Here is a 278,862-nt window from a genome sequence, read left to right as displayed (position 1 = left end):
CACGGCCAGGTAGCGGTCCACGGAGATGCAGCAGAGGAAGGCGATGCTGATGTAGATGTTGGTGTAGAAGACGAACCCGAAGAGCTTGCAGGAGCCGGGGCCGTGGATCCAGTTGTCATGGTGCAGGAAGTAGTCGACCCACAGCGGCAGCGTGCAGATGTACAGCAGGTCGGCGATGCTGAGGTTCATCAGGTAGACGCCCAGCTCGTTGCGCTGCCGCACCTGGCGGTAGGCCGCCCACAAAGCCAGGCAGTTGGTGGGCAGCCCCACGCCGATGACGAAGATGTAGAGGAAAGGCGGGAAGAGGTGGTCCACACGGGAGTCCACATGGCAGCCCTCCCACGTGCCGTTGCCCATCGTCGAGGCAAGTCCACTGGCCCACCGGGGCGGTAGGGACTCAGAGGGCTGGAGGCCATCGGACCCCCTGAGCCCCCTCCTCGGAGGCTCAGGGGAACGTAGCGGGAGGCAGGCCCCGGGATGGAGATGAGGTTGACGGTGAACCGTGAGGCAAGCAAGGCAGGGCTTGAGAAGGAAAAGGGAGAGGAGGGACGAAGTTATAGCAAGAGGGAGATTTGGGGGATGGTGGGATTAATGAAGAAACCCCGGTGGTGTAGTGGTTAACTGCTACGGCTGTTAACCAAAAGGTTGGCAGTTCGAATCCTCCAGGTGCTCCTTGGAAACCCTGTGGGGCAGTTCTATTCTGTACTGTGTCCTGTAGGGTCGCTATGAGTCGGAAATGAGTCGATGGCAATGGGTTTTTTTTTGTTTGGTTTGGTTTGGGATTAATGAAGAAGTTTGTCAAAGGTGTTTTTCAGAGATCCAATCAAAGTATACGTGAGGGAGTAATGAAGTAATCCAAAAAGTGGCCAAGGGGAGTGTTTCTAGAGGGGATGAAGGTATCAGTGGGACAGTGTTGAGGGGAAGGTATTTGTAGAGGTGCTAGGAAGTAAGTGTGACCACATTGCAGTAATGGTGGGATGGGGTGTTCTAGACACTCCTGGAAATACACAGAGCGGTGTTGAGATAGACTCCAGTTGGGGAGTGTTGAAAAGACCTGGCAATGCAGGTGGGGGTGCTGGGATTTCCAGTAAGAAATAAGGAAATAAAGTAACGGATGAGAAGATTGAGGTAAAAGAGGCCACAAGAGAGAGGTAGGTAGGGGTTGGGGGAGGGGCTCAGTCTGAGGAAAGTGGGAAGGGTTTTTGGAAACAGGAAGGAGGTGAGCAAGGGCTAGCTAGCTCACAGGATGGGGTGGGGTGCTTGAAAGGGAACAGGGGTGGGGCTCCGGTTTGTCCTGGTGGGGGCTGGGATGAGGTGGCCCCACCCCACAGCCCAGGTCAAAGCTGACTTCACGGTGCCTGTGGGGAGAGAGGACAGTGGTGAGGGGAGTCATGGCCTCTCCAGCTCCCTTCTCCCCACACCCGTCTCTGTAATTCCTGCAGGCTGCCTCCAGTGATACCCCAAGGAGGCAGTTAAGCCGCATCACAAGCAACAGCTCTCTGAAAATCCAGGTTGTGGATGCTAAAAACAAAACCCGACTCAGATTTTAGAATGTTCTTCCAGGAACCATGTAAAATTGGCAACGGCATCCTGCTTTGGGGAATGTTAAACTAGTCCAACCCTGTCATTTCATACGCAGGGAGAAAGGGCCCAGAGAGGCTGGGTCACTCCCCTCAAAGACACACAGCAAGGCAGTGACAGAACCCAGGCTGGGACCAGCCTCCCACTCCTAACCTAGGGTACGCCATTCTTGATAATGATGACGATGGTGATAATAACAGCTAACCCACTGCTCTCAAGTCGACTTCAATTTATTCCAACCTCATGTGTGTCAGAGGGGAACTATACTCCATAGGGTTTTTTCTTTTTTTTGTCAATTCAGCTTTTTACAGGTGTACAACTTATTGAAAGCAATTACAATAATTAGTAAGCACCCTTCCCTCCCGCCCCTGGTAACCACTAATAAACTTTTTCTCTATACATTTGTCTTTTTGTATAAGTGAGGTCATACAATATTTGTCCTTTTGTGATTCACTTATTTCACTCAGCGTAATGTCTTCCAGCTCCATCCGTGTTGTAGCATGTATCAAGACTTCGTTTCTCCTACTGGCTAAGTAGTATTCCATCGTATGTATGTACCACATTTTATCTATTCATCTGTTGATGGGCATTTAGGTTGTTTCCACCTTTTGGCTAATGTGAATAGTGCTGCAGTGAACATTGGTTAAAAAGCCTCTGTTTGAGTCTCTGCTTTCAAGTCTTTTGCATATATACCTAGGAATGGAATTGCTGGGTCACACGGTAGTTCTGTTCCACAGTTGGTCCCTGGCCTTGTTCTGACTGATGATATTGAGCTTTTCCATCATCTCTTTCCACAGTTGTAGTCAATTTGATTCCTGTGTATTCCATCTGGCGAGGTCCACTTGTATAGCTGCTGTTTTTGTTGGTGAAAAACTGTATTTGCAATGAAGAAGTTGTTGGTCTTACAAGATTCTATCATATGATCTCCAGCATTGTTTCTATCACCAAGGCCATATTTTCTAACTAATATTCCTTCTTTGTTTCCAACTTTTGCATTCCATCAATTGCTCATATGCAAGTTCAAGCTGAAGCTGAAGAAAATTAGAAGAAGTCCACGAGAACCAAAGTATGACCCTGAGTATATTCCACCTGAATGTAGAGGCCATCTCAAGAATAGATTTGCCTCATTAAACACTAATGACCAAAGGCCAGATAAGTTATGGAATGACATCAAGGACATTATACATGAAGAAAGCAAGAAGTCATTAAAAATACAGGAAAGAAGAAAAGACCAAAATGGTTGTCAGAAGATACTTTGAAACTTGCTCTTGAAAGTAGAATAGCTACAGCAAAAGGGAGAAATGATGAAGTAAAAGAGCTAAACAAAAGATGTCAAAGGGCGGCTCAAGAAGACAACGTAAAGTATTGTAATGAAATGTGCAAAGACCTAGAGTTAGAAAACCAAAGGAAAGAACACACTCAGCATTTCTGAAGCTGAAAGAACTGAAGAGATAAGGCAAGCCTCAAGTTGCAATATTGAAGGATTCTATGGGTAAAATACTAAAACAACGCAGGAAGCATCACAGGAAGCTGGACGGAATACAGAGTCTCTGTACCAAAAATAACTGGTTGATGTTCAGACATTTCAGGAGGTACCATATGATCAAGAACCGATGCTACTGACGGAAGAAGGCCAAGTTGCACTGAAGGCATTCTTTCCATTGGGAGGATTTCCCTTCATCTCTGCCCTTCAGGGAAGTCCCAGAAAGGGGCTGTAGTGTTGCTGCTGTCCACTTTCAAGTGGTGGCTGCATATCGCGTGGAACCATCTGTGAACCAGGCACGAGTTTCCTTTTCTTCAGTCAACTGATCATAAGGCTATAGGTGCAGATTGTGAGATGGAAGGTAATGTGACGGGAATGGAGACCATAGGCATTTGGGCCACTTCCTCATGCAACTTACTTGTACCTTCAGGTCCTGCTCTGGTCCGATCTCATATATACCACTTCCATTTAATGATAGAGTGCTGCTGTGCACATCCAACTTTATGACTCTGTGGGTCATACAACACCTACTTCATGATGGGCAGCTCAGGACGCATGGTGACTTGGTGTTCTGTGGTTAAGCATTCAGTCTCTACTAAGGCCCAGTAATAAGCCAAAAGTTGTTTTTCAAAAGGAGAGTAGTTACCTGCAGAGGATGGCAGGACTTTGCTTCAAAATCCTAAGGGTCTGTGCTGTGTTTCATCACTGGGGGGCCTGCCAAGGACTCCAAACAGCATCTGTATCTGCCAATGACACTGCGAGCACCATTGGATCAGCTGGATAATATGGCCCAAGTGGCAGAGTGGCTTGCATGGCAGCCTGAACCTGTTGTAGAGCCTTGTCTTGTTCTGGGCCCCACACAAATCTAGCAGCTTTTTGAGTCACTTGATAAACAGGCCAGAATAGCACATCCAAATGAAGACTGTGTTGCCTCCAAAATCCAACAAGGCCCACTAGGCATCGTGCCTCCTTTTTAGTTGTGGGAGAAGCCAGATGCAATAACTTATCACTCACTTTAGAAGGAATATCTTGACATGCCCCCACACCATTGGACCCCTAGAAATTTCATTGAGGTGGAAGGTGCCTGAATTTTGGGGGGATTAATTTTCCACCCTCTAGCACACAGATGTTTTACCAATAAGTCCAGAATCATGGATACTTCTTCCTAACTAGGTCCAATCAGCATAATATCATCAATGTAACGAAACAGTGTGATGTCTTGTGGAAGGGAAAGTCGATCGAGGTCCCTGCAGACTAAATTATGACATAGCTCTGAGGTAGGCAACTGAAGGTGTATTGCTGGCCTTGCCAGCTGAAGGAAAACTGTTTCCTTCAAAACAGGCATGAAGAAAAAGGCATTAGCCAGATCAATAACTGCATACCAGGTTTCAGGAGTTGTATTAATTTGCTCAACCAATGAAACTACATCTGGACCAGCAGTTGCAATTGAAGTTACCACCTGGTTAAGTTTTCAGTAATCTACTGTTATCCTTCAAGATCTATCTGTTTTTTGCACAAGCCAAATAGGCGAGTTGAATGAGGATGTGGTGGGAATCACCACCCTGGCATCCTTCAAGTCCTTGATGGTGGCAGTAATCTCTGCAATCCCTCCAGGAATGTGGTATTGCTTTTGGTTTGCTATTTTCCTAGGTACGCGCTGTTCTAATGGCTTTCACTTGGCTTTTGTGCTATCGTAATAGCCCTTACTCCATTTGTCAGGGATCCAATGTGGGGGTTCTGTCAGTTGCTGAGTATATCTACTCCAATTATGCATTCTGGAACTGGGGAAATTACTACAGGATGGGTTTGGGACACACTTCACCTACTGTGAGATGGACATGAGCCAAGGCTCCATTAATAACCTGACCTCCATATGCCCCCACTGACTGGTCGGCCACAGTGACATTTTGGGTCTCCTGGAATTAATGTCATTTCAGAGCCAGCATCCAGTAATCCCGGAAATGTCTGATTGTTTCCTTTTCCCCAGTGAATAGTAACTCTCATAAAAGGCTGTGGATCCCTTTGAGGAATGCTGGAAGAGAGATTAACAGTATAAGTTTTTGGCAGCGTGTTAGAGTCTTTCCTCAAGGGGACCTGGCCTCCCCTTCATTCAAGGGGTTGTAGGTCTTTAAACTCACTCAAGTCTGGGAATTGATTGAGGGACTTTGACTCATTCTGGCTGCTGTTCACCTGACCTAGAATTCATCTGTTTGTACAGATCAAGTCAATATTAGTAGATTTCCTATCTATTTCACTCCTAGGGACACCATGACTAAGTAGCCAATGCCGTAAGTCCATATGAGTCAGACTATTCTGATTACTGCTTTGACTCCGCTGTCCATTACTGTAACCACACCCACCTTGTCTTTGTTGATTGAGTGCAGCCGCTTGGCCCCTACTACCAAGGGATCCAGTCAACCCCATTGTAGTTAGGTGTCTCAATTCAGTTAGGGCAGTTCCCACTGTCAAATCTGGCTTAGAAAAAATAGCAATCATAGCAGTCTTCAAGGATGCTGGGGCTTCCTTCACAAATTTGTTCCTCACAGTTGTGGTAAAAGGTGTGTCCTCTGGGCATTCCATGTGTGGGTCTGGGGGTCTAACCTGATAAGTCCACTGTAGCATGCCAATTTCCCCAAACCTTTGGATATCTTCTTCTATAGTATATCAAGGCAGATCTGTACTTCAACTTAATTTAGTGTAGGCCACCATGTAATCCATGCTTCAGCAACCCAACCAAATAAACCATTAGATCCTTTCTTAACTTTTCGAGCTGAAACATTGAATGAAGAATCTGTGCTTAGTGAGACCATATCAATAAACTCAGACTGATCCATCTTCATGTTCCTTGCACTATTTTCCCACACCTTTAATATCCATTCCCACACATATCCCCCAGGTTTCTGTTTGTACATATTAGAAAAGTCAAACAGTTCTTTTGGAGTGTAGTGTACCTCCCCCTGGGTCATGCTTTGCACTACACCTTTTGGGGCTCACTGAGACTTAGGTCTAGTTATAGGTCTAGAGGCCAAAATCAGTAGTGGGGATATGTTCTGAGAACTTTCTGCATTGTCTTTTACAAGCATCTGCCTCAGGTGATGCTCCAGGCAATGACTTAGACAAGGACTCTTTAGAGGCAGCTGGGCTAGAGATAATCTCATTAGGTGGGAGTGGAGGGGTTAATGGTTTTACTGGGCCAGATGCTTTAGCAGACAAACATGGAGTAATCTCTTCAGATGGAAGTGACAGAGCTGGTGCTGTTGGGAGGAGAGACTCAACAAAATTTAGGGGCTCACTGTCTCCAGTTTCCTGATTATCTGCCCATATGTCCCCATCTCACGTTTCAGGATCCCATTCCTTCTCAATCAATGCTCTCGCTTTAACTTCAGACACCTCTCAAGATTAGCAGTTGAACTGGTGTTGCAATTCAGCCACTCTTAGCATAAGACTCCGGGGTTGGCTTTTGGCAACATCAGCGGTGTTACTACAAGAAATAAGGCTTTCTTTCAAAGCACAAGTGGAAACATTGTGGTGGTTTATGCAGTGCTTCAGCTTTGACTCTGAAGCCTGAGCGTATCTCTTTCTTTCACCAGTTTGTCAAGTGAAAGTAGGACCAACCACCCAGCTTCCTTATACTTCTCATTCTGACAAAATTGTAGAAAGGTATCACACATGCAATCACCCAGAGCCTCGTCTTTCACCAATACCTGATCTATCGGTGTTGATATTTTGCGTATTTGTATTGCCACTCATGCCATGGATTAGCAGTGCCCTCTTTACTACTGGAAGCAGAGTCATTAACATCTTTAAGACTAAACAGACTTCAGAACAAATTTTAAAAACTCATCCTCACAATTTTGTTTCCCTAGAACCACTCTCAGTACCAAATGTCTTAGGCTGGGTTATCTAGAGAAGCAAAACCAGTAAAGCATATAAATATATAGAGAGAGAGATTTATATGAAGGAAATGGCTCACAAGCTTGTAGAGGGTGGAATGTCCTAAGTCCATCGGTCAAGATAGAGGCTTCTCCTGATTCTCGTAGCCTCAGGGGCTGGCGAGCCCAAGATCAGCAGGTCAGAGAGAAGGGCTCTTGCTTGTAGGCTGCGAAGATCGATGAATCCCAAGATCAGCAGCAAGACTGCAGGTGAGCTGCTAGCTCAAGTCCCAAGAACCAGAGGTTGGACACACAGGAGTCAGCTGCAGGATGCGACAGGAGCAAAAAGCCCCCAAGCCTTGCCAGAATGCCTGCTTATATTCAATGCAGGCCACATGCCCAAGGAAACTCCCTTTCAACTGATTGGCTACTCACAGCAGATCCCATCATGGGGGTGATCACATAGCAAATCTCAACAAGGAAGTGATCACAATATTATTCGACTGCCAAAACACTGAGAATCATGGCCCAGCCAAGCTGACACACAATCTTAACCTATCACACAACAGAATGCAGAAATTATCAAACAATATCATTAATATCACACACAAGTAAAATTTTGCTGAAGATCATCCAAAAGCAGTTGCAGCAGTACAATGACAAGCAACTGCCAGAAATTCAAGCCAGATCAGAAGAGATGTGGAATGAGGGATATCATTACCGACGTCAGATGGACCCTGTTTGGAAGTAGAGAAAACCAGAAAGATGTTTACCTGTTTTTAATTGACTATGCAAAGGCATTTGACTGTGTGAATCATTACAAATTATGGACAACATTGTGAGGAATTGGAATTCCAGAACACTTAACTGTGCTCACGCAGAACCTGTACATAGACCAAGAGGCAGCCGTTCAAACAAAACAAGGGGATTTACTAAACCAAAACCAAACCCATTGCTGTTGAGTTGATTCTGACTCACAGCAACCCTACAGGACAGAGTAGTACTGCCCCATGGGATTTCCAAGGAGTGGCTGGTGGATTCAAACTGCCAATCCTGTGCCACCAGGGCTCCAAGGGAATACTGCATGGTTTAAAATTAGGAAAGGTGTGTGTCAGGATTGTTTCCTTTCACCATACCTATTCAGTCTGTATGCTGAGCAAATAATCAGAGAAACTGGACTGCATGAAGAAGCACAGGGCATCAGGATTGGAGGAAGACTCATTAACAACCTGCGTTATGCAGATGACACAACCTTGCTTGCTGAAAGTAAAGAGGACTTGAAGCTGTTATTAATGAAGATCAAAGACTACAGCCTTCAGTATGGATTGTACCTTAACATAAAGAAAACAAAAATTCTCACAACTGGATCAGTAAGCAACATCGTGATAAACAGAGAAAAGGTTGAAGTTTTCAAGGGTTTCATTTTACTTGGATCCATAGTCAACACCCAGTCAAGAAATCAAACAATGGCCCATCAATAGACGAATGGATAAACAAATTACGGTATGTTCACACAATGGAATACTATGCAACGATAAAGAACAATGAATCTGTGAAACATAATGTGGATGAATCTGAAAGGCATTATGCTGAGTGAAATTAGTCAGTCACAAAATGACAAATATTGTATAAGACAAATATTATAAGAACTCAAGAAATGGTTTAAACACAGAAGAAAACATTCTTTCACAGTTAGGAGGGTGGGGAGGGAGGGAGAAGGGAATTCACTAACTAGACAGTAGACAAGAATTATCTTAGATGAAGGGAAGGACAACACACAATACAGGGGAAGTCAGCACAACTGGACTAAACCAAAAGCTAAGAAGTTTCCTGAATACAACCAAACACTTCAAGGGACAGAGTAGCAGGGGCAGGAGTCTGGGGACCATGGTTTCAGGGGACATCCAGGTCAACTGGCATAACAAAGTATATTAAGAAAATGTTCTGCATCCCACTTTGGCAAGTGGTGTCTGGGGTCTTAAAAGCTAGGGAGTCGCCATCTATAAGATGCATCAACTTGTCCCAACTCACCTGGGGCAAAGGAGAAAGAAGATCATCAACGACATGAGGAAAATATGAGCCTGAGAGACAGAAAGGGTCACATAGACCAGAGACTCCACTAGCGTGAGACCAGAACTAGATGGTGCCTGTTTACTACCAATGACCGCCCTGACAGAGAACACAACAGAGAGTCCCCGACAGTGCAGGAGAAAAGTGGAATGCAGAACTCAAATTCTAGTAAAAAGACCAGACTTAATGGTCTGACTCAGACTGGAGGGACCCTTGAAGACATGGCCCCCGGACTCTCTGTTAGCCCAGAACTGAAACCATTCCCGAAGCCAACTCTTCACGCAAAGAATAGACCGATCTGTAAGACATAAGATGATACTCGTGAAGGGAGTGCTTCTTAGCTTAGGTAGATACATGAGACTAAATGGGCAGCTCCTGTCTGGAAGCGAGATGAGAAGGCAAAAAGGGACAGGAGCCAGTTGAATGGACAGGGGAAAATCTGGGGTGGAAAAGAGGAGTGTGCTGTCATATTACAGGGAGAGCAACTAGGGTCACATAACAATTTGTGTATAAATTTTTGTATGAGAAAATAACTTGAACTATAAACTTTCACCTAAGCACAATAAAAAAAAAAAATATCCCCCCCCAAGAAGAAAACAAATAACACATTGCACTGGGCAAATGTGCTGCAAAAGACCTCTTTAAGGTGTTAAAAAAACAAAGATATCACTTTAAGAACTAAGGTGCTCCTGATCCAAGCCATGGTATCTTCAGTCACCTCACACACACGCATAAGCTGAACAATGAATTAAAAAGACCAAAGAAGAATTGATGCCTTTAATTATGGTGTTGGTGAAGAACTTTGAATATACCATGGACTACCAGAAGAATGAACAAATTTTTCTTGGAAGAAGTACAGCCAGAAGGCTCCTTAGAAGCAAGGATTGTGAGACTTCATCTCACTTCCTTTGGACATGTTATCAGGAGGGACCAGTCCCTTGAGATGGACATCATGCTTGGTAAAATACAAGGTTAGCGAAAAAGATGAAGACCCTTGTCTTAGTTTTCTAGTGATGCTACAACAGAAACACCACAAGTGGATAGCTTCAACAAAGAGAAATTCATTCGCTCACTGTCTAGGAGGCCAGAAGTCCAAGTTCAGGGCACCAGCTCTAGGAGAAGCCTCTCTCTCTCCGTCAGCTCTGGGGAAAGGTCCCTGTCATCAATCTTCCTCTGGTCTAGGAAATTCTCAGCGCAGGGACCCCCAGTCCAAAAGACACACTCTGCTCCCAGTGCTACTTTCTTGGTGGTATGCGGTCCCCTTGTCTCTCTGCTGCTTCTCTCTTTTATATCTCAAAAGAAATTGACTCAAGGCACATCCTAATCTTGGTAAATGAGTCCTGCCTCATTAACATAACTGCCTCTAATCCTGCCTTATTAACATCGTCGAGGCAGGATTTAAAACATGTAGGAAAATCACATCAGATGACAAAATGGTGGACAATCACACAACACTGGGAATTATGGCCTATCCAAGTTGACACACATTTTGGAGGGACACAATTCAATCCATAACAACCCTCAATGAAATGGATTGACACGGTGGCTGTAACAATGGGCTCAAACATAGCAACGATTGTTAGAATGGCGCAGGACCGGGCAGTGTTTCGTTCAGTTGTACATAAAGTGGCTATGAATCAAACCGACTTGACAGCACTTAACAAGAACAAAACGGTAGTTCAAGTTTTAGTTTTTGGAGGTACTGCCACACTGTTTTCCACAAAGGCTGTACCATTTTGCATTTACACCAGCAATGGGCTCCACAGGGTTTTCAATGGCTGTTGTCTTATGCAAGAAGTTGCTGGGTGGCACAAAGAGTTAAGTCCTTGATGACTAGCTGAAAGGTTGGAGGTTTGAACCCACTCTGAGACACCTCAGAAGACAGGCCTGACAACCGGCTTCTGAAAGGTCACAGCCTTGAAAATCCTATACAGCAGTTTTACTCTGCACGCACTGGGTTGCCATGAGTCAGCATCGACTCAATGGCAACTAACAAAAACACAGCAATCTTACATAGGTAGATTGCCAGGCCTTTCTTCTGCAGCACTGCTGGGTGGAGTCAAACCACCTCGTGGTTAGTAGCTAAGTGCAAAGTGTTTGTACCACCCAGGGACCTAATAACAGCTAAAGATAGCACAAATGGTTAAATGCTGGGCTACTAACTGAAAGATTGATGGTTTAAATCTCCCCATGGGGCACCTAGGAAGAAAGACCTGGCAATCCAGTTCCAACAGGTCACAGCCCTTGAAAATCCTATGGGGCACAGTTCTTTGAAACACACAGGGTTGTCACAAGCTGGAATCGACTGGAAAGCTGGCAACTGGTTGATTATGTACCAGGGAGTCCTGGGTGGTGCAAACGATTAATCCACCAGACTGCTAACCAAAAGGTTGGAGGTTGCAGTCCACCCATAGATGCCTCAGAAGAAAGGCCTGGCAATCTATTTTTTTAAAAATCAGCCATCGAAAATCCTATGGAGCTCAGTTCTACTCTGACACACATGGGATCACCGTGAGTAGGAATCCACTTTTCAGCAACTGGTTCATCTGGTTTTAAGCACCTTCATGAGTACTAATTCATTACATTTCCAAGCACTCTATGAGGAAGGCAATGTTATCTGACAAGCAACAAAACTGAGGCACAGAGCTGCTAGGAGACCTGTCCAAGGTCCTGACAACTGGAAGGGAAACGCCTCTTACCCCTTTTCTCCAGTGAGTGCTTCAGATTCACCCAAGAATAACTGGAGGCAAAAAGGCCTCAGGCTGACAGCACAGCCTGGGAATGGCAGCTGCAGGGCCCCGGGGCAATGGAATGGCAGGAGGAACTGGAAGCTTGGTCAAGGCCAGGAAGCAAGGGGAAGCCCTAGAGCCAAGGCCATTAGTCCCCTCTCTCGGGAACACCTCCTTCACTGCCTTTTCCCTCCCTCTGACATCCCCAAGTGAGAACCTTGAGCCTGTTACCCACTTTGGTCTTGGGTAGACCAGCATAGGACAAAGGACAGCAACAACAGATCAAGCCCCTGACTATCGCCAGCCCCAGAAAGAAGAGGAATGAAGTCCTGAATCAGGGTCAGACTCATTTAGGGTTTGCATGCATTTGGTTTTTCTGGCTGCAAAACTTTTTTTTTTTAAACAAGATCCTAACTGCGAAAAAGGGAAGCTGCTCTGTGCTCGGGATGAAATGAAGTGAGGGTAGGGAGGTCACCTCTGAAAAATCTCCAAGACACACTTTGAACACCACTGGTTGGGTCTGTTGGACAGATGAGGAAACCAAGGCCCAGAGAGGGGAAGGGATGAGCCCAAGGTCACACAGCAGGCCAATGGGAACCTCCCAGATGCCTTAGCACCTTTCCAGGGGCAAGTCCTGTTGGTTCGCCCTCCAAAATACAATGAAACCGGTGAGAGCCAGAGCTTGCTAGGACTGCCCTGTTTTTCCAGGTCTCGCAAGTTTTCTGCCTTCGACACGGTGCAGTCTAAACCACTTTTCTATCACCTCTTTTCGTGGAAAATATTTGCATTTTCCTTCTCTGACAGGTTTCCACCTTACACAGGTTTTGGCTTTCGCAGGTTTTACTGTAAATCCTGAAGCATGAACTCCTCTCTGAAAACGCTACCTCTGCCTGCTCTGTGCACCATCACTTGTCACTGGGACTGTTGCAGTAGCATGTACAACTGCTTCCATGGCTGCAACTCCAGCTTCCTCCAACTCTTTTCCCACATGGCAGCCAAAGATCTTTTTTAACATGGAAATCAGTCTGCACAGCTTCTCTGCTTGGAACCCTCCAATTTTTCCCAATTTGGGGAAAATCCAAATTCCTTGCCCTAAGCAACAAAGGTCTACCAGACCTGGTCTGGGCAACCTATCCAACCTTTTCCCCCACCTCCCCTTCCCCGCCTCACCTCCCTTTCCCCTACCTCACCTCCCTTTCCCCTACCTCACAAGCTCAAGGTCAATGACCATCTTTCCAGCCTCAAAACCTTTGCACTTGCTGTCCTCTCTGCCTGGAATGCTCTTCCTTCAGACCTTCTTATGACTACCTCCTTCACTTTCTCAGAGAGGAACCCTCTAGCCCAATCATGACCCTGTCCTCACATCACCCTGTATCTTGTTTGTGTCTGTCTGTCTAGAATAGGAGTTCCAGGAGGCAAGGACATTACGTGTCTTGCTGTTAACTACTGCTATGGATTGACTTGTGACCCCCAAAAAGATATGCTGAAGTCCTAACCCCTGAGAATGTAGCCTTTGGAAATAGAGTTTTTGGAGATGTTATCAGTTAACACGAAGGTAATATCGGTTAAGTTAAACCACTCTAATAGAATGGGCCCTAATGCAATATGAATGGTGTCTTTATAAAAGAGGAGAGACACCACACAGAGGGAAAATGGCCATGTGACAATGGAGCCAGAGATTGGAGTGATGTTATCTACAAGCCAAGGATCACCTGCCGTCACTAGAAGCCAGGAGAGAAGCCTGGAACAGATTCTGCCTCAGAACTCAGAATGAGTCAACACGGCCGACACCCTCTACAGAAATGGAAGGAGCCCTGGTGGTGCAGTGGTTAAGGCAACTGACTGCTAACCAAAAGGTCGGAGATTCCAAACCACCAGAGGCTCCGATGGAGAAAGATGTGGCAATCTGATTCCGCAGAGATTTACAGCCTTGGAAACCCTATGGGGTCACTATGAGTCGGATTCGACTTGTTGGCAATGGTAAGCCTCTAGAACTGTGAGACAATAAATTTCTTTTCTGACATCTGTCACCATGAAGTTGATTCCAACTCTTGGAGACCCCATGTTTTACAGAGTAGAACTAATCCACAGGGCTTTCTTGGCCATCTCTAGGTGGTCCAAATGGTTAGGCACTCAACTGCTAGCTTACAGGTAGGTGGTTCAAACACACCTAGAGGCTCCTCAAAAGACAATCCTGGCAATCTGCTTCCAAAAGGTCCCAACCTTGAAAACCCTACAGAGCAGTTCTATTCTGCACACATGGGGTCCCCCTGAGTTAGAATCAACTCGAGAGCAACTAACAACAAATGTCTTTCTTCCAAGGCGCTGCTGGGTGGGTTCGAACTGCCAACCTTTCAGGTTAGCAGCTGAGATCAAACTTCTGGGCCACCCAGGGAATAAGATACCCAATTTGTGGTACTTTGTTGCAGCTGCCTTAGGAAAATAATACAACTGCTGTATCCCCAGCACCCAGGCATAGAGTAGGTGCTCAATAAATGACTGTAGGCTGAAGCTATTCCCAGAAGCTTTGCTGAGGCCAGAGGTGGAGCAGGAACAGGTTCGTTGAACGCTGGATGCCTTCTGCACTGGCCAGCCCCCCCCTCCCCCCGCCCAGAGCAGGTCCTGACTCATAGTCCCCCTTGAGAGAGCACCAGCCCCCACTTCAGGCTCAAACGAGTCCCAGCAGGGGTCCCAGGAAAGAGGTGGGGAGGGGAAACCAACTGCAAAGGGCAGGATCTATCCGCTTTATAAATGGCTTGGAAAGGTCAGGGTGGAGTCCTGCTTAGTAAGTCCTATCCCCCGTGGAGTCCTCTGTGACAGAGGTGCCTCCCCCACCACACACAGAGGCTGCTGGGTCCACTGCAGGTGGGATGGGTGGGAATTTGCTCCCAGCGGGAGGAAAGGTGGAGTAAAGAGCAATCCAGACCCTGCCTTGGAATCACAACCCTCACCCACACCAGCCAGTTGCTGTCCAGTTGACTCTGACTGACCGCAACCCCATGTGTGGCACAGCAGAGCTGTGCTCCATAGGGTTCTCAGGGGCTGATTTTTTTTTTCAGAAGTAGATCACCAGACCTTTCTTGTGAGGCACCCCTGGGTAGACTTGGACCTCCAGCCTTTCAGTTAGCAGCCGAGCATGTTAACCATTTGCACCACCCAGACCAAGCCACTCAAAAGCCTCTCCCTCCCTCCCCGTCTCTTGGTGCCCCCCAATCTCTGCCCCGCAGTCTCCTGCTCTCTCTGTCCCTTGGTTCCCCCGGACCTCTGCCCCTTGGTCTCCCCCTCCCTCCTCTTGTTACACTGCGGGAATTACTTCTCCTTCAGGAGCCTTAGTTTCCCTTTCTGCATAAAGGGGGACACAACCTTTACACTAATCACAACCCAGATATGAAAATCCTTGATAGAGCGTGATGTCATCTAGGAAGTGTACAGTATTGGAACAATAATTATTGTTCACGGGCACTGGAAGCTGAGACTAGAAATGAACCAACTGGGAGTTCCCTATGCCCCACCCTCTGGTGACCCCCAGGGCTCAGCTGAGGCTGGAGTGGACTGGGCAGGCCAGAGACTCATTTCCCACAGCCAGAGGAAATACACTTCCCATTGCTAATTTCCTCAGGGGGGAACCAGTCAGCGCACCCTGCACCCCTCCTTCCTATCCCTGCTCCACAAGCCACCTGCCTCAGGGGAAGCTGGGCAGGAGGGGAGGGCGCTCAGATGACCCTCCCTTCTCCCCCCACCACAGAACCCCTGCCCCAAGGCAGCACAGGAATGTCAGACTTTCAGAATTCCACAACGCCACAGGCCCAAATGTCATGATAGGGGGCGCCAGGCTATTTCTGGACTTTCCTGATACCTATGGGGAAACTGAGGCTGAGGTCTCATGCTGTGTGAAGACTGGGCAGTGGGCAGGTTTCCTGCCCTTCTTGAAGAGCTTCCCCTTCCTGGAATCTATTCTCTCCTCATCCCTTCCATGCCTGTCATTTTTCTGTTTTTTTTGGGTGGAAGGGAAGTGGGGAGAGTCTCAGACCCCTCTCTGGTTGAGGTCTAAGTTCCCTCCCTTATGTACGTAGGCTTTGTTGGTGGTGAACCCTCAAATCTCACAGCCCACAAAAAAGATTCTCCTGTCCCACAGGCTCCCCTTCTTAGGCACTGATGGCCCCTCCCAGGAGGGCAGGGAACAGAGAAAAGCCCAAGTGCAAAGTGATAAGGAGGGGGGACAGGAAGGACCAGTCAGACCCTGGCCCCCCATTTCAGGCCTCAGCTCCTCAGGCCAGAAAAGTCCCTGAAGCCACCAGGCCGATTCTGCCCCCCTTCCCCCCTCTCTGCAGGCTCCCGCTTCTCCCCTCCCCAGCAGCCCCAGGGGACCGGCCAGCTCCGGTCTGGGTCTGCTCATTAGGGACGAAATGTGATCACCAAGCCTGCCTCATTCCCCACCTGGTGCTCTGGCGGCCAGCTGGCAGAAACCAGGGGGCAGTAGGGCTGCCCCCAACTGCCCTGCTGGGCCTCAGTTTCCCCATTTCTACAGAGGGAGTCTCTGTTCTTTCTACAAGGCCGCACCACCCAGAAGGAAAGCTAGCTAGGGTCCTCCTTCTCCACGACCCCTCCGATGTTCTAGATTCTACTGTCCTAAAATCCTCAGGTTCTAATGTTGGTTCAGTTCGTGGTTTGACATCCTATTATTATAACGTTCTAGCGCTCTACCTTTCTTCCATTCTATTATTATTATCCTATGCGCTTACCCTTTTAAGTTTCCAATATTCTAGGAGTCTCACATTCCAGGATTTGAAAGTTCTATTGTTAGAACGCTCTATAATTTTTTTTTAACATTCTATGACTTTCATAATCTATTATTAAACCCTCAGTGATTATTAACTTTGCCCAGCAAACACCGGTACGTATTTCTCTTTTCTTTTTGACACAAATGGGAACACACTCTACGCATGGTGAACCTCACTTCTTTTTTCCCCCTTATCCTCTTCTGTTTTTTCACATTCCAGCAGCCTGAACTTCTAAGATGGCGCAGAGTTTTAAGATCCTAAGGATTCACAGAAGAAGCCTAGGTGGTGCAATGGCTTAGAGCTAGGCTGCTAACGGGAAGGTTGGAGGTTCAAACCCACCAGCTGCTCCACGGGAGAAAAGACCTGGTGATGTGCTCCTTTAAAGATTACAGCCTTGGAAACCCTATGGGACAGTTCTACTCTGTTCTATAGGGTCCCTATGAGTAGACACACAACAAGAACAACAAGGATTCACAGAGGGGGGCCCAGGGTCAGACCCCTCTACCTGGCCCCAAGTTCTCAATGCTTGGGAAGGGGCCACATTTGAAGCCCAGGCTGTCTCCCTACCCCTTCCGAGCAGGCTGGCCTCACCCCTCCCAGCTCACACCAGCTGAGTTATTATTTGTCTAGACACAAACCAAATTATAGGCCCTGTCCCGAGGGAGCAGTGGGCTTTGTGGGGAAGGTCAGGAGACAGAGGCCAGAGTTAACCCCTGGCCCCCGCCACCTCCCCTCCTCTCTTCCCTCCTTCCCTGGAACTCCCCGCCTTCTACCCAAACCAACTCTTGCCCCCTCTACCCTCCCCGCCCCACCATGTTTTGAGAACTATTTTCTCTTCTCTGCTTCTGAAACTCTCCCTTCTGGATCCCAGCCATTTCTACTCATTCTGGCATACTTCCTCACTGTGAAGACCTCCTTCGCCAAATTAATCCAACTCTGTGGAGGCAAAAGAAGCCAAATCACTGGATTTTGGGCTTCTGTGAATTGGAGTCCCAAGCCCCAGCCTGGCACAGACTCACAGCTGCGACCTTTGTTCTCCAAGCCTCAGTTTCCCCACCTGGAAAATGGAGGGTGTGGCCAAGACAGCTCCACAAGTCTTTTCTAAGCTGTTAACAAACACTGAAAACTGCCAAAATTCCAACCCTCAAAGCTTTTTGGATTGCAGGATTTGATTATCCCTAAGACTTTGATTTGAAGCTTGGTGTATTCCCAGTTCTTTTCTCTGCTCATTCTCACATCCCTCGGTTCTTCCATTCAAAGACATCACATTCAAGAGGTCTTGATTTTATGAGTCCCAGAGTTCAGGAGCTTCCCCACATCAGCCTGTCTCCTACTGGGGTTCCCTTCACAGAAAAGAAAGCCTCCCATCCCCATGCCAAACCTGAAGACAAGTTCACCCAGGGACAGGCTGGGAAGGGAGAAGCCCTTTTGATGGGTTCAGGAGGAGCAGGGCTGGTGGTGGGCCTGGGAGGGGGTGTTGGGGGGCATGACCCCCTCATCTCCATCAGTGTCAACAATGTACACGAGGACCAATGTATACACAATGGGCAAGGCCCCGTCCCCCCAAAACCACTGCTTCACAGAAATTCTAGAGCCGTACCTCAGCCTGGTTTGGGGGTGTGTCCAGTTCAAGAGGAGAGGGGCAAGGCAGGAAGGAGTTAACCAGTGACCCAGACAAATCCTGGAAGGGAGGAAGTGGCTGGTGACAGGGGGAGAGGAAGTCCACCCCCTAGCCCGGAATTCCTGAAATTGGAGGGTGGGGTGAGTGCGACTTGGGGAGCAGTGGGGTGGCTCTGTGAGGGGGGAGCTGGTGTTACAGTGCTGCTCAGAGTTCACCTGCCCCAAGTGGCCACCACCTTGCCCCCTACCTGGCCCATAAGCAGCCCCCCAGCTCGGAGGAAATTTCTGGGATGCAGAGGATTTGGAGGAAGACAAGGCTGAATGGAGGTGGAAGAAGAGAGTTTAAAATAGGAAGAGAGAAAGAGATGGAGAAATATAAAGAGAGAGAGGAAGGGTGAGGGCAGGGAGACACGGAGACAGAGCAGCGACATCCACAGAGGTTGAGAGTTGGAAACTGACAGAGGTAGAGAGGCTAACAGAGAGAGAGAAGAAATAGACAGATCCGGATGGCGAGGCAGAGATAACCCAGGCAGAGACGCGCAGAGATACAGAAGTAGAGACATACCCCGCGTCAGAGAGACCATGGGCAGAGACATCCGGAGACAGAGGCAGAGACACAGTCAGCCGCCAGGGACCCGAGGCACAGAGAGAGACTGGGAGGCCAGACCAGCGAGGATCGGGGACGCTGACGGCGCGGGAGACTGAGGCAGCTTCCGAGGGACGGCAGGAGGGGCTGCCGCAGACGGCCAGATGGCGGGGGCTGCGGCCGGACGGCCGACGGGCAGCCAAGTGCCTACCTGCGCGCGGCAGCTGGACGGGGCGGGCGGAGCGCCTCTCCCTGCTGCGAAGAGCTCTGGACCGGCGGCGCTGGGACCCGGCGGGCGCCCCCGCGGGGCAGGATGAGGGCGACTCCTCCAGGCCCTAGGGCTTTAGCCTCCAGCCCAGGCCCCGCCCCACCTGGACCCGCCCCCATTAACCCCTTCTTTGCCGCTCGCCCTCTGCCCCTTTCACTAAACGCTTCTTGTACTGGAAAATCCTCAACCCTTCAAAGTCCCTAGCCGGAACCCTCCCACCTCATTAACCGTTTTGCTCATCCTCACTCCAACCCCACACCTCCAACTTTATTAAGCCTTTGCTATGAGGGAAGCGGAGTCCTGGTGGCGCAGTGGTTAAGCTGTTAGCCATAAGATCAGCGGTTCGATTTCACGAGCCCTTCTTGGAAACCCTATGGGGCAGTTCTACTCTGTCTTATAGGGTCTCTATGAATTGGTATCCACTCCAGGGCAACGGGTTTGGTGTTTTGTTGTTTTTTTTTTTTTAGTTTTATGAGGGAGGAGTCCCTGGGTGGTACAAACGGTTAACGCGCTCCGCTAACCAAAAGGTTGGAGGTTTCTGTCCATCCGGAGGTGGCTCAGAAGAAAGGCCTGGCGAGCTTCTCCAAAAAAAATAACCATTGAAAACCCTATGGAGCACAGCTCTACTCTGACACAATAGGAGCCGACTGCGTGGCAACTTGTTATGGCGGAGAGGAGCGTCCCCAGTGACTCTCCTTGGGCTGAGCTACTTCCTCCCTTCGAAGGCTCCAGGCCTAAGTCATTCTGGTCGTTGCGTGCCCCCCTCCAGGGAAAAAACAAAGGAGTTTATTAAGCCCACACCCCCCACCATCATGGCCACCACTGCAAGTGGCCCTGAGGCTTCCAAGTCCATGGGCCCTGAAGCCCTGCCCCTTAACAGTGACTTCACCTCTCTGAACCTCAGTTTCCTCTTCTGTCAAATGGGGTCACTCATAGTCATTTCTCTCGGGGGTGTCATTTTACAGCATAAATGCTATCAAGTCTGTGAAACATGCCACCTGCCTCAACACTTCCCATTTCTTCTCCTGGCTTTACTTGTCTCCACAGTGCTTGCTGCCACCTAACATTCCTTACATCACACTTATTTTCTCTAATTATCCGCCTCCTTTTTTTTTTCACTAGAATGTGAGCTCTGCTTTTGCACGTGACTGGTTCACTGCTGTGTCTGTTTCCCAGAAGACTGCTTGGCGCACACACAAAAAAAAGTTGCAGTGGAGCCAACTCCAACTTATAGCAAGCCTATAGGCCAGAGTAGAACTGCCCCACAGGGTTTCCAAGGAGTGGCTGGTGGATTTGAGCTGCCGACCTTTTGGTTAGCAGCCAAGCTCTTAACCATTGCACCACCATGGCTTCACTTGGCACACAGTAGGTGTGAAATACACATAGTTTTCAAGGAGTGAGTAAATGAAAGGTAAGTGCTCCAAAAATAGTCACTTATTTTTCTGATTTATTACTATGGCCTTCATAAATTGATCACAAGAATTTATTATTGATGAAAGTACTTGGGAGAGACCCAGCATATAGCCCTCAAAAAATGACAGCTATTAGGAAGGCTTTGATTAAAGATCCTATAGAAGAATCCTGATCAAAAAGGCATGGGCAATGAGGAACACAATTTCAGGTTTTCATAGAATCCAGACTTTCTGGAGCCACTGAGGCTAGATGACTCCCTCCCTGCAAACTACTGTTCTGAGATAACCTTTAAACCTTAAACTGAAACTATCCCCTGAAGTCTTCTCTAATCAAAACAACAGCATGATTAGTAAAGAATGTCAGCCTTTACTGTGTTCTTTTAAATTATCTCTAAGTGATCAAACTGACAACAGCAACTAGAAAGGCTAGATGAGAAACTTAGCAGGGCAGTGAGTTTATACTAATGGTGGAATAATAAGTTGGAAAAGGACATCAAGAATGACTGCACAACTTGAAGAATGTAATCAAAATCACTCAACTGTACATGTAGAAACTGTTGAATTGGTGTAATGTTTTGCTGTGTATATTTTCTCCCCTCAAAAGAAAAAATTTCTTTTACATGATAGCTACTAGGTTCACAGATTCTTTTCTAGTAATTTTCTTTAAATAAAAGTAAAAATGCCTAGATCTTACGTGAACACTACAATGGGTTGTGACAAACATATACACCCGTATAACTGACATCCAAATCAAGGTATAGAACATTCCATCACCCCCAGAAAATTGTTTTGTGCCCCTTTCCAGGCAGTATTTACACTTCACAGGGGCAACTCTCTTCTTTCTTTTTTAATTGTAGTAAATATATATGTAACAAAATATCCGCTATTTCAACATTCTTCACGTGTACAATTCGGTGACATTAATTATGTTTATCATGTTACTCAGCATGACAATCACCCCTTTTTAATGTTTCCATCAACCTCAACAGAAGCTCAGCGGCTCCTAAGCAATGACTCTACCTATTCCCCTCCCTGCTGCCTGCCCCTGGTAACCATTAGTAAATTTTGGTCTTCTTCTTTCTCTTTTTACCAGAGATTAGTTTTTCCTATTCTACAACGTCGTATAAATGAAATCAAACTTTTTTTTTTAAGTACCTATTATTTTAATCATTTGCTGTGTGACCTTGGAGAAGTGACCTCCACTCTGAACCATATTACCTCCTTTCTCTCAAGACTCTTGAGGGAAACAGAGAGAGAAGAGAGTTAGCCAAGTGGCCTGAAACACAGGCAGAAATAAAGGCCTTTTCCTTCAACCCTTCTTCAAGGTGGGCAGTCAGGGACAGCTCCAACGGGAGGTCTCATCATGAGGACCTTAAATGCATTGCCTTTGAGTCAATTCCAACTCATGACCACCCATGTGTCACAGAGTAGAACTGTGCTCCATTGGGTTTTCTTGGCTGTACTTTTTACGAAAGCCTTTCTTCCACAGAGCCACTGGGTAGGTTTGAACCACCAACCTTTAGGTTAGCAGCCAATCACAAACTGTTTGCGCCACCAAGGCTCCAGCCATGAGGACTTTAACCACCCCCCGCCCCCTCAAATAACCCCGTATAAGTCCTAACAGCTTCAAGACAAGCCCCCTACACGTTCCTGTTGTCAGCCTATTGGAGTGGCATCACTAGGGGAGTCCAGGGGTGTGGAAGCAACTGGGTAACGCTCGCAGAGAGGGTGACACCAAAATGACTGTCCATAAATTTCTGTGCAGTGTCTCAGGAGAAATTTATTATTTTTTATAAAAATATCCCTGTAGTTAGTTATAACAATAAAAACATTTTTTGTAAGCCCAGCTTACATGTATCAATACACCCACAAGGCTAAAACTCTATGCTAATTTACTTTTTGAACCTTCCAATGTGCTCTGGTCAGGGCTGTCACTGTTACCCAGTTACAGCGAGGCTTCTGATCGTGTGGTGTCTGTTTCTGTTGCTGCCAGTGTTTTTAGCGTCACTGATTTTGTCAAACCTTCTGGTGTTCTACCTACAATAATGTGGTAATTAGCATGGGTGGGGGTGACACCACCCAGGTGATACCACCCTAATGATGATGCTACGGGCCCACTGGCCACCCCAAGCTCCTCCCAAAGAGAAATTTTGAGCACTCACTGGTGGACTCGGGTCCCCTTCTTTCCTGGGCTCACCCCATGTTTATTCTGGTACCAGTCAGGGTCCCAGCAGGAAAAAGTTGGAACCTGGGGCGCTTATGAAGCCACCGTTTGTAGGAGGATGGGCAGGGCAAAAGGAAACACAAAGTATGGATGTGGCGCCAGCGGACCCATTTACAGCCAGAACCAAGCCATTACCATCCCTAGGGCAGAAAGGACAGGCAAGGGAGTGTTGCTACCAGTCTCTGGAGAGGAGCCAGAAGGAGCTGCAGCTCTAGGTAGAGGAAAGAAAGCCAAAGCCAGAAGTGCAGGAATGCAGAAGAGGACTGGGAAATACATACCCCACGTCTCTTCCCCTACCCTCAGATTTCCTGCCCTGCCTCTAATTAGCAGACCCAGTCAGTTGGTGGCACGGTGGGTAAGTGCTACGGCTGTTAACCATAAGGTCCGCAGTTTGAATCTACCAGCCGCTCCTTGGAAATCCTAGGGGGCAGTTCTACTCTGTCCTGTAGGGTCGCTATGAACTGGAATTGACTCGACGGCAATGGGTTTAATCAGATGGCTGAAGGCAAGAAAAGCCGATGGGTGGAGTCTAACAGGTCAGCTTTCCAGGGCCCAGAGTAGGGGGAGAAAGGCTGAGAGTGACCCTGCAGGGTAAGCAGAGAATCGCGCGCACTTTTCCAGTACAAATTTCTAGGCACATTTTTCCATGCACGTCCGAGGCTGGGCACCAGGGGGCGACAGAGCACGGAGGGAGCCAATGAAACGGACTCTTCAGTAGTGCTGGGTCACTTCCCCAGATCTTTGACGTGGATAGGAGGTGTCAAAAGTGGAGGGGAGGAGAAGGGGCTTTGATCCCAGGGGCAGAAAACTGGCTTCTGAAACCTAGGGGTCTGAGAAGGTGATAAGATGGCTGGGCGGTGGTGGTTGAATAGGAGTTCCCCAGGATGAAGGGGTGGCTGCCGGTATGGTAGATCAGAGAATGTTCTATGCTGAGGTCAGTCTATTCTCAGGTGTGGCTGTATGCTAGCTCAAGAGATCCCTGCATGGCACAAATGGTTTACTCTTGGACACTAACCTAAAGATTGGCAGTTCAGACCCACTCAGCAACTCCACGGAAGAAAAGTCTGACAGTCTACTTCTGGAAGGATTACAGCCAAGAAGCAAGAAAGTTCTACCATGACTCAGAACCAGCTAGATGGCAACGGGTTTGGTTTTTGTCTGTAGGCTCAGGCCGAGGGTGGGCCAAAGTTTGAGAGGTGGGGGAAGGAGAAAAGCTTAACCCAAGTTTGGTTAACCATTATTTTGTTCCAGTTTATCGGTGTTGACAAGCAATTCAGCTAATCATTTATGAGGCAAAGAATGGGAATTTGAAGGTGTGGCACAGTGGGTTAAACACCTGGCTGCTAATCAAAGGTCAGCAGTTCGAACCCCCACCTGCCCCTCTGGCGGGAGAAAGATGTGGCCGTCTGCTTCCTTAAAGATTTACTATTTTGGAAACCCTACGGGGCAGTTCTCTCCTGTCCTATAGTCGCCACGAGTCGGAATTGACTTGATGGTGAGTGGTTTTTGTTATTTTTCTTTAACATTTATTGAATACTTGTTATGTGCCAAGGAGCTCTGGTAGCTCAGGGTTTAAGCGCTCAACCGCTAATGCAAAGGTGGATAGTTGGAACCCACTAGCCACTCCATGGGAGAAGGATGTGGCAGTCCCCTTCCGTGTGCATTACAGCCTCAGAAACGCTATGGGGCAGTTGTACCCTGTTCTCTAGGGTCACTGTGAGTCAGAACCGACTCAAAGGCAACCAGCTTCATTTGGTGTTATGTGTCAGGCACTGCCCTACGTGCTTTTGCATATATTTAAGTCATTTAATTTTCACAGCACCCCTATGGGACAGGTGCTATTATTTTTTTCCCAGCAGTTGGGCTGGATCTTCTGAGATATTGGGGTCCTTCCTATTCTGGGAAGAGTCTGTTGAGGATCAGGGCCCTGAAGCTCTTCGAAATTTCGCGTTCAATATATGCAGACAACTTTAGTGTTTGTTTGTTTTTTTTTTTGCATTGCCATTATTAGTCTTTTTTTTTAATTGTGCTTTAAGTAAAAGTTTACAATTCAAGTCAGTTTCTCATACAAAAACTTACACACATTGTTATGTACTCTAGTTGCTCTCCCTATAATGTGCCAGACACTCCTGTCCATGCTGATATTTCCTGTGTCCATTCAACTAGCTCCTGTCCCCCTCTGCCTTCTTATCTCGCCTCCAGAGAGGAGCTGCCAACACAGTCTCAGGTGTCTACTTGAGCTAAGAAGCACACTCCTCACCAGTTCTCATTTTATGTCTTATAGTCTAGCCTCATCTTTGTCTGAAGAGTTGGCTTTAGGACTGGTTTTAGTTTTAAGGTACCAGAGAGTCCGGGGGCCATGACCTCTGGGTCCCTCCAGTCTCAGTCAGATCATTAAGTCTGGTCTTTTTACTAGAATTTGAGGTCTGCATCCCACTTTTCTCCTGCTCCATCAGGTGTTCTCTGTTGTATTCTCTGTCAGGGCAGTCACTTGCGCTAGCCAGACACCATCTAGCTCTTCTGGTCTCAGGCTGATGGAGTCTCTGGTTTATGTGGCCATTTCTGTCTCTTGGGCTCATATTTTCCTTGTGTCTTTGGTGTTCTACATTCTCCTTTGCTCCAGGTGGGTTGAGACCAATTGATGCCAGTCACCAAATGCAGTTTATTTTTTTTAAGTCTTTGAAATCTGGAAGTCCACATAGGTGAGCATAAGCAACTAGACCCTTTTGATATGTATATATTACTCTCTCTACTGGATCACACTATCAACCAAATATCTTGAGGGATGAGTTTTGTTCTTTCCTACAGATTTTGGAACTCTTTGTCTAATAAGGGGCATGAGCAAGAATCATGAATATTCCTGTGGCTTCTTTCGTGCTAATCCTTCATTTTAGAAAGCAGCAGGCTGGTAGGTTACTGAATCAATTAAGATTAGTAGGCATAAGTAATGAAAACCAGCTCTGGCCATCTTGAGCAAATCATGATATTTACTAGAAGGGTATTGGAATCTCATAGAAATAATGGGAGTCTAAGCACTGAGAATGGAAAGTGAGCAGGAAATAAGGTAGACCACACAGCATCATCCTAGCAGGAATACACAGGTGCTTTTAAAACCCTGGTAGCGTAGTGATTAAGAGCTGTGCCTGCTAACCGAAAGGTCAACAGTTGAAATCCACTAGGCGCTCCTTGGAAACTCTATGGGGCAGTTTTACTCTGTCTTATAGGGTCACTGTGAGTTGGAATTGACTCAACAGCAATGGGTTTTTTCTTTCTTTCTTTCTTTCTTTTGGTTTATTATCCTATAGGAAACCAAATATCCTATTTTTTCCTTGGGAAACTGAGGCCCTGAGCAGTTAAGAAACTTACCTCAAGGAAGAAGCCAGACCCCAACGAGCTCATCCTGTATGTTTCCGTCTATTTAAAGCAAGGGTGGGCAAACTACTGTTGCAGGCCAAATACTACCTGCTGCCTGTTTTTGTCTGCTTATAAACTAAAAATGTTTTTTACATTTTTAAATGGTCGAAAAGAAATCAAAAGAGGAATAGTCTGTCGTGACATGAAAAATTATGAGAAATTAAAATTTCAGCACCCATAAGTATTTTAATTTGAACACAGCCATGCTCTTGTTCATTTACGGATTGTCTGTGGCTGCTCCAAGGTCCCTGTGTGGCACAAATGGTTTGTGCTCAACTACTAAAGGCTGTCAGTTTGAACCCCCCCCGAAGTATTGTGGAAGAAAGGCCTGGAGATCTGTTTCCATTAAGATTATAGCCAAGACATAATATAGTTCATAAAGTTTGATGAGCAGTGTCTGGGATCTTAGAAGCTTGTGAGCAGCCATCTAAGATACAAGTATTGGTTTCTACTCATGCAGAGCAAAAGAGAAAGAAGGAAACCAAAAACTCAAAGAAGTAACTAGTCTACAGGATTCACTGACTACATGAACTGTGGCTTTATCTATCCTGTGACCAGAACTAGATGGTGCCTGGCTGCCACTACTGACCATTCTAATCAGAACCACAATAGATGGACCGTGATAGAATGGGAGAAAAATGTAGAACAGAACCTCCAATTCCTAAAAAAACAGACCTACTGTACTGGTTGAGACTGGAGGACTCCCGGAGACTATTGCCCTGAGATACTCTTCAAACCTTGAACTGAAACTAACCCCTGAGGTCACCTTGTAGGTAAATAACAAATTAGCTCAAAAAATGAACATCACCCCTAAGTACTCCTTTAAAAAATACCACCTATACAGAATTAATTGGTCAACAATTACTTTAAAACAAAGATGAGACTGTAAGAGGGCAGACAAGTAGATTAATGGAAACAGAACAAGAACGAAAATAACGAGAACGTCCCTGCATTGTACAGGATGTAACCAATGTCACAGAATAACTTGCGTAGAAATTGTTAAAAGGGAACCTCAACTGCTGTGTAAACATTCACCAAAAACACGATAAAATATTTTTTAACCCAGAGTCCACCCTCCAGCCAAAGATTAGACAGGCCTATGAAACAAACAATAACAAACATGAAGGAATGTTCTTCCTAGTTCCATCAAGTATACAAGGACCAAATGGGCAACACTTGCCCAAAAGCAAAGACAAGATGGCAAGAAGGGACAGGAAAACTGGATGAATGGACAGGGGGAACCCAGGGTGGAAAAGGATCGGGGGAGAGTGCCAACACATTGCAGGGATTGCAACTAATGTCATAGAACAATTTGTGTATAAAACTTTTGAATGAAAAACTAATTTGCATGGTAAACCGTGACATAAAACACAATAATAATAAATAAAAAAAAAGATTATAGCCAAGAAAATTGTATGGGGCAGTTCTACTTTGCAACACATGCGGTCGCCATGAATTGAAATTGACTCCACAGCTATAGGTTTGGTGTGGCTGCTTTTCGCACTATAATGGCAGCGTTAGTCACAACCAAGACTGTATGGCCAGTAAAGTCAGAAATATTTACTAGCTGGCCCTTTACAGAAAAAGTGTGCTGACCCCCAATATAAAGGACAAAAATGGGTAAAACTGTTCTATGGTGTGAGGACTCACAGTAGCGGTTACTTGGGAGGAGTGATGGGAGGAGGAACAAGGGAGCTTTTGGGAGACTCAGAATGTTGTTTCGGAATCTGGCAGCTGGTTGCATGGGCGTGTTGTTTGTGGAAATTCAGCAGACTGTACACTTAGGAGTGAACTTCTCTGCATGTGTGTGTCTTCTTTTCCTACGGTTGCTGTAACCAAATACCACAAACTGGGGGGTCATAAAAGAACAAAAACTCACAGTTTCGGAGGCCAGAAGTCCGAAATCAGGGTGTTGGCCGTGTTGATTTCTTCTGAGGGCTCTGAGGGAGAATCAATTCCTTGCCTCTCTCCTAGCTTCTGGTGACAGCCAGGAATCCTTGGTGTGCCTTGACTTGTGGAAACAAAACTCCAATCTCCACCTCCGTCCTCCGTCTTCACCTAGCGTCTTCCCTCCAGGTCTGTCTGGCTCTTCTCTCTATTTATTTATTTTGAGTTAGGAAATCCTGGCTTGCTAGGGTTGATAGAATGGAATGAACACATACGAGCTCTTTATGCCCCTTTCTTCCCTACCGGGAGGGAGAATGGAAAAAGGAGCTCATGCTCCTGATATCCCAAATATGAGCCAACATGTTGTAGGAATGTCTGCCCCAGCCTTCTAGGCTCAAACCCACTCCTTTGACTGATAGCTTTTTTTTCCTTTTTTAAGGCTCCAGGATTCTGTTTATTTGGAATTCTAAAACAAGCAAAACTAATCCTTAGTGACAGAACACAGTCCCTTGACTGCAAAGGAGCGTGAGGGAACCTTGTGGAGGAACGGGAATGTTCTATGTCTTGATTGGGGGATGTTTACACAGGTGTGTACATTTGTCAGAGCCCTGGTGGCACAGTGGTCAAGACCTCGGCTGTTAACCAAACGGTTGACAGTTTGAATCTACCAGCCACTCCTTGGAAGCCCTAGGGGCGGTTCTACTCTGTCCTATAGGGTTGCTATGAGTCAGCACCGACTAGACAGTGGGCAGTGGTTTTTTTCTTAGTTTGGTACATTTGTTAAAACTCACCAAAGAACGCAGTTAAAATGGATGCATTCTAAAGTATCAGGATACAAGATAAACATACAAAAATCAGTTGGATTCCGCTACACCAACAAAGAGAAAGTCAAAGAGGAAATCACAAAATCAATACCATTTACAGTAGCCCCCAAGATGAAATACTTAGGAATAAATCTAACCAGAGACATAAAAGACTTATACAAAAAAAAAAACTATAAGACACTACTGCAAGAAACCAAAAGAGACCTACATAAGTGGAAAAACATACCTTCCTCATGGATAGGAAGACTCAACATTGTGAAAATGTCTATTCTACCCAAAGTGATCTATAGATACAATGCAATCCTGATCCAAATTCCAATGACATTTTTTAATGAGATAAGAAACAAATCACCAACTTTATATGGACAGGGACGAGGCCCCAGATAAGTAAAGCATTACTGAAAAAGAAGAATAAAGTGGGAGGCCTCACACTACCTGATTTTAGAACCTGTTATACCACCACGGTAGTCAAAACAGCCTGGTACTGGTACAACAACAGATACATAGACCAATGGAACAGAATTGAGAATCCAGATGTAAATTCATCCACTTATGAGCAGCTGATATTCGATGAAGGTCCAAAGTCTGTTAAATGGGGAAAAAACTGTCTCTTTAACAAATGGTGCTGGCGTAATTGGATATCCATCTGCAAAAAAATGAAACAAGACCCATACTTGACACCATGCGCAAAAACTAACTCCAAATGGATCAAAGACCTAAATATAAAATCTAAAATGATAAAGATCATGGAAGAAAAAATAAGGAAAATGCTAGGAGCCCTAATACGTGGCATAAACTATGTACAATACATTAGTAACAATGCATAATCACCAGAAGAGAAACTGGATAACTGGAAGCTCCTAAAAATCAAACAGTTATGCTCATCAAAAGACTTCACCAAGAAAGTAAAATGACAACCTATGGACTGGGAAAAAATTTTTGGCTACGACAAATCCTGTCAGGGTCTAAGCTCTAAAATCTACAAGATATTTCAAAACCTCAACAACGAAAAGACAAATACCCAATCAAAAAATGGCCAAAGCATATGAACAGACACTTCACCAAAGAAGACATTCAGGTGGCTAACAGATACATGAGGAAATGCTTACGATCTATTAGCCATTAGAGAAATGCAAGTTGAAACTACAATGAGATACCATCTCACTCCAACAAGGCTGGCATTAATCCAGAAAACACAAAATAATATGTTTGGAGAGGTTGTGGAGAGACTGAAACACTTATACACTGCTGGTGGGAATGTCAAATGGTACAACCACTTTGGAAATCAATTTGGTGCTTCCTTAAAAAGCTTGAACTAGAACTACCATATAATCCAGCAATCCCACTCCTTTGAATATACCCTAGGGAAATAAGAGCCCTCACACGAATAGGTATATGCGTACTTAAGTTCATTGCAGCACTGTTTACAACAGCAAAAAGATGGAAACAACCAAGGTGCCCATCAATGGATGAATGAATAATCAAATAATTCACACAATGGAGTGCTACACGATAAAGAACAACAATGAATCCATGAAACATAACATGGAGGAATCTGGAAGGCATTATGCTGAGTGAAATTAGTCAGTCACAAAATGACAAATATTGTATGAGACCACTATTATAAGAACTCAAGAAAAAGTTTAAAAGCAGAAGAAAACAGTCTTTGATGGTTACAAGAGTGGGGAGGGGGGAGATGGGTATTCACTAATTAGATAGTAGACAAGAATTATTTTAGGTTAAGGGAAGGTCAACACACAGTACAAGGGAAGCCAGCACAACTGGACTAAACCAAAAGCTAAGAAGTTTCCTGAATACAACCAAACACTTCAAGGGACAGAGTAGCAGGGGCGGGGTTCTGGGGGCCACAGTTTCAGGGGACATCTAGGCAATTGGCATAATAAAGTGTGTTAAGAAAATGTTCTACATCCCACTTTGATCAGTGGTATCTGGGGTCTTAAAAGCTAGCAAATGGCCATCTAAGATGCATCAATTGGTCCCAACCCACCTGGAGCAAAGGAGAATGAAGAACACCAAAGACACAAGGAAAGTAAGAACCCAAGAGACAGAAAGGGCCACATAAACCAAAGCCTCCATCAGCCTGAAACCGGAAGAACTAGATGGTGCCCAGTTACCACCAATGACTGCCCTGACAGGGAATGCAACAGAGAATCCCTGATGCAGCAGGAGAAAGGAGGGATCCAGACCTCAAATTCTAATAAAAAGACCAGACTTAATGGTCTGAGACTGGAGGGACCCCAGAAGACATGGCCCCCGGACTCTCTGTTAGTCCAAAACTAAAACCAGTCCTGAAGCCAACTCTTTAGACAAATATTAGACTGGATAAAACGATACTGGTGAGGAGTGAGCTTCTTAGCTCAAGTAGACACATGAGACTACGTGGGCAGCTCCTGTCTGGAAGCGAGATGAGAAGACAGAGGGGACAGGAGCTGGTTGAATAGACATGAGAAATACAGAGTGGAGAGGAGTGTGCTGTCACACTGAAGGGAGAGCAACTAGGGTCACATAACAATGTGTGTATAAGTTTCTGTATGAGAAACTGACTTGAATCGTAAACTTTCACTTAAAGCACAATTTAAAAAAGAGGAATAAAATGGATGCATTCTATTTAAATTATACTTCATATCAAGATGATTCTTTTAAAAATTAGTGAAAGATCCTAAGGAAATCTGTACAAGGTAGAAACTCTTTTAATACTGATTAAAAAATAAAACCAACCAAAAACTTTAATTGCTTCTCATTGTTCTTTGAATAAAATCCAAATGTTTTACAGCAAGTGGTCTATTGTTGTTAGGTGCTGTTGAGTCGACTTGGACACCTAGAGACCCCAAGTGACAGGCTAGAACTGCCCCATCTGACTCTTTTTATAGACACTGCTCACATTGGATTAAGGCCCACCGTACTGACCTCACTTATCTTTTTTTTTTTTTTTTAATATTTTGTGTTTTCGGTGAAGGTTTACACAGCAATTTTAGGTTCCCATTCAACAATCTCCACCCAAGTTGTTCAGCAACATTGGTTACATTCTTCACAGTGTGTGAACATTCTTATTATTTCTGTTCTGGTTGTTTCGTTTCCATTAATCTGGTTTCCCTGCCCTCATACATTCTCATCTTTGTTTTACAGTAATTATTGACCAATTGGTCTGACACAGGTGATTTTTTTTAAAGGCACACGGTACTTACAGGTGATACTCATTATTTTTTGAGCCAGTTTATTTGTTATGTAGCTACGAGGTGACCTCAGGGGTTAGTTTCAGTTCAAGGTTTGAAGAGTTTCCCAGGGCAATAGTCTCGGGGAGTCCTCCAGTCTCAACCAGTCTAGTATGATCTCATCTTAATTAATTACATCTACAACGGCTCTATTTCCAAATAAGGTCACATTCACAGGTACCAGGGATTAAAACTTAAACGTATCTTTTGGGGGACACAACTCAGTACATAAATGTTAAACACTAATAAAAAGTTGAAGTTAAAAAAAAAATTGCTCAAGGTTACACACCTACTAAGCTGAGAAACCAGGATTTGGACCTAAATGGTTTGACTCCTGAATGCAGGCTCCTAACCGCTAAGGTATACTGTACTCTCTCCTTCAGTGGAGGAAATTACCTGCTGTCGAGAATTTGGCAAATCCCTGAGGGGAGAACCCTGATGACCACATCTGATCCCCTGAATCCAGCTGAGCTTCTCCTGGATGACCAGTGTTTATAAGCCAGTCATTGTTTTTATTGGTTATGCTGGCTAGAGTTGGGTTTCTTTCTCTTACAACCCAGAGTCCTAATACTCCACTCTCCCAGAAATCTATTGTGTCAGCCTGCTTCCCTGAAAACACTCCTTCCTTCCTCCAACCCTGAATCAGGTGAAGGCGTCCACGTTTTTATACAATCCCACTTCCTTTGCCCAATCACTGGTCCAGGTTCATGTTCTTTACCCAAGTTGAGCCAGTTACAGTAGATCAACTTGAAGGCCAAATTGATTGGTCTGGAAATGAACCAATCACCACAGCCTTAAAAATTTCCTTGAGATTTTTAAGATTTGGGGCCCAGGAGAATGCTTTAATCCTTCTCTGGTGCTGAAGATGGTTGATGTGAGTATGGAAGCTGCTGGGTGCCATGTTTCTTTGGTGTGGAGAATGCTGGTCCCAGAGAAAAATGCTGACTCACAGGAAGTTAGAGAAGGCACGGAGGGAGTAGGAGAATGTCCTGAAGGCCCTCAAATCCCTGGCTCAGTGGTCCTGGGCCCCAGAGGCACCCTTGCCCTTCTTTGTTTGGCTATGTGGTCAACTGAGTTCTCTTCTGACCTAAGTTAAAGCAACCTTCATGTCTTAGTCACTTTGTGCAGCTATAACAAAAATACCACAAGTGGATGGCTTTAACAAATTTATTTTCTCACAGTCTAGGAGGCTAGCAATCCGAATTCAGGGTGCCAGCTCCAGGGGAATGCTTTCTGTCTGTCAGCTCTGGGGAAAAGTCCTTGTCATCAATCTTCCCCTGGTCAAGGAGCTTCTCAGTGCAGAGACCCCAGGTCCAAAGGGTACGCTATTCTCCTGGCTCTTCTTGCTTGGTGGTAATGAGGTCCCTCGTCTCTCTGCTCACTTCTCTCTTTTATATTGCAAAAAAGATTGGCTTAAAACACAATCAAATCTTGTAGATTGAGTCCTACCTCATTAACATAACTGCCTCTAATCCTGCCTCACTAACATCATAGAGGTAGGATTTACAACACAAAGGAAAATCACATCAGATCACAAAATGGTGGACAATCACACAATACTGGGAATCATGGTTTAGCCAATTTGACACACATTTTTGGGAGGACACAACTTAACCCATAACACTTGGTTTTCCTGTCAGTTGCACTCAATAAAGGCCAAGTAATAATGGTATCTCACCACAAACAGTGGGATACAGGCATGCTACATATACACATACTGGTGGTGCAGTGGATAAAGTGCTCGGCTGCTAACTGAAAGTTTGGCAGTTCGAACCCACCAGCTGCTTCATGGGAGAAAGATGTCTCAGCCTGCTTTGTAAAGATGACAGCCTTGGAAACCCTATGGGGCAGTTCTTCTCTGTCCTGTAGGGTCACGAGGAGTTGTAATTGACTGTGGCAATGGGTTTCTTTTTACAGACACACACACACATACAGTCACTGTAATCTATGCACACACACTAAATAAATTCACAGACCCTGACACTCTACCTCAGTGCACGTGTCTTTATTTCTGGATGATATAAAATAAACTTAAAAAACACCCCAAACCAAACACTCCAATGGCTCCCTCAAAGCAATGTGGCCCCTCTTCCCACCCCAAGATAAATAGAGACTTTTATCTGTCTACCCACCCACCCCCTGTAACCCCCTCTGCTATAGACTCTGGGTATATATTACTCTACTCGGCAATAGACATCTCCCGAAAATAGAATTCCCACCCTGCCTCCTTCACTCTGTCTCAGTCCCCTGTCCCTGGGACCCCCGTGCTTCAGACCACCCGCCACTGCAGCACGCTGGTGTCCTTGCCGCCTGTGGTCAGGGCCACGCTGTCATCCCACAAGAAGGCCACGTTCGTCACATGGCTGCTGTGTCCCCCGTATTTGTGGCTGAGGGCCTGTTACAGGAAAAGAAGGAAATGAAAAAGGTCAAAAACCAAACCAACTGCAGTCAGACCAACCAGATTCTGACTCATGGCAACCCCACATGTGTCAGAGTAGAACTGTGCTCCAGAGCGTTTGGGATGGTTGATTTTTCAGCCCTTTCTTCTGAAGTGCCTCTAGGTGGACTCAAACCACCAGCCTTTTAGTGAGCAGCCGAACGCATTACCCATTTGAGCCACCCAGGGCCTCTCCATGATCTTCTGGCCTGACGGTGGTCTCCTCTGCTCAGTAAGCTCCTCCTTTCCCAGCCAAGGCACTGGGTTTTTTTTTTCCCAACCAACAGGGCGGCTGATCTGCTTTTTTCAACAACTCATTTGCATGAGAAAAAAATGATTATACATGTGGTGGAAACTGTTCTACATGAAGAGATGGAGACATAACCAAACTGCAAACAAACCAACTGTAGAAGGCCATTTTTGCGGCAATCAGGTAAATTGGAATATGGATCATATTAAGGAATTAACTTTAAATATTAGGGGTGGTAATGGGTTTGTGGATATGTAATAATTATCCTGATTTTTTAGATATGAATGCTGCATTTGGGGGGTTAGAAGATGATGTATAGCAAACAGAAACCTGTACACCAACATCCATAGCAGCACTTTTCACAATTGCCGAAAGGTAGAGACAACCGAAACGTCCATCAACAGATGAATGGATAAACAAAATCTGGTACATACATGCAATGGACTCCTACTCAGCCATAAAGAGCAACGCAGGCCTGATGCTTGCCACAACACGAAGGAACCTTGAAAACATCATGCTGAGCAAAACAAGTCAGTCACAAAAGGACAAATACTGTATGATCTCACTTATACGGAATAAGCAAAGACACAGAAACCAAAGACTATTAGTGGTTAGCTGGGGTGGGAGGGCGGGGGGAAGGGGAGTTACTGCTTAGGGGTAGTGAGGTTATGTTAATGGTGGCGGAAGGATTGGAAAAGGGTAGTGAGAATGGTTGCACAGCTCAAAGAATGTAATCAATGTCACTGAATTGTACATGTAGAAGTTGTTCAGTTGGCATATGTTTCATTACATATATTTTCTCCACACACACACAAAAAGGTCATCTATCACAAAACTACAGGGAACAAAAACACAGAAAGTGCAAGAAGAAAAAGAAGAAACAAGTATTCCAACCCTGGTAAGAGCTGAGCATAGATCATGGGTACAGTACTATTCTTTCTGCTTCTGTGTATGAAAAATTTTATAGCAAAATGTTAAAACAGACAAACTCCTCTTTTGTTTGAACCAGAGAATGGCAAAATTAATGTCCAGTTCCGAGACACAGGTTATCTACGGACAAGTTGTATACGACTCACAGTATTTTTAGATAGCTAGTTGCTGACATTTAAAAATCGAGAGAAGCCATGGCCCCCGGACGCTCTGTTAACCCAGAACTAAAACCATTCCCCAAGCCGACTCTTCAGACAAAGATTAGACTAGACCATAAAACATAAAATGATACTTGTGAAGAGTGTGCTTCTTAGTTCAAGCAAATACACGAGACCAAATGGGCGGCTCCTGTCCGGAGGCAGGATAAGGAGACAGGAAGGGACAGGCACTGGTTGAATGAACACCAGAAACCCGGAGTGGAAAGGGGGCGGGTGTTGTTAAATTGTAGGGATTGCAACTAATGTCACATAACAATATGTGTACAAATTTTTGTATGAGAAATTAACTTGAGCCGGAAACTTTCACCTAAAGCACAATAAAAAATAAAATAAAAATCAAGAGCGTTCCCATGAAAATCCTGATTGCCAGCTGCTCTTAAAAATGTGCAAGATCTGAGGACATTGAACTTGCTTTGCCCAGGGCCACGACCAGTTGGGTGTCAGGAGCAGGTGTCCCCACCTCCCCAGGGCCTCGCCCCTAGACTGATTCATTCATTCTCGCCACCTGCCTGACCCTGTGCATTGGAGTTTGTGACCCTTGTCCTAGAACTGCACAGGAGAATTATGGGGGCTTCAAATCAGAAAACCTGAGACATACAGCATCTTGGAGCCCTGGTGGCACAGTGGTTAAGAGTTCAGGCTGCTAACCAAAAGGCCTGGAGTTCGAATCCATCAGCCACTCCTTGGAGACCCTATGGGGCAGTTCTACTCTGTCCTATAGGGTTACCATGAGTTGGAATAGACTTGATGGCAATGGGTTTAGCTTTTTTTTTTTTTTTTAATAGCATCTTGGAACCATCCATCCCATCCCTTAAATGTTAGCTCCCTGAGGGCAGGGACCCCAAATGCTGAATCCCCTGTGCCCAAGCACACAGTAGGTGCTCCATAAATATTTGTTGAGTTAATAAGGATAAAAAACCCAAGATCTTGGAGCTGCAGACCCTCAGAGCCTTAGAAAAATCACATCTTCAGCACTAGACTCCAAAATCCCTCGATCTTCAGGGCAAGAAAGAAAGGTCCTTGGGATGAAGCCCACTGCCCTCTTGTACAGAAAGGGAAACTGAGGCCCAGAAAGGGCTGGGTTGGACCAAAAACCAGTTGCCATGGAATCGATTCCCACTCATAGCAACCCTATAGGACAGAGCAGAACGGCCTCATAGTTTCCAAGGAGTGCATGGTGGAGTCGAACTGCCGACCTTTTGATTAACAGCCATAACACTTAATGGCTACACCACCAGGGCTTCCTGGGTTGGACCAGGGCTGCCTCAATCTTGCCTTTAACACTGCTTGTTAATCCTGGTCCCCCAGCGCCCCCAGGGACACTCACTCGAGGCTGGCAACAGGGGTAGCTAAACAGGTGGACTTTGCCGAAGTCATCAGCTGAAGCCAGCAACTTCCCATCGTGCGAGCGGGCCACGGCGTTGATGTCAGTGCCGTCAGCCCCCTCAGACCAGATTCCTGTGGGCAAGAAATGGGGAATGGCAAGATGTCAGGTGGGGCCAGGGACCTCAAGGGGAGCAGGTCCCAGCCCCACTTTCCTGCCTTCCTCCCACCCAGTCTGACTCTAGCCAGAAAGGGAGTTGGAATGATCTTTTGAAAATGCAATCCCAACCCCAACTCTCTCCTGCTCAAAACCCTTCCATGGCTTCCTGGTGGCCTCAGAAGAAAGCCTAGGCTTCTCCCCAAGGCTCTGCACGACCTGGCCCCCCACTGCCCAGCCTCATCCCTCACCACTGCTCCCCTTGACTTCTTACATTTCCCCAAACACCAAGCTCTACATCACCTCTGAGCTTCAGTATATGCTATTCACTCTCTTTGCGTAGACTGTACTTTCTTTTTTCACCTCCTGCAGAGTACCTCTTCATCCTCGATATCCCAGCTTGGATGTCCCCTCCTCCAGGAAGCCCTCCCTGACTTCTTCCTAGGCTGGGCCAAATGTCCCCTCTGGACTCCCCCATCCCAGCCCAGTCCAGTCTCAGTCATCACTGTCTAGAGACAAGTCTATCTCCTTCACTGGACTGTGAGATCCAGGAGGGCAGGGTTGGGGTGTCGTGGGTTCCTTTGTGTCCCCAGCACCTCCCAGCGGTGTTCAGGGAGTGTGTGTCAACTGCATTCGTGCCTGAATGAATGGAGGACTGGTGCACCAGCAGTGTGGACCAGGTGCCTCCACACAATTTGGCCTCATTTTATTACAGCTCCAAGGGACCACAGCAGTCATCTTAGCCCTTCCTTTAACACAAATTCTGCCCACACGCAGAAAGGAGTGAGTTCCCTGCCCTGGAGGTAACCAATAAGAGTCTGTGAAAACCACTAGTTAGTGATGTTTGTTGGAGCTCCTGTTCTAGGTGGGGCTGCCCCCTTTCCAGGACTTACCGAACACCCCAAACCCTAGGACACAAGTGGCCGTGGCCCATTCTACATTCCTCACAGCATCTGCACTGGTGATCTGCTTACAGGTAGCCGAGTCCCCTGGGTCAGAAAATAGGGGGAGGGGCTCAGAGCTGGAAGAACTACTGACTTAACCCACCCATTTCACAGACAGTGGACACTGAGGCCCAAGACAGAGGCGGCGAAGGTCCCAGGGCTCAGTCTATGCCTCCAGGCTGGCTGAGGGTACTGGATCCTGAGTCTTGATACCCCCGAACCGAAGCAGGGTCGTCATCTGCTTAGAAATCTGTACCCCCCCATCCAACTAGAAAGGGGAACAGTAGGTTAAGTGATGACCACTGCGAAGAAATCAGTAGTCAAAGCGCCAGGTAATTACGGGAAAAAAAAAAAAAAGTCGCCACCCAGTTAATGCTGGCTCACGGTGTCCCCATGTGTGTCAGGAGAGAACCTTCTCCACAGGGTTTTCAGTGGTTGGTTTTCCGGAAGTAAACCGCCAGGCCTTCATTCTGAGGCACCTCTGGCTGAATTCAAACCACTAAGCTTTTGGTTAGCAGCCAGAGGTTTTAGCCAGCTGAGCCACCCAGGGAATCTCAGCGCATCAGAAAGGCTCCGGAATACCAGGAACCAGGGAAGACTTGGGAGCCCTGGTGGCTAGTGGTTAAGAGCTCAGATGCTAACCAAAAGGTCACGGTTTAAATCTGCCAGGCACTCCTTGGAAACCCTATGGGGCACTTCTACTCTGTCCTATAAGGTCTCTATGAGTCAGAATAGATTCTAAGGCAACGGGTTAAGGAAGATTTGGAGAAGCCCCACCTTCCGTCCCAGAATTCAAGGGAGTTATGCAAATCAGATATGCAAATGAGGAGGCTGAGGGAAAACAGTCTTTGGGTCTCCAAGCACTCACAGTACAGGATCTCGTAGTCCCCAGAGTTGGTGACAAAACAGCTGCTGTCCTGGGCCCAATCTAGGTGGGTGATAAAGCTGGAATGGCCCTGCGGGGAGGGAAGGGGCAGAGTTAGAGCTGCAGAGGGCAGGACGAAGGAGAGGTGGTGGGACTAGACTAGGAAGGGTGGAAGGCAAAATACAGAGGTGGGTGAGAACACAAGGGGGAATACACAAGCCTTTGAAATGTGGGGGCCGGGCCAGACTATTGTGGGTGGGGCCAGACTGGTGGGCGGGGCTAGACAAAAAGCTTAGACCACGATGGGACTTTAGAACACGTGGGCAGAGCTAGACACAATGGGGGTGGGACTTTAAATGCAAAGGGCTGGGCCAGACAGAGGGTGTGCTTAGAATGTAAGGGGCGGGGCTAGACGATGGGGCAGGCTTAGGACACAGGGGCGGGGCTACACAAAGGGGCGGGCTTAGAACACAGGAGCGGGGTAAATGTGTGGGCGGGACTAAGACTCCTTGGCAGATCTGGGCAGAGTCAGTTGAGTTTTGAAGCTGTCGTGCTCCCTTGAGGTAGAAAAGTGGTTAATTCTGCATACCCCGGAAAGGAGTGGCGGCGCGGGCTGGGGGCCACTGCCCACTCACCGAGCACTTGCCCAGGCGGCTGACCTTGCGGCCGCCCTGGTCCACCGTGTACACGTACACCAAGTTGTCGTGGGAGCCCACAGCCAGGTACGCCCCGTCTGGGGGAGGGGGAGGGGGGCTATGAGGAGACACCCAGGCTCTAACCCCCTCCTCGCTCATTTTCAACTTCCTATCCCAGACTCCCCAACTGTTCCAAACTGCCCCACCTCTTACAGTCCTACACACAACCCCCAGGCCTCCCTCCACACACTTCTCCTCAGCCTGTAATTCTTGAGACTATGTTCTCAGACCCTGCCTCTCCAGAGTCCCAGACCCACTGCTTACCCGGGGAGAAGCTGACCACAGAGATCTGTTCATTGCCGTCAGTGTGGATTGCCACCAGGTCATGGGTCTCCGTGTCCAGCAGCAGCCACCTTGGGTGAGAAGGCAAGGGGTGGGGTAGGGGTGAGCTGATCTGGCAGAAAGGGGCAGAATTCTGTGGGGTCAAAGAGAGAGAGAAACCCCAGAAGAGATTTGGGAGCGAGGCTGATGCCAGAGGAATGCTGGGAGATCCAACCAAATCAAACCCTTGCATGAGTCCATTCCGACTCAAGGGAACCCCATGTGCTACAGAGTAGAACTGCTCCATAAACTTTTCTTGGGGATAATTTTTATGGAAGCAGAATGCCAGTCTTTTCTTCCAAGGCACCATTGGGTGGGTTTGAACCACCAACCTTTAGGTTAGTAGTCAAGCACAAACCACTGGCGCCATCCAGTGACCTTGCTGGGAGATCAGGGTCTGGTAAACATTTGGGACCTATTTAAGGGACAGTTCTCCAGGGAGCAGAGAAGCCCTCCCAAAGTGCCCCCTCAGCTTTACCTGCCAGTCACTGTGCCTACAGCGAGGACAGAGCCACTGGGGTGGAAGCCAGCAGAACAAGCGGGATCCTGAGAAGAGGAAAGAAGAAGCAGGGCTGGGAGCTGGTGTCCCCATGTCCTTCTAACTATTCCCTGCCTCAGAGTCAACTTTTTAGCCTTTCCTGGGGGCTCTCAGCCTCCCTCTGCTACCCTCCAGGACCCAGCCACCCTAGAAATCATTCCCATTTCCTTTAACATGTCAGAAGAGAAAACATTCCCCTTGTCACTGTTGATCTCGATCCCTTTTCCCCGTGTTGGAAATTCCTGCAAGCTTTATTCACTCGAGATGATTTCTTTGGGTAATTTCCCAAAAGTGTGACCATGGGCACAGAGTATTCACATTTTTAAGGCTTTTGCTATACATAGCCAATGTGCTCCCCATGAAGGTACATCCATTTATGATCAAGCTGTGTCTGCCTGCCTGTTTCTCCACATCTTCATCAGCACTGGGTATTATCACTTTTGGGTTTTTTGTGGGGGAGGGCACTTGGTTGGTTTGAAAACAAAAGTGCACCATGGAGTCAGACCTGGTTTCAAACCGCAGCTCTGACACTTCCCAGCTATATGACATTAGTCAAATAACGTTCCCTGCAAGCCTCGGGTGCAAGTGGAGATCACCAATACTCACTTTCTCACTTGATTGTTACGAGCATTCAGTGAGGCAGAAAGCCCTCAGCACAACCACAGCCCCCAGGAAGCCTTCAATAAAGGCTGGCTGTGATTATAATTACACTGTGACATCGGGCAAGTGGTTTCACCTTTCTGAGCCTATTTCCCAGTGGGGACTGTTATGGATTGAATTGTGTTCAAAATATGTGTTCTAAATCCTTACCCCTATACCTATGGATGTAATCCCATTTGGAAATAGGGGTTTGCTATGTTAACAAGGCCATATCACTATGTCTTCCGTGAATCACTTTTGAGAAATAAAAGAGCAGAGTAGGAACAGAAACAAGCAAGCAGGAATGGGGAAAAGATAGCTGCCAGGTGGAGATTTCCAAGGAATGCAGAAAGAAGGCTAGAGAAGCTGAGACAAGCATTTTCCCCCACAGCAAACAGTACCTTCCCATAGAGAGGGGCCCTGAATTCGGACTTCTAGTCTAATATTGAATATACCATGGACTGCCAAAAAACAAACAAATCTGTCTTGGAAGTAGTACAGCCAGAATGTTCCTTAGAAGAAAGGATGGCAAGACTTTGTTTCACATACTTCAGATAAGTTATCAGGAGGGACCAGTCCCTGGAGAAGGACATCATGTTTGGTAAAGTAGAGTCAGCGAGAAAGAGGAAGACCCTCGATAAGATGGATTGACACAGTGCAACAATGGGCTCAAGCATAGCAATGATTGTGAGGATCGTGCAGGACTGGACGGGCAGTGTTTCATTCTGTTCTGCATAGGATCGCTATGGGTCAGAACTGACTCAACGGCACCTAACAACAACAACAACAACAACAACAACGCCTCCTAAACTGTGAGAAAGGAGCCCTGGTGACACAATCATTAAGCGCTCAGCTGCTTACCCAAAGGTTGGTGGTTCGAACCCACCCGGCAGCTCCGCAGGAGAAAAGACCTGGCGATCTGCTCCAGTAAAGATTATAGCCTAGGAGATCCTACAGGGCAGCTCTCCTCTGTCCTACGGGGTCACTACGAGTTGGAAACAACTCAATAGCACACAGCAACAACATAACTGTGAGAAAACAAAGCTGTGTTTGTTAAAGCCACCCACCTGTAGTAGTGCTGACATAGCAGTGCTAGGAAACGAGGCAGGAAACAGTCTTCCCTGCTGCCTTGTGGTGTTTTGGGGAACAATCAGGAAGATGACACAAGAGCTAAGCCAGGTCCTCAGAGCATGGTCCAGAGACCCCCTGCATTAGAATCACCGGAGGGTGCTTGTTAAAAACAGCAGATTCCTTGTCCCGAGCTCAGACCTTTTGAATCAGTATCCATTTTGTGACCAGTGCCAACTTAGGTGGCTCTGGAATAAGACCGTCCAATGGAACCTTCTGTGATGACAGAGATGGTCTATATTTATGCTTTCTGATACAGTAACCACTGGCCACATGTGGCTATTGAGCCCTTGAATGTGGCTAGCCCAACCAAAAAACTGAATTTTAAATAATACTAGGAATCTGGATTTCTAACAACTCCCCAAATGATTCTGATGCCCTGGCAAGCTAGAGAACTGCGACGCTAGCATAGGCCTGGCATACAGCAGGCGCTCAATTTAGACAGGGTGACAATTATTATAAATCCATTGCCATCAAGTCAATTCCGACTCATAGGAACCCTATAGGGCAGAGCAGAACTGCCCTCATTGGGTTTCTAAGAGTGTAATCTTCACTGAAGCAGACTGCCACATCTTTCTCCTGCTGAGCAGCTAGTGGGTTCGAACTGCTGACCTTTTAGTTAACAGCCGAGGGCATAATCACTGCGCCACGATTATTATACATGCCCCTAACAATTTCCAGGCCCATCTTCCCCCATTCACAGTTCAAAGGCCGTATGTTGCTGTTGTTGTTGTATGCCATTGAGTCGATTCCCGACTCATAGAAACCCTACAGGACAGAGTAGAACTTCCCCATAGGGTTTTCTTTGCTGCAGTCTTTACAGGAGCAGATCGCTAGATCTTTTATCCTGTGGAGCCACTGGTGGGTTCAAACTGCCGATCTTTCAGTTAGCACCCAGGTGCTTAACTGTTGTTGCACCATCAGGGTTCCTTCAAAGATCATACAGAGTAGTCCCCCCTTCATCCGTGGGGGATGCGTTCCAAGACCCCTGTGGATGCCTGAAACCGCAGATAATACCGAACCCTATATGTACTATGTTTCGTCATATACATACATGTTGTTGTTGTTGTTAGGTGCTGTCGAGTCAGTTCCAATTCATAGCGACCCTATGTACCACAGAACAAAACACTGCCTAGTCCTGCTCCATCCTTAGAATCGTTGTTATGCTTGAGCCCATTGTTGCAGCCACTGTGTCAACTCATCTTATTGAGAGTCTTCCTCTTTTCTCCTGACCCTGTACTTTGCCAAGCATGATGTCCTTCTGCAGGAACTGATCCCTCCTGATAATATGTCCAAAGTATGTAAGACGCAGTCTCACCATCCTTGCTTCTAAGAAGCTTTGTGGTCGTACTTCTTCCAAGACGTATACATACCTATGATAAAGTTTAACTTGTAAATTAGACACAGTAAGAGACTGCAGTCCGATTGTTTACTTTTGTATGTGGCCTTTCTAGCTATGGTCTTGTAACTCCCCCCCAGGTGACTGGGTGAAACTGTGTGATAGGGTTATTGTAGCCCTTCAAAGGGATTGGTCACTTTTGCTATCCTGCTGGGTTTGAAATATGCCACCCAAGAGGTGCAAAAGAGAAAAGCCCACCACCACCAAAGAAGGAGAGACCTGCAGAAGAGGGCATAGTGGACTTCCCGGCCCATGGAGCGAGAAAACTGAGTGTCTCTGGCAGAAACTGAGGGCCAAGGAGAAGCGTGCCTATGACCACGGGTGGGGAGAGGCTATCCTGATGGAAGAACTGTATCTTGAATGTTCCTGAGCCTGAATTGTAACCTGTTCCTTCCCTAATAAACCCCATAATCGTGAATATGGTCTGGGAGTTCTGCGTGGCCATTGCAATGAATTACGGAGCCCAGCAGAGAAGGAGAGGGTGCCGTGGGAGGGACGGCTAGTGTCAGAATTGGTAAAGATGGCGGAGAGAGGAGGGATGTCTGACCCCTGCCTCATAGGAATCAGCCTTGGGATGTTGACCTTGATTCTCCTTCCTCCTTGTGAAGTTAGCGGAGGTCAGATACTACCTCCGTGTGTTTTTACAGAGATTAACGACAATAACTAATAAAACATAACAGTTATAACAACATACTGTAATAAAATTATGTGAATGTGGTCCCATGCGTCAGATGTAGCAGGATGGTGCAAGATTTATCATGCTACTCATTTACCACTTTTGGACCACAGGTGACCATGGGTAACTGAAACCACGGAAAGCAAAACCGTGGATAAGGGGAACTAGTGTATAGTGTTCTAGAATCAGGGGCAACCCTGGAGGGATTCCTGGAGCAAAGCCTTAAAGGATGGTACGTGGGATTTGGTGGACTAACCACCTTCCTTCTAGCATGTTCTCCCATACTAGAGACCGGTGGGCTTAAAATTACTCTTCCCAAAATCTCTTGCAGCTATCATCTCACTGTGACTGGGTCCCAAAGTCAGATGTACTTTTTCACCCTTGCATTTTTTTTGTTTGTTATTGTTGTTGAGAGTATACACAGCAGAACGTACACCAATTCAACCGTTTCTACACGTACAATTCAGTGACATTGTTGTGCAACCATTCTTACCCTCCGTTTTTGAGGTGTTCCTCCACCATTAACGTAAACTCACTGCCCCCCTAAGGTTTCTATCTAATCTTTCAAGTTGCTGTTGTCACTTTGATCCCAGATAGATAGTTCTTAAAAGAGCACAATGCTCAAGGCAGACATTTTTTTTCAAGTTAGACTATTGTTTGATTTTAACAAGACTTCAGGGGATATTTTTGATTTAAGGTTTAAAGATTATCTTAGGGCAACAGTTTTGGGGGTTCATCTAGCCTTAATGACTCCAGAAAGTCTGGAGTCCATAAGAATTTGAAATTATGTTCTACATTTTCCCCCTTTTGATCAGGATTCTTTTATATAGAATCTTTGATCAAAATATTCAGTAATGGTAGCTGGGCACCATCCAGTGTTTTTGGTTTCATGGTAGAGGAGGCAGTTGTTTATGAAGACAATTAACCACACATTCCATATCCTCCTCCTATTCCTGACTCTCCTTCTTCCTCTCTTTCTCCAGGTAAATAGAGACCAATTGCCAGGCCTTGGATGGTGGCTTGCAAGCTTTTAGGACCTCAGGCACTATGCAACAAACTAGGAAGTAGAACAGATGCACTAAACATGTTATTAGGCCAATTACTGGGATGTCTCATGAAACCACAACCCTATACCTCCAAACCAAGGAACCAGTCCCACGAGGTGTTTGGCTCTATCTAAGCAGCTACAGCAGCTCCTCCTTTTCTTGTTGTTGTAATCAGATGCACTTTTGTGGGCTCCAGAAGGCAAAAGGCAGGGGTCCATCTTCTACCACTTCTACTGACCAGCTGGATCATGAAAGCAGTGGGATTTGCTGTGTTAATACTCAGTTCTAGTCACTAGTCTTGTGCAAGTTGAAAGGCATGTTGAAAGGCAGGGCACAGAGTATCTGCTTTGTGACCGGTACAAATTTAGCCAGCTTTAGGTGGCTCTGGAGCAAGACTGTCCAATAGAAGCTTCTGTTACATTAAAAGATGTTCTACATCTACGCTTTCCAATAGCCACTAGCCACACATGGCTATTCACCCTTGAAATGTGGCTAGTGCAACCAAGAAACTGAATTTTAAATTCTGTCTCAATTTTTATCAATTAAAGCTTGAACAGCCACACATGGTTTGTTGTTGTGGCTGGTGGTTACCATACTGGACAACAAGCGTAGCTCTAGAGTCAAAGGTTGCAGCGGCCACAGCTGCCGGGTGCCCGGCTTGTGGCTGTGATGGCAGATTCTTGAATTCAACGGTTCCTAACTCCCCATCTTCCTGTCTGTGCAAAGGCAGTAGCTCCCCTAGTGGGTCACTTCTGTGGCATTCTTCTGGGCAACATTCCCGCTGAGAACCTGCTCCTCCAGCTCTTCCAATGAGTTTGTAAGCATCCAATCCCCTGTATTAAATTCCCTTCTGCTTAAAAATACCTTGCTGGTTTCCATTCGATGCACTGAGCCCTGATGGATTGAGATAGGTAGTTTTCTCAGAATGATGTGTTGAGTATCCCCCACCCCACCCCCTTACCTCAATGCACCTGCTCCACAGGGGCTGGTGAGACTCCACACTCCACAGGTGTACCAGCTTATCCTGCCCACATGTCACAAATTGTGCCCGGCTGGGGTGTGTGGCCAGCCCCCACAGCTCCTCCACATGGCCCTGGTAGGAGGGCAAGACATCAGCATGGAAACCACTAATCCTGGTCCTTTTCCACCCAAACCCTGACGCCAGGAAGAAGTGCTGGGCTAGCACCAGCAACAGACCCTGCCCCATAGTGTGGCCTGGGGAAGACCTGTTTCCCAATGTGCCACGATCAGCAGACCCCTGACCCAGCGTGTGGCTCCAAGTAAATCATGCTGCTTCCCCCAGGCTTCCACTTTCCTGTTTGTATAATGGGAGGTAGGAGAGTATGGTGGTTAAGAGCTTGACCTTGGGAGTCAGACAGGACCCAGGAGACTGTGGGACCCCACACAGGGCCCTTGGCCTGGTGGGTGGTACCCTCTGTTTTCTCTTATTGGCTATGATATGTGACCCTATGCAGGTGAGTTCTCCTTGGAGCCTCAGTTTACCTTCTGTAAAATGGGGATATTCATTGAACTAGCCTCACATTATCATTGTGTTCACTCAACTCATGGATGGAAATGCTAAACACAAGGCTGGTGACACATGGTGCTGACGAAAGGGAAGCTGCTAATTATTACTATTAGTATTACTAAAATGGGGTATCTGTTCCCGGGCAATGCACCTCATGTGCAGCCACCACCCATCTGTCAGCAGAGGCTTATGTGTTGCTATGATGCAGTGCTTCTGATTTAAGATAGACCAGGAAGAAAGGCCTGGCGATCTGGCGATCTACTTCCGAAAATCAGCCAATGAAAGCCCTACAGGCCCAACCTACAACCAATTGTGGCAATGGCCCAGGAACGGGCAGCATTTTGTTCTACTGTGCACGGGGTCACCACGAGTCGGGGGCCAAGTGGACAATAGCTAACAACAACAGCAAACATGGTCCCTTCTGGTTTCAGGACCCCTAAAAAATCCCCTTCTAGCCCTCATCTTTCTTCATCTTTCCCTTGTCTTCTTCGTATAGAGATCAGAGCCAGAGGGCAATCTAAATGCCGCAGCATGAATTTCAGCTAGACTGTCAGAAGGAAAATGCATGGAAGGAATGGAGGAAGAGGGACCACTGAGCAAGGAACAATTTTGGCCAACATCTTTTGAACATGTGCTCTGTGCCGGGCACCATTCTAAATGCTTTATATGAATTGACTCATGGAATCCTCACCAAACCCCACGAGGTCAGTTCTGTTATTCTCCCCATTTCAGAGAGGCACAGAGAGGTCACTCACTTGCCCCATATCACACAGCTCGTAAGCGACAGGGCTGGGGTTTGAATGCAATCAGGCAGGCTCCAGAATTCATATATTTAATAATAATAATAACGTAGTAAAACCTGTGAAAGCCAGAGCCCATATAGGGTGGAAACCTGTCAGAGAAGGAAAACTCAAATATTTTCCACTAATAGTGATAGAAAAGTAGTAAGACTGCACCCTGTCAAAGGCAGAGAACCTGTGAGACCCAAAAAACAAGGGAGTCCTGTCAAGTTCTGGCTGTCACAAGTTTCACTGTATCTCATTGTGTTTTTAGTAAAAGCTTACACAGCAAATTAGGTTCCCATTTGACAATTTCTACACAAATTGTTCAGTGGCATTAGTTACATTTTCCACAAGGTGTCAACATTCTCTTTAATTGTGTTCTGGTTGTTCCGTTTCTGGTACTCTAGTTTCCCTGTCCCCTTATCTTCTCATCTTTGCATTAGACCAATTGTTGACCTTTTGGTCTCATATCGTTGTTTTTTCACTGACCTGCCGTACTCACGGGTAATGTCCTTTATTTTGTGTGCCAATCTGTTATTTTGCTAAAGGTACACTTGGGATAGTATCAGTACAAAGTTTAAATAAGTATCTCAGGGCAGAATTCATATTCTTAACCACCACACTTGGAGCCCTGGTGGTGCAGTGGTTAAAGCACTCAGCCGCTTACAAAAATGTCAACAGTTGGAACCCACCAGCTGCTCCATGGCAGAGAGATGTGGCGGTCTACGGGGCAGTTCTACACTGTCCTATAGGGTTGCTATGAGTCAGAATCAACTCAGTCGCCATGAGTTTGGTTTGGTTTTTAACCACCAGACTCCACTACTTATCCATAGGTGGGGTTTTTAAGTGGGTGCAGGAGAGGGGGGAGTGGCACACCAGGAAAGGAGGAGTGGGCATGTAAGTTGCAAGCAGAAATACGGGCCAACTCCAACTCTGAGAAGGCCTTCCCAGCTCGTATGAGCTGGATACCTGGCAGAGTGTGTGGCCCAGTGGCCCAGGGGATACACAGGGTGCTTAACAACCTGCCCGGCACCTACCATAGAAATGGATACCACCTCCAGTCAGAAGGGGAATGGGCAGCACCGCTAGAGCAGGGTCCTGGGGACCTTCTGCTGTGCTAGCAGTTAACCCATTAGTTGCTGGAGCATGGGGCGTTCAGGGGAGGAGGGTCCTGGGTCAGGGACCAGGGCAGGTTATGGGGTGACAGCAGGTCAAGGAAAAGTAAGTCGTGTTTTCCAGGCCAAGGGAGAAGGGATGAAGCAGGGAGGTGAGGAGATAGGGGAGGAGGAAGACAGAAAGGATGGTGGTATAGTAGTCCAGGGGGAAGAAGAGAGATGGCAGGGGAGGTCGGGGGACAGTGCAAAAGAAACTCACCTGAACCAGCAGTGAGAAGCCCGTGTGGATTGAGCCCTGCAGGATGGAGTTACGGGTGGTCCCCACATACAACATGTCTCCCCGACCCTCTGCCACGATGCGTACGGGGCCGAAGTCCTCGGGGACCTGGGAGGGAGGGAAGAGGGTAGAGGAGTGAAGGACACACACAGGGGTGGGAGGTGACATGTTGAGAAGAAAAGGGTCTACTGGTAGGAGCCGGGTTGCAGGGGAAGCCTCCCACCCTTATGTGAGCCTGCGCCCCCTCCTCACCTCCATCTCCTGCAGCTTGCTGTAGTCGGAACCCCAGAGGACCACCCGCCGATCGCGGCCCCCACCAGACACCAGCGTCCCGTCCCGCAGGGCGCAGAGCCCAAACACACCACCGTCGTGGGCACCCAGTACCGCCTGTGTGATGCGATTCCCACCTGCAGGGTGGCCAGCGCCAGGGGTCAGCATGGGGAAGGTGGCCCTGAGCACCCCCTGAAAGTACCTCGAACTCTTGAGCCTATATGCATCCATCTGTTCACTCATCTTCCCATCCTTCTACCTCCTCTTCCACCCACCCAGCCATCCAACCACCCACTATTCACCTACTCAAATATCCTACCATCCATTCATTAAACCATCTGAGCTAACATTTACCCATCCACACACCTACCCTTTGACCCATCTACCCATCCATTCATCTACTTATCTATCTACTGCTGTCTGTCTAAAAATCCACCCACCCATCAACTCATCCATCCTTCCATCCATCCATTTGTCCATCCATCCAGCCACCCATCTATTCACCACCTACCTCTCACCCATTCATTCATCCATCCACCCACCCACCATTTTATCTACTGATCTGTCCATCCGTCTATCCACTCACCCATCCATTGATCCATCCATCCATTCTCTCATCCTTCCTTTCATCCATCAGTCACCTCTCATCCATTCATCCATCCTCTCTGTCACCCAACTACCCATTTGCCAGTCAATCCATCCTTCCATAATCTAAACATCCACCCACTTTCTAATCCATCTACCCATTCATCCATCTATCAGTCTATCTGCCAATGTGCCTGTCCATTCATTCGTCCATTAACCCATTCAATCAACAATTACTTAATTAGCATATAATCTGGGCCTAATCTCAAGCTAGATAATACTGGAAACACACACGTGGTGACCAAGACAATCCAGGTCATACCCTCATGGGGTTCACAGTCCAGTGACAGAGACAGACCTATTAGCAGTCAGTGAAAACCCAAAGTAATTGGGGCTAGGGTGGAGAAACCCAAGAAGCTATGGGATCTCACAGAGGGTACCCAGCTTGGTGGGCCTGGAACAGCTCCCTGGAGGAGAGGATGCCTAAATAAGGGTCTGAAAGTTGAGTAGGAGTCAGCTAGGATAAGCAAGGGTGGGAAAGTGCTCTAGGCGGAAGGCCGAGGAAGAGGCTGGGGGAAGAACTGGAGGAGAGGAAGGAATAACTGTCTTTGATTCCCATCTCGCCCATGTGGCACCACTTCCTCCAGGCTAGCCGGGTTCTCTTTACATTAGGCACATACATCCTTCTGTCCACCTGTCTTTCCAACCAACCCCCATCTAACAACCTGAAGTCCCAGGGCCAGGCCCATGGTGGGCCTGGGGCCGTGGAAATGGCCCAGACCTAGTCCCTGCCCTCAGAGAGCTCACGGTTTGCCAGGAAAGACACACTGCCACCAAGTGTTCAGAGCTTATTCTCGGCTGCCTGATCTCAAGGACACCTCAGGACAATCTTGTAAAGGAGGTAGTGATGTATACCTATTTTACAGATGAGGCAATGCATCTCAGACAAAGAACATGACTCTCCCAAGGCCACACAAAGAGCACACAGCACTGCTGGGACCTGAACTCCTAAACCCACTCACTGGCCCTGTCTGGGATAATTCTACAGGAAACCTGGTTTCCCCAGGTCAGAAGAACTGGTGCTTAAAGATACCTCTGCCTCCCACTCAGCTTACAGGCAGGAAATCTGAGGTCCAGGGAGGGAAAATCCTTACCTGAGGTCACACGGCATCACCGGTTCAGGCCTGATTCCCATATACCCATGTGCAGTATAACAAAAGATGTGAGAAGGGTAGGGACTTTAGAGATCAAGTGCCCTGACTCTGCCCAGCTTGGCTACTTACTATATCATATCCCTTCTCTGAGACTATGGTATTTCATCTGTGAAACAGAAATAATACTTAGTGCAGCCTTGAATAAGGAGTACAATGTATACGAAAGCAAAAATGCTCAGGCCACAGAGCAGCAGAGGAAGTGGGAGAGTCAGGAATAAGAGGAAATGGAATGCACACCTAATTCTTTCCATGAACAAATACCTCCTTTTCCATGAGCCCAGAAGAACCATTACTGAATATTTTGATAAAAGATTCTATAGAAGAATCCTGATCAAAAGAGGGGAAAATGTAGACCAGAGCCCCAAATTCTCATGGAATTCAGACTTTCTGGAGCCATTAAGGCTGGATTAACCCATAAAACTATTGCCCTAAAATAATCTTTAAACCTTTTAAATCAAAAATATCCTCTGAAGTCATCTTTAATAGGTTAATAATAGGTTAGCTCATTTAGTTAAGAATGTTTGCCTTGAACACTATGTTCTTTTGGAGAATTATCTGTATGGGATCAAATTGACAACAGCAACTGGAAAGGGCAAATAAGAAGCTTAGAGGGGCAAAGAGTTCATGTTAATGGGGGAGGAACAATCTGTAAAAGGAGGGCAAGACTGGTTGCACAATTTGAAGAATATAATCAACGTCACTGAATTGTACATGCAGAAATTGTTGATTTGGTATATGCGTTGCTGTGTATACTTCCAACAAGAATTAAAAAAAAAAAAAGCTCAGGCCAAAAAACTCATTCATTTGTTCATGCCATCCATTGGCTGGGACAAACCATTCATTTCTTTATTCACACATTCACCCAAAGGCTGGGTAAGCTGTTATTCACTCCTGTCTCCTTGGTGGAGACAAGCCATTAACACATTCACCTACCAGCTACATCAGTTCATTCTTCTCCCAGGCTCTGGCTACGATAACCTACTCACTCACTCTTTCATTCATTCCTTGGTTGGTCCATCAGCTAAGACAATTCATTTATTCATTAACAATTCATTTATTCATTAACGTTGGTTAGGACAACCATTCATTCATTCATTCATTCATCCATCCATAGGCTAGGACAATCAACTCATTTATTCATTCAGGAAAGGATTCATCTCCTGGGTCAACCTGTTCACTCATGACACATCAATCCATTGGCTAAGACAACCACTCACTCATTCATTCATCCATGTATAGATCCACGGACTGGGACAAACTATTCGTTCATGTAATGTTCATTTACCTAATCACCCACGCACTAAGAGGGATGACAAAGTCATTTACTCATTCTTCCATTCCTTGATTAGGTGATCCCTTCATTCGTTCATTCCTTTCTTCATTCATTCATTGATTCACTGGCTGGGACAAAGCATCCACCTATCCATCCATCCATCCACTGGGATAATCCATTCATTTATAATTCAGACTCGATCCCTAACATGGGATTCATAGAGAACAAGGGTAGGGAAACAGTAAAGATTTCAGGGAGGAGGAGATATTTGAGCTAAGCCTTGATGGGGGTATTGGAATTGAACAGACAAGGGTTTAATCTATTTTATCATACAATATAAGCAAAGTTAGAGGAAGGGACATATAGCCAAGGGTGTTAGGGGACAGGATTGGAGACCAAACATAAAAGGTGACACTGACCTTTGCCCCAGACATACAGGTTCCCTCCAGAGTCACCGGTGATCACGTCACCACCCTCTAGAAAGGTCACGCACAGCACGTACTTTGGTTTCTCCTGTTTCTAAGGTGCAGGAGGAGGGGCAGTGTCAGAGGGTCACTGAAGCAGGGGTGGCCCCCAGAGCTTACCCATCATCCAGGACAGCAGTCTCAGGAATTCCCTCCTTGCTTTTGGCTGTGGGGCCAGGTGGAGCATTCCCATCTCCAATCTGTCTGCCCAGGAGTGCTCACGTCACCTCCAGGGTGAATGCCGGCGCTGTCTCACTTCCCCACTCACGACCCACTCTCGGCCTCCCCTCTCTGCTTTTAGACCTTTCCCTCTCCCCCTCGGTCTCCCCTCTGTCTACCCCTGGGTCTCCCCCTCTCTCCGTTCCTAGGACTCCCCTCTCTCGGTCCTTCAGTCTCCCCTCTCTCTGCCTGTCAGTCCCCCTCTCTCTGGCCCTCGGTCTCCCACTTTCTCTGCCTCTCGGTCTCTCACTCTCTCTGCCCCTCTGCCTCCCCCTCTCCCCATCCCTCAGTCTCCCCTCTCTCTGTCCCTCAGTCTTCCCCCCTCTCTGCCCCTCAGTCTCTCCCTCTCTCTGCCCCTCGGTCTCTCCCTCTCTCTGCCCCTCTGTCTCCCCTTCTCTCCGTCCCTCAGTCTCCCCTCTATCTGTCCCTCAGTCTTCCCCTCTCTCTGCCCCTCGGTCTCCCCCTCTCTCCCTGTCCCTCGGTCTCCCCTCTCTCTGCCCCTCAGTCTCCCCCTCTCTCTGCCCCTCTGTCTCCCCTGTCTCTGATCCTCAGTCTCCCCTGTCTCTGATCCTCGGTCTCCCCTCTCTCTAACTCTCCCTCCATCTTCTGTCTCTCTAGGTCCTTTTCCCTCCCCAACCCCACCTTCTTCTCAATGTCTTCACTGTTTCATTTCCATCAGGGCCTCCTGTTTGGGGTGGCAGCGCCAGCTCTCACCAAAGGAAGACAGCCCTGTCAGAGGTGCCCCTGCATCTCCCCTCCCAGGCCCTCTGCTTCCTGCTCAGTGTCTGTCTGTCTCAGCTCATGTCTTTCGGCCAGTCAGCCTACACTTCACTATGTTTATCTCTGATATCGACAACTCCACACCGACTCACTGAGCACTCACTACCTTCTAGGAGCTGCTAAAATCTTCATCCTGTTAAATCCTCACAACTTCAGAGTTAAGGAATTCCACCCTCATGTGACAGATAAGGAAACTGAGGCCCCGGCAGGCAACGTCTTAATGTCCCTGTAACCCCCTGCCTCCAGGCTCCTCTGGGGTGTCTGTCTGGGCCTCCTTGCCTGCTGCCCTCAGGGCCACCGCATCCCTGCACCCCAGGCACTTACCTCAAAGAGGCCCTGCCGCTTGGTCAGGCTGCCCCCCTCCAGGCTCCAGAAGTAGATGTGAGATTTCCCGCAGGTGATGAGCATGGTGGGGTCTATGGGGTGGAAGGTGGCCACCAGCACGGCCTCGTTGGAACACTGTGGGGGTGGGAGAGATTTGGAATGAAGACCTCAAAGCCACCAGGGCTGCCACACCCACCCCACATATGATGGCCCTATAGAGCTGTGTGGGTTGTGTACTGTTACATCCTATTGCTCCCACCCTTCCTATATGTGCAAACGAAAGAATAAAAGGCAGGATGACCAGTGACGCATTATCACCTTCTTCATTTCTAGACACTTCTAGAGCCCCTACTCTGTGCCGAGAGCCATGCTAAGCACTTTACATTCACGAACACGTGTGATCCTTACGATGTGAGGCAACGCCCATTAAAAACACACACACACACACAAAAAGCACATACAAAAAAAAAAAACAAAAACAGTTACCACTGTGTCAAGTCTGACTCATGACAACCCCATGTGTGTCAGAATAGAACTGTGCTCCACAGGGTTTTCAATGGCTAATTTTTTGGAAGTACATTGCCAGGCCTGTCTTCCAAGGCACCTCTGGGTAGATTCAAACCTCCAACCTTTTGGTTAGCAGCTAAGCCTGTTAACTGTTTGTACCACCCAGAGACTCCAAGGCCCATTAGTGCCCTCCTCTTAAAAATGAAGAAGGTGAGGCTCAGAGAGGCAAAGTCATGTCCGGAATCTAATTCACCTCAGTCTGACTCCACACCCCAGCCTCTCAACCACTTCCCCTTCCCCTTCCATTCTTGGGTATCACAAGAATGCAGAGTTAGCAGCTGCCTTGTACTGAGCCTTCTGCTGGGCCTGCTCTATCCATCCCACATCCCAACATCCTCACCAAGGCCCCAAGAGGAAGGTGCTACATAATCTCATTTGACAAACGAGGCAACTGAAGCTCAGGAAAGGTAAGCCATTGCTCAAAGTCAGACAGCCAGATGACGTAGTTCATAATGTTACGTTCTACATCCTAGTTTGGCAAGGAGTGTCCGGGGTCTTAAAAGCTTTCAGGCAGCCATTTAAGATACAATTATTGGTCTCTACTCACCTGGAGCAAAAGAGAAAGAAGGAAACCAAAGATTCAAAGAAGAAACTAGTTTACAGGACTAACTGCCTACATGAACTGTGGCCTCATCTATCCTGAGACCAGAACTAGATGGTGCCCGGCTACCACTACTGACTGTTCCCATCAGAGCCACAATAGATGGACCCTGATAGAAAGGAAGAAAAACGTAGAACAAAACTTCAGATTCCTAAAAAAACAAATAAACAAAAAAGACGCACTGGACTGGTTGAGACTGGAGGACTCCCGGAGACTACTGCCCTGAGATACTCTTCAGATCTTGAACTGAAACTAACCCCTGAGGTCACCTTGTAGCTAAATAACAAATTGGCTCAAAAAATAATGCATATCACCTGCAAAAGTACTGTGCTTCTTTAAAAAAAACCACCAATATGAAACCAATTGGTTGATACTTACTTTAAAACAAAGATGAGAATGTAAAGGGGCAGGGAAGCTAGATTAATGGAAACCAAACAACCAGAATGGGAATAATGAGAATGTTCATGCATTGTGAAGAATGTAACCAATGTCACCGGACAACTTGTGTAGAAATTGTTGAATGGGAGCCAAAACTGCTGTGTAAACCTTCACTGAAAACACAATAAAATATTATTTTTAAAAAAGTCATAGAAGTAGCAGATGGCAAAACCAGGACTAGAACCCAGGTCCATCTGATTCCAGACTCCTAACCACTGAGATTGAGCAAGTCCCACAGGGACACCCTGGGGAGAGAGAAGGAGAACAGTCACCCTACCTTCGCATCAACCACCTTGACCTCCTTGGCCCAGTCCCACACGGACAGTACATGGTCATTGGATTCGTCCACTGCACAGAGCAGGCTGCCCCCATTCTACAGAAGAGGAGAGGAGGGGAGGAGTCAAGAGGTCAGGATCAGTCGCCCCACTATCGCATCCACTGGGACGTTCACCACACCGGCCTTGTTTTAAGACCTTCGAAGGCTCTGAAACACGTTCAAATACACCCCCATTCAGGCGCTGTAAAAACCATTTGAGGAGGTTTTTATGAGTTTCCTTTTGAAATGACTTTTCTACAGAAACTCATCTAATTTACCATCTGTTATCCTTTAGAGTCAGAAATTCTAGCTGAGTGTGACCATCCAATCTCCACGTTCATATGAAATGAAGCATTTACGTAATCAAAAAATTTTGAATGTTGATTTTTTTTATATTGTCGTTAGGTGCCATCGAGTCGGTTACGACTCATAGTGACCCAATGTGACAGAGTAGAACTGCCCCATAGGGTTTTCTAGGCTGTAATCTCTGTGGAGGCATATTGCCAGGTCTTTCTCCCTCAGAGCTGCTGGCTGGGTTCAAACTTCCAACCTTTCTGATAGCACTGTTGCACCACCAGGGCTCCTTGATTTTTTCATACCTTCAGTTAAATTTAGGTTAATTTTTATTTTGCAGGTTTTTCTTTTTTATACTTTAGCAACAAAATAGTTTTGGTTTTTTTCTCCCCAGGTTCTCAAATGTCTCCCTTAGGCTTCAGGAAATCTCTGAGGCCCTAATTCAGGGCTTCTTAAACTGTCGGTGGGAAAAGGCCAATCCATTGCTTGCCAATACTTTTGTAAAATGCAATAAAAATGCAAAACAAGACAAAAATGTAAAATACGACAGTAAAAAACAAGGCATAAAATAATCAATTACAAGCCCACCAATCTCACACGTAGATATTGCCACAATGTCAAACTGTCCTCCTAGTTTCTAAAAGCTTAATCTCATTTTCTGTATTTATCTACAACAAGCACTGAGGTTGTCAGGGCAAATCAGAATGGCCACCCTCAAAAGGGCTAACAGGGCAGGCTGTTACATCCCAAAAAGCGGGGGGGGGGGGTCCCAGAGGGCCTGGAATTCTGCCATAGGGTATCACATGGAGGCAGGGCCTCGATTCCAAAGCGATGGGTGGGAACTTGTAAGCTCTGGTCCCAGCACAGGGAAGGACTTACTGATTTGGAGAAGCCCACGCAGCACACGGCTCTGTCAAACACTCCCAGGCCCAGCACGTGCAAGGTGGAGAGGGAAACTGAGTCCCAGATGCGTACGTGGGGCGGCAGCGGCTGCAGGAAAGAGAGAGGCCTGTTACTCGGGGGAGGCGAGAGAGGAGAGCCTAGCTCCTCGCCCTCAACCACTGCCCCCCACCCAGGCTCCAGGCCCTGACCCTTGTTTTTCTGCTTGCCCCTTCTACTCCGTTACCTTCCCCTCCTTAGTGGTGCCTGCCACCTGTCCGGTGGCGATGGTGACCATATCCGGGTGGACAGCCATGCTGGCAGGAGAGGGGGCAAATGGAGAGGGCTCAGCAGGAGGGAGGGCACTTGATGTCCAAGACCCCTCCCTCAACAGGTGGCATTCCTGCTGCCAGGTTATTCACGCCACAAGGTGGTTTACTGAGTTATTTGGTCAATAGTCATTAACTTAGTTTTTCAGTTCCCAATAAGAGGATATCCTCTGGGTACCCCAGCTCAGGGGCCAGACCCAGGCCTGCAGTGGCTAGTCCAAATGCCTGCAGGACCCAGGCCAGGAGCCGTTTAAAGGGGCTACAAAAATTTAAAATAAAAAGAAAGGTTTTTTTAATTAAAAAAATAAAAGAGCCGCTACCATCCGCTCCAAGCCACTGTCTGAAGTGCCTGCTCAGAGTTTTCAAAATGAGAGAAAAATTCAGACATTTGAGTAACTCACCAACATTTGAAATATTGACAATATATACATATATTTTTTCTTGAGTTCAGCCTGAAGGCAGCTGGTATCTTGTAAAATTAAGCAAAGGTCTGGCCCCCCGACCTCCACTGCAGTGATGTGAAAACAGGCCTAGTCTGGCCCTGAGCTAGCCCTCTCTCAGTTCCCCTCCCTGGGGTGGGGTTCCCAGCTGGCAGGGCTGAGCCAGGCCTCACCATTTGATGTCATCATTGTGGCCCAGGTAATGGCGCTGCCTCTGCTCTTCCACGCTGTACAGCACAGCTACAGAGGCTACAAAGTACACTATCTCCCCCGTGGGCAGCAGGTAAAGGTTGGCCCGGCAGTCTCGGCCACGGTACCCGTAGCTGGAGCCACCCAGGGGCTGGTTAAGGAGCCTGTTTGGCAATGAATGAGGACTTCCAGGCTGGCTGGCTAGTGGACTCAATAACATCATCGGAATTAGGTCTCTCCCTGCTCCCACCCTTAAGGAGCCCCGGTGACACAGTGGTTAAGCACTTGGCTGCTAACCGAAAGGTTGGGGGTTGGAACCCATCAGCAGCTCAGGGGCAGAAAGATGTGGCAGTCTGCTTGCATGAAGATTTACAGCCTAGAATACCTACGGGGTAGTTCTATTTTGTCCTAAAGTATTGCTATGAGTCGGAATCAAGTGGACAGCAGTGAGTTTGGTTTTTTGGTCTGGCTCCCACTCTCATCCTCTGTAGCAAGTGGAATGATGGACCCCCAAAATATGTCTGCCTCTTAACTCCCGACACCTGTGAATATGATCATATTTGGAAAAAGGGTCTTTGAAGATATAGTTAAGGATCTCAAGTCAGGTCATTCTGGATTATAATCCTGGTGGGCCCTATATCCAATGACAAGTATCCTTAGAAAAGAAGACAGACACAGAAGGCCATGTTTCATGGGTCTATCCTGTGAAATGGCCTAACGTTTCTGCTCTACCTCCAAAAAAAAAAAAAAAAACCTGTTGCTGTAAAGTCAATTCCAACTCATAGCAACCCTATAGTCCAGTGAATAGTGCCTGGGGTTTTAAAAGCTTGCTAGTGGCCGCCCAAGATACAACAGTTGGTCTCTATATACCTGGAACAGCAGAGGAAGGAGGACACCCAGGAGCTGGAGAAAGAAATGGACTGTAGGTGCAGCTGTCTCCAAAAACTACTACCTCCATTCCCATGAGACCAGAAGAAATGGATGGTGTCCACATACCATTACTGAATGTTTTGATCAACAACTCAACAAATGGCTCCTGATCAAGGGGAAGATAAATGTGAACAGTACTTCAAACTCTTACGGAAACCAGACTTGCTGGATCATTGAGACTGGGCAAACCCTTGCAACTAATGTCTGGAAATAATCTTTAAACCTTGAACTGAAACTATTCAGAAACTCTTCCATGAAGCCATCATTAAACCAAATAACAGTTTAGCCCAATTAATAAAAAAAAAAAGTTTGCCTTGAGCATAGCGCTCTTGTAAAGAATTGTTTATACGGGCTTAATCTGACAACAGTTTATCTAAAACACAGATGAGAACTTTAAGGGGCAGAGAGCCTAAATTAATGGTGATGAAACAATATGGGTAGAGACAGTGACAACTGTCACAGAATGCGAAGAACGTAATCAATGTTATTCAACTGTTCTTGTAGAAACGGTGAATAGATATACAGTCACGCACCACATAACGTCTATTCGGGCAATGTCCAACCATATATAAGTCCATGGTCCCATAAAGTTGAAACAGAGTTCAGAAATCTCAACTGGATAACAGGACGTAGCAGACATAACCAGACATACCAAACGCCAACAGTTTCCTGCATGCAACACGTGTGTCATGTCTCTTGTATACAAAGCAAATTGCTCTGCCAGGCATATAATGATACAGGACATATACGACCTATAACACACGTCCTGAGAGTCATAATGAATGCCTACGTTACTGGCTTACGTATGTATCATATACTGTACTGTATTTTCTATAGTGATTTTAATGTGAGCTTTCCCTACTTACAAATAAAAAGTTTCCTGTGTAACAGCGTATGCTTCCACTCCTTGGCTGCAGCGTTCCATCTTATGTATCATGGGTCTCTCGAGTGTTATAATGTTATCTCTAATATAGATATCTAATTTTCTTTCAAAAATTTTACCATGAAGTGCATCATGGCTCCCAAACGCAGCAAAACCAGTGCTAGCGATAGCAGCAGTAAGAGGCAAAGGAGAAGTATGAATTTGGAAGTGAAACAAAAGGTATCCCATACGGCTTTGCTAGGTGTATAATACAATGTTCGCACAACGTCGAAATCACATAACATTCTCTTTCACAGAACGTATTGTGGATGCTAAGTGACTGTATATTAAAAAAAAGAAGGCCATGTGAAGACGGAGGCAGAGATTGAAGGGATGCGGCTTTAAGTCCAAAAACGCCAAAGATAGCCAGCAGCCACCAGAAAGCAAAGAGAGAGGCATTCAACTAATTCTTCCCCAGAGCCTCTGGAGGGAACATGGGCCTGCCATCACCTTGATTTTGGACTTCTGGCCTCCGGAGCTATGAGAGAATAAATTTTTGTTTTTTTCAGCCATCCAGTTTATAGTAATTGCTATAGCAACCACAGAAAACTAATACTCTCCATTCCTTTCACAGCAGCCAGAAGTCAGCTCTTCTCTGTGCAGCTCCAGCCACACTAGCCTCCATGAGTCTCCATGTTCTCACCTCAGGGCCTTTGCACTTGCTGTTCCTTTCACCTGATCACCCCACGGCTCACTTACCTCCTTTCAGGTATCTGCTCAGCTGTTGGCTATTTAAAACTGCAAACCTACGCTCTCCCACTGCCACTGTCCCCATCCCTGCTTTATACTCCTCCAATGCACTTAGCTGCAGTTGACATGCTATCTAATCAACTAGCTTATCTTGGTCACTATCAGTCTCTTCCACTACAGTGACCACTCTAGGAGGGCAGGGACCTTTATCCATTTTGTTCAGAGTCTGGTATACAGTAGACACTAAGTTCAATAACTGTTGAAAGAATTGCTGTCCCTTCCCTGCTGAGAACTTTCCATGGCTCCCCGGTGCTCCCAGGAGGAAGCCCAAGCTCCTCCTACTGGCCTATTTGATCCTGTCCCCTCTTTCTGACCTCAGAGTTACTCAAAATGTCCAGATCATTACTGCCACCCCAGGCCTTGGCAAGAACATTTTCCTTTGCCTAATACACTCCATCCACCACCCTTCTCAGCTGTCACCTCCTCAGAGCAGCCCTCGGGCTTACTTCTTCCACAGTACTTATCCCATTCAGTAATTACCTAGTTCATTTGTTAACTGTCCCTCTTCCCCAATTAGACCGTGAAATTCATGATGGCTGAGGCTGGGCTGTTTTGTTCACTTTTGTATCCTCTCCTCTAGGAAGCCCTCCTTGATGCCCTGGCTGGGTCACCTACCCCCTCAGAGCTGCCCAAGAGCCCTGGGATCCACTATCTCAGCCCTCCCCACTCCATGCCATCACTGGGGACAGGTACGTATGTGTCACCACTGGACTGTGAAAACCCCATGAAGGCAGGGTCAGGACTGTCATGGTCATTGCTGTGTGCCCAGCCCTCAGCCCCAGTAGATGTTCAGAAAAGATTTCAGTGTCAGTAAGAATATCTCGACCCCATAGAAACCGCTCCACCCTTCAGTCATTTAAAGACGGGGAACTGGGGCCCACACTGATTTTTGCAGTCTCAGCTGCCTCTGGTCTGATGCTTATCAAGCCCAGCCTGGCACAACAGCTTGGCCTGTTTCCCAGAATATTTCCAGCTGCCTTGAGAAGGCTCCAGGCTCACAAAAGGCCGAGTCATTTCACCAACCTCCCTGCCTCCTCCAGAGTGGACACCAAGGCCCAGAGAGAGGTGAGCTGGGACTGGGACCCTGGGGTGCTGCCTCCAAGCCCACTGGGCTCTTTGGAAAAAGCATAGGACCCAGAGCCAGAGGTTCGTGCCTCAGATATTCTCTGACTCCCCAGGACAGGGCACAGTCCCCTCTCTTGGCCTCAGTTTCCCCATCTGGAAAGTGAGGGTAACTGCCAACCTGCTGGCCTTAGAGAGCTCTCAGAAGATGCTGGTTGTAAAAATATATTCTCAATTCTACGAAAGAGAAGGGTTGTATTATTCAACGTATTCATACACAAAAGAGCTTAGAACAGTGCCCGGCATATAGTAAGTGCTCAGTAAAGGCTGTTGTTGTTGTTAGCTGCCATTGTTGGATCAGCCCCTGACTCACAGCAGCCCTATGTGTTACGGAGGAGAATTGCTCCATCAGGTTTTCTTCACGGTAATCTTTATGGAAGCAGTTTGCCAGGCCTTGCCTCTGTAGAGCCACTGGCTGAGTTTGAGTCACCAACCTTTAGTTAGCAGCTGTCCCCAAACCACTTGCACCACCCAGGCTCCTTCAATGAAGATTATTTTATCAGTTCCTGTTTATGAGCACATATTATAAGCTCATCACCTTTACACATTATTGTACAATTCCATGAGTCTGAGATCCTGAAACCCATTTTTTCAGAGGGGGAAACTGAAGTTCAGAGAGGCAAAGTTACTTGTTCAGGGTCACACAGCCAGCCAGAGGCCGGGCTGGGGCTCGAAGTCACTTCTGTCCGTCTCTAAAGCCAGAGCTCTTACCAATTACTAACTTCTCGGCACAATGGTTAAAAGCTTAGCTGCTAACCAAAAGGTCTCCAGTTCAAATCCACCAGCTGTTCCTTGGAAACTCTATGGAACAGTTCTACTCGGTCCTATGGGGTTGCTATGAGTTGGAATTGACTGGACAGCAATGGGTTTGGTTTTTTTGGTTTCTGTTTCTCAAATACAGTAAGTTCATTCCTGCCAAAGGGCTCTTGCACCTGCTGCGCTCTCTGCCTAGAACAACACATTCCTTCCAGTTCTTTCCATGCCATTCCTAATTGTTCAGTTCTCAGCTCAAATGTCCTCTCCTCAGAGAAGCCTGGCTATTCCCCTCACATGACCTTAAGTTCCTGTCTTCCCAGTGTTTACCAATAACTGAAATTATCTTGTTGATCTCATCACAGGCTTCTGTGTTACCATCTGACTCCCCATTCTAGAAGGTAAGCTCCGTGAAGAAGACAGCTTGCACCCAGAAGAGAATCTGACATATGGACGGCATTCAGTAAACCTGTACTGCATTAATGAACCATAAAATGTCATTTTGGCCAACCTGCTTTCCTCTGCTCTTTTCAGAGCCCTGGTCTTCCTGGCCCCTCAGCCACAGAGGTCTGGGAAGTCCCCCCTCAGTATAGAGTCCCTCCCTCTTGCAGCCCCACACTGAAGCACTTCCGTCCCCTCCTGACTTAGGGGGTTATTGTTGTTGTTGTTGGGTGCCATTGGGCCGATTTCCGACTCACAGGGACTCTATGTTAAAGAGTAAACTGCCCTATAGGATTTCCTAGGCTTTAATCTTCACCAGAGTAGATGATCACCAGATCTCCCTCCCTCAGAGCAGCTGGGTGGGTTCTGCCAATCTTTAGATCAGCAGCCAACCTTTCAGTTAGCAGCTGAGCACTTAACCTTGTGTCACCAGGGCTCCTTACTTGGAGGGGTGGGTAGATACAAAAAAAATCAAACCTATTGCTGTCCAGTCGATTCTGACTTATAGCTACCCTATAGGACAGGGTACCCGAGGGCTTCCAAGGCCATAATTTTTATAGGAGCAGACTGCCACATCTTTCTCCCACGGAGCAGCGGCTGGATTCAAGCAGCCGACCTTTTGCCATTAGCAGCCAAGCACTTAACTCTTGCATCACCAGGGCTCCTTACTGGGGGGTGTCGGGGCAGAAGGGGATTAAAACAAAAGGATACACCCAGTCCAGCTTAAGCCGGCAGGCAGGCAGCTCTGAGCGAGTGTCCAGGCTGTAGGTGGGTGCCAGCTCGTCCGGAATCAGCATGGGCACAGGGCGACCCCTCAGGAACATTTTCACGGAGCCCTCCTCTGCTGGGACACCCCAGAGTTCAGGAGCAGACACCAGCCCCCATACCCATTCCCTCCCCCCTTCTGGCTGAACTTTTTTTTTCCTAAACAGGTGGGGAAACTGAGGCCAGAGAGGCCAAGACCCAGTAGCCAGGTCTCCGGATCTCCAGCTCCAGTGCTCAACCCTGCAGGCCCCCAACCGAGCCCCTCCCCCTCTCCCCACTCACCCATACTGAAGATAACTTCTTTGGTTTTGCTGCCAAGAAAGGCCAAAAAAAGAAAAGAAAGAAAAAGTGCCTTAGGGGAGAGGCCTGAAAAGAGGCGAAACCCGCCCCCCTCCCAGCGTTTCCCCGAGGTTTCCGACGAAGCTTGGGGCCGCGGAAGGAGCGGAGCGCTGGCTCTCTGCAGGCCGTGTGCTTTGCTCGGTTGAGCGTGCAGAGCCTAAGACACAGGCCCAGAGAGGCAGTGATCGCCCAAGATCACACAGCACGAAGTGGTAGGGACGCGATCCTGCAAAAGAAGAGTCACCAGGGACCCCTCCCTCTGAAGAGGCACGACGCGCCCCCCTCGGTCCTCCCCACCCTCAATTCCCTGGTGCCCCAAACTTCAAGCAGCAAGGGACGCGATGAAAAGTTTAAGGGAAGGGGCGTGTCTCTACATTCCCCCGGCCGGCGGAAAAGGGTGAACGCTCGCCGACCTGGGTCCCTGGGGAGAAGACCTGGAGTGCGGGACCCGGGAGTAGGGGTAAGAGGCTGTCTGCGAGAGGGTCTCACCCAGGTCCAAAGCTACTCATGGCGGCGGCTGGCGGAGCTTCGGGGCCGGGGGTGGAGCTGGAATCGGCTCCGCCGCTTCCGGCCCTGGGAGGCGCCGCACCGCCCCACCCAGGCCCGGTCTCCGCGGCCAAACCCGGGAGCGGATGGGTTACACCTGGTCCCACATCCTGGGCTATGGGGTCCTGATACCAGGTTCTTTTGGGAGAACGTGGTGGTTGAGAGCATGGCCGTAGGAGCGCACCTGCCTCAGTTAGGAACCTCAGTTCCGCCACTTCCTAGCTGTGTGGTACAAGTTGCTTACCTTCTTCCTGCCTCAGTTTCCTCATTTTAAAAATGGAGTAAGAGTACCTACCTCCCGGGCAGATTATTGCTAGGATTAAATTGATTAATTCATGTAAAGTGCCTAGAGTAGTCCCTAGCATATAGCGCTATATACGTGTTTGTTTTTATTTTAGAGGGGTTGCAATGCATGGTTTTCCACCCGGGACCACCTTAGTTCCTATCGGTCTCCGAGCCCTGACCACGCCCACTGTATCGTGACCCACCCTTAGGTTTTGACTCCGCCCAGATCTTCAGTATGGCCCCGCCTTTGGGGGGGTGCGTCCAAAATTCTGATCACACCCAACTTCTTCTGACCCCGCCCCTGGGTTGACCAATCCCTCCGGCCCCCCGACCCCCGCTCTGGCCCCACCGGGCACTCGGACTACTTCCATTTTCACGTTGTACAGTCCCCTGTTAAGTCCCATCAGGCCTCCGGGGATGGCTCAGCCATCCTTCAGGCCCGGCCCAACCTGCAAACTAGGTTCGTTTCTGCCCAGCAGGGCACTTGCGATTGGACACGCCCCCATCTGGTCTCAGCTTCCGGGACCACCCGCTCAGGGGCGCGTTATCCAATGGGCAAAGGTAAGCATGGTGTTTACCTTGCTTACCAGATCATCTGTCGTGAACAATTCCACATTTTTTTACCACATCAAAGACTCGGCTTCTAGGTATGGCTGCTATCTGTCTCCCAACCCCACAGCACCTTCCCAGAGAATCAAAGCCTCTTTTCAAATTTACAATCCCTGACAGTGAGGGATGACCCAGTAAGCAAGGTAAGCAAGGGCTTACTTGTGCTTACTAATATGTAATGACCACCTTCACAATTTCATCAATGATATGGTGGAACCCATGTGAAATTGGTCACTACGGATTAGTAAGTAAACACAAATCAGCTCGTGTTCACCTTGCTTACGGGGTCATCCGCCCCTGCCTCCACCCCAGGTTATGATTCTGCCCAGGCTAACACCCTGGCCATGCCCTCAAATCCAATCACTCCGCTAGCTACGATTTCCCCTTTTTCTACAGAAACGCCCCTGAACCTTCTGCCTGGCCCCACCCCCCATCAAAGAAGACTTTCCTTTGCTTGAATAGCCACGCCCACAAACCTGACTCCGCCCCGACTTTCACCCTGGCTCACCCTATTGACCCTATCCTGCCTTCCCTGTTCTAGTTTTCACCCCCTCAATATTGGCTCCGCCTTTCCAGGCAGCCCACTTTTACCCTGCCACCTCGGATTCGTCCCTCCAGGCCTCCAGTACAGTCCCGGAATTCAGAACTATCTGACCCAACTCTAGGTCCAGCGACAAGACCCCGCCCCCTGACACTTACCCTTCCTTCTTGGCGCTGCAATTGCTGCTGGAGGAAGTGGTGCGGCTGCGGGGATCCTCGCGGCGCACCGAGGCGAGGCGCTCTGGTGACAGATAGCGGCGGGCACTGCAAGAGAGTGAACACAGTTGGACAGAGTCTGCGAGGCCGGCTGGCGAGCGCCGCTGGCGGGCGAGAACCTGCCGGCACCCTCCGCTGCTTGAGTTCGAGTACATGAGTCCCTCCTCCTCCATACAAACAGCCTCCATCACCCACAAGGTCTTGAAGGAGGCCGGGTATTCCAGGTTTCCGTGTCTTACCTGCGCCCGGAGGTCGCCTCCTTCTTGGGGGAGGATGGGGACGTGGCATAGCCGCCCACTCGCCGCGGGGCTCCGGAGCCATTGAGTGGCGTCCGGGTGGGAAGGCCTTTCAAGAGCTGACACACTGGACGGACGGGGTTAGAGGACAGAGCAGGGTGAATGTGAGGTCCGGAGCTCGGCCCCTTCCCCTCTCCCCCTTAAGTCTAGCAAGGATACCAGAGGCGGCGGTGCCAAGGCGCGGGGGCGCCCGACCCTTGGGGGTGCCGCGCGCGCGCAGCATCGCTCCCTGTTCTTCGCACACCCGCAGACGACGCAGCGCGTCCGCCAGCGCCGCCTTTAGGACTGCCAGCTCATCTTCCTGCAGCTGCAGCCGCTGCTCCAGTGCCGACACGCGGTCGTCCACCTCCATGCCGCTCGTCCCCGACAAATTGTCATCTGGAAGGCGGGAGAGCGCTGGCTGCAGGCAGCACCTAGGACCTCCAACGCCGGAGGCGTCACTCCCACCTTCCCAGGTCCATGCCGGGGGGCCAGCCACGCCCCCTTCCTCTCCGGCAACGCAGGGCCGGGACGCTTGGAGATCAGCCAAGGAGGGGGGCCCCCGAAGGGGGAGGAAATCCCCACCGTTCTCCAGTCCTTGCCCCACACTACTCTCTCAGTCGCAGCGCCCTAGCCATGTGACCTTGGGGAAGTCCCTTCCTTCTAAGACTCAAAGATTCCAGGAGCAAGTCGAAGATACCTTGACCCTGGGTTTGAGATTCTATGACTAAGATGCTAAATATGCATGAGTGATATCAAGATTTAAGAGCTGATACCAACCCACTCCAAGTGACACTGACGTTCTAGAATTGGTCCCCAACGTTCTCTGACGAATATCAATATTCTACGACGGCTACAGTTTCTGAGACTTTCCAAGCCATAAGATTCTTCCCATCCCCTCCTCTTCTCACCAACGGATTCGACCCTAGAGCCAGCAGCAAGGACAGAACTTCTGCGACCCCTGGCGGCAGACGTCAGGGTTGCAGGCGGCTCATCGCAGACCCAGGAGACCCAAGGAATGGAAATGCGGACGGAAGTCTGATACCCAAACTCTCTCCCCGAGCCGGGGTTCACCCCACTCTGTCCTCCCTCTTTATTTAGCTTCTGTACCCCACGCTTCAGACACAGCTTTCCCCCTCTTCTCCACCCTATGGGTGCAGCCAAAATGACTCCCGCACTTCCCCCAAGCCACTCCCGCATTTTCCCGAGTGGGAGGGGCGGAGGACAGTGGTACCTCTTCCCCGTTCTCTCCCAGACCACTCATACCCAGACTCATCGTTCGCCACAACGGAGAAGGCCCGGTATCCCAGCCCGGTAGAAGTGAAGGAGGTGTCATAAGCAGAGACGGGGCGTGGAGGTTGCACCGGCCATTCCGAGTCGGTGAGCTGGTCCCGCTCCGCAGTGCCACCGCCCGTCCCTCCCCTCCCTCCCCCCGTGGCCCAATCGCTGGCCGGGCTTCGCCCGCCCTGCCCCCACCAGCGTTTCCCAGGTCCAGAGTCTGAACCTGCAACCGAAGGTGGGTACCTCCCTAAGTCGGAGGGAAAGAGCTGCCCGGACTTGGAATTCAGAAGTGGAGGGGATCTCGGGGTTCTGCTGGCATCACAGTTTGCGAAGGGCAAAACTAAGAACAGAGTTTGGGAGGAAGGTGCAGAGACACGCCCAAGATCACACAGCCAATAGGAAGGGGGCCAGGGGAGAGTCTAATCATTTGGTTGTGCTGAGCCCCTGCTTAAAAATTCCAAACCCACTGCGGTGGAGTCATTCCAACCCGTAGTGACCCTATAGAACAGAGTACAACTGTTCCATGGGGCTTCCAAGTCTGTAAATCTTTACGGTGGGTTCGAACCGCCGACCTTTCAGTTAGCAGCCGAGTGCTTCAACCTCTGCACCACCAGGGCTCCTGAGGCGCGCCCTGCGTCCCTCCTACCTATCTTAATAATCCTACCAAAAAAAAGAAACGGGATCTGTTATGGGAGCAAAACACTTGGCATGCATCCTGGCTCATATGTGCTCAACGAATCCAGAGCATAATTAACTGTAATTCTTGCACCTAATGCTCACTGAGGTCTCTAGGTGGCGCAAGCGATTTGCTCTGGGTTACTAAACAACGGTTAGCAGTTCAAGCCCACCCAGTCGTGCTGAAGAAGAAAGGCCTGGCGACCTGCTTCTATAAACATTACAGCCAAAACAAAAAACCTGTGGAGCAGTTCTACTGTGTAACACATGGGGTCACCATGAGTTGGACTCAAAGCAAAGGGTTTGGGTTTTTTGTTGTTGTCAAGTGCATTCAAGTCAATTTGGACTCACTGCAACCCCATGCAACAAAGTAGAACTGCAGCATACGGTTTTCTAGGCTATAAGGTGTCTATAAGTTGGAATTAACTGGAGGGCTATGAGGGAGCCCTGGTGGCACAGTGGCTAAGAGCTGTGGCTGCTAACCAAAAGGTTGGCAGTTTGAATCCATCCGTCACTCCTTGGAAACCCTTTGGGGCCGTTCTACTTTGTCCTATAGGGTCACTATAAGTCAGAATAGACTCAATGGCAATGGGTTTGGAAACCCTGGTGGCTTAGTGGTTAAGAGCTATGGCTGCTAACCAAAAGGTCGGCAGTTCGAATCCACCAGGCATTCCTTGGAAATCCTATGAGGGCAGTTCTACTCTGTCCTATAGGGTCGCTATAAGTCGGAATCGACTCCATGGCAGTGGGTTTGGTTTTTGGTTTTGAGGGCTATGTTTTTTTTTTAATCTTTAGGGAAGCGGATCGCCAAGTCTTTCACCCGTAGACTTGCTGTGTGGGTTTGAACCACCAATCTTTTGGTTAGCAACTGAGCACTTAACCATTGCGCCACCAAGCCTCCTTCCTGCAACTCCAGCAGCTGTAATCTTACACCCATAGGGGTGGGGCAGAGGAGGAAGGGGACCGAGGCCCAGAGAGGTGAAGTTACTTGTGCAAGGACACACAGCTATTCTAGTGACAGGACCAGTGCTTGAACCCAGGCTAGCCTCCAGGCTGTCTCAGGCACCCTGGCGTCCTGCCTTTTAGAGGGACAAGGAGGACAAAATGCACTTTCTGGGTCCTCTGGCAGTTAGGCGTGTGCATAGGGGAGTGAGTCTTCAAACCAAAAGACTGTCCCTTCGCAGTCTCTCCTGGGTGAAACTGAGGGGTTCTCACCTTGACCTTTCAGCCCCTACCCCACAGAGGTTAGCTGAATTCTGATACCTTGGCCTACCTCCCCCCACACCCTGTCGGGAATGTCCCCAGCCTTCTGCTCCCTCCTGACCATTCCCCCTCCCTCAGCAGCCCTTTTGCCCTGATTGCAACCCCCACCTCCCACTTCTCCTCTCCTCCTTGCCCTCCAGCTCCTCTCATCTAGGCCTGACACCAACAATAGCCCTTCTGGCATCAGATCCATTTGTCTAGGGAAAAGGGGGGGGGGTCCTAACGGGTGGGAGGGGCAGGGCCTGAGGATTTTGGGGGTAGTGGAGGCAAAGTCCTCTGGCCGTCCTACGTCCTACTCGGTCCCACACCCTGCCCACAGCCCAATACCAACCCCCCCTCCCGCCTGCCTCTGATCTATTTGTCCCTCTGACAGGGACAGGGAGGAGGGTCCTAGAGGCTTGAGAAGGGCTAGGGAGGGCAAAGTCCAGGCCCGATTGACCCCTAGGTCTTCCCGTCTTTCAACTCCAAGTTTCTGTGGGCACTGCCCCTTCTCTGTCTAGCAGGGGTGGGTCCAAGTAGATGGGAGGTTGGGATCTGGGCTTTGGGGAGTGGACGCCCTGCTCTGGGGTCAGGGTCTGCTGGGGGTAGGAAGGGGGATCTTCGTCAAGGAACAGGGATGGGGACTTGGAAGAAGGAGGCTGGGACAGGAGGAGACGAATCCAACCTGGGCGGGGCCAGAGTCAGAGATGAGGGAAGGGGTCTCACCGTTGCAGTATTGCAGCAGCGAGGACGTGTCGTAGAGGCCGCAGAAGGCCGGGCCGCGCTCCGCCATCGCCCCGCCACAGCCACAGCCGGCCCCCCCAGCCCCAACCAGGGCCGGGTTCCCCCCCCAGGCCCTGCCTCCCGTTGCCATAGCAACGCCCTCTGCTCCAGCATCCCCAGCTCGGCCCGCCCGGCATCAGGCGGCTTGCGCCGGACCTGGCACCGGAGTCATCCCCCAGGATGCCCAGAAAAAGGGTCGGGACACCCCAGGCCAGGCACCCCCAACACAATCCTCGGGCGGTGATTGGCTGTGCTGAGATGCCCTTCGGTACTCTCTGGCCCCGCCCACAAACGGCGCATCTTCGTTCTCTGGACCACCCACCCCACCTGTTCATGACCAATGAGAGCCTGTCGCGCAGGCCCCTCCACCAATAGAAATGCAGAGGGATTGGAAGGGGCAGGGCCTTCTCTGCGTTTCAGCCTGAGGCTTAGCCTCCAGCTCTGGGAGGAGGATGGGGTGGAAGGAGATACTGCAACATCCCCCAAACCTCTTCGCTAACCATTTATTGGATTTCCCAAAATCCTCTTGCAAGGCCAGGGCCCGACTCTGGAGCCCCGAAGCCACGCAGGTATCTACTAGCCCCGTCCATAAAGTCTTATTCTAGCCCAGTACATAAAACCCTTGTTTATTATATCTAGGCCCGCCTCCGGCGCTCTTAACTCCACCCCCAGAATCCTGCGGGAGCCAAAGTTCTATTCCCGCCCCCAGAGGCTTTGGCTCCGCCCCCTTTACGTCTGAAGACTATAGTACTTTGCTCAGCTCCTCAGAGCCCTTGACCCGGACTTCTTACAGGATTAGCTCCGTCCCCGGAGTTTACACCTCCTCCCCTCAGGTCTGTTAGTCCCTCCCTAACCTTTCCTTCCACTTGCTTAGCTGAGCCCCCAGGCCCTTAGCTCCGCCCCTGGAGCCGTCGTCTACCACAACCGTATTATCCAGTCCGGGTTTTTGGCATAGGCCCAGCTGTGAGGCGCAGAGCGGCTAGCGGTGTCGGTTGGAGCTCGCTCCGGAGAGGCGGGGAAGAGGGGAGGGTGGAAAACCAGATAATGGATTTCAAGAAGACTGGCCCACCTTCCGCAACTCCCCACTGAGGATCGCAACTAGAAATGAGCCATACCATGTTTTATAGACAGGAAAAGGGGGGTCAAGAGCGGAAAGGGATTTGCCTCTGGACACCAAGCAGACGGTAGAAAACAGGCTTTGGAACCATACTCAGCTGGTTCGAATCCTGACGCCACCACTTTTTGGCTGCGTGACCCTGAACCTCTTAAAAGGGAGAGGGAGGTTGTGTCATTACCTTGCCTATCTCTTTCACTAAGGAGCCCTGATGGCCCAACGGTTAAGCGCTCGGCCGCTAACCAAAAGGTTGGCTGTTCAAACCCGCCAGTGACTCCACAGGAGAAAGAACTATCGATCTGCTCCTGTAAAGATTACCCAGTGCCGTCGAGTCGATTCCGACTCACAGCTTTGGAAACCCGATGGGGCAGTTCTACTCTGTCCTGCTGGGTCACTTTAAGACAGCAATTGTTTGTCTGGTTTACTATGCGCCAAGCTCTGTTCTAGGTGCTGAAGCTACAGTAATGATCAAGTCAGACCCAGAGTTTGTCTTATAGTCCTGGTGGCAGTCGCGTCGCTAGTGGGGTGGAGGGGTGCAGGCGGCATCTGGTGACACTGCCAGAGGGGTGACACCAATGTGACTGCTGATAAAATTTTAAGCAGTATTTCAGTAGAAATTTATTTTTTATAAAAATATCCCTGTAGTTATAATAAAAACATTTTTCGTAACTCCAGCTTTACAAAAGAACCATACTTGTTCCAGTCGATTCTGACTCATAGCAACCATATAGGACAGAGTAAAAGTGCCCCAGAGGGTTTCCAAGGAGCGGCTGGTGGATTCGAACTGCCAACATTCTGGTTACCACCGAAGCTCTTAACTACTGTGCTGCCAGGTCTTCCAGCTGTCATTATTACCCAGTTATAACGACGCTTGGAATCACGTGGTTTCATCACTAGGAATCACGTGCTTTCATCAGCCTGCAGCTAGAAGCACCCGCTGTTGTTTTCATGACAGAGATATTTTTATAGTAACTGATTTTGTCAAATTTTCTGGTGTTTTAGCTACAATATTGTGGTAATTAGTATTTGTGAACCTATATCAATAAATTTTTTGAGAACGAAGTAGTAATTAAAGGAAAAGAAGGGAAAAAAATCATAAAAGGCTTCCGCTCACTAGTGCAACTAATAATGTAATTCAATGTAGAAAGATTTTACAAAACAATTTTGCCATTACTATTCATATAATCTATGAAATGTTGCACTTAAACAATTTACAACTATATCACATATTATTCTATGATCAAAATTGATACTGACCGTTAATAAAGATTCTGTATTGGGAGGAGATCCATGCAGGGGGTGACACCATGAGTTACCACACGGGGTGTAACACCAACCCCAGTGACCCCACTGCCTGGTGACACAGTGGTTAAGCACTCTGCTGCTAACTGAAAAGTCAGCGGTTTGAACCAACCAGCCTGCTCCATGGGAGAAAGATGTGGCAGTCTGCTTCTGTAAAGAAACCCTGTGGAACAGTTCTACTCTGTCATATAGGGTCACTATGAGTCAGAATGGACTTGATGGCATTAGCAGTTTCTTTTTAGGTTAGCCGTGCAGTTTAATGGAGGAGAAAAGTCAACATACTCAAAACAAATGAATAGTAACAAATAACATTTATTGAGTACTTACTGTGTTAATCCTCACCACAAGTCCTGTTTTCACCACCATTTTACAGATGAAGAAACAGACCAAGAGCTGGTAAGATAATTTCAGGTCCTGATAAGTACAATGAAGATTTGATAAGTCAAGATGATATGATCAAGAAAAATGGTAGGGTGAGGGTAAGTTAGGGTAGAGTCAGAAAAGATCTCTCTGAGCAAGTGACATTCGAGCTGAGATGTAAACTACAAGAAGGAAGCAATCATGGATGGAGTTGAAGTGGGGAAGCTTTCCAGGCAGTGGAAATAACAAGTGCAAAGGCCCTGAGGTAGAGTTTGAAACATTCCTGGAGCATCAAGGCGGCTGTTGAGGATGGAGCAGGGAGAGAGAGGAGAGGAGGAGATGAGGCCAGGAAGGTGATGGGCTAGGCAGATCCTGTAGAGCCTCGTGAGCTTGAGAAGATGTTTTCAGTTTGTCATTGAGTCCTCCATGATCCCCAATGAGGCCACGCGTGTAAATCACACAGTAGCTCAGTGCCTGGCACATAGTTCCATTGCCATCCAGCCAATCCTGACTCATGGCACTCCCACGTGTTACAGGGTAGAACCGCTCCATAGGGTTTTCTTGACTGTAGTCTTTACAGAAGCAGATTGCCAGGACTTTCTTCTGCAGTGCTGCTGGGTGGGTTTGAAACACCAACCTTTAGGTTAGTAGTCAAGTGGAAACCATTTGCACTACCTAGGGACCTTCCTGGCACGTATAAATGGTAGCAAACCTGATTCACTTCCCGGTGGACACCTACCACATATGTGCCAGGCACCAAAATCAATAACAAGTATAAAGTGATGACCAGGATAGACATGGGCCATTATCATTCTAGGATCAGAGCTGATCTGATTGTATGACTGATAGAAACAAAGCAGGAACACAGATTTCCAGCCTCTCAAATTATTTCCCCCCTTCCTTTACCCCCTAGTAACTCAGATTGCAGGGGAGCAGAGAAGAGTCAGACTCCTACACACTCAACTGTGAAGCAGGCTGCAGTGTTCTCAGGGCAGTCACCAGAGTGCCCCCAGAGGATTGTGGGAGCCTGGGGGATTCTGATCCCGGGGGCTGGGTATGGCTGGGGAGAGGGGTGAAGCCCGGACGTGGATGAGGAACAGCAGGCAGAGAAACTGGTGGCTTGTGGCGGGGGTGGGGGGGGGGTGCACAAAAAGACGAATCTGACTCAGAGCCTGCCCTCCACTGCCCTCCAGGGGCTTGCAGCCTGGGGACAGAGACCAGACACCGGCTTGGGCAGAGCGACCCTGGCCCAATGGCTTGGCTTTTCCTCCTCTGCAAAATGGGACTCATCCCTGCATCTGCCTTCCAGGGGAGAAGAGCAGGTTCAGTGAACTCATGTTTGTAAAGTGCTCCACACAGCGGCTTTTGGGTACAGTTAATGGAGCTAGTTTTATTACAGTTGCTCTCCGAGGGAGATGTCAAGGGCCGGAGGATGGGAGTGTGGAGGTGGCTCTGCCAGGGGAGAGGGGAAGGAGAGGAAGGGGGGAGGGATAGAGCTAAGAGTCTGTTTTCTCTGTGTCTCTAGGTTTCCTTCTCTCTGCTCTTTTTTGTGTGTGTGTGTGTGTGCTTTAAGTGAAAGTTTACAGCTCAGGTTAATTTCTCATTCAAAAATTTATACATATGGTTTTGTGACATTTGTTGCAATCCCCACAATATGACAGCACACTCCCGCTTTCCACCCCGGGTTTCCTGTGTCCATTCAACCAGTTCCTGTCCCTTTCTGCCTTCTCATCCAGCTTTTGGACAGGAGCTGCCTATTTGGTCTTATATATTTGACTGAACTAAGAAGCACGTTCCTCGTGTGTATTATTTTATGTTGTATAGGCCTCTCTAGTCTTTGTCAGAAGAGTGGGCTTCAGGAGTGGTTTCAGTTCTGGTTAACAGAGCGCCTGGGGGCCCCAGTTTTGGGGGTTCCTCCAGTCTTTGTTAGACCATTAAGTCTGGTCTTTTTATGTGAATTTGAGTTCTGTTCTAAATTTTTCTCCTGTTCTGTCCAGGACTTCCTGTTGTGTTCCCTGTCAGGGAGGTCATTGGTGGTAGCTGGGCACCATCTAGTTATTCTGGCCCCAGGCTGGTGGAGTCTCTGGTTCATTTGGTCCTTTAGTCCTTTGGGCTAGTATTTTCCTTGTGTCTTTGGTTTTCTTTATTTTCCTTTGCTACAAGTGGGATGGCACCAATAGATGTTTCTTAGCTGGCCGCTCACAAGCTTGTAAGACCCCAGAAGCTACTCACCAAAGTGAAATGTAGAACATTTTCTTTGTAAACTATGTTATGCCGATTGGCCCAGGTGTCCACTGAAACTATGGTCCCCAGGCCCCAGCCCCAGCTATTCTGTCCATCAAGTGTTTGGATGTGTTTAGGGAATGTCTTTGCTTTTGCTGTGGTCCAATCGTGCTGACTTCCCCTGTATTGTGTGTTGTCCTTCCCGTCACCAAATTAACCCTTGTCTGCTATCTAGTTAGTGATTTCTCCTTCACCTCCTTCCTGACCCTCTTAACCATCAAAGAATGTTTTTTTCTGTTTTTAAACCTTTTCTTGAATTCTTTTAATAGTGGTCTCATAGAATATTTGTCCTTTTGTGACTTACTTATTTCACTCAGCATAATGGCTTCCAGATTCCTTCATATTGTGAGATGTTTCATGGGTTCATCATTTTTCTTTTATCACTGTATAGTATTCCATTGTCTGTACATACCATAATTTGTTTATCCATTCATCTGTTGATGGGCATCTGGGTTGTTGCCATCTTTTTGCTATTCTAAATAGTGCTGCGATGAACATGGGTATGCGTGTCTATTCATGTGACAGCTGTTATTTCTGTTGGTTATATTCCTAAGAGCAGAATTACTGGATCATATGGTATTTCCATTTCTAGCTTTTTAAGGAAGCACCATATCATTTTCCAAAGTGGTTGTACCATTTTACATTCCCACCAGCAGTGCGTAAGAGTCCCAGCTTCCCCATAACCTCTCCAACATTTGTGTTTTTTTGGATTAATGCCAGCATTGTCAGGGTAAAATGATATCTCCTTGTAGCTTTGATTTGCATTTCTCTAATGGCTAATGATCACGGGCATTTCCTCATGTGTCTGCTGGCTGCCTGAATGTCTTCTTTGGTGAAGTGCCTTTTCATATCCTTTGCTCATTTTTTAATTGGATTATTTGTCTTTTTGTTGTTGAGGTGTTACAGTATCTTGTAGATTTTAGAGATTAGATCCTTATTGGATATGTCGTAGCCAAAAAATTTTTTTCCCGGTCTGTAGGTTCTCTTTTTACTGTTTTGGCGAACTCTTTTGATGAGCATAAGTGTTTGATTTTTAGGAGCATCCAGTTATCTAGTTTCTCTTCTGGTGTTTGTGCATCGTTAGTTATGGTTTGTATTCTGTTTATGCCATGTATTAGGGTCCCTAACGTCATCCCTATTTTGTCTTCCATGATGTCTATCATTTTGGATTTTATATTGAGATCTTTGACCCATTTTGAGTTAGTTTTTGTGTATGGTGTGAGGTATGAGTCTTGTTTTATTTTTTTGCAGATGGATATCCAGTTATGCCAGCACCATTTGTTAAAGAGACTGTCTTTTCCCCATTTAATGGACTTTGGGCCTTTGTCAAATATCAGCTGCTCATACCAAAAAAAGCCCAAACCCATTGCCGTTGAGTTGATTCCGACCCATAGCAACACTAGAGACCCTAGACAACTGGGTAGAACTGCTCCATAGGGTTTCCAAGGATTGGCTGGTGGACTTGAACGGTCGACCTTTTGGTTAGCAGCTGTATCACTCAATGTCTTCAGCATCTAATGCTGCTATAACAGAAGTACCACAAGTGGATGACTTTAACAAAAAGAAATTTATTTCCTCACAATGAAGTAGGCTAAAAGTCCAAATTCAGGGTGTCAGCTCAAGGGGAAGGCTTTCTCTCTCTGTTGGCCTTCTCTTCAGTCTTTCCCCGAACTAGGAGCTTCTCCATGCAGGGACCCCGGGGTCCAAAGGACACGTTCTGCTCCCAGCACTGCTTTCTTGGTGGTATGAGGGCCCCCTGTCTCTCTGCTCGCTTCCCTCTTTTATATCTCAAAAGACATTGCCTTAACAATAGAGGGTCCCAGACAGAGCTGGAGAAAAATGCAGAATAAAATTCTAACTCACAAAAAAAGACCAGACTTACTGTCTGACAGGGACTGCAGAAACCCGAGAGTATGGACACCCTTTGAAGTCATTCCTGAGGTTCTTCCTTCAGCCAAAGATTAGACAGGCCCATAAAACAAAACTAGACCAAATGGGCACACCAGCCCAGGGGCAAGGACTGGAAGGCAGGAAGGGACATGAAAGCTGGTAATAGGGAGCCAAAGGTCAAGAAGGGGAGTGTTGACATGTTGTGGGGTTGTTAACCAATGTCATAAAACAGTATGTGTACTAATTGTTTAATGAGAAACTAGTTTGTTCTGTAAACCTTCTAAAGCACAATAAAAATAATAATAAAAAGAGATTGCCTCAAGACACAATCCAATCTTCTAGATGGAGTCCTGCCTCACTAACACAACTGCTGCAGGTCCCCCCTCATTAACATCATAGAGGCAGGATTTACAACATATGGGAAAATCACACGATACTGGGAATTATGGCCCAGCCAAATGGATACACACATTTTTGGGGGGACATAATTCAATCCGTGACACTTAACCACTGTGCCACCAGGGCTCCCAGATGCATGTAGTGTTACCGCAATTTCACAAGTTAGAGCTGCCTGCCGAAAATAGCCACTTCTTGAGACGGGGTGAGGTGGGTAGCAAGAGCTTTATTAGATACACCAGTATATGGAGACAGAGGGGAATGATCTCCTCCTAAAGTCGTCTGTCTCACCAGACTACCGATCAGCTCTGGTTTTTAAGGGAAAAGGGGCCATAAGTTTTAGGGACATGTGGAGTGTACACTCTCTCTCTTCTCTTTGGTTTTGGTGGTCCTATCTCAAACATGTTGATCTTTTCCTGCCATTATCCGATTGGCTGGGGAGGGGGGTGGCTGGCGCCATCCTTCTTCTTATATGACAGGCTTAGATCCATATCACTTGCTTTCCACAGTCTTAGAGGAAACACTGGTTAACACAACCATTTGGGGAGCTAACATCAGGACCTTACTTGGAGGCAGGAATGGGCTGGGGGAGGGGAAGGAGAGAAAGAAGAAAGAAGAAGGAAAAGAAATTGGCTTAGGTACTGTTCAAGATACGGCTGAGCAGCCTGTTTCAATAGGTGGATGGATTTACGTCTGGGTTCTCAATTCTGCTCCATTGGTCTATGTGTCTCTTGTTGTATCTAGGTTTCCTTCTCCATGCTGCTTTTGTCTCTGTCTCTGTTGATGTCTCTGTCTGGAAATTGGGATTTAAAGTGAACTATGTCACCTTGGGAAACCCAGGTGGCGTAGTGGTTGAGAGCTATGGCTGCTAACCAAAAGGTTGGCAGTTCAAATCTACCAGGCGCTCCTTGGAAACAGTATGGGGCAGTTCTACCCTGTCCTATAGGGTTGCTATGAGTTGGAACCAACTCAACGGTAACAGGTTTGTTTTATTATTATTGTTAAAGTCCCCGGGTGGCGCAAACTGGTTTTCTAATGACCACTAATACTAACATAAAGGTTGGCGATTCAAACCCACCCAGCAGCACCACAGAAGAAAGACCTGGTGACCTGCTTCCATAAAGACTACAGCCAAGAAAACCCTATGGAACAGTTCTACCCTGTAACACTTGGGGTCGCCATGAGTTGGAATGGACCTGATGGCCACAGGTTTTTTAAAATTATTATTATTAGGAGTCCCTTGGTGGTGCACATGGTTACCACGCTCAGCTGCTAAGTGAAGGTTGACGGTTCGAGTCCACCCTGAGGCACCTCTAAGAAAAGGCCTGGTGATCTACTTCCAAAAAATATCAGGCATTGGAAATCCTCTGAAGCGCAGTTTTACGTGCGGTTCCCATGAGTTGGAGTCGGCTCAGCAGCAACTGGTTTTACTGGTTATTATTATTGTTCTTATTATCATTAATCTCTGATTTTCTCTCAGCCTCTCTTCCTCTGTCTTTCTGCCTGTGTTTCACTTTCTACCTCTCCTTTCTGTCTCCCTATTTGGATCTGTTCTTGTTTCCTAGGTCTGCTGTCACAAAGTCATACAATTTAGGCTGTTTAAAAGCAGGGAAATTTATTGTCTCACAGTTCTGCAGTCTGAGAAGTCCAAATCGGGGTGTCGGTGGTGTTGGTTTCTCCTGATTGTTCTGAGGGAGAATCTGCTTCACGCCTCTCTCTCAGCTTCTGAGGTCCTTGGTTTGTAGGCGCATCGCTCTGATCTTCGCATCTGTCCTCAGGTGGCTGGTTTCCCTCTGTGTATGTGTGTGCGTGTGTCCTTTCCTCTGTTTATAAGGACAACATTCATATGGACTAGGACCCATCCTGTTCCAGTATGACCTCATTAAACTGATCCATCTTCACAGGCCCTACTTCTAAAAGAGGTCATGTTCAGTGTCAAAAAAAACACAAATCCAGACTTTAATAGGGAGACATTTTATTCAGAAAGAAAAAAGGGGGGCAGGACTGTTATAACAGTGGAGGGGGAGGACTACTGAGCTAGAAAGAACACTCTGACCATAATATCTGCAAATGTCTCAGACAGTTAGGGGAAAAACATTTTCTTTTATACCCAAAATGTCATGTCCAGTGGATTCCGACTCACAACGACCCTATAGGACAGAGTGGAACTGCCCCAAAGGGCTTCCAAGGATCAGCTGGTGGATTAGAACTGCCGACCTTTTGGTTAACAGCCTATCTCTTAACCACTGTGCCACCAGGGCTCCTTTCCTTTTATAGAGACAGAGTAGACAATGCTAGAAAACCCCTTGTTTTGGGGAGAGGGTGAAAGGGTGGTGCCGTCATCAGATAGCAAATCAGAATGCAGTTGTTGTTAGGTGCTGTCGAATCACTTCCAACTCATAGCGACCCTATAAGACAGCCTGAGCCCAAAGATAAAGGAACCCTGTTCCTAGATGCTCAGGCAACCACCTGGGGAGGGCAGAGTCCAGGAAAGCCCCCAGCAGGCCAAGGACAAGGCCAAGAGGAGCCAATCTAGACCAGGAGGGAGGCAGAGTAGAACTGCACCACAGGGTTTTCAAGGAGAAGCTGGTGGATTTGAACTGCCGACCTTTTGGTTAGCAGCCAAGCTCTTAACCACTGTGCCACCAGGGAGGGGCCCTTAAAGAGGAGGAGTACGTTAGCTCCGGGTGGGGCTGGGGCAGTGGTGGTTCAGTGATAGAATTGTCACCTTACACCCGGGACCTGGGTTTGGTTTCCAACCAAGGGTTTCCCTCTCTTTGTTGGCTCTGGGGGAAGGTCCTTGTCATCAATCTTCCCCGGTCGAGGAGCTTCTCAGAGCAGGGACCCTGAGTCCAAAAGACTCTTGTTTATTGATGGCATGAGGTCCCCCTATCTCTCTGCTGTCTTCTCTCTTTTATTTCTCAAAGGAGATTGACTGAAGATACAATCTAATTTAACCTATAGTTGAGTCCTGCCTTATTAACATAACTTTCTCTAATTCTGTCTCATTAACATCATAGAGGTAGGATTTACAACACACGGAAAAATCACACCAGATGATGAAATGGTGAACTATCACACAATACTGGAAATCACGGCCTACCCAAGTTGACACATACTTTCGGAGACACAATTCAATCCGTAACAGGTGCTCAACAGGCTTCAGTGAAGCTTCTGGACTAGGAAGGACTAGAAAGAATGGCCTGGCAATCTTCCAAAAATCAGCCAGCGAAAACCCTACGGATCACAAAAGCCCGATCTGCGACTGATCATGGGTATAGCGCAGGACAGGGCAGCATTTTGTTCCATTGTGTATGGGGTCACCGCAAATTGGGGACCTACCTGACAGCAGCTAACAACAACTGTATATTAGCGTAGGCTGAGGTTGGGCCAACGTTTAGGGACTTGGGGGAGGGAAAGCAGCGTAACCAATGTTTGGTCAGTAGGTACATTGTTTCTGATTATCAGTAGGGAAAAGCAATTCAGTTAGTTAGTCATTTAGGAGGCCAGGAATGAGAATTTGGAGGGTCTGTGTCTGGCCTTGTCATAGGTAAGCAAGGGGGCATCAGTGAGTCTTATCTAAGTCATATAGGAAGGGGATTATTTGCGGTAAGCCTGGACATAAAGGGAGCGGTGTTTCCTGAGCACAAAGGGTAGGGAGCGGTGTTTCCTGAGCACAAAGGGTTAGGGTATTTCTTTAACCATCGCTGTTTTCCAGTGGAAACTCTGGTGGCGTAGTGGTTAAGAGCTATGCTAGGCGCTCCTTGGAAACTCTATGGGGCAGTTCTACTTCATCCTATGGGGTCACTATGAGTCGAAATTGACTCGACAGCAGTGGGTGGTGTAGTAGTAGTAGTTTTCCAGTATCACAGGGTTCAGTTAAAATTCAACATTATCAATAGGTACCAGGGGTTAGGACTTCAAAATCTTTTGGAGGTAACACAATTTAATCTATCACAGGGTCTATGCCTGGACTGGGAGCCCCATGAGGGCAGACAAGGGCAGTCTTGTTCACCAGGGTCCCCAGATTGCCCAGCACAGGGCCTGATACACCTTAAAATCAAAAACTCAGTTACTGTTGAGTTGATTCGGACTCATGGTGGCCCCATACATTACAGAGTAGAACTGTGCTCCGTAGAGTTTTCATGGCTGTGACCTTTCAGAAGCAAATCACCAGGCCTTTCTTCCAAGGCGCTCCTGGGTGGGTTTGAACTGCCAACCTTTTGGTTAGTAGCCCAGCACTTAACCATTTGCATCACCCAGGGACTCCTAGGTACATAGTAAGTATCTGATAAAAGGAACTGAACCTCTCTCTGTGCTCTGTGGAGCCCTGGTGGCGCAGTGGTTAAGAGCTATGGCTGGTAACCAAAAGGTCAGTAGTTCCAAGCAGCTCCTTGGAAACCCTATGAGGCAGTTCTACTCTGATCTATAGGATTGCTGTGAGTTGGACAATTGACTCGATGGCAACAGGTTTTGGTCTGTGCCCTATGACTGAGTCAGCCTCGACCCTGCTCTCCTAGGGCTCACAGTCCAGTGGGAGAAATGATTATTTGTTGAATGAATGAATGAGCTAACTGAGATGAGCTTGGAAAACTTGTCAAAAATCAAGGGCAGGCATTTCAGACAAAGAAAACTGCTGGAACAAAGGCTGGAGTACTGGGAAGAGTTTGAAGAGTTGGGAAGTGAGGGAAAGAAGGCTGGAAAGCTCAGCGAACGTCTCGGAGGACCTGGAAGAGGAGCCTGGGCTTTCTGAGCAAGTGTCTTCGTTTCCGAGTGCTGCTGCAGCACAAACACCACAAGTGGGTGGCCTTAAAGAACAGAAATTTATTCTCTTGCAATTTGAGAGGCAAAAAGTCCAAATCAGCGTTTCCGCCATGTTATTTGAGTCCTTGTTGGTAGCCCTGGGTGTTCCTTGGCTTGTAGGTGATCTTTACATGGTCCCTGCCTTCCCCCTATGTGTGTCTCTGTCTCTGTTCTTGTGTTTTTGTAACTCAGAAGTGATTATGTTAGGTTAGGATCCACCCTACACTGGTACGACCTCATTAACATAACAAAAGAAAAACCTTGCTTCTAAACAGGATCACACAGGTGGTTGTTGTTTATTTTAGGTGCTTTCGAGTAACTCACAGCAACTCTAGGTACAACTGAACAAAACACTGCCCAGTCCTGCGCCGTCCTCACAATCATTGCTATGTTTGAGCCCACTGTTGCACCCACTGTGTCAGTCCATCTCATCAAGGGCCTTCCTCTTTTTCGTTGACCCTCTACTTTACGAAGCATCACGTCCTTCTCCAGGAACTGGTCCCTCCTGATAACATGTCCAAATTACATGAGACGAAGCTTCTCCATCTTCGCTTCCAAGGAGCGTTTTGGCTGTACTTGGTCCAAGACAATTCTTCTAGCAGTCCATGGTATATTCAGTATTCTTCACCAAAACCATAATTCACGTGCAGCACTCTTCGTTTGGTCTTCCTTATTCATTGTCCAACTTTTGCATGCACGTGAGGTGACTGAAAATACCACAGCTGGGCTCAGGTGCACCTTAGTTCCTCAGAGCGACATCATTTACAGGTACCAAACCAAGAAGTCAAACCAGTCGCCGTCCAATCAGTTCTGGCTGATGGCGACCTCATGCGTGCACGATAGAACTGCACTGCATAGGGTTTTCATAACAGCCACTTTTGGGAAACAGATCACCAGGCTTTTCTTCTGAGGTATCTCTGGGTAGGTTTGAACCACCAACCTTTTGGTTAGTAGCTGAGCGCTTAATGGTTTGCACCACTGTCTTAGTTACCTAGTGCTGCTATAACAGAAATGCCACAAGTGGATGGCTTTAACGAACAGAAATTTATTCTCTGACAATCTTGGAGGCTAAAAGTTTGAATTCAGGATGCCAGTTCCAGGGGAAGGTCTTTCTCTGTTGATTGTGGGGGAAGGTCCTTGTCATCAATGTTCTCCAGGACTAAGAGTTTCTCAGTGCAGGGACCCTGGGTTCAAAGAACATACTATTCTCCTGACTCTTCTTCCTTGGTGGTATGAGGTCCCCTGTCTCTCTGCTCACTTCTGTCTTTAATATCTCAAAAGAAATTGACTCAACATACAACCTAATCCTATAGATTGAGTCCTGCCTCATTAACATCATAGAGGTAGGGTTTATAACACATAGGAAAATCACATCAGATGACAAAATGGTGGGCAATCACACAATACTGGGAATCATGGCCTAGCCAAGTTGACACACATTTTTAGGGGACATGATTCAATTCATAACAACCACCCAGGGATTTTTTTTACAGGTACAAGTGTTAGGATTTCAGCACTTGTGGGACACAGTTCAGTCCAAAACAGTAGAGGGGAGGGACAGGGTCAGGTTTATGCTTTAGGAAGACCCCTTTGTCTGCCTGTGCAGGGGGGTAGCTGGGAGGGAGAGAGGCGGGACTGGGGCAGGACACTAGGGGAGAGGAGGGTCCTGGATCAGAGCATGGGTTAGAGGAGGGGGAAGGAGGTGCCATATTCAAGAAACCTGGAGGAGACTGCTGCTTAAACCAGCCTGCCCTCCAGGACGCTCCAGGACGCCAGGAAAGGGGCCCTCAGGGCTCGCCCACCACCACCAGGGGGCAGCCAGGGACCTTCTGGGCTCTAAACTCTCAGCCGCTCCTTCCAGGATGGGGATATTTGCACTGGGGTTTGGAGACCCGGGAAGGCGGGAGGTGTTTGTGGAGCCCCAGCTGGGAGCCTCCCTGCTGTCCTACCCCCCACCCTGGCCTCTGGCTCCCCAGAGCCCCCATCCCGCCTCACCCAGCAAGAGATTTAGTCAACACAGCCCGGCTGCTTCTGGCAGGAAAATATTTGCCCTCAGGATCTGAGGTGGTCGCTATGGAGACATGCTCCCGCCAGGCCCAGAGAGGGTGAGAGGAGCCTTGGTCTCTTCTCTGTCTGTGTCTTTGAGAGGGTTTACCCCTACGTTTAGGTGGAAAGTTTACTCCCCTCTCCCCAACCCTCTGGACTCCAAGTAGCCCCCCCTCTCTCTGAGTCTTTTTCTCTTTGAGATTCTGTCCCTCTGTCTGTATTTCTTTACGGGTCCCTGTCTATCTGTGCCATCTCTTCATCTCTGTCTCTGTATCTCTCTCTCTGGATGCCTGTCTCTGAGTCTCTGTCTTGCTTCTTACTCTCTGGGTTCCATCTCTGTGCTTCTGTCTCTTCATGTCTCTGGGTCCCTGCCTCTCTCAGGGTTCATGTCTCTGGGTCTCAGTCTGTCTTTGGGTCTCTGCCTGTCTGTCTCTCTCTCTGGATCCCCACAGTTTTAGGTTTGTCTCTCTAGGATCTCTGAATCTGTGTCTATTTCTGTCTTTGGGTTCTTCTCTCACTCTTTCACTGCAATCTTCTCTCTCTGTGTGTCTGTCTGCACCCCTGTCTCTGGAGTGCTGTCTCTCTCTGGGTCTCTGTCTCTCTCTGGACCCCATGTCTGTCACTGTTTCTCAGTCTCCATCTTCTACTTCTTCTCTCTATCTCTCTGCCTCTCCTCTGTCTCTTTCTGTCTTTGTGTGTCTCTCTTGGGGGTCTCAGTCTTTCAGACAGCATCTCTCTGCAACCCTGAATCTCAGGGGACCATCTCAGCCCCCCACTTCTGGTCTTAGTCGCCATGGGTTGTCCCCTCTCCCCATCTCTCTCTGCCTCATTTCTCTGCACCATCTGCCAGCGCTCCAGGCCCCCGCCTGCTCCCCACAGGCCCTGCTTGGCCAGGCAGCCCCATGGGGGAGGCCAAGGCCCTCCAGCTCCTTCCCAGTCTCTGCTTCCCGCATCCTGCGGGGGTGGAGGGGGGGACAATATTAGGAATAAGGTACCTAAGGCCTGGTCATTGGTAGGGGGTGGGGGAGGAGAACAAGAGCTGGAGGGAGAGAAAAAGACAGACAGACAGGCATCAAGAAAGCAGAGTGGAAAAGAGGATGAGAGAAAGGAGAAATCTTGAAGATGAGCAAAAAGAGACTATTCTGGAGAGAAAGACCAATAGAAATGAGCAAAGAGGAAGAATGACACTGAGAGAAACCAGAAGAGAAGAGAAATGACAGACAGACAGGAGAGAAAGACAGGGGCAAGCTGAGTGTGGAGTCAGAAAAAAGAAGGAAGGAGAGAGTCACACTAAAGGAAGAGAGAGGGTGGAGTGAAGCAAGAAAGACAACAGAGAGAGAAAAGGAGGGAGGGGGGAGTAGATCGCCGGGTCTTTCTTTCAAGGCTCCTCTGGGTGGACTCAAACCTCCAATCTTTTAGTTAGCAGCTGAGCATGTTAACCATTTGCACCACCTAGGGATTCCAGAGACAGGAATAGAAAAGGAAAATGGAGATTGATAGGGGAGAGTGTTGAAAGGCATGGAGAAGGGGCTCCTCTCTTTCTGGGTCCTCTGGGGTCTAGGGGTGCACATGGCTGCCTGCGAGGGGTTGGGTGATGGGGGGCGTGGCTTCTCTGCCCAGTCCCAGGGCAGAAAAAGTTCCAGAAGCCCTGAGCTTGGGAGCCAGAGAGGGCTTGTGGCCACCCCTGGTGCCCTGCAGAGAGATGTAGCCTGAAGGGCAAAGACCCAGAGGACCCCAGGGGGGCTGGGCTGGGCTGTGCAGGGGGGCTGGGCTGCGCAGGGGGGCTGGGCTGTGCAGGGGGGCTGGGCTGTGCAGGGGGGCTGGGCTGTGCAGGGGGGCTGCGCAGGGACCCAGGCATCTACCTGTACCCACCTCCTCCTCCTGTACTCCATGCTCACTCCCCACTGGGTCCTGTGTTTTCCTCAAGGGGTGATGAGGTGGGGTGGACAGCTGAGGATGGAGCAGGAGTGGAGGGCTGATGATGGAGGGGGTGAGGAAATCTGCACTACAGCAGCCTGAGGCCACCCCGTTCGTCTCCCGGTCTCCTGATCTTGGTCATCTCTGTCCTCAGGACCTGGTCTTTCTGGCGCTCTCACCCATCCCATCACTGTCTCTCCCGATATCTTGATCATTCAGTTTGTGTCTTCTCTTGGTCCCTGCTTTCTCTCCCTTGGTTTGTCTTTCTCTTGGTCTCTTTCTCCACCCTTCTCTTGATTTCTCTGTCTTTCCCTGTTGTCTTTGTCTCTATCTCTTGATCTGTTTCTCTCTTTCTCTTGGTCTCTCTCATTTTCTCTATCTCTTTCTGTCTTCCTCTCTCTCCCCCTCTGGGTCTGTCTTGGCCCTTGGTTTCCTTTCCCTCTCACCACTTCAATCCCTGTCCACTGCTTCCCCTTCCTCCTTGCTTTCCCCTCCCCCTTCTCAGTCTTCCCACTCCCACCCCTACCCTAGGACCTCAGCCACCCTACCAATCCATCACTTTGCCTCTAGGCATCGCCCAGGCCCGGGTTCCTCTCCCCCAGCCCCTTCCCCCCAGCCCCAGCAGGGGGGCCAAGGAGAGACCCCACAAGCCCAGCTTCTCCCCGAGGTGCCGGGCAATCTCACACTCCCTCCCCGCTCCACTCCATGAGAGCAGCCTTTCCCAGGACCCAGAGGGCACCAGGAATGTGGGGCAGAGAGCAGGGAGGCCAGCCAGAGACCAGGAAGTGAGGGATCCCCCTGGCCCTCCCAGCCTGGCCTCCTTCCAGCCTCTGGTGCTGGTCCCCCTACCACCCCTTACTCCCTGCCCTTCTTGGGGCTGCTTCTGGGCCTCAGTTTCTCCTCTCCAAAATGGGCAGACTCGACCCTGCCCCCTTCTCTTAGATCCCAGGGGAACTCATGCTCATGAACGTTAATCACATGATTTATGTGGGACAATTGGTGGTTTGTGTCAAAGGGACGCAAGGGCGCTGAAAACGGGAACTCAGTTGCTAAGCCCTCTCCTCTCACATGAAATTTTAGGACAAAGGAAGAGACTGGAAGTAGAGGTCCTAAGAAGGTGTGTGAGTCAATAGTGACCATGACCATGGGACTGGTGAGACTAGGGGTTAGTGTATGATTGTGGGGTGGTGGGATCGTGGTGTGTGACCCTCTGTGTGACTGTGTGTGATTGTGGGGTGGTAGGATTGTGGTGTTGACCCCGTTTATGACTGTGTGTGATCGTGGGGTGGTGGGGACATGATGTGTACCCCTACTGGGTGATTGTGTGTGGCTGTCAAGTGCGAGTGGGGCTGTGATGGAAAGTTGTGTGTCTGTGTGATAGGACTTCATGAGGGAGGGTGGCAGTGTGACAGTGTCATGCTGAGAACTTGAGAGAGTGTGTGTCTTAGTGACGACTGGACCTGTGTGTAGGGGTGTGACTCTGTGAACTCTGGGGGTGATTATGCGAAGTGTGTGAGACTGTGTGAGAGTGTCAACAAGTGTGTGTGTAGGTTGTGTCACTAAAGTACCAGTGACTATACAACCGTGTGTGTTTATTGCACCAATAGTAATTTCTGAGCCCCTGCTCTGTACTCAGACCTGTGCTGGACTATACTGGGCACTCAGCAGTGACCAAGATGCCTGGCTCTGCCCTCGTGGGCACATGGGCCATTGGGAGAGATGGATGGTGATTGTAATGTGACTAGTGATTGTGTGGACACGTGTGCATGACAGCATCACTGAGACTGTGAAGCTATGATTGTGTTACTGTTGGTACAGGAGTCCACTGCCCTGGGCGTGTGGCTGTGTGTCACTGTGTCAGCCTGGGGGTGAGAGACTTTGGCTCTTTGGGTGTGACCGTGGGAAGGTACACCTGGGAATGACGTGTGACTCTATGAGTAATCGTGTGAGATTCTGCAACGGTGTCTCTCTGTGGCTCAGGTGGTATATGTAAAAATGGCGTGGCAGGGGTGTCTGACCTCTCCTAACTATACCAGGGGGAAGGAGATTCAAGATCAACAGCCCAACGCTGATTCCTATGAGGCAAAGGTCAGACATACCTCCTCTCGCCAGCCCTTTTTACCAATTCTGACACCGTCTGTCCTTCCCACGGCACTCTCTACTTCTCTGCTGGGTTCGATAATTCGTTGCAATGGCCACCCAGAACTCACAGACAATACTTATGATTATGGGGTTTATTAGGGAAGTAACGAGTTACAATTCTGGTTCAGGAACACTCAGGATACAGTTCTTCCATCAGGACAGCCTCTTCTCAGCCGTGCCCAAAGGCTGGTCTCGGCCTGGCCTCTGCCCTGCTTGGGCAAGTGTTACAAAGCTCTTTTAGTTCTGCTGGTAAGTGCCCAGAGGCACCCCACTCTGCCAGTAAGCCTGCCACCTAAAGGCGCTCAGCTTTCTCTTTCTGTGGGCCAGGAAGCCCAACCGCTGTCTCCTGTGGTCTCCTTCCTGTGCTGCCACCATTTCTCTGCTGCTGCTTCTCACCGTCTTTGGTGTTACAGCTCTCTCTTTAGGTCCTGGTTCCAGGAGCTTCTCAGCACAGAGATTCAGGGCCCAAAGTACACACCCCACTCCTGGCTCTTCTTTCTTGGTGGTGGTGAGATCTTCTCTTCCCCGCTCTGGGACAGCTCATTTTAAGCCTAGTGGGATGGTAAAACTGATTAACCCCTTCCTTAGGGCTCCATACACTTTATTTGCATGGTCCCATTCAACCATTGTGTGTGAATCACAAACGCTATGGCTAGAAGGTAATTCACTGTGCCACAGTATGGGTTGTGTGAGACGCTGTGTATGTGACTTCGTGGCTGTTGCTCTGTGTGTGAGTGACTGGGTGGGAGGTGTGCTGTGTGACTAGGGGGCTGTAGGTGGGCCAGTGAGAGACCGTGCATGGTGGGGGGTCCTTGGGACAGTGACAGTGTGACTGCTCTTCCACGTGACCTGGAGTGACTGTGATACTTACATGCCATGGTCCTCCTGTGCTGGATCTTAGCTGGAGCTCTCCCTCCTGTTCTGGGTCCCGCCCTGGCTCCGCCCCCTCCCACCACCCCAGGCTGCCAGCGCCTGTCACCTCTTCCAGTGCCCAGACAGGCAGTGGAGACGGCAGCAGCAGCAGCTGAAGCGGCGGCAGGAACAGGTGAGCATGAGTAGAGCTGGGGGCAGGTGAGGGCTCTCCCAGTCCTAGCCTGTTCCTTCTGCCCCCATCTCCCCCTCAAGTCTCTGGGTTTCTCTCTCTCTCTCTCTCAGCCTATACCTTTGTCTCTTTCTGTCTCTCAGTCTCTGTCTCTTGGTGTCTGTTTCCATATCTCTCAATCTGTTTAGCCTCCAGAAGGCTTTGCTTCTGTATCTCTGTCTCTCTTTCCCACTCTGTCTCTCTCCTTGTCTTTGTCTCCTGGTCCACATATTTGTCGCTTTCTATGTCCCTTGGTCTCTAGTCTCTAGCCGTGTCTCTCTTTCTCTGTGTGTCTCTAGTCTCTGTATTTCTGTCTGGTATGTCTCTGACTGCGTGTCTGTCTTCCAGGGGGCTCCTTCTGAGATTCTCCCTACTTTCCCCTTTCCCTTTCCCTACGTGGTGCCTGGTAGGGGGGCGGGGGATTTTGGACCAGAGGTTTCCAGGTACTGAGCCCCTGCAGATGTAAGCCAGGGTCTGACGCCTCTCTAGTCTCTAAGGATTTGGATGTTGGGAGAGGGGCTGTCCTGCCGATCCTGGGTTTTCTCCACAGCGGGGAAAGTTTTATAGGGTCAGGTTTTTCTGGGCCATTTGAAACCCCCGAGAGTGGGAACTCCGATGGGGGACTCACGCTCCACCCTAGCCTTAGCTGACGGTTGCTACTCCCTCCTCTCCAAGGCGGTCCCCAGAGTCTCTGGGTCTAGACTCCGGGTGACGCTGGCGCTTCCGCCCAGCGCAGCTCTAGGGCAACCGCCCCCTCAGCAAACACCCCCGCCCCCTGTCCACCGCCGCTGCCGGAGCAACAAACTGGAGGCGGGCCCGGCAATCGTGTGCCTCAGCCTCGGTGCCGGCCACTCCTCGCGCCCCCCCAATCCCGCGTGGGGCCGGGGTGGGGTGGGGTGTGTGTGGTGTGGGCCTCCGTGTGCAAATGCGTGAGTCCCCGAGGCTGGGGGCCACTGGGCTGCTCTGCAAGGCTGGAGGCGCCTAACTGCCCTGGGACCCTCCAGGCCGGACCGCTCCCACGTGACCTGACCCTTCGTCCCCCATGCCTGGCCATCTGCAAGATGCTGAGCCCTGGGTCCTGGCTGCTGCTGCTGCTCTCACTGTGGGGGCCGCTGCTTCGGAGGGCGGAGGTGAGGACCCACGAATCGCCAGAGTTCAAGGCTTGGAGGGAGGTTTCGGGACGGTTTTAAGTCTTCCCCCATCAGCAAAGAGAGTTTTAAGATTGTCCCGCTTCAGCACAGGCATGTCTACGGAAAATAGCGCCTATGGCAAACACCGAAATTGCGTCCCTGTCCAACCATCTGACAGCCATCTTTTAGAAGACTTAACATACCATATTATCAGCTCAAAAATACAAGTCAAGCTCATTAATCTCTGACTTAACACATTATGGCACTACCTGAAAATGACAACTGCACGGTCCTTGCTTTCACCGATGAAAATTGGTCTATGACGTGCTCAAAGTCATTTTTTCCAGTTTCTTCTCTTTCTACACTCAGCACAGCAAGGTGACATAGTCTGCCTTGACCCATGGAATCTCTCAAATAAAAAAGTATTGGTTTTAATTTGCCGAATGATCTCTGACAGCTGGCCATAGAAACTGTAGTGGTTAATAGAAGCTGCTCAGTGGCGCCCGCCCCCACGTCCTCAAGTGGTGCCCAGGGCATGTGTCATACCTTAGACATGCTTCTGCCTTGCCCAGATTCAAGTTCTGGTGGCTGTTTCCACTCCCCAGTCTTTCCCCCATAGATCCCCCTTATGGCTTCCAGCCACCTCCTTCCTAATTTTCTTGGAAGTTTTCAGCCCTTCCCCCTTCCCAACCAGCAACTCCTCCGGTGGTTTCTAGGCACCCCCCACCCAAGTCCCCAACAGTGTATTCGGTTTGTTTGTCTTAATAGACTTTTTTTTTAGGTTTACAGAAAAACTGTGCAGAAAGTACGGAGTTCCCGTATGCCCCTCCCCCCCAGCATTCTGTTTCTCCTTTTATTAACAGCTTGCATTCCTGTGGTACATTTATTACAATTGATGGATCAGTCTTGATATATTATTACAAACTAAAGCCCATAGTTTACATTAGGGTTCACTCCGTGTTGTACAGTCTTATTGGTTTTGACAAACGCATAATGTCATGTGTCCACCACTGCAGTATCACACAGAGCAGCTTCCCTGCCCTAAAAATGTCCAGTGCTCCACCTGTTCATCCCGCCCCCCGCCTGAGCCCTTGCAATCACTGACCTCCCCTGCGGTTCTTAGCTAGCCCCTTCAAGGATCTCTGGGGTGTTTCTGGCCCACACCAAACGTGCTTACTGGGGATGGGGTACGTCTGGCGGGATCTTCCTTTCTCTCTTTTGGTGGACAGGCTCTGAGGGGCAGACGGCGGGGGAGCTGTACCTGCGCTGGGAACGGTACCGCAGGGAGTGCCAGGAGACCTTGAAGGCCGCAGCGCCCCCCTTAGGTGCGGCGGGGAGGCTAGCGGCAGGGGGTGGGGCTGAGGGTGAGGGGCGGGGCTTAGGGCGGGCCCAGGGTTGCCGGGAGGGGCCTGGAGAGAGGCTTGAAAGAGGAGACATCTGTGGTAGCTGTGGGCTGGGTCCGAGGGGCTTAAGCGGAGCCGGGAGTAGGTGGGAGGGGCCTGGACATAAATACAGCGGGGACTGGAGCAGGGCCCTATTGGTAGGAAAGATGGAGACGAAGCTTGAAATGGGAGGAGTCTTGGGCGGGGCTTGCACTAAGAGGTGAGGCCTCAAATGGACCACCAAAGGTGCAGAGTATAGGGCGCAGCCTAGGGAAGGAACCTATGGTGGGCAGAATATGGGGCGGGGACTTGCTCAGTGCGAGGAGCCCACACTGGGGGTCAGAAGGTGGGAGGGGCCTTGGCTTGGTCAAACCAAACCCCATTGAGGTGGAGTCGATGCCAACTCATAGCGACCCCATAGGGCAGAGTAGAACTGTCCCATAGGGTTTTCAATGAGCGCCTGGTGGATTCGAATTGCTGACCTTTTGGTTAGTAGCGGTAGCTCTTAACCACAGCCACCAGGGTTTCCTTGGGCTGGTGGGAGGAACTTTCTGCGGAGCTTGGACCAGATCCACTCCAGGTGGGTGGGGCTAGGGCGAGACTTGCGAGGGAAAGACTGAGTCCGGGCTGCAGGAGCTGAGCCCTAGGTCCTGGGCGCCTGCCCACCACGCCCACCCCTAGGCCTCGCCTGCAACGGGTCCTTCGATATGTACGTCTGCTGGGACTACGCTGCACCCAACGCCACTGCTCGCGCCTCCTGCCCCTGGTACCTGCCCTGGCACAAGCACGGTGAGGCGCCCCCTGGACCCCACCCCTCCCCAGACACAAAGACCCCCGATCCGTGCCCCAGACACCCCTCCAGCTCACCTACACCCCATCTCGTGCTCCCCTCTGTCTGGGTTTCTCCTCTGCCTGTCCAGCCCTGGCTGGGTGACCCTGACCCTGGCACATAGTGTCCCTTTTTTGTCTCCCAGGACAAGTTTTTTTTTTTTTTTTTAATTGTGCTTTAGGTGAAAGTTTACAATGCAAATTAGCTTCTCATTCAAAAATTTACACACAACTTATTTTCTGACATTGGTTGCAATCCCTGTAATGTGTCAGTACTCTCCTCCTTAACCACCTCAGGCTCCCCGTGTTCATTCATCCAGTTTACCTGTCCCTTCCTGCCTTCTCGTCTTTGCTTTTGGGCAGGTGTTGCCCATTTGATCTCGTAGACTTGATTGAACTAAGAAGCATTTTTCTCACGTGTGTTATTGTTCGAGATTCTTATTTTCTCTCCTGTTCCTGAATCTCCCTCTCTCTGGGCTTCTTGGTCTTCCTGGCCTCTGTGTCCCTCAGTAGCTATGTTGCCTTGGGCAGGTTTAAATTCTTTGTGTCTCAATTTCCTCATCTGTAAAACAGAGCTGATGATAGTACAAATTTCATAGGGTTGTTATGAATATTAAATGAATTAATGTATGTAAAGTGCTACATAAGGGTTTGTTGTCATCATCACTCTGGCCTTCTCTCTGCCTTTGTCTTAGTGTGTCTTTCATTCTCTTTCTGTCTGTCTCTGTGCCTCTGATCCCTCTTCCTTGTTTCCCCACAGTGGCCACGGGCTTTGTTCTCCGCCAGTGTGGCAATGATGGCCAGTGGGGACCTTGGAGGGACCATTCCCAGTGTGAGAACCCAGAGAGGAATGGAGTCTTCCAGGTGTGAAGATGTTGGTGGGCAGGGGAAATGTAGGTTAAGGCATCCAAGAGGAAAAAAAGGGCAGCACCCTCAGGCCAAGCCTGAAACCCCTGGTACTGTTCAGGACTCTGGGTTGCAAGTGATAGAAACCCAACTCAATTTTGCTTTAAGGAGAAGGAAAGAGAAATGTATTGGCTTCTGAGGTTGAAAGTATAAGGCTACAGCTTCAGCCACAGCTGGATCTAGGTGTTCTAATGATGTGATTGCAAGTCTCTCTCACCATAACATGTCTGTGCTCCTCTGTGCTGGCTGGTCTTATTTCTCCAATGGAGTGGCAGAGTTGGCCCGCATTAGCACCAGGTTTACATGCCACAAACCCAGCAACACTATGGAAAACCTATGTTTTCATTCTCAGTAGCTCCAACGTAACGTCTCATTGGTTTGGTTTGGGTCATATGCCTGCCCTGAACCAGTCACTGTGGGAAGTGGGTGTTAGATAGAATACCCTGATTGGCTGGGCATGGATCACATGCCCAGTCCTGGAGCTGAGGGGCGGAGTCAGCCCCACCCAGGCAAAGGTAGATGGTTCCGCAAGAGAAAATTGGGCTGCTGGCAGGAGTAAAGAACCCCTTCTAGGGCTGAGGGAAGAGCTGAGTCCTCTTCCCATGTCCCCCTTGCCCCTCTACCCAGGACCAAAGGCTGATCTTGGAGCGGCTGCAGGTCATGTATACTGTTGGCTACTCCCTGTCCCTTGCCACCCTGCTGCTGGCCCTGCTCCTCTTGAGTGTCTTCAGGTAGGGCCCCCATTTGCCCAGTAAGAGGGAATAGGCAGGCTCTACCACTTCCAAGCATCCACTGGCAGTTCTATGGGAAGGGCTGGGGCGGCTTCTATGTCTGAGGACTGGTCTCCAGGGGTCCCCAGACTGCTTCCCGATTCTCCAGGAGGCTGCGCTGCACTCGCAACTACATTCACATCAACCTGTTCACCTCGTTCATGCTGCGGGCCACAGCCATCCTCACCCGAGACCGTCTTCTGCCCCCACCTGGCCCCTATCCTGGGGACCAGACCCGGACCCTCTGGAGCCAGGTAAGCATGATCCCACCACTTCCTCAAATGGGCATCGGCCTACTTTGGATCGGTCAGGAACTTCCCAATCCATTTACTGCCTCCTACACCATCAGTGGGGACAGTGGTGGTTCAATGGTAGAGTTCCCAGCTTCCATAACTGGAGAGCCGAGTTTGATTCCCGTCCAATGCACCCATCAGTCAGTGGAGGCTGCGTGTTGCTATGATGCTGAACAAGTTTCAGCAGAGCTTTCAGATTAAGACAGACTAGGAGGAAAGGCCTGGAGCTCTACTTCTGAAAATCAGCCAATAAAAACTCTATGGATCACAATGGTCCGATCACATTGCGCAGGGCGGCCCCATGAGTAGGCGGCTGAGCATACTGCCACTAACAACAACTCTATCAACACGTTATCTCTCTAGGCTCCTTCAAACACATTTTGAAAGGCACCCTCCCAACTTGACCCCCCCTATCATTGAATGAACTCTCCCACCTATCATTTAAATTTACCACCATCACCCTCTATGGTAGAATCCAATTCCTCTGTCTCATTATCTCAGGCATCCTTGGATTGTCCACCGATGAGAGAATCCACATGCTGGAGATGAGGCGGGACAGGATGGGAAAAACCAGTTGGTGGGGGGGTTTGGTGGACACCAATTGTTACTTGGAGATAGAGCAGGAGAAGATTATTAGGGGGTAGGGTACACGGGGTGGGAGAAACTATGTGGTAGGGAGACTTCGAGAGTTCCAGTTGTTCCCAGGCAATAGAGTGGGAGTGAGTATACCGCTGAAGTGGTAGGGTAATGAGGTGGGAAAATCGAGGTGGCAAGATGGGCCATACCATTGTTACCAAGCCATGGGGGTGGAAGAGTCCATATGCTGGTGGGAGAGGGTGGTGAGTGGGAGAAAACTTTTGAAGGGTAGATTTCAATTCTTTGAAGGAGCTGGGGTGGGGAAGACCATATTTTGGGGGATTTGGGAGAAACTCTGATAGCAAGAGGGAAGATACCAATTGTTAAGAAGGCTAGAGTGGAAGAGTCCATTTAGGGGAGGAGGTTGGAGTGAGAACTAACCAGTTGTGGTGGAGTCGATTCCCACTCGTGGCGACCCCATGTGTGTCAGAGGAGAACTGTGCTACAAAGGGTTTTCAATGATTGATGTTTCAGAAGTAAATTGCCAGGCCTGTCTTCCGAGGCACCTCTGCCGGGACTCAAACTTCTGCTCTTTTGTTTAGCAGCCACACACATTAGCTGTTTGTACCACCCAGGGGCCCCAGAGTGAGAAACCAGCCCTTTGATGAGGATGTAGCCTGGGAAAAGAACCTTGGATAGCAAGAGATGGTGGTGAAGGGGGGACCCCCTGGGAGCCCTGACTGCTCCCCCTCCCCTTCTCTGGCTGACCCCTAGGCACTAGGCGCTTGCCGCACGGCCCAGATCATGACCCAATACTGCGTGGGCGCCAACTACACTTGGCTGCTGGTGGAGGGCGTCTACCTGCACAGCCTCCTGGTGCTCGTGGGAGGCTCCGAAGGGGACCACTTCCGCTGCTACCTTATCCTGGGCTGGGGTGAGCCCCGACCCCAGGCCTGGCCCAGCCCAACGTGCCTGCGCCCGCCCCTGACTACCCCGTTAGTTGACCTCAGGGAATCTCCTCCCCTCTCCAGGCTTGGCCTCCCCACCTCGACTGGGGTTTCCCGCGGGTCTTGGGTCTGGCGGGGCCTGTGCGCACGCTGACAGCTGCGGCGGGGTGGGGGGGTGGGGGTCGGGGTCTGCACAGGGGCCCCCGCGCTCTTCGTCATTCCCTGGGTGATCGTCAGGTACCTGTACGAGAACACGCAGTGAGTTGCGGGGTCTGGGGCAGGACCTGGGAGGTGGGCAGGGCTTTGAGGGGTGGCCAGGGGGGTTGGAGGGAGTGTGGGCAGGGCTTGAAGGGAAGGCGGGCGGGGTCTAAAGGAATTGGGGAGCTTGGAAAGGTTGTGCTGGGGACTACTGGAAGAGAGAGTGGGCGGGGCTGAATAGTACTGGGCGGGGCTTTAAATTAATATAGGTGAGGCCTTAAGGAAGGTGGGTGGGGCCTGACGAGTGAGTGTGCAGGACCCTGTGAGTATAAGGGCTTGTTTATCTCAGCTCTTCCCCCGCATCTCCCAGGTGCTGGGAGCGGAACGATATTAAAGCCATCTGGTGGATCATCCGCACCCCTATCCTCGTGACCATCTTGGTACGGCCGGCCCCGTCTCCTCCAGGCTGTCCTCCGGGACTTCCAGCCCTGGGAAGCGGACACCCTCTTTCCGCTCCCCTAGGGCGGAGTGGGACTGTTTGAGGCTCTATCTCTCCCCCCAGATTAATTTCCTCATCTTTATCCGCATTCTTGGCATCCTCGTGTCCAAACTGAGAACACGGCAGATGCGCTGCCCGGATTATCGGCTGAGGTGCGGGCGGGGGCCTGGACGGAAGGACAAGTGCCACTGGGTGTGATGGGGGCTCGGGACGCGGGGCCACTGCTGCCTCTATCCCCAGGCTGGCGCGCTCCACGCTGACGCTGGTACCCCTGCTGGGCGTCCACGAGGTGGTATTTGCGCCCGTGACGGAGGAACAGGCCCGGGGCACCCTGCGCTTCGCCAAGCTCGGCTTTGAGATCTTCCTCAGCTCCTTCCAGGTGCGGGGGTGGTGGTGGTGGTGTGCCAGGGTGCTAAATCCTTTGACCTAGAACCCTCCTCCCCAGTCATCCTCTGGTCCAGCCACTGAGTGGGGGGCTTTCACCATTGGTTGGGATTTCATCATTCATTGAGCACACAGTACTGAGCGAGCGCTGCCTGGGCTGGGGGAAGGGGCTGGGACCAAGGCTGAGTGGCCCCGGCAGTACTGCCTCCCGCTCTTCACAAAGGCAGAACTCTGAGGCCAGACAGACCTGGGGCCAAATGCGGGCTCTGTCACTTCCCAGCTGCTTCTCTTTCCAGGTGGATGAGTGGTGTTGGCTAAATGTCTTCACCTTAAGGTGGGGACTAGGGTGAGGCAAGCAGGTGCCTGTTGTTGTTAGCTGCCATGGAGGTGATTCCAGCTCATCATGACCCCAGGTGTTACAGAGGAGAGCCCAGCACCACAGGGTTTTCTCAGCACATGGGGTCGCCATGAGTGGAATCAACTTGATGGCCACTAAAAACAATCTTTTTTTTTTTTTGGCATTAAAGAACAAATTTATTTGCTCACAGTTCAGGAGTCTTGAAATTCAAATGCAAGATATGGCTCTAAGTAAAAGTCCTCTTTCTATTTCAGCTTCTAGTAGCTGCCAGCAATCCTCGGAGCTGCTGCACTTAGATGCAGCTGCCATGTGTGTCTGTCTTCATATGGGATCTTCCCCCTGTGTGTGTCTCCTTGTCTATTCTTTTTTAACAACTCAGAAGTGATTAGATTTAGGACCCACCCTACTCAGGTATGACCTAATTAACATAACAAAGAAAACCCTAGTTCAAAACAGGATCACATCCATAGGTATAGGGGCCAGGACTTCAGTACATTTTTTTCTTATATTTTTATTGTGCATTAAATGAAAGTTTACAAATCAAGTCAGTCTCACATACAAAACCTTATATACATCTTGCTATATACTCCTAGTTGCCCTCCCCCTAATGAGACCGTACACTCCTTCTCTCCACCCTGTATTTCTGTGTCCATTCAGCCAGCTTCTGTCCCCCTTGGCCTTCACATCTCCCCTCCAGACAGCAGCTGCCCACATATTCTCATGTGCCTGCTTGATCCAAGAAGCTCACTCCTCACCAGTATCATTTTCTTGTAGTCCAGTCCAATCCCTGTTTGAAGAGTTGTCTTTGGGGATGGTTCCTGTCTTGGGCTAACAGAAGATCTGGGGACCATGACTTCCAGGGTCCCTCCAGTCTCAGTCAGACCATTAAGTCTGGTCTTTTTGTAAGAATTTGAGGTCTGCATCCCAGTGCTCTCCTGTTCCTTCAGGGATTCTCTGTTGTGCTCCCTGTCATGGCAGTCATTGGTTGTAGCCGGGCACCATCTAGTTCTTCTGGTCTCAGGCTGATGTAGTCTCTGATTTACGTGGCCCATTCTGACTCTTGGACTCATACTTACCTTGTGTCTTTGGTGTTCTTCATTCTCCTTTGCTCCACGTGGGCTGAGACCAATTGTTGCATCTTAGATGGCCACTTGCTAGTGTTTAAGACCTCAGACGCCACTCTCCAAAGTGGGATGCAAAATGTTTTCTTAATAGATTTTATTATGTCAATTGACCTAGATGTCCCCTGGAACCATTATCCCCAAACCCCTGAACCTGCTATGCTTGCCTTTGAAGCGTTCGGTTTATTCAGGAAACTTTGCTTTTGGTTTAGTCCAGTTGTGCTGACCTCTCCAGTATTATGTGTTGTCCTTCCCTTCACTTAAATTAGTTCCTATCTACTATCTAATTAGTGAATCCCCCTCCCCCTTTCTCCTTCCCTCCCCCCTCTCATAACCATCAAAGAATATTTTCAACTCTGTTTAAACTGTTTCTTGAGTTCTTATAATAGTGGTCTCATACAATATTTGTCCTTTTGCAACTAATTTCACTCAGCCTAATGCCTTCCAGATTCTTCCATGTTATGTTTCACAGATTCAACGTTGTTCTTTGTGCATACTATTCCATTGTTGAATATACCACAATTTATTTATCCATTCATCTGTGATGGGCACCTGGGTTGCTTCCTTCTTTTTGCTATTGTAAACGGTGCTGCAATGAACATGGGTGTGCATGTTTCTGTTCGTGTGACAGCTCTTACTTCCCTAGGATATGTTCCAAGGAGTGGGATTACTGGATCATATGGTAGTTCTAGTTCTAGCTTTTTAAGGAAGCGCCAAAACGATTTCCAGAGTGGTTGTACCATTTCACATTCCTACCTCTAGTAATGTTTTGTATACTGTTTCTGCCATGTGTTAGGGCTCCTAGCATTGTCCCTATTTTTTTCCCATGATCTTTATCGTTTTAGATTTTATATTTAGGTCTTTGATCCATTTTGAATTGGTTTTTGTTCATGGTGTGAGGTATGGGTCTTGTTTCATTTTTTTTTACAGATGGATATCCAGTTATGCTAGCACCATTTGTTAGAGACTGTCTTTTCCCCATTTAGTTGACTTTGGGCCTTTGTCAAATAACAGCTGCTCATATGTGGATGGATTTATGTCTGGATTCTCAACGCTGTTCCATTGGTCTGTGTATCTGTTGTTGTACCAGTACCAGGCAGTTTTGACAACTGTGGCAGTATAATATGTTCTAAAATCAGGTAGTGTGAGGCCTCCCACTTTGTTCTTCTTTTTCAGTAATGCTTTACTTATCCGGGGCCTCCTTCCCTTCCATATGAAGTTGGTGATTTGTTTCTCCATCTCATTAAAAAATGTCACTGGTATTTGGATCAAAACTGCATTGTATCTATAGATCTCTTTGGCCAGAATAGACATTTTTACAGTGTTAAGTCTCCCTGTCCATGAGCAAGGTATGTTTTTCCACTTATGTAGGTCTCTTTTGGTTTCTTGCAGTAGTGTCTTGTAGTTTTCTTTGTATAGGTCTTTTATGTCTCTGGTTAGATTTATTCCTAAGTATTTTATCTTCTTAGGGGCTATTATAAATGGCATTGATTTGGTGATTTCCTCTTCGATGTTCTTTTTATTAGTGTAGAGGAATCCAACTGATTTTTGTTTATCTTGTATCCTGATACTCTGCTGAACTCTTCTATTAGTTTCAGTAGCTTTCTTGAGAATTCTTTAGGTTTTTCTGTGTATAAGATCATGTCATCTGCAAACAGAGATACTTTTACCGCTTCTTTGCCAATTTGGATGCAAAAACAACAATCTTAGTGAAAGCAAATCACCAGGCCTTTTCTTCTGTGTTACCAACGGGTGAGTTCAAACTGCCAACCTTTTCGCTAGTAGCTGAGTGCTTAATGGTTTGTGCCACTCAGGGACCTAGCAGGTGCCTAAGGCACAAAATTTAAGGAGGCAGAATTTTCGCTTGGGGCAATGAAAATATTTTGGAAACAAAGAGTGGTGATGCTTGCACGACATCGTGAGTGTGTTAATGCCACTGGATCGTACACTTGAAAATGGTTAAATTTTATGTTGCATATATATTTTACCGCACACACATACACACAATTTTAAGGAGGCACTCATTCCAAAATCTCAGGCCAGCCCTGCACTTGCTTGTCTCACTCTAGTCCCAACCCTGCTTCACTCTGTGAGGCCTCAGTTTCCTTATCTCTAAAGTGGGGACAAGACCAGTCTCACCTCACAAGACTGTTCATTCATCGGGCAAATATTTATTGAGCACTTATTATGTGCTAAGCACTGGTCCAAGCCGACTGTGGGAGTACAACCAAGAACCAAAAGGATAAAGGCCCCTCCCTGCCCTCTAGTGGAAGAGACGAACAGTAAACATATAATATGTAAGTAACTCGTACAGGGAAATCCTGGTGGCTAGTGGTTTAGGAGCTACGGCTGCTAACCAAAAGTTCTGGCGGTTCAAATCCAGTAGGCGCTCCTTAGAAACTCTATGGGGCAGTTCTGCTCCGCCCTATAGGGTTGCCATGAGTCGGAATTGACTGGAGGGCAATGGGTTTTGGGACAAACAATAGTGACATGGTAGTGGGGATGGGAGAGCAAGAAAAGAGAGTTGAGGAGGAAAGGACAGGGTTACTGTTTCAGACAGAAGGTCAGTGAAGGCTTTCCTGAGAAGGAAGCCTTGGAGAAGGTGAGGGGAAACATCAGGCAGATATTTTGGGGAAAAGTTCCTGGAGGAGGAACAGGGAGTGCAGAGTCCCTGAGGTGGAGAGTACTTGGTGTGACTGAGGGAACACGGGGAGACCAGGAGGCCTGAGGCAGAGGGAGCTGGCAAGAGCGAGGGGAAAATGAGGTCAGAACTGTCAGGGATGGGGGCAGATGGTGCAGGGCCTTAGGGAGGACTTTGGTTTGACTCTGAGTGAGGCAGGAGCCCCGAGAGGGCTCTGAGCAGGGTTAGATTTTAACAAGATCATGGGAATAATAATAAGATTGGGAGTCCCTGGATGGTGCAAATGGTTAAGTGCTTGGTTACTAACTGACAGGCTGGCAGTTCGAGTCCATCCAGCGTCATCTTGGAAGAAAGGCCTAGTGATCTACTTTTGAACGATCACAGACATTGAAAACCCTATGAAGCGCAGTTCTGCTCTGACATCCATGGGGCCCCCATGAGTGGCTGCGGGAAAGAATAGGTAACACTATGTGAGTGACATCCAGCTTTTTATATATTAATAATGTCAGTGTTCTTGGGTACCATCAATTCCGGTTCATAGCGACAACAAGAGCTGAACTGTCCCATAATGTTTTCTTGCCTGTAATTTTTATGGGAGAAGATTGCCAGGTCTTTCTACCGAAGAATGGGTGGGTGGGTTCAAACTGCCAAACTTTTGTTTAGCAGCAGAGCACTTAACCTTTATACCACCAGGGCTCCTTATATTTATAATAGCTCAATTATCACAACCACCACTCTTATTATTACCCCATTTTCTAGATAAGGAAACTGAGCCAAGGAGGGGCTAAGGAGCTTGTGAAGTGGGGAAGCAGGTTTCAAACCCAGGCAGCCTATCTCCAGAGTCTCCTCTTCTCAGCCCTGCCCTGTATAGCTCAGCAAAGCTGTGAGGTTGAGGGAGTGAGCCAGAGCCAGGGGAGAAGGAAGCTGCAATAGTTTAGGACGGGGAGGGGGGAGTCTGAATCGACTGCACAGCAACGGGTCACAGCACCAGGGCGGATGCAGTCGCGTGGTGTGTTGCCGGCTAAGGGTCAGAGCGCACTAAAAAAGGGTGGTTCTAATTCTGTGTCCACCTGGGATTTAACTCCACCCTTCTCTGGCAGGGCTTCCTGGTCAGTGTCCTCTACTGCTTCATCAACAAGGAGGTAGGGAGGCCCTGCCCGCCCGCTCGCGCCCTCTGGCGGCTGCGCTGGGAAAGGCGCGCTGTGCACCGCCTCTGAACGCGGTCCAATTGCAGGTGCAAGCGGAGATCCGCCGAGGCTGGCACCGCTGCCGCCTGCGCCACAGCCTCGGCGAACAGCACCATCCACCAGACCGCGCCTCCCGGATCCTGCCCGAGGACCCTGGCCCTGGCAAGGTCCCCACCGGCCGCGCCCTGTCCTTGGGGACCCTCCCAGGGTCTGGGGATGAGGCCAGCAGGGTTTTGGAAAGTTACTGCTAGGCAGTGGGTTTCCGGTTTCCATTCAGTTAACACGTTATTTATTGAGCGCCTACTGAGTGCCAGGCTGGGCGTGGGGGGCGCTGGGGAAATGGGGGAGAATGAAACAAAACACCAGGTCCCCCCCGGAGTCCTGGAGCCCACAACTGGGTGAGGAAACAGATGAAGACAAAACATCAGGTTAGACACTTTGGAATGGCTTATGAAGGGAAATTAGAAGGGGGCCTAAGGTGGTCAGGGAGGGCTTCTCTGAGGAGGTGAGATTTAAGCTATGCCTGGTAGAGGTGAAGGAGACAGCTTTGGAAAGAATGGGGGGATGAGATTCTAAGCAGAAAGAACAGCATGTTCAAAGGCCCTGTGGCAGGAAGGAGCTTGGTTTGTCTGAGGGGTAGAGAGGAGACCTGTGTGTGGCAGAATGGAATAAGTCAGAGCCAAGAGATGGGGACAGAGAAGGGGCAGGGGCTTCAGAGTCTGGATTTTACTTCAGGTGCATTGAAGATTCTTAGCAGGACCATCTCAGGGGCTCATGTCTTAAACAGATCCCGCTGTTGTGTAGGCGAACAGACTATTGGGCGCAGGGGTGGATGCTGGGAGCCCAGTGAGGAGGCAACTGCAGGTGGCTGGTGGCCACAGGGAGCTGAGAAGTGGTCAGATTCTGGAGACAGCTAAGAGGACCTGGCGATGGGTTTAATGAAGAAAGTGCATCCAAGAGAAGTGGCAAGGAGGAACTCCGGGTTTGGAATGGTGGCGAAAGGGACAGGGAGATGGATTTGGGGTGGGGCAAACCAAGAGTGCTCTTGGACCTGTTAAACAATGCCTGTAGGACACCCAAGGAGAAGTGGATATAAGGGTCTGGAGCTCCCAGCAGATAGGAGCTGGAGATAGAAATGTGAGAGGCACTGGCGTCCAGAGAGGAGAATTCTGGGTGGAGATATGAACATGGGCAATTTGGGGTACACCTCAGAGCTGAAACTGGAGAGGCCTCGCTTCCGTCCAGAGTGACCAGGACCACCATTAGCTGGGGAGTATGGGTGCAGACCCTCACTACCATTTCACAGATGAGGATACTGTGGCTCCATCCTGCTGCCCGACAGTTCAGACTGCTTTCGAGATTAATACTGATGCCAGTGGGCGGCCCTTGGGCACTGGGAAAACTAGGAGGAGGCCGGAAGCCTCGCTGTGGCTGGACCACCTATACACATGCGAGACCCTCCCTCCTTAATTCCCTCCTCCACACACATACTTAGATTCAGTTAGTACTTGGGTGTTGATTTTCCCTGGGGTCCCCAACTCCCTGGAAAAATGTGCCCCAGAGCAGCTGAACTCAGAGCCTCCTCAAAGTTGTGACCTGCTGGGGTGGTGGCCCCAGGGTAGGGCCCTTGTAAATAAAGCATGAGAAATAATTATTTGTCACATTTTTTGAGTCGGAAGGACCCACTTTGAGAAGAGGGGCTGGGTGCGGCCAGTGGTGACCAGGACAGCACTGCTCCACTTCAGCCAAATATCGCCAAAGAAAAGGTAGACACTGTGCTGCCACTGTCCCCACTGCCTAGAAGCCCCAACCGGGAATGTTATATGTAATCTGAGGCTTAATCATTTGCAATGTATACAAATGAAAATTATGTGTCTACATATATACATGGAGCCCTGGTGGCACAGTGGTTAAGAGCTCAGCTGCTAACCAAAAGGTCAGGAGTGCAAATCCACCAGCCACTCCTTGGAAACCCTATGGGGCAGTTCTACTCTGTCCTATAGGGTCACTGTGGGTTGGAATCGACTCGATGGCAACGAGTTTGGTTTTTTTGGTTTATATGTATCTATGTGTGTGTGTGTGTATACATATATAAAGGAGCCCTTGTAGCACAGTGGTTAAAGTGACTGAATGCTAACCAAAAGATTGGTGGTTTGAAACCACCAGCAGTTCCGCAGGAGAAAGATGCGGCAGTCTGCTTCCACAGAGATTTATAGCTTTGGGAACCCTATGGGGTCGCTATGAGTTGAAATTGATTCGATGGTAATGGGTTATGTGTCTACATATACAAACATGTGTTTGTGCCAATCATTTTCCGAGGGCTGCTTCTCAGAGGTAGTTTGGGAATTATAAAGAGTGTGGGCTCTGGATCCTAACAGTGTGGCTCCAATCTTAAGTTTGGCTACTTACTAGCTGTGTAATTTGGGGAGAGTTCTCCACCTCTCTGTACCTGTCTCTACTTCCAGAAAATGGGCAAAATGATGTAGCTATATCCCAGGGTTGCCTGAGATTTAAATGAGTTCTTAGCTGCTATCAAGTCAGCCCCTGGCTCATGGTGAACCCACGCACGATGGAGTGAAAACTGCCTGGTCCTGCGCCATCCCTGTGACTGACTGTGGACTGGACTGCTGTGATGCAGTTTTTCAGATTTCCAGGCCTTTCTTAGTCTTAGCTGGGAATTTCACTGACACCTGATCAGCATCACAGCAACAGCAAGACTCCACTGACAGATGGGTAGGGGCTGCTCGTGAGGTGCACTGGCTGGGAACCGAACCCTGGTCTCCTGCATGAAAGGTCAGAGCCCTACCACTGAATCACCAGCTACCCTCGGCAAACGTTTGCACAGCACTAGTCCCGCTGCTTCTGCTTTAGCTTCTACCTCCCGAAGGATGAGCTGCTCAGAAGCCACTGGCGTGGGGTGGGGGAGTAAGGAGGAAATTAATACTGATGCCAAGCAGGGTGCCTACAGCAGGAATCTGCTGCCCACCTGCAAAGCGGGGAAACTGGTTCCCACCTTCCGGTGAAGACAAGTCAACAGCAGGGGAGCCGGCACAGAGATTCAAACCCAGGACTGCAGGGCTCCAGGGTTTGTGGTGCTCCTGCTCCTGCCTAAGAACCACATGCTTAGGGTGCCCTGTGGCGACACCAGTGGCCTCAGTTCACAGACGAGGATACTGTGGCTTCATCCGGCTCCCCAAGCGAGAGTTAAGACTGCTCACAAGCCTGGCTCCCTGGGTTGGAACGCTGCTCCATCGTTTCCGAATTGGGTGACACTTACTTTCTCTAGGCCTGTTGCCTCACCTTCCGTCCCATGGAGGAAGACGTGGCAGTCTGCTTCCGTCAAGACTTACCGCCTTGAAAACCCCATTTGGCTTGGTTCTTATGGTTTAGTGCCTACCCCAAGGATAGTCGTTCCAATTACATGTGGAGCGCGTAGTTGTTAGGTGCCGTTGAGTAGATCCCGACTCATAGTCACCACATGGGACAGAGCAGAACCGCCCCAAGAGGTTTTCTAGGCTGTGGTCTCTATGGAAGCAGATCGCCAGATCCTTCTCCCTCGGAGCCACTGGGTGGGTTCAAACTGCCAACCTTTCAGTTAGCAGATGAGCACTGAATTGTTTGTGCCACCAGGGCTCTTGGAGCGGTTAGTACACGCCACCTTTACAACCTCACAAGAAGCCCTGGTGGCGCAGTGGTTAACTGCTCGGCTGATAATCGAGAGGTCACGGTTTAAACCCACCAGCTGGTCCACAGGAGAAAGATGTGGCAGTTTGCTTCCGTAAACATTTACAGCCTCCGGAAGCCTATGGGTAATTCTACTCTGTCCTCTACGGTCATTGAGTTGGAACTGACTTGCGGGCAATGGGTTTTATAACCTCACAGCAGCAACAGGTTTTATAATCTCACTGCTGCCGCCCTGTGTGTGTCAGGCCCTGTCCCTGCTGCAGGGCCTCCAGCTCAGCCACCATCACTCTGTCAGTGACAGGCTCATGACGGGCTCACGGGGCAACTCAGGCTCTGCCTTCCGCAGCTCACAAAGTGTCTGAGCATCTGACTTGAGCCTGTGGACTCCTGTGTCTGCTTGGCCCCATCTGGAGAAGGCAGACAGGTCATGGGTGGGGGACAGCGCCATGGGCGTGCATCAGGGAGCAGCCTGAAACCCCTAATAAAGAAGGCCTCCCTTTCCTTTAATCCTCGCATCCGTCAGAGACTCTCTCTCAAGGGTAATTAAGCTCTCTGAGGGGTAGTAGAGCTCAGCTCCCAGTCACAGGCTTGGGAGCGAAGCGGTTCTGAATGGCGGCACAACCACTTATGGGTTGGGGCCTCCTGAGGAAACAGCATCCCTTTCTTGTGCCTGCTTCCTCGTCTGCAGAACGGAGGTAATAAACAACAGCGCCTACCTCACATGGTCGGGGGGATGCCCAGAAAGCACTGAGCCTAGAGCCTGGCGCCCAACAGCTCAGCAGCTATTAGCCACGAAGGCACTCATTGGTACGGCTGGTTTTAAGTGTGTCGGCTTCTCCTGTCCATGAGGGCAGGGCTGGGATGCTCTCGTGCTGGCGTCCCCAGCAGCGCAACACAGGGCTGGGCACAGAGGAGGCACCAGGGACATGTGTGCTGACTGAACAAACGAGAAAAAGAAAAAAGACTGAATGGAATTTTGAATGAAGCAGAGACTCATTGAGAACACAGGGAAGAGGGACACAGAGAGTGACAAGAAGCTAGAAAAGATTAGAATAGGAAAGAGACCAAGAGCCCTCTCTGGCATCAAAGCTGCCAGGTTATTTCCGTCTAACCCATCCACTTCACAGATGGAGACTGCCCTCCCAGGCCACCTGGATGCCAGGTGAGTTCGCTGTCCCAGTGTTTAGTCCCAGAGGCCCAGCTGCCTCCCTCCTTCCCTTCCCCAAGTCCACCCCACTCACACAAGGCCCTGGGTCCAGACAGGTACTAGTAGAAAAAACACAGGAACTTTATTATTCCCAACACGGGCAGGTCTTTGCAGGGCAGCAGGAGTTGGTTCTGGGGCAGGAACAGGCTCCTACTTGCCGGCGATGAGTGGGTTCCGCAGGACCACGATGACTGAGTCCCCACGCAGGAACATCTTGGAGATGTAGCGGTCCTTGTTGACGGGCTTGGACTTCTTCTTGCCCTTGCCGCTCTTGGGGACCTCGGTCCACATCTCCTTCACGTTCTCCAGCACCATGTTGCAGTGCCTAGTGGAGGCAGGGGTGTGGAGACACCCAGAGTGAGGGGGAGCCTGGTGATCGCCCTGCCTCTGCCCAGGACCGCTTCTTGCTCTAGTGGGACAGTGTGGGGAACAGGGCACATCCCAGCGCCAGGACCACCTGGGTTCCCATCCCACCCCTGCAAGTTCCTAGGTTAAGGCTGGTGCACAGGAGTTCACCCCTCTTGTGCCTCAGTTTCTTCCCGTCTAAAATGGAGACAATCATGGTACCTGCCTCATGGGGGTGTTGTACAGAGTAAATGAATTAGTCCAGTGCTTATAAGTGCCTAGAACAGGGCACAGGGTAAATGCAAAAGGAATTACTCTGCTTGTGCTTTCTCCCTCTGGATGCTTCGGGAGGCATCTGTCCTCCAGAGGCTTCTAGAGTATTGGGGCTCGAGGCTACATATGACCTGTCCACTCCAGTCCTGCTCTGTCTCTGTCATTGGGGTGCCTGGGCCAAGTGAATGGCAGCACGGGAAAGCTCATTCCATAAACGCTTGTGGAGCGCCTACTCCACGGACTGCTCACAATACAACAGATCCAGCGACAAACAGACATCCTTGTCCTCCTGAGGTGTCCATGCTGATCCATCAATCCTCACCACAAACTCAGGACGTAACTGCGATGATTTATCCCAAAACTGAGGCACAGTGCAATGAAATGAAATCCAAGGTCATATGGTTTGGAAGTAGCAGAATCTGGTGTGAATACAGGTCTGTCAGCTTCCCCGTCCTTAGAACCTCCTGTTATTATTACTATTCTCACTTTATCCAAGAACAAACTGAGGCTCAGAGTGAAAGACTTGTTCAAGGTCGTATAACAGCTAGTGGCAAAGACTTTCCAGACATTAGGCCTCACTACACTATCTCTGTAGTAACCATCAGGTACGGCTGAGTCAATTCCGATGCATGGTGACCCCATGTGTGTTAGCAGAACTGTGCTCCACAGGGTTTTCAGTGACTGATTTTTCAGAAGTAGATCACCAGGCCTTTCTTCTGAGGTGCCTCTGGGTGAACTCAAACTTCTAACCTTTTGGTTAGCAGCTGAGCGGGTTAACCATTTGCACCATCCAGGAACTCCATCTTGAGGAAAGCACTTCCCAAATGCTAATTATTGAAGGGTTGTAGCCACTGTTTATTAAGCATTTGTGATATGTTAAGCGGTGAACCAAATGCTTTCTGTACATTGTATCATTTAATCTTCACAACCACACTATGAGGGGTATTATTATGATGTGCATTTTAAAAACAAAAAAGACACAGAGGCCCAGAGAGGAAAACTCATTTGTGGTTTCCTCAGCCTGAAACGCCCTGACCCTAGCTTGCTCCTTCATCTTATTTAGGTCTGCTCAACATTACCACTTCAGACAGAGCCTCTGAGATCCCATCTAAAACAGCACCCCTTTCCCAACATTCCAGTCTCTTACCTGGCTTTATTTTTCTTCACAGACCTTATCATCATTTGTTGTTTATCATGATATGTATTTACATGCTTCCCTACCTACATACAGCACAAATTCCCTGAGGGCAGGTAACCTGTCTATCTTAGTCACTGCTGTATCCCTGGGACCTAAAACAGTGGCTGGCATGGATGAGTTCCTGTCAATCATGTATTAAATGATTAGGTACTTCACATGCATTAAGTCACTGAATCTTTGAAACCACCATGATTACTGCCACCAGTCTCTGGGTGACACAAAACAGTTAAGCATTCAGCTGCTATCCAAAAGGTTGAAGGTTCAAGTCCACCAAGAGGTACCTCAGAAGAAAAGCCTGGCAATCTACTTCTGAAAAACCAGCCACTGGAAACCCTATGGAGTACGGTTCTACTCTGACACACAGGGAATTGGCCATGAGTTGGAATCGACTGATAATTGACCTGCTGAGGGTCAGGTGGCTACAAACAGAGTTGGGATGTGAACCCAGGTGAGGCAGCTCCTGAGTGCATGCTCACAACCACTGCTCTGGTGGGGCAACGAGAGGCAGCCAGCCCTTGGGGCTTCTGAGAAACCTTGTCTTTAGGGTTCTCAGATTGGAGGTAGGCTGCTCTCCAGGCCTGGACAGAACACCTCCCGAGACCTAGGCACTCACCTGTCGAAGGCCTTCACACGGCCCAGGAGCTTCTTGTTGTTGCGACAGTTGATGAGCACTTGGGTATTGTTTTTGACTGACTGCGTGAGCACGGAGAGGGGCCCAGTGTTAAACTCCTCCTCCTCTCGCTTCTGCAGCTCTTCCGGGGTCATCTCACTTTTGGGCTTGTTGAGGAGGCTCCTGGATGTCAAGCACGAGACATGTGAGTGAGAGGGGCTGGGGCCAGAGCACGGGGGAATCACAGCCTAACCTTCAGTGGCTCCCCCAGCCTGGCCTCAACACACCCACCCTCCTATAGCTCAGTCCTCTCTCTTAGCATCACCATTTGGATGCGTGCTATGGACTAAATTGTGTCCCTCCAAAATATGTGTTGGAATTATCACAGGAACTCAGCTGCTAACCAAAACGTCAGCAGTTCGAGTCCACCAGCCACTCACTGGAAACCCTGTGGGGCAGTTCTACTCTGTCCTGTGAGGTTGCTATGAGTCGGAATTGACTAACAGCAACAGGATTTTTTTCTTTTTTTAATATCTGGGGATGTGATCATGTTTGGGAATAGGATTTTCATTTTGATGTTAATGAGGCCCTATCCTAAATTTAATCGGTTCTGAGTGATAAAAATAGCCAATTAGACACATCACCAAGGAACTGAGGAACACAGGGGCTACAGATCATCCACCAAAGGACTTCTAGCCTCCTGAGCTATGAGAAAATAGATTTCTGTTTTTTAAAGCCAACCACTCGCGGTACTTGTGTTACTGCAGCATGACCTAACTAGAACGATGCCTAATAGGCATTCCTAACATTGCATGTCCCAGGCTGTGCAGCAACCACAGCTCCTCCATCTCTGTTGATGGCAACTCCATTCTTCTGGGCAAAAAACTCAAATGTCAACTTAGCTCCTCACTTCCTCTCCTAACCTACATTCCATCTGTTAGCAAATCCTGTCATCTGCCTCTAAAATACATGCAGAATCTGACCATTTCTTACCACGGTTACCACCCTGACATAAACCTCCAGCATCTCTCCCCTAGAATCTTACTGGTTTCCCTTCCTCAACCTCTGCTCCCTGGCAGTCTGTTCTTCACAGAGCAGCCCAACGGCTTGTGTTAAGACTAAGTCATTCTTCGAAATCCTTCCATGGTTCCCATCCCAGTGTAAACCTGATAAAAAAAAACCTGATGCCATCGAATCGGTTTCGACTCATAGTGACCCTACAGGACAGAGCAGAACTGCCACATCATTCTCCCTTGAAGTAGCTGAGAGCTTTGAACCACCGACTTTTTGGTTAGCAACGGCAGAGCGCGTAGCCACTGTCCTACTGGTGCTCCTTCATCTCAGTGTAAGAAGTAGAAATGCAGTTTTTGCAATGCCCTATATCTGCAACACCCCCATCCTGCTCCAGCCACAATGGCCTCCTGGGTGGTCTTTGAAGATATTAGGCAAGCTTTCAGTCTGGGGTCTCTGCATTTGCTTTTCCCCCTGCTTGGATCCCCCCCCAGATATCTGTGTGGTTTCCTGCCTCACTTTCCTCAAGTGTCATCTTCTCAATGTGGCCTTTTGTGCTAGTTATTAAGTTAGGCGTTCTTCATTTTTTTTAACCTGTTCTACTCTGAAACACATGAGACTGCCATGAATTGGGATCGACTTGATAGCCAACGGGTTTGGGTTTTTTTTTTTTATTGCTTCACCTAACACAACATATACTTTACTTGTTTACTATATTTATTGCCTGCCTTTCCCCTCATAAGCTGCACCCGGGAAGACATTTTTTCTGGGGGGAGGGAAGTTTCTATTTTTTTCACTGACACACTCCAGGTATGTAAAGCAGTGCCTGGTACGTAATGAGCACCCAATAGATATTCGGTGAGTAAAATCAGTCCCAGTGATCCAATATCCATAAAAGTCGCGAATCAGGCTGAAAAGCCGCATGTCTCTAGATCAAATCATCCAGCTAAGTCTCTCATCTCAAATCGTTACCCCTAAAAGGCCGCACTCGCCTCCTCCAAGTTCCTTAATCGTAGAACCACTTCCTCTTAGTATTTATTTCAACAAGACTAATTACCTGGGAAAGGTCCCAGCCCGTTATCTGATAAAGCAGTCCCCTCTCCCGAACTCATCTGTAAAAGGCCCCGTTCCCGTTCTCACATCCATCAAAAGTCCTCCATAAAATTTCTGCTTTTGCCCCCGACTCGTTATCAGGAAAGGGCCCTCTCACCCCCTTCCAACCGTTAATCGGCCAAATTTACACCCTCAACCCCACTCCCGCCGCCTAGTACGGGCCCGGCCTCACATGGTGCCGGCTGCGTTCTCAGGACACTCCTGTCTCCCCCGCGTTGCTTCTGCCTCTGAAAGGAGAGGCGGGACTTCCGCTTCCTGCGGCCCACTTCCGTCAGCGCCTGCGCAAACTCAAGCAGCGGATGGGGCGTGGCCTGTTGCTATAGCGATCCCCGCTAGCTGTGCTTAGTGATGGGATAAAAGCCTTGCTCAGAGGTTCGAGACCACTCAGAACCATTCGGGGCAAATCTTCACAACGATGAAGGGAAAAACAAAGGTGGTCTGACTCGAACCATTTCGCCGTATAACGGGATAGGCTAAAGGAAGGCAGCGAAACAGCGTTTCCAAATACCCGCCGGTCCGGCCTTCGGGGGCGCGGCCTCCGCAAAACCAATCCGCTCCTGGCTGCAAGGGTGGGTCCCGCCCCTTTTTCCTCAGGGACGGTTCATTTTCGCGTCCATCAATTTCTTCGACTCAGCACAACCAATCCGTTGCCTACATCCGGAAGGGGCGCGGACCTGCACCGGAGAGATCGAAAGTTTTCCAAGATTGAACCCTTGCCATTGGTTTCCCCTCCTCTGCCGAGGCGGAGCCTAGCCCTTTCGGTCTCCCTTTTGGGCTGTGCAACGCTCCGGGGAGCCAATTCTGCCAAGGGAGACGGGGAGGCGTGTCCTCGGACCGAGAGTTCCCATTGGTTCCTCTGCTCGCCAGGGTGGGATAATACCGTCGCTGTGGTTGCTCATTGGTCCTCCTACTGCATGGGGGGCTGGTCTTGGCTGGGCCTGAACTGGCGGCTCCGCGGTCCAGGACCGGGTTGCCTGGCAAAGCTGCCATGCGTTCCGGGAGCCGTGGGCGGCCCCGGCTACGGCTCGGGGAGCGCTTCTTGGAGCCCCCCTCACCGCCCAGGCGCCGCCTACTACCGCGGGCGCGGCTGTTGCCCCTGCTGCTGCTGGCGTTGGCCGTGGGCTCAGCGTTCTACATCATCTGGAGCTGCTGGGACCACAGCACCGGGGAGCTGCCGCTGGGCCAAGAGCTGCGGGTGAGGCCAGGCGCGGGGCCCGGGCTCCTCGGGGGCCCTTATTCCCCGCCGACCCTTCTCCAGGGTCTCGGGTTGACTGACGTGGCCTTATGGTGTGGCCCTAACCGCAGGTGCCACGGTCTTCGTCTTTCGAGCGCATGCACCTTTCCATCGGAATAAGGTTCCGGGTTTGTTTTGTCATTCTGGCTCCCCCTTAAGTGGAAGGGCCTGGAGTGGTAAGACTGAGCGTTGGGCGACTGAGCTCTAATCCTAAATCAGCTGCCTGGAAGATAACCTTCCTCTCCCTGGCCCTTGATTTCCCCATCAGGATTGGGGTGGGCTGGACCAGATGGACATCAAGGGACTTTTTTCCTGGGGCTAGGATTTATCCTAGAAGCCCCTGATGCTTATGAAGAGGTACCAGGCTCCTAGGGGGAAGCGGCGCCTGGGGTAGGGTCGGAGTGGGAATTGCTCTCATGTTCTGCACTTCTCTACCCTTCCCCCTACCAAGGCCCCGGTGATCGGAAGCCTCTCTGAAGCTCGGCTTCGGAGGGTGGTCGGGCAACTGGATCCGCAGCGTCTCTGGGACGCTTATCTGCGTCCCTTGTTGGTGGTGCGGACCCCCGGCAGTCCCGGCAATCTTCAAGTCCGAAAGGTACAGGACTGAACCTCCAAGCCCTAAGCTCCACAGCCCGCAGGGGAATGAATTGGGAACTGAGCATCGTGCCATGATCACAAAGCAGCTAAGGGTCAGAGGTGGGGCTCTGACTGGAGATGATCTGACTCCAGTCCCAATAGAATGTACTACCCCCATCAAAAGCTTACTATATGCCAGGCACAAGCAACAGCCCTACGAGGTGGGTACCAATAAATATGATCTTTATTATGCAGATGGGGAAATCGAAGCCCAGAGAGGTTGGACACTTTGCCCAAGTCCTATAGCTAATAAGTGGTTTGTAGTTATTAGTTGCTGTCTGTTCCAACTCATGGCAACCCCATGTGTGCAAGGTAGAACTGCTTTATAGGGTTTTTAAGGCTGTGACCCTTCAGAAGCAGATCTCCAGGCCTTTCTTATGAGGTGCCGCTGGGTGGGTTCAAACTGCCAGCCTTTTGGCTAGTAGTTGAGCGCCTAACTGTTTGTGCCTTCCAGGGACTCCTAATAAGTAGTAGACTTTCAGTTCGAAGCCATGCAGGCTGAGTCCAAAGCTGGTGCTGGAACATCTCTATATCACCTCCCAGAAAGTATTGAGAGTCATTTGTCTACTTCCTGGGTTGGAATCCCAGTGCAGCTGTTTAAAAGTCTGACCTTTGACTAGTTTATTTATTTTTTTAAAATCGTGCTTTAGGTAAAATTTCACAGCTCAAGTTAATTTCTCATACAAAAATTTATACACGTATTGTTTTGTGACATTAGTCACAATCCCCAAGGACTAGTTTCTTAATCTGTTTCCTCATTTTCCTCATCTACAAAATAGGGCCCATGACAATCCTTACCCTGTAGAGCTCTGTAGGGTTCAGAGAACACGGCCTGGCACACGTTGAGTGCTATTTAAGAGTAAGCTGTGATTAATCTTGTTGGCATCTTGCCTGGCACCCAGAAGGTCCTTGGTAGAAATGTGTCAAGGGAAAGTTTAAACATGAGACTTGCTAGTTGGCCCAACAGGTCTGCATGGCTTAGGGTACATGCGCCTTATCTTGGCCTCCCCTGAGGCCTTGTCCACCCTCCTACCTCTCTTTTGTCACTAGTTCCTGGAGGCCACCCTGCGGACACTGACAGCCGGCTGGCATGTGGAGCTGGACCCTTTCACAGCCTCAACGCCCCTGGGGCCGCTGAACTTTGGCAATGTGGTGGCCACGCTGGACCCGGGGGCTGCCCGCCACCTCACTCTCGCCTGCCATTATGACTCAAAGCTCTTCCCACCCGGGTCAACCCCCTTTGTGGGGGCCACGGATTCGGCTGTGCCCTGTGCCCTTCTGCTGGAGCTGGCCCAGGCCCTTGACCTGGAGTTGAGCAGGGCTAAGGAGCAGGTGAGGTACCAGGGCTGGGGGTGGGGGGATGCCTCCACCCTGGTCCAAGCCACCACCCTCTCTTGCCTAGGTGTCTGTTACCCTTCTGGTCTTCCTGCTTCACTCCACGTACAGAGCCACAGGGATCTTTCCACACCCTGAATGTCAGACCTGACCCTCCTCTGCCCAAAACCTCCCCATGGCTGCCACCTCATTCAGAGCATAAGCAGAGTCCATACAGTACCCTAGAGGTGTGCCGTTACCTGTCTGATCTCATCTCCCACTTCTCACCCCTCCACGCTCCACTCTAGCCACACTCGCCTCCTCTGTGCTTCTCAAACGCACAACGTTCCCTCCTACCTTAGGATATCTGCACTTGCTGTTTTCTTGGCTGGCTCCCACAGCAATCAAGTGTAGTGATTACAGATGGGGCTCTGGGGTCAGACAGATCCGGGTTCAAATCCTGCCTCTGCCTCTTACTAGCTGTGTGAACTTGGGTAAGTGGCTTCATCTCTCTGAGCCTCAATTTTCCTGTCTGTAAAATGGGCATGGTGGTAATCATAATAGGAGTATCTACCTTATGCACTCAGGGATTAAATGAGATGAGGATCATAGTAAGTCTGCAGTAAGGGGTAACTAACATTCATTCTTGCTGGGAGGATCGGTGCTTTATCCTCTGGCCCCCTGTACTCCTCTGATGTATGCTTAGAATGTCCTTTTCTAGATATCTTCCTGGCTGGCTCCCACCCTTCATTCAGGTATCTACTCCAATGTCACCTCCTCAAAGAGGCTTCCTAACCACCCTGAAATTTTTCCCTTTCACTATCTCATGTTTTGTGGTGCTTCATGCCGATTTGTTTGTCTGTTTCCCCAAATGCAATAAGCTTCCTGAGGACAGAGACTTGGCTTCTTTTGTTCCCTCCCTGCTATATGCCCTGGGCCCAGGATATTGCCTAGCATAAAGTAGGACATCAATAAAAATTTATGGAATGAATGAATAAAATCATTTATCTCCACATGCTCCTCCCTGTTCAAATTCCTTCCATGGCTCCCCAGTGCCCTGTAACAGAGCTCAAGCTCATTTGCCTTTGCTAACCCCTCCAGCCTCCTCTCAAATGTCTCTGGCCTCTTCCCTGGTCCCAGACTTGCCCTGGAATATTCTTCCGTCTGCTTCCCCATCTACTTTTGCCGGGCCAGCCCCCACTTACCTCAGTGTAAACATCCCTTCCCCAGACTCAATGCCGTCCCCAGGCTAGGTCAGCCCCCCACCCCTTCCTACTCTCTCTCAGGACCTTGTAGTTCTCAAAAGCATTTGTCCCAACTGCAGTTATCTACACCCACTCCTCACTTATCGACATGGTTAGGTTCCAAAGACCAGGTCATCATGCGAAAATTGGCATTGTGTGAAAATGGAGGATGACCACATCACATCACCAAATGGAGGATGACTACATTGGTACATAACTGCCAAACCACTGAAAATCATGGCCCAGCCAAGCTGACACATAACCTTAACCATCACAGCCAGTGTTACTCTTGCCTTGCACTTGGGCATTCCTTACTGCCAGATGTATGTTGTTAATGTGCAAAAGAGTTGGATAGTGGATTTTTTACTGTCGTCATAAACGTGAAATATCAGATATCAAGAGAGTCAATAAATGAGGAGTAGGTGTCTTGTATAATTCCTTGTTTGCAAGTCTGTCTCTTTGCCAAACTGAGCTTGAGTAAGAACAATAATAATCAGAGCTAATGGCACAAACAGTCAAGCACTTGACCACCAGCCAAAAGGTTAGTGGTTTGAACCCACCCAGAGGCACCTTGGAAGACAGACCTGGCAATCTGCTTCAGAAAAGTCGCAGCCTTGAAAATCCTCCTACTCTGCACACGTGGGGTCACCATGAGTCGGAATCAACTTGATGGCAGCTAACAATAACCACCCTTATTTAGTTACTGTGCATCAGGCACCATTCTTAGACCTGGATTTGAATCCTACTCTGTGAGTGAAACTGTTACTAACCCCATTTTCCAGATGAGGAAACTGAGGCTTGGAAGAGTTAGTCATTTACCCATGACTTCTTGGCTAAGAGTGTCCCAGCTAGGATTTGAACCCAGGCAGTCTGGTTCAGAGTCTTTGCTCTTGGCTGCAGTACTTCAAAGAAGTAGACCTGGTTTGCTCTTTTTGCTGTGTGGGTGGGCTGAGGCCAAGGGCCTGGCACTGGCTGGCCCTGACCACCTGCTCCCACAGGCAGCCCCGGTGACCCTGCAGCTGCTCTTCTTGGATGGCGAAGAAGCACTGAAGGAGTGGGGACCCAAGGACTCCCTTTATGGCTCCCGGCACCTGGCCCAGCTCATGGAGTCTGCCCCCCACAGTCCCGGCCCCACCAGGATCCAGGCTATTGTAAGACCAGGCTCCCCTCTGCCCCCAGATTCTGGAGAGGAGGGAGAGAGTGAGGCACAGGTGGCAGCCTCCCGCCTGGCCTCCTCCATCTGCGGCCTCTCTTCTTAGGAGCTCTTTGTGCTTCTCGATCTCTTGGGAGCCCCCCACCCGACCTTCTACAGTCACTTTCCGCGCACAGCCCGCTGGTTCCATCGGCTGCGGAGCATTGGTAAGGGCCATGGTGGGGGCAGGTACTGCCTAGGATGCTGGGAGGGCAGGCTGGGGGTGGGATGCACACCTGTCCCTACAGAGTCCTTCATCCTTTCCACCTCCACAGTCTCTAAGGAACGAGGGTCAAAATACAAAACGATCCTACAGCAGTCAAGTGTAAATAAACACAGGGGCTCTGAGGTCAGGCAGCCTTGGGTTCCATCCCTGCCTTTGCCTCTTACCAGCTGCGTGAACTTGGACAAGTGGCTGGCTGCATCTCTCTGAGCCTCAGTTCCTATCTATAAAATGGGCACAATGGTAATGATAATAGGGGTATTGACCTTGTAGACGCAGAGGGATTAAATGAGACCGGGAACATAATAAGCCATAAGAAGGGGTAATTAGCATTCATACCTATTGGGAGGACCAGTGTGTTATCCCCCAGGCCCCTACCCTCCTCCGTTTGTGAGCAGGGGAACCTTTGACCCCTGAGGTACTGACCCTTGCTTTCTAATCCCCGCCGCCTTCAGAGAAGCGTCTGCACCGTCTGAACATGCTGCAGTCTCATCCCCAGGAAGTGATGTACTTCCAGCCTGGGGAGCCCCTGGGATCTGTGGAAGATGACCATGTCCCGTTCCTCCGCCGAGGTACTACTGCTGGGGGCTTCAGGGGGTGGCGGGGAAAAAGGGAGCCACAGATGAGACTGGGCCCTGGCCCCTTCCCACAGCTGGGGACTGCTGGCCAGTTGCTTAACCTCTTTGTGCCTCAATTTCCTCATCTGTGAAATAATAGTACTTATCTCTTGTTGAAGGAGCCCTAGTGGCTAACCAAAAGGGCGGCAGTTCAAACCCACCAGTTGCTCCACAGGAGAAAGATGCGGCAGTCTGCTTCCATAAAGATTACAGCTTTGGAAACCCTATGGGGCAGTTCTGCTCTGTCCTATAGAGTCGCTATGTGTCCGAATCAACTTGATGACAATAGTTTTTTTTTTTTTTTCAATCTTTTGTTGAGGGCATTAAAAGCACTAATACATGTAAAGACCTTACTTGGACCAGTGCCTAACATATAGCAAGCATTCAAGAAATGTTAGATGTTATTATTTGTGTCTCAATGATTGTAGAGTTTTCTAGCACTTACCTTTCAGTTCAGAGTTCTGAAAGTGCCAGAACAGAGTATCTTCTGTGGGGGGGGGGGGCCCCCGCAAGGTTACGTAACCCTGGGCCTGGGCGCCTGTCTCAGCAGTGGGTCTCGGACAGGCCTGACTGAGTCTCTTCTGTCGCCCACAGGGGTCCCGGTGCTTCACCTCATCTCCACACCCTTCCCCTCTGTCTGGCACACGCCTGCCGACTCTGAGGCCAACCTTCACCCGCCCACGGTACACAACCTGAGCCGCATCCTCGCTGTCTTCTTGGCCGAATACCTGGGGCTCTAGCCTGTTGAGCCGATCCCCGACAGGGAGGCTTTACTCTGAGGGAGAAGTGCCTGGCAGGAAACATGCCAAGGGCACTTGGAGCCAGCGGACCTCAGACCAAGCACACCTTGAATGTGCTGGTTTATTCTCTGTGACACCTTTGGCTCCCACTCATACTATGATTGGAAGACCCTCTTTCTGTTGACCCTCTCAGGCCACCTCCCTTCAAAGACTTGGAAGAGACCACCATGGTAGCAAGGGCCAAAGGAGTAAGAGCTTGGGCCCTGCCCTAGGGAAACACTTGGTCTGAAGGTCAGTGGGGCTAAATGCTCTTCTCATTTGTGGACTGGTGTCTGGACCAGCAACACCTTCTGAGTAAATTTGTCAGCTCTTTCTCCAGGACGGCAGCCTTGGTGCGTCAGTCCAAATCTACCTCCCACACGGATGTACCACTTGGGGCCCCCAGAGCATGTGCTCCTAAGCAGGGAAGAGATGGAAGCCAATATTTGGGAAAAACCAGATTCTGCCAGACCCAGCGGACAATAAAACAGGGTTTCTGCAAAACACATTCTGCAGAGCTAGCATAAATGTATGTTGCAAGAAAAAAGGGGATCAGAGATCAAGGAAGTGGGGTGAGATGTTAAATGAGTTTCCTCACTGCACAGGGTGAGTTTTCGAGAGTAGGAGAGAGAATAGGAAGCCCTGGTGGTGCGATGGTTAAGCACTCAGCTTCTTATCGAAAAGGCTGGCAGTTCAAACCCAGCCAGTAGCTCTGCAGGAGAAAGACCTGGCGATCTGCTCTGTAAAGATGACAGTCTAGAAAGCCCCCCGGGGCAGTTCTCCTCTGTCACATGGGTTGCTATGAGTTGAAATTGACTTGATTGACACCCAACAGCAACCTGACAGTGTCTCCCTAAGGTATTTGACCATGGAACCTCTCTATCAGGAAGCACCTCACAGAACAAGGGTACCTCAGAATATACCATGGGAAACGAGGGTTTTGGAAGTTGGGAAGAAAGGGTACAACAGACCTAAATTCACTACGAACTAATTCTGCCAAGCCATCCTTTTCCTTTCATCTGTGGATACAGGAGTGTGAAATGATGGGTCTCACTGTAACTCTAGTGATGGCCTGAGGCAGTACTTCTCAACCCTAATTAATTGTCAGACTCAGCTGGGGTGCTTAATGGAAAAGTCAGGCTCCCAGGATAGACCTACCCAGTCAGAACTCTGGGGAGGAGCTGGGACTCTGTAACTAGCACTTGAAGGAGTCACACGATCAGCAAAGTTTGGGACACAAAGTCTTTAAGGATACAGTTTGGTGTGTTCATAGCTGTTTAGCAAACGTTCTCATAAGAACTCTCTAGGAGGAAAAGTCCCATGGGCTCTGTACCTGCTGGTTTTGTCGCTTCCATGGGGACTGTGAGGATGAAGGGTTATTTAACAGGGAAGGTGAGCATCGACCTTCCAGCCAACTAAAGGCTGGAGGATACTTGAAAGAAAACTCGAGGGCTGAAACCCAGGATATCAAATGAGAATGAATAAAGAAAAGGTCCTCAATTCAGTTTCTCCCACAGTAAAAACCAAACCAAACCCATTGCCATCAAGTTGATTCCGACTCATGGTGACCCCATGTGTTACAGAGTAGAACTGCTCCATAGGATTTTCCTGGCTGTAATTTTTACAGAAGCAGGTTGCCTGGCCTTTCCTCCACGGCATCCTGAGTGGGTTGGAACTGACAACCTTTAGGCTACTGGTCAAGGGCAAACTGTTTGCACCATACAGTAGCTGACATTTACTAGGCTCCTGCTACATGCCTGGCACCATGAGAGCTTTATATATATGTCAGCTCATTTCATAATCACCCCCCACATCCTGAGGTGGGCACAATGGCAGTTCTTGTTGTGCAGATGAGGCAGCTGAGGTTGAGAATTGGGAAGAACCAGTTACTAACAGGGCCTAGACTTACTGCCAGCTGCTAACCTCCTTGTCTTACCTCCCTTCCAAAAAAACAACCCATGCTGGAGCAAGTTTGCTGACATTTTAATTGGCTGTAAGATAAAGTGGGGTTGAGCTGGGGGCTGGAGGGACATTAGTAGCTTCTGAGAGGTGGAATTTGTGGAATTCTATTCAGAAAGGGAAGCTGACAGTGACATCACCAGCCAGGGTGGTGAGGGGTCTCGAGAAACCACAGGGTCGGTACTACTGTTTGTTGTTCATTCCTTGTGTGGCAGATGATAGGGCCAAGTGCTTAAAGCGCACCATCTCACCTCCATCTCACGGCGAGGCAGGTGAGACTATCATGTCTGTATTAGAGAGGAAGCAGTGTGCTTCCTTTTACAGACAAGGTTTTTACTGATGCTTGGCAAGGTGTTTTCCCAGGTCCCATAGCAGTAGAGAAGCCCTGGTGGCACAACGATTAAGCGTTCAGCTGCTAACGGAAAAGTTGGTGGTTTGAACCCACTCAGTGCTCCCTGGGAAAAAAGATTTGGCAATCTGCTCCTGTAAAGATTACAGCCTAGAAAGCCCTACGGGGCAGTTCTACTGTCACATGGGGCTGCTATGAGCAGAAATCAACCTGACAGCACCTAACAGCATAGCCAGTAGGCCCTGCAACTGCGATTTGGTGTACAGTTGTTCCTCAGTATTCACAGGGATTGGATCCAGGTCCCCCGTGGATAGCAAAATCCATGGATGCTCAAGTCGCTTATATAAAATGGCATAGTATTTGCATATAACCTGTGCACATCCTCCTGTATACTTTAAATCGTCTGTCGTTAGGTGCCAACGAGTTGGTTTTGACTCATAGTGAACCTATGCACAACAGAACAAAACACTGCCCAGTCCTGTGCCATCCTCACAATTGTTATACTTAAGCCCACTGTTGCAGCCACTGTGTCAATCCATCTCGTTGAGGGTCTTCCTCTTTATCACTGACCCTCTACATTACCAAGCGTGATGTCCTTCTTCAGGGACTGGTCCCTCCAGATAACACGTCCAAAGTATGTGAGACGAAGTCTTGCCATCCTTGCTTTTAAGGACCATTCTAGCTGTATTTCCTGCAAGACAGATTACTTGTAATACCTAATACAATGTAAGTAGTTGTTATACTGTATTGTTTAGGGGATAACGGCAAGATGCAAGGCTAACAACGCTCAAATGAGTGCCAGAGACAGACTGAGGATCTGTGAAATGAGGGGAGGCTACAGCAGGGAGTGCCTACACATCACTTCATTCACATTCACCGGAGTGCTTGGCACATGGCAAATTTAAGTTTTGCTTTTCAGAACTTTTTTTCCCCCAAATATTTGTGATCTGCTGTTGGTTGAATCCGCAAATGTGGAACCTGAGGATATGCAGGGCAGACTCTATTTGGTAAACAACTGTTGAGTACCCTAGACACAATATCTCACGTATCAATATGAGGAACTGTGAGTATTCTTTCTCTGGTCAAGAAACTGAGCATCAGAGAATTGCCCAAGATCACGTTAAGTGGGCACTTTCAGTACCATATGACTTGGTGTACCATTGTTTATCCTGCTCATGATTTATTGGGCTTATTGGTGTCTTACCAGTCTGGAATTCTCAACCACTTTGTGTTGCCCATTCTCTCTTCTGATTCTGGAATGTCAATTTAGTGTATGTTTGATCTTCTCACTCTATCCTCCATAACCTTTCTTTCATATTTTCTGGCTTTTTTCTTTCTCTGTGGTACATTATGGATATTTTTCTGACCTTGTTTCCAGTTCAATAAATCTTTCTTCAGCTGTGTCTAATCTTGTTTAACCCAGCCATTTGAGTTTTCGCTTTTGGTTATTGTATTTTTCATTTTTAGATGTTTTATCTGTGGATTTTTTTCTTTCACATCTGCTAGGCCACTATTAGTTTTGGGTACATGCAGATATGTCTAAGCTCCTTTTTTTAAAGGAAGTTAAAAAGAAAAAAAAAAGGAAGCAAATTTATGATAACCAATGATTGAGAATTTCAACATGTAAAGACTTTGTGCATCTGTTTTTGCTTTCTGTTGTTTCTTGCTTATATTGCTTTATTTCTACTCATGTTTGGTTATTTGACTGTGTACTTATTCACTGTGTGAAAAAATATTTGTGGAGATTCTAGATGATAGGGCCTTCTACCCCAGAATTTTTTTTTTTTCCTGTCAGATACCTTACCTAGCAGTTCCTGGATCACACAGGTGATACAAACCTGGATTGCAAATCTGTGACGTCCAGTCTACAGCTACAAGATATAAGTCAATATTTTTTCTTTCCTTTGGTCTTGTGCTCCCGAGTGTTGAGAACATCTCTGCAGTTTTCTGGATTACCCTTATCTGAGCTTGTAGTTCTCTGGGATTCCAGCTCCTCTGAGATTCCCCACACTGGGTAGGCTTTGGTCCTGACTTCTGCCTGTTTGCCCCCAAAAGGCTGCCAAATGAGAAACCCAATTGTGTTCACATCAATAAATACCCTCAGAGCAACTGTGGCTTAGTGCCCAGTGGGCCTTTCCCTTAAAATTTCTGCTCTGGTGGGTCCTTACTGTAGCTTACTGGCTATTTGATGTTTTAAGGAAAATTTTTATTTCAGTTGTTTTTCAGCAGGAGGGCTGGGGCAAGTAATCTAGCCCAACAGAAACTGAAGTCCCACAAAACCAAGCCAAGATTCAAACCCAGATCTCTTCGAATCTAAAACCTAAGCACTCAATAACTACAGTGAAACCTGTGAAAGCCAGAACTTCTGAATCTCACAAGTTTTCTGTCTTTGACAGGGTATAGTTTTACCACTTTTCTATCACTTGTCTTAGTAGAAAATACTTGAGTTTTCCTTCTCTGACAGGTTTCCACCTTACACATGTTCCGGCTTTCACAGGTTTTACTGTATATCCTACTCTCTCTGGGAAATTTTGATTCCCTGATAAGAACGTCAAACTGCTACCTGCCTCTTAATATCCATTTTTGCCTCTTCTGTCTTTATACTTCGATTTAAAAAAATGTCTTAAGGCCTTTTTTATTTAGTGAAATAATTAGCTATTTTAAAACTTTAATTACAGGAATCTTGACCAGAGGAGTTTTTTGCTGGGCATACTGCACCCAGCTATGGCTAAGTTTTGGTCAATGAGATGCATACAGAGGGGCAGCGTTATACTTTTGGGAAGAAAGGGGCTTCCTTTCCTTTGTCCCTTTCTCCATCCTGCAGCCTGCAAAATAGTGATGGCTGGAGTTCTAGCAGCCATCTTGGACCATGAAGGCAAGGATCATAGCCAAAGGATAATGGAAGAGTGAGCGAGAATGAGCCTGGGTTCCTGATGACTTTGGAGGGCACCACAGCTGCCAAAAAAAACTTTTATCTTCTTTAAGCTACTACTATTTTGAGATTTTCTTATCCAAACTGATACAGGTGAGAAGAGTCCCAAATAATTTCAGGCTAAGGGACTTGGCTAAGAATTCCTTCTCTCTCAACTCCCTATCCCGCCACACACAGGCCTCTGCCGCCCTTTGTCCCCAAGCCTCCTCCCTCAACAACACACAAACGAGTCTGGGCCCGGCCTTATAAATACTGATTTTATAGAAAGGACCAATTCAAAATTGGTCAAATGCCACACGCTAGAAGCTTCCGGAACCACAATGATGAAAAAATGAAAACACAAAAACCCCCAAATAGAACAAACAAAAATACCCCAGATCAAACTGCCTGAAAATCAAGGTCCCAGCTGAACAAAGGATTCTAAAGAAACGTAAGTGTCGGGGAGCGGGGAGGGGTTGAAGAGACCCCAACACCTGAACAAGTACCCAGAGTAGAAGGAAAAATCACCCAGAACTTCAAACTCACAGTCCCTGCCCACTGACCCCCTCCACACTGTCAAGAGCGAGGCAAAGGGCGTCACGGCTATTTTTTTTTTAATTATAGGGGGTAGGGGTGATGGCAATAGCTTAAATAGTGGGAGGATGGGGGATTTTTATACTTTTATACAACCTTTTCCCCCATTCCTCTCTAGGGAAAGTGGAGACTGGTAGCTTGAGATTAAGAAGCAAGCAGTGATTTTTATTTTTTCATGGGGAAAACATTTCAAAATGGCAGGCTGCCACGAAAAATACCGAATTGGAACTGTGATCTGATGGTTTTCAATTCCTAAGAGCCCTGGTGTGGTGGGTGAGGAAGGTGGCAACTTGGGGGGTCATAGCCTCTTGGGAGAAAACAGCCCCAGAGACGAAGAACTGGGGGAGGGGCTGGGAGGGGACCAGAATGGGGGAACCCTTAAGTGGTACCAAAATTAGCTGCCATCTGCTCCCTGCTGGTGGGTCCCTGGGGTGTAGAAGGTGGCAGATAGGATGTTGGGGTTGAATAGAGAAGAAATTGAGATGCTGATAAAAAAACACCCTCCTTGAGGGTCCACGGCCCTGGGTCTGAGGAGTAAGAAACCAATGGGTCAGGCAATCGGAGTGCTTGCTGGGGTCACCCCCTGAACCCCATCGTGGCTGTGGAGGTGAACTGACGCTCCCTGGATTGGGAGTCCGGGCTGGTGACCCCATCCTGGCCCTCAACTCCTGGGGGGTGGTGGGGGCAGGCATGGTGGGCTCTCCCGCCCCCCAACCCGGCTTCACCTGCCCTCCTCTCTGCCGGCCCTGCCCCCGCCCCCACCCAGCCCATTACAGGGCAGCACCCAGTTGTTATCGTGCAGGCCCAGGCGGCAGCCAGGTGTCTCGCGGTCAGCCCGGCGGCAGCACATCCAGTAGGAACGTCCGTAAGGCAGGTCGTGGTGGTAGGGCTTGGGGTGCCAGCGGCATAGCGACACGTCACCCTTCTCGTACCTCTTGCGGCACTGCTTGCAGGGGTCATCACGGTAGAGGGGGTCACGGCTCCAGCGCGAGTCAGTGGCCCGCACGCCGAATGCCTCAATGATGCCCTTGAAGTGGTGGCAGGTGCACTTGAGGGCCGCCAGGGCCCGGGTGGGCAGGAAGCTGAAGATCTTGACCAGCACGTGCTCAGGGAGCAGCAGCATGTACTGCCGCGGCTCCAGCAGCCGCTGGATCTTGAAACGGATCTCTAAGAAGTCATGTGACACGTGCCGGTAGAGGCGGCACAGCGAGGTGTCCGCTGCCCCCTCGGCATCGTCGGGGCCTGGCGCAGTGGCTGGTGTGTCAGTGGGGGGTGGCTCGGGGGGCCCATCCGGCCCCCGGGACTGGAGGAAGAAGAGCTGGCCAGGAGGCGGCGGCTCCTCAGGGCTGACTGTCAGGCACACCGTCTCCTCCTTCACGTTCTTGGTGCCATCCTTGCCAAAGAAGATGCACTCATCTACCACGCCCGTCACCACGACGTCTACGTGGAAGCCAGAAGCCCCGCAATCCCGGGCAGGGGGTGGAGGAGGTGCTGGGGGGGCGTCCTCAGGCCGGGCAGGGGCTGGGGTCTCGCCCTCGCTGGCTTCATCTGCCCGAGCCAGCAAGAACTCCACGTTGCTGGGGAGGGCATCCCTTGAGGGGCTGATGAGCTGGTAGAGGTCGCAGGTGATCTTGTCCTTGGTCCGGGCTCCAGGACCCGGGCTGCCGGGGTAGGCACAACCGGGCCGGCCCCCGCCCCCGTTGGGCAAACTGCCATCCGGTGCTCTGGGCTCGCGGCCGTTGGAGATGCGGAAGGCAATGCGAACCTCCCCAGGGCCTGGTCCGGGCCGCTCCTCCTTGCGGAGGCCCTTGGCTGGAGGGCTATCCCGCTGGGCCTCAAAGTGGGCTACAGCCTCAGCCACACGGCTGCAATCCCCACCGCCATTGCTGGCCCGCCGTTCAGGCCCCAGTCCCTTGGTTGGCCCGCCCTGCTCTGCTGACACAAAGACCACAGGCGCTGGGGTGCCAGGGCGTGGGTAGTTCTGCAGGGCCAGGGCAGCTCGCTGTTCTACCAGGGCCACCATCTCAGCCACAGAGAGCAAGTCCATGTCCTCACTGGCCGAGCCTGGGGCCCCCTCAGCAGCAGTGAGTCCCTCCCGGCCCCCTGGGTCCGGTGGGGCCTTGGTGGGCTCCAAGCAGCGCCTCCGCCTCTTGGCCTTGGAGCTGTCACTGCCCCAGTGCCCCTTGACCTTCATGGAGCTGGCCCGGCTGCCCCCGCCGCACTGGTGGGCCACAAAGAAGGCCACCTTCTCCTTCGTGTTCCCAGGCTTGATCACGTACCATGTGTCCAGCAGGACTCGGCCCTCATCACCTGCAGATGCCGCGGAGAGGAGCGGGGCGGGCTGGGGGGCTGGGGCCTCTGGGGCCAAGGTGGGTGGAGTGTTCTCTGAGTGGGCAGGCCCGTGGTCCGGCTCCACCCCACTGCCTGGTTCGGGGCAGGTTGATGGCTTGAGGGTCACAGAGGGCGGGCGCGGTTGGTTCTGTGAGTAGGTGCCAAAGGGCCGGGGGCACCATAGCTGGAAGGGCAGGAGGCCACCGCGGTCCATTGTGGGGGGTGGTGTAGGACAGGCAGTGGATCACCGCATCTTAGGAGCTGAATGGTGGTGGGGGGCTCCACGGGCCACCTGGAGGCAGGAAAGAGGCAATTGGGGAGCTGAGGGAAGAGCCTTCCCTCCCAGGGCCATCCCGCCCTCAACCTCTCCTGAGGGGACAGACTTGAGACCTCCAGGAATTCTATTCCTGCCCCACTGCACAGGTGAGCTAATGGAGGGCTACAGAGGCCATTGGACCTACACTGGTAGTCTGTTCCAACCCCATAGATCCTACTCCACTGCCCACCTGCCTTCACTCACTACGCAGAGGCCAGAGGCTTTCACCTCAAGTCAAAGGACCAACTGACACACACCTCCTCTGGCAATGTGCTCACCCAGTCACCAGTTCCTAAAAAGACAACCATTCCCAGCCCTCCCCACAGCTCTGGCTGCTTGGGCCCACGGAGGGAGGGATGGTGTGGGCTGAGCAGCGGAAGAAAATCCCAGCACGTCAGAGCCAGACTGGCCCTTAAGAAATAGAGTCTTCATTTTTGGGGGTGTGTGGGGGTCTTTAAAAATCTCTTAGGGCTAGGTACCCTCACACCCAGATAAATGCATTCACGTGCATGGAACTGAGTGGGTAACTCCCTGCAGCACGGCCATAGACCCTCTGGGACAGGAAGGCCTGTTCTCATCTAGTCTTCTTAAGTCACACACAGGTAAACTGAGGCTCAGAGTGGGGATGGGTTACACAGCTAAGGTGGGTCAGGAGCAAAACCAGCCCCTCCAACTTGGTTTGTAGACTTCTCAATTCAGAGCTCTCTTAATAATTACTTATTTTGTTTTCCTATGACTTTACAGACATGAGCTAATTTGGAGTCAGTTTTGGTCATGAGTCAGATAGGACCACTTTCCATGGCTAGATCGATAAAGAGCATATCCCTCAGTGGCAATCCTTCCCTGGCCCATCTCCCTCCAGACATCTCAAAACTAAAATATCCTCAATCCTCCACAGCCTGTAGAGCAAGGATCAGCAAACTATGTCCAACGGGCCAAATCCAGCCCACTGCCTACTTTTGTAAACAAAATTTTATTGAAACACACTCATTCACTTATGGCTGCTTTCATGCTATAATGGCAGAGTCGAGCAGTTGTAACAGGGACCAGATGGGCTGCAAACTCTAAAACAGTCACTACTGAACACTTTATAGAAGTCTGCTGACTCCTGCTAAATCCAGGCAATTCCACAGACGCCACTAAAACCCCGTTACCTCATGGCCCTCTATGCACCATTCAAAACCCAGAAAGCCCCCCCCCAAAACCCACAGCCATCAGTAACAGAGGATCTCAATCCAAGGAATCCTTACCCTACCCCATAATCCCTAACCCCACCTATTCTTCAAATATAGCCCCTGCTGAAATTCCAATTCCTCCTTTAAAAAAAAAAGTCACACACTTACACACATATCCCCTAAAACCTGTAAAGTGTATCAACCACAAATTCAGATATACCCAAATGTCCAGAGAGAAAAGCAAAGGCCATTCTTTACAGATACAATCAATCCCTCTAAAATTTGGCTCTTCTCTGAAATTTCCCCCATCAGTTCTTACCCTTATCTCCAGAATCTAACCCCCCAAATATCCAGACCCTTTCAAATCCTACTTTAAACCCCCAAACCTAGAAATATCCCTTCAAGCAAGAAGCCCCCAATCTCAATGAACCCCTCACAAATCCAACGCTTACTGAGAGTCCCAACACACACAGCAATTTCCTAACCCTGCGGATACCCCAAAACACCAGTCTCCTCAAACTCTATAATCGTCCAGAACTTTCTAACCCCCACATACTCTGTAATTCCACAGAAGCCCTCCACATCACTTAAGAACCCATCAAAACACAAAAGCTCCCTAACACGTAAGACTAACTTCGAACCGGATAAATATTTCTCAAAGCCAAAAGAAGCTCCCAAAGAAACCTCACAAATGTTACAACAGCAACCGTGTGCTTACTGACCGACCACTCACTGCAAACTTAGTACGCACTGTTCTAACAATTCCTACTATACCTCCCCTGACCCTGAGGTAGATACAACCCCGGTTTCTAGATGAGGCACCAAAAACCAAAACCAAGCCCAGTGCCATCGAGTCGATTCCGACTCACAGTGACCCTATAGGACAGAGTAGAACCGCCCCGCAGGGTTTCCAAGGAGCGCCTGTAGGATTCGAACTCCCGACCCTTTGGTTTGCAGCCGTAGCACTTAACCACTATGCCACCAGGGTTTCCAGATGAGGCACAGAAAGGTTAAATCACTTGGCCGGGGTCCCAAAGGTAGGAACACCTCCCGACAGACGCAAACCCCCAGGGTTCCAAAACTGGTTGTCTGGGGCTCTTAATGTGCTTCTGGAGGCCCTCCACGAGCTCCTGAAATCGAATACCCCCCGAACGCCGGAAAAAAAAAAAAAAACAGTGCGAAGGCAACCTAAATCACAAAGGAAACCCCGAACCTTTCAAATCACAAATGGACACAAACCCAAACCCCAAGGTGCCCCCTAAACTCAAAGGAACCCCAAGTATTCCTTACAGCCATACAGACACTTCCCTAAACCTGAAAGTGTTAAGGTCAGAGAACCCCCAAATCTTGTAACCGCCCCCATCCCCAAGGAATCAGCCAAACTCCTCCGACGACCCTCTAAACCTAGACCCGCCCCCACAACGCCCTCACCCGCGAGCTCCACCCCCTCGCTCCCACCCTCCAGGCCGGCACGGGCCGACTAGCTTCCCTCCGCCCCTTTGTTGACAGACGCGCGTGACGGCCCCCGCCAATGAGCGGCTGCGGCTCGGGGCCGTGCCCATATAAGGAAGGCGTTGGCGAAGGGGCCCAACTTTGGGAGCAGGAGGAGAGCAAGCGATAGGTGACGGGGTGGGGTGTGGAATTAAGGGAGTGTGACACAATTCCCAACATCCTGCTACAATAAAAAATAAGGCCAGGGCAGAGGCCACGGCATTCAGGAGACGCTTATTAGGGGATGATCCCTCCGGACAGGAACCCTGATTGACAGTTGGAATTTAAAGGGCCAGGCGGCCCGGGATTGAAAACTCCAGAGCGGAAGGAAGCTGGCGGTCAGATCCGAGAATATCCAGCTTTGGTTGGCAACTGAGGCCGACGTTTCCCAACGCTTCCCGAGGAGGAAACTGGGAACCGGGACCACCTCACTCGGAAAAACAAACAAGCAGGACCCCATAACGCCCCGGCAGTGAGCTTGGCTTTAAAGGCTCAGGCCATGTGGCCACAACTCACCTCTCAGTTCTGCCTTTCCAACCTGGAGACCCAAACCGGCCTCAGAGACTGATACAAGAAAAGACTAATATGAAACAGCTCAATTATGATTGTAAAATTATGACTGCATGTTAAAATTACAATATATTGGGTATAACTGGAAAAAATAAAATTTTAAAAAGTTAACTTCATCCGTTCCTTTTTACCTTTTTAACGTGGTTACTAGAGTATTTAAGTATTGGTGGTGCAATGGTTAAGAGTTCGGCTGCTAACCAAAAGATCGGCAGTTCGAACTCACCAGCTAGAACCATCAGCCACTCTGTGGGAGAAAGATGTGGCAGTCACCTTCTATAAAGATTACAGCCTCGAAAACCCTATGGGGCAGTTCTACCCGGTCTTATAGGGTTGTTATGGGTCGAACAGACTCCACCAAAATGGGTTTTGGGGGGTGGCGCAGTGGTTAAACGCTCAGCTGCCCCTACAGGACCTGACGATTGATCAGCTCCCGTAAAGATTAAGGCCGAGTGTAGCTCCCGGGGAAAGAGCCTGGCAACGCCACTCACTGCTTAGGGTGCGCATTGCCTCTTTAATGGTTTGCTGCAAAAACAACGCTATTTCTACTTCTTGCCAGGTTTAGTAAAAGTGAAAATCCTCTTTGGATTTCTCTCCGTTAGGGAAAACAGGTACTAATACAGGTCTTTTGTAAAAGTGAAGTGGTATAAAGCGAACTTTTGAAAAGCGGGGGATATCTGCATACTGTTTCACTCTATATTCACTGGGGTCTCAGCTCGGCCCTGCCCTCTTCCAGGAGGCTCCCAGACTAGGCTGGGCTCCACCCCTCGGCTCCCATACTGGTCTCCTTGCTTTGTATTCATCGAAGTCACCAAACTCTTCCCTTCTGTGGTCTTTGCCTTTGCTGTTCCCTCCAGTTGCAATGCTTTTCCTTTCTCCCACATCTCCACGTGGCTCAATGTCTTACCTTATTTAGGTGTTTGCTCAAATGTAACTTTATCAGAGGCCTTCCCTTGAACTCCCTGGAAACTACCCCTTGCCCAGAGGGAGATCTCTGGGTTCCTCTGCCCCAGCCTTGTCCACTTTGGGTCATCCATCTGGGGACGGATCTGACTATCCCACTGGACTGTGAACCCTAGAGGTGAGAGACAGGGCTGGGCTATGATGGTCATCATGATGTCCCTAGCAGTGCCCAGCCTGAGGCAGAATGGCTCAAAGCTCCCTTCCCTGTGGCTCCATGCCCTAAACTCATGAGACCTGGCAGAGTAAACTCTCTTTTATACATGGGTTCCATCTGTGTCCTAGCAGGCAGGGTCACTGGGGCAGGAATTTTTAACTCCCTAGGGACACACTGAGTCCAGCACAAGGCCCTACACTAGGTCAGCTTTTAGAGAATGCTCCATGAAGAGCCACTTATTATAAAACATCATGATAGAAAGACAGGGAAAAAAATTTAAAAAGACCAACTAGACACATATAACCCAAGAGATAAGGGGTGACATTAACAAACAAAAAAGACAAAAGCAAAAAGGCAATTATGAGGGACAAAGGTGGTGACAAAACAAACTGACCCATTATACACAAAGGCTTTCAATGTACATGTGCCTCAAGACGTATAAAGCAAAAACCAATGGAATGACTCAGGAGTTTGGCAAATCCGCAATTGTAACCGGAAACTTTAACATCTCTCTCCAAGAGATCGACTGAGAAGATAAAATTAGTAGAGACCTGACCACAAAATCTTCATCCCTGATCGAATACAATTGGAGAAGCCACATTTTTGCATCCCTGGCACACACCAGGCATTTGCAAAACCTCACCTCTGACATTCACCAGGCTAATTTTATGTGCTGACCTTGGGCTGGGAGTTTAGGGGACACAGATGAAATCGTGCTCACCCTCCCTCTAGAATAACTCATGGGAAAAGAAGCAAATATGGAATCACAACCAGCAAGGCATATATTAAAGGGAGAAGGATGGTCCCAACAGCAGTTAATACTTGAGTGCACTCACCTTGAGCCAGGCATTGCTCTAAGCACTTTATAAACATTAACTCCCTTAATTCTCATTCTATTTTTAATCTCATGTCAAAGATTAGGAAACTGAGGCACAGAGCAGCCAAGTGATTGCCCTCAGATACAGTTTTGTGGCAGAGCTTTGAATCAAACCATTTGGGCTGACCCCAGAGCTCAAGTTCTGTCCTACAACATAAATCACATCCTAAGGATGACGGTGAGGACGGCTTCACTTACTGAACATCTGGGGCACTCTGCAAGGACTATCTTGTCTCATCCTCAAGGCCTCTGCACTTGCAGTTCCCCCCCCCCCACCTGGAATGATCTTCCCCAGAAATCCACAGGACTCAGCCCTTTACCTCTTGCCCATTTTGCTTAAAAATCACCTCTGTGAGACTTGACTTAAAACTGCAGCCACTTCACCCAACAGACACACCTGGTCATTTGTCTTCCTTGATTGATTCTTCTCCTTGGCACTTATTGCTGCTGTTAGTTGCCATCTAGTCTCTTCCAATGCATGGTGACCCCATGTGTTGCAGAGTCGAACGGTGCTCCGTAGAGTTTTCCAGCTGTGACTTTTTGGAAGCAGCTTGACAGGCCTGTCTTCTGAGGCACCTCTGGGTGGGTTCAAACCACCAACCTTTCCGCTAGTGGTCAAGCACATATTACTCTCTCCTATATTATAAACTGGAAACCCTGGTGGCGTAGTGGTTAAGTGCTACATCTCTAAGAGGTCAGCATGTTCGAATCCGCCAGGCGCTCCTTGGAAACTCTAGGGGCAGTTCTACTCTGTCCTATAGGGTCGCTACGAGTTGGAATTGACTCGACAGCAGTGGGGTTTTTTTTATACTAAAAACTTTGTTTATACAGTCGATTGTCGCTCTCTCCTGACTAGAACCAAAGCTCCCCCAGTGCAAGTATTTCTGTGTTTTATTCACTGCTGTATCCCAGGGAACAATATGAGCACTTGGCTACTCAAAGTGTGGTCCGTGGAGGAGCATCTGTGGCATTTCCTGGGATCCTGTTAGAAATGCAGAATCTCAGGCCCCAACCTGTTGTTGTTGTTGCTAGGTGCCCTGGAGTCATTCCAACTCATAGCGACCCTACAGGACACAGCAGAACTGCCCCACGGGTTTTCCATGGCTGTAAATCTTTTCAGAAGCAGACGGCCACATCTTTCCCCTGTGGAGTGGCTGGGGGGGTTCAAACCGCCAACCTTTCGGTGAGCAGCCAAGCGCTTAACCGTCGCACCACCAGAGCTAACTGCACTGTGACAAGGTCCTCAGGTTATGTGCACGCACATTAAAGTTTGAGAAGCACGGTCCTGGAATATTTGTATAACCCATGCATGCAATGCATATTTGTTTGAATGAATGAACTCCTAACACAGCCACAGTGACCAGCTTCTGCACATTTGCCACTGCGGGGCCCCTCCTGAAAAGTCTGATGGCTCCGGCCAACTCTGCCTGCGGAAATCTTGTTCCTAGGACCAAAGCAGGAAGCCAGCTCCTCTAGGGAGCTGTCCAGAAGCCCATCCCCACCCCAGCCCACATGGGATCTTGCCCTCCTAAAGCTTCCTCTTGCAGTACCTGGGTTAGGGCTTCTCTCCCCTCCAGCCTGTGAGCTTCTGGAAGGCTGGGACCTCTCCTCAAAGGTGTAGCTGCTCCAGGCTCCTTACCTGGCCAGTTGGGCTAGTTTAGCTCTTCCCACAACAACCTTCCCACGGTAGCCAGAGGAAGCCTTCCAAACACAAATCTGACCTTATCGCTCTCCTGCATAAAACCCTTCCACAACAGATAACGGTTCTCAAAAAAACACATCCTCTGCACCCTTTGCAGTTTGCGCTTGATGGCTGATGTAAAGGTTGGCGGTCTTAACCCACCCAGCGCCACAGAACAAAGGCCAGGAGAACTAATTCTGTCAAGATGACAGCCAAGAAAACCCTCTGGAGCAGTTCTACTCTGTAACACAGAGGGACACCATCAGTGGGAGGGAGAGGGGGCGACTCAACAGCAGCTAACAGCAACCCTTTCTCAGAAGGCTACTAGAAAATGTGCTTCACCGAAATGAAGGCATAAACCAAGAAGGGAAGATATCATGTCAAGGAATTAGGCTCGAACCCAGGAGAGAGGGAAAGGAACCCTCAGATGAGGGCAAAGGGAGCTCCTGGAACAACAGCTGTGCAGATGCTTTGGGAGACCCTGTCTCTATAAATGCACAAAGAACAGAGAAAGGCTGAAAATTAAAAAGCTAAGCATCCAACCTGAGAAATTCGGAGTACACTCTTGTTCACTGCCGCACAGTTCACAACAGCAAAAAGGTGGAAATAACCCAAGTGTCCAACAACAGATGAACGGATAAACACAAGGTGGTCCATCCACACAATGGAATATTACTCAGCCATCAAGAGGAATGAAGTCCTGATGCATGCGACAACATGGACGAACCCTGAAAACATGATGTCAGGTGAAATAGGCCAGTCACAAAGGGACAAATATTGTACGATCCCACTTATACGAAACATCCAGAAGAGACAAATGCATAGAGACAGAGAGTAGATTAGTGGCTGCCAGGGAATGGGGATAGGAGGGAAATGGTGAGGGACTGCTTAATGGGTTTCTTTTTGGGGTCATGCAAATGTTGTGGAACTGGAGTGTGGCAATGATTGCACAACATGGTGAACATAATTAATGCCACTGAATAGCACTTGAAAAGTGTTAAAATGACAAATTTTATGATGGAGAGATATACATATATACGGGTAGTCCTTGACTTATAATGGGGTTCTGTTCCGATGACTCCGTCATAAGTTGGTTCTGATGTAAGTTGAATACCTCATTTTTTTTCAATTTTCATTATTATCACCATAGCCTGCTATACGGCAGTGTTTTGAACACTAAATCGTAACACTGACCATCTAGGGGTGAACAACTGTTGGTGTTGTTCCATGCCATGGAGTTGGTTTTGATTCATAGCAACCGTATGCACAACAGACCAAAACACTGCCTGGTCCAGCGCTATCCTCACAATCATTGTCATGCTTGAGCCCACCACTGCAGTCACTGTATCAATTCATCTCGTTGAGAGTCTTTCTCTCTTTCACCAACCCTCTACTTTACCAAGCGTGATGTCCTTCTCCAGGGACTGATACCTCCTGATAACATGTCCAAAGTATGTGAGATGAAGTCTCACCATCCTTACCTCTAAGGAACATTCTGGCTGTACTGCTTCCAAGGCAGATTTGTCCATTCTTCTGGCAGTCTTAAAGTGACATCTTTGCTTTTTTAACATTTTAGAGAGGTTTTTTGCAGCAACTTTGCCCAGTGTTTGACTTCTTGACCACTGCTTCCATGGGTATTTCTTGTAGATCCAAGTAAAATGAAATCCTGGACAACTTCAATCTTTTCTCCTTTTATCCTGATGTTGCTTATTGACCCAGTTGTGAGGATTTATATTGAGGTGTAACCCATACTGAAGGGTACACTCCTTGACCTTCATTAGCAAGTGCTTCAAACCTTCTTCACTTTCAGCAAGCAAGGTTGTGTCATCTGCGTAACTCAGGTGGTTAATGAGTCTTCCTCCAATCCTAATGTCTTGTGCTTCTTCATACAGTCCAGCTTCTTTGATTATTTGCTCAGCTCACAGATTGAGTAAGTATGGTGAAAGAACACAACCCTGATGCATGCCTTTCCTGACTTTAAACCATGCAGTATCCCCTTGTTCTGCCTGAATGGCTGACTCCTGGTCTATGCACAGGTTCCTCATGAGCACAATAAAGTGCTCTGAAATTCCCGTTCTTTGCCATGTCATCCATAATTGGTTATGATCCACACGGTCAAATGCCTTTGCATAGTCAAGAAAACACAGGTAAACATCTTTCTGGTATTCTCTGCTTTCATTCAACCAGGATCCATCTGGCATCAGCAATGATATCCCTCCTTCCATGTCCTCTTCTGAATCCGGCCTGAATTTCTGGCAGTTCCTGTTGATGTACTGCTGCACTGCTTCTGAATGATCTTCAGCAAAATTTTACTTGCATGTGATATTAATGATATTGTTTGACAATTCCCACATTCAGTTAGATCACCTTTCTTTGGAATAGGCATAAATATGGATCTCTTCCAGTCAGTTGGCCAGGCAGCTGTCTTCCAAATTTCTTGGCATAGACAAGTGAGCACTTCCAGCGCTGCACCTGTTTGTGGAAACATCTCAATTGGTATTCTGTCAATTCCTGGAGCCTTGTTTCTCGCCATGTCTTCGGTGCAGCTTGGACTTCTTCCTTCAGTACCATCGGTTATTGATCATATGCTACCTCCTGAAATGACTGAATGTCAACCAATTCTTTTTGGTACAGTGACTCTGCGTATTCCTTCCATCTTCTTTTGATGCTTCCCGCATTGTTCAGTATTTTGTCCATAGGATCCTTCAACATTGCAACTCTAGGCTTGAATTTTTTCTTCAGCTCTTTCAGCTTGACAAATGCCAAGTTTTTTTTTCCCTTTTGGTTTTTTAACTCCAGGTCTTTGCACATTTCATTACAATACTTTACAGGTAAGGAGGATCGAGAGTGTATGGCAGGGGTGGGGTATTCCGATTTTAAATTAAGGGGTCAGGGCAACCTCAATGTTATGAACTGAACAGTGTACACCTAAGACAGTACACCCAATAAGCAAGGTACACATGGGCTTACTTGTGCTTACTTACTCATCTGCAGTACACAATTTCATTTTTTTCGGCACAAACCCATGTAAAATTGCTCACTACAAATTAGTAAGTAAACACAAGTAAGTCTGTGCATACCCTGCTTAATGTAAGCCCGTGTGTACCTTGCTTACTGGTTAGTTCGCCCTGGTGTACACCCAAAAAGGTACGGTGACACGTTATAGGGATAGCAACTAGGGTCACATAACAATGTGTGTATAAACTTTTCTATGAGAAGCTAACTTGAGCTGTAAACTTTCACCTAAAGGACAATTAAAAAAAAAAAAGAAAGAAAAATGCTGAAGTCCTAACCCCAGGACCTGTGAACATGACCTTGTTTGGAAACAGGGTCTTTGAAGATATTATCAGTTAACGTGCAGTCATACTGGAGTAGAAAAACCCAAACCCATCGCTGTCGAGTTGACTCCGACTCATAGCGACCCTCTAAGACAGAGCAGAACTGCCCCCTAGGGCTTCAAGGCTGTGATCCTTACGGAAGCCGAATGCCACATCTTTCTCCCCCAGAGCGGCTGGTAGGTTTGAACTCCCAACCTTTCTGTTAGCAGCCAAGCACTTAACCACTGCATCACCAGGGCTCCTTTACTGGAGTAGGGTGGATCCTAATCCAATATGAGTGTTGTCCTATAAGAAAGGATAAGAGACATAGAAAGAGTGGCAGTGAAAAAATGGCCCCATGAGGATGGAATTATGCTGCACCTGCAAGCCAGGGAACACCTGGGGTCACCAGAAGCTAGAAGAGGCAAGGAAGGATCTTCCCCCAGAGGCTTCAGACAGAACATGGCCCTGCTGGCCCTATGATTTGGACTTCCGGTCACCCCATTTGTGGTATTTTCTTATGGCAGCCCTAAGACACAAAGACACCAAGCCAGTGACATGAGCCAAGTGTTTTAGAACACCTGTGCTTTTAGAAATAAAACCGCTTTACCAAAGCTGCTGGAAATACACCATTAAGAATGGTAAGAATATCATCTCGTGTGAGTAAACCAGACAAGCACAGGCTGAAAACAAACTTATGATTTTAAGAAAAGGAAAAAGAACTTGGAAGGCAGACAAATTTTCTCATATGAAGGCAAGGGGGGAAAAAAGGCGTCAAATCACCCTGGGGCGCCCAGATGTGACACACAGGAACGAGCACGAGAAACTTCACCCCAAACCAATAGGCTTTCAGATAACTCACTGAGAGCTGGAGACAAAATGTTAAAAATTCATGAAAGCAATGGCAAACAGGCAGAACTGGCATAAGTGGCTGAAAATGAGTCAGTAAGAAACACCAACACAAACAAACCCATAACCGTCGAGTCGATTCCGACTCATGGTGACCCCACGTGCTGCAGAGTAGAACTGTGCCACGGAGGGTTTTCAAGGTTGTGACTTTTCAGGAGCAGATCGCCAGGCCTTTCGTCTGAGGTGCCTCTGGGTGGGTTTGAGCTGCCAACCTTCTGGTTAGTAGCTGAGTTGCCAAAAGGTGGAAACAATCCATATGTCCATCAACGGACAGAAACAGAAGAACAAATGTGGTGTATCCGCACAATGGGATATTATTCAGCCATAAAACGGAACATGGTACTATACGAAGGAACCTCAAAAGCGCTATGCTAAGAAAAATAAGCCAGACCTGAGGGGAAAAACCTTGCATGACTCCAATTACATGAAATGTTCAGAATAGGTAAATCCAGAGAGATAAAACAGATTATTGTTTACCCAGGGCTGGGAGGCAAGGGAAATGAGGAAACAAAACAAGACAAAACGAAACAAAAAACCAAACTCGTTGCCATTGAGTCAATCCTGGCTGGGAGTGACCCTGCTGGACAGAGTAGAGTTGGCCCACAGGGTTTCCAAGGCTGTGATCTTCACAGAAGCAGACTGCCACATCCTTCTCCTGCGGAGCGGCTGCTGGGTCAAATCGCTGACCTTTTGACTAGCAGCCAAGTACTTAACCACCGTGCCAGCAGGGCTCTTTGCTTAATGGGTACAGACGGGGTTTCCTTCTGGTGACGGAAATGTTTTGTAACTAGATAGAGGTGATGGTTGCACAACACCGCGAGTGCACTAAATGCTACTGAACTGCTCACTTTAAAACTGCTGATTTTATCATAGGAACATTAGATGAAAAAAAAAAAATTGCCCTAGCATTATAATAGGGAGCGCCCCAGGGAAGGTGCAGGCCAGGGCACTTATGAGATGCTCTATAAATACTTGTGGACTTCATTAAGGAATGCATCCTCATTTTCTAGATGAGAAAACTGAGATCAGAATAGTTAAGTGACTTGCCCACAGTCACACAGCTGGTTATGGCAAAGCCAGGATTCAACCCCAGGTGCTATGTCTCCACAGCTCATGTGCAACAGACTTCTTGAAAGAATAAAAATCACAGAAGGACCTCATTATTTACAGATAGAGAGATATTTGATGGTGACTAGTTTGTTTCTGGTTTTTTTTTTGTTTTGTTTTTTAAATAAGCACTGGGCATTTCATATACATTATCTCATCAACTCCTTACAAGAGCCTCATGGTTCAAATGTGGCCCCATTTTACATTTGAGAAAACTGAGGACCAGACTGGGAAAGCAACTTGGCCAAGGACACACAGCAGCAGAGGCGAGGATCTGAAGCTGGGCCTACCTTTCTCCGCTGCTTTAACCCATAAGCTTTACAAGGAGAGTCACAAAATTCATGAGATAAACTCCAGATGACTCACAGCAAAGGAACCAAACTGTTTCAAAGGTGAACTACAAGCTTATTAAACAGCACGGCAAGGCCCAAATGACCAAAGATTGAACACACATGTGCACATGCGCGCGCGCGCGCACACACACACACACACACGACAGTTGCTAGAAATACTTCCTATTCACTGAAACACCTAGAGTTGGCCCAGGCCGGGCATTGACAAGTAAATTATTTATATTTGGCTGAGGATGGGGATGGTGACAGGTCGAGTTTCCGAGCACCCCTTGAGGAGTCACTCTTGGAGTTAGGAGACCAGCAGTAGAGAACAGGGAGCTAAAGAGTCAGGATGTGGGATGACCTGTGTGAGACAGACAGGCTGATAGATGCCTCTCGCACTGGTCCCTCTCCACTGCCATCTCCTTTAGGTCTGTTTTCCATTCAGGTTCAACAACATGCATTGAACACTTACTCTATTCCAAGCACCTAACACACCTATCTTCCTGAACCCTCTGTCTCTCTAGATTTGTTGTTAGGTGCTGTCGAGTCGGCTCCTACTCATAGCGGCTCCCTGTATAACGGAACAAAACACTGCCCAGTCTTGCGCCATCCTCACAATAGTAAGTATGTCTGTGCCCACTGTTGCAGCCACCGTGTCTGTCTGCCAGTTCGTTGTACTGCAGCAGCTTGTGTGTTGCAGAGATGCTGGAAACTATGCCACCAGTATTTCAAATATCAGCAGGGTCGCCCCTGGTGAGCAGGTTTCAGCGGAGCTTCCAAACTAAGACAGACTAGGAAGAAGGACCTGGAGATCTACTTCCAGAAAAAATTAGCCAGAAAACATTTCCTGATATAGTGCCGGAACATGTGCCCCTCAGGTTGGAAGGCACTCAAAATAACCCAACGGTTACTGATCACATTTTATAGTACAGGAAGCTAAAGTCCAGAGAGTCCAAAAGACTTGCCCTAGGTCACGCAGCAAACAAATGGCAGAGTTCCAATTGAAACTGAAGACTGAGTTTCTCAAGCCCAGATCGTCACTCACAACACTGCACTCAAGCACAAGGAGACACCCATTGCCATCAAGTCAATTTTGACTCACAGTGACCCTCTTATTGGACAGAGGAGAACTGCCCCATGGGGTTTCCAAGGCTGTAATCTTTATGGAAGTCAACTACCACATCTTTCTCCTGCGGAGCCACTGGTCGGTTCAGACTGTCGAACTTTTGGTTAGCAGCCGAGTGCTTAATCACTGCACCACCAGGGCTCCTAGTACAAGGAGAGGGGACTGGATAACAGTGGTGAAAATACAGATTCTGAGCCAGGCTGCTTGGGTTGGAATCCTGCATCTACCACTTAATCCTGGGTGATCTTGGGAAAGTTGCTTGACTTCTCTGTGTCTCTGATTCCTTTCCGAAAATGGAGATAACAGTAGCCCCTACACCTTAGGAATGTTGTTGGAATTAAATGAGTTAATCTGCACAAACACCAAGAACAGGGCCAGGCACTTGGTAAACAGTAAGTGTTTAAGTGTAAGCTGTAATTGGCTGTGGGGAACCCCTGCAAGCTTCTGAGCTGGGGTGTGCCCACATTAGTGCCAGTTTTGAGAAAATGCCCGGAGGGGCTGGACTGAAAGGGAGGGAATCTCTTAGCACCTGTGACCCAGTCACATTCCTGGGGTGGGGAACTTCCCACCAACAACTCTGAGGCTGCGGACTGAGCCAGGGCTCTCCCACTAACACCGGCAATCTTAAGGACCCTCCCTTTAACCTTCTCTCAGTGGCATGCTTGTTGTTCCCACGATACCGATAAGGGCACTGAGGCTCAGAGTGGAGACTTGCCCAGATCACAAAGGAGTGGCAGAATAAAGAGATATGAATGCTGGACTGCTAAGACAGATAAACCACTTTTCTAAGTCCCACTGGGCAACTGAGGGTGGAAAAGAGTGTCTCTGTGGTCCCTTCTGGCCATATTATCCTACAGTTCTGTGGCTGTTCAATTCATCAGGTGTCTCTGGCTGGACTAGGCAAACTATCACTACATCCAGGCCCCTAACCCCACGCTCTCCACCCTACTCTAGTTCTAGCGCACCACTATTTATTTTTCCTTTTCACCTCCTGAACTTGCTTCCCTGCCCCAGTATGATACAGAGGCCCCAACCCACCCCATTCACGGCTGTCCTCTCCCTCGGAGCCTCCAGACCCTCGCACTTATCTACTCCGGACCTCCATGATTTTCACAGCACCCAGGGTAACCCCCTCGAAACTGCCCCTTTCAAAAGCCTCTGCCTGGACGCCTAGTCCCTTCTCCAACTTGGGCCCCCTTCCCCAGCTGTGAGCCCTCACCCAGCCAATCCCAAAGCTCGACTCTCTCCCCACCTACAAAAACCCCCTCCCCAGCCCCCATTCTTCTACTGCTCCCTCCAGCTCCCATTCCTCCTAACCCCCTCCCCCAAGCGATCTCCCCTGGCCCAGCCCTCCCCTGGCCCCTGCCTCTTCCCTCTCACCACCCGGTCCCGAACTCCCGCCCCGGCTCTCAGGAGCCTCCGACCCCTGCCAGAGGTTCTCACCATCTCCCCGCGCTGCGGCTCCCTCGGCTACGCGAGTTTCCCCTACTCGTTCCTCTCTTGCCTCCCCTTCCGGGTTCCCGCCCCAACGCCCGCTGGGAATTGGAGTTCTGGGTGGCCACGGACTACATCTCCCAGAACGCAGCACGGGCCAAGCTTGGAGGTGGGGAAAGAAGCGAGAGAGGCCGATTGAAAAAAAGAATGACTCCCAGGAGGATGGGGGAGGGGGGGGCGGTACTGGGTAGCGCAGGCGCAGGGGGCTCAACCGCGAGGCGCGCTGGGAAATGGAGTCCAGCCTCCTCCATTTTGGCCCGGGGTCCTTGGAAAGGGAGTTGAGGAAATTACGAAGGGGCGTTTCTGTAGTGGAGAGTTAGAAAAACAACCTTATTGAATTACGAGTTAGTTAACATAATAATTAACAGTGCCTTGTGCGTTTCCAAACACTTTTACTCCATTTTTCCTCCATGTCCTACTACTAAAACCAAGTTGCCATATACTCCACTCCAACTCATGACGACCCCATATGTGTCAGAGTAGAACTGTGCTTCACAGGGTTTCTTTTTTTTAAAATTGTAAAAAATATATATATAACAAAACATTTGCCAATTCAACAATTTTTATATGTATAATTCAGTGACATTGGTTACATTCCTCATGTTGTGCCACCTTTACCACTATCCTTTTCCAAATTACTCCTCCACCATAAACAGAAACTCAGTGCTCCCTAAGCAGTGACTCCCCCTTTCCCTTTCCCTCCCATCCCTGGTAACCAGCAGTAAGTTTTGCCTCTATACATTTCCATATTTCATATAAGTGGGATCTCATCCACCAGTAATGGATGAGGGTTCTAATTTTTCCATACCCTTGCTAACACCTGTTGTTTTCTTTTCTTTTTTAATCAATCATTCTAACGGGGGTGAGGTGGTATCTGATTGTAGTTTTGATTTGCATCTCCCTGGGTGGCACAAATGGGTAAGGCTGCTAACCAAAAGGCTCGTGGTTCGAACCCACTCAGGGACGCTTGGAAGAAAGGCCTGATGATTTACTTTCAAAAGGTCACAGCCACTGAAAACCCTATGGAGTACAGTTCTACTCTGACATGCTTGGAGTTGCCATAAGTTGGAGTCAACTCCATAGCAACTGGTTTCTTTTGACTAATGATGTTGAGCATTTTTCATGTGCTTGTTGGCCATTTGTCCATAGGGTTCTTAATAGCTGATTTTTCAGAAGTAGATCGCCAGACCCTTCTTCTGAGGTGACCCTGGAAATTCCTCAAAAAGTTAAATTTATGACTACCACATGACTGAGCAACTCTAAACCTAAATATATTTCCAAAAGAATTGAAAGCAGGAATACAAACAGAAACCTGTACACCATTGTTCATTGCAGCACTATTCACAATAGCCAAAACGTGGAAACAACTTAAATGTCCGTTGATAGATGAATGGATAAACGAAATGTGGTTTGGCTCGTGAATTCAATCTGCTGACCTTTTGGTTAACAGCCTGAGCTCTTAACCACTGAGCCACCAGGGCTGTTCTATATATATGCACACACAGTACAATGGAATATTATTTAGCCATCAAGAGAAATCGAGTCCTGATACATGCTATGACATGAATGAACCTCGTAAACATTATGCTGTTTGAAATATCCCACAATCTTATGTATAACAGAAGGAAAAGGAAACATTGCCTGGTCCTGTGCCATCTTCATGCGTTCTATCTACCAAAAACCGAAACCAAACCCGTTGCGACAGGGTCGACTCCGACTCACAGTGACACTATAGGACAGAGTAGAACTGCTCGATAGTGTTTCCAAAGCTGTAATCTTTACAGCAGACTACCACATCTTTCTTCTGTGGAGCAGCTGGTGGGTTCAAACTGCCAAGGGCTTTAATCACTGAGCCACCGGAGCTCCTTTCCTACCTACTAAAAAAACTACCATCTCCCAATTTCCAAACCAGAAAATTAAGTCTTAAGAGGGAAGAAACCCCCTGACATAGGTCATGACAGGCATTAGTAATCATAGTTACAAGGGAAGCTGCAAAAGGGCAAAGATCTTCGTGTATTTTTTTCAAACACCTAACCAAAAACAAACCTGTTGCTGTCCAGCCGATTCCGACTTAAAGCTATCCTATAGGCAGATTAGAGCTGTCCCACAGGGTTTCCAAGGAGCAGGTGGTGGATTCGAACTGCCGACCTTTTGGTTAGCAGCCAGACTCTTAACCACTGCACCACAGGAACAGCATAAATATGACTGTTGAGTAAATATTTTTTGCATGCTAACTACATATATGCCAGGCACCCTGCAGACAATCCTAGTAAGAATTATCTTCAATTTATAAAAGTTAAGTCAGAAAAAGGTTAAGCCTCTTGTCCATGGCAACACAGCAAAAAAGTGATTTGAACCGGGGCGTCTACTCTTGACTAGGACGGTAGATTGCCTCCGTTTAAGAGATATTTTCTAGTCCATTCTCCTCATGGACTGTGAGAATGAGCCTTCTAAAATGTACAGTTTGTGCTACCAAGGAACTTATATCTTTGTGAGAGGAACTGCTACTAAAGCCCAATTTAAATGGCCCTCCTCTTTGAATCCTTTCCCAATTTATCATTCTCTCCTTTAATATAGTCACTGTCTCGCTGGATTCCCATGATCCGTGAATCTGTCTGTCTCTCTGATTGCACTAAGAAGATTGTGGCTGCGTTGCCAGCATCCAGCGCAGTGTCTGGCACACAGTAGACCCTCGTTAGGTAGTGCACCGAAGGGAAAGGTTGGAAGTGGGACACTCAAGGGCCAGAAGGGAGGTTGGCGAGATCTCTCGTTCTTGAGAGTTGGCAGTTGGGGAGACCCCGCCTCCTCCCAAGGCTCCAAGAGCCCGGGACCCGGGAATTCTCCAGGGGGCGTGGCAAATGTGGGGGCGTGGCCCACTGAAAAGGCGGGCTGCAGAGTGGGCCCTGATTGGTCGGCACTTTGGCGCGCACCGGAAAGGCCTTGTCAAGAGGCACGAGGCCGGCAGGCAGGCGCTGCGAAACAAGACAGGGCGCTTCCCCAACCGCGCGTGCGCGTCTGGCCACTTGCACTCTTCCCTGTCCCCACTCCAGTTCCTAGCCCTGCACACCTTCCTTCGCGGGAACTGCTGGGGGCGTGGCCTGCGTCTCAGGCGCACGGTCCTTCTCTCCTCCTCTCCTCCACAGGCCTTGCACCCAGTTTCGCGTCCAGGGCATTCGCACCCTCCCCAAGTCGGACGAAAGGGGAGGGTGCGGCGGCCCGGGGCTCAAGTACGCGGCCTGCCCCCCGGACCGGCGCAGACGCCACTGTCCAACCGGGCTCCCAAGTGTGGGGCTGCTGTGAAGCCAGAAGAGAGGCTTCACGCCATTTTGCACATCCTGAGGCGGGTGCTGGAGGCTGAGGGGAATGGGGCCGGGAGACTTCCCCGGGCTCAAGGGGAGCCACCAAAGCCTTCCTCTGGGAGTTTTGGGAGAACAGGGCGGCGTGTTCGGGGTGCAGGGCAGTGGGCAGGAGAGCTGGGGCAGTAGGGCCAGAATTTCAGTTGGGGGCTGGGCCTGGATTTGGGGATTTGTGTTCGGGCTCTGGGGTCTCGAGTTAAGATGTGATCTGAAGTCTCAGAATTTGTCTGGAGAGAACTCATTTTGGAGTCTGAAGGTCTTGGTTTTAGTGACTAGAAGCTTCAGTGTTGGAATCTGGAGATAAGAATTTGGGGACCCAGAAGTCTTCGTTTTGAGTTCTGGAGGACCATTTTGGAGTCTGAGGTTGGCTTTGTGGGGGTTGAGGGCTTAGTATAGTTTTAGGGTCTAGAACCCCTGTGTAGAGTTTGGAGTCTGAGGTTTTTGTGCCTGGGGTCATAGTTTGGGACTCTGAGGATTCCCTTTTAGGGCCTAGAATCTCCATGTTGAGTATGGGACTTCAATTTTAGGATCTGGGGTCTCAGTGTGGTTCTCACATGTGAGATCTCAGTTTTAGGGTTGGTCACGATTAGAGGGTCTGCAGTGATGGTTTTGGGTTCTAGAGGTGTTTACTTTAGGCTCCGAAGGTGATTTTGGGGACAGGTTTTGTTTGAGGGTTCCTGGATTTCTAACTTTAGAATTTGGGGTTCTCAGCATTATGTTTTGTGGACTGTAATCCTACCATTAGGATTGGGGTCATCTTTCGGAATCAGAAATTGACAGTTTGGGAGTCTAGGCTATCTCAGTATTAGAGTTTAGGGCTTTTAGGTTCAGGAGGTCTCCTTTTTGGGTTCAGGGCCTCAGTTTGGAAGTTTAAACTCATAGTTTTAGTGTCTTGGTATCACAATTTGGGGTCTCAAGCCACAGTTTTTGCATCTGGTGGCTTCCATTTCAAGGTCTGGCATCTGACTATTAGGATCTAAGTTCGAAAGTCAAAAGTTTGGGAATTTCTGCATTTTGGTTTTAGACCTGGATTATGATTTGGCGGCCCAAATTTAGAATTGAGATCCGTGAGCTTCAGTTTAGGGTCTTGGAGTTTTAGTTTGGGTCTCTGGGCCTGTATTTGTGGATGTTGGAAACTCTATGTTGGTATCTCTAGCGGCTTAAAAGGAGCACCATGGGGAAAATGAAGGGTGCCTGTCATACTGCCCTGGAATCCCAGAGGTCACTAATAATTCTCTCTTTGCAGATGCGGGATTCCAGTGAAGACTTGTGTTCCCCTGAGTGGCCCAGGGCTAGTTCCCTGGGCCCCAGTGACAGGTAAGGGCTGCCCCCATCTCCTTTACAGCCCCAGCCACTCTGTTTACTTATATGACATCTTTTACAACTCCCTGATGATGTAGGTGCACATACTTCCTGTTTTCCAGAAGAGCAAACTCTGAGGGAGTTGGCAAAGATCATTTCCAAGCCCTTGCAGGCTTTGATGCTCTGAGTTTCTAAAATATTTTTCCTTCCTTCCTTTTACTTATTCATTGTTTTATTCATGAAGCATCTACTCAGTGTGAGAACCGTATAGTGGGGATTTTCATAGCAGATTGAGGGTTGGGTCAGACTTCTTCCTCCAAAGTTGGTAAAGGAAAAATAAGAAAAGAAAAGAGTTAAATTACCCCTACCACCTCTCCCAATAGCTTTCCATCCATCCATCTCTTCATTCTTTTTTTTTTTAATTTTATTATATTGTGGTAAAAGTAGGAGCCCTGGTGGCACAGTGGTAAAGCGCTCGGCTGCTAACCAAAAGGTTAGCAGTTTGAACTCACCAGCTGCTCTGTGGGAGAAAGATGTGACAATCTGCTTCCATAAAGGTTACAGCCTTGGAAACCCTATGGGGCAGTTCTACTCTGTCCTGTAGGGAGCGTTATGAATCAGAATCGACTCGACGGCAATGGGTTTGGGTTTGTGGTGAAAATATACATAATAAAACATAAGCCAACTCAACAATTTCTACATGGAAAATCCAATGACCTTGGTTACATTCTTCAACTTGTGCAACTATTCTTGCTATCCTTTTCCAAATCATTCTATCACCATTAAGGTAGGCTCACTGCCTCTGAGCAAAAATTTCCCCTCCCCCCCTTCCACCCCTGGTAACCACTAATAAGCTTTAATTTTTATAAATTTGATTATTTCATATAAGTGAGCTCATACAGTATTTGTCCTTTTGCAACTGACTTATTTCCCTCAGCATGACTTTTTCAAGGTTCATCCATGTAGTGGCATGCGTCAGGACTTCATTTCTCTTTATGGCTGAGTAGTATTCATATGTACCAGATTCTTCCTTCACTTTTTAACTCAAAAAGTTAAACATATACATTGTCTAGGTTCTCTACTTGGGTACTGTGCTCGGAAGGAGCACCAAAGAGTGCCTGTCCCACTGCTCCGTCCTCCTAGAATCCCAGAGGTCACCAACAGCTCATTCTCTTTTCCCCCTTTTTAGATGTGGGTCACTGTATTAATGAAGATTCTTAGTTGTAATTAACAGAAACATAACACAAACAGGCTTGAGCATAAAAGAGGATTTATTAGAACCTGTAAACTATTCAGGGTCCTCAGGCTCGGCAGGTTCCAGCGTGGGGGTTAAATGATGGTACCACAAATCCGCTTCTCTTGGCTTTGCTTGTGTCTGTGTTGGCTTCCTTCTCTAGCAAGCTCCCTCTCTGTAAGGGCAAAATGACTCCCAGCAGCTCCAGCTCCAAAGCTTGCCAACAGAGAGAGCCTCTTTCGAGGATTGACTCTGACTGGCCAAACCTGGGTTATGACCCCAACCCTGAACCAATCACTGTGACTCTTCTTGGCTGAGCCTTGGTTCTGTGCACTGAAGTGGAAGGGGAGGATGGGAGGAGCCTCTGAGCCACATGGGCTGAGAGTGAATGAGGGGTGGGTCCCCAAAAGAAAAACTGAGGTGCTATTACCAGAAAAAGGAGTCCCTGCGTGGTGCCAACAGTTAAGCCCTTGGCTGCTAACTGAAAGGTTGGTGGTTCAACCCACCCAGAGGCGCCTCCGAAGAAAGGCCTGGCCATCTGCTTCTGAAAGGTCACAGTCATGAAAACCCTATGGAGCACAGTTCTACTGTGTAGCACATGGGGTAGCCCTGAGTTGGAATGGACACAACAGCGGCTGTTTTTTTTTTTTTTTTATAAATACCAGAAAATGGGGGACTGGATGTTGGTTAAGCAAAAACAAGTTATCAACCATAATCACTTACTACACTACCTCCACTTCATTCTCCAGCATCCCTTACCCCTAAATCTGATAAGTGATGGTCTACCTGCTGTCTTGAGCTACCATTTAATGAGCAGTCTTTATGTACCAGGTCCTATGCTAAACACCTTCCAGACGAGATGAAAATTTCCCTAGCCATCTCCATTTTATACATGAGGTAAAAACAGACTTAGAACAATGAAGGCACTTACCCAAAGTCAGAGCAAGTGGCAGAGCTGGGATTCAAACCCAGGTCTCACTGCTTCAAAAGCTGGAGCTTATACCCATTAGGTTGCCTCTTGGGTCAGTCCCCTGCTTTGTCGCACTTTGAGGCAGCTCTTTCTTACTCTTCAGTTATTGCACATGTTGAAGCAAATTCGAGGATGAGCCTTGGTTTTCCTGTCTCTGACATGAGCTCTTGGTTAAAGCTCTTTCCAGCTCCAGTAGGATAACAGAACTAGGAGATGTTTAGGTTGACTAGCTCAGAGAAGAGAAAACTTGGTCTCCTAACTTAGTCTGAATAACGTAGAATTAGTCTTTTGCCATTTTCAAAAGGCCAAGAGGCTATCAAGGACAGAGAGAGCGTTCTTTAATTCAACAATTATTTTGTTGAACAGCTTCTTAGTTTTAGACATTGTTCTAGGAGCTAGGCTGTAGGGTTGCTATGAGTCGGAATAGACTCAACAGCGACAGGTTTGGTTTTTTGGTTTAGGCTACCTTAAGACTTTCAGGGGCCCTAGGCATTTTTACTTCATGAACCTTTTTCTCCATGAAATATTAAAAATTATAGTTCATGGCTGCATTGGTATAAAGACAAATATAATCCTACATTCATTTTTTATAAAGAAAAATATAATCCTATAAAGACAAATATAATCCTACATTCATTTTTTTTCTTCTGTCTTTAAAAGAAATTAGAACATTCTCGGGAGCACCTAAAAGTATATTGAGCCCTAGGCACTGTGCTTACCGTGCCTCATGGATGAATCAGTCCAGGATATAGCAATAAATAAAAAAGAGAAAAATACATGCCCTTGTGCAGTTTATATTTATGCTAAACAAATTAACAAAGATGATTTCAGATGTGACAGAATGGCTGATGGGAGTGCTTTTAGATTGACAGATCAGAAGAGGCCTCCCCAAGGAGGTTGGTTACATTTAAGCTAAATGTTGAATAAGAAAGAAGAAACTAGCGTTGCAAAAATCAGGGGAAAAGAACATTCTAGGCAGAGGGACTAGTAAAAGACCCTAATGCTGAAATAAACTTGGCATTTGAGAGGAACAGAAAAAAAAAGGACCACGTGGCTAGAACTGACTTGCTCCTTGCAGACCTGCAGGACAAAACTGGGATTTGTATGGTGGAAATCATACGGAACGTGAGGAAAGAGCTTTTTTAAAACCAGAGCTATCCAGCAACGAAAGGGGGTAATGTTGGGAGGGAATGGTTGGCTCCTGAGGGTCTGTTTTGTAATCCCTAGTCACCCTTTTAAGGAGCCCTGGTGATGCAGTAGTTAAGCGCTCAGCTGCTAACGGAAAGATTCGCAGTTGGAACCCACCAGCAGCTCTGCGAGAGAAAGGTACGGCAGTTGGCTCCCCAAAGATTGTTGTTGTTAGGTGCCACCGAGTCAGTTCTGACTCATAGTGACCCTGTGTACAACAGAACGAAACACTGCCCAGTCCTGTGGCATCCTTGCAATTGTTGTTATGCTTGAGCCCATTATTGCAGCCACTGTGTCAGCCCATCTCGTCAAGGGTCTTCCTCTTTTTCGCTGACTTTACCAAGCATGATGTCCTTCTCCAGGGACTGGTCCCTTCTGATAACCTGTCCAAAGTATGTGACATGAAGTCTCGCCATCCTCGCTTCCAAGGAGCATGCTGGCTGTACTTCTGCCAAGGTAGACTTGTTGGTTCTTCTAGCTGTCCACGATATATTCAGTATTCTTCGCCAGCACCATAATTCAAAGGCATCAGTTCTTCTTCGGTCTTCCTTATTCATTGCCCAGCTTTTGCATGCATATGCGGCGATTAAAAACATGGCTTGGGTCAGGCGCACCTTTAGCCTTGAAAGTGCCATTTCTGCTTTCTAACACTTTAAAGAGGTCTTTTGCAGCCTGATGGCTTAGTGGTTAAGAGCTACGGCTGCTAACCAAAAGGTTGGCAGTTCAAATCTACCAGGCGCTCATTGGAAACTCTATGAGGCAGTTCTACTCTCTCCTATAGGGTCGCTATGAGTCGGAATCGACTCGACATCAGTGGGTTTGGTTTGGTTTTTTGGTTTGCAGCAGATTTGCCCAATGCAACACGTCGTTTGATTTCCTGACTGCTGTTTCTGTGGGCGTGCACTAATTACGGATTCAATAAAATGAAATCCTTGACTTCATCAGTCTTTTCTCCATTTATCATGATGTTGCTTCCTGGTGCAGTTGCAAGGATTTTTGTTTTACGTTGAGGTGTAATCCATACTGAAGACTGTAGCCTTTGATCTTCATCAGTGCTTCAAGTCCTCTTCACTTTCAGCAAGCAAGGTTGTGTCATCTGCATATTGCAAGTTGTTAATGAGTCTTTCACCAATCCTGATGCCTCATTCTTCTTCATATAGTCCAGCTTCTGGTTATGTTTGCTCAGCATACAGATTGAATAAGTTGGTGAAAGGATACAACCCTGACGCACACCTTTCTTGATTTTAAACCATGCAGTATCCTGTTGCTCTGTTATAAAGATTACAGCCTTGGAAACCCTATGAGGCAGCTCTAGTCTGTCCTGTAGGGTCGCTCTGAGTTGGAATCAACTTGATGGCAAAGAATTGTGGGGGTTGTTCACATAGGAGCCTTGGTGGTGCAACAGTTAAGCACTCGGCTGCTAACCGAAAGGTTGAAAGTTTAGTGATTCAGACCCACCCAGTGGCTCTGTGGGAGAAAGACCTAGCGAACTGCTTCTGTAAAGATTACAGCCTAGAAAACTCTATGAGGCAGTTCTGTTCTGTAGCCTGGGGTCGCTGTGAGCAGAAGTGAACTCAACAGCACCTAATAACAATAGTCAACCTTTTGATCCCTTCAGTTTTTTTTTCTGCCCTTTCCTGGAACTTCTGTGTTTGCATAGAAGGCTCTTCTGGTGCTTTGCAAAACCCAGAGTAAATGCCCAGGAGTGACGGTTGATATTAAACCCTCTTTGTTCTCAGACATGTTCAACTAGCATCTTGAACTTAAATAGACCAGGACGTTTCTTTTCTTGTTTTGTATGTTGTTTCTCTCTGGAGTTCTAGGGACTTCTCCAGAATAGAAGGAAAGTGGTGTGCAAAAAATAAATATTAGGGCTGGACAGGACTTTCGAGGTCAGCCTACCCAACTTTTCTCCAATGATACAATCCCAGCACCCATGCCCCTCAAAGTTATAGTTTCTACCAGGTAAATACCAAAACCCATTGACATCAAGTCGATTCCAACTCATAGCAACACTAAAGGACAGAGTAGAACTGGCCCATAGAGTTCCCAAAGCTGGAAATCATTACAGAAGCAGACTGTCACATCCTTCTCCCGTGGAGTGGCTGGTTGTTCAAACCGCTGAGTTTTAGCAGCCAAGCGCTTGACCATTGTGCCACCCGGGCTCCTTACCAGAAGGGTATTGGAGACCAATTGGTGAAATTTTTTTTTTATTCCTTCGTTTGTCTAATATATGTGGTCTCTTAGTGTTATATTTTTTAAATTTTATTTTATTGTGCTTTAGGTGAAAAGGTACAGCTCGAGTTAGTTTCTCATTCAAAAATTTATGTACATATTGTTTTGCGACCTTGGTTGCAATCCCCACAATGTGCCAGCGCTCTTCCCCTTTCCACTGTGGGTTCCCTATGTCCATTTGCCCAAGTCTTGTCTTTCCTGCCTTCTCCTCTTGCTTTTGGATAGTTGCCCATTTGGTCTTGTGTATTTGACTGAATTAAGATGCATATTCCTTGCGTGTGTTATTGCTTATTTTATAGGCCAGTATAATTTTTATATGAAAGTAGGCTTTGGTAATGGTTTCAGTTCTAAGTTAGCAGAGTATCTGGGACAATAATATCAGGGGTTTCTCCAATCTCTGCCAGACCAATAAATCTGGACCTTTTTTTGTTAATTTGAATTTTGTTCTACATTTTTCTCCTGCTTTGTCCAGGACTGTCTGTTGTGTGGTGGAGGTTCTGGTTCATGCGATCCTTTAGTCCTTTGGGCTAATATTTTCCTCGTGTCTTTAGTTTTCTTCATTCTCCTCTGCTCCGGTTGGGATGGGATTAATAGATGTATGTTAGATGGCCACTTGCAAGCTTTTAAGAACCTGGACACTACTTACCGAAGTAGGATGTCAAACATTTTCTTTATGAACTATGTTATACCAATTGACCTAGATGTCCCCTAAGACAACGGTCCCCAGCCCTCAGCCCCGGCACCTTGGTCCCTCAAGGAGTTTAGATGTGTCTAGGAAGCTTCTGTGACTTTGCTTTGGTCAAGTTGTGCTGACTTCCCCCACCTTGTGTGGTGTCTTTCCCTTCACCAAAGTTGACATTTGTCTACTAGCTAGTTAGTGATTTCCCCTCCCCGCCCCTCCCCATCCTCATAACCAACAAAGATTTTTTTTTCTGTGTACAAACCTTTTCTTGAATTCTTATAATAGTGGTCTCATACAATATTTGTCATTTTGGTAGTGGTTTCACTCGGCATAATGCCCTCTAGATTCCACATTGTTCTTTATTATTTCATAGCATTCCATTGTGTATATGTACCATAATTTGTTTGTCCATTTTATCTGTTAATGGACACTTAGGTTGTTTCCATCTTTTTGCAATGGTGATTAGTGCTGCAGTGAACATGGGTGTGCATATGTCTATTCGTGTGATGGGTCTTATTTCTCTAAGGTATATTCCTAGGAGTGGGATTGCCGAATCATATGATATTTCTATCTCTAACTTTTTAAGGCAGTTCCATACTGTTTTCCATAGTGGTTTTACCATTTTACATTTCCACTAGCAGTGCATAAGAGTTCCGGTCTACTTGCAACCTCTCCAACATTTGTTATTTATTTTTTATTAGTGTCAGTAATGTCAGGGTGAAATGGTATCTCATTGTACTTTTGATTTTCATTTCTCTAATGGCTAATTATTGGGAGCATTTCCTCATGTGCTTGTTAACTTCCTGAATGTCTTCTTTGGTGAAGCGTCTGTTCATATCCTTTGCCAACTTTTTGTAATGGATTATTTGTCTTTTTGTTGTTGAGGTGTCGAAGCATATTGTGGATTTTAGAAATTAGACCCTTGTCGGATATCTTGTAACCAAAATTTTTTTCCCAGTCTGTAGGTTCTCTTTTTACTCTTTTGGTAAAGTCTTTTGATGAGCATAAATGTTTAATTTTTAGGAGCTCCCAGTTACCTAGTTTCTCTTCTGGTGTTTGTACATTGTTAATTATAGTTTGTATTCTATTTATGCCATGTATTAGGGCCCCTGTCATTGTCCCTATTTTTTCTTCCATGATCTTTATCGTTTTAGGTTTTATAGTTAGATCTTTGATCCATTTTGAGTTAGTTTTTGTGTGTGGCGTGAGCCATGGATCCTGTTTAATTTCTTACAGACAGACATCCAGTTATGCCAGCACCGTTTGTTAAAGAGACTGTCTTTTCCCCATTTAATGGACGTTAGCCCTTTGTCAAATATCAGCTGCCCATAGATGGATGGATTTACATCTGGGTTCTCAATTCTGTTCCATTGGTCTCTGCGTCTGTTGTTGTACCATCATCAGGCTGTTTTGACTACCGTGGCTGTGTGACAGGTTCTGAGATCAGGTAGTGTGAGGCCTCCCAATTTGTTTTCTTCAATAATGCTTTCTTAATCTGGGCCTCTTCCCTTTCCATATAAAGTTGGTGATTTGTTTCTCCATATCGTTAAAGAATGCTGTTGGAATTTGGATCAGGATTGCGTTGTACCTGTAGACCGCTCTGGGTAGTATTGACGTTTTCACAATGTTGAGTCTTCCTGTCCATGAGCATTGTATGTTTTTCCATTTATATAGGTTTCTTTTGGTTTTTTGCAGTAGTGTTTTGTAGTTTTCTTTGTATAGGTCTTTTACATCCCTGGTTAGATTTACTCCTAAGTATTTTATCTTCTTGGGGACTATTGTAAATGGTGTTGATTTGCTCATTTCCTTCTTGAAGTTTTCTTTGTTGGTGTAGAGGAATCAAACTGATTTTTGTATGTTAATCTTGTATCCTTGCAACTTTGCTGAAATCTTCTATTGGTTCCAGTACGCTTCTTGTTGATTCTTTGGGGTTTTCTATGTATAGTATAGGACCATACTGGGGATAGTTTTATCTCTTCTTTACCAATTTGGATGCCCTTTGTTTCTTTTTCTTCCCTTACAGTTCTAGGATTTCCAGCATGATGTCAAATAAGAGTGATGATAAAGAGTATCCTTGTCTGGTTCCCATTCTCAAGGGGAATGCTCAGAGTAGCTTTGAGGGAGTGAACTAATGATGCCATCACCTGTGTAAAGCCCTTTAATGTCTTCCCATTGATCTTAGGATAAAGGCAAATCTGTCTGTACTATAAGCCTACAAGGCACTGTCTCACCTGGCCCCTCTCTCCTTCCCCAGCCTCATTGTACCCACAGGACTCCTTGCTTTCTGTGCTCCAGACATTCCAGGTTTATTTCCTTCCTTTGAATTCTCCATATTCCTTCCTGCCACAGGGCCTTTGCACATGTTCCCTATATCTGGAATGTTCCCTTTTTCTGTCTTCACCTGTACATTTCCATTCCTCTTTTGGACCAGATTCTGACCAGGTTTACTGTCATAAGGAAGACCTCACTCATAAGGTCAAATCCCTTTGTTACAAGCTTTCCTACCACCAAGCCCCACCCCTTCTTTGCCCTAGTCAGGACCAGCTTCACAGGTGCGCCACCTGTGCAGTCACACAGGGCCCTGCGCTTAGAAGGACCCGATGTTTGGTTTAGTGCTCTGCTGTGGCTGTCCGGAAACCCTGGGGGCATAGTGGTTAGGTGCTACAGCTGCTAACCAAAGGGTCAGCAGTTTGAATCCACCAGGCACTCCTTGGAAACTCTATGAGGCAGTTCTACTCTGTCCTATAGGGTCGCTTTGAGTCAGAATCGACTCAGCGGCACTGGGTTTTTTTTGTTTGTTTGTTTGTGGCTGTCTAGAAATCCTTAAACAGGTGGCCTCACATTTTCATTTACACTGGGCTCTGCAGGTTACGTAGCCAGTTCTGGTCCAAGTTGCCATTTTTTGTACGTTTGTGTGACAATTCAGTTAATGACTGTATTTATTTTTGATACTTTTATCCTGGTCACATATTACAATTCCTGGTGCATATTAGGTGCTTAGTAAGTAATTACTGAATTATGCTTTTAGAATAATAGTCCGAACAGTCCCTGGCAGATAGTAAAACCAAAAAACCAAACCTATTGCCATCGAGTTGGTCTCGACTCATAGCAACCCTACAGGAAGAGTAGAACTGTCCCATAGGGTTTCCAAGGCTGTAATCTTTATGGAAGCAGACTGCCACATCTTTCTCCCGTGGAGTGGCTACTGGGTTGGAACCATTGACTTTTCAGTTAGCAGCTGAGTGCTTATACTGCACCACCTTTGGCACATAGTAGGTGCTAAGTAATTGCTGCATTATTCTTTTAGGGTAATAATCTTTTAGATTCTTTTAGGAATTTAGAGCTTAGGCGAGGCAGTAACTGCGCACACTATATCCTCATCTCCTCGGGCGGTGACTGAGTCTGACTCCTCCCTCTTTTCCACAGTGTCTTAGTCATCTAGTGCTGCTATAACAGAAATACCGCAAGTGGTTGGCTTAACAAAATTTATTTCCTTACAGTAAAGTAGGCTAAAAGTCCAAATTCAGGGTGTCAGCTCTAGGGTAAGGCTCTCTCTTCTCTGTCGTGTACAGAGGAAGGTCCCTGACCTCAGTCTTCACCTGGTCAACGAGCTTCTCAGGTGCGGGGACTGGGGGTCCAAAGGATGTGCTCTGCTCCCGGTGCTGCTTTCTTGGTAGTATGAGCTCCCGCTATCTCTCCGCTCACTTCTCTCTTTTATACCTCAAGGGATTGCCTCAAGATACAATCCAATCTTGTAGATTGAGTCCTGCCTCATTAACACAACTGCTGCCCTTCCTCCCTCATTAACATCATAGAGGCAGGATTTACAACCTATAGGAAAATCACACAATAGTGGACGTCTTGGCCCAGCCAAATTGGTACACACATTTTTAAGGGGGGCATAATTCAATTCATGACACACGGTGTCAGCATGGGACCTGGCAAAGAGGAGGTAGCAGTTCCTGGGTATGAGTCAGAACTAAACATGTACCTGTGATCAGGCAAGTGTTTTGGCTGGGTTATGTTGCAAGTGACACAAAGTGTTGAGATTCAGAGTTGGGGAGAAGAATAAGGGGAGTTGAAGGGGCTTCCTGGGGCAGGTGGCAATTGAACTGGGCCCGGAAGGAAGGGGGTAAGGATCAGTAGAGATGGCAGTGTTTGGGATTCAATAAAGAGTGGCCTTTTGGGGGCGAGACTTCAGAGTCTTTGTGTCTCCATATGTCAGAAGAGGCGTGGAGGGCTGTGTGTGCCTGAGTATATTATAAATTATGAATCCAGGGGTTAGATCCCGGAAGTTCAGTAGCTTTCCTGGAGTCAGCTTCTTTCATGCCCTTATTTATTCATTGAGCAAAGGCGCAGTGAGCTTCAGAGATGTGCCAGGCCCGCACTAGGTGCTAGGGATAGAGAGTTGCTCCCACCCAGCTGGCAGCCCCGTTCAGGGAGCAGATAGTGTATGAGCACAGGTGCTGGAGCCCTTAGCTGAACTACCTCACTTGTCCTGGGGATTAAGGTTGGTTGATAAGAGAGAATCAAAGGAAGTAAATGATGAGACCAGAAGGGTCAGCAGACCCAGACCATGAAGGGCATTATAAGCTATGTTAAATTTTTATTTTAAGAAAGTTAAAAAAAAAAAAGTGTTGTTTGTTTGTTTTGTGGTAAAATGTACCCAAAAAATAAACAAACACATTGCTATTGATTCCAACTCCTTACGACCCTATAGGACAGAGTAGAACTGCCCCTACAGGGTTTCCAAGGCTGTACTCTTTACGGAAGCAGACTGCCACATCTTTCTCCTGTAAAGTGGCTGGTGGGTTTGAACCTCCAACCTTTTCGTTAGCAGCCAACCACTTAACCACTGTGCTACCAGGGATCCTTGGTAAAATATACATGGGTTAGTTATCTAGTGCTCCTATAACAGAAATGCCACAAGTGGGTGGCTTTAACAAACAAATTTATTTTCTCACAGTTTAGTCTGAATTCAGGGTGCCAGCTCTGGGGGAAAGTCCTTGTCTCTTCTGAGCTTCAGTTCTTTGGTGATCTTCACATGGCTTGGCATGTGTCTTCCCCCATCTCTGCTTTTTCTGATTGCTTGTTTAATCTCTTTTATATCTCACTAATCCTACACTAATCCTGTCTCATTAACGTAATAAAGTCAGCCCATTCCCAAATGGGATTATAGATTATGACCACAGGCATTATTGAAGTTAGGATTTACAACACATATTTTGGGGAGACACAATTCAATTCATAACAATAAAAAAAAAAATTGCCATTGAGTCAATTCCAACTCATAGTGACCCTATACGACAGAGTAGAACTGCCCCATAGAGTTTCCAAGGAGCTCTTGGTGGATTCAAACTGCCAACCTTTTGGTTAGTAGGCATTGCTCTAAGGCACTGCAGTACCAGGGTTTCCTCCTTAACAATAACAGCATAGAATTTGCCATTTTCATAAGCTTTGTTGTTGTTAGTTGCCATCTAGTCGATTCCTACCCCTGGTGATCCCTGCTCCATAGGGTTTTCAAGGCTATAACTTTTTGGAAGCAGATCGCCAGGCCTGTCTTCCACTGCACGGGTTCGAACTGCCAATCTTTCAGCTAGTAGACAAGTGCTTAACCATTTGCACCACTGGAAAAAAAAATTTTTTTTTGAAGGGCTCCCAAAATTTGCCGTTTTAACCATTTTCACATTCACAATCTTATGCAACCCATCACCCCAAACAGAAATTCTTTACTCGTTAAGCGTTAACTCCACACTCTTCCCTCCCTCCAGCCGGTGATAACCACTTTCTGTCTCTATACATTTGTCTGCTCTAGATTCTTCATATACATTGGATCATACACTATGTGTCGTTTGGTGTCTTGCTTCCTTCAGTTGTTACTGCTGGGTGCTGTCAAGTTGACTCCGGCTTATAGTGACCCTATAGGACAGAGTAGAACTACCCCATAGGGTTTCCTAGGCTGTAATCTTTACAGAAGCAGAGTGCCAGGCCTTTTCTTCCACAGAGCAGCTTGTGAGTTCCAAACGCCGACCTTTCGATTAGCAGTTAGACGCTTAACCACTGTGCCACCAGGGCTCTTTTAACTTAGCATAGTGTTTTCCAGGTTCATGCGTGTTCTGCCATGTGTCAGAACTTCATTCTAAAGAGTTTTTAAAACTCGATCCTTAACCATGGGATGGCATTGAGAGGTTTGAAGCAAGGGAGTATTAAGGAGCCCTGGTGGTGCAGTGATTAAGTGCTTGGCTGGTAGCTGAAAGGTCAGCAGTGTGAACCCACGGGAGAAAGATGTGGCAGTCGTTTCCATAAAGATTACAGCCTTGGACACCCTATGGGGCGGTTCTACTCTGTCCGATAGGGCCTCTATGAGTCAGAATCAACTCAGTAGCAATGGGTTCGGTTTTTTTTTTGGGGGGGTTGACTCAAATTAGCTCTTGTCTCCAAACAGGAAGGAGAGGAAAAACCACACCAGTAAACTGCAAGAGCTGGCCTTGCTGCTACCTGTGTCCCTGAAGCCCGGAACCAAAAAGCTTACCAAGGTATGGAGCCTGTAGGAAAGGAGGCAGATTTGGGGAAGGAAAGACTGGAGAGCTTAAATACCACTAAGCAGTTGAACCTCCCTGCCTTGGGCAGCCAAGACAGACCCTTTCAGGAACAATGTTGAAGTGAGAGTATTTCTGCTCTGATCAGAATTTCTGGCAGTCTGGGATCCCAGGGGATTCTTTTCTTGCAAAAGAGGTAAGGGGAACTGGGAAGGAAACATCAAGCAAGTTGCCAGGTAAAGATCATAGCTTTGGGAGTCAAACAGCCATAAGTTTGATCTCTCCAGCTCCACAGCTACAGAACTTTGGGCAGGTTACTTGGCATAATTGGCCTTTCTGAGTAGTAAAATAAGGAAAATAACTCCTATCACCCAGAGATAGGAGGAGACCTGGTGGCACAGTGGTTAAGCATTTGGCTGCTAACTGAAAGATTGGCAGTTTGAACCCACCCAGAGCCTCCAGGGGAGAAAAACCTGGTGATCTACTTTCGTAAAAATTAACCAAAAAAACCAAGCTCATTGCCACTGAGTCGATTCTGAGTCATAGCGACCCTATACGGACAGGGTAGGACTGCCCCATAGGGCTTCCAAGGCTGTAATCTTTATGGAAACAGACTACCACATCTTTCTCCCGTGGAGCAGCTGGTAAATTCAAATTGCTGACTCTTTGGTTAGCAGACGAGCACTTAACCATTGCACCACCAGGGCTCCTTCCGTAAAGATGACAGTCAAGAAAGCCCTAGGAGGCAATTCTACCGTCACATGGGATGGCACTCAGTAACAACCACCCAGAGATAGGGGTCCCTGGATGGTGCAAACAGTTAACACACTCGGCTGCTAAGCAAGAGTTTGGAAGTTCAGGTTCACCCACAAGCACCTCAAAAGAAAGGCCTGGTGATCCGTTTTCAGAAATTCAGCCATTGGAAAGCCCTTGGGGCACAATTTTCCTCTGACACACGTGGGGTCACCAGGAGTCAGCATCAGCTCAAGGGCAGCTTGTTTTAACCCAGAGATATTGTGAGACCGAAATGGCGTAATAGCTACGACAAGCCCACAACATAGTGTGCTGTGAATCTATTTCCGTTTCATGGCAGTGTTCCTTGTTCTGTGACCTGTTCTTATCATCTTCAGGAGGTGGGAATAGATAAGGCGTCTCCGTGTATTCCCCGTGGCTACTCAATGTATGTATGGAGTGCTGAGCTAAAACCTTGCACCCAGTGGGATAACTTAATGAGACTCGGAGATCTTGAAGCTTGGTGTCTGATCAGTCGTAGATGTTTTCTTGCTCCATTTCTCTCATTCATTCATTCATTTGCTTATTCATTCGTTCATTCATAGCCGTTTATAGGAAGAATGTTGGGTGCCAGCAGCTGTTCTTCAACAAGGGGAAGCAACCCCGTGGAGCACAGTCCTACTCTGACACACGTGGGGTTGCCATGAGTCGGCATCGACTCAACAGCTACTGGTTAGTTGGTCTTTTTTTTTTTTAATAATATTTTACTATGTTTCTGGTGAAGGTTTACACAGCAGTTTAGGTTCTTATTCAACAATTTCTACACAAATTTTTCAGTGATTGGTTACATTCTTCACAACGCATGAGCATTCTCATTATTTCCATTCTGGAGGTTCCATTTAGTTAGTTGGTCTTAATGACCCTTCTTCTTCCCTACCCTCATCTTCCCTTAAATTCAGCCCTGGACCCACTGCTGTACAAGCGACTTGCACCCACCTTCCACCTGTCTTAGTCATCTAATGCTGCTATAACAGAAATGCAACAAGCGGGTGGCTTTAACAGACATTTATTTTCTCAAAGTTTAGGAGGCTACAAGTCCGAATACAGGGCGCTGGTTCTGGAGAAAGGCTTTCTGTCTCTGTCAGCTCTGGAGGAAGGTCCTTGTCTCTTTTCAACTTCTTCCTCACTGATCTTCTTGTGGCTTGGCGTCTCCCCCATCTCTGTTTCTCTCTTGTTTAATTCTCTTTATATCTCAAAAAAGATTGACTCAAGATACACCCTACACTAATCCTGCCTCACTAACATAACAAGGCAACTCATTTCCAGGTAAGATTATAACCACAGGTCCTGGTGGTGCAGTGGTAAGGAGTTTGGCTACTAACCAAAAGGTGGGCAGTTCAAATCCACCAGCCACGCCTTGGAAACCTTATGGGACAGTTCTTCTATATCCTATAGGGTCGCTGTGAGTTGGAATCGACTCGATGGCAATGAGTTTTAGTTTTACAGAGGTTAGGATTTATAACCATATTTTGGGGGGACACAATTCCATCTGTAACACCATCTCACCCTCACTTGACCAGTCTCTGATCAAAGAGCATCACCCCAACGTGCCCCAGGATGTGTGACATAGTCTAGTGCTCCCCCATGTTTGAGACTTGGGGTTCAGCTTAGATTCATGGATCTTCCCTCACCACCCTGGCTGGTTAAGTACCCCCCATGGGATCTGTAGCTTCTTCTCCCTCTGACCATCAGTTGTTGTTAACTGCCATCGAGTTGGCTCCGAGTCATAACCACTCTATGTCCAACAGAAGAAAACATCGTTGGGTCCTGTACCATCGTCACCGTCATTGGTATGCTTGAGTCCATTATTGCAGTCACTGTGTATTTTGAGTGCCTTCCAAGCTAGGGAGCTCATCTTCCAGCCCTCTATCAGACGATATTCTGTTGTGATCCATGAGGTTTTCATTGGCTAATTTTTGGAAGTAGATCACCAGGCCTTTCTTGCGCTTCTGTCTTAGTCTGGAAGCTCCATTGAAACCTGTCCACCATAGGTGACCCTGCAGGTATTTGAAATACTGATGGCATAGCTTCCAGCATCACTGCAACGTGCAAGCCACCACAGTACGACAAAGCGTTAGACAGGTGGTGGCTGACCATCAAACCCCTCAGCACATCACTGGGGTTATTTCCTTGTCCCTGACCCCTTTTAGATGGAGAGTTATGCGAGGACAAGGACCTTAGTAGGTAAATCTCTCTATCCCCATGCCGAGGCCTAGCGTAGAGCAGATAGCAATAACAAGAGCCCCGACTGTGGAGAGTTCCAGGTGTCAGAGCCTCAGTGCTAAGCATTCCATATACATTTGCTGGTTTAATCCTCACCATAAACCTTGTGAGTTGTTTTTAGGTTGTTTTACCTTGTTTTTAGGTTGGAGGAAACTGAAAACCAAAACCAAATCCATTGCCATGGGGTTGATTCCGACTTATGGCGACTCCATGTGGTACAGAGTATAACTGCTCCATAGGTTTTTCTTGGCTGCAATTTTTATGAAACCGGATTGTCAGGCCTTTCTTCCGAGGCACCACTAGGTGCATTTGAACTGCCGGCCTTTAGGTTAGTAGTCAAGCACAAATCATTTGTGCCACCCGAGGACTTTTGAAGAAACTGAAGCATCTAGTTAAGGGCAGAAGGAGTGTCATGTGTCTTGTTCCAAAGGCCCTTGCCCTCAACCACTCTGTTACTAGATACTCAGTAAGTGTTGACTAAGGGAATGAATCCCCTCTGTTAAGATATTTCCAGTGCCTGTCACTCCCATCTTCTGAAGGTCTCCGGGATTTGCTCGTCTGATGTAACACCCAAGCTAACCCTCCTGAAGCATCAGCATCTGAGCCTTCTGTCTGGAAATCAGGGGCCCTGATGGCACGGTGGTTAAGCGCTCAGCTGCTAACCAAAAGGTCAACAGTTCAAAGCCACCAGCGGCTCTGTGGAAGAAAGATGTGGTAGTCTATTCCCATAAAGATTACAGCCTTGGGAACCCTACAGGGCAGTTCTACCCTGTCCTATAGGGTTGCTATGAGTTGGAATCAACTTCTTGGCAATGGGCTTTGGGGTTTTTTTGGGTCTTGAAATCTGGGATGATGCCAAATTATCTTCTACATAAAACCTTGGCATTCCCACTGATAAGTAACATTTACATATTACTTCACAGTTTACAAAGACTTCAGTTCAGTGAGTTCCTGGTATTGGAGATACTAAGCTAAAAAGACAGTCTATCTGGTCTTAAAAAATTCATGGTCTAGTTATACATTTTCTCATTTAATCTCATGAGATCCTGGTGAAGGTGGACCCATTAAATCACTGACTAATTGTGTATCAAGCTCTGGGCTGGGTGATTTCATACACTTATTTATTGAATCCTACTGGTAACCCGGGTCCCTGCACAAATGGTTTGCTCAAACAGTTTGCACTCGGCTGCTAATCTGAAGGTTGGTGCTTCAAACTCACCCAGTCACAGAAGACAGGCCTGGCGATGTATTTCCATAAAGATTACAACCAGGAAAACCCTACGGAGCGGTTCTACTCTGTAATACATGAGTTGGAATCGATGGCAATGAGTGTTTGTTTTTTAACTAATAATCCTCTGAGTTCAGGTGGTATCCTCATTCCCTTTGCACAGATGAGAAAACCGAGTCTCAACAAAGTCGAATGACTTGCTCCAGTGTAAAAATGGTGTGAGGGTGGTGTCCGACCCCCTCTAACTTCAGAAAGGGGAAGTAGAATCAAATTCAACAGCCCAAGGCTGATTCCTATGAGGCGGAGGTCAGACATGCCTCCTCTCTCTACTGTCTTTACCAATTCTGACACCAATCGTCCCTCCCACAGCACTCTTTACTTCCCTGCTGGGTTTGGTAATTCATTGCAAGGGCCACACAGAACTCACAGATAATACTCACCATTATGGGGATTATTAGGGGAGTAACAGTTACAGTTCAGGCTCAGGAACACCCAGGATACGGTTCTTTGATCAGGGCAGCCTCTTCCCAGCCATGCTCCCAGGCACTCCTCTCCCTGGTTCTAGGCCTCTGCCCAAAGGCACTCAGCTTTCTCTCTCTGTGGGCCAGGAAACCCATCACGCCGTCCCCTGCTGACGGGTCTCTACTGTGGGGTCTCTGCTGCCACTTCTCGCCATCTTCAGTGTTACAGCTCTCTCTCTCTTTCTGTCTCCTGGTTTCAGGGGCTTCGTAGTGTGGGGATCCCAGGTCCAAAGGACGTGCTTTCCACTCCTGTCTATTCTTCCTTGGTGGTGGTGGGACCCCCTTCTTCCTGCCTCTGGGGTGGCTCATTTGAAGCCCAGCGAGATGTCAAAACTGACCAGGCACTTTGGTGGGCCACAATTAGCCTATCACACAGTCTGGTCCCATCACTTGGGTGGGAGTTACGAGAGCATGGCGAGAAAAAAAGGCCACACAAAAGCTATCCGTGGCGCCGCATCCAGTTACATAGCCAGTAACCTGGCAGATTGGATCCAGGTCATTCAAAGCCAGTGTTCTCTTGGCTGTGTTACATGTGTTCCTCAGATTATAGCCTCCTCTCATGGTTCAGGAAACCCTGGCGGCTCAGTGGTGAAGGGCTACGGCTGCTAACCAAAAGGTCGGCAGCTCAGATCACCAGGCGCTCCTTGGAAACTCTATGGGGCAGTTCTACTCTGTCCTATAGGGTCCTATAGGGTCAGAATCGACACAACGGCAGTGGGTTTGGTTTTCTGGTTTGGTCTCATGGTTCAGGTTAAGTCTGTGACTGTCTATCATATTGTATGGAACAGTTTCATATAAATCCCCTCATGAAACCATGTTTCCTGTTTCAGGGGTTTGGAAAATTGCTAACTGCATTTTGTTGTTGATTTTGTTGTTGATTTGTGACGTAGCAGACCCTATTGTTACAGAGTAAAACTGCTCCATAGGGTTTTCTGGAGCCCTGGTGGCACAGTAGTTAAGATTTTGGCTGCTAACCAAAACGTCAGCAGTTCAAATCCACCAGCCGCCCCTTGGAAAACGTATGGGGCAGTTCTACTCTGTCCTGTAGGGTCACTATGATTTGGAATTGACAGCAACGGGTTTAGTTTTGATAGGGTTTTCTGGGCTGTAATCTTTACGGCCGTCGTCTGTAGGGTTGCTATGAGTCAATCTACTTGATGGCAACAGGTTTGGTTTTGTTGTTGTTTTTTGTTTTTTAAATCTTTATGGAAGAAGATCACCAGGTCTGTTTCTTCCACAGTGCGGCTGGGTGGGTTCAAACCGCCAACCTTTTGGTTACCAGCCGAGTGCAAACCATTTGTGCCACACAGGGACCTTTGCTAACTGTATGTTATCATTATTTTAGGGACCCAGTTCAGTTCAAGAAATACTTACTGGTTGTATTGGCTTCCTAGGGCTGTCAAAACAAAACACCACATACCGAGCGGGTTAGGAGAGAACTGTATCATCTCACAGTTCTGGAGGCTGGGAGTCCGAGATTAGGGCGTCAGCCATGTTGCTTCCTTCTGAGGCTTTGAGGGAGACTCTTCATTGCCTCTCTCCTAGCTTCTCACAGCTCCAGGCATTCCTTGACTTGCACCTGGGGTGTTACAGGGCATCTTCCCTCTGTCCCTTCTCCTTATAAGGACATCAGGACCCACCCTGCTCCAGCGTGACCTCCCAGTAACTTAACTGATACATCTCCAAAGACCCACTTTCTAATCAAGGTCACCTGCCCAGGCACAGGGGTTGGTTAGAACTTTAACAGATCTTTTTTGGGGGAGAAGACGCAATTCAATCTGCAACACTGGTCTTCTTCGCCTACCTCATCCCCAGGTTAATGCCTTTCATTCTTCAGGTCTCAGCTTAAACTTGCTTCTTCAGGGAGGCCTTTCCAGAACACTCCAGTCTGATTTAGGACTCCTTTTTGTTATGTTCTGGAGTCCTGGTGGTGCAGTGGTTGAGAGCTCAGCTGCTAACCAAAAGGTCAGCAGTTCGAATCCACCAGCCTCTCCCTGGAAACCCTGTGGGGCAGTTCTACTCTATTGTATAAGGTCGCTATGAGTCAGAATGGACTCAGTGACAATCAGTTTGGTTTTTTGTTATACTCTTATTCCTGGTGCTTATCACCCAGTCAATAATCTTATAGAATTTGAGTTTATTAAGATTTGTTGCCCTCACTAGAGTATAAGCTCCGTCGAGACAAAAGTATGTCTAGTTCACCACACGTAGCTGGCCCTCAGTGGGAGCTCAGTAGGTATGTGGTGGTTGGATAATGACGCCGGCTGGATTGGTGGCATTGTGCTTGGTGCTGTGAAGGAAACTCATTCCCTGACAGTCATAGGCTAAGCAACCTCTCAATTCTGGGTGCTTGGAATCCATTAGTGTCACTCTCTACCCTTAGGTAGCTCAAGGTCAGTGGGAGAGAACAACGCGTTAGCTGATGATTATAAAACAGTGTGGCAAGCACCTTGGTGGGAATAGGCCCAGGGTGTTGTGAGTACCGAGGAGGGGCAAACAACCTAGCCCCGTCTAAGGAGGTTGGGGGCGGGGGGAGGCTTCTGGAAGGGGAAACCACTGACTGTGCTGAGGCTGAGATTGGGGGAAGTCAGGTGTGGGAATTAGTGGAAGAAAAGGAGGGCTTTCCAGACAGAATTCAGCATGAGCAAAGGGCTGGGGCAAGAAGCCAGTTTGTGCAGAAAAATGGGAGCAGGAGCCAGGCCAAACTGGATGCAGGTCTCAGCTCTGCCACCTCCTCCCTGTACCTTAGGCAAGTCCCTGTAGCACGCTGATGCTCAGTTTCCTTCCCTGTAACCGCAATCTAAGGAGCCCTGGTGGTGCAGTGGTTAAGAGCTCAGATGCTAACCAAAAGCCTGTCGTTTCGAACCCACCAGCTACTCCGTGGGCAAAAGACGTGGCAGTCTGCTGCAGTAAAGATTTACAGCTTTGGAAACCCTATGTGGCTGTTCAACTCTGTCCTGTAGGGTTGCTGTGAGTTAGAATTGACTCAACTGTAATGGGTTTGGTTTTTTTGATATTAAGAGGCCTAAGGAGCCCTGGTGGCACAGAGGTTAAGCAGTTGGCTGCTAACCGAAAGGTCAGAGGTTTGAACCCACGAGACGCTCTACAGGAGAAAGATGTGACAGTCTGCTTCCAGAAAGATTACAGCCTTGGAAACCCTAGGGGGCAGTTCTGCTCCATCCTGTAGGGTCACTATGAATAGGAATCAACTCAACAGCAACAGGTTTGGTTTTGGTTTAGGTACTGCCATCTCAGTGGGCCACGGTGAGGACTAAACAGCAGAACAGAAGCATCTCTGCCAACTGAGGAATTGTTGGGGCAAGGGGTAGTGGAGTCCTGGGCCCTCCCCGTCTCTGGTTCCCAGCTACCTCACGTTGTCTTGGGCCCTGGCTCTTGTACTCAACCCTGTCTTTCTTTTGGGGACAGAAGGAGATTCTCCTGCATGTCCTGCAGTACATTCAGTACCTCCAGAAAAACATCGATGTGGCTAAGGCCTTGCTCAAGCTCTACACCACGGATGGGGAAGGTGGACTTGGCGGTAAGTAGCCTCAGTCAGCATCTCCTGGTGCCTGCTGAGTGTCAAGCGTCATCCTGGCTGTCAGGACACAGTGTAACTTAGACAGGTCAGGGCGTCCCGGATCCCACAGCTTGGCGGGCAGAGGAAACAAAGCCAGAGGGAGGCGGGAGGTGCTGTGGGAACTCAGAGGAGAGGTGTGAGGGAGGGGCTGGGGGCTGGGCCCCGTGTCTTGGTTTCCTGTGGCTGTGGTAACAAAGTGTGGCCTGAGATGACAAACATTTATTGTCTCACAGTTCTGGAGGCCAGAGTCCAAATGCAGGGTATCAGCAAGGCCAGGCTGTCTCTGAGGTTTCTAGGAGAAGATCCTTCCTTGTCTCTCCCAGCATCTGGTAGCCCCAGGCATTCCTTGGCCTGTGGCTGCAGCCTTACTCCAGTCTCTGCCTCTGTGTCACACACGTCACACGTCTGTCTTCCTCTGTGTCTCTGTCCCTGTCTTACAAGGACACCACTCGTATAGGAGTAGGATCCACCCTACTCCTGTATGACCTCATGTGACCTTTTTAACTGATAAACATCTTCAAAGATTCTATTTCCAAACAAGATCACGTGCGCAGGGGTTAGAGCTTCAACATATTTTAAGGGGGGGACACAATCCAATCCTTCAAGGGCGGTAGGAGAAGAGGGAAGAACCCTGCCAAGCAGAAGAAACGATCTGAGCAAAAGCATGCAGTCATGAGAAGACACGTGAGGAACGTTTGGGGAAGGCAAGTCGTTGGGGTAGCCTTGAGATGACGGGCACGTTCTGGAGCCAGATCCCGACTCGGCCACCTCTGCAACCTCCACCTCTCTGTGCTTCACTCGCGGCATCTGCAAAATGGGAAAATTAACAGTACTTCCCTTCTGTGTTTGTGGTGAGGAGTGAATTCATAGAGAGAGAGAGCACGACACACTGCCTGGAACACACCAAGCATCCAGTACTGCACGTGGTGGTTGCTGTTGTGTCAAGTACATACACGATCATAGTGGTCGGAGATGAGGCTGGAGAGGTTTAGCAGGACCACGACTGCAGGAAGGAACCCTGGTGGCATGATGGTTAAGTGCTCAGCTGCTAACCAAAAAGCTGGAAGTTTGCCCTCACCCAGAGGCTCTGCAGGAGAAAAGACTTGGTGATCTGATCCCGTAAAGATTACCGCCTAGGAGACCTTATGGGGCAGTTGTACTCTGTCCTATAGTGTCTCTAGGAGTTGGAATCCACTCAATCACCCAACAACAACAGTACTGTGGGAATGAGATCCTGAAGGGCTTCGGTCGTCAGTGATGGAGTCTGGGTGCGACATGAGGAAGATAAGAATTCCTGGAGGATTTTAAACCAAGGGAAAGTCATAATCAGATTTATCTCCTGACATCTAGAGTAGAGGGTGGGTTAGTCAGTAAGAAGCTGGAGTCAGGGAGATGAGCGAGGATACTCTTAGGGGTGGCGTGGACAAGAGAGGCCCAATCTAGCACTGTGGCTGAGAATGCGGACAGAAGTGGGCAAATTTGGGAGGAGTTCACGAGGGCAAATTGAAAGGCCTGAAGGAGAGGCCCAGTGCAGCCCTGGGTGGGCGGTGGCGGCCTCACTGTGTTGGGAAGGTGAAAGGAGAGATTGGTGTGGGGTAAGAAAGATGGTGAGGCATTTGGGAAGTGCTTAGTCTGTTTCCCTCTTGGTCAAGGCCCCACAGAGAGCCCAGAATACCACTCAGGAAATCGGAGCTGGAGCTCCGTACCTTTGTTGCCTGGCGGTGCAACCCCGCATAGGCCCTGCCTCCTCCTGGATCTCAGGGTGCACGTTTGTAAAGCCAGCCTGGGCACTGGGGCTGCCCACCCCAGGACTGGAAAGCAGGAGGTGTGACTGGATGAGGGGTGCTGACCGGCTCCTTCTCCGTCCTTGTGCAGGGCCGGGTCAGAACCCCACTGGGGGCCCACCAAGGCAGAGACACTCCACCCCATCTAGCTCCCCGTGCTCTCGAAAGACCCGTCTCCGGGGAGCCTGCCAGAAGCCTCAGAAGAAGAAGCCGACTCAAACATCAGGTACACACTGTCAGTGGTGGCAAAGCAGGGGCAACACTGGAGCTGGGCTCCCTTCCACGGGTGTCACTATCCTGGGGAGGCCTTGTCAGCCATCCTGAGCCCTTGTCTAAGCTGGAGCGTCAGACATGCCTGGGTTCAACTCCTGGCTCCCCCACTTACTAGCTCTGAGGCCTTAGGAGGTCACCCTCCTTCTCTGAGCCTCAGTGTCCTCATCTGGAGCTTGTGGTCCCAAGCCTAGGATTGTCTTAAGGATTACATAAAAGCCTGTGTGGTGCAAATGGTTAAGCGGTCAACTACTAACTGAAAGGTTAGTGGTTTGAACCCAACCAGATGTGACTTGGAAGTAAAGCCTGGCAATCAGCTCCTGAAAGGTCACAGCCTTGAAAACCCTATGGAGCAGTTCTACTCTGCATACTCGCCTTGAGTCATTGGCGTCTACTTGACGGCAACTAGTTTTGGTTTTGGTATATATACTACTTAAGCAATGCTTGGCATACAGTCAGCACTCAGCAAATAGAAGCTGCTGTTTATTGTCTATATGTTCACTTAGTCATCCATCCTTGGGTCAGGACATCAGGGAGCGTGAGGTGGGGGAAAGATTCAAGTATGGGAGTCAGGAGTCCTAGGACTGGTCCCAGCCTTGCTACTAACTAGCTCTGTGTCCCTTACCCTCTGTGGGCCTCCATTTCCAGGTCTTTAAAATGGAAGCTGGACCTAATTAGTGGTGTCCAGCCCTGGCTGCACAGTTGAATCCTCTGGAGTGCCTTAAAAAATACTTCTGTGTGTGCCTCGCATCTATAAATTTTGATTTGAGGATCTAGGGTAGAACCTGGGTATCAATACTTTTTAAAAACTCCTGAGGTGATTCTGGCATGTGGCCAGGGAAGCATTCGACTGGGCCAGCCCTAAGTGAGCATCTGACCTTACCTGGGAAGCGCTGGTGGGTGACCAGGCCAGGCAAAGCTGTTGAACGGGTTGTCAGGGCTGGGGAAAAGAAGACGCCCCCTTAGCCATACCTGGTGACAGCCAGGCAGCCTTGTCTCTGATGCCTGTCTCTCTGCTCTCTCAGAACGGCAGACCCGGGACCAGAAGCCTCGCCGCTGTCTGACCCTGTGCAAGCCCAAGAAGGTGACCCCGGCCCCAGACCAGGAAAGAGGGAACACTGAGGGGACAACCAGCCCTCTAAGATGCACTGATTCCGACAGACAGCCCAAGGCTGCACCGTCCTCGCCTCAAGGTGGAGAGAAAAGAGGAAGAGCCCAGCTGACAGTGCTGGACATGGCTGAGAGCGGCGCCCACTGCGGCCTCTCAAGTTGGTGGCTTTCCTCATGGTTACTGTAGTCATTCGTTTATACTCTTCTTTCTGGGCACCTGCTCTGTCCCGGCACAGGATTCGTGCTGGGCACACGGCAGTCAACAAGGTGGATGCCGTCTCTCACTTCACGATGCTCATGGCCTCTTTCTCAATTTTCTTTTCATTTTAGGCTCTGGTGTGGGTGTGAGGGTAGAATAGGACCAGTGTCACCTTCCCATGTAGACATCAGGTCTCAGAACGGGGGAGGAGGCCAGGTGGGAGGACAGTCTCTCGAGCACCAGCTTGGAGAGGTGTGAGGGTGAACCCAGCAGACAGCGAGAGGAGAAAGAGGGCAGTTTGCACACAGGGCTGGCCTCACACTGGCTTAGAAACCCCCAGTTAGGCTTGTCTTCCATTTGTTCATTCTGCCTCGACTCCCGAGCATCTCCTTGCTGCCAGGCCACGTGCGGGTGCTGGTGACACAGCAGTGACTGAGCTCACAGGCCAGTGACGAAGCCATATCACCAAATACTGAGAGTGCAGAGGAATCCAGTCTTGCTGGGGGCGGGCCCAGAGGAGATACCTGAGCCAGCCTGGGATCAGAAAGGCAGGCCTTTCCCAGTCTTCCTGCCAGCTGTGTGACCTGATCTCTCAGTGCCTCAGTTTACCTATCTGTAAAATGGGGTAATAGTAAAATGCTTAGGACAGCTGGCACATAGGAAACACTGGATCCTTGTTTGCTGTCATCCTTGTCGGTGTCACCATGATTCCATCTAGGATTTTACCTTCATTGTAGCTTCTGATGGGATATGGGGTTCAGGAACCCTGGGTGTGAGTGGGAGGCCTGCAGAGGCCTCAAAGCCTGAGGCTTTGGCCAGGATGGGGGAAGGCATCTCTCTGTCCCCTGCATCTGGGAGCCCTGGAATTTGTTCCAATCTGTGGAGTGACCATCCTGATCCACCCCTCAGGCTGCTGTTTCGGAAACAGTGCCCAGGACGATGAGCCTTCCCCTGCCCTTGGGGTCCAGAAAGACGCTGAGAAGTTCTACTTTCTCAACAGGACACAGCCCTGCCCCAGGTAAGGGAATTCCAAGGGCACCGAGTGGGGGTCGAGGTGTGTGGTTGGAATGGCTGAGGGAGGGGCGCCGAGACTGGTGTACAGCCTCTGCTGGTGTCCCCCCAGCACCGTGGGCACCACGGAAAAGCCTGACTTTCTCCTCACTGGACGTGGCAGCAGGGTTCTTACAGGCCTCTCTGCCTTCCACCTCACCCCTCCAGCCTGTTCTCACCAGTCAACAGAGCAGCTCTCCCAACACACAGATCTTGACCCTTTAGTCCTTTGCTCCAAAGCCTTCCTCGGTGCCTGTAGGGGAGAGCCCAAACATCTTCGCTGGCATTTGAGCCTCTTCTCTGGCCCCAGCTCACCCTGCCAGCCCTTTTTCTGCCCTTCCCCCATGAATCTTACACTCAGGTATTCGCCATTCCCCGAAGGAGCCAGTCCCTGTCCCAGAGTGCCTGCTCCCCCTGTCCACCTGGAAAACTGCCCCAGTCCTGAAATCAGGGCTGAGGTCAGTGTGGTGGCTCTCTGCCTGCCCTGCCCGCCTGCTCCCTGGTCGCCTCCACTCCCCCCACACCACAGCGCTGTTCCTATGTTGTCACTGTCAGCTCACATGCTCTCTCCTCACAAGACTTGAAGCTCCTCAAGGGTAGAGCCTCAGGGCACTGAGCTTTCTGCTCCAGTGCCCCACACAGGGGCCAGCACTGAGGAAATCCATGTCTGACCTCACCATTGGCAACACTGGGACCCCAAAGGGAAACGGCACACGTGGTCACACAGCACCTCCCAGACCTGGGCTCTGGCTCTGCCTCTTGAAATTCCACCTCTTGCAGGCAGCAGGAGCTGGTGTTCTACGATTCCAGCGAGGAGGTAGACAAGGAGTCCCCTGATGCTGACCCTTGGCTTCCTGCCTGGACCGCAGAGGGCAGCCCCCATGGTGAATGAAACTCTCTCTCCTCAATGCAGGCTGGTGTGGGGCCTTCTTGGTACATTCCTTCTGAGGATTTCTGTGGAAGGGGGGAAAGAGGGCAAGTGAGTGGAAACCGGCTAAGCACCAAAACCCGTTGCCATCAAGTCGATTCCAGCTCCTAGTGATCCTGTAGGACAGAGCAGAACTGCCCCATAGGGTTTCCAAGGAGAGGTGGTGGACTCGAACTGCTGACCTTTTGGTTAGCACCCAAGTTCTTAACCACTGTGCCACCAGGGCTACCTGCTAATAGCACAAGATGGCAAATACACCATATGCCTGCTGTCGCTTCTCCACCTTTGCCTGCGGCAGACATTACTAATGACTCGTCACTCTCCTGAGCGCAGATGCTACTTCAGAATCTTTCTTAATACAGAGCTCCAGGGAGCTACAATCAGACTGTCAGGCCTGGGCACAAGATGATTTTGTTTTTTTTTTTTTTTGCAATCCATAATGCCAGGCTTCATACGTCTTAATTTCCTCTACCAAGGAGTCCTGGGTGGCACAAATAGTTATGTGCCTGACTACTAGCCGAAAGGTCGGCGATTCGAACCCACCCAGAGGGCGCCTTGGAAGACAGGCCTAGCGATCCGCTTCTGAAAGGTCACAGCCCTGAAAACCCTGTGGAGCAGTCTAGTCTGCACATGTGGGGTCGCCATGATTCGGAATCAACTTGGCAGCAACTAACAGCAACAGTAACAAAATGGGGATGGTAATAACAGTAAAGTGGGTGATGGCGGTCATTTCCTCTCCCAAGCACTGAAAGCGAGGAACTGACAGAGTCGCCTTTCCCATGTCTGGCACCATCTCCTTAAGCCAGCTGCTGTGTTGGGGACAAGGGGATCTCTGGCCACACGTCTGAGACAGATGTTTGCTTTTCAGGGAGCCCACTGGCCTTGGGGCCTCCCCAGATCAAGGACTGGAGTGCCACGGGCCCCCTGAGCGAGATCTTGGGGCTCAGCCCTTCCCTCTTCACCTCCCCTGGCAGGCTGCTGCCAGAGCAGATCCTGGAAGACGGCACAGAGTATCTAACCCAAGGTGAGCAGCAAGGCCTGGGCCTGAGGCTTGGGGCATCTGATTCCCAGAGGTAAGCCCAAGCCTGGTCCTGACACCCCACAATCACAGGCCAGTGGGGTGAGTGTCCTGACAAGGAGACGTCAGGAGGGCTCTGGGAGCCAGAGCAGGGAGCCGCCCGCTCTGCCCAGGGTGCAGAGACACCCTGGGAGAGCTGGCCTGTGAGCTGGATTGGGACTTTGACTAGGAGATCCCAAAGCAGGAAACCAAGGAGGGGCGCCCTGGCCAGCAGGGGTGGTGGGTACAGAGGGGTGGTGCCATGAGAGAAACACTTCCCTTCTAGCAGCTCCTCTGGTCCCCCTCCCTGACAGCTCTCTTTGAAGACGTGTACCTCGGCCCTGAGTCTCCACTTTCTGCCTGCAAGTCTGAGGCGCCAGAGAACAAGGTACGCGACTGACCACTTGTCCATCCACGGAGACGTCCATCCTTTTGTCTACACACGTTCATCATCTGCTCGCTTCACCCCTCTCTCCCCTCAACCTTTCGGCCATCTTCCACCCACACAGTCACCCATCGATCCCCTCAGGGGTCCACTCACCCTTCCAGAATCTGTCACACCTCTGACCTGCTCATCTGCCCGTCCTGTGAGCATCACCTGGTGCCTGCCCTGTGCTGGGCGCCTGGAAAGAATGAGACGAACGTGATAAAAGACAAAAGCCGTCAACCAACCAACCAGTTACCATCAAGTTGAGCCTGACTCGTGGCAACCCCACGTGTGTCAGAGTAGAACTGTGCTCCACAGGGTTTTCAATGACTGTTTTTTTTCTGAAGTGGATTGCCAGGCCTTTCTTTCAAGGTGCCTCTGGGTAGACGACTCAAACCACTAACCTTTTGGTTAACAGCCAAGCTCTTAATCACTTGTGCCACTCAGGGACACCCTATGCAATACCTAGAAGAGGCAAATGCATAGAGTCAAAAAGTTGATTGGTGGTTATCAGGGGCTAGGCGGAGGAGAGAGTGAGGAATTACTGGTTAAAAAAAAAAGAAGAAAAAAATTCAGCACATTAAGATAAATGAATAAATAAAAATATTTTTAAAATTATCACAATGAGCACACCTAGCACCCAGTTCTTGGTTTATAAAAACCAGATTAGGAGGCAGAAGAGCTGATCCCAGTCCAACCCCTCTCTGATTTCCTAAGACAGTCAGAACATCTGCTTGAATGTCTGAGGGGCTGTTTGGATGAGACTGTCTTTGTTATTATTATTATTGCTGTGAAAATAGACACAACAAAACGTGCACCATCTCAACAATTTCTGCATGTACAACTCAGTGACACTGATCACGTTCTTCAAGTTGTGCAGCCATTCTCGCTTCCCTTTTCCAAATCATTCCTCCACCGTGAACATAGCCTCAGCGCCCCCTCAGCAAAAAACGTCCCCGTTCTCCTCCTTCCCGCCCCTGGTAACCACCAACAATCCCCAGTTTCCGTATGTTTGCTTATTTCGTATAAGTGAGATCATACAGCATTTGTCCTTTTGCCACTGACTGATTTCACCTGGCACGACCTTGTCTAGATTTATCCGTGTTGCGGCACGCATTGGGATTTCATTTCTCTTTATGACTGTGTGATATTCCATGGTGTGCATTTTGTTTCGAGATTGTCTTTAATCAGAGCTGTTTCTAATGCCAACGTCATGTCCCCAGAAATGTTGCGGATCAGAGGATAAAGGGATACCTTTATCTCTACTCGCATCCCCTTTCATGTTTCTCCTCCATCCCAGAACACTCCCCCTGAGGCCCCCGGAGACCCGACTGATGCGCACAGCCAGTTCCAGTCCTCCGTCTCGCTCGACCACTGCTACCTCTCCCTCAGCGAGACCAGCCCAGGCTCTGGGACCACTGAGACAGAGTCCCCTTGGAAGCGGCAAGAGGTGAGAGGTCAGTCCCCTCTGCTGAGGTTGGTCCCCATCTCCACCCTCTCTCACCTCCCCCTGCCCCCGCAGGACGCCCAGCCCGACCCCGAGGACTCGGAGTCCTCCAGTGAGGAAGATGGCGACTACACCTGGACCCCGACCCGGCGGGCCTCGGTCCTGCCCCCCGGCGGGAGGAAGGCCAGGAAGGCCCGCGCAACCAGGGGCCCCGTGAAGTCCAAGGAGGGGAAGAAAGTCCCCTATCCCACCCCGATGAAGAAAAAGTGTGTCAACGGCTTCATCATGTTCTGCAGGATGAATAGGAAGCAGTACATCCGGTGAGCGAGGAGCCCCCTCTGCCCCTGGGCAGGGCCCCGACCACAGCGCATCCCACTGCTCTCTGACTCGCAGCGCCCCCGGGAAGGGCCCACCAACTGTCCTCACTCACACCTCTCCCCAGAATGTAAGCCAGCCCCATTGCGTTGGTCAGAACCTTTTCACTGCAAGCAAGGAAACCCAGCTCAACTTCAGAGAAGTCTTATATAAGCCTTACATAGCCGGAAAAAAGGGCCAGGGGGCTGTCCACTGCTTTCATGCACAGCTGGGTCTGGCCACTGAGACAGGGTTCTCTAGAAGCTGCCGCTCTCTCACCTCTGCTGTCTCCCCAGCTGGTTTCATGCTCAAGCTTGGGTGGGGTGCCACACCGGGGGCAGGATCACCCCCCGTGGGCTCAGGCTTCCATCCTGCCCACCACTCTAGTAACTCAGGTGAAAAGAGAGCTCCTCGTGTCCAAGGCTTCAAGCAAAAGTTCTTGAGGTTGACTGGGATTGGATCAGATGCCCAGCCCTGACCCAGGCATGCCCAGGCCTGCAGCCAGGGGGTGGGGGGGCCCCTCCAAGCCACCAACAGGAAAGAAGAGCTGTCCCCTTACAGAGAAATCCAGGTGCTGGTACCAGGAGGAATCCCTGGGTGGGTGGTGCCAATGGTTAATATGCTTGGCTACTACCCAGAGGGTTGGAGGTTCAAGTCCACCCAGAGGCACCTTGGAAGAAAGGCCTGGTGATCTTCTTCTGAAAAATCAGTCACTGAAAACCTCTGGAGCTCAGTTCTGCTCTGACACACATGGGGTCACCGTGAATCAGAATCCACCCCACGGCAATCGGTTTTATATTCTTCCATAAATTCAAGAAATACTCAGCTGTGCCAGGCACTTCCCAGGAACTGTCTCCTTTAATCCTTACAACCACACCATGGTGGAGGCGCTATTATTGTGCCCATTTTACAGCTAAGGAAGCTGGGGCCCAGAGCGGTTGTCCAGGGTCACATAGCCTGTGTGGGGAAGAACTGGGATTCTGACCCCAGGCAGTCTGGCTCTAGAACCTGTGTTCTAGGTCATACTATAAAAAGCATAAAAGGCAGGAAGATAAACAAGGAAACTACAAGGCATGGTAGATGGTTTAGGAGCCCCTGGGTGGTACAAACAGTTAACACACTTGGCTACTAACTAAAAGGTTGGAGGTACAAGTCCTCCCGGAGGCACTTTGGGAGAAATTTCCGAAAAATCAGCCGTTGAAAACCCCATAGAGCACAACTCTGACACACATGGGATTGGTGTGAGTCAGCATTGACTCAAAGGCAACTGGTTTTTTGGTTTTGATACCAGGAGGGGTTGGAGGCAGGGCCCTGCAGTCTGTCTCGGGACCCTGGGCATCCCCTTTGAGTGATTTCTGCACTCCAGTGAGTGCCTAGCGACGGAGGCCTTTCAGGCCAAAAGGGATAGGCAAGATCTGAGTTCTCAGATGGGAAAACCGAGGCTCCAAAGGGGTGAGGGACCCTTCTGTGGTCTCACTGTTGCCTCCTCTGAAGCCAGGCTGCTCTGCAGACCTCTCCTTACTCCCCCCTTCCCTGTCCCAGAGCCTGTCCAGGAACCGCATCCACAGCTGCCACCAAGGAGCTGGCCCAGCTCTGGCGGGTGATGACCCTGCAGGAACGGAAGCCATATTGGTGAGAAGCCCCTGCCCGAGGGTGTTGGGGGAGTCCAGAGGGGCCTCCCAGATTCCCTAATCCCACTCATCTTCCAGAGCCTCGAGCTGCGTGGTATTGGGAACAGGTTGGGAGGTGAGTAGGGTGAGGGACTTGTGCATTGCAGATTTTTAGGAAGGATTTGGGGGTGATCAGTGGAGAACTGCTTCACCCTGTAGCTCCCTTCTGGATTCGGATCTTCTGCCACAGGGAGGTTCTCTCTGTCCAGTCTCATTTCCCTCTTGCTTGGCCTTCTCCTTCCCTCCTCCTCTTAGACCCCCTCCACCCTCTTCTGTCCACCAACTTCAAAGAGCTGCCACCTGCCCATTTCACCTCAGTCCCTGAAACACAGGTGCGTGTGTGTGATTTGTAGCAGACCCTCAAAGGCATGTGGGACCCCAGCAGTGAGCTGAGGCCCGTTTTACAGACCTGGACTCAGAAACCAGGGGCTCCTCCAGGAAGGCTAACACTCTGACCTCTGCCGCAGCCCAGGCCCTGGTCACCGCTGAGGGTGGACTCGGGGGTGGGACTGAGCTCCCCAGGAGGTGAGTGAGGCCCCATCTCCCCCCAGCATCAAGGCACGCAGGTTCAGCCGCCAGCACAACCGCATTGTGAAGCAGGAGAGGTCCAGCAGTGAGGACGACGACTGGGACCCGCCCAAGCCCTTCTACCAGCTGTTGGCCGAGAAGGCCCGTTCGTCCCCATCCCCGGGGCGGGCCCCTCAGCCCCCTCCTGGCCAGTGAGGGCCAGCGGCCCCCCTCCGCTCTCACCTCCTGGCAGCTCCACGGTAGTGTCTGAAGCCCTCTGAAGCCGGGAGCGGAGAGGGGGAGGTCCCCCGGCCCCAGCCCTGTTAACTTGGGCTTATTTATTGACCCCGTTTTAGGTGTTCACGGTGTAAGGCTGCCTTGGGCAGTCTCTCTCCTCCCCTCTGGCTTGTCAGAGGACCCTCAGGGTGGGGAAGGGAGCCCAAATGAAATGCAGGGAGGTGAGGAGATGTGGAGGGGTCACCTCTGCCCTTCTCCCCCCCACCCCAGAATCAAATGGTTTCCACCCTGTTCACCTTCCCCACTGCCACTGTTCTATTTATAGATTATTTATTGTTCTAAATGAAATAAAGCAAGTAGAACCCTTGTTACCAGCAGCAGAGAGGACTCCAGGCTCTCCCATCTCAGCCCGTCCCGTGGCACTGGGGCATCCTTCCCCCTAGATCTGTGGGCCCCCCGCCTTGGGCTGAGGTTGAAAGAAACCTCCCAGCCCACACTTTCCCAAGCCTCACCGCAAACCTTCCCACTCAGGAAGTGGAGATCAGAAAGCCTGAACCTCAAACCAGGCTTTCTGTTGTTCAGGTCTCCTTTGGGCAAGTTATTTGGAAGTTAACCCACACCCCTATGGTTCTAATTGTCTGTTACTTTTTTATTGAAACAGAGACATAACACGTCCTAGAAAAATAAAGATTTAGGGTACAAATGATGTGGGGGGGCAGGGGCTAGAAGTTGCCCCTGGGGGCAGATGAGGGCATCTTTGGTCTGGGGCTGGACGTGAGGGTGAGGGGAAGACAGGCACCCCTGCTCTGGAGCCCACCCAGACCTGCGTCCCTTTTCAGCAAGAAGTGCTGAGCTGGGGAGGGTCTGCCTGTCCTCCCCTCTGAGTTTCATGAGTTCCACACAGTTCTGAGGACAACGGACAACAGTGGAGCTATTAACAGTGTGTTAGGGAGTGACAGGGAGACGGCTCAAGGGGGTTGGAAGTCCAGCCATTTGGCAGAGTCTTCAGCTCACAGCTAGTACCAGGTCGTGGGGGGCAGAGCCCCTGAGTCAAGAACCCCCACCCCCATATGTGTGGGGGGCAGAGCAAGGAGAGGGCTGTAACAGAAGGTCTCTCCATCCAGAGAGGGGACAGGGCTGAGTCCCTGGTAGGGCTGAGCCTGCCTAGAGAGGTGTAGTGCGGGGCATCTTCAGTTGCAGCAATTGTTTCTGGGAGGTTGCCGGCTCCCAGGCCTGCCCCCAGGTCTTTTGAGCACCATTGTCAGGAGGGAGTAAGGGCGGACTGGGTCACAGTTCCAAGGGCTCTTCCACGGGCACTGACTGCAGCTGAGTCAGGACCTTGGCCTCGGCTTCCAGCCCCTCATCCACCTCACCCCCTGCTGTGGACCCCAGGAGCAGCCCCTCGGAGTCAGGGTCTGGCAGCCTCAGCACAGTGTGGGGGGCCTGAGTCGCCAGCCCCTTCTCCACTTCCAGCAGCCCCTCGGTTCCTGTGCTCAGTTCCAGCCCCGCTGGCCACACGGGTACTGCAGCGGGAGACAGCATCAGCCCCTCTGGCGGCGGGGGTGCTGGGAAGCTGGGCAGGAGGCTGGAGGAGTCTGGGGAGAAGGGAAGGCCTGTAGTGGTGGCAACAGCAGTGGTGGTGGTGGTGGCGGCAGCTGGGGGTGGTGGCGGTGGCAGCGGCTGCTGCACAGAAAGAGTGCCTAGCGTGTGGGCCTCCGGGAGAGCGGGGCTGGGCGCCACCGGGAGGGCTCCTTCGGGCACTGAGAGGGCCGTCTCTGGCTTCAGGGGCAGGGCCAGGCTGGGGGTGGGTGGCAGCACCTGGGAGACCAGCATGCTGGTGGGGAAGGTGGCAGTGAGGATGATCTTGCCCTGCTGTACAGCCACACCTGTCACGATGGGGCTGCCAGACACAGGATTCGCCAGGAGGAAGTTTCCTGTGGGGAGAGATGGGCCAAGAGCTGTTAGAGACGGGGGCTGCTGGCTTGGGACAGAGGTGGGGGCGGTCCCCATGGAGATGAGCCAGAGGCAAAATGGAGCCCTTTTGGGGTGGGGCTCAGGCTGTGTGACTTGAGCCTCAGTGCCCTACACAGAAGCCCACTTTGACATGCCAGGGATGAGACACCCCCAGAAACCTACCGGCACCCCCGGCCTTCTTCCTCTGAGATAACATGCCCCCCACCCAGCTCTCACTCAGAGGGAGGCAGAAGAAGATACCTGGGGCTGTGGCTGAAGGGAGCTGCAGGGTGGTCACACCCACCCCGGAGTTTATCAGGTGCACGTTGGCAGGGCCTGCTGCGGCTGCCACCTTCACAGGGCTGCCTGGCCCAGCTGCTAACAGCTGCAGTGGCCCCACAGCCTGGGGCAGGGTCACCACCTGTGAGGTGGGTACTACCTGGGGCAGGTTCAACAGCGGGGAGGTGGGGCCCAGGCCTGCAGGGTACCCAGGTGGTGGGGAGAGTGGCACCACCTGTGGAGCAGCCACTGTCGGCAGTGGTCCTGGTGGCAGGGGAAAGGTGGCAGCTGTGGGGGGGCCAGGCACCACCTGGGGCAGGGGCCCTGAAACCTCCTCTCCGGCCAGACCTGATGCAGCCACTTGGGCTCCCTTGGTCTCAGATGCTTCAGGCTGCGTCTCTTCCAGACGAACCTCCCCTGTCTGGGGGTCCAGGACCAGGGAGGCCTTGGCCTCACTGGCCCCCTGGGTACTGGGCTGCGGTGGAGGGGCGCCCCCACCCCCTGTGAGTAGCAGGGGGCCCAGGCTGGAGGCTTCGCCCAGGGCCAGACTATTGATGATGACAGGGCTCCCGTTGAGGAGCACTGCTGGAGAGTTGCCAGCAGCCAGAAAGCTCCCGTTCACCAGGATGGAAGAGGAGGCAGGGCAGGGCGCTGGAGGGGTGGCCCCAGCCAAGAAGATGGAGCCCTGGGCTGAGGCCTCAGCAGCCACTGAGGCCACCCCCCTCTCCAGGTCCTCGGGACTCCGGCTGGACTCGTCCTCCGTGGTAGGGTTCCCATCAGACTCACTGGTGGAGAGAGGATGGTAAGCTGTGGTCCTGAACACTGGGCCAGCCTGACTTCTCCACAGAAGACTCCCCACTTTTCCCAGCCCCAGCTCTTGGATACACCCTTAGAACAGTTATAGAACCTCCCGAAATCAAGACTCCAGACACATAGCTTCTACAAACTCCACACTGACAAGACCACAAAAAAACCTAAAATCTTATGGGACAGGAGAAAGAGACCCTCCTTTCCCAGCCCCTTGGCCTCCAGGCCCCAAAGGCTGTGCACCACGGCTGTCCCTCATAGTTCTCTGGGCCAGGCTGCTTGTCCGACAGAGAGTGAGCCAGGAGGTGGCTGCTGCTCAGCTCCCGGTACCCTCCCCTGGGGAGGCAGAGAAGGGAGTGAGAGGCCGGCGGCCCTGGGTGGGAGGGGAAGGGCTAGAGTTACAGGGAAACCGGAGCTGGGGAAGGTTCACGTTTCACAACAAAGACAGACGACAGACCACGCTGTTTGGCCCCCGAGGGGGGTGTGGGGGTGTGTAGGGCAAAGTAACGGGTCAGGGACGGTCTGGCGGTCTGAAAGAAGTTCCTGCTGGGGGTGGGGTGAACAAAGGTCCCCCGCTTCCTTTCCAGAGGCCCCCCCAGAGGCTCCACTTTCTCAATGTCTCCCCTGAATCTAGCCTCAAACTGGATGGGGATTTGGGCTGGAGCCTTGTGTGGAGCGAGGGAAGAGGTCTAGGCTGTGCGCGCGATGCACTGATGTCCAGGGGTAGAAGGCCCGGGGCGTGTGCCTTTCTGACCCGCGCTTTCCCCCTGCTCTCCCGGGCGAAAGAGTAGGTGAGTGTGAGGTGTGCGCGGAGGTCGGCGCGCTGACTCTCGCACTGGGCACGGGGGTTGCGGTGTCGGATTGTAAATAGAACGCCCCGGACAAGCGGGGCTCGCGCTGCCCGGGTTCCTCACCTCTTGCAGGGCGCGCCGCCGCCGCCCCCGGTCCGGTCGCGCTGTCGCCGGTTCTTGAACCAGTTGCTGACCTGCGTGAGCGAGAGGCCAGTGAGGGTGGCCAGGCGGCGCTTCTCGTCGGGCGTAGGGTAGCGGTTGCCGCGATAGCAGGCCTTGAGCGCGGCGCGGGAGCGCTCCTTGAAGCAGTACACGGTCTCCTCGCCGTCCCAGATGGTCTTGGGCAGCGGGAACTTCTTGCGCAGCCGGTACTTGTCCACGGCGCCCAGTGCGCGGCCGCGGGCCCGCTCGGCCTCGTGGTAGCGTGCGCGGAGGTAAAGGTCCTGCAGGAAGGCGTGGTGGGCAGCAGGGAAGGGGCGGCTCTCGAGCAGCCGGTAGAGCTCGGCGTACTCGCCCCGCTGGAAGGCCACCAAGGCCCGCGCGCGCAGCACCGGATCGCTGCCACGTAGGCGCTCGGCCGGGGGCAGCGCGCCCAGGAAGCGGCTCAAGCGGCCGGCATGGCCCGCCTGGAGCAGCGCCTCACACACGCACGCCACCTGCTCGGGCGAGAAGCGGAGGCCCGTGGGCGGCTCGGCAGCAGCCTCGGAGGGCGAACCGGGGACGCCCGGGGACCCCGGGCCCTCCGCTCCCGCCGCCGCTTCGCCCGCCCTGGCCCCGGCCGCCGCCGCCGCCTCACCCTCGGCCGCCTGCAAAGTCTGCAGGAGCTGGCGCGCTTCCTCCTCCTCCTCCTCGGCTGCCGCGGCCGCAGCCTCCCCTCCGGCCGCCGGCCCCGCGCTCGGCTCCGCAGGCAAGGTAGCCATGTTTTGTAACTTTGGGAAGTTCCTCCCCCTCTCCTCCTCCCTCGGGCTTCCCCCGGCCCCCTCCCCTCTCCTCTCCCCTTCGCGCTTCCCGATCTTCTCCTCCGGCCGTCCCCGCGCCCCTCGCCCAGTGCCGGGCCAACTCTCCTACTCGGGTCTCTGTCCCTACGTCTGTGTGTGTCCGTCCCCTCCCCGTTTGTCCGTGATTCTTTGTTTTCCCTCCGCCTCTGGCCGCGCTTTTTGCCTCCCCCCGCGTGTTCCTCTGGCTCAGGGCCTTAATTTCCCCATCGGGACAACGGAGAGGGTAACGGGCCGTCCGGGAGGACTAAGGGCGCGAAGCCACCTCCGCCCCGAGCTTAAGCTCCAGCACGCCTCCGTCTCCGGGGTCCTCGGGAGGCCCCCCGCTCCCCATCTCAGCCTGCGCTCCGCCCCTCGGAATTCCCGGCTCCACAGGGGGGCGGGTCTGGCTGGGAGGAGGGGCGAGGGAAGGGGGCGAGAAAGTTTGCAGCAACTTTTCGCGAGCCTGCGTCCTGGCGCGGATTCGCGTGGCCCGCGCAGGCGCAGTGTAAAGGGTGGCCCGCGCGCTGCCGGCCCAGCCCCCTTCCTCCCAGCGCAGAAAACCAGGCGTAGCACAGCTGGGCCACAGCTGCACGGTGGGCGGTGGGCCCGCTCGCTCTCTCCTATTGGCCGGATACTGCAGCCCCGCCCCTCAGCTTTTCCTCCACCCAAGCCTGATTCGTCCGCTTGTCGTCCCGCTAGCTCCCGGCCAGGCCATTGGCCGGCCCCATCCGCCTTCTGACTGGCTCGCTGAGCAGCCTCCCTCCCACAACGCAAACTGAACGGACGCTGTGAAGTTCGGCGCTTTGGACAGAAGAGAGGGCCTTTTATTTGCGAGGGTCGGGGGTGGGGGCCTAGGTGGGGAGAGACAATAAATACCGAGGAATGTAGGGGGTCTCAGTGCATCCAAACCGTGGGTTAGGGTGCTGGGGTCCTGGAGCCTGTCGGCGGATTGGAGGACAAGGTCAATAAATACCCAAACCGCCGAGCGGGCGGAGCCGGCCTTGGCTCGGAGAGCAGCGCACGTGAGGGGGCGCAGGAGTCCCTGACAAAGCGGGGCCGGCAAAAGCAAAAGGGTCCCAAGACAGCGAGCGGAGCTCGCATCGGGCGCCGAAGTCGCCGCTGGAATAGCACGTTCCCGGGAGAGTAGGGCCTGGTGCACAGAGTGGTTTGCGAGCCGATGGTGGGTGGGGGGTGCGTGGAGAGTGAAGAACGGCTGGCCGAGCCCCGGCCCTGCTGCCTTCCCTGCACCGCAGTTTTCCATCCACGTCGGGTCCTCAGCCCGGCCGGAGGAAGGAGGTGGTCCGCGATGCCTCACAGCAGCAGGAATATTCCTGGCCACTACCTCCCGGGGAGCCCCATTCTTCGGCCGCGGACCCGGCTCCTCCCTCCCCGGCCGCCAGGGGGCAGGTCCGGATCACAGGGTTGGCGCTGGGGCGGGGACCCGCGCCCGGATTGATGTGCGCGGGGAGGCGGAGGGAGCGGCTTCTGGGCCGTGCCCGGGTCACCCAACCATCCAGCGGGGCCCGAGTCGAGAACAGGCTGGGGTTCTAGGGTTCAGGGGGCGAAGGTGGCTCCGGGGCGGTGCCTGGCCGGGGCGAGATGGCTGGCGCGGGCCACCAACCCAGTGCCGCCCACGGCGGCGGCACCAGCCAGAGCAGCGGCGAGCACGAGCAGGGAACGCGCCTCCGATAAGCCAGGCCTATGGACCTGCGGGGGAGAGGGCGGGATCAGCAGCGGTGACGCTGGCCTCTCATTGGCTACCGGGGCGAGCCCCGCCCCCACTCTTGGATTAATCCCTAGTCCTCCTGTTCTCCCAACCCCCCCGTTCCCGACAGCGAGCGCAGCTGTGGTTGGCCTGCTCACAAGCCGCAAATGCCGTTCGAACTCGTTATTGGCTGCTTCCTAGCGGCCTGTGTTGATTGGTTGCCCGAGCATTTTTCCCCTCCCTCGGCGGGCGGAGCCGGGCACAGACAACTAAGCAGAGGCGGCGGGGGGATGCGCGGAGCCAGGCAGGGACGCGGCCTTGGGCGGGCGTGGGCAGCCGGACATACCCTGGCAGGGAGCAGCAGGTGGTGGCGGTGCAGGGGGCCTGGCCCCACCAGCGGGCACTGGCCCAGAGCCACGGCCGGGGGGCCATCTAGCTGGAGAGAGAAGGGACAGGTGACCCGATCGGAGCCCAGCCCAGCCGCCCTGAGCGTGGGGCGAGAGACAGCCAGGGGCGTCGAGGTTGGGGAGGGAATCTAGGGAGATCCCCGAGGGGATTTTTGAAGAGGCCTGAAGCGAGGGGGAGCTGCTCGATGTGGGGCTGAATGGAGGAGTCTCCCGTCTGGAGCCCCAAAGAGGTAGGGTGAGCCCTAGGGGTCCGCAGAGGGGGACAGCAGGCTTGAGGCAGGGGAAAGAAAGGGATCTTACATGGGAAGGTGGATCCGTGGCCCGGGGACTGGGGACCCCCGTGACAGCTGGAAGGAGAAGAGAGAGGCGTAGGGCGCGTGAAAGGGCGGAGGAGGGCGGTGGCGCGGCGTGCCCCAGCCTGCATCCCTCGCCTCCCCCAGGTGTCCACACACGCCCCGCCGGGCCGCTGGCCCACCTCCCCCGACGCCCTTGGGAGAGGAGGCGGATGGGGAACTCGCCTGCAGCTCCCTCTGCCTGCAGCTCCTCCATCCGCTCCTGTAGCTGCCGGACGTGCGCCTCCAGGTCTCGGTTCCGGGCCTCGGCCTCGCGTAGCTGACTGCGGGGAGGTAAGGACGGTGAGCCTGTCGGGGTCCCGGCGCTAGGGGCTGCGGAGGGTTGCCACGGGCCCCGCGCCCCGGCCCTAACCTGGCGAAGTTCTGGTTAGCCGTGCGGATGGCCTCCAGCTCCTGGCTCAGGCTCTGCCGGGACAGCACCTCCTCCTCCAGGGCCTCCTGGAGCTCCCGCAGCGTCACCTCGGCCTCATCCACCTGGAAGATCGCCTCCGAAACTGCCACTTCCGCCTGCGGGTGAGGACAGGGCTCAGGGCGGCCTGTGGCTCCTGGAGCACTTGCCACTTGGGCATGGATTCCAAGCCCCGATCCTCGCTCGTGTTCCACTCCCCACCCAATCTCCACAGCTCCTGCGATGGTCCAGGCCCACTCCTCCCTTACCCTCAGCCCCATCACTGGTCTCCAGCCTTTAATCTGGCTCCCTCCCATGCAACGAAGCAACCAAAGGGCTAGTCCTAAAACACCAACTTAGCTCGGCCATGTCCCTCCTCTGCTCAGAACATCACCAGCTCCCCACTGCCCTCAGAAGATCAGCTCTGCCTGTCTCCTGCTGGCCTCTCCAGTCTCCCCTCACATCTCATGTGGCACTTTAGTCTTACTAGCCTCCTCTCAGGAGCCCTGGTGGCATAGTGGCTAAGCACCAGCTGCTAACAGAAAGGTTAGAGGTTCGAACCTACCAGCTGCTCAGGGGAAGAAAGATGTGGCAGTCTGCTTCTGTAAAGATTTACAGCCTTGAAAGCCATATGGGGCAGTTCTAGCCTGTCCTATAGGGTTACTGTGAGTCAGAATCAATATGACAGCAAGTGTACCCTCCTCTCAGGAGCCCTGGTGGTGCAATGGGTAAGTGCTCAGCTGCTAACAGAAAGGCTGGCAGTTCGAAGCCACCCAGTGGCTCCACAGGAGAGTAAAGATTACAGCTAAGAAACCACATGGGGCAGTTCTACTCTGTCACAGGGGTCACCCTGCTCTCACTTTCAAGAATAAACCAGTTGGGTCCCACTTTAAGGCCTTTGCCTTTAAGGTTCTTGTCACTGACCACATGGTACTTTTCTTCCCCTGGCTGGCTCAGCTTAAAGACAACATCCTCAGAGAGTCCTCCCCCTAATTAATGGCCATCATCTCGCCCTGTTTTAATTTCTTCAGAGAGGGACCATCTCTGCTTGAAGTAATCTTGTCTACTTTTTTTTCTGCCTACTTCTATGGAGCTCTGGTAGCAGAATGGTTAAACAGTTGGCTGCTAACCAAAAGGTCAGCAGTTTGAATCCACCAGCCGCTCTTTGGAAACCCTGTGGGGCAGTTGTACTCTGTCCTATAGGATGGCTACGAGTTGGAATTGCCTCGACAGCAACTGGTTTGGTTTTTATGGAGCAAGCTCCCAGAGGGGTTAGCCCTTCATGACACACAGCACCCCTAGAGGCCCTTGGCTTTTCTTTCCTGTCTGTCCCTGACAGACCCTCTTCTCTCACTTACTGTTTCCTCTGGTGGGGGAGCCATGGGCTCCAGGCTGGGAGCTTGCACGTGTGGCTCGGGCAATGGCTGGGCCTCCAGCTCCATGGGTGTGGGGCCTGGGCCTTCATCATCTCTGGGGAAAGGAAGAGAGAGGAGGAAAGGCTAGCCCCATCTGTGAGGCCACCCATCCCCTGGCATGTGGGGATCTGGGTGTAGGGCAGCCTGACCCCAAGACCCCACGGTTTGAGGGGGTACAGAGTGAAGGGAACAAATTGCCAGGTTGGGGTGACAGATCCTCCTTTTTCTAGGGACAGGGCTGCCCCTCACATAGTTCCTGGCCCCTTCTACAGGAACTTGGGGTCCAGATACCCATGTTCTAAGATCTGCCTGTCTCCTCCGTCATGGTGTGACCACTGCCAGCCCTCTCCTCAGGGCTTCAGGACAGTGAGCAGTTTGGACCCAATTGTCTCCACCTCCCTCTGGCCACAAAGAGCCCTGGTGGTGCAATGGTTAAGCACTTGGCTGCTAACCAAAATGTTAGCAGATCGAACCCACCAGCCGCCCCACTAGGGAAAGATGGGGCAGTCTGGTTCCATAAAGATTACAGCCTTGGAAACCCTATGGGGCAGTTCTACCCTGTCCTATAGGGTTGCTAAGAGTCGGAACCAACTCAATGGCAAGGGGTTGTTTTTTTTTGTTTTTTTTGTTTGTTTGTTTGTTTTTAGCTCTGGCTACCTCCAAGGATCCCAAGACTGTGACTCTAAATGTTATCATGTCCCCCACCCACTCAGCTGCTGTGAGGTGGGCAGACCTTCCCTAGGAGTATGAAATTACAATGAAAGTGTATGTCCCAATACTCTTCAAATTTTGAATCGAAGCTAACCCCTGAAGTTACCTTGTAGCTAAAATAACAAATTGGCTTAAAAAATATTGAGTATCACCTATAAGTACTGCACTCTTTTTAAAAAAATCACCTACATGAGACTAAATAGTCAACAATTACCTTCAAACAAAGATGAAAATGTAAGGGGTGGGGAAACTAGATGAATGGAAAGGAAACAACCAGAATGGAGATACTGAGAATGTTCACACACTGTGAAGAAAGTAACCAATGTCACTGAACAACTTGTGTAGAAATCGCTGAATGGGAACCTCAACTACTATGTAAACCTTCATTGAAAAAGCAATAAAATATTATGTATATTTTTAAAAAAAGAGTGAATGTCCCCTCTAACCCAGCAATCCCACTTGTGGGAAGATGCCCCAAGGACCTAATTACCCTGGACGTATACCCAGACCAACCTGCTGGCTACTCATCCCAGAGGATGGGTTAAATAAATCCTCACCCATCCATTCAGTAGAATACCACACAGTAGTTCCAAATTATTGTAGTTCATTAATGGTAAAGAATGGAATTTGCAATGCAGGCAGTCCCCAAGTTACGAGACCTGTTCCTAAGTGTGTCTTTAAATCGAATTTGTAGATAAGTCGAACAGGTGCATATGGTTTTTATTTAGCCTTACTTGAGTTCAAGAGTCGGAATCAACTCAACAGCAATGGGTTTTCTGGTTTAAGTGCAAGAAAAGGCTGGGAACCTTTTCAAAGATTTAAAAGCTGGTCCTACAAGTGACTAACCCAAACCAAACCCCTTGCCATCAGGTCCATTCCGACTGCCCCTATAGGACAGAGTAGAACTGCCCCATGGAGTAGCCAAGGAGCGCCTGGCAGATTCAAACTGCCGACCTTTTGGTTTGCAGCCATAGATCTTAACCACTACACCACCAGGGTTTTCCCTGCAAGTGAAGGAGTGCGGAATTTGTTGCTAGTAGGGGGTAGTTCAATTGTTTCAAAGTGAGAGCAAGTTTACATAACAACATAAAGGGTACTAGTCAGAAAATCGGATTTGGAGACTTACTGTACATTGTTCAAAAAAGCAGATTGGAAAATAACACACTCACATGGTTGTTAGGAAACCCTGGTGGCACAGTGGTTAAGTGCTACAGCTGCTAACCAAAGGGCTGGCAGTTTGAATCCACTAGGCACTCCTTGGAAACTACTCTGTCCTAGAGGATTGCTACGAGTCGGACTTGACTCAACAGCAACAGATTTTTGGCTTTCATGGTTGTTAAGTGTATGTGTGTGTAGGTGTGTATGTATGTGTGTACGTGGGTGTACACCTACCACCAGTCACTGCTGAATGGTGGGCAGCTTTTTTTTTTCATAATGAACAAGAATTTATTAACCAAATTCATCTACTACACTGAAGAGTCCTAGAAATGAATATCGAAATCAGCCTGTTGTTTTTCATCCAATAACTAAAGCTGCACCCTATACTATGATTTTCATAAATCTGGGCGTAATCTGTCCTACTAACCAGAAAGGCCTCTCACTCTGTCTTTCAGACTTCTCAGTAAGCTTTCTTATTTCCTCTTCTTGGCCTTAAGGTACATCTGCTTCTTTTTGCTTATCCATATTTTCTAATCTATTTTTGCAATAAGCAACCTACTATTTGTGCAATGAATGTTTTTGAAATATTTTATGAGTACATGAGTGAGTCAATGAATTTGTGAGCTTTTACAATTGACTATAAAATTCTTGCTTTCTATGGTTTAAGGTCCTATGACCCTGGGGACTGAAAAGCTGAAAGTTGGAAGAATCTGGAAGGCTGAGCCTGTGGCCCTAAGGTTTTACGGTTGAATCTAAAATTTTAAAATACTTATGGTCTGAGATTTTAAGGTCCTACAACTCTGGGCTCCTAAGAGTCTTGGTCCCAAGACAGTAAGATTCCGAAACAGATCCTGCAATTCTACCGTGCGCCAAAAGGAGCCCTGGTGACAAAGTGGTTAAGCCCTCATCTGCTAATGGAAAAGTCGGCGGTTTGAACCCACCAGGGGCTCTGCAGGAGAAGGATGTGGCCCTCTGTTTCCATAAAGATTTACAGCCTTGTAAACCCCATGGGACAGTCCTACTCTGTCCTATGGGGTCACTATGAGTTGGAATCAGCAACGGTTTCCTTGTGCCCAGGAGCCAGGAGGAAACTCTGGACTCCCGGTCCCACTCTTTCTCATGAGACAGCGCAGTGCCAGCTCTTACCTGAGGGCCATGCAGGCGTAGGAGTAGCCCACGAAAGGCAGGTGGATCCCCAGCGGCAAACCCTCCCGAATGTCTGACAGCGTCTCCTGCACAAAACAAGCACAGAAGTGACCAATGGTTGGAAGGGCTGGCCCCCACCCAGTCCAATGTGGGCTGAAATGTCCCCCCTCAAAAAATCCACCCCAACTTGGGACCTATCTAAAGCAGCCCCTCCCATTATTTCTTGTATCCTGTTGCTTTCCTTCAGGGCACCTGACACAGAATAAGTATATACTTCTCTAGACCTGAGGGAATGAGGGCAGGGACCAGGCATTGCCCAGCACAAGAGCACCCACAGTTGAGCAAGCACTCTGGGATAGCTTGGTCAACATTGTGTGAGATAGACAGCTAAAGGAAGGAGGATTCTGTTACGGCCCTCTCCTTCCTCTCTCCCATCATCTTCCAGGTCTCAGCTCAGATAACCCCCTCCAGGAAGCCCTCCCTGACCTTCATTCTGGGTCAGGACCCCTTATGGACTGCCTGGTCCTAGCCTTGATCTCTCCAGGAGTCACTGTCTGGGAATGCAGCTGTGTATGCCACTTGATTGTGGGTCAAGGTCCCCACTGGATCCCCAGCACTGACAGAGCAGATGCTCTGATGAGTTAATGCTCTCAGGGCGCCTGGAGGTGGACACTGTCATTACCCCAACCTTATGGAGGAGAGATGGGGGTCCCCTTTGTCGCGAGCAGGGGTTGCAGGTACCTACCCCGCCCCCGCTCACCATGGTAGTGAGCCCATCCTCCACCACGTCGAAGTTGCACGTGTCCGTAGCGCCCTCAAAGTCTGGTGTAAAGGGGGGCACGCTGTCCCGGAGTCCATCCCAGTCAAGACCAAAAAAGAAAGGATGCTCCCGGAAGTCGCCTGCTCCATCCTGGCCCAGCCGTGCCTCCCGGGGACACAACAGCCTCTGGATGAGATCTCGAGCCTCCTCGGGGATCCCTGAGTCTGTCAGTGGCAGGGACAGGTGCTCCTATCCGGAGGTGGTGAGGGGAGATGTTAGCCAGGGAGCACGTGCAGAGGGGCATGAGGGCTTCTCCGGCTGGCGCTCACCTTGTAGTGGACAATCTTGCAATATGTCTCAGCCGTGGAGTCAGCGTAGAAGGGCGTCTGCCCGTAGAACATTTCATATGCGAACACGCCCAACGCCCACCAGTCACACTCCGGTCCGTAGCTACCAGTTCCAGGCCCACCGCCCACGGCCTGCAGGATCTCGGGGGACAGATAGTCCGGGGTGCCCACGGCCACCAGCGACTGCACCTGCACCACAGGACCAGAGCTGGGATCGAGCCCTGCCCCTCCGGGCTCTGGCTCCTCCCCCATCCTTGAACTCTGCTCCTCCTCCTCCTCCTAACCACGCCCCAAAGGCTTAGTTTTTCCTTTTGTCTGGTCCAACCCTGCCCCACACCCAGTTACTTCTGCTGGGTCACCTTCTTCCATCTCAGAGTTCCATACTACGTCCAGATCTAGCCCCTCCTCTGCTCTGGCTCTGCCCCATGATCTAGCCCCGCCCATGGATCACAAGCCCCACCCACGTAATATAAGTCCCTCCCCTAACCCGGCACCGCCCCACGCCAGAGCCCACTCCTCATTGTGGTCTCAGTCGCCCCTCGGCGGCCGAACCCGCTCACCGTTCCGTCCTCCTGCATCTTCAGGCAGGAGCCGAAGTCGGCCAAGCGGATGTGGCCGCAGCGGTCCAGCAGAATGTTGTCCGGCTTGATGTCTCTGCGTCGAAGGCAGAAGAAGAGAGGGAACGGGAGGGGAAGGGAGAATAAGTGCACCGCCTTCCCGCCAACCCGCCAGACCCCGCCCCTCTAGGCAGCATCTCTTCGGGGCAGTCCTCTCCAGTTCCCACCCCTCCAGGCCCCGCCCCCAGGCCCACCTCATCAGGTCCCACCCCTGTGGGGATTCCACAACTCTGGACACTACTCCTCAGGCCCCGCCCCCAGTGGGCCCCAGAGGTGAAGTCCCACCCCTCAGGGACCCAAGACCCTCCCAAGAATACAACCTTTGCTATCTCTTTTGGGGCCGGCCCTTAAGGCCCCGCCCCCCCGTGAGCCCCATCTCCGTGTACCCTCATCTCTGTGGACCCTCTCTAGGCCCCGCCCCTCAGCCCCAGCCTCGCCCACCTGTGCACGTAGCCCAGCCGGTGCACCGAGTCTATGGCCATAACAATCTCAGCCAGGTAAAAGCGCGCCATCTCGACCGGGATCCGCTCCCCAAACTTGCTCAGCAGTGTTAGCAGGTCCCCGCCCACGTAGTACTCCATAACCAGGTACTGGGAGGGGGCATGTTATGGGGGGTCAGTAGCCCCTCTAGGCCGCTCGCTGATCACCCGGGACAAAGGCTCCCAGAGACGCTCCATCCGCGAACAGAAAACCGGCAACTCCAGCCCCGAGACAGCCCAAGAGATCTCCCAGGCCAAATCTGAGAGCACACCCCGCCCCCAAAATAAAATGTTCTTCCCAGATGTCACCTGAGATTGACTCCCCCAGAGACATTCCGGGGGAAAAAAAAAAGACTCCAGATATCTCCCGAGGCCCAAAGTGCCCCTTGTCCAGTGACCCCACATAGAGACCCCAGAGTGCTAATCCCACTCCAGGTAAGACTTCCCCAGAAAAGACATTATTGCACAGAGGTCCCCAGAATCACCCTGGAGAAACGAGCGGTAAGAGACGTCTCCCACCCCAGGTAAGGAAGGCCTCTCGTTTACCTGAGACCCATTCCTACCACACACCACCACAGGCATTCCCAGGCATTCCCAGAGCTCCTCCCTCTCCCCCTCCCGCCCCGAAACTGGCACCCCGGGCCTGCGGTCCCTCTTTCCAGTCACCGTGGCCCGCGCTCACCAGGTAGTTCTCGTCCTGGAAGGCGAAGTGAAGCTGCGTGATCCAGCGCCGGTCTCCGTTCACCAGCACATCCCTCTCTTCACGAAAACATGACACCTAAGCGGCACACGGAAGAGCTGAATCGGGGTGGGAGGTAAGGTCCTCCACACCCCCACACCCAACCCCGGCCCTCACCTCGCCTCTCTTCAACATGTCCCACTTATTCATGATCTTCATGGCGTACACCTGGCCCGTCTGCTTCATCTTCACCACCGCTACCTAAAGGTCAAAGCAGGGTGGCGCAGGCGGAGGTGGGACGCGGCAGTGGAACCCGAGGGCGAGGCTTGCCCAGGCGGTACTCCACTCCATCCCCGCCCGCTGGGGCCCCGCCCCCAGCCGCCACGCCCACCCCATCAGGTCCCGCCCCCATACCCCGCCCGGTCAGGTTCTAGCACTCAGCCATTCATCAATTTCTAAGGCCCCGCCCACCGCAAGTCCACTCTCGTCTTTTGCCCCGGCTAGCCCTGCCTGCCGCCGCTCCGCTCTCACCTCGCTGAACGCCCCGCGTCCGATCACCTTCAAAATCTCGAAGTCATCCCTCTGCAGTCGGACTTCCTTAAGCCTCGCCGCGATGGGCTCCGCTGAGGATGGGAGGCCGAGAACTGCGTGTCACTGGGGCAGACACTGGACACCCTCGGTGCCCTCCTCTCCCTGTCCCTCGGTCTCCCCATCTCTGCCCCTCGATGACTTCCTCCTTGCCCCTCAGTCTCCTCTCTATGCCTCTCGCTCTCCCCCGTCTCTGCCTCTATGCCTCCCTCTCTCACTGCTTCTCCGTTTCACCTTAGGGACTGCCTCCCACATACCCACTGTGAGAGATTTTGAGGACCCAAAACTCCCTTCCCATCGAGATGAGATGCCTGGGAAGTCCTTTTGGGGACAGGGCATTGAGCCAAAGGGGAACAGGGTGCAAAGTCGGGTAACAAACACTGCAGAAGGGGAGGCCCTGAGGAACAGCAGGAGCAGAAATAAGGCCACAGTGCTTAAGACTTCCCTGGGCTTGGGAACGTCCACCCCCCCACCCCCCCGCCCAAGGTGACGGTTAAAATGCCAGCTCCTGGGCCCCACCCCCAGGATTCTGATTTAGTAAGTCTTGGGTTATGGTCTGGAACATGCGTTTTCATCCAGTATCTAGGTGCAGAGGCAGTGGCTCTTGTACCACACCAGAACACTGGGCTTGGGGATGAGGCCGCAGAAGGCAAGGCAGAGGGAGACAGAGCCAGCGGTGGACAAGCTTACTCCTCCCAGATGCCAGGAGGGCTCTGTGATGACCCTTCATTTACACGTGGGAAAACCAAGGCTCAGAAAGGTGAAGTCACTGGCCCCAGGTCCCACACAGCTGGGGATGTTAAACACAGCAGTGAGAGAGGGGCTCTGGCCTGGGGTGGAGGGACAGTGGGAGAGGGAGGCCTGGGTTCTGAGAAGGTGGAAGAAGCAGGGAACCTGAGGCAGGACGGAGAAAGGGACCAGTACAAGCAAGAATGGGGGAGACTGGGTGCCCTCTGCCAGTAAGAAATAAGGCTGCAGAGAGGGGCCCTACGGGGCTGGGGCAGAGTGGGCCAGCAGGGAAGAGCCCGCCAGTGCCGAGGGACGGGGGAGGGAGGAGAGAGCCAAGACATTGAGCCCTTTTAAGGCAGTGGGAACCCAGGCCCCCTCCCCCGCCCGCCTGAAGGAGGAGGGGCCACTAGATGCAGGCTCGGGCCACAAAAGGAGTGCTCCTTCCTGGAGAGCCAGACCCCCGCCCCCATTAGGCCTCAGTTTACCCTGCCAGCAGGGCTGCCATCCTCTGCAAAAGGGAGGCTGGGAGAGTTCCTAAGGGCTGGGGGAAGTGGGAGAAGTGTTTTCAGAGGCTAAGTGGCCTGGCCCTCTGGCCTCCACCTTCCCACCTGTGAAGTGGGAGGAGGATGATGGAGAGGAGCCCAGCCTGGAATAGAAGGCTGGACACAGGCAAGGAGGGAGCAGGAATGGGTGGGGAGGCAGCAAATATACAGTGACACACAGAGGCCAAGGACCAAGTGCAAGCCACTGAGGGACAGACAAGTGGCAGACACAGAGTGGCAGGTGTCAGAGAGACACAAACCAGAGTCCTGGGCTGGGTGGGAGGGGGGCACACAAGGCAGGAAGCTGAGGTTGCAGCATCTCCCCTCCTGATCCCCAGGCCTGTTCATCCTCCTGGAAGGACCTTGTAAGAGGAACACTGGAGACAGCAGGAAGGTTGGAGGCCCTGAACTAGGAGGATTAGCAGACCAAGTAATCAACTAGTAGGCTAGTAGGGACCAAGGCACTGGGGAGGGGTTGGGATCATGGAATCTATAAGGTGGGCACACCCAGAAGAGCCCCAACTTGGCCCTCCTCAACCCTGGGGGACCGAGGGGGTGCTGGGTGGCGCCTGTCTGCAGAGCTGGTTCTCCCCCAGGGCCAGCCTGAGTCACCACACCCTCCCGTGCCTGGGCACCTGTTGGGGCAACTGGAGAGGCTGGCGCCGAACACCTGCCCACTGGCCGCGCCCCTGGCAGCTGCCCCATACTGTCCCTCAGCGCCTGCCCTGTGCTCTGGAGAACCAGGGTGGGAAGGCCAGAGGGCCCATTTTGGGGGAAGATCCCAGGAGATGGGACTGCCAGCATGGCCCTAGGCCTAGATTTGGGGAGGGGGATGCAGGGGACTACAGGAGGCTGTGCTCAGCCCAGCCTGCCCAGCTCCCAAGCCTGTTCTGAGTCATAGCTGCCCTGGCCACTGCTGGCATATCACTCCAGGACCTGGGTTCAAGGTCTGGGTCTCTGAATGGAACAATCTCCCCCATGCCCACCCTGCATCTGACCCCCCAAAACCAGGCCCCTGCCCCCAGACCCATCTCCAGCCTCTGCCACCCCCCAGCGATCCACGCAGCTGGCACTCACCCCACTGCAAGAAGTCGACCACGTACTTGTCCTGGGCCAGGTCGGAGGCGCCCAGCTCCTGGTGGACGCCCAGGAGAAGGTCGAGCAGGGGCTCCAGCCCCAGGAAGCTGGGGTCCAGCACCAGTTGCTGGAGCTGCCTCAGCCGTACCTCGGCTGACATGTCGGCCAGCACGCACCATGGCCCCCTCCCCGGGCCGGGGGTTTGGGGTCCTCCCGTCACGGGGCCTGGCAGCCCCTGACCATGCCCTGGGGCCCCGGCCGCATGTCTGCCTGTCCCTAACTGTCCCCTGGGCCTCTCTGGCCACTTCTCTCTGCTGCTGAGGCCTCCTCCTCTTCTCTCCACCCCTTGGTCCAGCCCCCCTCCTGCCTCCCAGCATTAACCCCTCACAAGCCAGCCCCCCCCCACTCCCTCCTTCAAGGGCCCCTCTGAACCTTTTGTGTTAAATGGGGGAATGTGTGTAGAATCTAAAACTCTCGTCCCCCCCAATAAAAAGGTGGCACATAGAGGACAACTATGGGTATGACAGCTGCTAAAGATGAGCCCTCCATTCCCTAGAGGGGGCCAACTGAGGCTGAGTGATCCAGGCACCCCCCAGCCCTGGGGTGAAGGGGAGGAGAAAGGGGCCAAGGCCTGGGAAGGGGGGCCCGGAGGCCAGGGCAGCTTCTCTGGTGACTCAGCCATGGATTCCGACTTTGGGACAGTTAAATTTAGCCCTCCGGCCCTTTGCTTTACACTAACTTTTTCTTTTTTGGCAGGAGGTGGGGAAGGAATGGTGAGGGGAGAACCGGGAAGGGAGGCCCTCAGGAGCCAGGACAAGGGGTGACCCATGGGCCAAAGCCTGGGGGAGCCCAGTAGTGGAGGCAGGCCCCCCAGGCAAAGGAGACCCCAAAATAGCTCTTTGGAGCCTGGCCGGGCAGCCACATTCCTGCCCAGGCTGGGATTAGAAACAGAGACATTTCGGGGGGTGGCGGGTAGAGCGGGAAGACACCGCCCCTCAGGCTGCAGACAGCCAGCCAGAAGGGATTTTATTTTTTTTTCTTTCCAGGGGTAGGCAGTTCTCCTGGAGAGGGAAGCTCAGCCCCAGAAGACCCAGATGAGACACTAAGGGCCAAAGACTGGTCCTCCGGTCAGCTGAGAGACCCTTAGCCCAGGGGCCCCCTGCCAGGCACTTCAGGAGCTGCCTACGGGAACCCCCAGCTGGGCAGGCCCCTTTTTAGCTGTAATAGTTCAATTGGAGTTTGGGCACTTAAAACAACTTTGAAAACTCTCATCAAGGGTCCTGGCTGCCCTCTGCCCTTGAGAGAATGGAGGGAGAGGCCCTGCTCAGAACAGGCCAGCTGCTGGCCTGGAGGCATAGAGAACAAGTAACTCCTCCTCCAGGCTTCAGATTTTCCTGCTATTACAAAGGGGCAGGAGGAGATGGGGCAGGACCAGGGCTCATCCTTGGTTAGTGGATTGATGCCAGAAGGGCAGCAGAAGCAGACACACTCCCTCCATACCTCCACGGAAGGGAACAGACACACGCTGGGCCTGGGGCTTTGAAAACGGGAACTTTAGTATAAATAAGAGGTCCTGGGGGACAGGGAGGGCCCCAAGGGGCATCCATAATTTAACACTCTTAGGAAAGGACAGACAAGGCAAGGGGAGGGTGCGGGGCCAGAGAAGGGGCAGCCACCCCCTCCCCTGCCCACCAGGCCAGAGGGGCACAGCACAGAGAGCTGGGGCTCTAGAGGGCTGGGACTTCTCCCTAGGAGTGACCAGTCACATGCTGGGGACAGGGATGAGGGTAACAACACTGATGTCTCAGAGGAAGGGGTCATTATACTTGGCAGTGGGTGGGGGCAAGGCTGAGGCCACATGGGCTACTGTATCCCCCAATGTCTGGGCCAGACTGGGGGACCGTTTGCCCACTGATTTTGTGCAGGGCGGGGACCAAAGCAGTCCATCCGTCATGGTTAGTCTTGTTAATACGTTGATCGGTGAGGTCAGCAGGGAGGTTACGGCGAGGAGACTGGGGGCACAGGGTGGGGACCCCGCCCGCAGTCCACGGCTCACACCACTGTGCCACTGGGGGAGTTGCCGGGCTGGGAGGAGATGCCCTGGGGGAGACGAGGGGGAGACAGGAGGGGTTAGAGACCACCTGTGCTCCGCCAGTCTCTGGGGAGGGGCCAGCCTGGAGTCCCCCACTGCCTTGCCCCGCAGTCCACCCCCGACCCCCAGACTGAGGCCACTGCTCTAGGCTTGGCACTCACATCTCGGCTACCTTCCCTGGCCCGACGTCGGTACTTTTAGACAACAAAGTCCTCGGGTGATCCTCAGCAGAGCGGGCAGGGTTGGGAGAGGTACAGAGAAAAAGGGGAAGCTGGGGTGCCCTTCTGACTTGGGAGGGGTCCCGAGAGTCTGGAAGGGACAGTCCTACCTCTACCACTGACTTGCTGGGTGACCTGGGCCAACTTCCTTCCCCTGTCTGGGCCTCAGTCTCCTCGTCTGTGAACTAGGGAGATAGAGGGGTCTCCTTCAGGGCTTGCCAGGCTCCCCAGACTCCGATGCCCTTGCCTTGGAGACCCTGAGTCTGCTCTCTTGTTCTAGGGACCCAGGCCTCTAGGATTCCAAAACCACTCTTCCAAAGAACAAGGCTGCGGCCCCAAGATCTGACAGCCTGGGCAGCTAAGCCTGAATGCCCAGGAGCTGAGCCTCCTTAGACCACAGCTCCTGGCTTCGGAAGGTGCCAGGCCCCAGGGCTTCTTCTACTGTGAGGTTCCTGAACCCCACACCCACCCTGGGAGGGGGCACATCCACCAGCTGCCCATTTTAAAGCCTCTCTGCTCCAGGTGGTAGGACAGAGGTCAGAGGGTGGTGGCTTGCTGAGGTCACGCCATGAGCAGAAGTGCTGGACGGGATCCCTGGACTCGATCCTACAGCCAGCTGTGCCTTCAGCCACAGGCTTGGAGGCTAAATATCCAAGACCTGGGCTGACAGCTGGGCCCACAGGTTTGGGCTTGCCCACAGATGTGTCTGGTTTGGCCTGCAGTATTTTCTGCTTCATGTGACAAGCGGAGACCTGGCCAGGCTGGGCCATGCTTCCGCCTGATGCCAACTGGCTGCCCTCAGACAGGGCTTTTTAGCCGGCCGCAGTTCCCAACACTCCCTGTTGCCTCTTCTACCCAACTCTCTGCTGACTGATGTAGCAGGGTTTGAGAAGCCATCGCTTTAAGACCTGAGAGGTCAGCTTCTCCTCATCCGATGGGGCTACAGTCTGTGACACGGACAAAGCCCTCAGCCCACATCACCTCCACCTGCCGGGCTCTGGGGAGCTGCTGGGGGACTCACCGCCTTGCCTGGCCGGGCCCAGGTGCAGATGAGGCCCTCCTGGCAGGCTGTGACAATGCAGTCCTCCAGGAAAAGGAGTACTGTCAGGCGCTCCTGGGCGATCTTCTTGCACACCAGCGGCTCCAGCAGTGGCACCTCATGGATACGTGGGCACAGTGCAGTGCCCAGCACCTTGGCTGGGTCTAGCCGGCTGCGGGTGGTGGGGCCGCTGGGCTTGTCCCCGCTGCCACCACTGCCCCCACTACCCCCACGGCTGATGTTGCCCAGGCTGTGATAGCGCTTGTGCTCCTTCTCAGCCCCCCGGTCCCGCCGCTCCTGCAGCGTGAGTGTGGCAAAACGGCCAATGCTGAACGGGGTGCCTGGCTCTGCTGCCGCACTGGGACCACCTGCCTTGCCACCACCCGCTGGATGCGGGAGGCTGTTGGAGCGGGACAGCGAGCGGGGCAGGAGGCCTGGGCCGGGTTCGCTGCCCCGTGAGCTGCTGGTGGCTGGTGGCGTGGTGCCGGGGGTGCCAGGGAGGGTACGGGTACGGGTCAGGGGCGGGTGCGGGTAAAGCACATCTTCAGTGAGGTCCCACAGGCAGAACTGTGTGTCCTGGCCAGCTGAGCCAAAGCGGTAAGTGATGGAGCTGGCCTTGGGCAGTGGGGAAAGAGGGGCACCCCCACCCGAGCTTGTGCCTGAAGAATCTGGCTCCTCCTCCTCCTCCTCGCCGCTCCGGTCCCCGTCACCGCTGGCTGCTGTTGATGCCTCCTCAGCTCGTGTGGTGTAGGGGTCGAAGGCCACAGCATTGACCCAGGACTTGTGACCGTGGCCACGGGCCACCACACGGCCCTCGGTGAAGGACCACACAGTGACCAGGTCGTCTTCACCACCTGTCACCACGTAGCGCCCGTCGGGGCTCCAGCACACACAGAGCAGGCCCCCAAAGTAGCTCTTCATGAGCCCACGCAGGAGCATGGAGTCGAAGTGGAAGACGCGCAGGCAGCCGTCCTGGCTGACGCAGGCCAGGTGCCGGCCGTCAGGTGAGAAGGCAAACTCATTGAGCGGCCCCTCACCCACTGCCCACTTGGCCAGTGGGTTGCGAGGCGCCTTGCTCTTGGCAGCGTAGACGGCAAAGCCCTCGCCCTGCTTCAGGAGGCTATATTGGGGTGGGGCTGAGGCGCACGGGTGGCTGACGTTGTACAGGTACAGGTGGCCGCTGGCGTGCGATGCTAGGAAGAGGCTCTCAGACTCCGGCAGCCACTTCAGGTAGGTCACCTTGGTCTTGTCAATCAGCCGCTGCCAAGAGAGACAGGGTGGCAGCTGGAAGGAAGCAATAAGCCCCTGGCAGACCTCCTGGTCCCTCCAACATGGCCCTCAGATCTGACCCAGCTCACATAGCTGGTGTCATGCCAGGCCCAGGCCCCTCTGAGAGAGAAATTCCCAAACTGAGGGAAGACAGATGGACACCACGGATGGCAGTATAGGCTGCCTATGAGGTGGCCACAGGGAGCTCGGTGGAGCCTCGATGTCCCATCCTTGGAAAGGAGACCACCCTGCCTTCCAGGCTACTGTCTGCTAGCTGTCTAACCCCTTCTGCAATCTCTACTGTGTCAGGTTTAAGGCAAGAAATGTACTCATAGAATGTCAGCTCCACAGAGGAAGGATCTTTGTCTGTCTGGTTCACTGTCCTCTCCCTCGCACATAGAATGGTGCACACAGGAGGCGCCTCAAAAATATTTCCCGAATGAATGAATGAATGACAACTCCATCCTTCCTGCTGCTGAGACCAGAAACCTTCTAGGCATTTTTGTTTCTTTCCCTCACAACTTGCATCCAATCCTTTAACAAATCAACAAATCCTGTGGGCTCAACCTTCAAAATGTACCCAGAATCTGACCTTTTCTCACACCCTCACTACAACCACCATCAACCTGCTCCTGGGTTCCTGCCACGGCCTCCAGCTGGCCTCCCTGCCTCCATGCCTGTGAACTATTCTCCACAGTCGCCAGAGAGCCTGCTGAAATGTAAGTTAGTACATGCCACTGCAGCCTATTTCAACCAGGGTTCCAGAAAGAAAGGCCTACTGCCCTCAGGCACCATTATGTGTAATTAATTCATTGTTTCCCCAGTATCTAGAACATTCCTAGTTGCCTCTCAACCTTGGGAGAATTGAGGAAATCGTCTTGTATATCATTTCTGTACTCTAGGGTTCAGAAGAGAAAACCAGTTTGAGAAAGGCTGCTCCAGAGGCGCCTGTCTCTCTAGGAGTAAAAGCCAGTCCTTTCCATGGCCTTCCCAACCCTACATGACCTGGCCCCTCTTCACCAACCCGCTTCCCCTCAACTCTCACCTAGCCACTCAGCTTTTTTGTTGCCTTGCTTCTGGGCATTTGTGCTAGGTGCTCCCTCCACTCACTTTCCCAGGTAACTTTCCTCACCTCCTTCAGGTCCTTGTTTCAATGTCACCTCCTAGTGAGGCTTTTCCTGACCACCTCATTTAAAACCTGCCAAACACTTCCTGAAGGAGCCCCAGTTGTACAGTGGTTAAAGCGCTCAGCTGCCAACTGAAAAGGTCAGCGGTTGGAATCCACCAGCCACTACCTGGGAGAGAGATGTGGCAGTTTGCTTTCATAAGATTTACAGCCTTAGAAACCCTATGGGGCAGTTCTGCTCTGTCCTATAGGGTCACTATGAGTTGGAATCGACCCAACAGCAAAGGTTTTTCCCTGCTTATCACCTTCTGACATACACTTATCACCTTCTGACATACAATAGACTTATCTGAAAAGTGTCTGCGGCCCCAGCTAGACTGAAAACTCCATGGAGGTAGGGAATTTTGTCTGCTTTGCTCACTGTGATATGACGTCCTCAGTGCAGAGAACGACGTCTGGCACAGAATAAACACTCAATAAGTATTTTCTGAATGGATGAGCTAATGCATTTTTAATACACTCACTCCCTTCAGTCATTCACTCGTTCTGAGAATATTTCCGGAACACCTCCCTCTAGACCAGAGAGAAAGAGATACAGGCCAAGCACAGCCCCTGCTGCAGAGTCGAGCAGTAAGATCATTCACTGACATTTGCACTTGGGCCAAGTCAGCCCAGGACTGAGCACAGTCCGTGTACAAGTTTACAACAACAGTCCTGTCAGGCAGGAAAAGGAATCACCATTCCGCAGAGGAAGAAAACTGAGGCTGAGAGGAACAGCCACTAAATGGCATAGCAGGGACTTGAATCCAAAGCCCACCAAGCATAGAATTTGAAGAGCAAGGGTTCTGGAATCACCCGAGTCCCAAATACTTGCTAGCCTCAGTTCTCTAATCTGCAAAGTGGACATCATGATTCCTTACCCATCAGTTGATAAGAACTCAGGGTTAGCACTGGGCCTGGGCACAGCAGGCACAGCTGTCATTACTGTTAGCCGTTATCACACTCGCTGCTGTCTGTCACCCTACCTCACATACCTCAATTCATCCCCCATCTCTCCTCGTCCTGCCCTCTCAGACAGATGCAGTCCCGGGGCAAACAGTATGTGTGTGCATGTGTGTAGGTGGATGGGAAAACGGACCTGGGGACCCACAATCACCTCCTCATTGAATAGCTTGCTGGTGTCCTTCTTGATGAGATCCAGGTACTGCACCTGGCCAGCCGAGAACCCCACCAGCAGGGAGATGGTCTCTGTGGCAGCAGTGAACTGGTTGAAGTCATGGCAGGTGGGCTGGGTGCCCTTATAGATCCGCTTGTCAATTGGCTTGTTGAGGTCAATGGACTTAAATGATGGGAGAAAGGGGGTTAATGGCTCAAACCACTGAGAGGAAGGAAGAGGGTGCTGAGGTTGGGGAAAACCACGAAGAGGAAACAGGGTTAAATCCCTGAGGGAAGTGGGTAGGTGGATGGTTGAGTGGGAAGGGGCAGGGACAACCACAGACAGGAAGGGGGACCCAAATCAGAGTATTGAGAAAAACCACACAGGAAGAGCCCTCCCCCATGCAGCCACACTGCCTCCCCAAAGCTGAGTCCCCTGCAACCTCAGGGACACCCTTGCCCAGAGCATTAGGGTCCAGAGTCTCTACTGTCCCTGAGCCCCCATTTCCTTCCAGTCCTGCCCTGTAATCTCAGCAACTCCCTTGGGCCCCTGTTGTTGTTGTTAGGAGCTTGGGCCCTAGCGCTACAGTATTCCAGGCCCCCAAAAACCTCAGGGCCAACCAGGACTCTATAACCCAACATCCCAGGGTCTCCTTCCCCTTGGAGTCCCTAAACCTCAGGACCTCCCCCCTACCAACCAATCACAGTTCAGGAACCCAGTAAACTTCACTGTCCCTCCAATTTGAGGAACCTTTATCACCTCTAGGGAGCCCTGGTGGCGCAGTGCTTAAACCTTCGACTGCTAACCAAAAGATCAGCAGTTTGAATCTACCTGCTGCTCCTTGGAAATCCTATGGGGCAGTTCTACTATGTCCTACTGCCTCACTATGAGTCAGAATCAGCTTGATGGTAACGGGTTTGCTTCATTTTGGTTTATCATCTCTGGACTCTGATCACTTCTGGAGACCTCCCTCTCAACTGCTGGGGCCTCATACCCTCTGGGACCTACATCATTTTCAGAGATGCGCATCACACCTGAGGATTTTCCCTACCAGGGTCTCATCACCTCGAATTCTCCTCTCAGCTTAAAGAGTCTCATTTCCACCAGGACCCTCATTACCTCCTGAACCCCAATTTCCTTTAGGATTCCATTCATCTTCTGGATTCCTATTACGGCTAAGGCTCCCCAATCACTTCCAGAATTTCCTCACCTCTGGACTCCCCAAGTCCCAAGACCCACACCCACATCTGCTCCAGACCTCTGGGTTCTCCATCGCTTCTGAGCCTGCATCCAACTCAGGATTCCCCATCGCTGCAGAATGCCTGCACCCCAAAACTGCGGGGATCCCACATCATCTCAGATTCACCATCACCCCCGGAATGCTCACCACCCCAGAATCTCCGCGCCTAACCCGGGAGCCCCCCAACATGACCTGAAGATTATCCACCATCTCCAAGATGCCAGCACCCCCGGCGCCTCCCGTCATGTTTTAGAATCCTGCATCACCTCCAAGAATCCTATCCCCCAGGATGTCCATCACACCTAGGACGCAGATCTCCAGGACCCATAACAATTCCGGAACCCTCCTGGGTCACCTCAGAGTCCCCCATCCCCTCAGTACCCAGGGCCCCACGATGAGGGCCGCTCACCCGTTGGCTCCCGCGGCGGCAGCAGCCGGGGTAGAAATAAAGCTCGCGGCCCAAGTTGAAGCAGACACGGTCTCCCCCCGCGCCGATCCCCGCGGGCGTGGCGGGCGGCTCTCCGGATCCGGCGCCGTCGGGCTCTCCGAGCCGCACTAGGCTGAGGCGCACGGCGGGCAGCGCGGGCCCGGGCCCAGGCCCGGGGCCTGCGGGCGGTGGGGACGGCGCGGGGCCTGCGGCGCCGGGGCCGGAGGCGGAGGCAGGGCCGGGCGGGGGTTGCGGCGGCTGAGCCGGCGCCGGGGTCTGGGAGGAAGCCGGCCCCGACCTGCGAGAGGTGCCGTCCCCGGGGAGCAGTTTGTAGAAGCCCTCGCGGGTGCGGAACTGCGACTTGATCTCGGAGCAGTCTCCCATGGCGGCGCCGGGGCCCGAGCCGCCCTCCGCGCCGCCCGCCGCCATCTTGGGCGCCCCCCGGGCCCCGCCGCTGCCCCACCGCCGTCCGCCGCCGGGCCCCTCGCCGGAAGCCGCGGGCCAGCGCCGGAAGAGGTGGGGTCGTCGCCCGGGCGACGCCTCTTCGATTGGCAACAGGCTCGGAAGGCGGGACCAGCTCCTGTGGTCGCTCGGGTAACGGTTCTGGGCTGTGGGCGGGGCGAAAAGGTAGGCGAGGCTACGCCTTGTTACCGCCTTGTGGTTGGCTGCGGGGGCGGGGCGCGGCGGAAAAGGGTGTGGCCAGTTGGAAAGCACAAGTCCCTAGCAACGGCGCCCGGAGAACGTTTGCCTAGCAACGGAGGGCCCCCGCAAGAGGAGGCCTCGTCCGTATCCTGCCCCTCCCATGACCTCCCAGACGACCCCAGGTGACTCTAATGTTTCCTTAGACTCCTAGCGTGCACCCTCCTGACCGCCACTGTGTTCCAATGACATCCTAAAGTCCCCAAGTGACCACGGCATCTCCGACCATTCCTCCCACTATTGATGACCTCCAAATCACCACTGACCCCTAATGTCTCCACAAATCTTCAAGGACTTCATCTGACCAGCTATTGATTAATGCTAACCCCAAACATTATCCGTATTTCCCACCAATCTTCAATATCTCCATGACTTCACTATCTTCAACAATTTCACTGGGTCTTCCAACACCTACCCCTGATTCCAAATTTTCAAGGATCCCGGCAATGCCCCCAGTGTTCCAATGATCCACTAGTAGTCTAGTCTTGCACTGACCCTAATATCCCCCACTGATAGCCCCCCCCCAAAAAAAAAAACCAAACCCAGTGCCATTGAGTCGATTCCGACTCATGGCGACCCCATAGGACAGAGTAGAACTGCCCTGTAGAGTCTCCAAGGAGTGCCTGGTGGATTCCAACTGCCCACCTTTGGTTAGCAGCCGTAGCTCTTAACCACTATGCCATCAGGGTTTCCACTGATAGCCAGTGCCCCTCAGTTCTGCTGAAGTAGAACTATACCCCATCTCCATCACATATTTCCCCAAGCCCATTTATTCATGCCCTCCGAATTTCTCACAGGAATGTCTCAGAGGCATCTCACTTTCAATAAGTCCTACACTGGACTTGACATCTTACTCCAATTCCTGTTCCTCTCCGGTGTCCCCATCTTAGGGCTGACCCTGCCATGCACCCGGTCACAGACTTAGGTGTCCTCCTAGGCTTGTACCATTTCCCTTCATCCCCCACCTCTAGCCCCCAATTCTTTTTTATGTTCTACCACCTGAAATTCTATTTCCTAGCCCCTCCCTCTCCACATTCATGCCCAAACTCCTCCCGCCCAATCCTTCCAGCATCAGCCTTGTCTCTGGTCTACCAGACTCTATTCTCACCCCTCCACTTGGCATCTAGAGGGGTCTTTCTTTAGCACAAATATTATCAGGGCCCTCCCCTTCCTGAAGCCCTTCTGTGGCACTCTAGTGGCCATGTGGCAAAGTTAAGCCCTGAGTGATCTGGCTCCCACCAACTTGTGTTTCCAACCTCACTTCTCACCACTAAGCCCTCACATTATGTCTCACCTAAAGTGAGATTAGAGCAACTACCCCAACACCTTTCACTCTCTCATGCTGTTTCCTATGCTTGCAATGTCTTTCCCCACTCTTTTCTTGACCCTTTAAGAGTCAACTGAGAAGTTCTGACATTCCTATTGATGTCCCCATCCCGGTTTTCATTGTTTGGGGATGGCTGTCTCCCCCACGGAGAGGGGGAGTCAGGGCTTCGGCTACATGGTCCCCTCTGTATCCCCAGCAGGGCTGAGCTGAGCTGAGAGGAGGCACTTAAATAGTTGTTTGATGGCTGGTCAAATTAATAAATGAAACACATGGGACAGTCATCATGCCAATGAATGTGGTGAATAAATAAATGAATTGTAATGCCACAGGGAAATTTTATTCAGAGCAGCTGTCTTCCTCTTCTCCCCCTGCCCTCCAGGAGCAGAGAGAAAACCACTAGTGAAAAAATAAATCCGTATATAACTATGTATAAGGAAAAACTGCTATCTATCTACTTGTGTGGGGAAAGAGGCTATGGGGCCTCAGTCCTCTACATCCTCATCCTCATCTTCCTCCTCATCCTCCTCCTCGTCCTCTGCGGCTGCCAAGGCCTGTTCCTGGGCAGCCTTGAGGGCCTGCTCCTCCTCCACCGTGGGGTCATTTGCCTCCATGATCTCTGGGCCACTGGGATACTCTTGCTGAATGGGGGCTGGCAGGGCTGGGTTGAAGTTTTCAGGGCTGTACTTGTGGCCCCAGCCGATGTAGATGTTCTCAAACTTCCTGGAGGGGCAGGGAGGGACTGTGAACCCCTTGCCCCCTTTCAAGTCCCCATTCTGGAATTCCGTAGAGCCCGGGCCCCAAAGTGGGCATAGCACAACTACAAGGTTGCAGGTGGTAGGGTGAAATGTGCCCGCAGATTTCTCTATTAATTTGTTCATCCAACAGATACTTATTGAGAACCTACTGTGTGCCACTCAGTATCTATAAAAACCAAACCTGTTGCCATCGAGTCAATTCCGACTCATGGTGACCTCATGTGTTACAGAGTAGGACCACTCCACAGGGTTTTCTTGGCCATGATCTTTACGGAGGAATCCCTCAGTGGCACAGTTAGGTGCTCAACCAGTAGCCAAAAGGTTGATGGTTTGAACCCATACGTAGGTGACTCAGAAGAAAGGGCTGGTAATCAGCTTCCGAAAGGTTACAGCCTTGAAAACCCTATTGAGCACAGTTCTACCTGTACACACGGGGTCACCATGAGTCAGATAATTGGCTCCACAGCAACTAACAGCAGCGACAATGACAATCTTTATGGAAACAGGTCGTCAGTCCTTTCATACGTGGAGCCACTGGGTAAGTCCAAACCACCAACCTTTGGGCACACACTGTTTGCACCACCCAGGGACTATAGGCAGCATCCAGTGTGACTAAGGAACTGAATTTTTAGTTTAATTTTCTAATTTCTTTTGTGATTTCTTCTTTGACTCCTTGGTTACTTAGGAGTTTGTTGTTTTGTTTCCACATATTTGTGAGTTTTCCAAATTTCCTTCTGTACTGAGATCTAATTTCATTCCACTGCCGTTGGAAAGCTTACTTTTTGTATGATTTCAATCCTTTTAAATTTCACGTGTGGGAACATGTTTTATGGCCTCACAAATTGTCCAGCCTAGAGAATGTTCCGTGTGCATTTGAGAAGAATCTGCATTCTTCTGTTGTTGGATGGAGTGAATTGTATTTAATTTTAATTCTTTTAAATTTAAATTTAAAAAAATCGATACTCTAGGCGGTTATTGGAAAGCATCTAAGTATGTCTGGAGCAACTCAGATACACGAGTCTACTTTTCCAACTGCAAATTTTATGAAATCTAAACACAGGTCAGGTATTTCTGACGAAAATGTAGCTTCCAAACTGAGATTTGCTGCATGCGTGAAATACACACCAGACTTCAAGGACTGTGCATAAAGAAGAATGTATGCTAGTTCATTAGTAATTTGTCTATTATTGATTTCATGTTGTAATGAGAATATCTTGGATATTCGGGGCTAAATCAAATATATTACGAAAATTCATTTCACCTGTTCATTTTTACTTTTTGAATGTGGCTACTGGACAATTTAAAATCACGTATTTAAGGAGTCCCTGTGCGATGCAAACCGTTAAGCGCTCAACTACTTGCCGAATGGTGGGCAGTTTGAACTCTTCCAGAGGTGCCTCAGAAGAAAGGCCTGGAGACCTGCTTCCGAAAGGTCCCAGCCTGGAAAACCCTGTGGATCACAGTTACTCTGCACACATGGAGTCTCCGTGAGTCACCGTCAACTCAATGGCAACTAACCACTACCACCAGCACCACAACAACACAATCACACGGGACCACCAGCACCACAACAACACAATCACACGGGACCACCAGCGCCACAACAACACAATCACACGGGACCACCAGCGCCACAACAACACAATCACACGGGTGGCTGGCATTTTATTTCCATTGGACAGCCCTGGTCCAGATGCTGGGAACACAGCAGCGAACAAATTAAGCAAAAAAAAGAAAAAATCCTGCCTCATGCTTATACTCTAGTGGGAAGAGACTGATAACCAACAAGGACACATTTGCTTGGGTCCTCATCCTGCCAGTCCATCCTGTCCCCAGAACTTTATCTAGGGAAGGAAAGAGCAGTAAATGGGAGAAAAGGGAGGGAACTGAGAGATAAAGACAGTCAGAAAGATGTGGATGGGTAGAGAGGCTGAGAGAAGAAGGGGAAAGAGAGAGAGAGGCAGAAAGAGGGAGAGAGACAGAGAAGACAGAGAGGAAAAGAGACAGGGAGACAGGGAAGATAGAGAAAGAGAGAGACAAAGCAGGACAGCTGAGGGATGGAGGGTTTGCTTGGAGACGCAGTTTGGTTTTGACCTTATTTTGACATCTTTGCTATTCCTGAGAGCATCGTTTTCTCCAGGTCTTTCTCAGAGCTGGCAAATCCCTTCCTGCCCTGGTTCACAAACCAGCAGCTTCAGCATCACCTGGGAGCTAGTTAAAAATACAGAATCTCAGGCTCCGGCCCAGCCCTACTGAGACAGACTCGGGATTTTAACCAGATCCCCAGGTGAGTCCTAAGCACTTACGGCTTGGGAAGCTCTGATCTAGAATGTCCTTCTACCGGCTTTTCCTCATTACCTCTTTCTTTCACTGAAGACTTCAGATCAAAGAAATTCTTCCTTTATACCCTTAAGACTTGCTCATGCAGTTATAAACTGTCATTAGTCCCTGAGCTCTCACTAGCGTTTCTTATCACAGTTTGCAACATGGTATTTGTGGTGGTTGTGGTGGGGTTTTACAGTTAAGGCTTGTGTTCCTTCTGGCTGCTCCCAGAGGCAGGATCTGTAGGTCTTTTTGGTCATGGTATTTCCTTGGGTCTACCACCTAGCTGGCACAGTGACATTAAAAAATCCTCTATGAAGAAAATAATGAATGGATAGGTAGATGGATAGATGGATGGATGGATGGATGGATGATGGATGGATGATGGATGGACGATGGATGGTTGGACGATGGATGGATGGATGGATGGGTGGGTGGGTGGGTGGGTGGACGGGTGGACAGGTGGGTGGATGGATGGGTGGGTGGGTGGGTGGGTGGATGATGGATGGATGGATGGACGATGGATGGATGGGTGGATGGATGGATAGGTGGATGGATGGGTGGATGAGTGGGTGAGTGGAGAATGGATTAGTGGGTGGAAGATGGGTAGGTGGGTGGAGGGTGGCTAAGTGTGTGGGTAAATGGATGGTTGGATGAAGGCAGATGGATAGTGGTGTGGGTGAATGAATAGGTGGATGGATGAAGGATAGGTGGTGGGTGGGTAGATGGATGGTTGGATGGCGGATGGAAGGATAGGTAGGTGGGTAGAGCTCCTAGTTAGATCTTTAGCTTTGAGGGATGTTGGCAAATTAGGGTGTGACCAGAAGAAGGGGGTTGGCAAAAGCAAGCATACCTCTTTCCACCTTCTGGATGGAAAAAAAAAATTTCTGAGGATGTGGTTAATGTATGAAGATTACATGGAATCCCACCACAATTGTGAACCAGATACTAGCAAACTCAGCATAGGTTCGAGATGGAAAAGGAAAATCTATGAAAAATAGTCTGACCTCTGGTGGAGAGCGCTGGTAAGTGCACCTGCCCCCATTGTTCCCACCCATATTATCTGGTGGCTGAGCAGAAGGGCTGGGATGTGCCTCCCAAGGGAGGCTTAAGGGTCCTGTGGGGAGTGTATATTTGCGGTGTGACCTTGGCCTATGTATCTCTGGGGAGCAACTGGTGGGGAATCCTGGTGGGAAAGATTTCCACTCCCTAGACCAATAGCCAGTTGCTGCCAAATCTGTGCTGACTCATGGTAACCCCAAGTATGTCAGAGTAGAACCGTACTCCATATGATTGTCAACGGCTGATTTTTTGGAAGTAGATTACCAGGCCTTTCTTCTGAGGCCCTTCTGGGTGGACTCCAACCTCCAACCTTTCAGTTAGCAGCCGAGTGCATTAACTGTCTGTACCACCCAGGGAATTCATTTGGCCCCATAGAGGAAAAAAAAAAAAAAAAACCTCTCAAGTTAGAACTGTCTAGGAGGCCCAGGAAAGGAGTGAGCTCCCTCAGAGAAGAGACTTCACCCCTGTCAGGGTCGCCCCAAAGGGGACTCCTGATCTTGTCCAGCTCTGCAATCGATGCATCAGAAAAGCCCTGGGCCAGGGAACCAAGGACCCGGGTTTGAATCCTGTCATGCTGTGTGATCCTGAACTAGTTCCTTCCCCTCTCTGATCCTCCATTGCCTCATCAAACAGGTTTATACCCTCCGTCTGGGATTTCTCATCACAGCCATTGAAAACTCTACAGAGTGCATTTCTACTCTGAAATGCACAGGGTTGCTGTGAGTTGGAATAGACTGGAAGGCAATTCATTTGTTTCTTTTTGGTTTTCTGGATCCCCTGGGAGCTGAGCGAGGGTGTCAACCCGGGGGCTTCCTGAAGGGGGTCCTTCCAACCCCCACCTGCTCTGGTGAGTTGCCTGGCCCCCCTGAAGGTGTCTGCAGGGGCCTCCCCTGCTGGGAGGGGCTGGGTGATACATACTTTCCACTAGCGTAGGCATAAGCCCCCGGCCAGAGATTGGAGCGCACGATGGCCAAGGAGTATTGCGGGGAGTGACTGCAGGACAGGCGGGCCGTCCAGGGCGAAAGGTGCATGATTTCTGTGGACAAAGGGGCAGTGAGGCCAGGGGCTCAGGAAGCCTGCTGGGCCTGCCCCCCCAGACCCCTGCAGGAAGTTGGAGAACAGGAAGGGAGGAGGCAAAGATGGAGCGTCAGCAGGGGCAAGAAAGGAGCTGCAGGCACTAATGCACCAGCTTAGGTGCTTCAACTCTGGTGGCAGACCGCTTTCCAGGAAGCCACCTCACCTGTCTGAGCCTCAGTGGTTGCACCTATGAAATGGGCAGACAATCTCGCCTTCCTGGCAGAGTGGCTGTGAGGCCTGGTGATAATGTCTACCTTCCACAGTGCCTGGCACCCAGTGCAACCCCCAACAGGGGGTGGTCGTGGTTCTATTCCCAGGTCCACCATCAGTTTGGAGCAGGGAACAGGACAGGGCACAGGCAGGTGCTGGGCTCACTGAATTCTGGGTTCAAAGCCAGCAACTTCCACTTCCCTCCAGGTGCCCGATGCCCCCGCCCTCACAAAATACTATCCATTCATCCACCATCCACCTCAAGGCCCGCCTCCTCTGGGAGGCCTCCCTGATCATGTCGCCCTCCACCCAAGCCCATGAAGGTGTCTCAAGATCACACCCTACATCTGTGCCATTGCCACATGCCAGACACTGTTCAATACAGTATGAACACGTTACTGCAACCCTGTGAGGGAGGCACAGTTGTGATACCCATTTGATAGATGAAGAAGCAACTGAGGCTCCAGACATTTCTGGCAAGGGATTGTCAGCCAGTATCTTTTGCATGAATGGATGAATGAATGAATATTATTTAGCACAGGGCCTAGCAGAAAGTAAATACTTGCTGTTGTTATTAGGGAGTCACACCTGAGCTACCTGGTTTGGCTGCAGGTGGGGAATCCAAGGCTCAGAGAGTTGGACCAGAGAGTTGACTCCAGGCTGTCTGCACCCCGGCTGGTAGTATGCAGGGTTAGAAGGACAGTTACCTGCATCTTCTGAGAGCGGTGTCAGCAGTGGGGGCCCGACTTCCTGCTCCACCTCCTCTATTCCTTCATCTGCCTTCTCTTCCTCCTCCCCCAGCTCCTCCTCCTCCTCCGACTTCTGCAAAGGGTTCACCCAGGTGCAGCGGCCCTGGAGGTAGGGAGAAGGTCAGGAGGCATCCTCAGGGTCAGAGCCCAACTGGGGCTCTGGGGGGGCATAAAGGGCCAGGTGGCACCCAGAAGCACTGGTCCTGTCCTTGGGGGCTCAGGTGTGGGCAGGAGAGACAAGGTTAGTCACACAGTGAGGGGGCAGGGAGAGCCCTGAAAGCCCTTTTGTAGTGACAAGGCGGGGGGAGGGAGGGGACTCCTGCCTCCTGATGCCCATGTGGCCTTGGGAAAGTGGGTTCCCCCACTTGTGCATCCATTCATTCACTGATTCATTTATCAAATATTTAATGAGAACCTACTACAGGCAGGTACTACCCTAGATGCTGGGGATACATCCTTGAGAAAAGAGACCCCCCCAGAGTCCCTGCCCTTGTGGAGCTGACATTCAGCAGCCCGTATGATCCTCGGTTTGCTCATTTGTGCAATGGGGGTTTCAGGGGTACCTTTCATTGGATTGTTGGTGGGTTTCAGGAGATACTGAGGAGCCAATAAGTGTTTGCTGAATGAATGAGTGGATGGATGGATGGATGGGCGGGCGGACGGGTGGGTGGGTGTGTGGGTGTGTGGGTGGGTGGATGGATGACCATAAGTGCCTAGCATGTAGCCAATTTCAGTTTCATCAACAACGACAAAATGGGGCTGGCCCCTGCACCTACCTCCTCAGAGGACATGACATTGTAGAGTCAATAAATGTTTATTGAATGAATGAATGAGTGCCCAGCAGAAGCCGCATGGAACAGATAAATGAACAAAATACACTGTAGGCACTCAGTAAATGTAGGCCCCCATTCTCTTACCCACAATTCCAAAATCCACAATTCTGAAGTCTAAAAAGGTTTAAAAGCCGAGTTTTTTTTTTTTTTCTTCATAATCCATTTGGCAGCACCCCTGAAAGCTGAACGAACGAGAGGTTATTCCTAAGTTTTGCTGCAGGAACAATGACATGCTTGAATGCAGGCTTCGGCTCTGGCCCCTTGCTTGGGGTGTTGTATAATATACACTGTGTGAAGGAGCCCTGGTGGCACAGTGGTTAAGTTGGTTGCTAACCAAAAGGTTGGTGGTTTGAACCTACCAGCTGCTCTGCTGGAGAAAGACATGACAGTCTGCTCCCATAAACATTACAACCTTGGAAGCCCTCTGAGGCAATTCCACCTTGTCGCCTTTTTAAACTCTGAAAAATTCTGAACTCTGAAAATGCACCCAGCCCCAAAGGTTTCTGGCAGGGGATCGTCAACCATGTTAAATGAATAAATCAATGAATATCATTTACCACAGTGCCTAGCAGAGAATAAACTCGTTGTCGTTCGCTGCCCTCCAGTAGATTCAGACTCATGGCACCCCACGCGCACAGAGTAGAACTGTGCACCTCACGGTATTCAAGGCTCAGACCTTTCGGAAGCAGATCGCCAGGCCTTTCTTCTGCGGTGCCTCTGGGTGGGTTCGAACCACCAACCTTTCGGGTAGTAGTCGAGTGCTTAGTCATTTGGGCCACCCAGGGACTCCGGAGAATAAGTTATGTTGTTATAACTAGGAAATTATATTAGGAAGCCACCTGAGTTTGCACAGGTGGGGAAACCGAGGCCCACAAGCCCGAGCCCGCCCCTGGTCCTCACCTGCGGCAGGATATGTTGTGTGTGGTGCACCCAGTTGGCCATGGAGTCGACCAGCTCGAGCACCGGGATGCCTTCAAAGTCTGGGTTCTCCTCGAAGGAATCGCGCCCCGCGCCGCCCTCCTCCTCCTCGTCGCCCTCTTCCTCGCCAAACTGGTAGAAGCCAAGCGGGCTGATGTGCGTGGCGGCCGAGATGCGGGCGATCTGGGCGCGCAGGTAGTTGGCCTCGTTGCCCGGGAAGGGCGGGTAGCTGACGACCGGCGTGTCCAGGTAGCCGGTAAAGAACTTCTTAATCTTGCGCGCGTGCACGATCTGGGCCGGCGTGACGTGGGGCAGCCGAGTCCAGGGTCGGCCCGGCTCGTTGCACACGAAGTACAGGTACTTGTTGGTGCCTGAGCGGCTCTCCTCCCTGGGGATGACAGGCGGCGGCTTCCACATGGGTTTGGGGATCACGTCGGCTGCCTTCTCTTCGTCCTCCTCGCCCTCCTCCTCGCCGTGCGCGTCCATGACATCTGCGCCCTCCAACATATCCTCCACCTCCTCCTCCTCGCCTTCTTCTTCGCCCTCTCGGAATTCCACCTCGGCCACCAGGTAGCTACGCTTGAGCCCCAGGATTTTGCCCCAGAAGCGGCAGGTGAGGATGGGCTGCTGCTCCACCAGCTGCTTCAGGGCCAGGAAGATGCGGAAACTCTCGTCCGAGCCCAGGCCGATGCCGGCTTGCTCAAAGTAGAAGGCCGTCTCCATGATGTTGGGCACTGGTGTCTCTGTCTGCTGAAGGTGGGGTGGGAGGGCAGAGGTGAAGGAGGCTGAGGCCCTGCTCTCTAGCTTGCCTCTTGGATAGAGTTAAGAGAGTGAAAACATTCTGGAACCCAGCCACCTGTGGTGCTAGTGATGGCCACAGAACCAGTTGTGGCCAGTGAGATGTAGGGAAAGTCCCTGGGGAATATAGCCCTTGATGGCTGGTGCTGCAGCAGCCATTTTTTGAACATAAAGTGACAACATCAAGACCAAAAGCCATCAGGATGAAGAAGGAAGAGCGAAAGGGAGGAAGAATCCAGGATTCTTCCTGACCTCATACATATGCTGCACCAACTTTGAACTTCCCCCCTCCAGACTCCTGGCTAAGTGAGGTAAGTTAAATGTCTTGCTGAACTGTTTGTACCATTTTAACCAAGCACTCAGGTCCCCTGAGAGGTGCCAACAGTTTGCGCTCGACTACTAACCTAAAGGTTGGTGGTTTGAACCCACCCAGTGGCACCATGGAAGAAAGAGCTGGCAATCTGCTTCTGTAAAGATCACAGACCAGACAACCATATGGAGTAGTTCTACTTTGTAACACACGGGGTCACCATGAGTAGGAGTCGAATGGGTGGCAACGGGTTTGGATTTTGTTTGTTTGTTTCTGTTGCTTGCAATCAAAGGCAATCCTGCTGATTGCCCTAGTCAGAGATGAGTTTTATAGACAGGCTACTATGATGCTGAAAACAGCTTTCTCAGTTTGGTTTAGAGACAGGGAGGGAGGTTAGGGATGAGAATGTGTGTGAGGGGAGAGCACAGCCCCCCAGTGCCTCTTCACTGGGGAGCCACCTTGCCGGCTCTAAACAGCTTACACTTGACTATTATGTGTGAGAAAAACGACCTTCTAAATAATGATAGGGGCAGCATCTCAGAGCAGTGGGGTCGCGGATGGATTATTCCATAAATGGTATTGGGATTGTGGCTAGCCGTTTGGAAAAAAATATAAAATGAGAAAAATGAAAGCCCTGCCTCACACGAGACAGAAAAATAAATACAAAATGCTGAATGAGTATTTATGAATTTCTTCCTAGAAACAGGCACAGGCTACAAACGCCCACAATTTTGCCCTTTCACGGACCCGGGATTGAGAACCCCTGCTCCATATTCTAAGAGGGTGGGGCTTTCAGGGACAAGGAGTTCTAAGGGGGCGGAGTCTCTCAAGGGATTGCATTAGAAAGAGGTGGGGCCTTTGAGGGAGACCTGGTGGCACAGTGGTTAAGAGCTCGGCAGCTAACCAAAAGGCAGGCAGTTCGAATCACCAGCCGCTCCTTGGAAACCCTGTGGGGTAGTTCTGTTCTGTCCTACAGGGTCACTATGAGTCCTTAAGAATTGGAATCGACTTCACTGCAACGGGTTTGTTTTTTGTTCTCCCGCCCCGGCCTTTGAGAAGATGACGTTTTTAAGGGGCGGGGCCTTTGGGGACAAAACATTCTAAGGAGGCGGGGCTCTCAGGGACTTGGGATAGATGGGGGCAATGGGGAGGGAAGAGGGGATAGATGCAGTTCTAAGCTGGTGGTGCCTCCTAGGGAGAGAATGGCGGTCTGAAATTTAAAACCATACTCTCAGGTAAAAGTTGTCCTTCCTGCCTAAGACTTAGGTTCTCACCTGCTCTCTGCTCACCCAAAGGGCTCATTCATTGACCAGGTTGTTCACGCAGTCCTCGCCAATCCCCCGCCCCATGGTCTCCAGAATCCTACAATCTCAGAATCATAGAAACAAGCACCGACCAACAGCACCCGGGTATAGGGTAGAGGTTGTAACACCGGCTTTGGAGGTCATGGCCAAGAGCCTGGAGTCCTAGGGCTGTCTCCCTTGCTTCCTAGCTTCATGCCCTCTGAGCTTCAGTTCCTTCCTCCATAAAATGGGCATAGTAAGTAAATAGTCCTTGCTTCACAGGATTGTTTTAGGGGCGAAACCAGACAAAGCAGAGGACCTGGCAGGTGTCGTTATTATTGTTATAAACAGAGTCCTCAATAAAAGTTTGTTGACCAAAGTGTGAAAGGACACTTCGCCGAATACGAAGCATTCCTTCAATTCTGGAAACAATCATGGAACCATATACTGAAAATGGCAGAATGCTAATGGGCCATGGGTGGAAGAGTTCTTAGCAAGCCTCTATTGACAAACGGGGAAACTGAGGCCGGGGAGAGGGAGCAAATGATTTCAGTGTTGTGAGACTCCAGGAGGCAGTGGTTTCACAGAAAAGGGCTGCAGGACAGTTTTTTCTGAAGGGAGGGGTAAAGGATGATGGGAGAGAGGAGCCTCCACCTCCACGAGGCCACCGGAGTCAGCTTTCTAAAAAGCAGAGCTGACCCGATCTTTCCTTTGCCTCAACCCCTCCCATGGTGCCCACTGCCCTTAGGAGACACCACAAGCCTTTAGCCTGGCGCTCAAGGCCTCTGTGGCCTGGCCCCGCCTCCCTCCGTCGGGGTACACATCCCAGACTGAAATCCTTTCCGTTTCCGGTCTCCCATACCTCCAGACCTCAGCACAGGCTATACTTTAAACCTGGGGCAGCGCACGTTCCACCGCAGGCCCTTCCCCACCGGCTCACTCACCACCTCCTCCTCCATCTCCTGTTCACCCTCACCGCCACCGCTCCGGATGAATAGCGCCTTCTGCTTCTCAGCCATCTCGTAGGTGAGCTGCATCTCGGGGTCGTCTCGCATTGTGTCCAGCTTGGGGTGGAACCACTCCCGTTGCGTGGTGCGGTTCAATGACTCCAGGATGAACAGGGGGTCCTCGGGCCGCTGGTTCAAGAGCTTGGTGAGCAGATTCACTAGGTGCTCGTACCTGCCTCAGGTAGGGGAGCGAGGGGGGAGGGAGGAAGACATCACTCATTCAGCTCAGTGGGCTCACTGCTGTGTGCCTGGCCCTGTGCCTGTCACTGGGGACACGGTAGAGAAGAGAGAAAGTCTTTGCCCTGGTGGAGCTGACATCCTGATGGGGAGATGGAAATTCATCAAATATGCAAAATATAGTATGTCAGGGAAGGAGCCCCAGTGCCAAAACGGCTAAGAACTTTGTTGCTAACCAAAAGCTTGGTGGTTTGAACCTACCTAGGGACTTCGTGTGATAAAGACCTAGTGATCTGTCCCTGTAAAGATTACAGCCCGGAAAATGCTATGGGGCTGTTCTACTCAGTCACATGGGGTCAATTTGGGTGGCAAAGGCACATAACAATGTGCCAGGGAGGGGTCATGGCTGTTGTTAGTGGCCATGGACTAGGTTCCCCATAGGATTTTCAAGGCTGTGACCCTTTGGAAACGGATCGCCAGGCCTGTCTTCAGATGAACCTCTGGGTGGGTTCAAACTGCCAACTTTTTGGCTAGTAGTTGAGCGCTTAACCATTTGCATTGCCCAGGGAGACCAGTAGAGCAGGGAATGGGGACTGGGAGTTTCAGGGACAGATTAGCCAATAAGCAAAATACGCACGGCCTTACTCGTGCTTACTTAACTAATCTGTAGTGCACAACTGCACCTGTTTTTTTTACCATATCTTTGATGTGGTGAAACCCATGTGAAATTGTCCACTACAGATTAATAAGTACACAGTTAAGCCCATGTGTACCTTGTTTACTGGTTAATCCACCCCTAGGGACAGGTGATAGTTTGCAATTTTAAATAGGGGGGCCAGGGAAGGCCTCACCAAGTGACATTCAAGCTGAGATCTGAATGAACTGAGGGACAAAACATGCAGATATGGGGGGGGGAGGTGGGTGGGAAGAGTGCTTCAGGCAGAGGGAACAGCAGGTGCATAGGTCCTGAGATATTTTATGAGTCTGACGTGATCTTGATACCAAGACTCAGGGACAGTAGGAGAAAGGAAAATTCCATGCTAATCTCACTGAGGAATCTAGATGCAGAAACCTTAAGCAAAACTTGGCAAATGGCATCCATCAATTTCTAAAAAGGACAAAACATCACAATTAAGTTGGACTGACACCAGGAATGCAGGACTGGACTGACAATAGAAAAATTTGATGTAGCACGTTAATATGTCAAAGGAGATATGTAAGAGCACCTCAATAGATGCAAGAAATTGTTTGATAGCATTCAACACCCATTCATGATTAAAAACAGACAATTTGTAGCAAGGTGGGAATAGTAGCTGATTTTTATAATCTCATAAAGGCTAGCCACAAGTAATCTACTGGACAAGCCAAACATGGTGAAAGACTAAATATTTTCCCCTATGGAACTGGGAACGAAGATGCCCACTTTCACCAGTTCTATTAACACTGTACTGGAGGTTCTAGCCAATGCAATACGACATGAAAAAGAAAGAAAAAATATAAGGATTAGAAAGGAAGAAACAAAACTGTCATGGTTTGCAGATGGTATGATTGGGGATGTGACATGAGGGTGCGCCTGACATGGTGGAGGAACACTGGAGTGAGTGTTAGCGGTTGTGGGAGAAGAGGAGGCTCGAGTGAAAATAGTATTGTGATGGGTTCCATCCACTCAGCCAGGCACCATGCTGAGCACTTGAGAGCAATGCTGAATCCTAACCACAACCATACACACAAGGAACACTTATGGCCTCTGCTCCAGAGCGAGGATTTGAAACCAGCTTGTGTGATTTCAAAGCATGCATATGTAACTCTCGGCTGTGTGAAAACCCCTTTGTCAGCAGTCTTGGATGTGGTGGAACGCCACCACTGAAGTTGTTGGGAAGGGTAAGAATAGGTGAGCTAGGGTAGCTTTGGCCAGGGCTTTTCAGGAAGGGACCTTGAAGCTCCCAAGGGTTGGGATCTGTTGAGGAACAGCAAGAGACTTTTTTTGACTGCACTCTAGGGTCTGAGTTAGGAGGAGGTACTGACTAAAAATGAAGTTTGGCGATGGGCAGGGCCTTGAAGGCTGTGGTGAGGAGCCTGTGTTTCCTCCTGAGGGCACTGGAGAGCCATGAAAGGTTCTGAGCAGGGGAGGGATCGGGTACTTTAGCAAGACCTGTTACTTCTCCAGCGTTATCTCCTTCCACTTCTCCCCCTTGCTTCCTGCCACACTAGCCTCCTTACTATTCCTCAAACACACTGAACATCAGAGCCTTTGCATTTGCTGTGCCTTGTACCTGGACCACCCTTCCTCCAGATACCTACGAGGTGCTTTCTGCCACCTCCTTTAGGTCTCTGATCAGATGTCACTTCCTCAGAGAGGCCTTCTCTGACCTCACCCTATTTAACATACGCTCCCTACCCCCCTGGCCCTGCCTTATTTTTCACTTTAGTTCTTACCATTTATTATGCTTATTGTTCATTATCTCCACTAAATGGTGAGCTTCATGAAGATGTAATTGGGGCTGAGAGATGTATTGTGACTGCAGCTAAGTAGCCTTGGCAAGTTCCTTCCTCAGGCGGGAAGTTTAGTGGATAAGAACAGGGCCTCGACCTAGATGACTAGTGTTGGAGTCCTAGCTCTGCCACATCTTAGCTGCGTGATCTTGGATAAGCAACCTAACCTCTCTGTGTCAGTTTCCTCTTCTGTAAAATAAGGATTGTAGATGTGGTAATCTCAGTGTTATAGGAAGTAGCTACTAATGTGTGAAGTCCTGGGCACAGTCCTTGGTAAGTAAATGCTAATGATAGTTGGTATTTATTCCCTGACTCCTAGTCTAAGATGCCCCCAGAGCAGTTGCTGGTTCTCCACCAGGACTGATATCTGACTGATGAGACCCCAGAGCCTTGGCTTGGTGCCCCCCCGACCCCACCTGGGTCCTGCCCCTTCCCCACCCTTCTCACAGGCTGAGGTCACATTTGACGCTGGTCTGCAGCAGGTAGGCTTTGGCGTTCTGCACAGCCAGCTCCCGAGGCTCGGGCTCCGGCACCTCCATACCATAGGGCCCGAAGTCCAGCTCAGGGGGCAAGTAGTGGAGGTCAGGGTCATCCCTTGTGTAGGGCCCGTGCTGGGTGTCCTCGAGCTGCAGGTCCTGTCTCTGGTAGGGGTTGAACTGGCCTAAGAGTTCGGACCGGGGGTCCTGGTACACTGACTCCAGGTGCTGGAGGAGGTTGCCATGGGCCTGGTTCACCTGCTGCAGCAGCACACTGGCCCTTCGATCGTGACCCTGGCCTCTGTTTTCATCCGTATAAGGATAGGGTTGGAACTCTTGGGGGTAGCCGGCACTCTGAATCGGGTAGTGCACACTACCCATCTGGGTTTCTGGAGCCTGGAAGGCCTCCGACATCTGGGACAGGTTGGGGTGGTTCGCCCAGCGTTCCTGACTAGCTTGCTGCTGTGGCAGCATCTGGGGGTCAAGATGCATTTGCAGCTGTTCCTCTAGGACTGAGGGCTGGAGTTGAGAAGAGTCCCGACTGGGCCGCCGATCCGAGCCCTGGGAACTCCTCCGGCTCGCGAGCTGCTGGGAAGGGTGCTCAGGGTCCGGCGGTGGGTCCCACATGGCTCAAACGGAGTCTCAGACTTCTAGAAGAAAGGCTTGCAGATAGGCCAGTAGACTCGCCCGCCCACACACGCCCGGCAGCCGCTAAGCTGGCTCCGTTGGTTTCTAAGGCCGAGGGAAGGGGTGGGCCGTTACCAGGGGAGGGCTTCTGCGCAGGCGCAGCGCCACGAACGCGGGGCTCTAGTCGGCCCGCGGGCTTCGGGGCGCGCTGCGCTGCCTCCCGGCAAACAGGTGGGCAGAGGGAAGAGACCGCACCTACGCCCCGAGACCAGCGATTATCTTTTTATTTTCCGAAAAGCAAAGCCCCGCCCCGCCCGCCCACACCGCGCCCCTCCCAAGCCCGGTCAACTGTTTCCCTTGATCTCGGGCTCCCCGGCTTCCTCGGTGGCTGGGCTGGGGGTCTTCACGGTGTCTTCTCCGGCAGGGCCAAGGGTCTGGGGGCTCCGCTCCTCCTTTGCGGTCAGCCCACCCGCTGCTGCTGCCTCCTGGTGACAAAGGGAGCTGGTCAGTGATAGGGCAGTCCCACCTCTCAGCTTTCCTTCAGGCCCTACCCTCACCAGCTTGGGAACCGAGCGCACAAACATCACCCGGGGGCCCTGGCTTGTGTCCTCCTTTGCCTCTCTGAGGCGACCGTCTCTACCTTGGGTAAGGGCCCCTCAAGACTCGTGTCCAGGAGCGCGGCTTCGGTCAGCCCCAAGTCATCGTCCTTGCTGATGAAGATGGCGGGGGTCTCGCACTCGGACCCCTCCTCCCGGAAATCCATGGCTTCCTCGGGTGGGGGAGGGCCTGGCCGTGCCGAGGAAGAGGAGGCGGCGGAGGAGGAAGAGACCCCTGCTCCTCCCGGCTTCAGCTTCTGTTCCTCCTCTAGCTGCCGCTTTAGGGCCTTCTCCTGGGCCAGCCGTAGGCCGATGAGGTCCTGAGGGGGCCGGGGGGCTGGGGCCGGGGCCGGCGCCAGGGCCAGGGGTTCCAGGTCATCCTGGATGTGGGAAGGGGCACAGAGATGCGCAGCTTGGGTGAGTGCTGGGCGGACCCGGCTGCTCTCAGGGTGGTAGGTGGGGAAAGAAGAGACTACGTGGGCTGGTGAGAGGGCGGAGGTAGGCGGATGGTACGGGGCAGGGCAGCAGCAGCTTCACTGTGGCCACAGGGAATGCCGAGCAGCTGTCCCCCCAGCCCACCCCTGAGCAGGAGCATCCTCTTGGGGTGGGGAGGGCGTCATGGGAGGGAGGGCTGCAGAAGCCTCACCTCTTCCAGGGGCCCCGCAGGTGCCTCCTTGGCCTCCGTCTCCTGCTTGCCACTGGCCTCCAGGATGGCCATGATGGAGTTGGGGATGTGTGCTTGCTAGAACAGGTGAAGAGCAGGATGGGGCACTGTGGGGAGCTCTGGCTGGGGACCCCTCTTGTGCACCCCAAAGCCAGGGACCTGTAGCAGTGCAGGGCTCCCCTCTGGCCACCCCAGCCAGTCCCTGAGACCCCTGGGGTACCTGGTGGGGTGTGAATGAGCGGACATGGGCCAGCAGGGGCTCGCGGAGCTCAGGGCACTTGTCAAATACAGCGTCCAGCTGCTGGGGTGGCAGCTGCAGGATGACCTGGAAGCTTTGGGGCTTGGTGCGCTGGCAGCACTTGATGAAGCCCTCCCACACCTTGGGGTACTTCCACACCTGGATGGATAGGGGAGAGCGGCTGTGAGGGAGGTGGGCAGCCCCCCAGCCTCAGAACCTGGCGAGAGACTGTGCCAGGAAGGGGCCAGAATGGGGCCCTGAGGTGCCAAAATCCCCACAGTCACAGAGATCATAGACTCTTCAGGCTCCATGGCCTGGCCTCCCGCTGGGCAGCCTCCTCTTCCCTCAACCAGGCGCTGGAGAAGGAGGGTAATTGGGAAAAGGGCAGGAGTGTTGAGAGCTGTCCTCTCACAGCACTCTCGTGCTTTGTGAGGACACGGCACTGGGAGGTCGAGATGGCCCTGTCACACAGACAGGGCCCAGGAACGTGTGGGGACTTGTCTGGGGTCCCATAGGTGTTAAAGAGGTGGAACCGAAACCTGAGCCCAGGCCTGTCTGTTCCATTGTAACCTCGGGGCCAGGTACTGCACAGTGGCCACCTGTGGGCCACATCCAGACTGGGGCTTGCTTTCTGTTGCACCGAGGTATTTTCTGAGAACCCAGAGTTGCAGCTTCTCTTGACAAACTGGGCCATCCTCCAGTGCGCTGTGTGGGGAGGCAGCCATGCCTTTCTTGGGTGCCTGTCCCTGGAGTCTAGCACCTCTCTCACCCCTACACCAGCACTCATGTCTCTACCCTTTAGGTGTCTGAACCCCAGATCCCTGGGCCCTGCCTTGACTTGGCAGGAGGCAGGGCTGAGGGCTGGGCAGTCCTGGAGAGCCTCCTCATCCGGGCTCCCTCTGGGGTGCGGGAGGGGAGGAAGGCAGAGGCTGGAAACACCCACATGGGGATGGGTGGTTACCTGCTTCATGATGAGGCGGGACAGGATGTTCATGACGAAGCCCCCCAGCCGGGGATACATGGTCAGGGACTGGATGACGGTCCTCATGAGCAGCATGGGCAGGGGGCTCTGCTCCATCAGCTGCTGCATCACCACGGCCAGCACCTCCGACGTGTACACGTTCCGCTCAGCGAAGCACAGGTTGGTCGCTGTCAGGAGGCCAGAAAGCGGGCCTGTCCTCTCTGCCCAGCTGTCCCGAGAGGTGGGAGCCCACACCCTCCAACAGCCTCAGCCTTGTGGTCTGCCCATGAGGGAAGCCCCAGCCCTGACTTGCTGAAGCTCCTGACCAGACAGGAAGACACCCCTGCCCAGCACAGGCCCTCTTCTGAGGGGATATTGGCCCAGCCCTTGGAAAACCCCATGCTGAGTGCAGTGGGGAGACCCTGGCCCCTTCTCTTTGCGGGACAGCCCTCTCAAAGGCTGGTGGGAGGGAGACATTGCCAACCCCCGGAGACCCATTCTGGCTTGACAGGGGTGGGACAGTCCCTCCCCCTGCGGAGGACAGGCAGCTGCTGACTTCCTTAAAACTCCACCACAGGGTAAAGAGATGTCTTGCCACCTTCAGGCTGTTCAAGGGACTGCCACTCCCCAACCCTGGCCAGGCCAGAAGGCTTGCACTCTGCCAGGATGATGGGGAGGACACCCTGCCTAGGGTTATGTAGGGGATGCAGAGACGGTAGAGTTGAAAGGAAGGAAGGCGCAAGAGAACGAGGTCTGGGCCTAGGATGAGCACCCCAACTCTGTACCCAGGGCCGGGAAGGGAAGGGCCCAAGGAGGGCTGGCACCACACAGCAACCAAGATGGGCAGACCAGGGCAGGCCTTGGGGTCTGTTCCCTCAGGAGTGAGGAGTGGTGCCTTGATTTCCTGTGCTAATGGGAGACCCCAGGAGTTGCCTCGGGACCCCTTATTCCCCAAACACGACTTGCCATGTGAGTGTGTTGGCCAGGAAGTCTTTATTGAGCCAGAAGAGAGGCCCCTGATCCTTGAGAGGCAAATTGGGAGCAGGATGGGGTGGGAGTGCCTATAAGGAATGGGAGGACTGGAGCGGGAAGCTGGGGGATTGAAGTATTATAGAGAGGCAGGCAGAGAGCAGGCTGGGGCTCTAGGCCAAAGGGGCAGAGGAATGAGAGTGCAGATGGTGAGGACTGTGCCAGAGACAACCTGCCAGAAAGCCAGGAAGCACCTCCTCTTCCTCCTCACAGGGGGTCACTGGGCCCTGCCTGCTCTGCCTCTTCATGCTTCCAGAACCTACCTCCCCTCAGCTCTCTCCCAGGCCCCCCACATAGTTCTCTAAGCCATCCTCCACTCTGGGGCCTCTAGAGATCAAGTCTACCTGCCCACCCCTGTGGCCTGAGACCTGTGTGGTTTCCTACTGGCTCCAGGCTCACTTCATCTCTAGATCAGGCCCCTGCCCCAAGCCCTAAAATCCAGCCAGTTCAACCCTGCATCCCTTGACTCCGTAGTTGTTATTCCTTTCTCCTGGACCATCTCCTCCCTGCCAGCTCACCCCTACTCATCCCTCAGTGGGCTCAGCTCTGGTGACTCCTCCAGGAAGCCCTCCCTGATGCCCCACACTCAGGCTGTCTGGCACCCCCAACCCAGGCCCACCCACTCTGGTTGTCACTGTGTGGGTACAGGTCTGTCTCTGCGATGGACTGTGAGCCCCAGGAAAGCACAGACAGCAGAAGGACAGTTTTCTTAGTTGACCAGCAGAGCACTGGGGCAGGTCTAGTTACAGAAGCATTCACCACAGAGAGGGGGGCCTCTGGAAGGTGTGAGTGCCAGGAACGCCTGTGTATACATGATCAGGCACTGGGGACTCAAGGGCCACACAAAAACACTGGGCTTTTGTCACCCTAGAACTTCGAGTACAGGGGGCTCCTAGCACAAGCAGGACTTGCTGTAGTACTCGAGCAGGAGAAAAACATACATGTGCTGGGAACAGGAACAGGCCGGACTGGGGAAACGAATAGCAGGTGGAAGACTGGCTGGAGGGCTGCTGAGAACTCAGCAGGGATGGAGGCTGTGTGTGGGCCCAGGGAGAAAAAGGCCATGCTAAGGGCTCCTTGTGAGAAAAGGATGGGGCAGGACTTGCTGACACCTCCAAGGCCTGTGTGACCCGCGGCAAAGCCCTCTCTCTCCCTGGGCCTTGCCTCTTCCACGTATCATGGGGGGCTGGGCAGAGCAGAGGCTTTAGAGCTGGGTCCGAGTGGGCTTTGTGAGGGGTACCCACGAGTCCCCTAAAACTGCACACAAACTGTGTGAGCATACTGTTCTTGGGAGTGGGTTCCTAACTTTGCTCTGGGCGCCCAACAGACCACACTCCAGGACTAGCACTTTCCATTACCCAGATCTTAACCTACTGCCCCTCTGTTCAATGTCTTTCCCCTTCCAGCCTGAATATGGACTTGAACCTCTCCCAGTCCCTCTCTTGACCTGACACCCAGTTTCTGAAAGAACTTGCTGAGGAAGGCTAATCAATAGCTGAAGAAGCCATTTCAGGCTAACACGAAACTATGTAGCCACAGAAGGAACTCTTCCTCCTCGTTCTTCTTTTCCAATAGAGGAACAATCAAAGAAAAGTTTTCTTCTGAGTAGAGAGGGTGACAGTAAGGGCCTCCACCTGGGTGGGAAAGGCTGACCCTGGGGAGAGGGATGGAGGGGAGCGCTGGGGAACTGAGGAGAGGCCTTCTCAGGGCGGCGGTCCCGAGGCCCCAGGTGCTTCATGTAGGTGGAACAGGGACAGCGGAGATTCCAACTCAGGTTCATTTGACTTCAGAGTCTGTATTTTTCCACTACACCACTTAGCAGCTGTGTGACCCTGGGCAAGTTACTTAACCTCTGGAGCCTCTGTTTCCCATCATCATACTTACCAGACTGTGTGGCGAGGGTTCAGCAGGAGCAGGCCTGCAAGGCACTCGGGGAGAGGCTGGCTGAGAATAAACTCTTGGTGAATGACACTACCGTGATACTGTAGATGGCCACAGCCAGCCAGAGCTGCCCCCCTGCCTTAGGGCCCAGGTTGGACGTGGACTCTATTCTCAGTCTAGAAGTGCCTAGGTGCACAGCTCTCCGGGTTCAAGTCCCGAATCAATCTGCTTGCCAGCTGGGACTCTAAGCCTGCTCAGCTGTGGGGTTTGCTCCCTCTGTCCCTTGGCCGGGGCTAGGGGAGGAAGGCACGCCCCACATTTCTCCTGGGCTACTCTGTGCCAGTGCCTAGCAGGGCACTGGGTCCTTAGATGGGGAAAGAGAGAAAGGTGGGAAGGACAGGCAGGAGAGCTTTCTGGAGCTCTGAGGCGGGGCCGCAGGAAGCACAATCTCCAACTTGGCGGATCCCAGCGAGGGAGGCCTGTGGGTACCTGTTGTGGGGGACAGCGCCTCACCTTTGATGATAGACTTCATGTCGCACTTCACCGTGTCGATGTTGTGTAATGCGATCAGAAGCTCTCCAGGGTTCAGGGGGGACAGGGCGGAGTTCCCTTCACCTGCAGCGGGTGAGACGGGGGTGGGGGGAGGAAACAGCACAGAAGTTGAGGTGAAGAGATAGGTCCGAGCTCCCCAGACTGGACACAGTGAATGAAGACAAGACTCTTGTCTGCTTAGAGAGGGCCTGGGGACAAAAGGTTGGAGTTGGGGAAGAAAGAGACTGAGAGCACAAGAAGAGGAAGCAGGATGAGAGGACTTCCTCTGGGAGCCTAAGGCCTTCATCTCACTCCCCTCCTTGCCCATATAGGGCTCCTACCCTCTTTAAAGCAACACCAAGCAGGTTAAAGGTATTTCTGTCCCTCACTGGGCTGTGCACCCAAGAGGGCAGGGCTAGGATGGGGCCCCACCCCTGAGTCCCCAGAACTAGCCTCACAGCACATACGCTCATGGGCATTTACTGGACAGGACAGGATGGGGCCAGGCAGTGGACTTGCAAACCATTGTCTGGAACCTTCCACAGCCCAGGGGTCCTGGTGGAGTGGGCCCTGCGGGGAAGGAAGCTGGGGGAGATGGTGCTCGGATGTTGCCGTTTTATGTTCTCAGACACTTGTCCTTTTTTTTTTTTCCCCCAAATCATCAGGTTACCTGTGGAGCTCTAGCTAGCCTCACTCCTGCCCTGGTACCAGCCACTGGGGTGTGAGGCAAGGAATCCATTTTTAACTGACTTGGTCATTTTCCTAAGTTGAGTGCTTCACTCTTTCTTTTTTTAAAATGTACCCCAAAGCCTCGTGTCAGACCAAATGCCTGTCATCCACAGCGTGAGGGGCTCAGGCAAGACCTGAAGAAAGGCAGGGGTGGAGCCCGAGGCTGAGGGTGCCTTGGAGGATAGCTGGGTCCTGGACAGGGAGGCACTTGGAGAGGAAACACAGCAGTAACTGGCTCAGCCAGGGGCAGGGCCCAGCACAGATGAAGCCACCGTCACCACTGCCAGAGGAGGGCTGCCAGTGCTCTGGAGCAGACGTTCAGACAGTGTGTCTGGGGGCAGCCCCTAGAGATGGCATCAGCTACCCCCGCACTCCCCACCTCACCTCCTACATGGCTGGGGGTGCGGTGGAGACCTGAGGGAGGAGTCTGGGCACAGGGACCCAAGGGGGAGGGAACTGTACTGGCTGAGTGGGGCATCACCTACCGTGCTGGGTGCCCAGCAGGCGGTTGAAGACCTCTTTCACCACGATGGGGTTGAGTTTGATGAGTTTGGGCAGGGCCTGGATCACCTCTTTCTACAGGGAGAAGGACAGGGGGCAGGTCAGATACACCCCCTTCCCCTACAAGCTGCCTCCTCTGCTTGCCCTGGGGAGTGGAGGGGCAGGATCTGGCCACACCAAACCCCTCCAATGCTTTCTTTCTCTCACCATTCCCTCTGCCCCTTGGGGCTGGGCTTTCTCCTCAGCTCACTGGGCCCAACATGCCCCTGTCATGTTATTCCCCTCCTGAGTCCCTCCACGTAGCACATCCCACGGGCCGGGGGAACCACCACACACCCATACTCTCTTGCTGACTACAGATGGGGCCCTAGAGGCTCACGCAAGGCCCCACAGCCGTTAGGGAAAAGACCTGGTCAGGGAAGGACATGCTCAAGGGGAGGGGCTCACTACATGTTTCACTCAGGCCTCAGGATAAGATGGGGGAGAGAGGCACTGTGATCCTCATTTTGTTGTTAGATGCTGTTAATTTCGACTCACAGCGCACCCACATGACAGAGCGGAGCTGCCCCATAGGGTTTTTTAGGCTGTCATCTTTACTGGAGCAGTTCTCCAGGTTTTCCTCCCACAGAGCTGCTGGGTAGGTTCGAACCACCAACCTTTTGGTTAGCAGTCGAGCGTTTACTGCGCCAGCAGAGCTCATCTGCAGATGAGGGAATGGAGGCTCAGGGAGGGTAAGTGACTTGCTTGAGGTCACAGAGAAGGATGAGGCAGAGCTCATAGCATTCTGGGGTACCTCGGTGTTGGGCGCTTCTAGGATTTCGGACCAGAAGCTAGATATCATCCCACCTTCTCTTTTTGCCTCTGGCTCAACTACTGCAGGAAGCGAGCTGATCTGCTGCCGGCCCTGTCCAGCGAGGGCAGTGGGGCGTCCCAGCACCCTACCTTCTCCAGACCATTGAGCACGGGGATGAGGAAGCGGACGTCAGGCAGGCGCTTGTGGTATAGGTCCCGGACTCGCTTCACCAGCTCTGGGGAGGGAGGGACTGCAGGCAGAAGGAGAGGCAGGAGGACAGGTGTTGGGACTTGGGGTGCGTACTAGGAGGGAGGAGGGACGGGGTAGGGTGTTGGGGGGACACCTCAATTTCAGGTGTGTTTTGGCCCTTGGTTTCTCAAATGCAGTTAGCAACACACTGTTCGAGATGGAGAAACGGAGGTCGAAAGATGGGGAGAGACCCACAAGAGGCCCACTGATCTCGGGACCCAGTGGTTCTCAGCCCCAGGTCATGGGAAGGCCAGGCAGGGGTGACTGTGGGCAAGGCCAGGAGGTGAAGGAAAAGGATGGGGAGGCTTCCTGGGGGGCACCTTTGTCTGTGAGGCTGTGCAGACATCGGGTGACCAGTGTCTCCGCCCCTTTGGGACAGTTCTCCACCAGCAGGAGCAGCTCTGGTGAGTTCATGCCCATTCCTCGGATCTACAGGTAGAGACGGGGATGAGAGGGGAGGCCTGGGGCAGGGGCTGCGCAAACAGGAGGACAAAGGCACCCAGGATGAGGGCCAGGGTGAGAGCTCAGGGGAGTCCAGGGTGTCAGGGGCAGGGTGGCTGGGGACACAGGAGCGTCTTGTCTCTTGCACCCAATCTCACTGGATCCAACCTCATCCAGCTCCTTCCTTTCTCTGCTTATAACCTGACCTTGTGCCTCAATTCCTTGGTGAAAAGTCTTCTGGTTTCCCCAGGCATCAGTGACCCCTGCCTGCCCACCTTTCATGACACCATCACCCCAGCTCAGCTGCAGGCTCAGACCAGGGCTTCCAGAGCCTGCCGGCCTTGAGCACCAGACACAGGGCGGGGCCTGGGTACTGGACGCTCACTTCTTCCTTCCACAACAGACATTTAGGATCGTGACTGAGGCCGACAGCTCTGCCCTCTAGGAGCTCCCAGTTCATGAGCTCACTTCTCTATAGGCTGTAGCTGGCTCACCCTGAGCATGGGGAGAACCATCTGCTTCACCCTCACAGCAATCCTACTAGCCCCATTTTACAGGCAAGGGTGCTGTTGAATCTGGGTGGCAACGTTCTCTCCCTGTTTATGTTTGAAATGTTCGAACATTTCTGTAATGAAAATGTCTCAGGTAGAGACATAAAAAAGTGGTTTCAAATCCTGCTGCCGATTGGAAGGGCAGTAGTTCTGAATTCCAGGTGCAAGTCTGTGAGTGAGGTGCTTCTCATGGTAGAGGGTGGGGGACCCTGCAGCTCCAGGGATGGGAGAGGAAGGACTTCTTGGAAGGCAGCTAAGGATTCCCATTAGCTATGCAGGGAAGGCTGGCAGCTCTTCACCAGATCCTTGCAAAAGCCTGGGGGAGCTGAGTTATCACCCCCGGTTTACTGACGAGCTCAGGGTATGAACCCAAGTCTGGCCAACTCCAGGTTCTTATCCACCAGGCGCCCCATTGTGTTCCCAAAACTGATGGACATGAGGGCATCCCGTAAGGTACAGAGCCACTCAGCCCAGGGGTGGCCACCCTCCCTGCTGAGCACATGCTGAGGTGGAGAGAGCGAGCAGGGAAAGGGCTCGGGGCCTCACCGGCTGCTCGATGACTCTCAGCACTGTCCGCTTGATGTCTGCGATGGCCTCCGTGTACACAGCCGCCAGCTCGTGGATAAGCTTGTGGTTCTGAGGCAGGAGGGCCAGGTAGAGGTAGAGACACTGCTTCACTGTCTCCTCGGTCCAGGGCGCGGCCACCTCTGCGGGCAGGGCAGGGGTCAGGCTGGCCCCCATGTTCCTCCAAACCCCTCCAGCCCCCAGTGTCTGCCAGTTCTCGAGAGGAGGGGGCAGGCAGAGGAGGGGGCCAGAACTGGGATGCCAGCTGTTCTGGGGCAGGCCGATCCCACCCCAGGGTGATCATCAGGACCCTCCCCGCTCTGAGAAGCCTCCACACTGAATTCCCACCTCCTGTCTTTGACTTCCAATCCAGCCATCTTCCTCGAGTCAACTCTGACCCTGTCTCTCTGCTCAGAATCCTTCCCTGTCTGCCCCATGCCCTCAGGGTAACGGCCAAGCTCCTTGCCTGTACTACCTGCGTGGCCCTGGTTGGGGAGCCCCTGCCTAGCTACTCGCTTGCTCTGGTCACACTCAGCTCCCCAAGACCCCCACACTTCTGAGCCTTTGCACATGCTGTTCCCTTTGCCTGGAATGCAGCTTCCCAACTTCTTTTTTGTACCCACTCACCCTGTGGGACAGGTCTCCTGTATTCTCAGAACCCTGTGCTTCCCTGTCCCAGCACCGGGCCCCCCCATTTAATGGTGCATTTACTTGGAGCCTGGGTCCCCCCATCTGTGACTCTAGGGCACTCGAGGCTTTGCTGAGAAATTAGACACCTACCTGCCTATCAGGTCCTGGCTCACAAATCACCTTCTCCAAGAAGCCCTCCATGTCCCCCAGGCTAAGCTAGGTGCCCCGTCTGGGCTCCCACAGCCCACTGGTTCCCCATCCCGACCCTGCTGACTCCGCCTTTGTCATCTAGTTGTCTTCCCTAGTGGTCTGGACTGGCTCGGCACCCATTCATCTCCGCTCCCAAAGCCCAGCCCCGAGCCTGGGACGTGGCAGCTGCTCAGTACCATCTGATGAACCTGCACCAAACCTGTGTCCTTGTCGGCGCCAAACAGCACAGACGGCGGGTTGGGGTGGACCAGGAGCTGCAGGTAGTTGAGGGCGAATTTCTCCACGTACTCTCGCAGCTGCTCCTTCTCGTACATGCGCTTGATGAAGAGCAGGGCCTGGGAACGTACCTGAGGGGAGAGGGGCGCGATGGAGTCGGGGTGGGGAGGCGGCTGCTCTTCTCGGCTTAGAGCTCGAGTGTGAAAACAGCCAGAGCCTGAGGAAGGCCCCAACCAGGCTGAGGTGCCTGTGCCCAAGGCTGCCAGTAGCTCAGGAAAGGACAATCCAGGCCTGACTCACGTCTTCAGGAGCTGGCTGTCCACCTCTTTAGCGTATCTCCTATTGTTCCTTGCCTTGCCTGCTACACTCCCCCCAGACCAAGCTTCCTCACTTCCTAAAAGTGACACACACTCCCTGGCTTTGAGACACAGCACAGGAGCCTTGGCACATCCCTGCCTGGAATGCCTGTCTGCTACCACCACTTCTCCAAAGCTGGGTAAATCCTGTGTCACTCAGCCATTGCCTACTGGCAGCAGGAAGGGCAAGGGCTGGTGGTGTCACTGCTGAGTCCTCACAGCATAACAGGGCCAGGGCCAGGGCCAGGGCAGGAAGGCACACTCAGTGACACAGGATACCAGGGTAGGAGTCTGGCGAAGGCTGGAGGAGGGATGGGTCAAAGCTCCCCAGTCAACCCCAGCATGTGCTGTTCCCTCTGCCTAGAGAGGTCCTGGCTCACACATCCCCTCCTCCAGGAAGCCCTCCTTGAACCACCTCCCTTACCCATACCCCAGCTGGATGGCCAGACCTCTCCCTGGGGCTCCCGCAGTTCGTGTGCTCGTGGGCTAACAGCACTGAGTACTGTGTCCTCGCTCTCTGCTGGGGGTCAGTTCCCAGCCCAGGGCCAGGCCTTAAGAGCTCACCACACTGGTGGAGCGAGACCAAGAATGGGCTGCCCTTCCTGGGGAGGGGTGTGTGTACACTGCAAGAAGGGGCAAGCACAGCAGCCCTAGTACCAGCTGCTTCATACCATTGCAAACTGGGGGGACAAAAACCCCAACTCTTGCCAAAAGAAACTTTCATGGGGGCATGAAGAGGCTGGGCTGGACGATGAGGATGGAGAAAGGGTTTCGTAAATAGCTAGCTTGAGTACGGCCCAGCCCGGACAGTGGCGGCAGGCCGGGGGATCACCTTGTCCTTCTCGTGGGAGCTGAGGTCTAGCAGGACATGCAAGTACTGGAACTGGCGGGACGGACGCTTGAAGATCAGGTCTCGGAGAGTGGACATGCCCAGGTAGGTGCGGCTCTGTGGGAGGGCGAGGGGTCATGAGCCAGGCCTAGCATCCCCACCATTATATTCCCACCATTCAGTCTGCCCCAGACCCACACCAGCCAGAGGGCTGGAGGGAGTGTGAGGATATGGGATGACACCAGAATCCAGTCCACTCGCAGGGTGCCTTGGAGATCTGTCTGTGTTGCCTCCCTTCTGTCTCCATTCAGATCTGGAACCTGGACAAAGGGCCCGGTCCCTCAAAGGGCCCCTGCCAGAAGGTGTAGGCTGTGTACCTTTGTACCCCCAAGGGCAGGGCCCTGTCCCCCAGCTGCTGGGCACCCTGGTGGAGAAGCCCTGCAGCACCTTCCTCACCTCATCCTCGCAGTACTTGCGAATCACCTCCAGGGCGCTCTCGGTGATCAGGGGCGCCTCCAGCACCACCTTGGTAAAGATCCTGCCAGGGAGGGAGGGACAGGGAAAGGCTGCAGAGAAGTGGTCCCTAAAGCCAGTCCTGCTGACACCCAGTAGCTCAGAGCAGGCAGGGCTCTCAGAGATCGCCAGCTTAACCCCCAGAGCAGACTGGCTGCAGAGGCTGGGTGACAAGGGTTGAGACTTTGCCTCCCTGCAACCCAAATCCTCCCCTCTGTAAAATGGGATTCCTAACTATTCATTTAATACAGATTCTCTGAACACAAGGCTCTGTTCCAGTGGTTGGGAACTGGAGGTGACTAAGACAGACAGCATCTTTTTCCTTATGGATCTTACAGTCTAGAGAGGAAGGTAAGCAGTGAACAAAGAAATCAATGTAAAATGTCAGACTGTTTTAAGTACTTTGAATGAAGCAAAAATGGGAGAGGACCATGATGGTGGGATGGGGAAGGACATGGCCAACTTGGATATGGTGGCCACAGAAGGCCACTTAGAGTCTAACATTTGAGTAGACATTGGTGGATGAGAAGGAGCCAGCCATGCAGAGTGGGGAGGAGAACATTCCAGGTAGAGAGAGAAGTAGGTACCAAGTCCTTGGCATGTTCAAGGAACAGACAGAAGGCCTGTAGGGCTAAAATTTGGGGGACAGAGGGCAAAAGAAGAAGCTGAAGAGGTTGGTAGGAGTTAGATCGTGCAAGGCCTCAAAGACCTTAGCAGGGAGGCTGTATTTTATCCCAAGAACGATGGAGAACCCTGGAAGGTTTTTCTCAGGGAAATAGCAAGGTGGGATTTACATTATGTAGTATCACCTGGGCTGTGTGTGGAAAATAGCTGGGTCAGCTGGAGGCCAAGAGGAGTGAGGAAGCTGGAGAACCGATCCAACAAGGGATGGGGATGCAGGGAAGTCAGTCTTCAAAACAAGCCGAGGAGGAAGGCCTGTTATTTATCGACAGGAAAGCACAGGCCCAGGAGCTAAGTGACACGGATCACACCGGGAGCAACAGGCAGACCGGGGGACAAGCCCAGGGCCGTGCCCAAAACACTGCCAAGCACCTGCCTCCAGAGAGGGAGGTGGGGAGAAGAGAGACCTGGGCGGGCACATGGAGGACCGGTTGGGGGTAGTGATGCTAGAAACTGGAAGGGGGAGAACAGAGGAGAGAGATTCTTGGGGATAGGAAGGTGAGACCAGGCCCAGGCACCCCGGGGGAAGGGCAGGGACTGCCCACTCACCCATCCTTCTGGTCCGGCTTCTCCTGCAGGCCAGAGAGCAGGCGCATGAGACAGTCCTCGTACTTGTCCAGGCTGCCCGAGGGGCCAGCTGCCAGGTAGGAGTTGTACTCCTGGTAGAGCCAGGCAAAGGCCAGGTCAAGGCGGGCCCGTACATCCTCCAGGATGAAGGACAGGACCTCAGCCTTTAGGCCTGAGTCAAACTGCGTCACCAGGCTGGCCAAGATCTTTATGCGCACCTGGGGGTGGCGAATGAGAGTGTTGGTGTGCGGGTGGGCACTGTCGGGGCACCACACCATCGCTCGCTGCAACTCTCCCTGCCCAGGCTCAGTGACTGCCAACCCATGGCGGAGCCCGGCCCACAGCAGAGCCTGGCCCTGACCCGGTGTTAGGGAGAGGGCAAACTGACGAACCTTAAGCCCAGCAGGGTTCTGTTTGTGTGAAAAAATGAAAGAGAAGAACAAAGCAATCATCACAGAATAAAAGGATGAGTTTCTAGGCGTACTCTCCATGTACTTAAGCGCACAGAAAAAGATCTTAGAGGAATCCCATAATTCGTGTACTGGTCGGCTCTGGGGAGGGGGCTGGGATGCAGGGGGTGGCCCAGGAAGACTCACTCCATCTGTACTGCCCGATAATAGTTTTTAACAGAGTGTGTGCATATGTTGTAGCGTGCCATAGAGTCGACTCCGACTCACAGCAACCCTGCATGACAGCGGAATTGCTCCAAAGGCTTCCTGGGCTGGAATCTTTATGAGAGCAGACTGCCATGTCCTTTAGTGGGATGCCTGGGGGGTTAGAACCACCGACCTTTTGGTTAGCAGCTGAGCACAAAACCATTGCACCACCAGGGCTTCCTTATTTCATACAGAAAAAACAAACAAAAACTTGTTGTCATCAAGTTGATTCCAATTCATAACTCTTCGGTATATTAAAAATAAACTTAAAACAATGAGGGAAAAAGTCACTTGACTGAGATTACAAAGCCAGCAAGTGGAAGAAATCAGGAATTAAACCATGTAAGCCTGAAGCGAAACTATGAGGATGATGACAGTGACAACCACAGAATCCCAAATCCAGAACCGCAGCAGTCGTCACTTGCAGAGCTCTCCCTCCCGGCCCTGTGTTAAGAGCTCATGTGCCTCTGAGCATTTCCTCCTCCTCCTCCAGTGAGGAACTGCTGCTATTGCGTTGTCTACAGAGGATGGAGGGAGGTGAGCCTTGGACAAAAGCCAGCCCAAAGTCTGGAGTAGGTTTGACCCAGGGCCCGCCTCTTCATTTGGGGAGTGGGACCAAAAGGACTGGTTGGGGGGCAGGGGGCACACCTGGGCCGCACCGCTGCAGGCCACGGCCTTCTCAGCCCGCAGGATCCGCTTCACGGCACCTAGCTTCATGGCCTCCACCTGGGCGTCGGTCAAGGGCTTTAGCACGTCGCTCAGACGGAAGATTTTCTTACGCCCGCCTGCACCTGCCAACCTATATGGGAGAGTGGAGACAGGGACACAGTGACTTGGAGCATCTCTTCTGCAGCCTCGGCCCAGGGACTGAGCAGGCCACACAGGGACACCCCTCCCTGGACCCTAATTCCCTAGCGACTGAAGCACAGCAGGGCACTGAGTAGTGATGAAGGAGGAAGGAAGAGGATGGTGTTTTCTAAAGCTTTCAAGGAAGGTTCTATGAGGAGGTGACTGGTGAGGAGACTGGAATGAAGCGAGGGAACAAGACACACAAGTATGTGGGGAATGAGCTTTCCAGCACAGAGAACAGTGCTTGAAGGCCTTGGAGTGGGGACCTGCTTGGCTGTTAAAGGAGCACCCAGGAGGCAGGTGTGACTGAGGGGAAGGAATGAGGGAGGTAATAACGACAATGATGAGAAAACCAGTAGCACCCGTGACTTGTTAGGAATCATTTTAAATGCTTTACAATAATGACAACTTTTAACCCCAAGTTTTCTAACTGTATTATGTATCACTGTGAACTAATTTAATTCTCCCGTGATGCTTGTGAGAGAGACACTATCACAACCCTGGTGGTAGATATAAGAAAGCTGATGTTTTAAATTAAAACAACTCAAGCTTAGTGGTGATGGGATCAGTTCTGGAGTCAGACAGACCCCCCAGTCCAGACTGTCTTCTCTGTCTCTGTCTCTCACACACACACGCACACACACACATGCGCACACAGTCTCAAGAGCCAGGCCCTACAGCTCACCGGGGCTGCGTGACAGGGATGATGGGCTCCGGCCTCCTCTTGGCCTGGGGCGCCTCTTCCTCCAGCGTGGACATGGAGCTCAGGGAGCCCACCACCGAGATGGCTTGGCCCTGGGCTGACAGGCGCCGCTTGATCAGGACACTCTCTGGCTTCACCACCTTCTCTTCCTTGGGCTCCTCCTTGCACTGTTTGGTCTGCTCCACACCTGAGGAAGGCAGCAGAGAAAACGGGCACCGGGCACATCAGCCCCACCTGCTCCCAGCGACCCCCCTCTGCTATCACCTCAGCCTTGCCTCCCAGGCAGCAACCTTAGTCACGGTAACAGTAATGGCCAGCATCCAAGGAGTCCTGTGTGCCAGGCCCCACGCTAAACCCTGTACACACAAAACTGCATTAAAATCTCCACAACACCTTTCTGTAGTGGGTAACCCTCTTATTCCCATTTTGCAATACAACAATTGTGGTTCAAGCAAGAAATGTCATTCATTGTTGGCTAGAGTATAAAACAATACAGCCACTTTGGAAACCTGGCTCAACAACAAATGATATCTGCAACAGTGAAGATAAATAGAAATCAACAACTGGTTCATACAACACAGATGAATGTTGAAAACTTATGTTGAATAAAGGAAGTCAGACTCACTCTCCCTGATTCCATTTATATGAAGTTCAAGAGTAGGCAAAACTATTCTGATATAGCCATCAGAACAGTGTGGTATCTCTGGAGGTGGGGTATGGTGAGTGTTGACTGGAAAGGAACACGAAGGAATTTTCTGGAGTGGTGATAATGTTCTATCTTGATGGTGTGTTCACCTTGTGAAAATTCACTAAGGTATGCACTTCAGAGTTATGCATCTCTCTGTACGTAAATCACACCTCAGCAGTACGGTTAACAAGGCTCAGAGAGGTTAAGCAATGTGACCAAAGTCACACAGCTATTAAGTGGCTTAGACAGTCTGGTCCAGAAGCCATGTTCTGTGCTATACGGACTTCTTATACTGAACCCAATCGACACTCCCCAGCCCCCATGTCATCAGGCCTTCCCCTCTCCTATTAATAATTAAAACACACCCCTAGCTACCCCATATGGAACACTCCCTATGTGCCAGGACCAGCCAGTGTCACAATGGTTAAGAGCCTGGGTTTTGGAATCCAAGCCCTGGGTTTGAGTCCTACTTCAGTTGCTCACTCTTGGTGTGCCCCTGGGCGAGGAATTGTGACCTCCTCAAACCTCCACTTCCTCCTGTGGATGTGGGCTCAGTATCCTCCATGGCATACACTATTGGTCAGTATACAGCATATTTATTATTAAAGGTTCCCTGGAGTCACCGACTTGGGTTCAAATCCCAGCCACACCCACTGAACTACCTATGTGACCTTGGTCTGTCTGGTACCATTCTGAGCCTTGGTCTTCTCATTTGTAAAATGGGGATTATCATAGAATGCCCCACACCCCTCACCTGAATGAGACTTGGTGTCTAAAGGGGGTCTAAGTGACTGAACTAGGATGCAAATCCAGGTCTGTTGGATTTCAAAGTCCAGGGCCTGAAAATACTGAGCACTCAGTCTATGTATGGCACCTGTAATTATTTACACAGACGATCTCACACGATTTTCATCTGCACCACCACGAGGGCAGAATGCTCTGCCAGTAAGGAGGATCCAGTAGCCACAAGTGCCACCTCGGGTCAGCTCTGTGTGACACCCACCTGGCCCTAGTCCCGCAGCCGTCATCTGTGTGGCCATGAGCCGAGCCAGGTGCTTGATCTGGGCTTCGGTGCCTGCTGACTCCACCGGGGTGTAGATGGCCTGGAAGGAGGCGGGCATGGCCTCGGGCAGGTATACCATGCTGATGAGAACCTGCGGGGTACCCAGGGAAGATGAGTCTTCCTTTAATCGTTTACTCAACAAACATCTGCTCCATGCCCAGGCTAATGCTAGGGCAATGCCAGTGACTATGACAGAGCTGGGCCTGCTCTTACGGAACTCAGACTACCAGGGAAGTTAGACAGGAGATGAGTAATGACAAAACGTGCTGCGTGAGGGGAAGCGCAGGCTGACATGAGACAGGTCAGAAGGGCCAGGGAAGGCTTCGGCTCCCCAGGAGAGAATTGAGGGGAGGCTGAAGTCTTTTTTAAACCAATCAACAGTTTAGCTTAACTAGTACAGAGTATCTGCCTTGAGCATTGTGCTCTTTTAAAGAACTATCTCTATGAGATCAAACTGACAATAGCAGCTCAAAAGGTTAGATAGGAAGCTTAGGTGGTAGTGAGTTTATGTCAATGGGGGAGGAACAATGTAGAAAAGGAGAGTGAGAATGGTTGCACAACTTGAAGGATGTAATCAATATATTATGAATTGGTTGTGTCCCCAAAATGTGTGTCAACTTGGCTAGGCCATGATTCCCAGTATCGTGTGATTATCATTTTGTCATCTGATGTGATTTTCCTATGTGTTGTAAATCCTACCTCTATGATGTTAATAAGGTGGGATTAGAGGCAGTTATATAATGAAGCAAGACTCAATCTATAAGATTAGATTGTATATTGAGTCAATCTCTTTTGAGATATAAAAGAGAGAAGCAAGTAGGGAGACAGGGGACCTCCTACCACCAAGAAAGCAGCACTGGGAGCAGAGCATGTTCTTTGAACTCAGCGCCCTGCACTGAGAAGCTCCTGCATCAGGGGAAGATTCATGACAACGACCTTCCCCCAGAGTTGACAAGGAGAAAGCCTTCCCCTGGAGCTGGCACCCTGAATTCAGACTTCTAGGCTCCCAGACTGTGAGTGAATAAACTTCTGTTTGTTAAAGCCATCCACTAGTGCTCTGGTATTTCTGTTATAGCAGCACTAGATGGCTAAGACACAATGTCACTAAATTGTACATGTAGAAACTGTTGAATTGGGGAATGCTCTGCTGTGTATATTCTCAACAAGAACAACAAAGAACTGAGGGGAGGCAGGAATCAGATTGGTGTAGGTGAAGTCTTGAAGTGGGTTAAGTGTTCCAGGTACAGGAATAGCATGGGGGAAGGCTAAGAGGCAGCAGAGCATAGAAAGAGGTGCAGTGAGAATGTAACATGTACTGGGAAATGACTGAAAAAAATGTCAGTATCCTAACAGACCACATCCTCTGACCACAACGCCATGTCTGCCAGGAATTGGTAAAAGATAATTCAAAACTTCCCACACATGTGGAACTTTAAATATATACTCTAAATAATACCAGTTAGAACAGAAAGATAATGAAGACACCAAAAACCAATATGTGCAAGAGGCAGCTAAAATGGTGCTTAGATGGAGAATCGAATCCTAAATGCTTATATTGGAAAAGGAGACTGCAAACGAATGAGCCAAGCATTTAACTTACAACGTCAGGGAAAAAGAAAACAAAACTCAAATGTAGTAGAACGAAGGAAATAAAGACAAGAGAAGTCAAGCAGAAAAGGTTGCAAAAGATTATCCGCAACTGAAAGCCAGTTCTCTGAAAAGGCTAAAAACAGGGCCATCTATGGCAAGTCCATCAGCAGAGGCTTGCGTGCTGCGAGGATGCTGAACAGGTTTCAGTGAAGCTTCCAGAGTAAGATGGACTACGAAGAAAGACCTGGCCCTCTGCTTCCAAAAATCAGTCACTGAAAACCCTGCGGATCACAGCAGTCCAACCTGCAACCCGTCATGGGAATGGCGCGGGAACAGGCACCATTTTGTTCCGTTGTGCATGGGGTTGCCATTAGTCAGGGGTTAACCCGACAGCAGCTAACAAGGCAGAACTGAACCAAAAAAGGTAAGGACACAGTATTAGGAACAAAAAAGACCACGTTACTACAGAGACAGCAGGTATTATAAATGTAAAAAACAGTATGAACACCTTTAGGCCAATAAACTTGAAAGGTGCAACTTGCTAGAGTGTGCCGAGGAGAGAAAAGGTAGAACAAGTTAACGGAAGCACGATCACACAGGGCCTACTGAGGCAAGTTAAAGTTAAATTTTATCTGGAAGCAAGCTAGAGAGTAATGGCAGGCTGTAGCAGTGGACTGTCACGGTTTGTGCTTCAGAAAGATCCTTCTGGATTGGAGGCAGTGAGACAGGCAGGGGAAAGCTCTAGGTGACAGAGGGTGGGGCCTGGGCCAGGCCAGGGTGGGGATGGAGGAGAGGGGAAGGATCAGGTGAGGACGGCAAAGAGGATGGCTTCTGGCTGTGGAAATGGATAGCTGGTGTGCCAGGTAGAACCCAGGAGCCACAGGCCTGTGGAGGAGGGTGGGGAGAATGTTCACAAGTTTAGTTTTGACAGGTTAAGTCTGAGGTGCCTGTGAACATCCAAGGGGAGGTCAGTCCAGGAGGTAGCTGGACACCCAGGCCTGGAGCTCACCAAAGAGATGTGAGCTGGAGGGAGAACTCCTTCCCACATCCTCACGACAGTCATTCCACTCCATTCATGCCGGGCTCAGAGAAGGAAAGGTGGGATGGCTGCCACCAAGGACAGGAAGACTACCCGATGGAAAGGTCTGGGCGCTGCTACAGCCAGAGGACTGTATCATACACAGACCCTCGGGCCTGCACCCTCCAACTCAAGCCAACAGAGCAGGATGTTTTAACAATTTGATGAATGCTCTGGCCACCCTCCCCACTAATATCTAATCCCATACCACTCAGCACAGTTTATGGGGTTCATGACACCAACACTCTCGTTGGTAGATACTACCTTAAAGAAGAAGAAAGAATGGGGGTTGGGGTGAGTGGGTGTGGTCAGGTACTCAGACCACACATAGAGGGACCATCATGAGGGATGGTGGTCCATTCAAGGTTAGGAGGGCCCACCTGGACAACCCTCCCGGGACTAATGACAGAGAGGTATTTAGAAGTCCAGTGAGATCTGGAGGAGGTAGACAGTGTGGACCAATGGCAGGGGAAAGGCGTAGGAGACTCTTTCCTCCCTCCCTGGTGGGAAATGGCCCCCACTGGTCCTCACCAGATTGGCCACATTGTCGGGCGTCAGGAGAGGCTGCAGGAACTCGGCTGTGATGTCTGTGTCTGACTGACCAGAGATCTGGGCTGAGGCCTTTGAGGTCCCTGATGGGCCTGGCTCCAAGTCTTTGTCCTCGTCGTCTTCCCCCAAGTTGGGCTCTGGGATGGGAGAGAGAATCAAGATGCTGGCTCCAGAACAAACAGCAGCCTTTCTCTCCTCCTGGGGAGCCCAGGTGGTCCCTGCTTCCAGCCAGTCTCAGGAAACAGAAGCAGCGCGGTAGACAAAGAACAGGTGGCAGCCCTGGCTCTGCCTTCAAATCGCCATACAACCTTGGGCAATTACCTGCCTCTCTCTGAGCCACAGTTCTCCTCCTCTGGGAAATGGGAATAAGCCACACCTGCCCTGGTGATCACACTAAGCTCCGAGAACACAATATTATTAATGCCTAAAGGTTAAATGGAAACCCTGGTGGCGCAGGGGCTAAGTGCTACGGCTGCTTACCAACAGGTCGGCAATTCAAATCTGCCCGGCGCTCTTTGGAAACGCTATGAGGCAGTTCTACTCTGTCCTACAGGGTCGCTATGAGTTGGAATCAACTCGACAGCAGTGGGTTTGGCTTTTGGTTAAACGTTAACTACTAATTTCTCAGAGCTTTATTGTTTAAAAACTTCCAACTTTGAAACAGTGCTCAACTCCACTAGGAATCAGGGAAATGCAAAATAACGAAGTATTTTTTGCCTGTGTGATTCACAAAAAATGTAACAGTGGGTAACAGCAGCTATCAAGGAGGAGTGTTGCCTAATGGCTACCTGTTAGTTCCTTGTGGCTATACAGAAAGGAACCTTCTGGAAGGGCAATTTGACAGTCCACTCAAATTTAAAATGTGCATATCCCCTTGCCACAGCAATTGCACACCAAGACATCTACCCTGAAGACGCGCTCGCATCTGTACATATGGTAACGTGTACGGGGAGTTCACTGCAGCACCGACTGCACGGAGAAATGGCACAGGAGCTCCGACGTAGCAAATGAGCTGAATACAGTATGGGGACGGAAAGAAACCTAATGATTTGAACTTTAAAGAAAAAGTTTTGTGTACAAAGGTGTTCCTTGAAACAATATTTATTAAAATGAAAAAGCTGAAGCGTTCGATAGGATAATGACTTAAGTAAAATATGGCAAAAAATATGAAATGTTATGCAGCCATTTGTTAAAGTTGGCAACACATATAATAAAGTTTGCATTCGCCAGGGGCATAAGCAACTCAATTGAAAAAGGTTGAACAATCCATTAGAAAAATAAGCAAAGACTATGAATGAACAAGTAGCCCTGGTGGCACACTGGTTAAAGCACTCATTTGCTAACCAAAAGGTCAGTGGTTCAAACCCACCAGCCGCTTCGTGGGACAAAGATGTGGCAGTTTGATTCCGTAAAGATCTACAGCCTTGGAAACCCTTCGGGGCAGTTCTACCCTGTCCTACAGGACTGCTCTGAGTCAGAGCAGGCCCCAGAGCAGAGGGTTTGGTTTTTGGTTATCAACGTACACTTCACAGAAGTGCAAATGGCCAGTAAGTGTGAAAAGATGAGCTGATCCAATACGTCTGAGAACGCGAATTCAAACCAAGAAGACCCAACTCACACCCACAGGTGTGTTGGATGTTCAGTGCCAGGGAAAATGGGAGTAACCAGGGGCAGGGAAGGGGGCTACACACACCCTACTGGTAGGACTGTAAACTGGTGCTTTGGAAGGCAGACTGGCAAGGGCTATCAAAAAATGCAGGCGCACCCAGCAGCAACGAGACCATCTTGAGTAGATCTTGATTCCTGAAAATACTCCCTACTTAAAGAAGCCAGGGCTCCTTAGAGAAATGGCTGATTCCAGGGTCGGGACAAGGGAAGTACAAGATGAGTCTAGAATGTCTGTTCTGCCAGAACATAAGAAGATGCTAGAAAAGAACTGATGGGACCTGTTAAAGGCACAGGACCAGTGCAAAGGCTCCTGCTGGCTAAATATGGGGTACTCTGAGCATTAAAATAAGCAACCACAGTAACAAATAACCCAGGAGTAAAATTAGAATCCATAGTCCATACTGTTTAATAAATAAAGTGGGGATAAAGAAAGCTCTTCCTTACAGCAGAATGCCAACTAGTAAACGTAGAAGGAATAAAAACTCGTTACCGAGTCTGCTCCAACTCACAGCTACCTTACAGGACAGAGTAGAACTGCCCATAGGGTTTCCACGGCTGTAATCTTTATGGAAGCAGACTGCCACATCTCTCTCCTGTGAAGCAGTTGGTGGGTTCGAACTGCCGATTGTGCGGTTAGCGGCTGAGCACTTAACCACTGCACCACTAGGGCTCCTTGTAGAAGGAATAACAGGAAATCATCTTTTTGTAACTACTGCAGTAATAATAGTCAAACAAAAAGCATCAATGGATGCTAAAACCAATGGGTGAAGTCTGAACAGGTTATTTACATAGTCTCAAAGCATCTCCCCACCTTACTTATTATTTACAAAGGAAAAAATGGTACTTTACACTAGAGGAACCTGGGGGATACCACCTCAACTAAATGATCCAAGTTAACACCTCCGATACTGAGATAAAGTGACACCACATGTCTCCCGATACCATGAGCTGAGGAGGACAGGGCTTCGTTTCTGTAGTATTCCTGCCAAAAGCCTATCACCTGAGTCTGGTCAGGAGGAAAGGGCAAACGCCAACGGGAAGACATTCTACAAACACCTGTCCTGTACTCTTCACCACGCCAGTGCCAGGAAACACAACTGCCAGCTGAGGAATTGACCCAGCAGACTAAGGTATGGGATAGCTTAATGCCAGGTGCGAGCACGTCTCATGAAGGGCACACAGGAGGTTTCTGTACTGACTGGTCTTGTACCTCGTCTGCAAGTTTAAAATTACTTTACAACAACAAGTTTAAGGAAAAACAAAAGGAAAACGGGCGGGGAAAAAAATTTTAAAAGCACATACCCTTTGCCCCAGCAATCCTACCACTGGGGATTTGCTCTGTGACTAGACACACGAGATCACTGTATCACACAATCTTCTTAATTAAAAAAAAAAAAAAAAGGACACAACTTAAAAGTCCATTAAACATGGGACCGGTTCAAGTGGTCCACACACACTACAGAGTGTTACCCCACCCTTAAAAAGGTTGCTGGTGCGTGTTTTGGTGTATAAGTTCTCAACACGATTAAAAAAAAAAAGAGAGACAACAGAAAGGATGCAACAGATTTCTATGTGCAGATACAGGAGCGCCAAGGTGATTACTAAAAGAAAACAAATCAAGGTACAGAACATTCCTCTTCATAGGCTCAATTACAGAAAAAGAGTTCCATCCCCACCTCATTCCTTACGCCAAAATACTGTTTTTTTCTAAACAAAAAAAATGATTTATAAATGTTCTATAAAGAAACATGAGTGATGTTTTTAAAAATTAAAAGAACTTTATAACCATTAAAATATTACTTTGTGGCAAAAAATACTCAAAACACCTGTTGAGGGGGTGGTTACTTTTTGGGAGAGGGAAAAAATGGAAACTGTTTCATTTTATTTTCTGTATAATTTAAATAATTTGATAATTATTAAATGTATTATATACTTTAATAATGTACTTTGATATATCTTATTACACATCACATTACATAACGTGATTTATAAACCAAACATCCACTACTATTGAGTCGATTTCGACTTATAAGGACCCTATAGGACAGAATTCAGAAGTGCCCAATAGGGTTTCCAAGGCTGTACATTTTTATCGAGGCAGACTGCCACATCTTTCTTCTGCAGAGCAGCTGATGGGTTCAAACTGCCAACTTTTTGGGTTAGCAGTTGAGTACTTTAACCAGTGCACCACCAGGGCTCCTTATGACTTATAATCTAGTATCAATCAATCAATTCATTAATATGAATTCAACTGCTCATTGTAAACGGTAAACATGGCTAGCCCCCGCCCCTCGCCTACCAGTCCCAGACACGGCCCCTCCGCTCACCTAGCTTCATCTTCTTGAGCGTGGAATCAGAGTCGTCTCGCGGCCGCTTGCGGGCATCCTTGCTGGTGGGCATGTTGCGGGCGATCTCGGCCTGAGGTGTGCCCAGGTCCACCAGCAGGGTGGTGATCTGGGCCTGGAACTCCAAGGAGGCTGGGTGCTTCAGCACACTCAGCAGGTGCAGCTTGAGGTTCTTGCGTACGCTGCTCACCTGAGATTTGGCCAGTGTCGGGGGGAGGTTGGCTGTGAGGAAAAAGGCAGAACTTCGTGCTGGGGACAAACCTTCTGGGGTCCTGCCTGTCTCACTTTCCAACCCCAAACTTGGGCAGAGGTCTTCAGATGGGCTCCTAGAAAAGCTCCTCTGGCCTCAGATCTAGTCTGTGCCCTTCCTCTTACACCAGCTGCTTAGCACCCGTGAGAGGTCCCCATCAGTATCATTCAGCCTTAAAAAGGAAAACTCATCCCTCTTGTTAAAGCCTCATCTCCCTCCGCCTCTGGCCTGGAAATTTCAGTATGCCTCCCCTGGGGAGAGCTATGGGGTCCCTGGATGATGCGAATGATTACTGAGCTCACTACTAACCGAAAGGTCGGTGGTTTGAGTCCACCCAGAGGTGCCTCAAAAGAAGGGACTGGTGATCTACTTTTGAAAAATCAACCACTGAAAATCCTTTGGAGTAGCTCTCCTCTGACACACAGAGTTGTCACTGAGTCAGAATCAACTCGACAGCAATAGTTAATTGGTGTTTGGGAGAGGACTATAACCACCACTTTGACCTCTAGAATTTCCCAGCTAAACTGCTGTAACAGTTTCATCGTTGGTCTCCCTGTCACTAGAATGACCTCCTAGCGTCTAGCCGTCACCTTGATAAGCAAGCCTCCCCTGTTCAACAGCCAAAGAGGATGCCTGTACTGCTGCCTGCCCAATACCCAGTCCCTCTTCCTCAGCCAACCACACTCTCATTCTCCTTTGAGGGAAACACCTCATCTCCATTCTCAGTCCAAGTGGCAACCCAGGGGCCAATAAGAAAACCTCCTTCCCTTGGCCACTGTGATTGGTTCAGAGACACGCTCATAATGTCTGTTTGGCCAATCAGAAACAATGAGTATCAGCCCTGAGACTTTTGCTGGAATGCCTGGGAAGGAGACACTCTCTTTCCCCTGGGGTTGCTAAGCTGATGTAACGGAACTCTGGAGCTACTGGGGGCCATCTCTGCCACACCAAGGAGGGAGTCAGAGAACGAAGACAATATGGAGAAAATAAGAGCCAAGAGACGGAGAGATCCATGACCTACCCGCACTCTTGCCTCAATCTGATCCCCCCTCAGAGTTTGCAGTTTTCAATCACAAAAGTAGAGAAAATAGTATAATGAGTCTCCACGTCACTATCAACATTTTGTTAATCTTGGTACATCTATCCTCCCTCTCTTTGCTTTTTTTTCTGGGGGATGGGAAGAGGCTAGACTCTTTTAAAGCATTTGGCATACATCGTGTTATTTCACCCATACATCCCTCAATATTAAAGCCAGTACCGAACCAGTTTTGTCACATGCAACCAAAAGAATCTCGTCTAATACAGAAAAGCCTTCCTTGTTCCCCTGACCTGCTAGATTGATGACAAATTCCTCAGTCTGGCATTCAAGGGTTCACCACCTAGCTGGTATTTCCTCAGGAAAGATCAAACTGGTCAGTGAAGAGGGATAGAGGAAGGGACCAACTGACCGTGCAGGGTTTCGTAGGCCTGGATCACCTCCGACATGAACATGGGCCTCTGGCGGGCAATATTGGCAAGGGAGCCCAGTGCCGTGGTCAGGTTGATGGAGGAGATGGCGGGGTGCACCATGAACTTGAGCAGCTGCTCCAGGGCTGCCTTGCCCTCTTCCCACAGCACGTCTGATGAAGGAGAGAAGAGAGTCAGTCAGGAGGGTGCTTTCTCCCAGGTCTCCGGAGAGATCAGCCTTTAGGGCCAAAAGGAAGGAGGGACCCTGGTACACAGATATGTGTGAATGGCTGAAAAAACAAGAAAATTTAGTGGTTGAAGAGTCCCATGAGACTATCAGTATAAAAATTTAGTTATGCAGTTGTTCAAAGCACGGCTTTGCAAAAGTTAAAGACTAGAAATAATTTTAAGTATCTAACTGTATAAAACTAACTGTATGAACTATATTGATATAAAAGTTTTAATACCTATACATATGTCTGTACACGCAGACAGAAAACTCAGAGTCCCTGGTACCACCACTGTCCTCAATCCAATCCCCTAAAGTTAACCTTTAACATCTTGGTGGTTATTCTTCTAGGCATTTTCTATGCAAAAATATACTGAATGCCACATGATCTGGTATAGTGAATAAAAAGACCACCTAAATGCCCATCAACAGAGAATTGCTTAACAGAATATGATGTAACCAGATTACAGAATATTATGTAGAAATTTAATATGATTTTGATTAGCAAGGAGGTTACTGTGGAGTTAAACAGCCTGTCAAACAATACACAAGAACAGCTAATATTTATGAAATGTTTACTACACCGACCATATAAATTCACCAAATTCTCACACCAAAACCCTAAAGTCAAATGTCAGTAACAAAACTAAACGTGTTGCCGTAAGTTGATTCCAGCTCATAGCGACTACACGACAGAGAACTGCCCATAGGGTATCCAAGGCAGGAATCTTCACAGAAGCAGACTGCCACATCTTCCTCCCAGAGTGGCTGGTAGGTTCAAACCACTGACCTTCCGGTTAGCAGCCGAGTGTGCTTAACCACTGCTCCACCGGGGCTCCGTGATTTCAATGATAATAATCCCCAATTTATCAATGAGGAAACAGGCTCAGAGAGAACAGGCCACTTGCCCAATAGTAGAACTAGGATTTGAACCCAAGTCACCATACTCCAATGCCTCTTAGATGAAAATATAAAGCTTGGTCCCATTTTTTAAACAAAAAAGCAAATAAATGCAGAGTTATGAATATATACCTAAAAATGTCTACATCTACATTAAAAAGCTGTAGAAAGAAACACAATACTCTTAATAGCATTTACCCCTGGAAAGTAGAACTGGGGGCAAATTTTCCATTTTTAAGTTATATCTCTCTATATAGCTTGACGCTTTTAGTGAGCATGTGCTATTTTTAAGGGGCTCTGGTGGCGCAGTGGTTAGGTGCTCAGCTGCAAACCTGAAGGTGGGTGGTTTGATCTTACCAGACGCTCTCTAGGAGAAAGATGTGGCAGTCTGCTTCTGTAAAGATTTACAGCCTTAGCAGCCCTGTGGGATGGTTCTACTCTGTCTACAAGGTTGCTATGAGTCAGAATTGACTCAATGGCAATGGGTTTGGTTTGTTTTGGCTTATGTCTTACTTTTATAACTAGCAATGAAAGCACCAGTGAAATCAAGTGCCCACACCTCCATGGAGCCTCACTACAAAGCTGTGAAAGGTGCACTATTCTCATCACCATTTTACAAAAAAAGAAAATGAAGTCCCAAGAGAAGTCACTTGCCCAAGTTCCCACGATGAATCAGTGGTGAAGCTGGAATTTGAGCCTGGCATCAGGCTCTTCACCATCACACTAGTTGTTCCCACAAATTAAACAGCAGGAAAGAAAAGGGAGGAAGGAGGGGAGTGACAGGCAGAAGTTCCAGGGGTTGGAGCAGTGATGGGTATGAGGCACCCGCTGGTGGGCAGCACTCACTGTACTGAATGTAGGGGTGGTCGCGAGGGATGCGGTCCAGGCTGATGTCGTGCTCCTGGCGCCGGGGCACCTCTGAATCCGCCATGCGGGGCGACAGGGTGACGATGAGGCCCTCCACAAACTTGATGGCGTGAGTGCGGATGCCGTCATTGTCGGAGTCCAGCAGCAGGATGATGTCCCCAGCCATGGCCGACACCATGTCCCAGCAGGCCTCCTGGAGCTCACTGATGACCCGTGACTTCACCATCCACTGCCAGCAGCCCAGAGAGGGACAGACACAGGCACGGGGATAACAAAAGACATCAATTGCGAACACCCTCCCCTCTACCCAGAGACCCCTAAGTGATGATGGACTCATTTATTTGGGAAACATTTACTGAATTCTAACTCTGCCCCTGGTCCTGTGGTAGGTGATGCTGGCGACAGGACCCACTGGTGACCAAGACAGGCCTGGCCTTGCTCTCATGGGGCTCACAGTCCAGTGGAGAAGATAGATTCATCCCTAGACAGTGACAACCCAGAGTGAGTAGAGGCTGAAATCTTAAGGAATAACAATCCTCACCTTATGAGGTGTGGAGATGAAATAGATTCATTCATTTCATTAATGTCAATGAGCACCACACCACAGTGTGTTCCTGTCCTGCACAGCATTTACCACAGTCCACAATTAATTTGATTCTTGGATTAGTTTCCGTCTCCCCACTGGGTTCTGAGTCCCAAGAAGGTAGGAACCGGACTGTCTTGGTCACTGCTGTAGCCCCAGCAAGACCCTGCACAGTACTAGGCACAGAGGAGGTGCCCAAGGAATGTTTGATGGATGGATAAAAAGAGGGAGGTAGGGAGGGAGGGAGGGAAGGCTAAATGGACAGATGGAAAGGATGGATGGACAGATGGATGAAAGGATGGGTAGAGGGATGGATGGATGAATGGAAGGAAGGAAGAATGGATTGATGGAGGGAGGGATGGAAGGAAGGAAAGAGGGACAGGAAGATGGATGGAAGGATGGATAGAAGAAAGAATTACCAGCAACGCCCTGACAAGCAGACTACATCAAATACCCTTGTTTTATGCTCCCACAGACCAACAGCACATCTTGCCCATAAAGAATTTGATGACTCTGGTTTTGACTCATAATGGATTTGATTAGTCTGGAAACAAGATGTGTCAGGATGGGATGTCCTCAGGTAGAGAGGGCTCACCTGCAGGGCCACTTTATAGAGCTGGGTCATGGTGAGGATGGCCTTCTTCACCACATTCACATTCTCGTCCCTCAAGAGCATGTTGAGGTTCGCGATCAGTTTCAGCAGTAACTCAATGTCTCGCTTGCTGGGGATGGAGGTAAAAAGGGAAGGTCAAAATGGTCTTAGGGCAGGTGGTGGGAGCTGGGGGTCTAGGAGGGAAGGGAAATCCTGATTTCAGTGTCCCAGGGGACTGGAATAGAGGTGGGAAGAGGGAATGGCAGCAGGTCAGCTGTGAGGGCAGGAGCTGCATTTGTCTTGTTTGCTGGCACATCCGGAAGCTGAGAACAATGCTTCTTACCTTCTGACAGAGGCCGCCCCTGGACCTTCTATCTGGGTTGGTCTTGCAGCACCCAGCCTCCTCATCCCCTTTTACTCCTACTGTTGTTCACATAAGGGGCAGTACAGCCAGGCAGCCTGGGTTTAAATTCTGACTCTACAACATACCAGCTGCGTGAATCTGGGCAAGTGACTTTCTCATTTAGAACACTACTATCTACCTCATAGGTTGCTACAAGAATTGTTAAGACTTGCAAATTGCTTAGAACAGTGCCTAGCACATAGAAAACATCAGTAAACGTTAGCCATCTTTAAAACACTTTGCTTTACATAATCTCCAGTTCTGTTTACTGATTTGATTACCTACGGCTGAGGGCTCTGAAGGTGGATCCTTTCCTCATCAGTAGAGACCCAGGGCCTACAACTAGCAGGTACTCAGGATTTGTTCAAGGAAAGAATAAATGAAATGCCTTCAATTAAGTGTCTGTTTAATGAATAAAGAAACTCGAGAAGACCATATTGAGAGCTCAGTACATGAACATAAATTTCACCATATCTATTACAATCAGAAAGTAGATATTAATCGAATCAGTCAAAAAATAAAAACCTCATCTGTAAGCCCACGAAGGCAGGAACGATACCGATGTTTTGCTCGCTGTTATGTCCTACAACCTGACACAGGTGCCTGGCACACAGCAGGCATCTGATACACATTTGCTGAACAACTGGACTCTTTGCAAACTCAGGAGGATTTACCAAGAATTCTCCCAGGGAAGGGAGGAGATTTGAGAGTTTAGCTGCGGAGTCATATAGAAAAAAAAAAAACAAAGATTTTTTATACATGGGTTAAAACCCCAGCCCTGCCACATATTAGCTGTTTAGACCTTAAGAAACTCACTTCACCTCTCAGGGCCTCAGTTTTCTATTCAGTGAAATGGGCCTAATAATTAATCCATACTGTTACTTTGAGGACTCAATAACCGAGTACGTAAAGCATTTGTTATCAAACCAAAATCAAAACAGTTGCCACTGAGTCAATTCCGACTCGTAGCAATCTCGGGTTGCAGAGTAGAACTGGGCTCTATAGGGTTTCTTGGCTATAATTTTTATGGAAGGAGAGCTCTAGGCCTTTCTTCCACGGTACTGCTGGGTGAGTTAGAACCGCCAACTTTTTGGTTAGTAGCTGAGTGCAAGCCATCTGCGCCTCCCAGGGACCTGGGATTTAGTAGAGTACCTGCCAAACAGAAACTATTCAATGATTAGGGAATATCTGATTTCTTCCCAGTCACAATGCAACCCAGTAAATGTTGAATGAATGAATAAGGGAATGACCCCATTTTTCCTCTCTGTGAAAGGAGGGTAACACCAGCACCCATCCCCTAAGACTGGTATGAAAACTGCCAGCAATGATACGGGAAAGGACCTTCTACAGTACACGGCAGCATGAGCGTCCCACATGGCAGTGACTACTATTATCAAGTTCATTCGTTTAGCAAATACTTATTATTCAGCCCCTACTATGTGCCAGTGCTGTTCTAGGCACTGGGGATGCAGTGCTCAGCAATACAGAAAAGGCCAGCCCTCATGGAGCTGATGTTTTGGTGGGGAAGAGAATAATCTAAGTAATTTCAATTCGTGTGGCCCACTACAGAGCACAGGGTGAACAGAGGGCCTGAGGCGTGTGTGCTGTACTGGAGCCGTCAGGGCTCTCTGAGGAACAGACCCAAGTGGAGTGCGAGGCTCCCTGGGGACGCGGGCCCGCTAACAGGACAGCAAGCACAGGAGCCATGAAGCAGAATGGTGCTTTCTGAGGGTCAGCAATGAGGCCAGTGACGGGAGTGCAGACAGGGAGACAGAGGGTCAGGAGAGATCAGAGAGACCGCCAGGAGTGAGAAGAGGTGAGGGTGAGGAGTTTGGGTTTCAGCCTCAGTGAGATCACAGGCCAGTGGAGGCCTGAGAGCGGGGGATTCCCATGTCAGCAGGACCGCTCTGGCTGCCACATGCAAGAGTAGAAATGGAGAACCAGTGGGAAGAACACTGGATGTGCAGAACTAAGGGTGGCTTGGACCAGCAGAGGAGCAGGGGAAGTCGCTGAGAACTGGTCAGGTCCTGTACGTATTTTAAAGCAGAGCTAACAGTCCTTATTGACGACGCAGATGTGGAGACTGCGAGAAGTACAGAAATCACGGATGACGAAAGAGTCCGACCTTTTAAATATTTGCTGGGGAGTCGGTGTGTGGGGAGAATGGGTCTAGGAAATGGAGGGCAGGGCTGTCAGGGCAGGACCAGGCCTGGAGCTGGAGAGACTGATTACACCAGGGGGGCTCCCGGGGCTCCCTGCACCTCCCCGTACCAGGCCTCCTCAATGAAGCCGATGACAAATTTGCGCACTTCGATGGACTTGTCTGCTTGGAAGGCGATGATCTCCTGCCGAGGTCAGGAAGGAGGGGAGTCAGGGCTGTGCCAGGACATTCCCCCCTGCCCCCGGCTCCTTTTTCTCCCATTGGTCACTCACGTCCAGGAAGTTGTCCAGTAGTGTGGGGTCTTTGTTGATGATCAGCTCTTGGACCTACAAGGAAATTGGGGTGGGGAGGAGAAACACATATGTAAAACCAGCTCCGATCAATGCTGACAGGAGAGTACAGCGGAAAACAGCATGGGAGCAGACGGCAGATAAACTCAGTTCAAATTCTGGTTCTACCACTCCCCACCATGGTCCTGGACAAGTGGCCTTCCCGCTCTGAGCCTCAGTTTGCTCTGCTGTAAAATGGAGATCTTAAACATCAACTCACTGGGCTGCTACCAGACCTCAGTGAGATTCCACAAGGTGCAGGTCTTGGTACATAGTGTGTATGTGTTACACAGGGAGCAGAAGAAAGGGGAGCATGCCCCAGGGCTCCTACCTCCCTGAGGTTTGACATCTTTCCACCTGTCCATCACATCAATTATCTGTACTCTCCTGCTGCTTGCTGCTTCCTATTCCCGATTCAGCCGTGAGAATCCATTTCCCACAGCCCTTGTGCCTGCCAGGCTCTTTGGAATCAGCTTGTCTTGTCAACATCTGCATACCAGTCCAGGACCAGGAAGGAACCTGGATCCTAGTACGTTTAAGGAGTTGTTGAGTGGCCCTCACAACCACCCCATGAGGGAGGTACTGTCAGCATCCCACGCTACAACAGGATGGAGTCTCCTAGCCACATGGAACAAGGAGAACTGGGGCTCTCACACGTGCAGCCTGACCCCATCTCTAACTGCCTCCTATTCAGAACCATTCCCAGCCCATCAAATTCTCACGTCCTCTTTTGCCTTTGCACATGCTATTGTGCTCTCTGCCTGAGATGCTCTCCATCTCTCACTTGGCCTGTCTCTCTCCTTCTTATCCTTCACATCTCAGCTCCTCCCAGAAGCCCTCCCTGACTTCCCAGGCTGGGTCTGGTGCCCTCTGGGCTCCCACAGCATCCTGGGCTCTTCTGTCCCAGCCCTGCACACTCTGGGTCATCACTGTCTGGTGACATGTATGTCTTCCTCGCTACACTGGACCCTGGTAGAGAGGAAATGCAATGAAGAGGACAGGGAGTTAGATTTGGATTCCGGGATTCAAGTCCTAGTTCAGCCAGCTCCTAAAGGAGTGACCCCGGGCTAATCGTACAAGTTCTGAGGCTCTACTCCCTTCTGTATACAACAAGGATGACGTTTCTCCACCTTGTGGAGCTGTGGTGAGAGTGAAATGAGATCATGCCCATACAGCACTGGGCACCATGCTCATATACTAAGTCCTTGATACGTGGATGCTAGTGTTACCGCCAGTGTTTTCTCTTCCACAGGTTCCCACTCCCCTCCCCTTGTCCCGCCTTAGCCCACCCCCTCTCCCCACCCCTCACCTGTTTGAGCACTGTGATCTTTGAGTCATTGGTGATCAGTGCTGCCTGGTTCAGGAGATCCACCACCTAGAGGGGAAAGAAAGGCAGGGGGTGGTGCTGGCCTTGCCAGCCTAGCCCATTGGCACTCCCAAGGCTCTGTGATCTGGGGGTGGGGGTGGCCCGCCGAAAGCCAGGGCTGTGCATCCCAACTCCGAGCCCTTCTCTCCACACTCACCCTTTCTGAGGTGGTCATGCCATCAATGCCTGCTCCCTCCTCTTGTGTGAAAAACTGAGAGGCCACACTCCGGCGGGTAACACTGTCCCCACTGCTGCTCGCCATGGCTGCTGTCAGGTATCCCCTGGGGAAGAAGGGGATGGGTCAAGCTGACCTACACCCCATCACCAACACAGGGCTCAACCCACTTCCCCAGCCTGTCCTTTCCTTGTCCTGCCTTCCAAAGTCCCGGCCTACTCCAGACTACATGTACGTGTGCATGGTGGTTGTAATCTGGGGGAGACTGATGTCACTCGCCTTCCCTGATGGACTTCCAGGTCAGAGGCAGGTCCCCAAGTTCCAGCTCCAGTACTTTATATACAGCAAGCAGACCAGAACATCTGCTGAATGGCTGGATGCCAAATGAACCACAGAAGCCACCTTACTGGTCTCCATGCTTCCTGACTTTCTCAAACAAAGCTCTGAGGAACTCCAATCATGGAGCAGCCCTGCCCACAGTCGGTACCCGATACATCAGAAAAGCCCTAGTTAAAGAGGTTATATTACAGCTATTCTCTGGAATACTATGGAGCTGGGAGGGGAGGGGGGACTTTTGGACAGTGGTGGCTCAGTGATAGGATTCTAGCCTTCCATGAGCGAGACCTGGGTTTGATACCCAGTCAGTGCACCTCATGCGCAGCTATCACCTGCCTGTCTGTGGAAGCTTATGTGTTGTCAAGATGCTGAACAGGTTTTGGTGGAGCTTCCAAACTAAGACGAACCAGAGAGAAAGGCCTGGCTATCTACTTCTGAAAATCAGCCAGCGGAAACCCTACAGATCACAACAGTCCGATTCCCAGCCAATCGTGTGTGTGGCCAGGACCAGGCAGGATTTTGTTCCATTGTGTGTGGGGTTAGCATGAGTTGGAGACTGACTGGACGGCCGCTAGCAATAACATCCCAAAGTTATACTGGTAATATCATAAAATGATTAGTGTAGAAGGATCTCGATGACAGCTCTATTCGTAATAGCAAAAGGCCAGAAACAACCCACACGTTCTTAAATAATGGAACTGGTTGAAAAATTATGATACAACCACATGATAAATACTATGCCACTGGAAAAAGGACTAAGAGGAAAAAGAAAGAAATAAAGAAAATCTTTATACACTGATGGGGAGCAGACTCCTGTGTTATATTAAGTTAAAGGAAGTAAAGAGGAAGGTGGTGTTTATCACCATATGCTCCACTTCTATAAAAACAAATATATACATATATACATACAAAAAAGCAAACAAACAACAAACTGAAAAGACAAACCAAAAACCGTAAGTGGGAGAAAACAGTAAAAAAAAAAAGTGGCGGATCTCATGTACTATCAGGACAGGATGTCTACGACAGTCTGCTGTGTCACAAAACAGTACGTGCAATTCAATCCATTTCTGCCAAGCTTCTGCGTGTGTATTCACAGAATAACCTGAGGTAAGAAACTTAATCTCTCTGGGTCTCAGTTTCTATCTCTGTACAACGGGGATGGTAACAGTGCCTGACTGCCAAGGCTATTCTTAGTATATGTAGTAAATGTTAGATGAGTATGGCTATTGTTACCTACACGGGAAAAGAGCTGAAAAACAGTCCACAAACCATTAGCAATAATCACCTCAGGGGAACAGAATTTAGGGAGGGCAAAAAAGATACGTTTTTAAAAAGGAACATTATGTACTGTACAGAGTAGCTATTTGATAGATGTCTGCTGAATGAATGACTACAGTTATGGATTGAATTGTGTTCCCCAAAAACGTGTGTCAACTGGGCTAGGCCGTGATTCCCAGTATTGTGCAACTGTCCACCATTTCGTGATCTGATGTGATTTTCCTATGCATTGTAAATCCTATCTCTATGATGTTAATGAGGCAGGACTCAATCTACAGGATTAGGTTGTCTTCTGAGTCAACCTCTTTGGAGATATAAAAGACAGAGAAGCAAGCAAAGAGACAGAAGGACCTCATGGCATCAAGAATGAAGAACCAGAAAGGGAGTGGGTCCCTGGGTTGAGAAGCTACTAGACCAGGTGAAGATTAATGACAAGGACCTTTCCCTAGAACAGACAGAAAAAGAAAGCCTGGAGCTGGCGCCCTCAACTCGGACTTCTAGCCTCTTAGACTGGGACAAAATAAATTTCTCTTTGTTAAAGCCATCCATTTGTGGCATTTGTTAGAGCAGCACCACATAAGTAAACTGAGTAAACAGCCTCTTGCCTATGCTCCCTGCTGCCTGTCACTCCCACATCTCATTCAAAGTCGACCCAAAATCCTCCCCAGGAGTGCTACGCAGGGGAAGTGACGTTTGCGCCCGGCCCCAAAGGATGAATGGGAATTAGCCAGGCAGAATGGGTAAAAGGGTACTGCGGGCAGAAGGGTCAGCATGTGCAAAAGCCATGAGGCGGGGAGCTGCACGGCAAGTTTGAGGAACCGAAAAGCCGGTGCAGCTGTGAGAGGTGGGGGGTGAGCAAAAAGGCAGCGAGGAAGCCGGCGAGGTCGGCGGGGCGGGCGCGCTTTGGGGGCCACATTGGAACTTTGCCCTGAGGGCACTGGGGAGCCACGGAAGGGTGCTGAGCAGGGGAAGAAACAAGGGTCCCGAACGCCACTGCTCCCCTCTCCTGTCGCGGCCCCCCAGCGCCCCCGCCTCCTGAGGGCCCCTCCTCCCTTCGTTCCCCGGCCCCCAGGCCGTCCCCCGCTCACCGCGGCTCCGGCCTCCGTCCCCCTCGCGCCCCCTCAGCAGCGCCTCCTCACAGACGCCACCGACGCCATCTTTCCCTCGCCGCCGTGACACTGCGCACGCGCTGCGCACGCAGGGCTGCCGGGAAATGGAGTCCAGACCGCCCCGACCCCGCCCTTACCTCGTGCGGCGCGAGCGGCCTTCCTCACTTCCCCAGAGTGCCCTGAGACCGCCCCTCACAGGCTTCCGGGAAATGTAGTCCCTTGGTAGAGGCACAGGGCGGAAAGGGAGCTAGAGGCTTCTGGGAAATGGAGTTCCCAGTGGTTCCGAGTCCCTGGACGGCGGGGTTGGAGAGCTTAAAGAATCCCGGAGGCGAAGCTTCGAGGTGGTCTGTTGTCCTAGTGTGGTATGATCAGAGGCCCGGTTTCCCCATCCTTAGCCCTGACCCTTTCTTTCCAGTCTGAACATTTCCAGCCGTCGGAAGCCTCAGTATTCTCATCTGTACATTGGGAGTGCGCTTTCCAGGCTCTGCTAAGGGTCCTGATAGTGGTACATCGGTACCCCTAGAGCGCCCTGCGCGCTGCGCCCCTTTCCTCCGCCGTTGCCATGCTGGGCTCTGGATATTGGTTCTCTTTTGTCGAGGTGATGAACATGTCCCTCCCCCTCGGGTAGAAGTGCTCCAGAGCTGTACCTTCGGGGCCTTTAATATCAGCAGGGTCTCACCCCGGCAGCTCCCTCACTCTTCAGCCATCTCCTGCTCTCGCGTCCCCGGAATGCGGTCCCCGGCGCCTGAGGTCTCTCTCCTCGCAGTCCCGCAGGGGGCGCCCCAGGCCGAGCGCACCGCCCTCGGGGAGGCGGGAGGGCAGTCCGGGGCGGGCGAGGGGCGGGGGTGTCCCGGCTATAAAGCGTGGCCGCCTCCCGCGGCGCCCGGGACGGCGGGGACCCCGGGCAGTCGGACGGGCAGGCGCCGTTCGGAGTCGGGCCGTTCCTGCTGAGCGATCTGAAGTGTTCCGTTCCCCCGGGACCGGAACGGGAGCGGGTGGGGGCGCAGGCCCCGGGGATGCTGGGCTCGGTGAAGATGGAGGCCCATGACCTGGCCGAGTGGAGCTACTACCCCGAGGCGGGCGAGGTGTGTCCTCGGGGATGACGGAGCGGGAAGTGGGGGGCAGGCACCCGGGTGTGGGTTTAAATGGGGACAGGGATAGGCGCGTGGGCTCAAACGGGACCGGGGCATCTAACTGGGGAGACAAGGAACGGGGGACACGAAAACCAGGTGTGCGAATCCGGGACAGGGGACAAGGCATGGACTCGCGGCTTCGGCAGGCGAGCCGGGGTGAGGGCTCAAATAAGAGTCAGGAAAACGTAGGCAAAGGTCAGGTCATAGTTTAAACGTGAAGGCTGGGTTTTGGGGACCCGAAATCCCAGGGATTAAAATGAACAAACCAAAGATAGGAATCCGAGCTCCAGGGTAGCGGACAGAGTTGAAGAATTAGGAAATGGGGTTCAAAGTTGGAGGAAAGATAATGAGCTGGGGGTAGGGAGAAACCACTAAGGGAGGTTTGCGGTGGGAGCAAGGAGTCCTGATGGCGCAGTGGTTAAGCGTTCAGCTGCTGCTGCTGATGGAAAGGCCTGAGGTTTGAACCCACCAGCTGCCTCGCGGGAGAAAAGACCTGGCTGGCCATTTGCTCCTGTAAAGATTACAGCCTTGGAAACCCTATTGGACAGTTCTACTTTGTCCTATAGGGTCACTATGAGTCCGAATCGATTGGACGACAATAGGTTTTGGAGGTGGGAGCTCAGGTTTAGAATATGGTGGTAAAGTTGGGGGTTCAGGAATGAGGATCAAGGTGGCCATCTAAGATAGGGCCAGGAATAGTGGTTGGCACTCAGGAGTACGAGATGGGGGTGTTCAGAGATGAAGCTTTCTTTTGGGGGTCCGAGATAACAGACAGGTTAGAGTTGGGGCTCGGATAGATGTGGGCATCACCTTTGCGGGTATTTAGAGGGTGTGTTTCAATCTCCATCCTCCCATCCTTCCCCAGGACTCGCAGCCCCTCCCAGCTGAACTTAACTGCTATTAGAGTCCTTTAGCAGGGACTCCCCTCTTTGGAGGGTGGAGGGTTTCAGATTATCCCTGCCCCCCAGCAACCTCCAGCAATTGCTAATGTCCTCATCCAGTCTGATTTTAGACAAGGCCTCCTTGGATTTGTGGGTGGGGGTTTATCCTAATTCCCTCAGGCCAGGAGACAAGAAGTCCTTCTCCAAGTCTAACTACTGTTCCCCTTGTTGCAAGGATTCCTGCTGCTTTCTTTACTCACTCTATAGTCCACATGGAAATCCTGGTGGCATAGTGGTTAAGAACTACGCCTGCTAATCAAAAGTTTGGCAGTTGGAATCCACCAGGCCCTCCTTGGAAACTCTGTGTGGCAGTTCTGCTCTGTCCTATAGGGTCACTATGAGTCGGAATCGACTGGACGGCATTGGGTTTTTTTTATAGTCCATATTGTGAGACCTGGGAGTAGGGGATCCTAGTCTGAGAGTTACGGGGTCTGGATGCTTGTGTTCCTAACCTGGAAGGAAACTGCAAGCTTGAGGTGGGGATGTGAGGCTGGAATGGCTGAGTTTTCCAGGGAGACTGAGATCTGGGGGTTATGTGGGCCCCAGCATGCCTGAGTCCTGGGTCTGGGGTTTGAAGCTGTAGGGTGGGTCTCCTGGATCCCCAGACCTGTGGGGCCTGGCAGTGTGCCTAGGAGGGGCCAGTCATGGGGCAGTGGAGGTGTGAAGTGCACGTGGGATAGGGAAGGGCCAGCTGGGGAAGGGGCTGGGAGTGTTGAGAGGTAGAGGCGGGGCAGCTAGAGGTGTCAGTGGTGAGATGGGAAAGGTGGAGACCAGGGTGGGAAGTGGAGGCTCCTGGCTAGTGGGGGGATTCTAGCCGGGCCTCCTGGAGAGCTCAGAGTCTAGGCATTTGGCTTAAGAGGACCATCCACTAATCAGTGTTTTGGGGGCACATCTTAGAAGTAGTTTGTGGGCGAGTCTATGCTGGGGGAATCAATATTTGGGATGCAGTCTGGATGGATCCAAGTTTAGGGGAACAATTTGCACGGACAGTCTAGATAACTCAGAAATTGAAGGACAATCCAGAGGGGATCAACATTTGGGGACAGTTTGGGGGCATATTTTAGAAGAGTCCACATATGGGTAGCTGGAAATGGTTTGGAGGGTACTGTCTGGGAGTCTCCCCAAACCCTCCCATCAGATTAACCCACCTCCTTCCCTCTGGGCCGGAACAATGGGGCCAGAAATACCTACACTCACCCAGCAACCAACAGGGTCCTCAAACCACCTCTTCCTGCTGGGGTGATGTTGATACCCCCAGGCTGGCTCCCTGTCAAGAGAGTTTGGAAAGTTATCACCCCTGGTCCACCCCTACTGGCCTCAGGTTCTTAGAGATCAGCTGATCCACTGCTCCCCCATTTTAGAGATGGAAAATTGAAGCCCAGAGGAGTGTTGGGGGCTGCTTGAAGCCCAGGGCTGGGCCAGGGACTGGACACTAGGCTTCTGGCTTTGCACTGCCTACCTCTGCTCCCGTCACACCCTCCCTCAGGAACAATAAGGAAATGAAAGGGAAGAAATTCTAGCCTCCTGCAGTGGGGGTGCAGGTCCCCTGAGGGCTTCCCCCCATCTCAGCCCCACCCTGGCGGGGGAGATCCGGCTTAGACCCGGACACCGGGCTTCACCTCAGCCCTGGGGCGTGGGAAAGCCTAGGGTGGATTAGGGCAACTACAGAGCTTGAGGTCAGACCTAAAGGAGGACTTCCTGGTGGGTGGGAAAGCCAGTAAAGGAGGGCCCTAGGGTCTCAGTCTGTCTTACTCTGCTATACAAGAACTTAGCTGAGTTAGAGAATTGGTGGGGGGGGGGCGGGTGGCAAAAGGACTTAGAAATCCCTCCCCAACTCTCTCTGGATCCCACTGAATTCATTGCCTCCTTTCATCTCTGAAGGACCCGCCTTCCTTATTCTGGGGAGGGGGCAGAGCCAGCCAACCAGGGGGACACAGTGGGTGGAAGAGGGAAGTAACTTTGGCTCCGGTTTCAGTGTTGAACTTTTGGGGCAATGGTGATGCTGAGGGAAGGAGACAGATACCAAGATGTTCTGAGGGAGAAAGAGATGGGAGGTGGCAGGGGAGTGGGGGAGAGAGACAGAAAGCCATGGAAGGGTGGAGAGAGACAGGGGAGGGATGGGAAGGAGGGACAGGGTGGGGAGCAGATGGGGGGGGAGAGGTGGGGTTGAGGAGAGGAAGGCAGAGAAGGGAAGGGATAGTGGCAGGTGAGACAGGCAGGAAGAGAGAGACAGGGCGGGGGGGGTGTGAAAGAGATACAGACCCAAAGAGGGAAGAAGAGAGGGAGAGCAAAGGAGATGGGGGAGAGAAGGGAAAGAAAGGAGGAGAGAGGTGGAAGGGGGAAGAGAGAGAGGGGGAAAAGTCAGAGGGGAAAAGAAAGAGGGAGAAAGGGAACCATGGAGACATGAAGAGGAAAAGAACTTAGAGTTACTGAGACAGGGAAGGAGACAGACAGACAGACACAGACAAAACCAACCGAGAGCTCCAGGGATAAAAGAGAGAAGAGCTATCTGGAGAGACTTGCAAAGGAGCGAGGGGAGGATTCTTGACTGGGACTCTGACCTGGAATTGGTTGCCACCTGGCCCTGACCACCCCAGTGGCCATGGGCAAGTCCCTTTTCTCTCTGGACTTTGGGACCCGCAGGCACTGACAGTGCAGGCAGGGGAGGAGATGGGACCTCCTGACCCACACCAAAGCTGGCTCTGGCCAGAGCTATGGCAGCTCCCCCAGTGCCCTGGGACCCCCGGCTGCAAATGGGGACACTGCCTTCCTGGTCTCCCTGGAGGAGGAGGCAGGGCAGATGGAGATGTAGATGTAAGAGGGAGGAGACAGGCTGGGAGAGAGCAGGTGAGAGGGATAAATAGAGGATGAGAAAAACCATCATCGAAATCAGTTGCCATCAGGTCAGCCTGACTAATGACGACCCATGTGTGTCAGGATAGAACTGAGTTCCATAGGGTTTTCATTGGTTGATTTTCAGAGGTAGATCACCAGGCCTTTCTTCCAAGGCATCTCTGGGTGGACATGAACCTCCAACTTTTGGTTAGCAGCTGAGCGCGTTAACATTTTGCACCAAGGACTCCTAAACCATCTTTGTTTTTGTTGTGTGCTGTTGAGTCAGTTCTGACTCATAGTGACCCTACAGGGCAGAATAGAACTGCCCTATAGGGTTTCCTAGGCTGTAATCTTTATGGGAGCAGATCACCAGGTCTTCTCTCCTTCGGAGCTGCTGGTGGGTTCGAGCCACTGACCTTTCAGTTAGCAGCCAAGCGCTTAACCATTGTGCCACCAAGGCTCCTTGTGGGTTCACATCTACCATGCCTTGTATTTTCCTTGTTTATCTTCCTGACTTTTATGCTTTTATAGTATGACGTAGAACACAGGTTCTAGAGCCAGACTGCCTGGGGTCAGAATCCCAGTTCTTCCCCACACAGGCTATGTGACCCTGGACAACCGCTCTGGGCCCCAGCTTCCTTAGCTGTAAAATGGGCACAATAATAGCGCCTCCACCATGGTGTGGTTGTAAGGGTTAAAGGAGACAGTTCCTGGGAAGTGCCTGGCACAGCTGAGTATTTCTTGAATTTATGGAAGAATATAAAACCAATTGCCGTGGGGTGGATTCTGACTCACGGTGACCCCATGTGTGTCAGAGCAGAACTGAGCTCCAGAGGTTTTCAGTGACTGATTTTTCAGAAGAAGATCACCAGGCCTTTCTTCCAAGGTGCCTCTGGGTGGATTTGAACCTCCAACCTTTTGGTTAGTAGCTGAGCCTTTAACCGTTTGCACTACCCAGATACTCCGTGAAGGAATATAAAGAGGGTTATTTAGAGAGACATAGAGATGTGTCTCGGAGCCCTGGTGGCACAGTAGTTAAGAGCTCAGCTGCTAACCAAAAGGTCAGCAGTTTGAATCCATCAGCTGCTCTTTGGAAACCCTATGGGGCAGTTCCACTCTGTCCTACAGGGTCGCTATGAATCAGAATCAACTCGATGGTAATCGGTTTGCTTCTGGTTTGGCTTAGAGATGTGTCTTAGAAAAAGTACAGCCAGAATGCTCCTTAAAAGCGAGGATGGCGAGACTTTGTCTCACATGCTTTAGACATGTTATCAGGAGGAATCAGTCCCTGGAGAAGGATGTCATGCTTACTAAAGTAGAGGGTCAGCAAAACAGAGGAATACCCTCAAGGAGATGGATTGACACAATGGCTGCAACAATGGGCTCAAACCTAGCAAAGGTTGTGAGGATGGCGCCGTGTTTTGTTCTCTCGTACGTGGCGTTGCTATGAGTCGGAACTGACTTGATAACAACAGAGCTGTGTACCCTATTTCACTGAGTTAAGATGCATGTATTTTTCCCATTTAAACATTTCTGAGAAAGAAATGTGTTTTACAGTTGATGTATCTAACAATTATAATTGGTGGTGGTTTTTTTCTGTTTTTATTGATACACAAAGGAGCCCTGGGGTGCAATGGTTAAGCGTTCATCTGCTAACCAAAAGGTCGGTGATTTGAACACATCAGCGGCTCCACAGGAGAAAAGGCCTGGCAATCTGCTACCGTAAAGATTCCAGCCTAGGGAACCCTAGGGAGCAGTACTACTCTGTCATATAGGGTCGCTATGAGTTGGAATTGACTCAACAGCAATGGGTATTGATACATAAAAGAGCAGTGCAGTTTACAAACATGATGTCTTAGATTTGGCCACAGGTGGTAAGCAGATAATATGTGATCAGGTTGAAACACATGAATTCTGGTACTCAAGTACTTTTGACTCTAAAGAAACTAATTTTTTTTAACCTAAAGAATTGATAGCTATACCTACATGTAGATTAGATTATTCGAGAGATCGGAAGTTCTCATTTTCCGTTGGTCTCAGGACCTCTTTACACTCTTAAAAGTGATTGAGGATCCCCAAAAGTTTTTGTTGACGGGGACCACATCTATTGATACAGGTAGTCCCGACTTACAATGTATCTGAGTTATGACAAACCATACTTACAGCCTTTCACTTTTTTAATACATTTTACCATTAGTAATATGTACTGCATACAGTGTTGCAACACGTAATGCAGTACATATTACAACACGTAATCTGCTGATGTCATCAGATCTGTAAGTTTCTCTGTAATGTTTCCAACCCCCAAAGACAAATAAAGATCAGCTTTCTAAAGATACTGATAGTAAAAGGCAAGAATAATGAAAACTTAAAAAAAAAAAAACCTGAGGTGTTCGACTTACGTCACAACCAACTCACGACAGAGTTGTAGAAACAGAACCCTGTCGTAAGTCCGGGACTGCCTATATATACCATAAAAAACAGAAAATTTAAAAATACGTATTAATTTTCATTTTAAAATAGCAATAATTTGTTCATATACATAACACATCTTTATTAAAATATATTTCCAAAAATTGTAGAGAGAGGAGTGGCATTGTTTTACATTTTTGTAAATCTCTTTAATCTCCAGCTCAAAAGAAGACGCTGGATTCTCATAGCTGCTTCTGCTTTCGGTCTGTTACGATATCACACGTCACACAACAGCTCTGGAAAACTCCACTGTATACTCATGACAGAGTGAAAAAGCAAAAAGGGAGAGTGCAAGTGGTTTTGACCTCCTTGTTGTTGTTAGTTGCCGTCAGTTGGCCTGACTCATGGCGACCCTAGGTACAACAGGATCAGACCGTTCTGATCCGTAGGGTTTACACTGGCTGAATTTTGGAAGTAGATTGCCAAGCTTTTCTTCCTGGCCCACCTTAGTCTGGAAGCTCTGCTGAAACCTGTTCGGTATCATAACAACACCCAAGCCTCCACTGACGGATGGGTGGTAGCTGTGCTTAAGGTGCCTTGGCCGGAAATAGGACCCAGGCCTTCTGCATAGAGGGCGAGAATTCTACCTCTGAACCACCATTGCTCCCTTTTGATGTCGTGGACACCCTGAAGGGGTTTGGAGACTCCTCAAGGTTTCCCAGACCACAGTTAGAGAATCACTTAAAGATGGAGCTCGGGGGCACAAGTGTGCAGGGGAGGGAGGGCAGGGAATTGGGGAGAGAGATGTTAAGAGACAGCTTTCTACAGAGAGAAGTCCTGGTGGTGCAGTGGTTAAGTGCTCTGCTGCTAACTGAAAGGTTGGTGGTTCAAATCCACCAGCCACTCCACGGGAGAAAGATGTGGCAGTCTGCTTCTGAAAAGATTACAGCCTTGGAAACCCTATGGGGCAGATAAACTCGACACCAGCGGGTTTGGGATTGATGAAGAGACTGGTAGAAAGAGGCAAGACAGACAGACAGATGGACAGCAGCAGATGGAGACCCACTGACCCCTTGCCATCTCTCTTTTCTCTCCTCGCAGGTCTACTCCCCGGTGACCCCAGTGCCCACCATGGGCCCCCTCAACTCCTACATGACCCTGAACCCCCTGAGCACTCCCTACCCCCCGGGGGGTCTCCCTGCCTCTCCACTGCCCTCCGGACCCCTGGCGCCCCCAGCCCCCGCAGCCCCCCTGGGGCCTACCTTCCCAGGCCTGGGTGCCGGTAGCAGTGGGGGCAGCAGCTCCGGGTATGGGGGCCCAGGCCTGGGGCTGGTGCATGGGAAGGAGCTGGCGAAAGGGTACCGACGGCCCCTGGCCCACGCCAAGCCGCCCTATTCCTACATCTCGCTCATCACCATGGCCATCCAGCAGGCGCCGGGCAAGATGCTGACGCTGAGCGAGATCTACCAGTGGATCATGGACCTCTTCCCTTACTACCGGGAGAACCAGCAGCGCTGGCAGAACTCCATCCGCCACTCGCTGTCCTTCAACGACTGTTTCGTCAAAGTTGCACGCTCCCCGGACAAGCCGGGCAAGGGCTCCTACTGGGCCCTGCACCCCAGCTCAGGGAACATGTTCGAGAACGGCTGCTACCTGCGCCGCCAGAAGCGCTTCAAGCTGGAGGAGAAAGTGAAGAAAGGAGGCAATGGGACCTCCACTGGGAGGAACGGCACTGGGTCTGCCACCACCACTGCCACCACCGCTGCTGCCACTGCTGCCTCCCCGCCACCGCAGCCCCACCCTCTGCCCCCCGAGCCTGAGGTCCAGCGTGGGGAAGATGTGGGGGCCCTGGACTGTGGCTCACCCACTTCCTCCACCCCCTACTTCACGGGCCTGGAGCTCCCAGGGGAGCTGAAGTTGGACGCACCCTACAACTTCAACCACCCTTTCTCCATCAACAACCTGATGTCGGAACAGACACCAGCGCCTCCCAAACTGGACGTGGGGTTTGGGAGCTATGGGGCTGAAGGTGGGGAACCCGGGGTCTACTACCAGGGGCTCTATTCCCGGTCTCTGCTTAATGCATCCTAGCAGGGGAGATGGGAGCATGGTGGGTGGGGTATGGCTGTAGCTCACACCCTCAGGCTTTCAGGGCCTGATCCTCCTGGTTGACACTTTGCTTGTCCCACGAGTTAACATCTTGGTTGGTCTCCTGCTAACTGTGATGACTGCCGTCTTTGAAGGCATCCTGTTGATCCGCTGGGTACTGTGATGACCACCATTGCCACAATCTTGGTTGGCCCATTGGGTACCGTGAAGACTGTCATGTTGATTGATATTATTGGTTGATCCATTGGGTGCTTTGATGGCCACCATCTAGGGTGACGTCTTGGTTGGTCCTTTTGGGTGCTGCGATGGCCATCTTTTTGGCTGTCACTTTGGGTGTGATGGCGATACGATTTCAATTACGTCTTTCTTTGGCCCATTGGGTACTGTGATCACTTCTTTCTTGGTGGATTTCTTGGCACAGTAGGAGCCAAACTGGCCGCCATCCTGCATAACATCTCTTTTGGCCCACTGGGCGCTTTGATATCAGTGGACTATTGTGCACCACGATAACACAGCCCCTGTGTTGGCCATGCCATTAGCGTCTTTTTGGTGTGGGTTGTGTGGAGGACAGAGATGGGAATACTCCTTGGTTTTCTCTGGAGCCCATCCCCCTCCTCTGGTCCAGGAGAAAGGAGAAGGGGCTGGTTAGGGAGTGGGGAATTTCTACTGAAGTCTGGTTCTTGCCTGGGAAGCGGGATACTGGCTGTGTTTGACCATTAAAGGCACCGTTTCCGCCTCTTTCTGCATGTCTCTTTTCCTCGGCAGATGAGCCCTGTGGGGCTTGAACACCTGAATTTCTGTTCTCCTGTCCCCTCTCCTTCCTGCTCCTAAGAGCTCTGGGGGAGCGGGCAGAGGCATCGACCTGACCTTTGGCTCTTTGCTGTCCCTGACCCCAAGGACAGTTTGTTCAAAGATAGCAGCCCCCGCAGTGTGGGGCCAGAGCAGCAGGGGGAGGTGGCTCTATGGTGACCAAGGCCATCTCCCCACCCCCATTTCGCAGACACACACCTCTAGTCTGTCTCTCTGAGGATCAGGGAGCCTGGGGGTTACTCAATTTTTGATTAAGCTGGGTAGGAGAGAAAGGGACAGATGAGGTGTTAATTGAAGAACTGGAGACAGTGTGTGTATTGGCGTTGATCTATGTGTGTGTGATGCCATGTGGTGTGTGTCTGTCCAAGTGTGTTTTTGTGTGTGTTGTGAGGGCCTCTGTGGATCACAAGATATCACTATACCCATTGGGGTCCCTGTGGTCTACCACAAGGTGTTTGCTGTTGTTTGTATCCCTCGATTGTGTGGGGAAGACTTCAGTCTCTGGGTGTGTGTGTCAGTTGAACCTCTGGGTGTGTGCTTCTGTGGGTATCTTGGGATATCAGGGCTTGCTTATGTGTCTTCATTGTTTTGTGTTTGTGGTTCTCTTTGGACACCAATCTCTGGGTCCCTCTTGGGTCTCACAAGGCTAGGTGTCTGTCTCGGTATGTCAGTTTGTCTGGACACCCATGGCCTCAAAGAGTATGTGTGTGACTGCATTCAGGTTGTGGGTCTGCCTGTCATTGTGTGTCTTATGTGTATCTCTGGGAGTCAACGTATGTCCATGTGCTTAAGACCAAGTACGTGTGTGTGTGTGTCTGCCATTTTGTGCCTCCCTGTGTGTGTGGAGGGTCAACCCACCCTAGAGGGTATCTGTCTCTCTTGGGGGTGGGTGTGTGACGAGGGGATTTTGGGGGTGGGACCTAGGTGTCTCTGTTCCCCTGGTCTCTCCCTAGACTCTGAGTCAGTTTCTCTGTCCCCAGGTGTTCTGAGAGAGTGGCTCTCTAGGAAACACAACTGTGTACTTCACCCCCCTTATTTCACAGAGCGGAGACTGAAGCCCAGAATGGGAAGGGGCTGAGCCAAGTCTTTCAGCGTGGCAGGAGCAGGTGGGCAGGGCTGGTGTGATGTTGTTGGCCATACCATTACTGGCTCTTTGGTGGGGGTTGGGTGGGGGATGGAAATGGGAATACTCCCTTTGCCTTTGCCTTTCTTGGTGGTTGGCTCTCTATCCACTCATTCATTCATTCAACCAGCCATTCAAAGACCAAAGACTTTGCTTATCCACCTGTGTGTCTGTGTATATGTGTGTGATGTGTGCATGTGTGGCATGTGATGTATATGGTGTGTGTTTGTGATATGTGTGTATGTGGCATGCGTGGTGTGTATGATGTGTCTATGTGATGTGTGGTGCATGTGTGTGTGGTGTGATACGTGTGTTTGGTGTGTGATGTGTGTGGTATGTCTGTGATGTGGGGTGTGTGATGTGTGTCATGAGTTTGTGGTGTGTGTGTGGTGTGTGTCTATGTGACGTGTATGTGGTGTATGTGTGTGTGGTGTGAGTGTATGGTGTGTATGTGATATGTGTGGTGTCTTATGGGTGCAATGTGTGTGGCATGTGTGATGTATGTGGTGTGTGATGTGTGTGGTGTGTATGGTGTATGTGTGGTGTGATGTGTGTGTGGTGTGTGTGGGGTGTGGTATGTGTGATGAATGTGTGTGATGTGTGTATGTGGTGTGTGTGATATGTGTGGTGTGTGTTTGTGATATGTGTGTATATGATATGTGTGGTGTGTATGATGTGTGTGACTATGTGATGTGTGTGTGGTATGTGTGTGATATGTGTGTATACGTCTGTGGTGTATGTGTGTGATGTGGAGTGTGTGATGTGTGTCGTGAGTTTGTGGTGTGTGCGTGGTATGTGTGACGTGTATGTGGTGTATGCGTGTGTGGTGTGAGTGTATGGTGTGCGTGTATGTGATATGTTTGGTGTCTTATGGGTGCGATGTGTGTGCCATGTGTGATATATGTGGTGTGTGTGTGCTGTGCGTGTGGGGTATGTGTGGTGTGATGTGTGTGGGGTGTGGTGTGTGTGATGTATGTGGTGTGTGTGTGATATGTGTGTATGTGGAGTGTGTGGTGTGGTGTGATGTGTGTGTGGCATGTGTGGGGTGTGATGTGTGTGGTACGTGTGGCATGTGATGTGTGTGTGGTGTGTGGTATGTGTGTGTGACGTGTGCCTGACGTGTGTGGTGTGTGTGTGTGGCATGTGTGATGTGTGTACTGTCTCTCCCAGTTTCCATGTGTCCATCTATCTCCTTATCTTATTATAGTGTCAACTCTGTGTCACTGTGTCTCTGACCCTCTCTGGGGCCTTTCTCTCTGCCCCTTGGTTTCTTTGTTTATAGTGCTCCATCCCTCTCTGACTTGTCTTCTGTCTGTGTCTCTGATTCTTTCTCTGTGTCGCTTTGACTCTGTCGTTCCCTTTCCCTGGGATTCTGCCTCCTTCTCTTGGGGGCTCTGTCTCTTCCTCTCTGGGGTCTGTCTCCTTCCTTGGATCTCTGGTCTCTCCCTGCTCTCTCTGGCCGCCTTCTTTCTCTCCGGCTCCCCTAGTTTCTGCCTGTACCTGCCACCACAGGCTGCCGGGCCCTCTATTTCTGTCGCTGTGCCTGCCTTGCCCAGCTGCGTGTCACCCCCGCCCCCTGCCGCGCTGGCTCCCTGTCAGCCGTCCCACCAGCCTCGCTGTCCTGGGCAGGCTGGGGAATTCCTCCTGGTTCCTGGAAAAAACAACTGGGGCCGAGAGAAAGGCCCTCAGTCTCCCCGGGTGCCTGCCCCCCTCCCTCAGGCCTGGGGGTCTCTCCCGGAGTCGGGCGGCCTGAGGCAGGAAGCCCTGCGGTTTCTGGCTTCTCCCAGGCGGCCTCCGGATCTGGCCCCCGCCCCCCGGCCAACAGCCCAAATATTATTCCGCGGGAGGAGTCGGTGGCTGCAGGAGGAGGCCCAGGCTGAAAGAGGCTTTCAGGGCAGCCAGGCCTGGGGCTTCCTGTCCCCAGACCTGGGCCTCAGGCCGCCCCAGTGGGGACCTCAGGTGGCCGGAGGGGCGGGGTGTTGTTGTAGGGTCCTGGCGGGAGGGTGGGGCCATCCATCAGGGTGTCTGGTGGCCACCAGCTAGGCAAGCGTGGGCAGGTGTGACCCCCACCCCAGGGACAGCCGGCTCCCGTCCAGCGTGGAAAAGTACCACGGTCAGACGTGGGACACATGGACAGACATGGGGACGCCAGAGATCAGGGATGCAGGGGCAGCCAGGGGGACACCTGGGGAGGCCTGGGCTGGAACAGAGGGACCTGGAAACAGCCTGTGGGCCTGAGGTGACTTGGCCCAAGGAAGGGCCAGATCAGGGTCCCGGCTGTGGGCAGAAGGCTGTCTGCATGAGAAGGCCCCAGAGGATAATGATAGTAGTAGCTAAGGAGCCCTGATGGCACAATGGTTAAATGCTCAGTTGCTAACTGAAAGGTTGTCAGTTTGAACCCACCTAGGGGATCTGCGGGAGAAAGACTTGGCGATCTGCTCCCGTAAAGATTTCAGCCTAGAAACCCTAGGGGGCAGTTCCATTCTGTCACATGGGGTCACTATGAGTTGGAATCCACTCTATGGCACCTAACGACAACAGTAACAACAATATTAATAGCTGGTAGTGCTTCCCACAGGTGCAGAATTATGGGGGCGCTTTACAAGAGTCAGCTCCCTCGGTCCTCCCCCCGCCATTGTATTGGTGGTGGAACTGAGGCACAAAGAGGTGAAGAGATAGCTTGTGAGGGTCACACAGATAGTGAGTGGGGGAGCTGGGATTTGAACTCCGGACTTCTGTCCCAGTGTCCTTAACCTCCACGCTATTCCAGAGGCTGGGAGGGGTGACAGCAACACAGCAGGGTCCTGAGGTCCCAAGCCTTCCCTCAAAATCACTCCCACTCCCGGACACAAACTGCTATGGGAGGAGGAGGGTGGCACCCCCGGAAGCCAGCAGTCCAGGCTGTTTACCATTGTGTGTGTGTCCATGTCAGTGTGTTTGTCACTGGCTCTCGTGGTTCTTGAGTATTCTGGTGTCACTGTATCTGTGTCTCTGTATCTGCAGGCTCATGTACTACTCAATGATGTGTCTCTGCTCAGCGTGTTAGTGTGTGTGCTTGTATGGTTCTGTGTCTGTCTATGCTCTTTGTGTGTCTGTCATGTGTTTTCTGTCTATCACTGTGTTTGTGCCATTGTGTATGTCACTGTGTCTGTTACTGTCTATCATAGTTTTCGGGGTGTCTGTCACCATATCTGGGTGTCTCTCTGTCACTGTGTATTTGTGTCTGTCACTGTACTTGTGTCACTGTGTATGTGTGCCTGTCCTGTGTTCTCCATCACTGTGTGTTTTGTCACTGTGTTTGTGTCACTGTATGTGTGTCACTGTATTTGTGACAAGTTGCTGTTGCTGTCATTGTCAGTGCTTGTCACCCGCCATATCTTTGTGTCTGTCCCTGTATTTGTGTGTCTGTCACCGTCTTCTGGGTGCCTGTCACCATATTTGTGTCTGTCACCGTATTTGTGTGTCACTGTCATTGTCTTCTGAGTGCCTGTCACTATATCTGTGTGTCACTGTATTTGTGTGTCTGTCCCTGTCATTGTCTTCTGAGTGCCTGTCATTATATCTGTGTGTCTGTCAGTGTCACTGTCTTCTGGGTGCCTGTCATCGTATGTGTGTCTGTCACTGTAATTGTGTGCCTGTCACTGTCATTGTCTTCTGGGTGCCTATCACTGTATCTGTGTGTCTGTCACTATATTTGTCACTGTCATTGTCTTCTAAATTCCTGTCACTGTATCTGTATGTTTGTCACTTGACTTGTGTTTTGTCACTGTGTCTCTGTACCTAACAACACGGTTGCCTGTCACGTTGTTCAGTGTGGCTCTCACTGTGTCTGTTACAGTGTATCCCTGTTGCTGTGTCCTGTGTGTCTGTTACTGTGGATGTCTTTATCACTGTGTCTGGGTGTTTGTCACTGTGGATCTCCATCTATCTGGCACTGTGTGGCACTTGGTCTGTCCCCCTATGTGTCACTGTCAATCCAGGTGTCACAGTGTGTGTTACTCACTGCCCAGGCCACAGGTGGGCGTGTCGGGCCCACTGGTGCCAGGGCTGGGGCCCAACCTGTTCCACCCTTGCCTGCCATGGGCCAGGCCGGGCGCCTGTTTGCAGTGCCTGCCCCAGGTAAACACCAAGATCCGGAACCCTAGGGCCACCTCCCTCACCTTCACTCCCTGCCCCTTAGCCTGCTCTGGGCTGGACTGGGCAGAGCCCCACAGGCGGTGCCCCCAAACGGGAGACGGGCCTTGACACTCCCTACCCATGGTCACCAGCTTCCCAGGCCTCCCAGCCTTGGCCCTGGCCCTGTCTGTCTGCTTCTTTCTGGGTGGGTCCCTCTCTGGGTGTCTCCTGACCGCTCTGTTCCTTTCTGTCCCTACTTCTCTCACTGGGGTTTCTCTGTCTTTCTCTTTAATGACCTTCATCTTCATTCGGTCACTGTCCCCCTCCCTCTGACTTTTCCTGTCTTTCTTTAGTGATGTTAGATTTCTCGGTCTATTTTACTGATCTCTTTCCATTTGAGCTTGTCTGCTCTCTCTGGGTGGCGCAAACAGTTAAGCACTTGACTACTAGTCAAAGGGTTGGCGGCCCGAACCCACCCAGAGGTGCCTTGGAAGACAGGTCTGGCGATCTGCTTCCAAAAGGTCACAGCCTTGAAAACCCATAGTTTCTTCCTCTGTGTCTCTGCCAGACTCTCTCTCACTTTGTCACTCTCTCTCCTTCCCTCTGTCTCTCTGGGTCCCTCTTAGCCTGTGTCCCTCAGTCTTGGCGGCTATCTCTGTGGGTCTCAGAGCCCCCAGGGCCTCTCCATGCATGGGCCCTTCAGGGAATGTGTGGCCCCCAGCCTCCCAGCCCCAGCCCACTGGTGTATATATATATAAAGGTGTACATACATATTATTTATATCTGCACCCGGTGGCAGGAGGGGCAGACACTGGGGCCTTTGTGTAGCCACTGCCTGCTGCCCAGCCGCCAGCCACTCCTCTCCCTTCGTCCCTGCCGCCCGCCTGCCTCCACTCCCCCCGCACAGAAAGGTTCCTGTGGGACCTGCCAGCTTCCTGTGCCCGAGGTGTGAGTGGGCACGCCACGGGAGAGGCGGGCAGGGGGGCCGGGGCTTTTTCCAGCTCCAGGGAAGCTCTCTGGGTGGGGGAGACTCTGGAAGGAATGGAACGTCTCAGCTGGGATGCTGTCTGTCTGTCTGCTGTCCCTGGGCATCCCCGGGTCCTTAGCTGGCCTCTCCCTGGGGGTCTCTGAGTCTGTCCCCACCATCCAAATGTCATGATGACTTTTTCTCTGTTGGTTTGGGTCTCATTCATTCATGCACACCTTGTTGGGCATCTGAGCTAGGCCTTCTGTTGGGTCCAGGGCCCACAGATGATATGCTGCTGTCTGTCCCAGCTGATTCTTTGCCATCTCTGTGACATTTGCTCTATCCCTCCACCCACTGCTTGAAACTCTCTGTTGTTGCCCTTAGAACAAAATCCAAAGTCCTTATAATGGCCTACAGCAATCCCTGGCAGCCCCCCACTACCCTTCTGATCTCATTTCCTATGGTCTTGTCCCACTGCTCCACTGGATCCTTCTGGAACAAACCAAACAGGCTTCTACCTCAGGGCCTTTGCACATGCCATCCCTTGGATTTCCCCTGGCTCTCTCCCTCACCTCTTTCAGTTCTCAGTTCCAGTGTCATCAAGCCCTTTCTGAATTCTCTCTCTAAAATAGCAACCTCCATCATTTTCTAGTCCCCCTCTGGTTTATTTTTTCCTTTGTAGGACTGGCCACTCCATGGTATAGCATATTTTATGGATCTGTCTGTATCTCCTACTTTAGAGTAGGGGCTCCAAGAGAGTAGAGTCTCCGATGCTTGCCACATGGTGGATGCTGAATAAACATTTGTTGAGGGAGAGAAGGAACTCATTAATCAATTCATCCATTAAATCGGCCCTGTGCTGGGGGGAGGAGTCTCTGGGTGGTACAAATGGTTAAGCTCTCAACTGCTAATTGAAAGGTTGAAGCTTTGAGGCCACCCAGAGGTGCCTTGGAAGAAAGCCCTGGCAATCTACTCCTGAAAAATCAGCCATCAAAAACCCTATGGAGCACAGTTCTACTCTGACACACACAGGGTTGCCATGAGTCAGAACCGCCTGGATGGAACTGGTGCTGGGTGATGCTGGGGACAAAGTGGTGACCAAGACAGCCCCAGCCTTGTCATCACAGGCTCACAGTCCAATTTCCAGACAGTGATGACCCGAAGTGGGCAGTGTTGGGATGGGGAAAATC

The 278,862-nt window shown here is 50.5% G+C and overlaps 13 protein-coding genes and 1 long non-coding RNA gene across 35 annotated transcripts in view; 5 read left to right on the top strand and 9 right to left on the bottom strand.

Moving 5' to 3' along the window:
• The window catches only part of GPR4 (G protein-coupled receptor 4), a 21,338-nt gene extending 2,317 nt beyond the window's left edge, over positions 1 to 19,021 (bottom strand). Inside the window, exons 1-2 of one of the 2 annotated variants that reach the window (XM_049899990.1) lie at positions 18,934 to 19,021; positions 1 to 1,358 (exon numbers count right to left, since the gene is read on the bottom strand). The exon at positions 1 to 1,358 is cut by the window's left edge and continues 2,317 nt beyond it. In XM_049899990.1, coding sequence (XP_049755947.1) covers positions 1 to 357 — 357 coding nt within the window. In that variant the 5' untranslated portion in view covers positions 358 to 1,358; positions 18,934 to 19,021. The remainder of the gene's footprint in view (positions 1,359 to 18,933) is intronic. The other variant, XM_049899991.1, reaches the window with a different exon arrangement.
• Positions 19,022 to 34,126: 15,105 nt separating this feature from the next.
• On the bottom strand, positions 34,127 to 67,354 carry EML2 (EMAP like 2). Of its 4 annotated transcripts, XM_049901141.1 has the most exons (21): positions 67,108 to 67,354; positions 66,892 to 67,015; positions 66,596 to 66,700; positions 64,400 to 64,428; positions 64,064 to 64,193; positions 58,419 to 58,568; positions 57,724 to 57,793; positions 57,477 to 57,587; positions 56,265 to 56,360; positions 54,382 to 54,516; positions 53,014 to 53,113; positions 49,505 to 49,659; positions 49,235 to 49,360; positions 46,512 to 46,643; positions 40,603 to 40,670; positions 40,068 to 40,156; positions 39,744 to 39,841; positions 39,112 to 39,199; positions 38,193 to 38,288; positions 37,147 to 37,277; positions 34,127 to 34,379 (listed from the first exon to the last, which is right to left on the bottom strand). In XM_049901141.1, the coding sequence occupies exons 1-21, from the start codon at positions 67,298 to 67,300 to the stop codon at positions 34,254 to 34,256; spliced, it is 2,352 nt and encodes a 783-aa protein (XP_049757098.1). In that variant the 5' UTR covers positions 67,301 to 67,354; the 3' UTR covers positions 34,127 to 34,253. The 4 variants fall into 4 exon arrangements, with proteins under 4 accessions (XP_049757098.1, XP_049757097.1, XP_049757095.1 ...); XM_049901140.1 differs by lacking the exons at positions 66,596 to 66,700; positions 66,892 to 67,015; positions 67,108 to 67,354 and adding an exon at positions 66,488 to 66,511; XM_049901138.1 differs by lacking the exons at positions 66,596 to 66,700; positions 66,892 to 67,015; positions 67,108 to 67,354 and adding an exon at positions 64,946 to 65,051 and having other exon boundaries at positions 64,064 to 64,196.
• LOC126085586 (uncharacterized) lies at positions 60,922 to 63,350 on the top strand. Its single transcript, XR_007519312.1, has 3 exons — positions 60,922 to 60,995; positions 61,617 to 61,725; positions 63,277 to 63,350. It is a non-coding gene; the product is annotated as an uncharacterized LOC126085586 (long non-coding RNA).
• Positions 67,355 to 88,098: 20,744 nt separating the features above from the next.
• GIPR (gastric inhibitory polypeptide receptor) lies at positions 88,099 to 105,101 on the top strand. Its single transcript, XM_049901656.1, has 15 exons — positions 88,099 to 88,136; positions 90,063 to 90,206; positions 91,247 to 91,372; positions 92,602 to 92,697; positions 93,436 to 93,543; positions 94,343 to 94,446; positions 95,116 to 95,219; positions 95,368 to 95,512; positions 96,902 to 97,061; positions 97,272 to 97,332; positions 97,643 to 97,712; positions 97,835 to 97,923; positions 98,012 to 98,150; positions 103,376 to 103,417; positions 103,510 to 105,101. Exons 3-15 carry the CDS (start codon positions 91,285 to 91,287, stop codon positions 103,711 to 103,713), a joined length of 1,410 nt encoding a protein of 469 aa, XP_049757613.1. The 5' UTR covers positions 88,099 to 88,136; positions 90,063 to 90,206; positions 91,247 to 91,284; the 3' UTR covers positions 103,714 to 105,101.
• Positions 105,102 to 108,410: 3,309 nt separating this feature from the next.
• Positions 108,411 to 113,159, bottom strand: SNRPD2 (small nuclear ribonucleoprotein D2 polypeptide). Its single transcript, XM_049901630.1, has 3 exons — positions 113,076 to 113,159; positions 110,783 to 110,962; positions 108,411 to 108,678 (listed from the first exon to the last, which is right to left on the bottom strand). Coding segments are annotated over exons 1-3 (357 nt in total). The 5' UTR covers positions 113,078 to 113,159; the 3' UTR covers positions 108,411 to 108,503.
• Positions 113,160 to 113,809: 650 nt separating this feature from the next.
• Positions 113,810 to 124,328, top strand: QPCTL (glutaminyl-peptide cyclotransferase like). Of its 4 annotated transcripts, none has more exons than XM_049900936.1 (7): positions 113,810 to 114,098; positions 114,589 to 114,732; positions 115,824 to 116,105; positions 118,330 to 118,482; positions 118,591 to 118,690; positions 119,202 to 119,318; positions 124,246 to 124,328. In XM_049900936.1, exons 1-7 carry the CDS (start codon positions 113,892 to 113,894, stop codon positions 124,305 to 124,307), a joined length of 1,065 nt encoding a protein of 354 aa, XP_049756893.1. In that variant the 5' UTR covers positions 113,810 to 113,891; the 3' UTR covers positions 124,308 to 124,328. The 4 variants fall into 4 exon arrangements, with proteins under 4 accessions (XP_049756893.1, XP_049756894.1, XP_049756892.1 ...); XM_049900937.1 differs by lacking the exon at positions 124,246 to 124,328 and adding an exon at positions 123,206 to 123,770; XM_049900935.1 differs by lacking the exon at positions 124,246 to 124,328 and adding an exon at positions 119,483 to 119,724.
• Positions 124,329 to 124,803: 475 nt separating this feature from the next.
• On the bottom strand, positions 124,804 to 143,815 carry FBXO46 (F-box protein 46). 3 transcript variants are annotated; one of them, XM_049900931.1, is made up of 3 exons: positions 143,748 to 143,809; positions 134,227 to 134,437; positions 124,804 to 128,578 (listed from the first exon to the last, which is right to left on the bottom strand). In XM_049900931.1, exon 3 carries the CDS (start codon positions 128,498 to 128,500, stop codon positions 126,677 to 126,679), a length of 1,824 nt encoding a protein of 607 aa, XP_049756888.1. In that variant the 5' UTR covers positions 128,501 to 128,578; positions 134,227 to 134,437; positions 143,748 to 143,809; the 3' UTR covers positions 124,804 to 126,676. The 3 variants fall into 3 exon arrangements, with proteins under 3 accessions (XP_049756888.1, XP_049756887.1, XP_049756890.1); XM_049900930.1 differs by lacking the exon at positions 134,227 to 134,437 and having other exon boundaries at positions 143,748 to 143,815; XM_049900933.1 differs by lacking the exons at positions 134,227 to 134,437; positions 143,748 to 143,809 and adding an exon at positions 131,970 to 133,230.
• Positions 143,816 to 146,656: 2,841 nt separating this feature from the next.
• MEIOSIN (meiosis initiator) lies at positions 146,657 to 180,664 on the top strand. The gene is made up of 13 exons (XM_049902418.1): positions 146,657 to 147,241; positions 161,194 to 161,301; positions 169,495 to 169,606; positions 171,521 to 171,655; positions 172,725 to 172,967; positions 173,918 to 174,026; positions 174,839 to 174,942; positions 175,855 to 176,010; positions 176,358 to 176,431; positions 177,771 to 177,920; positions 177,993 to 178,237; positions 179,814 to 179,903; positions 180,493 to 180,664. Exons 1-13 carry the CDS (start codon positions 146,657 to 146,659, stop codon positions 180,662 to 180,664), a joined length of 2,283 nt encoding a protein of 760 aa, XP_049758375.1.
• A 663-nt stretch (positions 180,665 to 181,327) lies between these two features.
• On the bottom strand, positions 181,328 to 185,497 carry SIX5 (SIX homeobox 5). The gene is made up of 3 exons (XM_049901146.1): positions 184,639 to 185,497; positions 182,900 to 183,702; positions 181,328 to 182,619 (listed from the first exon to the last, which is right to left on the bottom strand). The coding sequence occupies exons 1-3, from the start codon at positions 185,433 to 185,435 to the stop codon at positions 181,973 to 181,975; spliced, it is 2,247 nt and encodes a 748-aa protein (XP_049757103.1). The 5' UTR covers positions 185,436 to 185,497; the 3' UTR covers positions 181,328 to 181,972.
• A 796-nt stretch (positions 185,498 to 186,293) lies between these two features.
• Positions 186,294 to 198,925, bottom strand: DMPK (DM1 protein kinase). Of its 10 annotated transcripts, none has more exons than XM_049901147.1 (15): positions 198,594 to 198,925; positions 196,189 to 196,280; positions 195,835 to 195,918; positions 195,661 to 195,756; positions 194,941 to 195,089; positions 194,443 to 194,536; positions 193,865 to 194,071; positions 193,521 to 193,784; positions 192,776 to 192,861; positions 189,704 to 189,815; positions 188,310 to 188,464; positions 188,123 to 188,220; positions 187,905 to 187,951; positions 187,356 to 187,633; positions 186,294 to 187,199 (listed from the first exon to the last, which is right to left on the bottom strand). In XM_049901147.1, exons 1-15 carry the CDS (start codon positions 198,751 to 198,753, stop codon positions 187,040 to 187,042), a joined length of 2,082 nt encoding a protein of 693 aa, XP_049757104.1. In that variant the 5' UTR covers positions 198,754 to 198,925; the 3' UTR covers positions 186,294 to 187,039. The 10 variants fall into 10 exon arrangements, with proteins under 10 accessions (XP_049757104.1, XP_049757109.1, XP_049757108.1 ...); XM_049901152.1 differs by having other exon boundaries at positions 187,544 to 187,633; XM_049901151.1 differs by having other exon boundaries at positions 187,544 to 187,629.
• A 94-nt stretch (positions 198,926 to 199,019) lies between these two features.
• DMWD (DM1 locus, WD repeat containing) lies at positions 199,020 to 207,646 on the bottom strand. 3 transcript variants are annotated; one of them, XM_049901421.1, is made up of 5 exons: positions 207,143 to 207,646; positions 205,494 to 205,676; positions 201,925 to 203,202; positions 200,847 to 201,088; positions 199,020 to 200,693 (listed from the first exon to the last, which is right to left on the bottom strand). In XM_049901421.1, exons 1-5 carry the CDS (start codon positions 207,587 to 207,589, stop codon positions 200,414 to 200,416), a joined length of 2,430 nt encoding a protein of 809 aa, XP_049757378.1. In that variant the 5' UTR covers positions 207,590 to 207,646; the 3' UTR covers positions 199,020 to 200,413. The 3 variants fall into 3 exon arrangements, with proteins under 3 accessions (XP_049757378.1, XP_049757379.1, XP_049757380.1); XM_049901422.1 differs by having other exon boundaries at positions 200,552 to 200,693; positions 201,014 to 201,088; XM_049901423.1 differs by lacking the exon at positions 200,847 to 201,088 and having other exon boundaries at positions 200,552 to 200,693.
• A 2,022-nt stretch (positions 207,647 to 209,668) lies between these two features.
• Positions 209,669 to 224,302, bottom strand: RSPH6A (radial spoke head 6 homolog A). The gene is made up of 6 exons (XM_049900886.1): positions 223,628 to 224,302; positions 220,448 to 220,682; positions 217,095 to 217,859; positions 215,320 to 215,464; positions 214,244 to 214,361; positions 209,669 to 209,906 (listed from the first exon to the last, which is right to left on the bottom strand). The coding sequence occupies exons 1-6, from the start codon at positions 224,281 to 224,283 to the stop codon at positions 209,669 to 209,671; spliced, it is 2,157 nt and encodes a 718-aa protein (XP_049756843.1). The 5' UTR covers positions 224,284 to 224,302.
• A 298-nt stretch (positions 224,303 to 224,600) lies between these two features.
• On the bottom strand, positions 224,601 to 261,290 carry SYMPK (symplekin scaffold protein). Of its 2 annotated transcripts, none has more exons than XM_049900884.1 (27): positions 261,206 to 261,290; positions 258,486 to 258,609; positions 258,272 to 258,337; positions 256,906 to 256,959; positions 256,744 to 256,817; positions 254,073 to 254,199; positions 252,874 to 253,123; positions 250,901 to 251,071; positions 249,185 to 249,424; positions 245,172 to 245,326; positions 241,913 to 242,063; positions 240,204 to 240,408; positions 239,318 to 239,468; positions 237,996 to 238,231; positions 236,709 to 236,790; positions 236,256 to 236,369; positions 235,051 to 235,198; positions 233,994 to 234,154; positions 232,776 to 232,884; positions 232,356 to 232,456; positions 231,398 to 231,488; positions 230,166 to 230,267; positions 226,743 to 226,930; positions 225,764 to 225,940; positions 225,526 to 225,621; positions 224,924 to 225,259; positions 224,601 to 224,768 (listed from the first exon to the last, which is right to left on the bottom strand). In XM_049900884.1, exons 2-27 carry the CDS (start codon positions 258,588 to 258,590, stop codon positions 224,628 to 224,630), a joined length of 3,831 nt encoding a protein of 1,276 aa, XP_049756841.1. In that variant the 5' UTR covers positions 258,591 to 258,609; positions 261,206 to 261,290; the 3' UTR covers positions 224,601 to 224,627. The 2 variants fall into 2 exon arrangements, with proteins under 2 accessions (XP_049756841.1, XP_049756842.1); XM_049900885.1 differs by having other exon boundaries at positions 258,486 to 258,639; positions 261,206 to 261,283.
• Positions 261,291 to 262,173: 883 nt separating this feature from the next.
• FOXA3 (forkhead box A3) lies at positions 262,174 to 270,638 on the top strand. The gene is made up of 2 exons (XM_049901235.1): positions 262,174 to 262,311; positions 269,649 to 270,638. The coding sequence occupies exons 1-2, from the start codon at positions 262,243 to 262,245 to the stop codon at positions 270,636 to 270,638; spliced, it is 1,059 nt and encodes a 352-aa protein (XP_049757192.1). The 5' UTR covers positions 262,174 to 262,242.
• The last annotated feature ends 8,224 nt before the right edge of the window (positions 270,639 to 278,862 follow it).

This window comes from Elephas maximus, chromosome 11, assembly GCF_024166365.1.
Source record: "Elephas maximus indicus isolate mEleMax1 chromosome 11, mEleMax1 primary haplotype, whole genome shotgun sequence".
Taxonomy (NCBI): Eukaryota; Metazoa; Chordata; class Mammalia; order Proboscidea; family Elephantidae; genus Elephas; species Elephas maximus.
Note: the sequence above shows the minus strand (reverse complement) of the source record. Positions and strands in the feature narration are given on the sequence as shown.

Bases quoted from the DNA above. Each gene is read 5' to 3' on its own strand.
- EML2 (XM_049901141.1), bottom strand. From the start codon at position 67,300: ATGGAGGTGGACGACCGCGTGTCGGCACTGGAGCAGCGGCTGCAGCTG. The intron at 46,644-49,234 runs GTGAGTTTCTTT...CCCTCCTACCAG, and splicing joins GCTTCTCACTGCTGGTTCAG to GGCCATGTGGAGGAGCTGTG. The intron at 40,157-40,602 runs GTAAAGCTGAGG...TTCTCACCCAAG, and splicing joins GTAGGCACAGTGACTGGCAG to GTGGCTGCTGCTGGACACGG.
- GIPR (XM_049901656.1), top strand. From the start codon at position 91,285: ATGCCTGGCCATCTGCAAGATGCTGAGCCCTGGGTCCTGGCTGCTGCT. The intron at 97,062-97,271 runs GTGAGCCCCGAC...GGGTCTGCACAG, and splicing joins CTACCTTATCCTGGGCTGGG to GGGCCCCCGCGCTCTTCGTC. The intron at 97,333-97,642 runs GTGAGTTGCGGG...CGCATCTCCCAG, and splicing joins TACCTGTACGAGAACACGCA to GTGCTGGGAGCGGAACGATA.
- SNRPD2 (XM_049901630.1), bottom strand. The intron at 108,679-110,782 runs GTGAGTGCCTAG...TGCCTCCACTAG, and splicing joins CGTGTGAAGGCCTTCGACAG to GCACTGCAACATGGTGCTGG.
- QPCTL (XM_049900934.1), top strand. From the start codon at position 113,892: ATGCGTTCCGGGAGCCGTGGGCGGCCCCGGCTACGGCTCGGGGAGCGC. The intron at 118,691-119,201 runs GTAAGGGCCATG...CGCCGCCTTCAG, and splicing joins CCATCGGCTGCGGAGCATTG to AGAAGCGTCTGCACCGTCTG. The intron at 119,319-119,957 runs GTACTACTGCTG...TGTCGCCCACAG, and splicing joins TGTCCCGTTCCTCCGCCGAG to GGGTCCCGGTGCTTCACCTC.
- FBXO46 (XM_049900930.1), bottom strand. From the start codon at position 128,500: ATGGACCGCGGTGGCCTCCTGCCCTTCCAGCTATGGTGCCCCCGGCCC.
- MEIOSIN (XM_049902418.1), top strand. From the start codon at position 146,657: ATGTGGGGGCGTGGCCCACTGAAAAGGCGGGCTGCAGAGTGGGCCCTG. The intron at 169,607-171,520 runs GTAAGTAGCCTC...GTCCTTGTGCAG, and splicing joins TGGGGAAGGTGGACTTGGCG to GGCCGGGTCAGAACCCCACT. The intron at 176,432-177,770 runs GTACGCGACTGA...CCTCCATCCCAG, and splicing joins CTGAGGCGCCAGAGAACAAG to AACACTCCCCCTGAGGCCCC.
- SIX5 (XM_049901146.1), bottom strand. From the start codon at position 185,435: ATGGCTACCTTGCCTGCGGAGCCGAGCGCGGGGCCGGCGGCCGGAGGG. The intron at 183,703-184,638 runs GTGAGGAACCCG...TCTCTCCACCAG, and splicing joins GGCGGCGCGCCCTGCAAGAG to TGAGTCTGATGGGAACCCTA. The intron at 182,620-182,899 runs GTATCTTCTTCT...CTCTCCCCACAG, and splicing joins CCCTTCAGCCACAGCCCCAG to GAAACTTCCTCCTGGCGAAT.
- DMPK (XM_049901147.1), bottom strand. From the start codon at position 198,753: ATGTCAGCCGAGGTACGGCTGAGGCAGCTCCAGCAACTGGTGCTGGAC. The intron at 195,757-195,834 runs GTGAGGGCCGGG...TGTGCCGCTTAG, and splicing joins ACATGTTGAAGAGAGGCGAG to GTGTCATGTTTTCGTGAAGA. The intron at 189,816-192,775 runs GTAAGAGCTGGC...TCCTTTCCCCAG, and splicing joins TACGCCTGCATGGCCCTCAG to AGATGATGAAGGCCCAGGCC.
- DMWD (XM_049901421.1), bottom strand. From the start codon at position 207,589: ATGGCGGCGGGCGGCGCGGAGGGCGGCTCGGGCCCCGGCGCCGCCATG. The intron at 203,203-205,493 runs GTGATTGTGGGT...CTCTCTTGGCAG, and splicing joins GCAAGCTATTCAATGAGGAG to CGGCTGATTGACAAGACCAA. The intron at 200,694-200,846 runs GTGAGTGCCAAG...CGTCTCCCCCAG, and splicing joins CCAGGGAAGGTAGCCGAGAT to GGCATCTCCTCCCAGCCCGG.
- RSPH6A (XM_049900886.1), bottom strand. From the start codon at position 224,283: ATGTGGGACCCACCGCCGGACCCTGAGCACCCTTCCCAGCAGCTCGCG. The intron at 220,683-223,627 runs GTGAGAAGGGTG...TACCTGAGGCAG, and splicing joins GTCAAATGTGACCTCAGCCT to GTACGAGCACCTAGTGAATC. The intron at 215,465-217,094 runs GTGAGGACCAGG...CCCTACCTCCAG, and splicing joins CACAACATATCCTGCCGCAG to GGCCGCTGCACCTGGGTGAA.
- SYMPK (XM_049900884.1), bottom strand. From the start codon at position 258,590: ATGGCGAGCAGCAGTGGGGACAGTGTTACCCGCCGGAGTGTGGCCTCT. The intron at 258,338-258,485 runs GTGAGTGTGGAG...TTTCCCCTCTAG, and splicing joins GCATGACCACCTCAGAAAGG to GTGGTGGATCTCCTGAACCA. The intron at 256,960-258,271 runs GTGAGGGGTGGG...ATTTCCTTGTAG, and splicing joins AGATCACAGTGCTCAAACAG to GTCCAAGAGCTGATCATCAA.
- FOXA3 (XM_049901235.1), top strand. From the start codon at position 262,243: ATGCTGGGCTCGGTGAAGATGGAGGCCCATGACCTGGCCGAGTGGAGC. The intron at 262,312-269,648 runs GTGTGTCCTCGG...CTCTCCTCGCAG, and splicing joins ACTACCCCGAGGCGGGCGAG to GTCTACTCCCCGGTGACCCC.